Genomic DNA, 246,765 nt, shown 5'->3' on the forward strand with positions numbered 1-246,765 from the left:
TTAGAGAGAGAGAGATTAGAGAAAGTACATGAGCAGGGGAAGGGGTAAAGGGAGAGGGGAAGCAGACTCCCCACTGAGCACAGAGCCCAACTCAGGGCTCCATTACAACACTCAGATCATGACGTTCAGATCATGACCTGAGCTGAAACCAAGAGTTGGACGCTTAACTGACTCAACGCCCATGTATTCTGAAGTTTCTAAAACACTGAAAATAAAATTCAGGCAAGAGCCCCAGGGGAGTCTGGAAGATTTGGGTGGCTGGGGAGTCGGATATAGGGCAGAAACTAGAAAATGTGTTAACATGCTCAGATTTTTGTCTTATTTGGGGAGAGAACATGGAGACTGACTGACTTTTTAAAAATAAAATTTAAAAGATTAATGAGAGGGGTGCCTGGTTGGCTCCATCAGTTAAGCATCTGCCTTTGGCTCAGGTCATGATCCCGGGGTCCTGGGGTTGAGCCCCAATTCAGGCTCCTTGCTCAGTGGGGAGACTGCTTCTCCCTCTCCCTCTGCCTGCTGCTCTCCATGCTTGTGCTCTCTCTGTCAAATAAATAAATAAAACCTTAAAAATATATATATATATGTATACACACACACATAGATATTTAAAAAAAAAAAAGATAAAGGCTTAATGAGAGCCCTAAACTGGAAATAACCCATAATTTCATTTGCAGGTGAATGGATAAGCAATCTGTGGTATACCCACAAAATTCCAATTTAGCAATAAAAAAAAGGAAACCACTAGTACACACAAGAGCATGGGTGAATCTCAAAAGCACTATATTGAGTGGCAGAGACCTGACCCAAAGAGTACACACTATATGATTACATTTAAATAAAATTCTGGAAGGGAAGAAGCTGGTCTATAATGACAAAAAGCAGATCAGTGGGCACTGGGACCACGGGTGGGAGATTAATTGGGATGGAACCCAAGAGAACATTTTGGGGTGATGGAAATATTCCCTATCTTGACTGTGGTGATGGTTACATGTGTACATAAACTGTACACTTAATCTTTTTTTTTTAAGATTTATTTATTTGAGAGAGAGTGAAAGTGCACAAGCTGGGGGCAGGGGTCAGAGGGAGAGAAGACCCCCCCACCGCCACTGAGCTTGGAGCCTGGCAGGGCTCCAATTTCATGACCCTGAGATCATGACCCAAGTCGAAATCAAGAGTCAGCCATCCAACCAACGGAGCCACTGAGGTGCCCCAAACTGTACACTTAATTTTATACATTTACTGTATACTTAGAATGGGTGCATTGTATTATTTAGAAATCACACTTCTACTAAAATTGACAAGGAAAACCATCAGCACTCCAGAAATAGCAGAACTTTCATACTAGCAGAGGGGGATAGTGGAAGAAAGAGAGTTGAATCAGAAAGCAAGAAACTGGAGGCTTAGGTGGCACCTGCCTGAACCAGAGATAAAGGGGTATCTGGGCCTCGGTTAGCACCCTCAGCCCAGGTCCATGGGGGTGGGTAGAACAGGGCATATGGCCTGCAGGAGACCAGAGCAGACCCAGCTTAGACATCTGTACCGTTTAAATTCCCTAGGTGATTCCGCTGTGCGGCCATATTACAGAGCAGAGACCACTACTCTGAGCTCAAAGAATAAAGAGCCACAGAAGACTTGCAAACACCAGTTAAGCAGCCAAAGCCTATCTAAAAAGCAATTGTCCCATCTCCCTTCCACCGCCTGCCTACTTACCCCTCCCCTCCACTGCCCCTCTTCCTGACTCATTTTTTCCTCCATCTTTTTCTGACTTTTCCCCCAACCTTGCCCCCTTTTATCACTCACTTTCCCAAAGCTTGCCACCTGGGGTTAGCAATTAGACTTTTAGAAAGTCTAATTAAACGGACTTCTATTGCATATATTTTTTCAAAACCAAAATCTGACTTCAGTAAAACTTTTTTTTTTAAGGTTTATGAATTTATTTTAGAGAGAGTGCATGCATGGGTGGAGGGGGAGCAGAGGGAGAGGGAGGATCTCCAGCAGACTCCCCACTGAGCGCGGAACCCGATGCTGGGCTTGATCCCATAACCCCAAGACCATGACCTGAGCCAAAACCAAGAGTCAGACACTCAACCAACTGAGCCACCCAGGCACCCCATAAAGTAAAATTTTTAAAATATGTGTGGGGCTCTCGCTTGCTTAGTATTTCCTGTGCCTCATTTGTCCTAATAGGAGAAAAAAAAAAAAAATGGAACTCTGGTGACCAGACTCCCTGACTCACAGGACAGCCCCAGCCTAGACCCCTCTCTGTTGTGTGGGGAAGACTCCCTGCCCTGTTCTGTGTTCCTGTGGATTTTCAACCGCTTGTAGTGTGGGGACTTGGGGGAAAGCAGATGCATGCCGGGTAATGCAAGTAATCCTCCTTCCCTACTCTCCAAGAATGAATCCATCTGAAATGAGGGAGTTTTCATGTCAACTCTGAGCAAAAGAATGGAGCAGCAAGCAATGAGGCAATAATTAGCTGCAGGGACTGAGCTCTGGAGAAGGTCAGGGGCATCTACGCCAAGCAGCCACCTGCCAACACCAGAGGCCCCCTCCCAGTGCTATGCCAGCCAATGAAAGAAGAAAATGCTTTTCTTCTCTGTCTCTCCTTTCCTTCCTTCTTTCTTCCTTTCCTTCCCCCTACTCCCACATCTGCCTGGCACCTCTTTCTTTTTTTCTGCAAGAGACTCTTGTGAATGCCCAGAGATCTATCTGAAGAAACCAGGAGGCCTAATATTTAAACCAGTGTTTGTTCTCACACACCTTGAGCTAAGACTGTGGGCCCAGAGCTGCCACGTGCTACAACCCCTCCAAGCAAGTTCATATCCTCACTTTGTATGAATGGCACCCCCTGGAATTGTATAGTATACAACCTGTACAACTGTACATGGCAGACTTGGTGGCCACCCTTTTCTTCCTTTGCCTGCTGAGAGGGTCTGAGAAGTTAAGGAATGACATCCCTGCTCCTGTGTTTCTGCCCAGCCTCAGAGCAAATCAAGCCTGTAGCTGTGTTCATGGGGGCCCGATCCCTCCAACCTGGTCACCCTTGGGGCCTTGAAACATGTTTCTGGCCCTTGTGCCAGGGTTGGAAATAGGGCAGAAATGTAGTAGAAATAGACTTAGATCCCTCCTCACCTCGGAGCAGGAGCCAAATTGGCCAGATCATCTTTGAGTCCCAACTTCTCCATCTGGCTGTCTCCCAGAGTCAATCCTGGTGATGGTTCCTCATTCCCTGGCTGATCTCACCCCTGCCCCGGCTGACCAGTCTCTCCTACCCTCATCTTATTACGTCTTCCTGAACCTAATCTGAGATAAGGTGACATTTTCTACACCTCTGTGTGAATCGAGGTACCTCCCAGCTCTGTACAAGCCCACGTGCCTGCTTTCTCTATAAAACCTGCTGGCCTAGGAGAGCAAACACTAGCCCCAACCCCAGGGTGCTGATCACATAGTAAAATAGAGATCTCATTGTAGGCAATTTTGCATATGTGTGTGCATTTTCTTGGGAGTGGGTCCATAGCTCTCATCAGCTTTTCCAAAAGGTCCAAATGGGTTAAGAACAACTGGAGGACAGTGATGTACATCTTCTCATGGTTGGGGGTTAATGATCCATCCCTTTAGAGTGTAGGATCCCATTCATGTATTTTCAAATATTTGTTGAGCATCTGCTACCTGCCAGCCACTGCTCTAAATACTGACGATATAGCAGCAAACAAAACAGACAGAAATCTCTACCCCCTGGGAGCCAGAGACAGCCTGCAGCTATCTGAGGCATTAAAGGCAGACTGACTGAAGTTTCTGTTTTGAGCTCAATGAGGATCTAAATACTCAGAACTCTCTGAGTTCCAGGTTCTAAGAACTCTACAAAGTCCTAAGTTATGAACTCTGTGGGGGTCTTAATAAGTTGCTGATGATGTCATCACAACAGGGGTGATGACAGGGGCCATAGCAGGAGTTCAGGGGCCAGCCTGGGGCTACCCCAAAGGAAACTTCTCATTGCTAGACAGCAATGGTAGTCTCTGATGGGCAGTGATGGTGAGGAGGTAGGAGAGAACAAAACTGCCCCCCACTCCATTCCAGCCCAAAGCACTGGCCCTTCTGAGGCCTGGCTCCTTCAGCCCTCCTGCTCATGTCCAGCTGGAGGCCTGGTGGTCCCAGGTCAAACCAGGCTGGGGGTACAGGCTGAGATCTAACTACCTTCCTCCCAGCTGGGAGCCAGAATAAAGATTTTCTTCCTAGAGGTGGGATAGGGGTGGCTTCCTCTAAAAGGTGTCCCTGGTTGAAAAAACAACTGTGACTTTTGTCCTCGAGAGGATGGAGAAGGAAGGCTGCAGCCCATAGCATGTGTCCATGGAAGAGGCAAGAACCCAGGCCTCTGAGTTCCCAGCCAGGTGCCCTCTATCACTGCCCCACCCTGGCCAATAGACAGGTGCTCACCCACCCCATCCTCACTAGGAACACACACACACTTGAGGCACACACTTCCTCTGCTTCCTCTTCAACGAACATACCCTCCAGACCCACCCAGCAAGCCTCTGGGAATGGCAACCCTATTTGGAGGAAGTGGCAGCTGTGTACACAAAAAGAGAGTGTGGCCCAAGTCTGAAGACTGAAGCATCAGTAACTAATGGGGAGACATCAGCACACCTATCAGTCCTGCCAGGATGGGGTACTATCCCCCAGCCTTCAGGAGGCTAAGCAAAGACGGATGGCGAGCAGTGAGGAGACAGGGAAGCTAGAGGCAAAGGAGACTCAGCAGGCTGAAGGATGGAGTTAGGGATCCAAACTGGCAGCCTGGGAGGCTTTATTCATAATAATTATTTATTCATAATAGCACAAGCCCTGCATCCAGGAGCCTGACCATTTGCAAAAGTGTGGGTTAGATGGAGGAATCTTTGCTTTCAGTCTCAGCTTCAGGAGAGGAACCTGGGCCTCAGCACTCACAGCTCCTGGTCTGGTGAGGGTCTGAAGACCTGGGCCCTCTAAGGGCCTTCTAGGTTTGGGGCAGGCTCTGGGGCTAGACTGTTGCCCGATTCCCTCTACACTCCAGTGCAGAATGAGCACTGCTCACCTCTGTCCCCCATTCCCAAGAGTCCCGGAGAGAGATACAGCGCCATCATCACCCAGAAACACTTATGAGAAGGGCCCAGCCCCAAAGCCAAGCTGCCATTTGGCAGGAGCTTTCTGGGGCCTGAAGGGCCTAAAGCGGGTCCCTGTAATATGGGAAGCAGGAGCCCCTCATTGTCTACCACTCCTCTCTCTCCAGCCCTGATCTGGAGCCCAGGGTGGCTTCCCTCTCTCATGATCCTCCCCCTCCAGCCCTGTCAGGCCCCAGCCCTGTCCCCAGCCTGCCGCTGTTCCAGAGCCAGCCGGAGGGCATGCCTCAGGGTCTCCGCGTTGTTCAGAACATTGTATCGGCTAAGAGCCACCAGCCGCTCAAACTCCTCGGGCTCATAGGTGAAGTTCATCATGCCGTAGGGAGTGTCTGACCCGTTGATGACAAAGTCCCCGCAGGCCTTCTCCTCAGCTGTTTGTCGCTCCATACCTGTGGGTGGGAAGCGGAGTGAAGGCCACACTGGGGAGCACTCTGGGGCTAGGAGCTGCCAGCCCAGAAGCTTCTCCCCCCGTGGCCCTAGGAGACCTGGCTGGACCCACATTTCCTGTCTCTCCCGACCATCAGGAGGAGCTGGGCCAGTGTGAATGCTGAGGCCCTGGAAGCAGAGGGCAGCAGTGGCCGGCTCGGGCCCTCCGAGAGGCATGCTTTGGGACATTGTCCTAGAATTCTGCTCTCAGCACAACACCCCACCACCAGACCCCAGCTCAGGGACTCCCCTCACCTGGGGCCAGGTGTGTACGGAAGGTCCGGTTGACAAGGGGGAAGTGCAGCACGATGGGTGAGCGGGGGTCCTCAGCCTTGGTAAACAGGTAGCACTCGCGGGGCTCCTCCAAGTCCTCAGGGAGCACCTCAATCCTTGGGAAGGGGATGCCTCGGTCCAGACAGTACTGCTCTGTCATCTGTAAGACCTGGGCAAGAAAGCCAGCTTCTAACCCTGCTTCCTACCCCCTGTGCTCACGCAGCCCCCCTGCTGGCTGAATGACTACAGGCAGGTGACCGGGCCTCTCTGAGCCTGTTTCTTTGTTTACAAAATGAAAACAGACTAACTCTAGTGGGATGGTTGTGCAGACCAATGATGACGTCCTCATGGTCCTTTCTCCCGTAACCACCTACTTCTTCCCTTCTTCTTCCTTCCTCTTAGGGGCTGATTTCAATGTCACCAGGTGGAGATGGAATGCTTACAGAAGGTCCCATGGGAAGAGGCTTTATGCATTGTCTAACCCCAGGCTTTCCTTACACCCAGGAGGATAAGGAGGAGAAGGAAGCCAAGCAGCCCAACCAGAACCCTCATCCAGATGATGGAACCTGTCCGCTACCCCACAGGGCTTGAGGGAGCTGCCACTGGAGGCGCCCCTGGGAAGCTGATGGCTCTGTTGTTACCACAGTAACTAAGGGACAGCAGACCCCAACACAGGTCCAGACGGGAGCCAAGAATGCTTTCAGAAACAGGCAGGGGCCAGAACAGGCTGGAAGACTTCCAAGGACCGCCTTTGGCCTCTTCTCCTGAATCCCACTCCATCCCATGGCCTCAGCAATCCCCCTCCTCCAGCTGGGGAGACCAGTATCCCTAAAATCTTCACAAGGTACCGGCCCGCAGATTGGAACGCACAAAGGGCAATCCCGAAATGCCCAGGCAGCCCTCCTCCACGGAGAACCTCAATTCCTCCCCACCACACACTTTACCTCAAAAGGGGCTTCCAGGGAGTAGTCAAAGGACAGAATGAGGTCTACCGCTCTCTGGGGCAGCAGGTTCAGGGGGAAGGGAGAGTTGATGGCAAAGCCCCCATCCACCAGGCACAGGCAGTCCCGCATGGGAGTGAGCTGGTTGGGAAAGGCGTCGGGGTGCGTGGCTGCAACAGGGACAGATGCTTGCTTGCTCTTCTCTTCACACTGGGATGGCCCCTCTCTGTAGAGCTCTCTCCTCCACTGCTTCTGATGGCACCAGAGTCTCCCACCCCAGCCCCTGGCCCTGCCTCCTCGCAGACATCCCAGTCCTTCCCCCTCAGCCACTGGGCAGCAGGAGCCCACAGCCCAGTCCCTAGGGGAAAAGGCAGCGCGGGCCCCAGGCGGCGGGGGCTCCCCATCCACAGCAGCACCCACCTTTCCAGGCCGTGAACTCCTGGCCAAAGACATAGTCTTTGTGTAGGAAGAGGCCCCTGGTGAAATTAAAGTTCTCTGCAGAGGTAAAGCGGGAGGTGAATAGGTCCAGCATAGCCTGGGAGAAGGGGCCCTGGGGGGTGAAGAGCCTGGTTCGCAGACATGTGGGGTCATGTAGCTGGAGCTTCTGGCAGTCATCTAGATGGGGGTGGGAGGGTGACATACAGTGAGAAGTGGGGCCCTCCTTTGTCCAGCGGCCCTCATGGCTCAGGGGACCCCCTTTATCTCCTCCTCACATTCACCCCTCCTTTCCCCCAGCTCCTAAGACTCAGACCATTGCTTCCCAGAACCTCTTTTAAATGACCTTTTCTTTCAGGTTGCCTCTATTTTCAAAGTTGCCTATGGCAACTTCTAATCAGAATTTCACCCATTAGATACCCACTGAGGAGTACCGTGTGTACCTGGCACTGTGCCAGGAATGGGGGATGGGTAGGTGAATAAGGTCCGGCCCTGGCCCCACAGGGCTCGTGGCCTACTTAGGGGAGAGGCACATAAAGAGATCATAAATCGTAACAATGCCTCAAGACAAGGGTAATGATGGAGGGTGTACACAGGGCTACAGGACTCTGGTGGTAAGACCTTCAGTCAGCCTGGAGGGATGGAGGAGAACAGAGAAGCCCCCTGGCAAAATGAGGTCTGAGCTAAATCTTACGAGATGAATAGACATTATCCAGGAAAGAAGTGTGGAAAGGGTATTTTGTGCATCAGGGAGCTCACAGAACACTTAAGAAGCAGGCCCAAGAGGAGGCCCAAGGGAACCCCGAGGGGTATGGACTGGACTGAATCGACATCTTTGGAACCCAAGCAGAGAATTCTAAGCTAGTGTCTTATCATAGAGCACTCATAATTCCCACTGGCTTTTTTAAATGTATTTTTTAAAAGAGTTTATTTATTTGTCAGAGAGAGGAAGAGTGTACAAGCAGGGGGAGTGGCAGGCAGAGGGAGAAGCAGGATCCCCACTGAGCAGGAAGCCCGATGTGGGACTCGATCCCAGGACCCATGGATCATGACCTGAGCCAAAGGCAGATGTTTAACCAACTGAGCAACCCACACATCCCTCCTGCTGGCTTCTCTGACATGGGCCTTCCCCCAGACCCGAAGGCACACTGTCTCTTCAGGCCTCTGGGCAGCTGGAGACCCTAAGCTAGAAGTCATCCCCTCAGGACTTCTCTGAACCCAGTGGGACAGCCAAGTCCTGCACCATCCCTTCCCTCAACCTCTGAGCCTCAGCCAGGTCCCTGGGGCCAGAAAGAAAAGTGTGGGGAGATCAGGGTGTCTACCCTTACCTGTGATGTTTACTTTCCCTCTGTGCCCGTCTAGGAAGCTGAGGCCCGAGCCAGCCATCTTCAGGAAGATCTCATCCACGCTGGCTGCGAAGGCACTGCCCCACATACCTAAGGGGAAAGGCGAGGCCCTGGGCCCTCACATCTGCAGCCCATCTGAGGGCCTAGCCCAGCCCTGCCCTGTCCCCAGCCCTCCAGCCCAGACTCACCCTGTAGGTAGCAGATCCGGGGCTCTTGCCGGGGCTGCAGCAGACGCCCCATGAAGAACTCAGAACCAAAGAGCTCAGTGGGAACATAAGCCCCATACTTGGGGAAGCCGACCTCATAGGGGGTGAACTCACACCACTCTGGGGGCCCAGAGAGAAGAGAATGTTACCCGGGGACTTCCACCAGGACCCCAGGGTTTCCCCTCACACCTGAGTGCCTGAGCAGGAACTAGACTTGCCAAGAGCAGGAGGCAGCAAGCCCACTGGGCTCCAGGGCTCACGTCTGCACATTCCTAGCACTGGCCTCTCATACCCTCTACCAAACACCCCCTCCACCTTCTTCCCAGTTCCCCACGCCCAGGCACCTGCAAAGTCTTCCCCGCTGATGTTGGTGCGGACATTGATGCTGGCGTAGATGGGAAAAGGGTTCTGGCCCTGGCTGACGGCCTCCTGCTGCTCAGACAGCCTGGCGGGGTTTTCCTGGCAGGTAGGAAGGGAGGCACTTGGCTTTTGGGGAGTTCCCTTCCCCCAACCCCGATACCCTGCAGGGGACAGCGTGCCCACCAGAGTCTGGGGCTGCCAAGGCCAGTGTTCTAGAGATAGCTCTCTGAGGACCAGGCCTTAGGCTGCAGGTGCAGGTAAGGCTGCTGTGGGTTTTGTACAATTCCAGGGGCATTAAGAACACTCTCCCTACTTCTTTGCTGTTTCAGAAAGCATATCAGTGACCTTTTTTAAAGGAAATACTGAAAAAAAAAATCCAGTTTACCCTCTTTAAAAAATAAATCATTCAAAAATATGGATGGATTCTTTTCTTAGACATGAGAAATCACTTGTGATTTATATCCACACACCAGTGGGCCAGGCCCCCCCAGGGCTGAGACCCTCACTCGGCTCTGACTCCTCCCCTCTCCCAGCTCGTGCCGGGCCTGCAGCCCTACCAGCAGCAGGCGGCTTGGCTGGTGGGCAGGAGTGGCAGCCAGCCTAGCCCACGGGTTAGAACACTTTGGACACTTTCAAAACACACGTGTGCTAGTGCTCAAACCCAGACTGACCCCCATCGGTATCTCCGGAAGTGGAGCCAAGGGCTGAGTGTTTTTGAGAACCTGTGCAGGTGATTCGAATATGCAGACAGACCCGAGAATTGCAGACCCATCTCTTCCTTCCCAGGGGTTAGGGGCCAGGAAAGAGGAAGCTCGGTCAGCCTGCCCAGGGGTCTTGCCTCTCATCCTCGGGGAGCTCAGACCTAAGGGCTGGCTTTGCAAACCTTCCGTCTCAGCCTAGCCACGAAGGCAGAAGGGTGTGCTGTTGGGGCGGGCTGGGAAGGAGCCAGGTATATTTGTTATATGCTCTTCTCTTACCGCCTGGTAGAGGAAATACTCAATGAGGAGACCCCAGAGGTCAATGAGGGAAACACTGTGGCCGCTGCCCTCCAGGCTTGCCAGCTCCTGGACGTAGTACTGTAGACGCTCCGGAGACATCGCCCCCATCTTACTGCTGCAGACCCGAGCCCGGGCGCACTCAATGGGGCCCTGCAGCGCCACCTGGGACCAGGCTGGGTCCTGGTACAGTGTGGAGATGCACCTGGGCATAGAGAGCACATTAGGGGCAGTGGGGCAAGGGGGCCCAGCAAGGGGAGAGAGTGATGGGTGTGTCTGTTGGTGCCCCGCGACTCCATCCCTTGTACCCACTGCCCTGCCCCACCCACTCAAGAAGGCCTGGGAACATGGGGCTGTTCTGCCCTTGGAGGCCTTGGAGGCAGGAACCCAGCCCCCTCTCAGAGAATCCACCAGACCACTGGTCACGCTCCCGCTCCCTCAGGGCTCTCCTTTACTCTGCCCCCCGCCCCCACCTCACATACCAGGTAGACCCAGACACCCCACTGAGGTAGGTCACGGTGTCCAGGAGGCCAAGTTCCTGCAGCCCAGCCAGGCTGCCGTACAGGGAAGACATGGCTCGGGTTCCACCTCCGGAGCCCAGCACAGCCACCACAGGCACCTGAGCACAACAATCACAACACTAGCCACCATTATCCTTTATCGCGTACATGGTCAGACACTGGTCTAAGAGCCTTATATGTCTTCTCTCACTGACTCCTCACAGCAACCACTGGGATCCCCATTTTATCGTGTAGGAAACTGAGGCACAATATGGTTGGCCCAGTCACATAGGTGGTAAGTGATGGACTATGAAACCCAAGCGGTAGGACTCTGGAGATGGCTCTTAACCATGGCACCAGGAAAATGCATAACTGGAAGGTGGACTGGATTTCACCCAAAACCATCAGAGCAGGGTTTCTCAGTCTTGGCATTAATGATCATTTGGGACTGGGTAATTCTTTGTCCCAAGGGGCTGTCCTGTAGGTTGTAGGATGGTTAGCCGCATTCCAGGCCTTTACCCAGTAGATGCCAGTTGCTTCCTTCTCACCCACGTCTAGTGGTACCACCCATAAAGCATGTCTCTAGACAGTGACAAATGTCCTCTGGGTGAGTGGGGGTGAAACGGCCCCCCCCGTGGAGAACCACTGGGCTGCAATGACAAAGACCACCGACCAGCCTGGACCTGCCCCAAACATGAGAGGCTCCCAGATGTTTCTTCAGCAACAGAGGTGCCTGGTGGGAGCAGACTAGAAGCTTTTGGCTGCTCAGTTTTTCCACAACGCTTTAGCTCATTCTGCCCCCATACTTTTGGTTCCTCTACCAGCCCTCCTTTCTTCTGTCTTGAAAGAAATGCTCCATGGCCAGTGCTCAGCAAGTGTACTGTGCCTTCGCAGGTCTGTGCCCTCTTTACCCTCCACCTACAGAGCAGAGAGCTGGCACAGAGCAGGCATTACCAAAGGAACCATCTGGGCTTGCCCACCTTGTCAGCATCAGGAATGACTCCAAATCCTGAGTACACTTGCAGCCAGGAGGAAGCCACCAACTTGTTCCTGATTTGCCAGAGCTCTCTCCCTTGGTACTGCCTGCCCTCCTGCCTCCCAGCAGGCTCCCACAGACCCTCCACTTCCAAATCCCTTTGTCTATAGTTATGCACTGAACTGTGCTCTGCCTCTGGAAATGCATGCATCAGGAGCCCCAGTGTGACTTCGTTTGTAGAAAGGGCTTACAAGGCAGTTATACAGGTTACGTTAGGTCACACCAGTGGGGCTTTTATCTAATGGTACTGGAGTCCTTATAAGAAGAGGAAGAGAGAACTTGCCCCTTACCCTCTGTACAAGCTCAGAGTAAGGGCCATGTGAGGACACAGCAAGAAGGTGGCTGTCTACATGTCAGGAAGAGAAGCCTCGCCAGGAATAACCCGATGGCACCTTAATCTCCAACTTCCAGCCTCCAGGGGAGAAAATAAATGTCTGTTGTCTAAGCCGCCCAGTCTGTGCTGTTCTGTCATGGCCGCCTGAGGGGACTAATATACCTCTTGCTTGCCCAGGGCTGCTTGTCCCTCATTACACATGGGGTCCTGCCTCTCCTGATTTTGCCTATGTGCTCAGGTGAACTGGCCTGCCCCTTCCTCCTCTGTTCCCTGCCCTCCCTGAAGGCTTCCTGTCACCTCTTGGACACACAGTCCTCTCAAGGAAAGGGGCTGGATTTGGTCCTGGTGACCTGGGGGCCACCTCCTCCATTTCATACCTGGCCACTGTCAGGAGCCTTGCTCAATCCCAGCACTTGCTGCAGAGCCTTAGACACGATTGGCTTCCTCTTGTCCAGAAACTCCTGTTCCCCGTCACACAGGCCAAAGCCAAGGCGCAGGTCAAGGTCTCCAGAGCTGCCTCAGATGGGGGTGGGGGTGGGGTGCTGGGCAACTGTTCACTGGAGGAGAGCCTCAGACCCATCCCATTTGTCACATTCCATGGAACCCCTTAGAAAGACCTCATCAGTACCAGACAAGGCCTCCACCAGCCAGGCTGAGTCGAGGAGGCAGAAGAGCCCCCCCATTCCCAGTCTAGCCCAAGAGCCTTCCTCCTGAAGCCGGCCTTCCTCACCTCATTTCTGCCTTCATCTGCAGAACCACTGCCTGGTCCTGAAAGAGACAAGAGCCCCATTGCTGAGTGCCAAAAGTGGGATACTCCACCCCCCCCACAGCCCCTGTCACTCAGGAGGTTCTGGCCCAAGCTCCAGGCTGGCTCATCTCCTCACCTCACCTCCTCCCTCTCAGGTCCCTCCCCCAGCCCTCTTTTGGGGGCCACAGAGCAGGCAGGAGTCCCTCAGGCAGCCAGAGAGAGCCTTACCTCCCCCAGGACCACGAAACGCTGTTCTTCCTGGCCTATGGCCAAAGAAGAGAGCGGGATTCCCCCTTTGCCCAGCTGGCTGGTCTGGGTCTCTAGCTCAGCACTTGGGCCACTCTGCAGAGAAGCAAACACCCCTCATGACGCTGCATGGCAAAGGAACACATGCCTCTGTGGTGGCCCTGGGACGCCCCCTCTAGACGGGACTGATTCTCTCACCCACGCCTTCCCAGACTATGGGCTCACTCACCTCCAGGACTCTGAGCTTCTCCCCCAGCTCCACATCCAACCTGGAGCTGATCATGGGGTTCACATGAAAGGTGAAGGTGGTTGGGTGGCCTCCTTCTTTGGGGGGGTTCAGGGGCAAGAACTGCGGCTTCTCATAGGCCCCAGGCACTGTCAGCTGAATCTGCCTAGAGCCTGGGAGCAGATGGCCCAGGTGACGGACCAGATGAGGGGATGAGAATGGGGGGGGGGGGGTTGACCCATGATGGTAGCACCCTGAAGAGCAACTCCCCTTTCTTTCCCCTTAGAAATGCCAACTCCTTGCCCCACTCACTCTCTGCCTCTATGACCCATAGCAAAGGCATCATGAAGGATCCTCAGGGTCCCATAAGCTGCCCAGATCAGAACTGGGAACCTGGGGCAGGGTGGGAGACACACAATGCCTAGGGAAAGGGGAAAGGCAGGAAGGGAGAGGGCTCCTTGCCCAGAGTTTATGGGGCCGAAGATTTTGAGATTATTATATTAAGTATATAAAGTATATTTCTATAATAATTATAATCATCACACATTATTACATTAATTAGCAGGCTTCAATTGGCAGTTGCTCCATCTCTTGCCTCCACTCAAGCTCTGTGCTCACCACTGTGGGGAAGTTTTGTGGCCAGAGAGAGAATAGGCAGCAAGTTGTCCTGCCCTTTATTTCCAGTATAAGATCTTGCAAGAACACGGGGTGTGCAGAGGGGGGTGAGAGGAAGAAGTGGGTGAGTAGAGGCTTGGAGAAGCAGGGAGAGCCAGCCCAGGCTGGAAGGAGGTAAAGAGGGAGGCCTGCGGGCACACCCTGATCCGAGAGCTTTCTGGGGAGGAGGCAAAACCCCCGAGAGAAATGTGCATGACACTTAGAGGGGACCCCAGACCCTAAACCTGACTTGAGAGCAACAGACACCCAAACAGTCCAAAGTGACAGATGCTTCAGGAACAGAGGTCCACATGGAATCTCTCTCCTGACACACCCTCCTTGGCACTAAATGAGACCTGGAGATAGATATGCCCCCGGATGGGTGGGAATTAGAGAATATGAGGAAACTGTGGTTTGTGGCTGGAAATGGCTATGTGCTGGTCCGAGGCAGACAGGGCCCCGAGCGCCACAGACCTGTGTTTGGTCCTGACTCTCTCGCTTTCAGGCTGCGGGACCTTAAGTGGTTTTCTTGTTTGAGCCACAGTTTTGTAAGAGGCTAATAGTTATATTTTACAGGGTTGTTAGGAGAATTAAAGATAAAAGAATGTGACATGCTGAGCACAGTACCTGGCTCACAGTGAGTGCTAGAACATTACATGGGCTTAGCCTGCAGGCTTGGACTCTCAGCATCCGAGGGGACCTTAGCTGCCCCATAGCCTCTGCTCTGCTCCTGCATCCAGACCCCTCCCCCATCCCAAGTGGCTATCCCCTGTGGCACACTACATCAGTGGCTGTGGTTCTTCGCTTTTGGAACTCCCACGCTTTGCCATGCGACTTCAGTTCTTCTGGCTGAGAGGCCAACTGGATTGCTGGCGCTCCGACTTCAGGGTCCCAGCCTTGTGACATGTCTTGGCTTGTAAAATGTCAGTTAGTGGCTGTGATGCGACCAAAGGCTCAAGAACCCCCTGCTCATTTGGCTCACTCTCATGCCGCTGCTGACACCTTCAGAACACGACTAGCCCATGGGTCACAGAAGGTGGATAGAAACATATGGCACACAGCCAGGTCCCTCCTGCCAAGCCCAGCTTAGATCAGCCAAGCATCAGCTGACCATCTGACATGGGATTGCTTTTGGCAGAGCAGTGATGGAACTGATACAACCTCTATGCATGAACACTTCCAGGGACAGGAAACTCACTACTTTCAGGAGCAATCCGTTCCACCCTTGGTCTGCTTTGAGTGCTAAAACATTTAAGAACTGCCTGAAGTCCCTCTAGAAGGACCCACCTTCTAGAATTCAGCAGTCTCCCACCCCTCAGGAGAGAAGGCAAGCCCCAAGGCTAGGGTCCATACTCACCATAATCTCGATGCGGGCCTGTGCCATCTTCCCTGAGGGTGCCCTGGATTCTCAGACAGGGGTGAGCCTGAGGAAAGCAGAGGCTGCTAGGAGCCGACAGTTCACAGGGCCCTCCCTCCACGGGGCCCAGACCAGAGTGGAAGGAGGGGTGTCTGGGGCAGGGTCCAGGTAACAAATTTGCTTGGGCCTGTGCCTTGTGGGTAGGAGTCTTCTGTAACAGCCCCCCCTCCCAGGACTCAGATGAAGTGGCCCTGGTGGGAAAGGGGAAGGAGCAGGAGGGGCTTGGATAGCAATGTCTTCAGCTGTCCCAGCAACCAGGGGCCCCAGGGCTCAGAGGACAAGAAAGGCTTCCAAGCTGTCCACTCTGACTTGAGGGAGCTTCTTGCTCCTGGTCCCTGGAGATGCCTCCCTAACACATTTCCCCTCTCGGGAGAGTTCAAATGACCTTCAGAGGCAAGGGGGCATGATAGGCTCAATTGTGGACTCAGCACTGTCCTTCCCCACCCCCAGCCCTGACAGCCCCAAGCTCGCCTTCCCTACTCACCACCAGGATCCCATTGGTGATAACTTCAGATGCAGGCACCTGACTGCAAAAGATAAGGGGCTCATGGGACATGTGGCTCCCTGCCAGACAGCTGCTACTCTAATAATGTGACTAAAGCAGCTGGAAGAGCCTGGGGAGCATGGCCAGGTTTGGGGGTAGGAGTGAGCCTGTCGCCAACAGTCAAATGGGTGTCTGGACTAGGACACTAGTCCCTCTCGGGCCAGGCCAGTACAGAGCCTGGTGATTGGCAACCAGAGCCGTCCGTGATTCTCAGTGTAAACAGGAGGGCATGGGTGTCACCTGGACTCACCTGTTTTCCAGAACAAATTCCACCTGCAGCTCTTGCGAGTCCTACAAGAAAGAAGCACGGGAGCATTTTATTTTCAACTCTGAAAGTATCAGAGACTGTCCCAGCCTCCTACCCTGCTCAGCTCCAGGATTAGAAGAGGTGACGATTGTTGTGGCTTCTCACAGGCATAGGAGGGAGAACCTCTCCATGAGGGGTTTCATGTGTTTAGGACTGTGTGTGCCAGACTCTCAGTGGGTTTGGCAGTGGCTAAGACACACAAAATGCTCTGCCATCAAGGAGCTCACATGTTGGCTCCATTAAGGGAAGAAATATATGAGGGGAAGCCATTGTAGGGTCGGTGGTATAGGACAGAGGAGGGTCTGTCTTGGAGGCCTGGCCTGTGCTGACCAGGAGCCCTCACCTCAATACCCTGTGCCAGACTTCCTCTCTTGAGTTCAGTTCATTGCTGGCACAGGTTCTGGGAGGCAGGGGGACTCACCTGGTGGTTGAGTAGGAAGGTGTGTCTGTATGGTTGGCCAGGTTTGAGGCTTCTCAAGTCAAACAGTAGCAGGGAGAGCTGGTCACTGTCCAGGAGGTCCTTATCATAGAGGGTGAGTTCCAGAACATTCTGGGAATGGCAGGTGAGAGGTGGCAGCCTGAGGCAGGGTGGGAAGGCAGGCAGCCCTCTCCCTCCCCTGGAGGAGCTCTCTCCCTCCACTGCCCGGGCGCTTTGCTGGTCCTCACTTTCACAGCACCGTGGATCCGGTAGTGGAAGGTCTCATCCCACTTGGGATCACTGCAGTTGGCCACCATTCTTGTCTGGGTGGGGCTAGAGGACGCAGTGGGCAGGCACAGTTGCACATAGCAATCAGCTTTGGACACTGCAGGTGGGATGGGGGAGGGGTCTTCAGCATCTAGCTTTTATTGCTGGAAGGGTTCCCTGGAGGAGGCTGGGGCAAGAGGGGAAGGAGCCGATGGGGGAGAGAAGGTTGCCTGTGTGGGATGAGGAGACATGGGGAGAGCCAATGTCCTTAAATCCATCTGGACCACTTACAACTGAAGACTGTAGTAGCCAGTTAGAAGACCACATGGCCGCACAGACTATTGAGTAATTCCCCTGAAAGGACCTGATGAGGGCAACAAAGTCCCCTTCCATGGTGAGCATTAGCGTAAATAGCGGCCGGAGAACAGACTTTGATTTCTGACAACAGCAGCCTCACATGCTCACCCAGGTTGCACTGCTCTACTTGTTAGACTCAAGGAGCCAGAGGTCTGCATAAGTCTCCTGTCCATCCTTTGCCTGCCTGCCCCGAGCTCTCTCACTGGGAGGGCTCACTCCCTCCACGTCCAACACTAGCTGACCCTCTCCAAACATACACACACACACACACCTTAAGCCAGCTCCTGCTGGGCTCTGGGGGAAGCCCCAGGAAAAGGAAGGGGGAAAAGGGTGAAATTAGGCATCACTCACGTAGATCTGTGCCCCGGATATTTCTGGCCCTCAGCACCTTCACCTGGAGGTCATAGTATGGGTGGGTTTCCCGCTGAAACAATAGAACTCTGGAACTCAGTTCTGGGAAGCCAGGTAGGGGGCCTGGTCACCTCCCTGCGGTGGTACCCAGCTCAGGCTTCCCTCATCCCCTCACAGAGCAGCAGCCTGGCCTGGGGTCACTGAAGTCACTGTGCCTGGGACCGGAGAGGACTTGGGATGCTGGGAGTTCAACAAGTCGTTGATGAGCCTGGACTTTGAAATCAGTCAGGCTGTGTTCAAATCTAAGCTCCACCACGGCCTAGCTGAACAAATAGCTTAATTTCCTCAAGCTTCATTTGCCCCATCTATATGCGGGGGTTTATAATCTCATAGGGTTGTGCTGACTTTTAAATGAGAAGTTCTATAAAGTGGCTGGTATTAGGGCTTAATACATGTAGCTACTGTTACTAATTACGGTTGTGACGCACCACCGCAAATGGGCAGCTCTCCTCACTTTCCTGCCCTGGCCAAGAGCTTGGGAGCCTAAGTGAGAGCTAGAGTATTGGACCTCAGAGATTAAAGATGAGAAGAGAAAGTGGTGATCGACCCCACCCACCAGGACACTGACCAAGTCCACACTCCCTAGGAGGCCAGCAGGTGAAGGGAAACCAGGTGTCACCCAGCTTGTACTGGTCTGATGAGTCAGGAAGGAGACAACAGCTTGGGCCCAAGAGAGGTTAACAACAGACCGCACTCTCCTGGGAGTGAGGCTACCCCTCAAAATCCCAGGAAGCCCCTTCCCCCTATCCCCCTGGGGTACTCTACAGCCAAGCTGGGGCATTCTGGGCAAAGCCTACAGCTGCAAGCATCATAGGACCTCATCCTCCATTCCTAATTTTGGGGAAGGGGTATCATTTCCAAAAGGCAAGGTTTTGGCCAACCTCTTTAATTTAAACTCCACCAGGCTGGCCAGAGCCAGTGGGTCCCAGACTAGATCAGAAGCCAATCCCTGGCTGGCCTCAGTCTTCACAGGGCTTCTGCAGTCCACACTTCTCAGGCAAGACCAGGTAACTTACCCGACACTGGCTCCACTGAGGTCCCCTCTTCTCTCTCATGCGCACCAGCACTGCCCCCAGGAGGGGCAGCCCCTTGCCTGCCAGCCACCTTGGCCCAAGGTGCATGGCCAGGCAGCACAGTTCTCAGTTGGAAGCCCTGCGTGCTTTCCAGAGCCACCCTGCTCTCCTCTGGCGACACTCACTGCTAGCTCAGGTCTGACAGGAAACGTCCAGGTGGGGAGGGTGGAGCTGGCTACTCTCCTGAGGACTCAGGGTTGGGTGGCCTGCTGGGGCTGGAGGTGGGGTTTGGTGTGCTCCAGGAAATGATTGGAAGTGACAATTCCCTCAAGCAAAAGACACCTCAGTCCCCCACCGAGAGGCTGAGGAACTGGGACTCTGATTCCCAACCCTAGCTCCTGATTATCCTCTGGCTGCTTATGGAAAATAGATACCTGAGCCTCACCCCCTAGATGATTCCACTTTGTGGGCGTGGTGTTATGATTTCCAACAAGCCTTCTAGACAATGCTGACACAGCAGGTGTGAGGAGGGGATGGAAGATAGGAAGTTCGGCAACAGGGCCTTGTCTCCTCCAGCTAGAAAAAAATCCTGAAACCATCTGCCCTTCAAGTCCCACCTTGCCCACAGCTCTTAAGCAGAAACATGGACATCTCTGATTCAGTTTTATCTGGACCCAAATGTGTTTCTCATCTCTTGTGACCTCCCTCATTTATTCATCAAACACTGACAGTCTGCTGTGTGTCAGACTTACACTAGGCCTTGCAACCAAAAGAGAGGAGGATCCATCTGTATCCTGAGGAAATTCACAGCCTCATGACTCTGTGTCACTTTTGCCCGGGGCCCTCTTCCTGGACGGGGTGGGGGGCTGGGGGGGTGGGGGGGGTGGGGGAGTGTGGGGGGGTGGGAATGTGCCTGGATGGTCCAGGTAAACAAGTAGGGATATCATCAGGTGGTATCAATACGGACAGCTAAAATGCGGGCCTGCCTCTCCTTATGCTACTGGAGATAAGGCTTTAGAAAGTCCTCTTTTGATCATTGTAAGCCTTAGGCTAGAGATGGTACGTGACCGTCTGTGAACCACAGCAGTCTGGATGGCCGAGAAAGGCAGTTTCCAGAGAAAAGATTTCTGGGGCAGTGAGCTGTTGGGAGATAATTTCTGTTCGTCAACCAAGACTTAGTCATCTCTGCTCTCCTCCCCCAAGCCTGAGGTGGAGACTAAAGAAAAACAACATCCAAAAAAAGAGGTGATTCAACTCCAGAATGAACCCTGTCCACATGTTGAGATGAGAACCTTCTAGAAAAGAAGAGGGTGACTGCCACTGGCCGGGCCCCAAGGGGAGGGCCTATTTCTGCTTAACTTGGAACACAGAGCCAAGACCTGTGCCGGGGTCTGAGAGATGCCGGAGTGCCAGCGCGCTGGTGTTACCCTCACACAGTGTGTGCAGGTTCCACACTGGAGGGGCCTGAGTGGGAGCACGGACTTGGCTGTGGCACACACAGCCATCTGGCATCCCAAGCTCTGCACTGTACGATACCGTCTCCTGGAAGTCACATGCCCTGTGCCTCCGAAGAAAACTCAGGATGACCACAGATGGCTAAAGAGGGGGACACAGAAGGACTAGACTGCCTTTCTGGTGCTGGCCAAAATGGACCAACCTTCTCAAACATACTTGGGTTCTTCAATCCCACCAATTCCATACCTTTCATGACTCTCCTAGTCCGTAGGAGCTGCAGGAAGAGGAAGGAGGCCGTCATATGTGAAGTGCAGGGGGGAAGAGTTGGGACTAGTTGGCGGTGGTGTGTGTCCCCCAGAATCTGGTGAGGCTGGAGATGTTCCATGTCTGCACTGTCCCACTATGGGCAGCCAGCCACACTAGTTGTGCTGAATGGCACACATCGAGACATAGAGAACAGAGGTGTCATTCTGACTTCTTTATCGTTAATTGGCTTATTCTTATCAATTCTTAGCATTGCTCTCTCCTCATTGTTATTTCCATCAAACTTCACAGAAAAGGGTGGGGAAAGACTCAAATAGGCTGGTGTCTTACTTTATGACATTTATTATGAGATCTTCATGAGTCATTACAGAGCTTTTCTCTCACCTTCATACCTCCACAGAGGGCAAACAGAGGGAAGGAAGAACAGTTTGGGAAAATGGGGTTATGTATTCCAGAAGGAGGAAAACACACATTCTTTATTCTATTGCTTCAAACAGATGTGCCACACAAGTCGTGAGGGTGGAAGATACAAACATAGCAAGCCAGGGAGACAGGGCTGGTGGGGTGGGGCGGGTTTCCCCGACACAGAGGGAGGGTTGGCCTGATGACTTTTGTGCTGCTTCCAGCAGAAGCTCCTTCCAGCTGGTGCCAACAGGTCCAAGGGCAGCATGGCTTCTCATAGGTTGGTATGGTCAGGTGGGACATGGCTCTTCCGAAGCATTGCTCTGCCTTCCAAACCTGAGCAGAGTCCCTGCCTGCATGAGTGATGCTGAGGGCATGCGCTCTGTACTTCAGACTCTCCGTGGGCACTGTGCCTGGGAGAAGCCAAGTCTACAACACCCCCCATGCAGCCTCCAACACATCCCCCACATGGCGTGGTGCTGCGGTTTAAGAAGAACCATGGCCTGTCAAGGCCAGGAGCCGAAAACACTGTCAGGGCCGGGCACCATCACCCATCCTTCCCACGGTTAGAAACAGCAGCATCAAGACTGAGTGCAAAACCCCAGGGAGGACAGGGGGCAGGGCCTGTGCTCCTGTAGGTCTTCTGCCTGTCATTCTGGACACTCCTCCTGGATGCCTCCAGTGCCTGGGCAGGGAGGGGTGTTCTCTGCCCCTTACAAGTGCTCCAGGGATCTGGCAGTGAGTTCCTTCATAAACCCGTGTGCTGCAGCCGCGGCCACTTCGCACTGTTAGCCATAGCCACACACCTCACGAGCACGCCCACCTCCCGTCCCTGTCATCTCCTGATCTGATCGCTCCTATGTGTGACAGAGACCCACCTACCTACAAAAGGCCAGCGCAGTCCTCCAACTCCTGCAAAATGAAGCTGGAGAAGGACAGCCAGGCCAACTGTGAGATGAGCAGATGACACTAGCTGTGAAGGGAAAGATGCCAAAGCATAAAGCACTGTGCTCACAGAGACCAAGCCACCCTGCCCTGGGCAGCTGCTGGGTGACCCAGGAGCAGGTGCGTCTGCATGGGTCTGCCTCAGAGGTCGTATAGCCGTCCTTAGAGCCACCGTCACACTCGCCCTGGGGGACTGAGGACGATGCTCTCCTAACCTTCCAGACACAGAGCTCTCAGTCCAAGGACCTATTTACAACACACCTGACCATCAGTTATCAGCGTATCCTGGAAACCGAGACTTCCCCTCACCTCTCATTTTACCTTGTTTATATGTCAACTATTCCCGATGTGGGGAAAATGGGAGACAAAGTGTGGGGGGTGGGCAGTGAAGGGAGAGACTGAGGAAGAAAATCAACAGTGAGGACGAAAGGGAGACTGAACAGGACATGACAAGTGGGCAGGACTCAGGGGACAGGGGGCGTGGTGACTATGGAGAAATGACTGTCATCACCTAGAGAGCCAGGGCCGGCCGGCGTGGTGAGAGGAGCTCTAGGACGGCTCTCCTCCCAGGTGCCAGGCCACTGCGCAGGGGGCTCAGAGCCAAGGCCTGCATGTGTCTTCATAGAAAACTGCATAAACAATCTTGTGGTTACAGACACTTGAGACACTTTCTTTGTTCAGGTGATTGGTGTGCAAAGGCAGGACAATGCCCTTCCCCACCTCCTCCCGTCCAAGCGGGTAGTAAATTCTCAGAAACTGCCTGCAACGCAAATGGTATTTAAGGTGTAGCTAATCTCTTTTTCTATCAAAAAGCTGGTAACACCAGACCGCAAGTCTGATTAAATTCAGAGATGTTCCACGGCTCAAGGTAGCCAGGAGTGTCCAAATGGGGAGACAGCTGGTGGTGGAAATAGCACCCCCATTCCTAAGGCCGGTGCTCCTTCCCCACTCTGGAATAGCCGACTGTCCATATGAAGAGTCCCTGGCATGCTGGGCTCAGGTGTCAGCCGGGTTGACCTCTTTGGAACAGAAGTAGTGCACGACCACTCCGTTGGGGTATCTTGCAAATGCACTGTAGAAAGGAAAATGGCTCAGGAGAGAAGACTTCTGGAAAAGGCGCCTTACTCAGGGGCCCTCCCAAAAGCGACCCACCCTAACCACAAGGGAAGGCACACACCTAGGGTCTTCTGAATTTACACAGCCACCATCTCTGTCAAATAACAAACAGAGCACAAGCTCCATGCAGTCTGAAGGCATGGGAATGCTTCTTCTTAAGTCATCACTGTGACATACATGGAAGATGGAGATGGTTCTGCTCATCAGAGCAAGTTTTAGATGACTTCAAACAACAGACAGCAGGTTAGGTCTTTTAAAAGAAAAGGATTCTTCCATTCATGTAAGAAAAGGGACAAAGTGCCCTGCTTTTGCAAGCGAGGAGACAGACCGGAGTATAAGCTCCAAACAGAATGATGCTGGCCCAGGATTTTACTCAAGTCATGAGGCAGCAGATGGAAAGATCTTTTTCTTCCTTCACAGGCACACCCCAAAAGATAAGAACTTTCACCCACATACGACTCATACACACCCACTGGTTACATCACAAGGTCTAGGTGCCAGAGGGAAGGGCTCTACAGGCACGAAGTGAAGAGCCCCGTGCCATATGCTGTAAGTCTTTAAATCTCCAAAGCTAACCCGCAACACACAACAGGACGGCTCTCTGGACACTCAAGAAGTAACAGTGGCGGAGACAGCCAAGAGCCATGCTTTCCCCATCAGCTAAGGGCAGAAATCCATCCTGCGTGGGACCCACACACAGCCGTGCAGGAGGCTCACCTATTCCCAATCTTCTTCTTACACACCATGCAGACCTTCTCCTCCGTGATGATGCACTTCACCTGCTGATGTAAAATCCGCTCTTCCTGGACCTGTGAGAGGAGAGTGGGACAGAAGCCCCAGCGTCCAGAACACAGAACTGAAGGCAGAGGCTAGAGCTGCCTCATCCCCAACCCCCACAGACACCTCTAATGGAAACACTTGCAAGCAACTGTCAAGTTGCTTATGATATCAGTTTGAGCTACAGCATTAAAGGAACACAAAGCTCTGCTTTTGTCTCTGGGGAATATGTGGTAACTGTCTCATACTAAAGAAGTACAACCCCACCCTAGAGTCTGGAAGGTTCATACCCTCAGAAATTCTGCATGGAGAAGGTTCTTGAGCACTTGATTGAACCGTTTTTTTTGTGCATTTTCTTCCAAGACCTTTTCCAGAAAGATGCGTATATCGTTAATCTGAGTGTTTGCTGGTAGAAGGTTGATGGCCTAGGGACAGGAACAGAGATGGGAACGGGGTGAGACAGAACAAAAGTGAACCTGAGGAGAAGTCTGAAGCCACACAGCTCTCCAACCTCAGTCCCTTTCTCTGTCCTGTCCTCTCTTGAGTGTGCCCCCAAGTGCCTCTCATCTCCCCAGAAGAGCTCCTGACCTTGGTGGTGTCCAGCTTGCTGTGGTGCAGCTCGAGGACTTGCAGGGCTGCCTGGAGGTTGGCCTGTGGCTCCAGCAATTCCAGCTTGATCGGTCCCAGGCAGTGCACACTGGGGGGCGACAGGTACATCCGGAGCAGGGACAGATACACCTGTCTCACACAAGTCACATACATCAGGCTGGTGGTAAGCCTTCCAGAAACCCCCAGCATGACCACACCTAAAAATAAGAGGGGTTGGGCTCTAGTAAGAGCTGCCCTGGAGCACATAAAATTCATTATTTGGCACATTTTAAAAACTCTTGGTAAAGTCAGTCAACTGAAGAGATAAAAAAATTAAGGACTGTTTTTCATGAGAGAAAGAAAAAAAACACCCCCAAATGCCTTGCATTTATTAAGCATCATACTATTGACAAAACACCAACACTGCAAAATGACTCAAAAAAATCCCTCCCAGGAATCTGGCTTTGAGGCTGTGACCCTATCCCATCTTGGCAGACGAGGCTTAACCTGAAACGAGACACCATCTTTCCTACTGGGGCCAGTAACACAGTACTCAGCACTCTGGGCTGGCTAATTCTTCTTTGAGGGTGGCCTGTGCACTGCTTAGCAGTGACTCCAGCCTCTACTGCCTAGATTCCAGTTATCCCGATGCCCCAGGCATGAGAGTCAAAAGTGTGTCCAGACACGGACAAATCCATGTGCATTCTAGACAGAGCACAAAAGTGCACCTCCTCGCAACTATAGGGCCTTATTATACAAGCTGGGATTCTTCCGAAACTGAAGGGGTTAGGGACGCTACTAACCACCACAGTAAGCCAGAACCATCCCGAGCAAACCAGGATGTACGGTCATCCTGCCTCTCCTCAATACACAGGTGCAGAATCAGGGACCTCAGCCACTCCTACCAGTATCCCCTGTGACCGCCCCCGAGGGGGTGGGCTGTGCTGCAAGGGGCAGTGGAAAGCGCACACGCTCCCTGGGGCCAGTGTCACTACTTACATCTTTGTTGCCATCTCTGTTTTGGTCATAATGCTTGTGGCAGTACCTGAAAGGGAGAAAGTGGTGAGACGAGGCCAGAGCAGCCTCATGGAGAGAGGTCATGGATTCAGCCTGTGGGAGCAGCCTCATGATGGTGCCACAACTGGGGGCCAGCAAGGGAGGCAGAATGGAGGGGAGGCCGCTTGCTCTCCGGCCTCTCCTCCCTCTTCGGGGCCTGCTGTCAGTCTCACTGGTCTCACTGGGCAGTGTGATGGTGGTGGTGGTGGGGGGGAAGGGGCGGGGAACGTACTCCTCGGCCATCTTTGTGTCCTTCAGGATGTGCACGTAGATGAAGAGCGCTTGCTCGTGCTTCCCCATGCGGCCCAGCAGCAGTGCCCGCTCTTCTAAGAGACCTGGGAGGAGGAAGGAATGTGAGTAACCTTCACCACCACTGCGTAAGCACAGGCCGGGAAGCTAAGCTGTTACACAACTGCGTGAAAGTATCTGTATTACTTAGGGTTTTTTTCAAGGAGAAAACTGCTAAAATTAGAAATGGGCGAAGGGAGCTATTTTAGAAAGTACTTTATCCTATCTTTTTTGTGATCACTTCTAAACTGGCTAAGAACTCTCATTCAAAGACCAAGTGCATAATAAGCACCCACAAGGTGCCAAGCACTCCCGCTAAGGAAAGAATTTGGAAACATTTGGTCTCTGCTCTCCCGGAGCTCATCCATCACACAAATGTGTGTCTTTTTCAGACAAACAATGCCAGATTACAAATATTGCTAAATAATGAACTTGCCCAAGAACATGTGCTGATGCACGAAACAGGTCTCAACCTGGCCAGCAACTGCCAAGTGGTTCACACCCAAAAGAGACTCTTCTCAGGCATGGTACAAAAGCGAGTCTTCAGATGGCACAGAACTGCAGCCTTGGCCTGAAACACGGGGCTTTCTCCAGCCCTGACTTGTGGGAAGAGTAGGGAACTGGGGAAAAGAATAGGATGAGTTTTTGCATTACCTTCTGCTGAAGTGGCTTCTGGCCATGAGCCAGACACTTACCATCAAAAGGAAAGTCACAGATGAGCCGGCCTGGATCATAGTAGCCCGAAATTTCCAAGAACATAAGGAGTTTCCGTCGGTATTCTCCCAGCTCACCCTCTTCCTCTCCAGCAGGGACTGGAGTTTTGCCTTGAAAGGAAACCAAGCTCAGTATGAAAGGCTGCTGCTGGACGGCAATATGGGGTCATCAAGAGAAACGAAAGGGATGGGGTTCATGATATCACCACGGTGATCAGAAAGGGCCCCCAAAGTGGGCTCCAGCTGGACTTTCCTTAGTTTATGGTCTCTGCATGACCCCCAAAACATCGGCTTGAGATACAAAAAAACAAGCTGCACAAATGCTCCTGTAAGCAAACCTGTTTCTTATCAGCACAGCTGCCATCTTACAGACAAATCTGTTCCTTCCCCCTCCCCTAAGGGCGATGCTCAGAGATCCCCAGATCCAGACAAGAGCTCTTGGGTCTCCTGTGCTGGCTCATTTAGCTGCCCTGGTGCCTCTGAGGAACTTCCCACCCACCTGGGCCCCGCAGAGGAGAGTAAGTTCTGCTTCCCTATGCCACATGGCACCCTCGGGTCCCAGGTCACCTCTAAGGCCCAGGGCCACTTGGCTTTCTACAAGAACTGGTACCTGCAGGGAAGGACAGGAGATATTCCTTCATCAGACCTTGCACCTTCTCACAGTACAGCTGGATCAGGCAGTTGTGGAACCGAGAGCCTGTCTCCTCCCAAACGTGGATGACATGTTCCTGAGGCAAGACATGGGTCTACCTGGTACCCTCTATGCTGTGATCCAGCTCTGTCTCCCTGTCTCCCTCACATTTTTAAGGCCCAACAGGTCCCATCCAGATGGTCTCCTCATGAAGCGATAGCTCTTTTAAAACCACCAGGCAATTTTGGACTACAACCCAGAAACATTAGGGATTGTTTTCTTTTCTGTTTTTAAAAGATTTTATTTATTTATTTGAGAGAGAGAACAAAAGAGGGGTTGAGGGGCAGGGGGGAAAGGGGAAGCAGACTCCCCACTGAGCAGGGAGCCCACGGGACCCTGGATCATGACTTGAGCTGAAGGCAGATGCTTAACTGACTGAGCCACCCAGGTGCCCCGAGGATTATTTTCTTGATTTGTAGTCTAAGCTCCTTTATTAACTTTGTACCATAATCCTCTCAACTCTCACATCTGCCCACGCAGTTACAGTTACATACTTGCATTCTGCTACCTAAAACCAATTTGGTTGCCCTGTGGCCCTGGCTGAATCAATGGCCATACAAACGTGGCTTTGTATGAGATGTTTTTCTCCAACACCATTCTCTTCTATCCCTCTGTACTCTATCTAGATTTAGAAGGCATTCATCAAAAGTAACATTTCCAGGTTGATCTACCAAGATCTTTCTTCAGAGGAGGCAGAAATAATCGTCCTTAAATTTCTACCAGTTCCCAGGTGACATAAACCCCAATCTGAATTGCCCAGTATTGAACTGCCCAATTTCCCCACGTGGTCCTGGATCCCACATTTAAAGGTTTTTAGTTCAGACCAAAAAAAAGATCTTACCAGATAAGGAATAGCCAGACCCTTAAAATTCTCCACCAAGAAGCCGAGCACTCGGTCCCGTGGCAGAGACTCTACCTCCGGAAGGTCTTCGGTAAAGATCTGTGGGAACAAACCGGGGTTCCAGAAGCAGAACCATCTGACTGCAGTGCTGCCAACCACACATGGCACACACAGACACAGTGGAGGCTCAAGTGGACTTCTGAAGGGGGAAGGGTCTACCAAATGGCACCTGTGTGCCATCTTGTGTGACACGCTAGGTCGCAGGTGCTGGTCTCCCGACGTCTGTGGAAGTCTCTCTCCGCTACATTACACCATTGTCTCCTATTTCCCAGGCTACTCCTCTGAATGCCAGAGAAACTGCATGAATCCACCCCCCACCTCCAGCCACCACTGCCTAAGTAGAATTAGGACCCAGTGTGGTACTAGATAAATCCAAGAGATCCCCGTGATTTACCTTCAGGCCATCCTCCGGGAAGTCTCGCAGCACCCATACAGAGTAGGAAAAAATCAAATGCAGGTTTTCAGTGCCTGGAGGGACAAGATTGGTTGGCAGGTGAGGCCCACCCTGACCATAGGACTGCAAAGGCAGGTGCAAAGGTTGCCCCTGAATTTACTTTCCAGGGGAGATGGTTCTGTCCAAACACCAGTCACTCAGGGATACTTGCCCCTACTGGGCTGGTTACATGCTAAAGGGCTGTCACAGTTCCACCATGGTGGGGGGTGGGGACTCTAACCTCAAGTGGAGAAACAAAGATGGGTGAGCATAAGGGAGGGAGAGTCCTGACCCACCAGAATCAGAAATGGAGGGAGATCAGGTCCATTTGAACACAATCCTTTCCCCCTTCCCTTTCAAAAGTTGGCCTCACCAAGATGCTGCAGATACTGCACTGTCCTCTCATGGCCTTTCAGAGGCGAGTTTGCTTTCTTGGACTGGTCTACCAGCACCTGCAGAGCTGGCCAGGAAGCCCCCGCCCAACAAAAAAGTCATTAGCCTCTTCCAGGAAATACATGCCCATGGGAAAGTCACCGTACTTTGGTGGGTTTCCCCTCTCCACAGACCACCCTCCCAGAACTGATCCCCTACTCCAGCCACCTTTCTCGTGGAGCCCCTTCTTCTCATACAGGATAATCAGCTCGCTGTACTTGTGTGCCTTCTTCAGCACATGCTCGCTCTCCTCGATGTGGCAGTGGTTGTTCTCCAGGCGGAGCAGAGGGGCCACCAGGGCCACGTTCGTCTGCAGAGGAAGCACGACTTCTGTGGCAACCGCGTCGTGAAGGGACACCCCCACACCCCACCCAGCCCAGGCCTGCTTCAGGCCGGAAGGCCATGTATGGAACACAAGCCAGAGAAGGCCAACTGCCCTTTTCTAGGACTATGGGGAGTGGCGGGGGGGGGAACACTGTCCCTGTTCACCCTGTAGCACCAACCCCAGTCTTACCAGAGAAGACCAGCCCACTGCAAATTCCGGGGCAATTATCTTGCCTTAACCTTTAAATTTCCAGAAGCTCAGAGGTGTCAGGTCAAGGCTGGGTGATTGCCATCATCCAAGATGCCACTCTTATTGATGGCAGGTCCCCCAAAGTAGCCCTTTCCCAGCTTCTGGGGATGGAGCCTTGCGGGTAGCGAGTGCCTGGAGAACTCACATGGAGGTAGCACTTGAGCAGGGTGGTGTCAATGATTTGCAACAGCTTCTTCTTGGATTTGATGGTAGGCGTGCCTTCCATAAGTGGGGAGGTGCTAGACTGGTGATCAGAGTCATTCAGCTTCTTTACCAACTGGCTTCGTTTCTGCCAAGGCCCAAAAATGTGGGGTTAAGGCCAGGACTCAATCATCCTTATCACCTGGGCCACCATGTAATATTCCAAATACTGCCAACACAGCTCATGCCTATCCACCCTGATCTCACATTAGCACATCATTAGCACATTAGTGCTAATCATTAGCACATCATTTTTCTTGGGGATCAAGAGAGATGAATGCCAAATTGCCACAGATCCAGTAACAATTATTTATCAGGTAGTTACTACATCCCAGGCACTATAACAAGAATTTTACGTCATCCTACTGTAAACCTACAACAAATGCAGACATTACTGTCATCCCCACTTTACAAGCGAAGAAGATAAGGCACAGACACTATATCTCTCAGAAGCAGCTGAGGCAAGTTTCAAATTGGGTCTAATTCCAATCCCCATGTTCTTTTGTTCATTTATTTTTTAAAGATTCCATTTATTTATTTGACAGAGAGAGAGGGAGAGAGAGAGTGCACATAAGCAGAGGGAGAGGGAGAAGCAGGCTCCCTGCTGAGCAAGGAGCCCGATATGGGACTCGCAGGACCCTGGGATCATGACCTGAGCCCAAGGCAGCTGCTTAACCAACTGAGCCATCTTTTTTATTAAAAAGAAAAAAAACCAACAACTGTCTTGATGTATAAGTAATATACAATAAAATGTACCCTTTTAAAGCATGAAATCCATTTTGACACATATGTACATGCATGTAACCATGACCCCCATGAAGGAACAGAATGTTTCCTATCACCCCAGAAAGTTCCGTTGGACTCTTCTCAAAGAATCCCACCCACTCTGACACCACAGATCTGATTTCTATCACTAGAGATCAGTTTTTACCTATCCTAGAACTTCATATAAATAGAATCATCCAGTCTGTACTATACAGTGTCTGGCAATGCCCTCTGTTTTGTATGCTCTACCATCTCTCTGGCACAGGAATAGTTTCAGCTAACCTGAGACATTCCAAATGGCAACGGAGGTGTCCAGGGAAAACATGTGCTCAGAGTCCTAAAGCAAAGACACAGGCAATAGAGGGCTTTCCTCAGTGCCACAGGCTTAGGAGACATTCTGCCCCAGAAATGTTTATCACTTGGTACAGACAGAGGCATGTCTGTGTGCTCCCCGCCATCTGCCAGCCATAGCTGGGTACCACTGGAGCACAACATCAAGGAAGTGCTGAGGCTATGTGTGCCTGACCAGACCTGTGGGACCTTCACCAACCCAGAAGCAGGTGACAGCTGGCTTACAATTTCTCAGCAGTATTTCTCAGTGTCTGCCCAGGGGACCCCTTACAGAGGTCTTCAGAACACTTATAGGGAAAAAATTTACTAAGTTCTCTGACTCTGGGTAAGTGCCCAGGGAATATGTAATAGCCCAGTGTGACAAAAGTTTGGAGTGAACAGTCTTTAACAGTTTTATTATTCACTTGAGAATTTCACTTATCTCTCCATAATAGTAAACTATAAAAGAAAACATACATCTAAATACTCCCTCTAAAAAAAAAAAAAAAACAAAAAACCATGTTATAGAAGAGTATTTATTGACAGGGAAAGGATTTCTCAATATACAGCTAAATTTTTAAAAAGTAAGCTAGAGAACTTCAGTTTGATATCCATTGGCAACAGTAACCCCATAAATTTTATTATTTTTTTAAAAGATTTATTTATTTGAGAGAGAGAGAGATCAAGAGATCGCATGCACATGAGTAGGGGGAGGGGCAAAGGGAGAGGGGAAAAAACAATCCTCCAACAGACTCCCTGCTGAGTACAGAGCCTAACGCAAGGCTCAAATCAGGACCCCAAGATCATGACCTGAACTGAAATCAAGAATCATCATCTACTCAATGGACTGTGCCACCCAGGGGCCCCAATAAATTTTTAAAAACTGAATTCATGACTACATACCCAAGCATGCCACAGAGACATTGTTTGGTTTGGTTCCAGGACACTTCAATAAAGCAAGTATCGCAATAACGCTAGCCAAATTAATTTCTTGGTTTCACAGTGTGCACAAAAGTTATGCTTACATAGTATGGTAGTATTATAGCTAATGAAATAATGTATATACCTTAATTTAAGAATGCCTTATTGCTAAAAAATGCCAACCATCATTGAGCTTTCAGTGAGTTGTAATCTTTTTGCTGGTGGAGGGTCCTGACTCAATGTTGGTGACTCAGGGCTGGGGTGGCTGTGGCAATTTCTTAAAATAAGACAACAATGAAGTATGCCACATCAACGGACTCTTCCTTTTATGAATGATTTCTCTGTAGCATGTGATGCTGATAGCATTTTACCCACGGAACTTCTTTCAAAACTGGAGTCCATCCTCTCAAACGCTGCCACTGCTTTACTAATTATGTTTAAGGAGTATTCTAAATCCTTTTTGTCATTTCAACAGTTTGGCCAGTAGATTCCATCTCAAGAAACCACTTCCTTTGCTCATCTGTAAGAAGCAACTCCTCATCCATGAGTTTTTCATGAGCTGGCAGCAAGTCACTCATGTCTTCAGGCTCCACTTCTCATAGAGTTCTCTCGCTATTCCCACCGCATCCCAGTTACTTCTTTCACTGAAGTCTTGAGCCCCTCAAAGTCATCCTTGAGGGCTGGAATCAACTTCTTCCAAATTCCTGTTCATGTTGATATTCTGACCTCTTCCCATGAATCATGAGTGTTCTTAATAGGATGTAGAATAATGAATCCTTTCCAGATTATTTATTTTTTTTTACTTACTTTACCCAGGTATGGAGGAATCATTATCTATAGCTGCTAGAGGCTTGTGAAATGTATTTCATAAAGAAGACTTGAAAGTTAAAATTATTTCTTGATCCATGGGCTGCAGAAAAGATGCTGTGTTAGTATGAAAACAACATTAATCTTACTGTACATCTCCATTAGAGCCCTTGGGTGACCACGTGCACTGCCAGTGAGCAGTCATATTTTGAAAGGAATCTTTTTTTCTGAGCTGCAGGTCTCAACGGGGGCTTAAAATGTTCAGTAAACTATGTTATGAACAGACGTGCTGTCATCTGGGCTTTGTTGTTCCATTTACAGAGCACTGGCAGGGCTGGTGTGTAGCATCATTCTTAAGGGCCCTAGAATTTTCAAAATGCATTGCTCCAACTTTAAGTCACAAGCGGCATTAGCCCCTAAGAAGAGTCAGCCTCTCCTTAAAAGCTTTGAACCCACACACTGACTTCCCCTCTCTGGCTATGAAGTCCTAGTTGGCATTTCCATCCAATAGAAGGCTGTTTCATCTATACTGAAGACCTGTTGTTGAGTGGAGCCACGTTCATGAACAATCTCACCGAGATCTCCTGGAGAACTTGCTGCAGCTTTTCCATCAGCACTTAGCACTTCACCTTGTACTTTATGTCACGAAGATGCCTCCTTCTTAAACCTTATGAACCAACCTCTGCTAGCTTCCAGCTTTTCCTCTGTAGCTTCCTCACCTCTCTCAGCCTTCACAGATTTGAAGAGAGTTAGGGCCTTGCTCTGGATTAGGCTTTGAGGAAAGGGAGTGTTGTGGCTGGTTTGATTTCTATCCAAACCAGTAAAACTGTCTCCAAATCAGCAATAGGCTGTTTTGCTTTCTTATTCATGTTCACTGCTGTAGCAGTTCTAATTTCCTTCAAGAATTTTTCCTTTGCTGGGGCGCCTGGGTGGCTCATTGGGTTAAAGCCTCTCCCTTCAGCTCAGGTCTTGATCCCAGGGTCCTGGGATCGAGCCCCCACATCAGGCTCTCTGCTCAGCATGGAGCCTGCTTTACCCTCTCTCTCTCTCTGCCTGCCTCTCTGCCTACTTGTGATCTCTGTCTGTCAAATAAATAAATAAAATCTTAAAAAAAAAAAAAAAAGAATTTTTCCTTTGCATTCACAACTTGGCACAAGAGGCCTAGATTTTGGCCTATCCTGGCTTTTGACATGTCTTCCTCACTAAATTTAATTGTCTTTACTTTTGATTTAAAGTGAGAAACAGGGGCACCTGCATGGTTCAGTGGGTTAAGCCTCTGACTTCAGCTCAGGTCATGATCCTGGGATCGAGCCCCGAATCAGGGTCTCTGCTCAGCGGGGAGCCTGCTTCCCCCTCTCTCTCTGCCTGCCTCTCTGCCTACCTGTGATCTCTCTCTGTCAAATAAGTGAATAAAATCTTAAAAAAAAAATAAAGTGAGAAACAGTGATTCTTCCTTTTACTTGAAACACTTAGAAGCCATTGTAGGGTTATTAACAGACTTAATTTCAGTATTATTGTGTCTCAGGGAGTAGGGAAACCCAAAAAGCAGGCGAGGCAGGGGAACAGCCAGCTGGTAAAGTAGTCAGAACACAGACATTTTATTAAATTTGCTATCTTATATGGGAACAGCTGGTGGCTTCTCAAAACAATTACAATAGTGACATCAAAGATCACAGATCACAAAAATAAATTAAGTATGAAAAAGCTTGAAATGATGTGAGAATTACCAAAATGTGACAAAGACACCAAATAAGTAAATGCTGTTGGGAAAATGATTCCAAAAGACTTGCTCACTTCAATTTGTTTAAAAAAAAAAAAAAAAAAAAAAAAGGCAGCATCTGTGAAGCACAATAAAGGAGGTATGCCTCCAAAGGTCTAGAAGGACAACACTATAATGTTGGTTACTTTTCTCCGGGTGATAGGGTTACAGGAGATTTATTATTTATTTATTTATTTTTAACTTTTGCTATATACTTTTTTGTGTTTGCCCAGTTTCCTGCATAGAGCATGTATTTTCCCACAAGTATGTATGTTCCAAAAGAGTGTTTCAAAAAACCGATTATTTTCTATCCACTAAAATTTCTTCTTCTGAGTTCCTAGGAGAGCTTCATGTAAATTTGCCAGAAATCAGGTACATTTCCTACTATCAAGATTTAGCATCAAAGATCAGTGGTATAACTGAGTAGGGAGATGAAGGAGAAAGAAATGCGCCCAGCCACCATAGCTTCTAAGGTATTCATTTACAGAATGCCTGTGGAATCGGAGAAGGCCCACCCTTCTCTGCCATAGAAAAGCAGGCATCGGAACTCCCAGGTGAACTCTTCCATACACCCCTGTACCATACCTACCTGTGTCAGGTAGTCAATCAGAGCTAAGTGTGCCTTCTCCAACTCAGCCCCTGAGAGCCCAGGCAGTGGGTTAGGGTACTGCAGCTGCTTCCTGTAGTCTGTGGGCAGCAGGTCCGGGTACAGGCCCATCACATGGGTAGGATCTACATGGAAGGGAAACATGATTCCCCAGAAAGGAGCACAGCAATTTAAGGATCAAATAAAACAACACCATTATAACAGCAAAGTAAGTTCCATACTAATTTTTTTTAAGATCTTTTTTATTTTTTAAGTAATCTCTATACCGAACATGAGGCTTCAACTCACAACTCCGAGATCAAGGGTCACACACTCTATCAACTGAGCCAGCCAGGCACCCTCGGACTCATTTTTTTAATTAAATGACTCCAAGTTCAAAAAGAGTCAATGAGCTCTACATTTCTATAATTTGAGCACTAATAACATGTATATTTCTCTAAACCATTACAAAAATGGTTTGACTCTATATTCCAAGGCATACACACATATGCATATCCAGAATTGGAATGGAAAATTCATGAATTCTCTAAAAGTGGAGAAGAAAAAATTCCCCAAGGAAAAACTGCTAAGACATTAAAGTTGAATAATCAATAGCCTTAAAAATAAAAGAACTATATAAAGAAAAGATTACTAAAAGAAATTACTATTACTAAAACAAAGCCAGACAATGGTCTAGGGCATATATATTTGCCGGATACATGGCAAGAAGCTAATAAATTAATTATATAAAATGTAAGTTGGAAAAAAAAAGATTTCATATGATAAAGAGGCAAAAGACATAAACAACTTACAAGAAAATAATATAAGTAAGTGGGAAAACGTTCTGCTACATTAAGAATTAGAGCAGTACATTAAAGAGTAAAGTCTGTAGAAAAATGTTTATATGATACTACCCAGGGCTTGCTATATTATGAAACTGAATCACTCTTACAATGCCAAGGCAAAAAATACTGCTACTTCAATAAGGAGAAAAGCACTTGGGCGCACCAATCCCACTTCTCGGAGTTTACCCTAAGGAAACAGTCTAAAAGATGGGAGGGGGAAGACACATCTGAAAGAAAAGGTCACATAAGGAATATTATTTGTAACAATGCAGTTCTGGAAACAATGTGGAATTCCTTCAGCAGCAGAACTATAGTCTACGTCAACTAAGAGACAATAATGCAATCATTACAAATTTTAATTATGAAGGGCACACAGCAACATGGAAAAACACTAACAATTTTAAGTAATAAAAACTATAAAAACGAATACTGTTATAATTACACTGAGATGTACAAAGTAGGAAAAGCTTGGATGAAAAAGACACAAAACTAGAGTCAAGGCTAGATCTAGAGTAAGGTTTTTTTCCTTTAACACTTTAATGTTTCATCCTAACATTATTTTCATTCAAATTTAAAAAAAAAAAAAGTTGGGGGACCAGGAGAAGGCCATGTCCTTCTCCTAGAAGGAGCTGAGCTCCAGACAAGCAGACCAGAAGAGAAATGCTACCCAGCCTTGCCTTGAAGCCTCCAGAACGCACATCATCCCCAAGAAACTGGTGTCTGACCACAGTATTTCTGCCAAGCCAGGAAGACTGTGTTCCTCAAAACCTGAGATAATGTGAAAGAGACACTCCTAAGAAACGGCAACCGAATGGGGTAGTTGGCAATTCCGCGTGGCTCCCACACAGAAGCGCAGTCTGAGGAACACAGATAACCACTGGGGACCCGGAGCGCATCTGCTGCCCTTTAGCGGCTTCCCACACTACGCTGTGTGTCTACAGACAAGGCTCTAATCACATCACTCTACTTAAAACCTTGTGATGTCACCTGAAGCCTACAATACCAAGTCCAAATTCCCTGGCAGCATTCAAGGTCCTCTAGGATGCAGACCCAACATCTCTTTCCCATGCAATCTATCAAGCACCACCATCATCACACTGGGCTGTGGCTTACAGATCCTCAGCCACCACTGGGTGTCTCCTCCCGCCCACCTTCCTTTACACTCTGCTTTTTCTTCTATCTTCCAGAGCCTGGTCACTGCCTCTTGAGACTCCTGACTTAATTCTCCATAATCCTGGAGACATTTATTCCCATGTCTCACTGAGTGGTTTTTCATGTAAGCGCCTTGTGGACCGACAACATGTCCTATTTATCCTGGAAGCCCAGGACCAAAGATAGAGCTGCCACTGCCATTGCTTATCTGATTTGCCTTTGGGCCTATGTTCACTGAGTCCAGGATTATGCCACACATTGAATTCTCAATCAGAGAGACAGGCAATTCACAAAGGGATTAAATTCCTCATGCAGAACAAAGGATAGGGATTGACTCTTCTCTAGCCACATGGATCTGGCTGCTCCTGGAACAGACTAGGCAGTATTCCAACCTCACCACCTTGCCACCGGCCATTCCTTCTACCTGCACTGCACCTGCCCAGACAACTACCGGGTTCATTAAATAGCCTCCTTTAGGCCCTAACTTCTCAGAGATGCCTTCCCTATTTTATCTTAATTATAATCCTAATACCTATCTTCAGTACTCCTTATCCCCATTTCCCTGCTTTATTTTTCTTAGAGCTTACCACGTCCCAATATATTATAAATTTGCTCATTTATTTGGCTGTCTGCCCCGTCTCCCAACAGAATATACACCCCACTATTTGGGACCCAGAATAGTCTCCAACGCATGGTAGAAGCTTGATAAAATTTTTATTGACTAAGTAAATAAGGAATGTAATATCTGAACAAATTCAATAGTCTAAGGCTCAATTTCAAGACCTAAATATGGGTTTCAAGAAATATAAAAACTGAGATGCCTGGGTGGCTCAGTGCGGTAAGCGTCTGCCTTGGGCTCAGGTCACTATCCCAGGGTCCTGGGATGTAACCCCTGCATCAGGATCCCTGCTCAAGGGGGAGTCTGCTTCTCCCTTTCCCTCTGTGCTCTCTGTGTGCTCTGTAGTCTCTCCAGTAAATAAAATCTTAAAAAGAAAAAAAAAAGTGGTGTTGATTTGTATGCAAATTTGCCCAGCTTGTTAATGTTTTAAAGTGACCAGGCAAGGTTCCTCAGTAAATATACAGGGGACCTAAAGAAAAGAACTGAAAGAGGAGTGGCTGGTTTGGCAGCTTCAAAACCCACTATACTTTCTATTAAGTTAAACCACCTGGAAAAGCTGAGAGTAAAAATAAAGCAAAGATGTTCCCCCATATTCATTTTTGGTAGTGGGTCTCATAAAGAAGTCTATACCCAGGATCAGACTTTTTATTTTGATGAAACTGGTTTCTATTGGAAGCAAATATACTCAAAGATTTGCATCTCAAAGGAGAAAGCATCTCCCCAGGGTTCAGGACTGCAAAGCACAGCTAGTGCTGAGTACCAATAGTAGTGGGAACTGAGTGTTAGTAGGATTGCTATTGTTTTCATTAGTGTTCCACTTACAAAGCTGCCTATGTCTGGAGTGGTCTGCCCCAACCTCACTCTTCCCATAAGCTGTTATTTCCCATGAGTATTAATTATAGAATAGAAGGTTTTTGCAGGACCACCTCGTATCTAAAATGCCTGCACCTTAATATATGTACATAAGAGTGCCCTGGGTGCCATGTAATGAATATTCTAACCACTGGAAAGAGATCTGGCCTCTCTACTGTAAATAAAGAAAGGGATATTGGAAGTCTGTTTATGGATGAGACCAGGTGCACAAGATGCAGACTGTAAATACATAACACTGTGGCCACCCACAGGATCTTGTGAGGCACGATGATCAAGAGATGAGCAGAAGCTTTCCCCGATCTCAGATGTCTAGTACTATCTCTCCTGTCCTTTCCAGGTTCCCCTCCCTCCACGAATTCCAACCAAGGCCAAACCCATGTGTTACCTGTGCCAAGCTTAGCAAAGACCTGCATGGACTCATCAAAACGCTTCTGGCAGAAGAGGTAGAAGGCATACAAGTTCTTGATGTGATGGATCTGCTGCTGCTTTTCGCTGTCGGAATCATCTTTCATTTCCTAGTGAGAGGGCAGAATAGGAAAGAGCTCACTTGCTCAACAAATATTTATTCAGCATATACTATGTATCAGACAACATCTTAGGAGCTCCACATGCCCAAGTTTACAAGACAAACCACATGGCACCTGCCCTCATAGACTTGTCCTGACATTCTAACCACAAGACTGAGAAGAAACTGTGCAATTAAAGTGCAACAGGGTTTCTACAAAATACCTCGGCAGTCCTCCTGAAAAAAACTGTCAAGGTCATGAAAAACAACAGAAGAATGAGAAACTGTCACAGATCAGAGGACACTAAGGACACACAACAATTAAGTACAATGTAATTTCGGGATTTGAAACCGGAACAGAAAAGGGGCATTAATGGAAAAACCGGTGAAATCTGAATAAAGTCTAGAGTTCACTTTAAAAACATGAAAAAGTCAAAACTAAAATAGGGTGAACGAGGACAGAAGCAATTGGGAGAGGTACCCAATCTAGTCTGAGCGGTGGGTGCAAGAAGGAAGCAAGAGGAATGCAGCCTGGGGTGTAAGGCCGAGCTGGAGTTAACCAGGGGAGTCCAGAACAGATGGAAGGGAAAAGGACATCACACGTGCAAGGCGCTAAGGTGACAGAGGGAACATGGTATGCTCAAGGAAAGAAGGGGATTTAATGTTGCTGGCACAGCTGGGAAAGGTCCAGTTTATAGTAAGAGCTAAATTAATGCAGCTATTCATTATCTTTGTTTCTTCCTTATAATCTTTATTCCCCTTAAATTCTTTTTAACCACTCTTTCCTACATTGAATTTCTTCCTTCAAAATGTCTTTCCAGTTTTCCCCTTCTTTTCCTTTCCTATTCTGTTGCCATCACCCCAGCCTAGACCACTATCAACACATGGTCGCATTTAGTCCAAGTCCTCTTGGTGCTTTGCAGGCTTTCAGAATCCAGCACAGCCTCCTTCTCTAGCTTTTTCCCAGACACTCAAGCATTACCCTCCACTCCAGTTAGGATGGACTCCATGCCATTTCTACACTTGTTTTCACTTCTTTAGCTTCTTCAGACTCTTAATGCTCCCTATTTCCCCACCTGATCCTGATCTCACCTATTCAGAAAGGGACCAACAGTGGGATGTCTTGTCCAGCCCACAGGGAACTGTCCCCTGGCTAAAATTTGCCTCCACATTTTGTCAATGGCGAAGTTTAATATGTACTTGCCCTCTGAAAATTTCATGTATATTCCCAACTGTTGCATTCCCAACAATAGTTCACAAGGGTTCCTTTTTCTCCACATGCTCGCCAACACTTGTTACTCCTTGTGTTTTTGATTTTAGCCATTCTGACAGGTGTGAGGTGATGTCTCACTATGGTTTTTGGTTTGTGATTCCCTAACGATGAGTGATATTGAGCATTTTTTGTCTGTTGGCCATCTGTATGTCTTCTTTGGAGAAATGTCTGTTCATGCTTTCTGAATGTTTTGAGTCTTTATTTTTTTAGATGCTGAGTTGTGTAAGTTCTTTATGTATTTTGGATACTAAACCTTCACTGAGTATGTCATTTGTAAGTATCTTCTCCCACTCATTCATAGATTGTCTTTTAGTTTTGTTGGTGGTTTCCTTTGCTGTGCAGAAGCTTTTTATTTTGATGTAGTCCCAATACTTTATTTTTGCGTTTGTTTCCCTTGCCTGAGAAAAATGTTATGGCCCGTATCAGAGATTTTACTGCCTGTGTTCTCTTCCATTATTTTTATGGTTTCAAGTCTCACATTTAGGTCTTTAATCTACTTTGAGTTTATTTTTGTGTGGTGTAATAAAGTGATCCAGTTTCATTCTTTTGTTTATTGCTGTCCAGTTTCCCCAATACCATTTGTTGAAGAGACTGTTTTTTACCCATTGCATATTCTTGCCTCCTTTGTCACAGATTAATTGGCCATCTGATCCTGGGTTTATTTCTGGCAGCTCTATTTTGCTTCATTGATCTATGTGTCTATTTTTGTGCTTGTATCATACTTTTTTTTTTTCCCCATACTGTTTTATCACAGCTTTCCAGTGTATCTTGAAATCTGGCATTGTGATACCTCCCCTCCAGATTTGTTTTTCTTTCTCAAGATTGTTTTGGCTAGTTAGGGTCTTTTGTGGGTTACACACAAATTTTAGCACTGTTCTAGTTTAATGAAAAATGCCACAGGCATCTTGATAGGGACTGCACTGAATTCATAAATTGTTTTTGGTAGTATGGACATTTTAACAATATTAATTCTTCCATTTGTGAGCATGGAATATCTTTCCATTTGTGTCATCTTCAATTTCTTTCAACGGTGTTTTCAGAGTACGGGTCTTTCACCTCCTTGGGTAAGTTTATTCCTGGGTATTTTATTCTTCTTGGTGCAATTGTAAATGGGATTGTTTTCTTAATTTCTCTTTCCCCTATTTCTTTGTTAGGGTATAGAAATGTCGCAGATTTCTGTATTTTGTATTCTGCAACTTTACTGAATTGGTTTATACTTCTAGCAGTTTTCTAGTGGAGTTTTTCAGGTTTCTCTCTATAGAGTATCATCTCATCTGCAAATAATGAAAGTTTAACTTCTTCCTTGCTGTTCTAGATGTCTTTCTTTTTGTTGTCTTGACTGCTGTGGCTAGGACTTCCAGTACTATGCTGAATAAAAGTGGTGGAGTGGACATCCTTGTCTTATTCTTGACCTTAGGGGAAAGGTTTTCAGTTTTCCCCAGTTAGGATGATATTTGCTATGGGTTTTTCATATACGGCCTTTATTATGTTGAGGTATATTGCCTCTAAACCTACTTTGTTGAGGTTTTTTGTTTTCTGCTTAATCATGAATGGATGTTTTACTTTGTCAAACCCTTTTTTCTTTGTCTACTGAAATGATCATCCTGGTTCTTATCCTTTCTCTTACTGGTGGGATGTATCACCTGATTGATTTGCAAACACTGAACTGCCCTTGCAACCCAGGAAGGAATCCCACCTGATTATGGTTAATGGTTTTTTAAAATGTATTGTTGGATTCAGATAGATAGTATTTTATTGAGGATTTCTGCATCTGTGTTCATCAAGGACAGTGACCGAGGGATACTATAGTTCTTTTATTTTTGTATTATCTTTATCTGGTTTTGGTATCAGGGTAATACTGGCCTCATAAAAGGAATTTGGAAGCTTTCCTTCCTCTTCTATTTTCTGGAACAGTTTGAGAAGAATAGGCATTATCTCTTTTTTAAATGTTTGGTAGAATTCACTGTGAAGCTGTTTGGTCCTAGACTTTGATTTTTGCAAGTTTTTTGATTACTGATTCAATTTCATTGTTGGTAATCAGTCTGTTCAAATTTTCTACTTCTTCTTGATTCAGTTTTGGAAGGTTATCTGCTTCTAGGAATTTATTTATATTTCTAGGTTGTCCAATTTGTTGGTATACAATTTTTCAAAATATTCTCTTATAATCCTTTTTATATTTCTGCGCTATGAATTTCTCCTCTCATTTATAATTTTGTTTGAGTCCTCTCTGATCTTTTCAAAGAACTAGCTCCTGGTTTCATTAATTTGTTCTGCTGTTTTGTTTTGTTTCTATATCACTTATTTCTGCTCTAATCTTTATTATTTCCTTCATTCTGCTGGTTCAGAGTTTTGTTTACTCTTCTTCTAACTCCTTTAGGTATAAGGTTAGGTTGTTAATTTGATTTTTCAACAAGAAATATATTTTTAAAGAGCACAATAAACACAAATTTAGGATAATGGTATGTCTGGAGGGGAGGCAGAAGAATGAGATGGGGAGGTACATATAAGTTATGGAAGCTGTTTTTCTTAGGTAGGATGGTGGGCTCATGGGTATTTAGTATTTTAAAAATGAAAACAAAATAATGGCGGGCAATTTAAGAGTGGCAAAAAAATAGAAATAAAGTAGTCAGATGCTGAAATTAAATACCCCAAGGAAAAAAAATAATCTTTCTGGGATATTAAACATCTCTAACTATTCAGACTGGATTTTTGTTTTAAATCCAAAATGTATACATCCAAGATAAATGTTGCCCTTCAAAAGTATCTATCACATGGGGCACCTGGATGGCTCAGTGGGTTAAAGCCTCTCCCTTCGGCTTGAGTCATGACCCCAGGGTCCTGGGATTGAGGCTCTCTGCTCAGTGTAGAGCCTGCTCTCTCTCTCTCTCTGCCTGCCTCTCTGCCTACTTGTGATCTCTATCTGTCAAATAAACAAATAAAATATTTTTTTTTTAAAAAGTATCTATCACATGTGACTATAAATTCCAAAACTTGTGACCACTGCTTTCCCTTCAGAAATAATTTACAAGATACTCTCAAAACTAAGTTTCTTAAATCATAAAAATCTCTTCTCTTTCACTAAACTAGCACTGTCCAGTTTAAAGGTCTAGGATCAGAATGACCTTGGTTGTTTCCTAAAATCAAATCTATCTCTACAGACAATAATCACCACTGGGAATATTTAAGAGAATAAGACAAGTCTCAGAAGTCAGTCTCCACAGAGTGTGTTGGCAATGAGAGAACCGCCAAAGCAAAAGCATGGGCACTATGGCTGTGAACAATACCTGGTGCTAATATTCAAGGAAGAGAGGCAGCCATAAATATAAGAGTGCAGCCCTACTGAATGCAGCAACTCAAGCTGGTTTCAGAAACCTGAAGGAGGCCTGCTTATCCAAAGACAGGGATCTACTGCTGAAAGGAATTGTGAAAAGCCCTCTAGTTGTTGCATTCAATCAGACTATAATCTTACGTTATGACTGTTACTTTAATACTTGCATGGTCTAATTCTTCAAGGCTATACCATATCTATTAAATTACTTGATTGTCTTCTAAATTCTAGGAGTTACTATTATTGTAACTGGCATTCATTCTACATCTGACCGATAAGCCATCTGAAAAAGTGAAATTATTTAGTTACATAGATATTCTATGGCCAAGTCAGACCCTGAATCTAAGTCCCTTAACTTGCAGCTCTGTGCTTATTCTACCAGTCCAAACTAAATATAACCATCTAAACCCAAAGCACTTGCTTTGGAGAACAAAGAGGAAGGCAGACTTGCATCCAAATCTCGGGAATAATACTTACTGCGAGCTGGAGAGCCAATTCAAACTGCTTGTCCTGCAGAAGCTGTTGGATTTGGGTTGCCATGGGGACAGGAATGAGTCTCCAAACAAAATGATTGCTGGCCACGTAGATAATGTTTGATCTGGAGGAAGGATTAAGGATATTAGCAAAGCTTTAGCTCAGGCTTTATGATTTTAAAGTTTTGCAATAATATGGCAGCTACAGTAAAAAAGGAAATTCCTTACCCTCCCGAGGTAATGAAGCGGGGCCTTTGAAGTTCAATGCTCTGGACCAGAAGCCTTGGCTCAAATGTTCGGATCTCCACATATCGAGGCAAAACGGCAATGATGTAGGGAGGCTGGTGCTCTGCACAAGAAAAGAACACTTCCAGTTGTGGATCTGGTCTCAGGCTTTAGGTTTATGGGCTGCTTCAGTTTCTCATTTCTATGCTGCATGCAGATGAGATCTCTAAATAGTCCACTACTCAAATACCAAGCCAGGATCCCACGTTGTGATATCCAAAGGGAAAAAAAATTTGTTTTGTCCAAGTGACCCTAAGAGGAATCTTGTGCACAAGAAGGACGCATTCAGCTTTGCTGAGAGTGACCTGATCCCACTCCGACCATCTCCTCCAAAGGAGTGGGTGAAACCTTCAGCTGCTCCCTTTCTCATCAGTCACAAAACCAAGCCAACCAAGTCCAGCTGCCCCTAACAATGCATCAGTAGGAAAAGGTTACATGAGAAGGACAAGATGAAGGCAACTTCTTTCTTCCCTAAAATGAGGCTAAAGAGAGTTCCACATTTCTGGCCAAGGTTATTTCTGCTTCAGATTTTCAGAGGAAAAAGATGCAAAACTCCACCTGATGCTCAGTGATTCCCAGAGAATGCAACTGGCTGGTCTTCTTAGTGTGCCAGTTTTCTACCACTTACACGAGGTCTCTGGAGTGTGAATCACGGAAATAGAAAGTAGAATGGTTGGCACCAAGGGCTAGGGGAGGGAGAAAAGGGTTGTTAATAGATACAGACTTTTACTGTTGCAAGATGAGAAAGTTCTGAAACTTAGAGCAGAAGTTGGGAGCTGAAGGAGGGAGAAAAGGGTTAACAGATATGGACTTCTACTGTTGCAAGATGAGAAAGTTCTGAAATCTGTTGCATGAAAATGTGAATATATGTAACTACTGGACTGTACACTTAAAAAATACTGTACACTTAAGATGACAGACTTTATGGGTTTTTTTTACAATTAAAATAGAAAATTTTTAAAAGGAAAGAAAAATAAAAAATCAACCACTAGATGGCATAATAATCATATAGAAATTTAACCTCAAACACTCAAGAGTTTCTTATTGTGGCTTAAGTGCTACGGATTTATTTCTGTCATGTATTTTCTGACAAAAAAAGTTTTCCACATTAATACAGTTTATACTCTAAATACCATAAAAATTTTAAACTTTTTTTTTTGTTTTAAAGATTTTATTTATTTATTTATTTACTTGACAGGCAGAGATCACAAGGAGGCAGAGAGGCAGGCAGAGAGAGACAGAGGGAAGCAGGCTCCCTGCTGAGCAGAGAACCCGATGCGGGACTCGATCCCAGGACCCCGAGATCATGACCTGAGCCGAAGGCAACGGTTTAACCCACTGAGCCACCCAGGTGCCCCAATACCATAAAAATTTTAAAGCCAGAAGGGAACTGGCCTAATATTTTCACCACTTTGAATGCTATTGAAGTTATTGTGCTTATATTTTTTATCTTATCAAAAAATTTAAAAACTTGCTTTGCATTGGATTTTTTTTACTTCTCTTTTAATGCTGGCCTCATTTTTAAAAACTAGTATAATCCCCCACAGTGTTAAGTTGTATAAATATGTAAAATTTCTCTCTCCTTTAATCTGGCTAACTTTTCTAAGGTCTAATTTAATAAAAAAGGTAATCTATAATAGGAAGGCTTTTGGTTATCATATCATATCATGATCCAGTCTCCCTAAGAGATGGTCTGGATCTCTCTGTATATTCAAAACTCGGCAGAGTGGCTGGTATACAGCAGACATCTAATAACTGGCCAATGATGACAGTGATTCATCCATTAAAGCACTTCCTAAAAGGCTATGTTTTGGTCCTACTCTAAGTGGATCAAAACATGAGTCCAGAGCTCACAGAGCTCCTATACGAGCAGAGGAAACAGAGGAAACAGACGACTCACTGCATCCACTGGGACAGTGTGGGGGCCATGACAGAGAAACCCGAAAGGGCTTTGGAAGCACCAAGGGGGAAGTGATTCATTCTGCCTGCACATCAGAAGACTTCAGAGAGGAAGTGCCACTGAACAAGGCCTTGTCATGTGAGCAGGACATTGTGGGCAAGAGAAGAGAGGAAGAGGCAAGAAGAACCCAGGGGATCATGGCTGGATGAGGGGGAGTCCAAGATGACTGGAGTCCAGGTGAAGTGGTAAAGTTGAGAGAAGTATAAATGAAGTTTAACACGTACACCACTGAAGTTCAGTCTTCGTCCTGTCAGTTGGTGGTTCTCCCACCCTACCTAGAAAGAATGCCCAGCTATTCCCTTCCTCAGTATGTTAAGGCACAGAAATATTTTTAAGAAACACTGCCAAAGGCACTGGACACTAACAAAGGTTTTAAAACAGAAACTCTCACACTAGGGAATGAGAAGCATACTCTTCGCACGTATTACACATAGCTTCATCAATTCTACCATAGCCCCTCTTCTGAAGGGAACACAAGCACCCCCCAGAACACCACAAAGTTTCTCATGAAATTTTTAACCCCTCAACCTTGTTCATATACATTCTTGGGCCTTAAAAATACTGTCCTTTTGATTATCTTCCTTCTGATCTGTTCATCAATGAACACAACCAGAATAATTACTCTAGAACATGATGCTTTTACCAAAACATTCTACCAGTTAGCAATCTACTGGCCTCTCTGACCTGCACATGGGCCTCTAAAAACCAGCCCTACCCTTATTCCTCTGTAATTCAGACCACCTGTTTCAACCAGGTCAGTCTCTCTAATGCTCTGTCAACAAGGAACATTTCCGATCATTTTTAACTATTTTTAACTATTTTTTTCTGCCTAGAATGAAAGGAATTTTTCTTCAAGCCAAGTCATAAATTCCCTGCCTGGTCTAGTCCAATCTTAATTATGCAATGGAACTTCTTACAGACAAGTTGAACTTTCTAAATGAATGAATCTCAACTCATCCAACTGAACACCTTGAGCGATGCCTTGTTTTCTCTTTTTATCCAAGATGTTATCCTTACCTCCCCAGCTAGAGTCCTTAAAGATGGCATGTTTCTATGCCCCACTCTACAGCAGTAGCTCTTTTTAAAATGCTCACTCTTCTGACTGAAAATAAATTGCTGTGAGGGTGGTTATACACTTCCAGGCAATACCACTGATGAGAGCCTGGGTCAGAGTGAGAGCAGAAATACCTAATGTGCAGGCCAGATCCTAACATCTAAACAAAATCTGCACTTCCAAGCTATAAAAGAGAGGCCATACGCACCAAGTCAAAAGCACATCAATACTGAGTTACATGTACTACAGGGATAAATAAAGAATTGTCACTAATTTCCAAATGTAGTTGATCTGGCAGAGGACACATTAAAACCATACACAGAAAGTAAAACAAGGACTAAGAAATAAAAATATATGGCCACAGACAATCACTTCCTAAAACACATAACTCAGTTTTAAATTTCTCCCCCTCTGGGACAAAACCCGGCTTCCTACAAAGACCAGAATATCCCATTTTCAATGACCTTAAACACTTGTCTACTTCTAAGAAGCAGAACTGAAAGTAAATGACACTGAAAACCACAGTTTGTGAAAGCCATGAATGCGATTCCCTTCTGCAAGGATGGCACACAACCCCAGCCCAGAGTGGGAAGCAGCTGCTATGGTGGTCTCACCCATGGCCACTGGTATGTCTGTCCAGTTCAAGGCACATTTCTGTGTGCAGATCCCCTCCTCATTGAGCACCACGGTGAGATCATCCTGGCCCACGGCCACTTTTCCATCTGCCAGAGGTGCAACTAATGGCTCCAGCTGTTTTCCTGTTGGAAAGAGCTCTTTGATGGACCCTTTTCCATCCACCTATAGGAAGACACAAAGTGAGTCAACCAGCATTCTCTCACCAGAGGAGTGAACATGGCCTAAAAAATCCAAATAAAACCCTGAGCCTAGAGAAGCCAATAATATTCCTTGTTTGGCATAAGGAAATATTATAGAGTTTGTTATGACAAATTTTGTCATCACAACATAGAACCAGTTCTCTTTTTCTCTAACACAGAGACAAGCATCTAGGCCGGCAACTAACAATGTCAAGTGCTGGTGAGGATGCAGAGCAACTGTAATTCTCATTCGCTGCTGGTGAGAATGCAAAATGGTACGGCCACTTTGTTTGCTGGCTTCTTCTAAGGTGAAATATATACTTACCATCCAACCCAATAATCCCATTCCTTGGGCACTTGCTCAAGAGAAATGAAAACTTATGTTTACACCAAGACCTGTATGCAAGTGTTTATCACAGCTTTATTCATAATGGCTAAAAACTGGGAACAACTTTGTCCTTCAACTGATGAATGGATAAATGACCATAGTACATCCATACTATGGACCACTCACTACCCAGCCATAAAGAATATGATGACACACACAATACAGATGGATGTCAAATGCATTATGCTAAGTGGAAGAAGCCATATTCAAAAGGCTACATACTGTAGGATTCCATTTATATGACATTCTGGAAAAGGCAAAACTATAAGAGATGAAGAACAGATCAGTGATTACTAGAAGTTGGGGCATAGGAAGAGGGGTTGACTTCAAGGGGGCAGAATGAAGGCATTTTTTGGGTGATGGAACTGCTCTCAATCTTGATGATGGTGGCGGTTACGTGACTCTAACCATGTTAGAACCATACATCCAAAAGAATGAATTTTACTGTCTGATCTAAATGAGTAATTTTTGAATAGCCTGGGCCTAACCCAAGATTTCCCACCCTCAAAAGACTATACCCTCAAGAAGAGCAAAGGTAGTCAGAGTAATGAGAGCCTACCCTCCAGCTTCTGGCTCTGTATCCCCAGCCCTCAGACTTCTTTCAGCACCCACAGGCCTAGCTGTTACTCTGTGCATCCATCAACTGGATAGGGGAGACTCCTCTACCAGTTTGCAACTCTGAGGCTGATCAAATCAGGACATTCCAACAATGTAAATATGGAACAAATATATTAACTAGATAAATAATGAAGAGCTAACACAGTGGGTGGTAGGGAAGTGGGGAGAAATGGAGATGGGGGAGAAAGGCTTCTAGAACTGCCAAGTCTGGAATATGAGAGGGGTAAGAAATTTGGATTATGCTATGAAATGCATGGTACATCAACCTATTCTACATACAGTACGCATAACGGAGGAAAAAAAAACCAATGTCATGGATATTTACCACTTAGGTTCAGAAAAAGAGATTACAAAACAATGTGTATAACATGCTATTTTTGTAAAAAGGTGGAAGCTCATCTACCAAAAGGTTAACAGAGTCATTTCTGAGTGAAGGATTTATGGGTGATTTGTACATCCTTTATCTGGCTTACCTATATTTCCTTATTTTTTATATTAACATATGTGGCTTTTGAAATAAAAATAAATAAATTTTTTAAATAACTATACTAAAAGGTTTGAAAGTGCAGAAAACTCAAAGTCTTAAAAATACATAAGTTAATACTAAAATTAGTTTATAAGGTGCACTAAAGCCTTAAGATGACAGTCCTTGGTAATGTTATTGAATGGAGGCAAGGAGCCCTAATTTTCTGTTCCAATAATTAGATACACGATGTGGATAATTCATTATGTAGAGAATTGAGAGTTGATGCTGCCTGGCGTCAGACATCTATTTGTAGAGATGCTGAGAAGCATAAAAAAATAGCCAAACATACAAACACAAACCCTGTTATGCCAAAACACTACCTAAGGCAGTCTCTTGACCTGTAGTTCAAAAACACATGATCCTCTCCCCCAGGTAAATATATGCAAAAGAATAAGTTTTACCCTTATTAGGTAGTAGTCTCTCTTGAAACCCACACAGATAGAATTTTCGCACCAGGCCATGGACTTGGGCACATCTGGTACGCTAAAGTCCCCCTGAAGAAAGAGACCAAGAGTTCAAATGGAAAGACATTAAAAGAAAAAACAAAACAAAACAAAACAAAAAACCGTGACTTTCCTGTTATTCTACCCCACCTCTTCAAAATCGCCATCACCCTCATCTAAGCACAAGTCTGTAAGCTCAAGGCTGGGAAACCACTTGTGACAAAAATTTAATTCACCCATGAACTGGATGACTAGACGCCTTTAGAAAAGGTGAAACCCACTTTGAAATAAACCAATCCATATAAGCGCTGCAGAACTGGATGACCACTGCCTCTGAAGACTAGGAGACTCTGACGAGCAGCTGTGGATAGGTTCCCACATACTCACGGTAGAGCCTTCATGCGGAGAGAACTCCAAGACCAGAGCCCTGACCTTACACAGACCAGTGAACAGGGACTTCACCTGCAATTCATGGAATTCCCTGTCCTTCCAGAAGTAGAGCTGGAGCTTCTTTTTCACAGCGACACACATCCGCAGCACCTCCTCACCGGTCTCTGTGTGCTGGGAAGAGACACCCAGGACAAATGAGGTGGTGTATGTGATGACTCTGTAACTGGGTGACAGCTAAATTTGAGATTTTCTGCCTTGAAATGGCTACTAATCTGAAAATCCCCTGTAATATAAAGTCCCCCTGCCAGACAAACTGAGTGGAAGAACACCATTTTTTTTCTAAGATGTTCTTAGAAACAATAGGCTGAGGAGCACTTCCCCTCCAAGGGCTGCCAGCCAAAGACCCCAAACCTGGCAAATCTCTCGGACATTCATAATTCACACAGGAAAAGCCCAGGGAAGGCCTTCACCTATGTATCCGCTTACTCCTTTTTTTCTTAAATGTTTGTCAGTACATGCTGGTCAGGGATCAGCATGTGTCAGCAACCACTTTCAATCCTTTAAGGAGGGAGGAGAAAAGAAATGTCTAAGCATAAAACAATGCAGGGTCAATGTAGACCACAAAGACTAAAAAGTGATCAAAGCTGAGTAGAAGGTAAGGCAGATTCTTAATAATGTAAGGATGATGAATTGGCATAAGTAAGGAGAAATGTCTTTCCCAAAAGACCAAAAAACCCCTAAGACAAAGAATATAATCACCTGTTCAGAACAAGGTCAATTTAATGTCCCATGTTCGTGATACCAGTAAGTCTGGATTTTCCCACTAATGATTTATCCATGGGCAAAGGCTTTTATCATGGGTTAGTTGCCTCCGGCCAAGACAGAAGTCTGGTACTCTAATTAGTACACACAAGGAACTCAAATGTTTCCCCTTCTGACCACATACAAAGGGGGAAATTTCTCTAACACAATCCAAAATCAAACACTTTCTCTGGAGTCTCTGCTGGGTTGGTATATCAATGTTATTCTTCCCACCTAATGGAAGGAATATTAAGAAAGACCATATTTATTAAAACACGAAGTCAATTTTCATCTTGCCTACACTTACCTGGAGGTCACATGTGAACAGTGAGGCTCCCTTTGCCTTTGAAACCGTAGTGATTTGTTGAAATGTCAATAGGTCATGGACATAAATGTTATTTTCTGTTTGGAAGGAGGTATAACAACAGTATAAATTATCACAATTCTCTACACACAAAAGTAACTATCAATGAGAAGAACCAATTGGCAAGCGTTGGTTGAAGATGTATCTTTGGTTTCACTAACAATGATTTATTCCAGTCTGTTATCAGAATTACATGACAAAATGATAGAGGTCACTTTTGTGCCTTTAAATTTGGGCTGCTTATGCAGAAGAGCTCTTTTGCTACCAAAGCATTCTCACACTCTGTCTTTCTGAAGTCTGGAAATTTGTGATGCAGTATTTGTGCAAGAACAGGCTTTCAAAACTACTTCCACTGGAAGCCTCAGTAAAGAAAGGAAATCCTCTGTGGATTTGGTACAATCCCATGGCAAGGATTTCTTTACTAGCAAAGCAAGCAAAATAATTTCACTTGGGCCTCCTATCTAGTTTTACTCATGAAGGTTTAGTTACTTTATTTCTCCCTCCACCTACAAACTAAGTTTAAAATGATTCCAACATTTGGGCCCTGGGCTGAACAGTACAAAGCATGAGGCAAGTTTCTAGTCCTCAGTTTGTTAAGAAAAGGCCTCGCTGGCTGCCTTCACTTGAGTCTACGGCTTTTCTTTTCTTTTCTTTTCTTTTTTTTTTTTTTAAGATTTTATTTATTTATTTGACAGACAGAGATCACAAGTAGGCAGAGAGGCAGTTAGAGAGAGAGGGAGAAGCAGGCTCCCTGCTGAGCACAGAGCCCGATGTGGGGCTCAATCCCAGGACCCTGGGATCATGACCTGAGCTGAAGGCAGAGGCTTTAACCCACTGAGCCACCCAGGCTCCCCGAGTCTATGGCTTTTCTATCAAGGCCTGAATAGTCTGGTCTTGATCTGTTTCTCCCTATCTCTTGCCACTGTGCCACTCTCTACCACACATCCTAAACTGGCCAGACCGCAAGGCCTCTGCTTAAAATGCTCTCCCTTCCCCTCTCTTCCTGCCAAAATCCTAATCATCCACTAGAAGAGGTTGTCCTTCCCTTACTAAGATCCACCACATTTTTAATAAATTTCTATTGTTAACTTATCACACTGTATAAAATTACTTTGTCATTTCAGTCTTCACAATCAGAACATAAATCTCAAAGATAGAAACCATGTCTCATTCAATTTGGTATCTCCAATGCCTAGAACAGGGCTCAATGAGTATCTGCCCAATGAATGAATGACATTTCTTGGAGAGCAGAGCTCAAGTTTATGAGGGATACTCTTGCCTTTAATACCCATGTACCCTGCCATGTCTGGTTTGGAACAGGTCAGTTTCAATGTCTGTCAAATTAAGCATGAAAGAGTGGTTAATCAAGTCATAGCTTTTGGTTTTTGACACAGGCAATACAACTGCAACTCCTTTTCTTACCTAACAAGCTGACCAGAATCTTAAACTGGGAAACCACATGGATCTGGAAAAGAACAAATCATTAGACTCAATTAAACATTTCCAACAAGGCTTAACAAATGTTCACTTAAGAACAGTACTAAAGAGGGAATAAAAGAGTCTAGGCCAATGACAGGGATCTGATGGATATTTATGTGTAATTGCAATTTCTGCTCATTATCGAGGATCTCAGACACATGACAGATGAACTCAGATCCCTAATAAGTGGGAGAACAGACAGCACAGAATTCAGAGTTCGTAAGTAATGTTATCAAAGTTCTAGCTTTGACAGGGTCTCACAGAAGTCAAACATTCTTGAAATGACCATCATCACTGCCTACCTGCTGAATCTTTTTGGAGAAGTTTTTATTGGATTTCTCTAGTGTCACTTCAAACCTGTTGCAACCTATGGAAAAGAAACAAACATTCACAGTTCCAAACATGTAAAAACAACCACAACAAAAAATGCTGCTCCCATGGCTCTTCTATAGGAATCTAAAAATTCCTAAAAGACTGGAAGCTGGAGATCTACACTAGATAGCTGTCTTCACTAAGTACAGGAAGCTGCCTTCAACTCCCATTTTAGAACAGAGGGTTTAATGTACCTTGACTTGGCATTAGCGGAAAGAATCATACCACAGAAGCTCACTGAAGCTGCCAAGGTACTTGTGGGTCTGAAGGTCTTATCCTACAAAAGAGCACCTTGGCTAAGTGCTTGTAAAAGTAACAGTCAAATGTAAGAGCCCAAACAATGAAACCCAGCCCAAAACATCCTTAGATCTAGACCAACAAAAGCCCGGCAGCTACCCTACATCCTGCTTCACGGGACAGAGCAAACACTCAACACCATCCCCCTCAGCTAAAGTAACTGAGTGCGTCTACCCTTACTGCTGCTCTCAGGAGATGCCATATCGGTTGGCACGTTACAAAAAGGGAAGAAAGGTACAGACCATAAAAACATGATTCCAGCCTCGTGGGGATGACAAAAATAGTCAGCCTCAAAAGTCACCAAAAGGTCAAAAAGAGAATAATTATCACAATAATTATAGCAGCTATCGCAAACTGAGCATATATAAGTTTAAATATATATAAATATAATTATATATATGTACACATATATATAAATATCCTCACAACTACCCCCAAGGAGTAGATATTATTCCAATTTCATATGTGAGGGACCTGACAGGTCATGCACTTAGGTAGCAGTGGGTGAAAGACGGCCCAGAAGCAAACTCAGGGCTGACTGTAAAGCCCAGGTTCTGAGCCAATCCCCTGCCACCTGCCTCCCAACTGTTCACACAGCTGACCCCAAGCTGCTCTCTACAGCTAGTGGGGTCCATGGCCCCAAAATCGGTGGAGCATCTACAAGGCAGCCACAAGTGCCCATGCCACCAAAGCTGGTCTTACTTCTTCCACCTGTCCCTCAGCAGAGGAGATGAAAGGGCTCGGGAGTTGTGGGAGATTCATAAACATGTCCTATATTCTGCCATTACATTTCACTTCCTGCTTGGTAACTAGTTCTATATTTGAAAAGGGCTTTATTATTACTTCCAACGATTCTCTTCATAAGCTGAATTACCTCAGACTGAGATTCTCAAACTTTGTGGCCTCAAGACACCTTCACAGCCTTAAAAATTGAGAATCCCAAAACTTTAACATGGGTCGTAGTTATTAATGTACGCTAGGGTGGAAATTAAGACCGAGAAATTTTAAAAATCTGTATTTATTAACTTATTTTTAAATATTAGCAATAAGCCCATTACATGTTAGCATAAATAACATTTTAATGAATAACTATTTTTCCAAATTAAAAAAAATGCACTGTTTTATATTTTGTAATTCTCTTTTAAATGTCTGGGTTAACAGAACATGGTGGACTCTCACATCTGCTTCTGTACTATTTTGATACACTGCTTTGATTGAAGGAGATGACAAAAATCTGTCCTCACATGGACACAGAACTGGAAAATGGAGGAATATTTTAAAGCTTTTTCATGGGGTGCCTGGGTGGCTCAGTCGGTTAATCATTTGCTTTGGCTCAGGTCATGATCCCAGGGTCCTAGGATAGAGTCTTGCATTGGGCTCCCTGCTTAGTGAGGAGCCTGTCTCTCTCCCTCTGCTGCTCCCCCTGCTTGTGTGCTTGCTCTCTCTCTCTCTCTCTCTGTCAAATAAATAAAGTCTTTAAAATAATTTAATTAATAAAAAAATAAAGTTTATCAGATAATTGTCCATCTTCTTCTTTGATACCATACGAAAACTTGACAAATGGAGTTTCTAACAATGTGGAATCTGAAACCTATTAATGAAACTTCTTGTCAAATTGAAGTCAATTAGCTTATCTTACACATTAATTAATTATTTGATTAAATACCAGGCTCCACACCCAGCATGGAGCCCAACGTGGGGCTTGAACTCATGACCCTGAGATCAAGACACAAGCTGAGCTCAAGAGTCAGACACTTAACTGACTAAGCCACCCAGGCACCCTCTGTCTTAGACTTTGAATGGATCTTTTTACTCATGAATGATTTAGAAACTTCATGCACTGGAAAATATTGTTCACTGAATCACACAGATTTTCCAAATGTTGGCATATTTTGTTATAGGGCACATATATATATGTCCTATGTCATCATATTCATTATCACCTCCAATGTCATCAGAAAAGTACTGAGAAGCTGTCGAGTTCATAGTGTGGATATAATTTTTCCACAATTCTAATTTTCTACTAAAAGCCCTAGCCTGACTGTTAGCCACAGATACTTCCAGTTGTCTTCTTTGAAGTGACAGATTCCTTTGTTCAGTTTTTAAGAAAGTATGCACCAAACACCCAAATGGTGTGCAAAACCATAGTCTGTCAGTCATTCTTTTAAACAACAATGATTCTTCATGAAAAAGTGGCCAGTTCAGCTCAGAACTCAAACAAGAACTTTTTCTCAAGGCAGTCACTGTGCTTCACACCTTGGCACATGGTACTTCTTAGTACATCAGAGATTATTAAAAAGAAGTATTGTCAAGGGGCACCTGGGTGGCTCAGTGGGTTAAAGCCTCTGCCTTTGGCTCAGATCGTGGTCCCAGGGTCCTGGGATCGAGCCCTGCATCGGGCTCTCTGCTCAGCAGGGATCCTGCTTCCCTTCCTCTCTCTCTGCCTGCCTCTCTGCCTACCTGTGATCTCTGTCTGTCAAATAAATAAATAAAATCTTAAAAACGAAAAAAGAAATATTGTCAAAGATCAGGATATAATAAAATAATTTTATTGCCGCACAAAGAACACGCTTAGGTGAAAGTTGGTTTTTAAAAAAACAGAAACCGGGGCGCCTGGGTGGCTCAGTGGGTTAGAGTCTCTGCCTTCGGCTCGGGTCATGATCCCAGGGTCCTGGGATTGAGCCCCGCATCAGGCTCTCTCCTAGGTAGGGAGCCTGCTTCCTCCTCTCTCTCTCTGCTGGCCTCTCTGACTACTTGTGATCTCTGTCAAATAAATAAATAAAATCTTTTTAAAAATAAAGAAAGAAAGAAATAAACCAGAAACCACAGTGAGAGCGAGCTGGAGAGCACCACAACTACAATGAGAACAGCAACATACCAACAAGCTCATTAACCACTGTCCTGAACTTATGCTAAGGGCCCGCAGTTCTAGCTACCATCAGTGCAGATGTCAATAAATGTCAGTGAGAAAATGGTGCAGTGGCACTGTGAACTTAGTTTTGATCTGGTAAACCTTCTAAAAGGATCCTGGGGACTGCTCTAAGGTGATGGCACTGATGTAAACCTGAAGCTGTTAAGATATTTGATATGAGCTCATCTAACGCCTCTGTTTAAGAGAGGAGTAAAATGAGGCCTAGAAGCATTTCCGAGCTCAAAGAAATGACTAACATCTGATCTCAGGTACCCCTAATTCCAGTCTCTCCATGACACCTTATCACCCTCTCTCCTTCCTCAGAAAGACAGTCTGGTTGCAGCCTAATTTAGGTTTGGAATATCTCAAACTTAGGAACCAACTTAGTTCTATGGCTGATTCATAGAGGCCCAAGTCTATTTCTTTTTCGGGCCATAAATAGGCCAGAACCGAGCCAGAACTGAACTGTTCTCTAAGGATACAGGGAGAAGTCAAGTTTCTAATCAGAGTCTGATTCCCAATTGTCTAAGGCAGGTCGCACTGCTACTCAAGTTACCTATGCAGAAATTGAGCCCCAGGAACGAATGTCTCAAAAGTCCCATGGTGAACCCATCACAGGGCATGAACAATCAGCACCAGGGTTCCAAGTCATATTAGCACTAATATTATCAGTTTGAGACTACATTATGTTAAGAGTTACTCTTCTGGTCTACTTTTCAATTCCCTACCATTTATATAGAAATGACCTATCAAACAAATCACTTTATCATAGCATTTAGTATCTGAAGCTACAAAGAACTGCTCATCTGTTGGGGTAAAGAATATTAAGCTCTCTTATTTCCCTGTCCTGCACAGTATCTGAGCCTACAGTGGACAGTGAAATCATGGTTGTCAAATGCTGAATAAAATCCAAGGCAAGCTTAATTTTTAAATTATAGTCTAATAAGTGTCACAAAATAGAAATATTCTGGCCCTGAGAACTAGAAATTTATAGCAAGGGCAAGCAAAGTCCTGCCCTGGGGTCAAATCCAGCCCTTGACATGTCTTTATAAATAAAGTTTTGTTGGAACACAGCCACGCCACTCCTTTGCATACGGTCTATGGCTGTTTTTTGCTGAAATAGCAAAGTTGGTAGTCACAACAGAGATCTCAGAGCTTATGAAGCCTAAACTATTTATTTTTTGGCCCTTTCTGGGATAAGTTTACTGACCCCTGCTTTAAAGGAAAGCTGAAAAACTTAGAAATGAAATTTACCCTCTGCTGGTTTCTCTTCTGAACAGGTGCCTTCCTCTTCCCTACTCCACTGGTGATAGGTAGCGGAATACATCCCCCCAAATTATGCCACTTTGCGATAAGGATTATTTTGAGCTGAAGGCAACTGGGAAGAAGCAGAAAAAGAAAGGCTCTCTCCCTTCCTCTAATTTGCCTAAAAACAGAACATACATTTATAAAGGTGTCTCTCCTCCCCTTTCTACCAAGGACAGCATTTAATCTGCAGAGATAGCTCTAGACCCTTATCAGCCTAGAGAGGACACCAGAACAATCTATTAACAAACTTTACTCATCCGTATTCCATTAGTTCCCCCATGTGTCTGCCTTTTAACAGTTTGCCATCCTAGAAACTCAAAGTCCTTTTCCTTTGTCTTACCACTTTTCTAAAAATTTGTTGTTCATTTGTTAAGATGTTATATAAGCCCAAATTCCAACCACAACCCCTTTGTGTTACCCATGTCTGAGTGCTCCCATGTGTATGTGTAATACATGTTAATACACTTGTTTTTCTCTTGTTAATCTGTCTTTTGTCAGTCCAATTTACATGTTCCCACCCAAGGAACCTAAAATGAGTAGAATGAAATTCCCCTCCACATGCCCTAGGGAGATGCCTTTTTTTCCCATGTTACCCTTGCTCCAGGTTCCAAAAGGAAGTATCTATTTCCAATCTTACTTTAAGCTATTTACTACAGAAAGGTTATTGGGTTGAAAGGCATGAAATTTTGTTTTTCCTAATATAGTCAAATAATGACAATTTCATATGGTCCAACACACTCTGGCATTAACAGCAGATTTCTAAAGACTCTGTAGCTCCAATGTATATTATCCCAAACCATCAATTTTCCATAAAGAGACTATAGAAATAAAATCAGGAAAAGGAGGTGTGGTGCTTTTTTCCCTCCAACAGAGGAAACCCTAAAAATATAAATTTCAAATACTTTAGTTATTAATCTACATTTTTACTAACAAAGTCACATCTGATTGGAGCATTACTTTTCAAAATCCTTGCATCTGACCCTGACAATTTTGTGAGATAGACAGTTTACAGAAGAGGAAAATGACAAAGGAAAGGACCTACTCAGTCATTTGGCCAAGAAGAAGGAAAGCTGGGCCCAACCCTGGGCCTCCTCTCTCCTAGTCCACCCCTCACAAGTTAACAAAAATTGTGGTTCCTAATTTGTTTCCTACTACCACATCATTCATGCAAAAATCTTATTCACACCAGTTATACTTCTTATTTCTGACAGTGACTCTCCTGTAAGCAAAGAGGGGAGGAATACTCAACTGCACCTACCAGATCAGGATAGGGGAACAGAAAAACAGAAATAAAAAACAAAAATGCCAGAGATTTTCTCATGCTTCTCCCTACTTTCCCACTGTACTACTCTCAACCCCCATCATTTTTAAAGGGCCAGGAATCACTGATTTCACAGCTGTATACTGGCTGACCATCACAATTTTTTGCATGAGTAGTAAGTCACCTCTCTCTTGAGGCTGGAGAGCTGCCACTTACCAGTGTCCTTCCGGATCCTATAGAGAAGAAGATGTCCTTGTTTGGTGCCAACAAGAAGCCATTCCTCTGGAAGAGAAAAGAGCGGAGATAAAGGTCAGTCAGCTTTAGTAAAACCCTCTTTCTTGAGCTGGGGCTTGTAATCAGAATTCAAACGGGCCAGAAAATGAGTTGCTTTTGATAGCAGGTGTTTTGCAAAGCTAAGGACTATTTATATTCAAGAAATGTTTGAGAAGCAACCCATCAAAAAAAGTATCATTACCAGACATATTAGAGAATAAAAAATGTCCTTGCCTTCAGTGTTTCAAAATCAGACTGACCAAAAATAGGATACAAATTTATAAAATCATAAAATGGATAGTGTAAACATGAAACTAGGTAACTAATAGCAGAAACAAAACTAAACAGCACCCTTTAATGGTTTAATGCTTTTACTTTAGGGAAAATAAGAATATTAAGCTTATACAACTCATTATCTTAAATGACAGTCTAGCAGATATAAAAAGAAAGTGTTGACAAAGATGTGAAGAAATTGGAACCTTCACATGTTGTTGGCAGGAATATAAAATGGTGCGGTCATTCTGGAAAACAGTCTGGCAGTTCCCCAAAAGATTATACATAGAGTTGTCATGTGACCCAGCAATTCTACCCCGGGCATATACACAAGAGAAACGAAAACATATGCCCACAGAAAACCTTGTACACAGATGTTCAGAGCGGCGGTATCTCTAACAGCTGAAAGTACATCAACTGATGGATGGGTAAACAAAATGCCACAAATCTATCCATACAATGGAATATTAACCAGCCATTAAAAGGAATGAAGTGCGGATACATGCTTATATAGGGATACATTCCTATATAATAGGGATGAACCTGACATTACTCTACATGAAAGAAGCCAGACGAAAAAGGCTACATATTTTATGACTCTATTTATATGAAATATCAGAGTAGCCAAATCTATAGAGACAGATTAGTGGTTGTCTAAGGCTGGTGGGTTTACAGGAAAATGGGGGAGTAAATACCAATGGGTATGGGGTTTTTCTTAGGGTGATGAAATGTTCTAAGACTGACTGTGGCAAGACTTGCACTGTACTAAAAAACCACTTAACTGTACATCTTAACTGGGTGAATTGTATGGTAGATGAATTACATCTCAATAAAGTTCTTATTAAAAAAAAGAAAACTGGTCTATGCCAGCGGTTCTTTGGTATGTATCAGAATTAATTGAGGATTTGTTAAAACAGGTTGCTAGGCCCTGCCCTCAGTTTCCAATTCAGCGGGTCTCGCAGTGGGCCTGAATACATCCATTTCTAACAAGTTCCCAGGTGACGGTAATGCTGCTGGTTCAAGGACCACATTTTGGGAGACACTGGTCTGTGCTAAAAGAGGCTCCAATAGGGTTTAAATAATTACCCTGTCAGATCTATATTAACTCATTCAGGGAAGTTAAGCATGTACAGATACTTCCTCAGCTTTTAGATACTATAAAAGGTCATTCATTCCTTTCATAAACTCTCTTGGATAATGATACAAACAGATAAACTTTATTGAGCATGTGTTGTGCTCCAGGAAATGCTAAGCACATATCACATGCTACTTCATTAATCCTCACAAGTATCCTTTGAGGTAAGTCCTTCTTATAAATCTCCATTTCACAGATGAGGAAGTTGAGGCCTAGGGGATAAGTACTTTGTCCAGAGTCATACATGTAGGAAGATGTGTGTAGAAGCGTCAGGATATAACCACAGGCTGTGAAGCAATTTCGAAGGCATCCTATGTCAAAAGAATGGGTGTTGGCCAGAGGTTGTCTGCAAGGCACTGGCTGTATTTATAAAAACAGGCCAGAGGACACATCAGGAACATTTTTCCAGGTTAATGTCCTCAGTCTTCCAAAAAAATAGTGATTCTGACTTCTCTCGTGTTTTAAAGCAAAGGCAGGACACAGAAAGTAAGACAGAATGTGCTCTTAATGACATTAAGAGAAATCAAAAATAACACTGGCTCTAAAGGAATGTTGGAGATTTATGTTGGAGCAGAACACAGAAAACAAAGAGACAAGTTCACAATGCTTGCTCTGTAAAAGATATTGTGCTTAGAATTCTACTTATAGATATCACTGTACTGAGCAACTGAATACTGAAGTTGATTTCCAGGACACCCACTGCTATTTCAGATATAAATAATGAGGTGGAAGTTTTTTTTTAACTCACTTATAACATACATAAAAATCTATAACCAAAAGGCCAAAAGAATATTCACCATCTTCCCCATTCTTCCCTCCGAACTCTGCTCCCCAAATCCCTACCAGCTCCTGTTTTCCTTTATCTCTTTTAACAGCCACATCTTAACACTCTGGTCTGCAATTCCTATCAATTTTAGCTCTACAAGGTAGCTTGCAAAAGCCATATCCCAGTCCCTCCAGGGACCCCTGTGATGGCCTCAACTGGTCTCATTATATGTGTCTTTCCATCTGTGAGACTGTCACACTGGTGCTTACATCCTCATGAGCACTACCAAAATATGAAGTCAAACTCATAAGCATGACATTCAAGGATCTACTTTCCATTTTATTGAAATGTTTCCTTGACAAGAGATGTTATTTATCAAATGTCTATTGGTCAGAAAACAGGATCAGATATATTCATTAAAATTTTTTTTAAAAAATTTTTGAGGATATTTATTTATTTATTTGAGAGAGTGAGAGAAAGCATGACAGGGGAGAAGGTCAGAGGGAGAAGCAGACTCCCCGTGGAGCTGGGAGACCGATGCAGGACTCGATTCCAGGACCCCAGGATCATGACCTGAGCTAAAGGAAGCCGCTTAACCAACTGAGCCGCACATGAGCCCAAATTTAAAATTTTTTAATTGAGGTTTTATTTAACCCTTTTCACATGTTCATTTGAAGGTGCTAGGGGGGAAAACCACTTATACATATAAAGTATTTTCCTTTAAGTAGTAAAAGCACCACACACACATTACTAAGCCTCACACTCAAGGGAAAACAGCACATTACCCAGATGCACTCATGGCATACAACCTTGAAGAGGCTTGATTTGGTTAGAGAAGTCAGGGGCGGGGGGTGCCTGGGTAATTTTAGCCTGTTAAGCATCTGCCTTCCGCTCAGGTCATGATCCCAGAGTCCCAGGATGGAGCCCTGCATGGGCTCCCTGCTCAGCAGAGAGCCTGCTTCTCCATCTGCTCCTCACCCCACTCCTGCTCTCTCTCTTTCTGTCTCTCTCTCTCTCTCAAATAAATAAAATCTTTGATAAAAAATTTTTTTTCATTAAAAAAAAAAGTCGGTGGGGGCTCAGGTGACCACAGGACCTGACCCATGTTTGGGCCTCCACAGTCTATGACATGTCATCATATAATACAATAATGGAGGCAAAGCACAGAGAAAGATGTTTGCAGAGCAGACACAGAATGGAATGGACAGTCCCTTCCAAGATTCAATACAGCAAATCAGAAAGTGGGACATACTACAAAAACGGTGTAGTCTGTTGGTAACATATACATAAACAAATGTGAATCAGCCCTAGAAAACTCCTAACAGCCTAATGCTGAGCCACAAGGCTGGACTTTATTCCTCCTGCAGAATGAGTAAGTGCTGGGCCATCTTGCTCATAATTACCCTAATGAACCTTCATCCAACTACAAACTAGTCCAAGCTCATGTGATAAACAGTTTCATTCCTGGCCCAATGCTGGCCACTGCAGGGAATACAGAAATGAAATAGGTAGTGGTCACTTCCCTTTTTGAGGTCATAGAGCAAAGAACAGTGTTTCTTAAAGCATAAGCCTGTTTAGCTGCATCAGAATCACCTGAACTTATTAAAAATGCAAATTGCATAGTGCTGTTCCCAGAGATTCTGACACAATAATTCTGCAGTGGTGACCTGAAATCCACACTTTTTAATTCAATTTTTAATTATATGATGCATCTATGTCGTTCCAATGCTAAAACTGTAGGAAGTCTAGCTTCCATCCTTGTCCACTCTCCCTGTTTTCTCCATCTGCTAGAGGCAACCACCTTAGTCCTTTTTATCCTACCGTTTCTTTGGAAAATAGAAGAATGAATGTGTAGACACACATACAGAGACACACATACAAATGCACATCTGCATTTTCTTTAAAAGGTTCTGAATATATATTATATTTTGGGAACCAGGGTCCAGAATAAGACATGATTTACTGGATATGTGACCTTGGAAATATCACTCAGATTCTCAGGTTAGTCCTCTGTAAAATGGAGGTATTATTTCATAAAAGTTTAATAAGGATTAGTACTCAATAAATGGAATCTGTTACTATTAATATCAATTAATATTAATTCATTCATTCAACAGATTTAATGAATACCATTATAAGGAACTATTCCAGGAACTACAAATAAAGCAATGTACAAACTAAGTTCCAGTTCTGAAGGAATTTATATTCTAATATGGAGAGAGACATTAATATAACATAAAATAGCATTAGGTGACAATCCATGACAAGAAGAAAGATAAGGCTGAGTAAGAATAGCACCTTGTCTTTTATATAGCATCGTTAGAAAAGGTCTTGCTGATTTATGTGACATTTCAGCAGACACCCGAAGGAAATGAGAAATGCGGTCTGTAATATTTAGAGCAAGAGAGTGCCGGGCAGAGGAAAGAACAAGCGCAGAAGCCCCGAGGTAGGTACGTGCTTTGTGTGTTATGGAACAAGGAAGACTGTGACTAGTAGAACAGAGCAGGAGCTAAGAGCATAGATGGGGTAGATGAGAGGAAGCTACCACAGGCCTCATGATGTCAGATGTAGAAAGCACAGAAAGGACTTTGGAACTTATTCTAGTTGTGACAGTAAGCTACTGAAGGGTTCTGAGTAGAGGAGAGATGCAATCAGATCCAGTTTTCAAGGGATCACTCTTCCTCTGTGTGGATAAAAGACTAAAAGTGGCACAGTGACAAAGACAGGGTGATCAGTCAGAGGACTACTACAGTAATTCAGATGAGAGAGGTGGTGCTTTCAGCAGAATAGAAATAGTGCAGATGGAGACAAGTGACTGAATTCTAGACTTCACCTGGAGGTGAAACAGATAAGATTTGCAGACAGACTGGATGTGGTGTATAAGAGAAGTGAAGAATGGCTCCAAAATCATCAGCAAAAAATGGGAACAGAAATGTCATTTGCTGAGATGTGGGATACAGGGGGACAAACGTGTTTTGGAAGAGTGGAATCAAGAACCATTATGGTCATGCCATTAGACATCCATTTGAAGGTGCTGAAAAGGCAGCTGGATTCTATAACTCTGGAGTTTAGGGAGAAGTCATCCTCATCATCAGTATCCCCATTTCCATTTCCCAAGAGATGGATTATGGTGTCTCTCAAATATTGTCTGGCCCTGCATGATCTGGCTTTGGGAGGCTCCTGGATGAATTTTAGGTAAAAGGGGTAACAACTAGATATACCAATATTCACTGCTGCTTAAGTCTGAAAACAGCTTTGAGTCAAGAGGTGGTAAACAGCCTCTTGCAGCCCAATACCTCCCACAGCATCCTAGAAGGTATAAGCATTTCTCCTGTAGGCTGGGAGATGAAGGTAGAAAAAATTACCTAGCATTTCAAAACTATCTTTCTGAAAAGCTCAAGTACAGGGAATCTTTATAGTGTGACAAAGTGGACTGGTGAGAGGATAAGATACATGTACTACTAGTTCCATAGTGTATCAGTCAAGGATTATGGCAAGCTAAGTAAAGCATGTTAAGCAGCTGCATTCACCCTTTCCAGAAGCATATGTCCTAGGCTGAGCTGGGTACCCCTCCTCCATGTTTCTATAATAGGCAGCATATGCCTCCAGTATCATTTATCTTGTATCATGATCTGTTCTTATGACTTTGTCCCTCACTGTGTGTCCTAGGAGCACAAGCACTGTTTCTTATTCATCCCTTTATCCTTGTTTTCAGCAGAGAAACTGCGCCATAGAGGCATTTAATATATATCTGATGAAGAATTAGGGGAATGTGTCCCTTTGTGCAGTGTCAAGTCTTTCATTTTTTAAATTTCTTTTTCTCCTCTATTTATTTTTGATCTTTGCTAAGCACTTAATAACAGAAAATGGAGGTTTTCTTGAGATATTCGGAGGAAGCAAGATTCTATCCTTAACCCAAGGGACTAGGACAGCTTACTGTGGAGGCGTGATTTTAAAGAAGCCCAGGGCTGCTAGAGGCAAGACTGTGTACATTAACATGAAGACCTGTAGTGAAAGCACCCTACTGAAAAGGCTGTGAAGAACTCTGCAAGACTGCCTGGGTGGCAATGTCCATAAACAATGCAAAAGATGCCAGGCACCACCAGATTCCATCAGGCCCATCTTGGGTACCTAGCTCAGTATAAGATCTGATGAAGCTTCTGAGACACGTTTTCATGGCCCTTATTTCTAGTACCTGGGCATTAACAAGAAAGACTGAAATTATTTGTTTGGTCTTTGGTGACTGTTATCAGACACAACCACTCTAAAAGTATACGGTTCATAATTAAGAGTCAAGGTTTAGTTAGATCCCTGAAACCATTCCTATTCTAGAGCATACAAGAGATGCCTGACCCTGCTTTCTGTACTGGCCGATCCCAAGAGGATCACACAAATTTTTAATAGGTTAGATTTCATGACAGCCTCGAATGATGCTCTTCTGCCCACATAGTTAAGAAGCTTGGTCACTTTGAATATAAGGCAGTCAAGCCACTTGGCTAGACTGAGTTTAGAACAACAACGTGAATTAACTACAATAATAATAAGTGAACGATGAGTGACCACTAAGGAAAAAAGACATACGGTGTTAACGCATTTAGTGCTCCTAAAATAGTGTTGTTTTTCATCTAGAAAACAACAGAATCATCCGGGCAAGTTCAAGCCCCGGGCAAGTTGAAAACTCCCCACTGCTTGCCCCTCCAAACTGAAGACTTATTGGGTCTCGAAAGGAGCCAAAGCTCAGTACAGTTAATAAGAAAAGCTCAACCTTCAACTCTGTACCGAAAGCAAGAGTAAACGTACTTAAAATGACTGGGCTCCGGAGGACTGCCCCAACAGTCCCACTGTAAATGCCCTCCCTCATCCCAGGTCTTTCGGACAGTGTCCGACAGGAGTTTATACAGCCAGATGCCCGTCCACTTTCCCAGCCTTGTGAAAGGTCGGAACAGCCTCTGCGCCGACCCCGCCTCGGCCCCTGGAACCCTCAGCTCACCCCAGGCAGCCAGACAGTCGATCTGCAGAGGTAGCTTTTCTAGGATCGGGACGGGCTCGAAGGCGTCGTGCATGGCGGCGAGCAGTCACTTCAGCAGCCTCACCCGTAATGGGTTGGGCCGGGCCAGGCCTCGGCCGGGAACCAGCCCAGTGGAAGGGCCAACCGTGATGCTGGACCGCGATCCTACCTACAGGCCATACGACAACACAGCCATCAACACCGGACTTCCTGCCGGGCTAAGCCCGCCTCTTCCGCAGTAGAAACCCCGCCCCTTCCGCACCAGCCTCTAACGCGCCTTCGAGGAATGCTGTGGCATTTGGGCCACCACCTCTACTGGGGACCCAGAGCCTCTCTGTCAAGGAGCCGACTAGCAATGGGGGTTAACAAAAAAGCGTGGCGGGAGGGCGGGGGTTAGTTCTTGAAACTGCCTCAGGCAGTGTAGCATGGTGGTTAACTCGGGCTTTGGCTTGCTAGCCTGGATGGCTAATTTCTGCCATTTAGGAAATTAGCTGTGACGTTTAATCAATCTCCAGAAGCTTTGTTTTCTTACCTGCAAACGGTTGGTAGTGTTCCGTACTAACTTAGCGCTGTGGGCGCTTAGCAACTCCTGACCCACTCTAAACACCCAGTAAATGGTTTTTGCATTACCATTATAATCACAACCTTACCCTTTTTTAAAGGTTGTTCCAGGGCAGTAGTTCTCTAAGTGTGGTCCCTAGACCAGTAGCATCAACACCACCTGGTAACTTAGAAATGCAGTCTTGGGCCTCATTCCTGACTTACTGAATCAGAATATGGCGGTGGGGGGGTAGGGGTAGGTATCAGCAGTATGTACTTTAGTAAGTCCCCAAAGTGAGTCCATGCACTTTAAAATTTGGAAAACCACTGCAATAATGATGTAACCCCCCCCAACCCCAACACACCCCCCTAACCCCCCCACCCCCGGCCAAACATCCACAGGAAATAGGAGGTAGGTCATAAAAGTAAGCATTTGGGTCTAAAGCAAAAATGTAAATGAAAAAAGGGGTGAGTCTATAAGTTAAAAAAAAAAAAAAAAAAGAACGCCTGGGTGAGTCAAGTCAGTTGAGTCTGCCTTCAGCTCAGGTTATGATCCTGAGATCTTGGGGTCCTGGGATCCAATACCACACCTGTATCCAGCTCCTTGCTCAGCAGGGTGCCCGCTTCTGCCTTTGCCAGCTGTTCTCCCTGCTTGTGCTCCTTTCTTCATCTCTCTCTCTCTGACATAAAGTCTTTAAAAAAGTAAATAAATAGGTACTTGGGTGGCTCAGTCGTTGAGCATCTGCCTTCCGCTCTGGTGTGATTCCAGGGTCCTGGGATCGAGCCCCACACTGGGCTCCCTGCTTGGCTGGAAGCCTGCCTTCCCCTCTCCCTCTCCCCTTGTTTGTGTTCCCTCTATCACTGTTTTTCTCTCTGGCAAATAAAATCTTTAAAATAAATAAATAAACAAAATAAAATAGCCTCAGGTACCTGGGTGGCTAGGTTGAGCAACTGCCCTCAGCTCAGGTCATGATCCCGGAGTTCCAGGATCAATTCCTGCATTGGGCTCTGCTCAGTGGGGTGTCTGCTTTTCCCTCTGTCCCTCCCCTCCCTCTCGTGCTCTCTCTCTCACAAATAAATAAATAAAATATATATTTTTTAAATGGACTTGGTCAGTTTATTTATTCCACCCCCCCTTCATCTTTATACAATGGCAGTTTCTTCACTTGTAAATTAGGATAGTTGTCCCATCTTTACCAAATGTTCTTTCTGATAATCCAGTGAAATATTTTCAAGGTGTTAATACTAACACAAAAATTGCTAAATAAATCAAGTGTTATGGCTGATTTTCACCACGTAAAATAAACACCTCGCAAATATAGAATTGCCAGCTGCTGTACTGGAAGAAGGCCTAATACCTAATAGTTTCAGGCCCAAGGACTAAGAACTAAATAGATCTATGTGATACTATAACTTACTTCTGAACCAGTTTTAAGAAATGATACACTGTATCTAATCACAGTGACATGACCCATTAAGAGAAAGCAGAGAGAATTATCAAGTCTACATAATTTACTTTACACTCCTGCTTAACACAGTGATTTTTCCCCTAGTCTTAAGTCAACATCTAACCACCATCAAAAAATATTTGACCAACCATCTTGCTGCATTATAACTACTTTTCACTTGCTAAGTTTCAGTATGGAAGAAGAGAAGCACACAGTAGTACCACTAGCCTTTTGCTAGTGGGTTAACCTGAGAATACAGTCAGCCCTTCATATTGTTCCTTAGAGATACTGCCTAGGTGATTTTTTTCTTTTTTAAATAACCATAGCAAACAGCTATAGAAAGATTTTAAAACACTTTCACTATTGTATGAGTTAGTGAAGACTGTGGTCATGTGGTCACTGGTTTCACAATTAGATGATGTAGAACAAAAACCATGAAGGGAAAATTCCCACAAGAGTTTAGGAAGAAGGGTCTTTAGAGGCAAATCTGGGAAAAAAATGAGGAAGATATATTAATTTTGTTAAAATTTTTTTATATTAAAAAGTGGCATGAACTTTTTATGTAGAACAAAAATCTCGGGAAGGCAAAATTGGACAAAACCATTAAAACAGAAAAATAGTGCTTCAAATGAATCCCATCACCTTGTGATGTCTCTTATAAAGTCTCTAAACCAACACCAGGTGTAAGAACAGTCAATCCTAAAGAATGAGCAGCAGTCCAGGGCTTCCACACTACTTCATGCAGGAAAAACTGTTTCAGTTAAGCCAGAAGGACCTGTTTCCTTTGTATTAGCTCCGCTTAAGCACTACAGTTCCTTGAGCAGCGCGCTCACTCACAAGCACTTAGATGGAGTGCCTCTTTGCATCTAGTGCAACACCCAGTGAATAGCATGAAGGCAAACAAAGCATTGCCTAGGATTCCACAATGCTGCTGCCCTTGGAGGCTTACAAAACAGTAGTTAAAAGTTCTGGAGTGTGCACCACATTGCCAGCAATGGGATGTGTCACAAAAGCAGATGTCAAGAGTTAAGCTAATATTTCTCTCTAAAGTACATCTGAAATAGAAAAATCTTTAATATACACCATTTGTAAACAAAATTGCACTTGATTTTTTTTAAATGATCTGAATCATACTGTAACAGGTTTCTCTCTTGCGTGCTCTTCTTTTTGTTTTAAATCACCAAAAGAACCATGGCTCCAGAAGTCAGACTCTTTTTGTCTCCAAACCACCTCTGCGAGATATAACCTTGGCTTCTCAGGAAATGGAAAAATAATTAACAATTTCCCCCATCACCTATGTAACTCCCTAAATAAATAAAAATTATAGGCAGTTGCTCCTGGAGATTACATATTATGGCGTTGATGTCACAGTTCTTTAGAAGATGTTAAACTTTTTAGTTTGATAGATTAAACAATTGAAACATTATAGAAGGCTCAGGAACAACACACGTAAGTTGCATAAACATCCATGTCAGGGTATGGGAAGGAAAGGGGCATCAATGTTGTAAATAAAACACTTGTAGATCTTTCTCATCCTATGAACTTGTTTTCAGTAAGATGTTCTCCTTGTTCTGACACCTCTCACCAGCTCCAATGCACAAAGGTCAAGGAACAGATCAGGTTTCACTGCTTCCTTTAATTCCATGGAGGAGTGTAGAAGATTAACACAGAAGCTGATCTCTTCCCAGATACTGCCATCTTCAACTGCACATCTTCCCATTTTTTTTACTCCATTTTGGACCTTTCAAAGTGTGTAATCATTCGTTCCTAAGGTAAAAAAGAAGTTTTTTTCTAAGCATTTTAAATGGGTCTACATTCCAAATGTCTTCTACAAAGATCACACACACACACACACACACACACACACACACACACACACACATTTCTGACAAGTACTTCTGTGTCCATTAACTAGATAGAAATAGTTCCTAACTGGGGCGCCTGGGTGGATCAGCTGGATAAGCACCTGACTTAATTTCGGCTCAGGTCCTGATCTCAGGTCTGTGAGATCAAGCACTGCTTCACTTCAGGCTCCGCACTGAGTGTGGAGCCTGCTTAGGATTCTCTTTCTTGTCACCCCAACCCACTTGCACTCTCTCTGAAAAAAAAAAAAAAAAAAAAAAAAAAAAGACAGACAGACAGAAATGGTCCTAACTATGAAGATTTTGAAACATATAGATGTCCAGGCCCCACCCAAGATTAACTGAATCAAAATCTCTAAGTTTCTGGACATTAAACCACAGATTAAAAGGAACTATGTAGTTCTGAGTCAAAGAAAAGAAAGAAATAAACATCTACTTCAGATTAAACTTTAATGAAAATGGGTACCTCCCTGATTCAAGAATGTAACTTGAAGAAAAAGTCAAGGATGTGGACAAAGATTAGGCCAGAAACATTTCTACTGCAAAACTCAAAATTTTAACAAAATTGAAAGAATTAAATGTCCAAAAATATAGGACTGCATAAACAAAATTATGGTATACGCTTATAAGGAAATATTACATATTCATTTGTTTAAAAAAGCTCTAGAGATCTGTTGTACAACACTGTGCATTAATTAACACTTTGCACTTGAGAATAATTAACGGTAGATTTTATGTATTTTCCCATAATTTTTTTTTTAAAAACATGTTAAGGGGCATCTTGGGTGGCTCAGTCTGTTGAGCATCCAATTCTTGGTTTGGGCTCAGTCATGATCTCAGGGTCATGAGACTAACCCCCACGTCAGGCTCTGCACTCAGTGGGGAATATGCTGGAAATTCTCTCTCTCCCTTGGCGCCCCCTCCCAATTCATGCTCTTTCTAAAAACAAGTAAATCTAAAAAAAATTAAAAATAAAAAGCATGTTAAAAAATTATGTCCGATTAGAAACAGTATGGGGGTCCCTGGGTAGTTCAGTCCATTAAGCATCTGCCTTCAGATCAAGTCATGATCCAGAGTCTTGGAATTGAGCCCCATGTTGGGTTCCTTACTCAGTGGAGGAGTCTGCTTCTCTCTCTCCCTCTGTCCCTCCCCACCCCCATGTTCATGAGCATGTTTGCTCTCACTCTCAAATAAATACAATCTTAAAAAAAAAATAGTATTTATAGTATGCCATTTCAATTAAGAAAATTAATTTACTACCATTAAATTTTTTTATATAATTTTTTACCTTAGAGTTAATATTTTTCATTTTTGTTTTGCTTCATTTGCTAAAAGCACATATCACATATCACATATACTGAACTTAGAACTGTAAATTTTTTTCAAAATAATCAATTATATCAGCTAATCTATCCTTTTCACTTTTTTTCTTAGAACTACTCCTCCTGAAGCTCTCTGGTCTTCTCCATTGTGGACTGGATGCCCTCCAAGACTATTGCCCAGCTATTACTCTCAGAGTTTCTTACATCATCTTGGGAGTTTATCCTTGCCTCTCTGTTGGGCCCTTTATTCACTGGATCCCAAATCTTTTTCTTTTTAGTTCTCTCATTTTGTAAAGTACATTTTCTACTACTTTTCTGAGAAAGCACATGTAGGATATTAATTTATTTCCTGCATGTCTAAAATCATCTTTAATTTGCCCTCATAACAACAGTTTAGTTGAATATACAATTCTACATTGAAAATAATTCTCCTCACAATTCAAAGACATGGTTCTCCTATGTTCTAGCTTCCAAAGCTGAGGCTGAAGAGTCTGATGCTATTTTGATTCCCAGTCCTTTAAAATTTGTTTCTCTTATAGTTAAGTTCTACTCAGTTCTTGAAAGGTTTACACACAAGGAAATATGAACAGATGGGTGAAGTCACTATCACCAAAAAAACTAAAATAAACCTGTATTGCCATGAATGGCCCAACAGGGTTTTACATAGTCAACCTTCTCTGCCTGAAAATACAGCAGTGGCTGAGAGCTAGTTACAGGGAAGCCCTGAGGACAACTATTCGCAGAAGCCTTCAAGAGAGAGATTTGGGGGGCACCTGGGTGGCTCAGTGGGTTGAGCCGCTGCCTTCGGCTTGGGTCATGATCTCAGGGTCCCGGGATCGAGTCCCGCATTGGGCTCTCTGCTCAGCAGGGAGCCTGCTTCCTCCTCTCTCTCTGCCTCTCTGCCTACTTGTGATCTCTGTCTGTCAAATAAGTAAATAAAATCTTTAAAAAAAAAAAAAGAGAGAGAGAGATTTGGGAAACTGGAGAATACATCACAGAATGCAAAGTGTTACAAAGAAAGATAAGTTTAATTCTGCATGATAGAGTTCTCAGTTATTTCAATATACAAAACTGCTACGGAATTTGATATTGTGTGCTACATCACATAGCAGGTCAGTGGGAAATGAACAAATCATTTTTCAGCAGTCAATCCACAACAATGAGTTAGAAATCAGGCAGATGCTTTCAAAGGGCTTTCTAAAATTAAGAAAATCTAGAATAACCTAATATTCAGAATGAAAGACATGTCCTTCAATGAAGGACATGAAAGACAAGTCTAACCATGTAACCTACGAAAGGAAATAGGGGATAGAAAGAAAGCTCTTCCTAGGGGAAAAAAAAGAAGGTGTACAGAAAGAAAACATTCTTGAATATGTGGGTTCTCCTCTTAGTATCTTAGTATTTCTATTCTCATCCTTTTCACTATATCAACTATAGTTCTTCAGGGCATTACTGAGTCAAATAAAATTTCCCTGAACAAAGGACCTATGATTCCCTATTAAATCATCAGACCCAAAGTTTATGCACATGGTAATTACCAACCTCATCGGAATCCAGAAGGGCTGGAAGTGCTCTGCAGAGAGAAAAACACCAAAATGAACAATGTAAAGTCATAAATAGTTCATAAAGGAAAGTAGATTATGAATGCAATTTAAAGCCTTTTTTGTAATTATCTAAGATCTGCATATTAATGGCCATTTCAGGGGAATAAAAGCAAATATAAAAACAGAAGGTTACTGGAAATGTACAGAAAACAAACAGGTTCTGTGCTGTGACAGAGCCAATGTTTAATTAAAAATAATCATGGGGGCACTTGGGTAGCTCAGTCATTAAGCATCTGCCTTGGGCTCAGGTCATGATCCCAGGGTCCTGGGATCAAGCCCTGCATTGGGCTCCAGCCCTGCATCGGGCTCCCAGCTCAGTGGGAAGCCTGCTTCTCCCTTTTCCACTCCCCCTGCTTGTGTTCCCTCTCTCACCGTCTCTCTCTCTCTGTCAAATAAATAAATAAAATCTTTAAAAAAAGAGATTAAAATTAATTTAATTTAATTAATTAAAATTAATTAAAAAAATAAAAATATAGTTATGGGAAAGAACTAAAAAATTCCAAAGAACTATCCCAGTGATTTTAGGAAGATGGATAACTAAAACTTTCTAAGCAGAAATGTCATCTGAACAAACAATTCTAATTACTTTTGGTTGTATATCATTTGTAATTTTTATTGAACATCTTTTAAACATTTTTAATATTCCTTAATTTAAATAATTTAATCTATAAGCATTCTCATTAGGATGTTCTTGAGCTCAATTAAATAATAAAAGCAATACTGAAATATGATTCTCATGGTAATGATTCAAAAACTTACACATCTGTCACAGAAGAAGGAACATTCTCCTCTACCCACTTCAAATCATCTTCCTGCTGGGAACATACGAATATCAGTTGTTACTAAAATGCTCCAAATAATACGTCCCAAGTAAGGATCTATAGAGGTCTCAAAATTCTTAAATTTAATCTTTTGGACATTCTTAAGGAGTATATTCATAACAAATGGCACTGCTAATAATTTTAAAAACTATATAATCCAATACTTTAAAAAACCATGTAAGGGAAATATAAAATGATGTTTTTAAATGCTTTCCTCTCAATGGTCTAATACCTAAGAGTTTGCCTCATGTAAGTTTTGCTCCTTAAGCGTGAGATTAAACTCTAAAGCCCTTAATGTAGACTGCATGTACTATTTTAAAACAAAACAGAACAAAAAAACTGCTGAATGAAAAAAATCTTGATCTTTACTACAAGAAACACCTTAGGTTATTAAAAGGGCTATAACTTCCACTAATGAAAACAACTAAATAGAACCATCAGACTAAGGACGCTTGCCTGGGTGGTTCAGTTGGTTAAGCATCTACCTTTGGCTCAGGTCATGATCCCAGATCCTGGGATAGAGTCCCACATTGGGCTCCTTGCTCAGCAGGGAGCAATGCTTCTCCCTCTGCTTATATATGCACTCTCTAACAGATAAATAAAATCTTTAAAAAAAAAAAAAAAAAAGAGCCATCAGACTAGTCTGGAACCTTTTCAGGACTTAGTAGCAAACCATCTAGTTAAAGATTACTAGGTCTTAGAATCACTTGCTGTTTTTATAAATGTAAATGTATTATATATGAAAAGATCTTTTTATAAAGCAAGCTTAAAGCACAGATTTAAAAAATCATTAAGGCCTGTATATAACTACTTACTGCTTTGTTTACTTTACTATTTCCATTTGGTTCTTGTTTAGTACTTCTCATTTTCATTCCTTCTGTAAAGCAAAAACAAAGTAGATGGGGTAAAGTATATTAGAAGACCACCAATGATTTCAAACATGAATTTAGAATGTTAAGTTTACTCAAACTGAATTATATAACAATGTTTCTCCATCTTTATGCTAGGAAGTTCAAATCCAGATTTTTAGCTCCTCCAGTAAGCAAACTGGACATTTAATGTACAACTGTTTACTGAATTTACCACAGCTTCACTTGAAAATTTATACCCTTATTTTTGCTGTCTCCTAATTTACCACAGGCCAAACTGAGACACAAGTGTAAAACGGGTGTAAAATAATAATATATCCAGTATCCTGATTTGGATACTCACAAACCATTATACTTGCTCTACTCTATTTCTAAAAACCAGAAAATAATATTTAAAGCACAAATAAAATTTTATCATTACCAAAGCTTTCTTTTAGCATAGGTTCTTTTTGTTCATCCTCTTCCTCTTCCTCAGACAACGGTGAAAAGGCAAACCTGACCAAAAATAGAACAGAAGGAAAAAACTTAGAAAACTACAAAAAATGGTCCACTAACTAGATTTTATAGGTTTTACTACTGAAACTGCAATGAGTCATTCATAAAATTATTTCAGTGAAAACGAAGTAACTCTTCCCCTTCAGAAAGCTCTTGATTGCCTATACGAGCAAGAGAAGCAGGACAGCATCACACTGATGAGTGCAGGCTCAGCCACGTACTACTTATGACTTGATACAAGTTATTTATTCTCTGTGCCTCAGTATTCTCATCTGAAAATGGGGATAATGAAACATCACTCACAGAGGTGTTCTGAAAAAAGTAAACATTTCAAAAAATGCTTAGAATAATACCTCACACATAGTAAGCATTTATAAGCATATATAATCAAACAGACGGAAGTAAATTCTCATGTGCTTTAAAAATCTCAGCCTTTGAATCTGGGGTAAAGAGACAGAAGACCTGACCTTATATGTACCAGGTGATTTAAAAATCTGTTTCCCAGTGGGGAGCTGAGAAGATGAAGGCCTCATCTTACCTTTCCAACTTTGAAGAGATTCAGCAAAGCAGCTGCCAGACAGACAATTCTGTTTTTTGTTAATTTTTATTTATTTGAGAGAGAGAAAGCAGGGGGAGGGGCAGAGGGAGAGAAACTTTCAAGCAGACGCCCCGCTGAGCATGAAGCCCAACACAACAGGGCTCAATCCCATAGTCCTGAGATCATAACCTAGGCCAAAACCAAGAGTCAGGACACTCAGCTGACAGCCACCCGGGTGCCCCCAGATAGGTAATTCTTACAAAGCATTAGCTTTGAACTCACTCTGTACTCACTGTTGCCTGTTATTTTCATTCTACCTTGTTTGTAAAACTCCCTTTCATCAACTTAAAAAGCAACAACAACAAAAAGCCCCCACCTCTTTAAAAGTTAGGAATATGGCACCTGGGTGGCTCAGTTGGTTAAGCACCTGTCTTTGGCTCAGGTCATCCCAGAGTCCTGGGATCAAGTCCCACATCAGGCTCTCTGCTCAACCGGGAGCCTGCTTCCTCCTCGCTCTCTGCTTGCCTCTCTGCCTACTTGTCTGTCAAATAAATAAATAAAATATTTTAAAAAAAAAGAGAGAGAGAGAGAACTGAGAAAACAATGTAGGAGGGTTGATGGGTATGATAAATATATAAAAATCAATAGCATTCAAAGGGTCCTGGCTGACTCAGCCTATAGAGCATGTGACTCTTGATCCCAGGGTCATGAGTTCAAACCCTAATCAGGTATGGGGCTACTTAAATTTTAAAAACAAAGGGGCGCCTGGGTGGCTCAGTGGGTTAAACTCTGCCTTCGGCTCAGGTCATGAACCCAGTGTCCTGGGATCGAGTCCCTCATCCGGCTCTCTGCTCAGTGGGGAGCCTGCTTCCCTTCCTCTCTCTCTGCGTACCTCTCTGCCTACTTGTGATTTCTGTCAAATAAATAAATAAAATCTTTTAAATAAATAAATAAATTTTTAAAAAAAATTCAATTAACATTCCTACATTTTTGCCAAAGCTACATGTATTATTTTAAAAGGGTGTATCCAGGGGCACCTGGGTGGCTCAGTGGGTTAAAGCCTCTGCCTTCGGCTGAGGTCATGATCCCAGGGTCCTGGGATCAAGCCCCACATCGGGCTCTCTGCTCAGCAGGGAGCCTGCTTCCCCTTTTCTATCTCTGCCTGCCTCTCTGCCTGCTTGTGATCTCTGTCAAATAAATAAATAAAAATCTTAAAAAAAAAAAAAAAAAGGGGGGGTGCATCCAGGGATGCCTGAGTGGCTCAACTGGTTATTTAGCTCAGGTCATGATCCCAGAGTCCTGGGATGGAGCCCGCACCTGGCTCCTTGCTCCTCTGCTTCTTCCTCTGCCTACTCTACCTGCTCTGCCTGCCACTCTCCCTGCTTTGGGCTCTCTGACAAATAAATAAAATCTTAAAGGAAAAAAAAAAGGTGGGGTGGGGCGCCTGGGTGGCTCAGTGGGTTAAGCCTCTGCCTTCGGCTCAAGTCATGATCCCAGGGTCCTGGGATCGAGCCCCACATGGGGGGGGTGGTCTCTACTCAGCAGGGAGCCTGCTTCTCCCTCTCTCTCTTCCTGCATCTCTGACTAATTCTGCCTACTTGCCTATTTCTCTATCAAATAAATAAAAAATCTTTTAAAAAAATATTTCAATAAAAGTTATGACTAAAGCACAAGACTAAAATTGGTAGAGCAGTAACATATTCAAGGATGAAAAAATATATATAAATTCCCTAATTAACCTATTAATTAAATTCCAATTAAAATCAATAAAGGTTTTCCTAGAATTAAACAAACAAGCTAAACATTTCATTAAAGAGCAAAGATCCAGTAACAATGCGTATTTTTTTAAAAAGAACACTAAGGGGAGGGCACATACCAAGACATAACAGTAAACAGTAAGGCAGTGTACTACTAACAGTAAGATAGTGTACTACTGATTCAGGATCAGAGGGACAGAAAAAATCAGAGAACCCACAGTCAAACAATTCTTGATGAATGAAAGTTCAACTGTGAAGTTTTGAAAAAAATTATAATTTCAGAATTCACCTCAAGCCAGGAAAGTTTCTTAAACAAGACATAAAATACATAATACATGAAGAAAAAAAAAAAACCGACAAATTGACTCCATACTTTCAAGATTTTCTATAGCCAAGAATACCATTAAAATGTTCAAAAACAATCAACAACGAGAAGTAAATATCTGGAATGCTTAGAACAAAATATTGGTATCTGAAATATATAAGGAATTCCTACAAATCAATACAAACTGATCAATAAGCTGATTTAAAAAAACTCAAAATATAAAAAGCTGATTGTCAGGTGAACTAAATGACCATAAACACATAAAAGCCATAAAAAGTAATTCAGCCTTAAATGTAACATTTAAAAAATAACAGTGAATATGGGCGCCTGGGTGGCTCAGTGGGTTAGGCCGCTGCCTTCGGCTCAGGTCACGATCTCAGGGTCCTGGGATCGAGTCCCGCATCGGGCTCTCTGCTCAGCAGGGAGCCTGCTTCCCTTCCTCTCTCTCTGCCTGCCTCTCTGCCTACTTGTGATCTCTCTCTGTCAAATAAAAAAAATTAAAAAAATAAAAAATAACAGTGAATATTCTCATCTGCCAGATCTGCAAAAACTGAGTAACAGGAATATAGGAGGGAAGAGGAGAGAGCTCCTCTGGTACAATTATCGGTACATACACAATTTGTTTCAGATTTTATTTAATGCACTCTGACTTTAATACTTTGAAAATTACAAATGTGCATACCCTTCACCCCAACAGTCCCAAGCCTACTCTATTTTTTAACTTTTTTTAAAAAAAACACAAACATATGTATACTAAAAAGACACACTAAGGGTGCCTGAGTGGCTCAGTCATTAGGTATCTGCCTTCGGCTCAGGTCATGATCCTGGGGTCCTGGGATCCAGCCCTGCACTGGGCTCCCTGCTCAGCAGTAACCCTTTTGCTCCCTCTCCCACTCCCCTTGCTTGTGTTCCCTCTCTCATTGTCTCTCTGTCAAATAAATAAATAAAATCTTTTAAAAAAATAAAAATAAATGAATAAAAAGAGAGGCTATTTTCATGGGGTAAAAAGATATTACTTATTGTCTAAGTCTTTTATTGGTATGTCTGATTATAAAATTAGCCATTCAGTTATGCCACCTCATCCTTTTCCTTCTTTGCCGATATGGTTGGGTAATATAAGCTCTTAACTGTCTAAACACAAAAGGGAGGGCATGCCAAAGACATGAATATACACAGAATAAAGACAGTCAATTCCTAAATAATTGAGATTTGCCAATAGCTTAACAAAGCAAATTCACATATATATTTTTAATTCCAAAGTCTGTCATTTAAGTTTTCATTTTACCCTACTGTTACAAAGTGATCTGGGTTACTGGCTATAAAAATTATTCTTTCCTTCCTGAGGCTAGACAGGTGAGACTTTCATTACAAGTATCCCTATCTATCTACTCTTATTTACTCATATATTATCAGATGTCAGAATTGAAAAATACCTCATACGAATTGGTTCAATTCCCTCCCATTATACGAAGAGGGCCCAGGGAAGTGGAAAGGGGCACCATGACAAAAATCACAATGCAAATAGGAGAGCTGGGCAGGAACCCAGGAACCCATTCACTGGATTCCAGACCCAGTGAATACTCTTTATACTTTGACAAGGCCCTGACACTGTCACCTATTCAATCACCCCTAAATAGATGACAAGGCCATTCAGTGGTTAGCAATATAAATAAGAAGTGTCAAGAACCTCTGGTTATTTGCAGATGGTCGCCAGAGAACCATGATGACGAAGAGGATCATAGAGAACAGCAACCGCCAGATGGCATCATCCACCCAAAGCTCCCGCCAATCCTACCAAAAGGGGGAGAAGTACATTTTTATACATAATCTTAACTCTTCACAAAGCCCTTGGCATAGAACAAGAATCAGTTATTTATTCATTCAAATTACATTTACTAGGAGCCTGCTATGTGCTAGGCAGTGTGCTAAGTGTTGGGAATAAAAAATGAATGAACACAGTTTCTTCCCTGGTAGTGTTTTATTGTTGCTCAAGAAAAGGCACCAACTGAATGGAGCACTTCATTAAGACTTCATTATAGCTCTGAGAATATTTAGGAAAAGGTTTTTATACAAGGTAAGAGAAAGTAACATTGTGCTTTTTTTTAAGAGTTTCATTTTTATTTATTTTTAACAGCTTAGCTCTAGCTTCCTAAGAAATGTTACTGGCCAGTCAATGCTCAATTCTTAAGTACATGGCTTCTGCTCAGATTAGCATTATTCATAAACACTTAACGTTTAGGACTCTGCTAATAATTTTTAGTTAAGGCCAAAACTGGGTTATAAAAAACTGTGATATCATTTATAATGTTCTCTCCCACTACTGGGATACAGAGTCAGTCCTTTCTCCCCCAAAAATCCACAAAACAAACCTACCATACCAAAGTACTGTGATAATACAAAATATTTTTAGGAGGAGGAAAGCATTCTAACCCTTAGAATGGAGATCTAGCCCTAATCTCTTAAACTTTACCATGATCATTAACACCACTGTGTATTTTTAAAAACACTATTCATAAATGCATGTGTTTACAACTCACCGACTGACAAGTCACTATCCTGAACTTCATGGTTGTCCAGATGATAAACACAATAGATGCTAACAGGAAATGAAAAACCTGGTCAGAATACGAATGTTAGTTTTTATTCTCAAACGTTCTCTGATTCTCATCAAGTGGAATCTCACACATCCCTAACTCCCAATATATCACAATTATTTTCTCTCACTTATTGTAACACATTTATTCAACACAAATTTACTTAACAACTGCTATAAGCAAACTGTACAATGTGTACCCTTGTCAACACTTTCTATACTTAAAGAATAGTTTTACTTATTATCGCACTACTTTAGTAACCCTCAGAAGTGGGAAAGAAGATATGAGAAACATGGCTTTTTCCAGCATTATCAATAATGATTGCTTTCCCTTTCCTCTTTCGTATAACATTAATTTTTCTTTGCCTGGTCAGATGGAAAAAGGTTGATAAAATGACTGTAAAACAAATAGAATTATTGGTTCCAATCATAGGCCAGACCTCTCTATTCCTGATACACAAGTTAAAAAAGGCAGGCAAATTACCCTTATGTGGGCTATAGTCTATCCTAATGTATGTGCATAACATATATGTTATGCATGTTTAATGACATATATAAAGGCAATACAACAGCAATGTACACTGATCTAAAATCTATATAAAATTTTTTATTTCAATAAAACCAAATAAGCAAATATTAATGTCTTCTAAAAGAAATCTAAATGCTACATGACACTAATGCTAATTTGCCTCAAAAAAAGAAGAAAGTCTCAGAAAAAGAATGGAGACAGGAGAGGGAGAGTTAAAATTATATGTAATTGATTTTCAGCTATTAAAATAAGTGGTTGTCAAACTTTTTAGAACCAAAGACCCTTTCGAGAATTCGACAATAGTGAAAGACCCCTTCCCTATGTGAAACACACAAAACTTTCCATGTAATTTTAGAAAGCCCATCCACGGCCTCTCAGGTTAAGAATCTTAGTTCTAAAGGAAATGCATTTAAATAGCAGGAAGCAAGTACTGACTTACCTGCCACTGCCAAGATAAGCGTGTTGGTAAAATGTCGGTACAAAGAGAGTTTTACAATGTTCCTCCGAAGTTTTAACAGCTTCATTGTTTGAGTCAAGCTAATAAATATGTGTTTGCAGGTCAAGGAAATCAACATTCAGAAAAAAACAGTAAGCTAGTAAATTAACCCTTACATTTCTTTAAGGATCTTGGGTCATAATGACAGAGCCATGGATCCCAGGCCTTACAGCTCTTCCTCTCAACTTTATAAACACTCCAACCCCACCATTAGTTAGAAAGTCTTCATTTTCAATGAGACTTAAAGAGAAGACAGAACCTGGATAAAATGAGAATGCAAAAGATAAGAAAAAAGAAGAGAAGAAAAATATAAAGGAGAAATAAAGGTAGTAAACTTTCTAGAGAAACAAAGAAAAAGAAGCAAATGGAAGAAAAATGAAATAAAAATTAGTAAGAGGCAAAGCAACAGGAGTTATCATCATCTTTTTTCTTGCGAGGTAATGGTGCCCTAGCTAATCCAGTCTAGAGTCTTACACTCATGTCTACAACCTCCCAGAGTTCTTCACTCAGTCCCCTCGCGTCATGCTAAGCAACTTGCCATCATGAACTATAATGAATTACCATACGATTACAACTGGCTGAGAACCACAGGCAGGCTCAAGAGCAACAACTCTCTATTTTCAAGTCATTATCTCAAGTATAAGTTGCTGCACAAAGATAGAGGAGAGCTAATGACTACTATAGGCAATTATCTGCTCTTATGTTCAACTTTCAAAATGAGGAGAAGATATGAAAGCAAGTGAGCTGAAGCTCACACCTGCCTTCTTTCAACAGAGCCCTCGCAGCTACCTAATTATCAGGTCATCTTCTTGTATGGTCTCGTCCCTCTCCTTTCCTCTCAATATGCATAGTAGAGGTTCACAAAGATACTGACCTAGAAAAGCTTTGGCCATTTGGATGCAGGACATTTCAATTTCAAATATTTTTGATATATGAAAATCCCCTCAAATTCACAAAATTACAATTTTATTTATACTCAGCCTTTCATAATAGTCACAGTCCATCAGGACAATAATATTGCCCAACTGTACATAGGACCAAATGACATTAAAAAAACAAAATAAATTTTTAAAAATCCCCAAAAGATAAAACTCCAAAACCCTGAATCCTTCCTCCAACAGGCCAAGTCCCTAATAAACAAATGTTTATTCTTGAAAAGCAGGAAGACAAGATTATTCAAATAGAAGCTTGTTTGTTACCTGCTGGTTGACTTTTCCTGTAAATGAAGCAAGATTTATTTCAAAGAGTGACATCTTCAAATAATCCCAAGTCAGTTTCTGAATGAGGGTATAAAACACTTACTACGTTAAGGGTAAAATCTGCTAAATCTACTTAGAATTTTAAGAGAGTCAAACAACCTCATACAGTTCCTGAAACCATATTTTAAGAATCAAAATATTTACATAATTTTCAAAGCATTTACTAATTGGCAAAGCTGAAAGAAAGAGCAGGACCACAGCAGCCAGAGATTCTAACACAAAGTGAGATACACAAGTAAATCCAAAATCGAAGTGAAATGCTCATTTAAAGAAAAGGCCAAAAGCTTTTTATCTTGTTCTCAGGCTGCAGTCACCAACTCTTGATGAAATTTTTTAAAATTAAAAACAAAATAACTGCTTACCTGAGCCCCCAGGTTGTTAGACTGAAAATACCCTATTCCCCAAAGTAAGGAGTGATCAACGAAACTGGCAAAAACCATTTGCAGAAAGATCAATGGAAACCCAACTCCGAGGGGAGAAAATGGACCGCCATCAAACAAGCCAATGAGAAGGATATCCACCAGCACAAGGCAGTGTCTAGGAAAGCCAAGGGGATAAAGGCCAAGGAAGCAAGATCAGTCTGGGCCTGCAGACAAAGAAAAAAAGGTGGTGAAAAAAGATGTCTAGAGAGCACAGCGAAGAAACCAGAAAATGACTCCGCATTTACATAATCATCTAGAATGATTTTGCATTTGAACTGAAAGAAAATAAGGAATAATACTTTTTACCTATATCATTCTCCTTTTCTGACAATCACACAGAATACACAGCTATAAGCATTTCATACAAACTGTTCATCACCATCTCAATACAATAAGACGTGCTACTAACTAATACAAGGCAACCACCATAGAGCTCCTAGCGTGCTAAGTAAGGTCCATGTTAAGAAGTGACCACACTGAAAAGCTTTGGTGTTACAAGCCCCAATCCCATCATATCATCTCCCATCACTGTGATTTTTGGCTACAAGTCTAAAAAGACCCTTCTCATATTTCAAAGTACTGCAGCATTAATACATAGTTATAATTTCCAGAGCTGTAATACAATGTAATTCTACAAATAAGAGCACATCCCAAAATAAGATGTAAGGCAAGTATCTGTCCCCGAAACTATGCCACTTGTTTCATGAGTTTATATATATAAGGTGCTATTTATATAACCCTGATTACCCAGACATCAGGGCATTACTGAAAGGATATCCATAAAATAATACAGGCATCAATTGCTGAGAGGGCCAGGTTTACTATCAGAGCCAATGAGTAAGAAAAATACTACAGCAGCAGAAAGAAAATGAAATTGACAGAGGGTTAGAGTTGCTAAAAGTTGAAGGAGATTACATACAGGACAGTGTGATGTGAAAAACAGTATGTATCCATAAAATGTTTTATTTAAGGAGTAATTTATTACAAAACTTATTGAGCTCACTAAGTCAAGTTTACAGCATTTACCACCTTGAATCTAATGGGTTATTGCTGACAGTGATTTTTAAATAAATAACTACTAGAATGCCCAGTAGTTATTAATCCAGCTGGAATGACCATTCACATTAATCCAACTCTGACAAAATTTATCATTTATATTTAGTGCTTTGGCTTTCCTTCCTGACAAAGGGCATGATTTTATAATTCTCAAGAATAAAGTGAAACAATTAGTTGCATTTTAGAAAAGCCTCTGAAACTCAAGTACTAATTAAGCAAAGAGCACTATCACTTTAAAACAAAAAAGAGAGGGTGCCTGGAGGGGCGGTCAGCTGAACATCTGACTCTTGGTTTGGACTCAGATCCTCATCTCAGCGTCATGAGATGGAGCCCCTCATCAGGCTCCAAACTCCTTGGAGTCTGCATGGGATTCTCTCTCCCTCTTCCCCTGCCCCTCCTCAACAAGCATGCACACATGCTATCTCTATCAAATAAATAAATCTTTTAAAAAAGTGTATTATTAAGCAAGATTATAATCTTTGCCACTTATACAAGAATGAGGGCCCACTGTCTGGGAGGAGGCAATGAGTAAGTAGCAATTTGTGGACAGGTGGGAAAGCATTCATTCCTAGTCACTCATTAAACTTATGAAGTTCTAACAGATTAAAAAGAAAATTCGAATTATATATACATTTTGAAAATCAGAGTTACAAATGATTTAGAAGAAATAGTAAAGAAGTCCACAGACTTTTCCAATTCACCCTCTCAGGACAAAAACAATGTTATTTGAACTGATCATAAATACTTAGATTAAGCAGTACTGACCCCAGTAACTCTGAGGACGCCTTCCATGCCAGAGAACAAAAGATAGAGGGCTCCTGCTACCACAACTTTGTGAAGAGTGACTCCAAGGCGAGGCCTAAACAGGAAGCAAAGAAAGAGCTGAGCATCAATGCCACAAACTCCAAAATAAGTTAAAAGCAATCACTTAATTAAAATACTGGTCAATAACTTAACAGAGGTAAGTCAGACATACTTAATCTACATAAGAAAAAAAAAACTCCGAAGAACTTATGGTCTTAAACCAAGTTAATAACTACTAGAACTTTAGATCTGGTCCCTGGTTACTGTATCAAAAAAACAAAAAAACTAAAACTCATTTTATTATAGAGACCTCTGAAACACTCAACAGTATAATGAATCCCTCTATGTCCAACATCCAGTCCCAATAACCACTAAGTTATAGTCAATTGTGCCTCATGCAAACCCCATCCACTTCCTATCCTCCCATATTATCTTCAAGCAAATCCTAGATAGTGTATCTTTAACTTGTATATATTTCAGCATGTTTTTAACCAACAAGGACTTTTTAAATACATTAGCACAATAACATTATCAAATCTAAAAGTTTTGATATAAGCAAACATCCTATTGCAACCCATTAGATAAACTGTACATTTGTAAGCTCAGAATCCAACAAAATATGAAGTCTTTCAAGCAGCTTATGCTTCAAGATGCCATTCAATCAGAATCTGCATTCTGATTGATAACAAGATCTCCAAGTGATTCATTACTGCAGTCAGTTTGAGATGCATTGCCTTAAATCATGTCTACCTAAGTCTAAGTAATATTTGTCCTTGTATTTTTTTATTATATGCTAGCAAAGGTCCATATAGGCAAGGATTTTTCTCCCCACTGTTGTATTTTTGAAACCTAGGCCCTGGCATATAGGAGGCCCTCATAATTGTTAAATGAATTAAATAATTTTTAAAAATGAAACTCACCCCATTTCCCTAACCCCACTGAAAACAAATCTCCCTCCAATGAGTAAGTTTAAAGAGTTAAAACCCATTTCTTCAATCCCACTTAAAGCAAGACTCCTTGAAATAACTCTCTATACCCGGCTAGTTCCAATTTCTCTGCTCCTATTCTCTCTTGAACTCACTCCAGTAAAGCTTTTATCCTAGCACTTCCCTAAACCATCTTATTAAGGTCACTTGTGTCTTCCATGTAGTTCAACCCAATGGCCATCATTTAACCCTCCTGACACAATCGCTCCTCCATGAAACTCTTCAGGTTTGCCTCTCACCACAATAAACCTTCTCAAATTCCTCTAATTCTGTTTCACCTCACTGAATTCTAAATAACTGAAAATGTTCAAGGGCTCTGTCCTTTGATCTCGTCTATATACAATTACTTCCTCAGTGACTACATTCCATTCTCATGGTTTTAGATAAACATATTTATCCTGATGACTCCCAAATTCATATCTCTACCCCACTCTCTCTTCTTTATTTCCCCATTTGGTTACCTAACTGAACTCCTAATTTTGCCTCTACTCCAAACTTATTTCACCTAAGATTCTCCTTAACTTATAAATTCCATCCTTTCATTGCTCAGACCAAAATAGTTGGCATCATCCTTGATTCTTCTTCTCATTCACATCACACAGTTGATCTACCAGAAAATTCCATTGGCTCTACCTTCAAAATATATACAGAATCTGACCACATCTTAGCATCTCTTCCTCTAGGTATACATATGGTCCCCCACACCACCTTTAGATCTCTGTGTAAATGTCACTAAGTGAAGCCTTCCTTGGCAACCCTATTTACAACTATAACCTTCACTTCTTGCCTAGCACTCTCTACACCCTTCCCCTGCTTTATCTGCTCCATAGCACTTACCACTGACATATTAGATATTTACTTACTTATCTGTATCTTTGTCCCCTCCCTCCACAAATGTAAACTCCAAGTCTTTTGTTTACTTGCTGTGTCCTCAGCACCTAGAGTAATATCTAGTATACAGAAGGCACTCAATAAAATTTTTGAAAAATAAATTATTTTCAGACATTTTTTCAGACCGAGTGACAGTCTCATAAAAAAATTGATTTCAAAAATATTTTGGAAGATTAAAATTCACTCTAAGTTCACCCTAAAAATTTGATGTTTTAACATCATTCACTACATTGCTGATTTTCCTACAAATGCTCGAGTTCTCAGAAGTGAAATGAAACACTTAACATTTTTTAGATACCTGTCTTATTGCAAACTATTTCTTATATCAATTCTTTCAGAATTACAACAGGAACCTACAATACTGTTTCAATTTAATCAGTGTTTTAATATGTTCTTCCATATAAAAAGTCCATACTTACTTAACTATGCCATACCCCAGGCTGACTATAATGACCAGGGTTCGAGCCAGCGAGCGTTTAACTGCTGAAAGCAGCTCTGCAAGGATCAGGGCACCTTGGACTACAAGAAAGAAACAAAGAAAGAAAGAAAGAAAGAGGGCTATAATCTAGGTTTGGGAAAAGGCGTGACTCTAGAACCAGAATGTGGATCTAGATAACTAATGCTCTTCAGAATAAGCATTGGGATTAGTCCTGTTCAAAGAAAATACCTCTCCTGCAATTCTTCTAAGTACACAAGCTGATTTCACTTACCTTGCTCATGTGAATAGCAGTCTGGGTATGCTTGAATTACCTTCCCTCCCTAACCCCACTTCACTAAAACCTCAGCAGAATACCTCACCTACACAGACAGTTTACAACACCTACAGAACTTTTCTCCCATTTTTAAAAACTGGGGAATACAGATTGAAAAAATACATATACACTGAAAAGCACAAAACACAAACACACACAGAGTTTTCAAATTATTTTCACATCTACTACTTTCAAGCCTTTTCAAAGATAGGGAAAGCTCTAATTAGTAATCTTACAATAATCATCATTCATAATCAAATGGTCTAATGAAGAGAGAACCAAAGCTATCACAAAAAACTTCAGCAAAATAATTCATTAGCTGTTTACTTCAGTGAACCATAAACACCCTCCCATTTTCTTGGTATTACTGTGCTTAACCAATTCTTAGAGGTACTTCTCCCTCATATTTTAAAATCTCTGAAATCAAAGTAGGTCAATGGCATCTTACTATTAAGTTGGCAGTATTTATTTCTCTCCTTAGATGGATAATATAATAATGGTACCTTAAAAATCAATGGCAATTGAGATGCAGCGATGGTGATAATCTTATCCAAAATGGCCACTGCTGCTGTAACTTGTGTGAATCTATTTCAGCACAATTCACTCTTAAATCACTGAACCCATAAATTACGAGATTAAAAACAAAAGTTACAATCATAGTGATTATGCTTAAGTTATTCTAATAATTAAGAAACCGAAAAGTTAAACCCACTTAACAACTGCTGACATGAGGAAAACTCACGTCTTACCTGCCAATCACTCACAAGACAGGCGAACACTCTTTGGTTACATACCTGATTCGCCTTTATATCGGATGTTCTGAAATTCTGCATAAAAAACAGCTTTCTCGAGCATTCCCAGGAAGATGACAGCACCAATCCAAAACTGGATTCTCAGGAGATCTCTCCAATAGCAGGCAGACCATGCCAGCCACAGAACACCAAACAGGACATATACAATACACATCACCATGAAAAACTGTCATCCAAATGGGTAAGAAATAAAAAGGAGGATTAGGGCCAAGAGCCAATTTAGAATACACAGTCCTAAACTATATAAAAAATATATATATTCTACCTCCTACTTTAAGAGTAATTATTTCATTTCTTTGAAGTTCAATACTAACACAAAAAAATCATCTCCTCTTGCACAGAGAGAAACTACCTAAGGACCTATCATCAAGAGTAACTGTTCTTCTGCATTTAAAGTGTCTTTTCAGCTCACAATCTAAAAGTACATAAATAAGGAGAACACTAAGGAGCAAAGAAGACATGGCAGGGTGAAGATACATCTAAAGGCAATGAAACACAATGTGGGAAAACTATGAAAGGGAAAAGAAGAAATGAACAAAGGAAATCTGAAAACAGTGAGGCTATTCCAATAGACACAAACACACACGATGAAGTGTCATCATTTATTTAGTTACTTTAAATGCAATCAGAAACTACAGGAAGGTAAGAAGTGCCCCACTTTGAATTCTAGACAGAATATGAGATCTGAAATTATCTTTGAGGTACTTTCAAATTCTGAAATTCCACAAGTCATCAACTCTTCATTCTACAGATGAGAGGAGGCAGAGTCATCTACTGACACTCTCAAGGTCATATTTTAGTAAGAAGTACAAAACTACAAAGCAGTGTTTTCTGAACCGTTCAGGAACAATTCTTGAAAGAAGAATATTGACACAAAACATGAACAATCTTTCAACTTAAACTTATGTAATGTTAAGGTTAAGAATATAAGTTCACTTACAATCATCAAAGGATATTCTTCAAGCGTGAGGTATTCATAGGGGCCCTTCACTTCAACAGTCACTGCCAAAAACACAGTCCTCGAAATTAATGTTAAGGATGCAGAAATTAAACAAAAACATTGCATAAGATTTGTCTGGTGAAATTAATGAAAATTCCAATGGGTTATTTACTTTTAACCATTTCAATTCTGGTGAATATTATATTTATAGAGCACTCTGAAATTCCTGAGGTGTTCTCATGATTCATGCTGTGTCCCAGACAGGCCTCCATACTCCTGCTCCCGACAGTATATTAAGTGGAAAAGTCCTTCGCTCCCAGACACACATCCTGGAAAGACTAGATTTAAGTTGGGGCAGATTTAAGTTGGGGCACCTGGGTGGCTCAGTGGGTTAAAGCCTCTACCTTCAACTCAGGTCATGATCTCAGGGTCCTGGGATTGAGCCCTGAATCGGGCTCTCTGCTCATTGGGGAGCCTGCTTCCCCCCTCTCTGCCTGCCTCTCTGCCTACTTGTGATCTCCCTCTCTGTGTGTCAAATAAATTTTTTAAAATCTTAAAAAAAAAAAAAAAAAAAGACTAGATTTAAGTTATTTCTTCCATAAACCCCAACTGGAACAACAGCCCGGCTCCTCTAAATTCCAAACGTATTTCATATGTACTTTTCCTTACAATACATCAATGATGTGCTTTGAAAAGTATAGGATTTCATTCCTTCATTCTGCTATTCTCTTTGTCTTCTATCTAACCTTACCTATATTCTCCTATTTATTACTTTTTTTACCTACATCAATTTTATGGGACTTTGCTACATTAATGTTTAATTCTCATTAAATACTTAATAACAACAACAAACTGGTTAATTTTTACAAAGTATTTAATAAGAATCTGAAAGACAGATCTGCCTTACTGAAGCAAAACTACGACTTTTAAAATTGTGATTGATAAAACTATCTTAGGTCTGACTGATAAATACTTAAGTGAGAAGTGTTAGTCTGTGATGACAGACAAACAATTGCCTAGTCAACAAAAATTTCCTAGTTTTTACCAAGCAAAAGGAACATGCAATTATTTAAAAGTAAACCAAAAAAAGAAAGTAAACGCAATCCAACATTCATATGAACAAAAGGAGCACCCTTTTGATTTTATGATTTTAGCAATCATAAAAATTTTAAGCACGTTGGTTATTAAACCTACACCTTCTTAATTTAATAAATAGGAAACAAAATAATTAGTAAATATTTATTGTATCCTTTGTTTACTCTACGCCAAGGGTCAGCAAAATACAGCACATGGGCAAATGTAGTCACCCACTTTTTATAGTTTCACTGGGAAACAGCCACATCCATTCACTTACATATGATCTATGGTTGCAAATTCACACAACAATGGCAGAGCTGGGTGGCTGTAGTAGAGAGAACATTTACTATCTGGCTCTTTAAGAAAATTTGGCTATATTTTTCCACAAATACCCTGTGAGAAAGAATCTAGAAGATGAAGCAAAAGAAGAAATGGCTAGTTCTCAGGGACTGCTGACATTCAGGGGTATGACCACAGAATTCTCCCAGAAGGAGTGGGGATGCCTGAACCACACTCAGTGGCAACTATACAGGGAAGTGAGGTTAGAAAACTATGGAAACCCCCTCTTCTTGGGTCTCACTGTGTCAAAGCCAGACCTGATCATGTTTTTGAATCGAGAGAAGCAGTCTGGGATGTGAAAAGGAAGGAGACAGGAGCCTTCCATCCAGAAGGATATCTACTATCCAAGATTATCAAGTTCTTAGATTTCTCTAGGGATTCTGCTTCAGCTTGTGATGGTCCACAGTGAGGGCCAGGAGACTCTCCTTGGAGTGGGAGAGCCTACATAATCTGAAAGCTTCTTTGCTGCTGTGAGGACCCTGGGGAAATCTCCCTATTTCTGAGAAACTCTATGCTAAGCACTTCGTAAATTCTGTTTTTCATCATGGGAGAAGTAGGTCAGGGCAGTTGCATGCACACTGGGATTTTGTGCAGAAATTCCTGGAACACTGGAGACAGATTTCTAACATTTTCTGGTTTATGTTTTCCAATGTCATGGAGGCTTAACTGTAATCTTATAAAATTGAGACTGTAACTTCATCAGATAACAAAGCACCTTCCTAAAATGAGAAAATGTACGGTTTTATTTCCCTTCAAAAGTCTTTTTTTGTTGTTCATATTAGCTAATACAGAAATTTCCACTCTATATTCCATTCCTCAAATGGTGAATTAATGTAATGTTTCTGTTTCTTAGAATTCCTACATAAATAATACTATTGGGGAACTAGCACATTTAGAACTCAGAACTTGTAGCCTTTATTAATAAAGTCTCAGTTATTACCTAACTAAAAAAAAAAAGGCTAAAAAAAAAGAAAGAAAGAAAATTTGGCTAACACTTGCTCTATGCCAAAATATAAAGTAAATTTATTAAGCACTTACTATGTGACACGCATTAGAGAAAAAAGAGGAGATAAAAAGATGAATAAAATGTTTTCTACCAGCCCGCAGAAAACCAGCTAGAAGGGAGAGAAAGTAGGAAAGCAAGACAGAGAACCCCCCAACATATGCTTTCTCTCTCATGCTTGCTCTCTCAAATAAAATCTTTAAAAATAAATAAATAAAAATAAAGTACCTTCTTATCTCCAAACAATGGATGGATAAAACAAAATAAGGACATAAGTTCTAAAACAAGATATATACCTCCCAATATAAAAACTGAACAGAAACTCAGAACAGTGTATGACACTGAAGCTATCGTCATTTTGACTCTGGGCCTGAAAAGCAAGCTATGGTAGTCAGGAGTGCAGTTCTTATGGGATTACCAAAATTAGTAGGAGTCTAAGGAAAACCAGGAGCAGAGCCAGATTTAATGCATGAAGAGGCTGAAGAGGAACGGAACAGGGCTTCTTTTCCATCCTTTTCCAAGAAAGAAGGTTGAAAGTAAATGCTAGCAACTGCTGCTTTAGACTATTATTCTTTAGAAAGCTATGGGCCTAGAAATACAGGATACCCCTACATCTTGGGTCCAGAAAGTATGCAAGGTCACCCATTGGTTTACCTAGAACTGCTATATCCCATATAACTATAGAGCAGAAGACCCATTTCTGGTTTGGGAATTAAAAGCATTCAACACAACAATCTACAAAAACCAAATATTTTAAATTGAATCAAACAAAAGAAATAGTGAAATAGAAAAGAAAGACACAGTTGGGAAAACTAATAAAAGCTGGTTTGCTAGAATAAAAATATAGTAAAATACAATTCTACGAAGTTTTTTTAAAAGTTAAAAGGGAAGGGGCGCCTGGGTGGCTCAGTGGGTTAAAGCCTCTGCCTTCGGCTCAGGTCATGATCTCAGGTCCTGGGATCGAGCCCCGCATCGGGCTCTCTGCTCAGCAGGGAGCCTGCTTCCTCCTCTCTCTCTGCCTGCCTCTCTGCCCACTTATGATCTCTCTCTCTGTGTCAAATAAATAAGTAAAATCTTAAAAAAAAAAAAAAAAGTTAAAAGGGAAGATAAAAGCAGAAAGAATGAAAAAAGCTACAGATACAGATTTTTTGGTAAAGAAATACTACTTATTACGCCAATAAAATCTGAAATCTTGAATGATACGGACAATTTCTTAAAAACCAAAAAAAATCAAATAAAAACAATAATTTTAAAAAAGTATTACTATTAAAAAAGAAAATTAGGGGCACTTGGGTGGCTCAGTGGGTTAAAGCCTCTGCCTCTGGCTGAGGTCACAATCCCAGGGTCCTGGGATCGAGCCCCACATCAGGCTCTCTGCTCAGCAGGGAGCCTGCTTCCCTCCTCTCTCTCTGCCTGCCTCTCTGCCTGCTTGTGCTCTCTGTCAAATAAAATAAGTAAAATCTTAAAAAAAAAAAAAAGAAAATTAATCGGTCTTTTAAAATCTATATAGAGGAGGAAAAAAAGAACATTAGGCCAAAACACTATAGTAAGTTCTACAAAACATTCAAAAAATGGATAATCCTACCCATACAAAAACTACTCTACAGAATTTTATAATAGGGGATATTCTCCAATTCATTGTATAAGACTAGTATAATCTGGATGCCAAAACCCATAGATGACAGTATGTGAAAAGAAAAGTATAGGCCCATCTTACCATGAGCAAAACTTCCAAATAAAACTGTATAAAACAGAAGTCAGCTATATATATATATAAAATGTGTGTAAGTGTGTGTATATCAAGATCAATACTGGCATCTCAGAAATTCAAGAATGGGTTTTTCCTTTTTTTTTTTTTTAAGATCTTATTTATTTATTTGAGAGAAAGAGAAGGAACATGACTGGGAAAGGGGCAGAGGGAGAAGGAGAAGCAGTCCCCACTGAGCAGGGAACCCAACACTGGGCTTAAACCCAGGGACCTGGGCTGAAGGCAGACACTTAACCGACTGACCCACCCAGGTGCCCCCAAGGATGGTTTAACATTAGAAAAATTGGTTAATATAATGCAACACATTAACAGATTAAAAATGGGGGAATCTACGTGATCATTTTAATTAATATAATCAAAGCATTTGATAAAACTGAGCACTCATTCTCCATAAAAAAAAAAAAAAGACATAAAAATACACTTAGTAAATGAGGGGGAAAAAAAAATCCTTAACCAAACACAGAATATTCTGAAAAGTCAACAGTGAAAACAATTAATGGTGAAATGCACTAAGGGTGCCAATAAAGTCAGTAACAAGATAAGGATGATCATCATCATTGTTTCATTCAATATTCTACTCAAGAAAGGAGGGGAGGGGGGAGGGAAGAAAACTGCAAAGGAGGAAGAAACATAAAATAGAAACTAAAGAAAATAAGACTGGTTAGTTAAGTGACCACAAAATTCCAAGAGGCGATGACTCCAGGAACTGGGTAAGAACAGAAAGGAGAACACTAAGAAAAACTGAGACACTAAAAACTTAACAAAGTCAATTAAATTCATAAATTTCCAAGTTTTCACTTGGTAATCAAGTTATGACAAGTCAAGATGAGAATACTGAGAACAAATACCAATTAAGAATCTTAAAAGCAGGAGGATCAAATGACAGAAAATCAAATCTGGTATCTATAATACATAACAAGAAAGCATAAGTAAAGTGCCTGAAACTATGTCTGGTACACAAAACATTTCTTCTTCTTCTTCTTCTACTTCTACTTCTTTCTTTTTTTTAAAGATTTATTCATTTGCTAGACACAGAGAGAGAGAGAGTACAAGCAGGGGAAGCAGCAGAAAGAAGGAGAGGGGGAAGGAGGCTCCCCACTGAGCAGGAAGCCCCACCAGGAGCTTGATCCCAGGACCCTTAATGGACTGAGCCACACTCACAACAAACATTCTTAATTATTCCCTCCCTTACATCAATTTTACACTATTGATCACACATGAAACAACTAGATAATATGAATGGTACAAAGGAACAAAATGTACGTACTGGTAAAAAGATTACTGAGTGAATTTTCTTTTGAGGATTCCTTTGAGGATGAAATGCCAATATGTACAATAAAAATGTATGGTGCATCTTGCCAAGTTTTCAGTGGATCATGCATTGCCTGGAAAAAAAAAAAAAGACATCAAATCTACAAGTCTTAAGAACTAAGAACATGTGTCAATATGAAAATCTTCTTCCAGAATGTGCCTAAAAACATAGCTGAGTTCTTCACTTTCATTCATTAAAACAGCAGGTACAACAGAACAAACAGGCCTATACTGCATAAAGTATGTCAGACTACAAATTATTATATGACAGGAAATTTTAGATCTTGTCATGCACAAAAATCATGTATTTAGCCTATTTTTTTTTTAACAAGGAAAACCTCAGCTAAATATCACTAAATTGAATGTTGCATTAAGCCATGCTAGGATACTTGGTTATATTTTATATAGATAAAGTAAGGAGATTTAAATCACCTCAAAACAAAAAATAACCATGATGTTGACAGTGAATTATATTATAAACACTAACTCCTGAATTTAATTTCCTTTGTTCAATATACTTCTCAAAACTACCAGAATTTCTAGTGAAAAGGACTCACATTTTTATCAAAAATTAAATCATGGCTAGTCTATGTGGAGTCACTGTCTGTCAAAGTAAAGGAAGTGGAGGTAACGGCCTCCATGTATACAGAACAAGTTATTTGGGAAGAATCCATTTCAAGGCCAGTTATTCATAGCCCAAGCAAAAAGCTTTCAAAGGATTTGTTGTCATACTTACTAGCGTACTATGGACCCTCACAAACGCAATACTAAAACACAAAGTTAAAGGAGAAAATTACTGGCTTCTTCCTTGTGTGAAAGGAGGTATCACTGCTTAGACTTAAAATTTATTATCTTCTGGTCTTAAAATTAAAAGAAACTTTTACCCAGACACCTCTGGGTAAGTGTCATCGATCTATAAAACCCCTCAAAGTGGATAACAGAGTTTACATATTTATGTGTTTTCCTGTGGAGCCACAGGTTTTCTAAAATGTTCAAATTATCCTACAACCCAAGAAAAGGCCAAAACAAGAGTTCAAAAATTATCTTCCATGCCCAAATCACAAGTGTCAAAGTAAATTAAATGATTCTACAACTATAATACATTTACTAGGTTATCTTAGTAACTTAAGAACATAAATGCCATACTGAATCACATATTGTTTTATCTCTGCCTGAAGGCCTCTTTCTGACAAAATTAAGGAGTTATTTATGAGAAAAATTTAAAGCTTCAAACTTATAGGTACATCATGTCCTTTACCCATAATTAACTGAATCTTCCCTGAACTTATGTGTGCATTAACCAATAAAACTTAGTTTGGTGTAATAAGCTGCTTTGGCATTAATTCTATACACCTTAAAACTGCCTCTACAAATTTCAGAAAGGACTCATTAATTCTGATATTCCAGGATTTGACAAAGTTTCCATCTAACCCTGGGATATACATTATTTTGAGCCTGTAAAAATAACCATATGCCAAGTTTTGACTTCGTAACCAGGCTTTGGCAAGTCTAAAGTCTAGTTCAGAATACTGAGAACATAATACCAATTAAGAATCTTAAAAGAGGGGTGCCTGGGTGGCTCAGTTGCTAAGCGTCTGCTTTCGGCTCCTGTCATGATCCCAGCATCCTGGGATCGAGCCCCACATTGGGCTGCCTGCTCAGCAGGGAGCTTGCTTCTCCCTCTCCCACTCCCCTTGCTTGTGTTCCTTCTCTCACTGTGTCTCTCTCTGTCAAATAAATAAGTAACTCTTAAAAAAAAAAATCTTAAACTATATGCCAGGCACTCTGGCACAGGTTTAACATTTATTATAATGCTTAATCCTCACAACAACCATGTATGATAGGTACTACTATTAATTAGCTCCTTCATAACTGTGCTTTAAGAAGTGAATGGATAGGGGCGCCTGGGTGGCTCAGTGGGTTAGAAGCCTCTGCCTTCAGCTCAGGTCATGATCTCAGGGTCCTAGGATCGAGCCCCGCGTCGAGCTCTCTGCTCGGCGGGGAGCCTGCTTCCCTTCTTCTCTCTCTGCCTGCCTCTCTGCCTACTTGTGATCTCTGTCTGTCAAATGAATAAATAAAATCTTAAAAAAAAAAAGTGAATGGATAAAATAAACTGTGATACATTCAAGTAATGGAATATTATTTAGCACTAAAAGGAAATGAACTATCAAGCCATGAGAATGCATGGAGAAACTTTAAACTCATAATACTAAGTGAAAGAAGCCAATCTGAAAAGGCTATATATCACACAATTTCAACTATAAAACATTCTGGAAAATGCACAACTATGGAGACAGTAAAACAACAGAAAACAATCAGGGTGCCTGGGTGGCTCAGTCAAGCATCTGACTCTCGATTTCAGCTCAGGTCATGATCTCAGGGTATGAGATTGAGCCCCCTGTGGGGCTCCACACTCAGCAGGGAGTTGGCTTGAGATTCTCTCACCCTTTGTCTCTGCACAAACCCCCCCTTTCCAAATAAATCAATCAATAAATCTCTAAAGAAAAAAATCAATGACTGCCAGGGGCTTGAAGGGAAGGAGAGATGACTAGATAGAGGGAGCACTGAGGATTTTTAGGGCAATGAAACTATTCTCTATATTATAATGGTATGTATCCGTCACTTTACATTTGACTAAAAACAAGTAACACAAGGAACTAACACTAATGTAACTATGGACTTTGGTTGGTAACAACGTGTCAATGTTGATTCATCAACTGTAACAAATGTGTCACACTGGCTGGTGCAAGGTGGGGGGGGAGTCTGTGCGTTTATGAAGGAGCTATGTAGGACCCCTGCCTTTTGGTCAATTGTATTATGAATCTAAAGCTGCTCTAAAAAAGGAAATCTACTAATTTAAAAAACATTACAATGGTAAATATATCACATTACTGCTTAAATCAAACCATAAAATTGAATTAATAGAAACATTAATACTTCTTAGGGAGAAAAGAGAGAGAAAAGCCCCTTTGTCTAAAAAACTTGTTTTATCAGAGCTTTAAAAAAAGGAGGAGGTGCTGAACTTGTGATTACCCTTAAAATAGAATTATTAGGGGCACCTGGGTGGCTCAGTTGGTTAAGGATCTGCCTTCAGTTTGGATCATATTCCCAGGGTGTTGGGCTCAAGCCCCATGTCGGGCTTCCTGCTCAGTGGGGAGTCTGTTTCTCCCTCTCCCCCATTCTCGTTCTCTATCTCAAATAAATAAAATCTTTTTAAATAAATAAAAATAGTATTATTAAAGTATTCTCCTCTTAGGCCCAATTTTCAGGAAGAATGACAAAGGACAGATAAATCTCTGACTTTTTATTATAATCTGACTAAATATCTCTAAATAAATATTACTTGTGATATTCATCAGGGTCATCTTCCAGCCAGCTTTAATCACTAGGAACAGGGCTCAAGCCTTGAGCAAATTTTAGAAGTATGCTATGCTTCAGAGGGTGCCTGGCTGACTCAGTTGGTGAAAAACGTGACTCTTGATCTTCGAGTTCTGAGTCGGAGCCCATTGTTGGGTGCAGAGAATATTTAAAGGGGCACCTTGGGAGGCTCAGTGGGCTAAAGTCTCTGCCCTCAGCTCAGGTTATGATCCCAGAGTCCTGGGATCGAGTCCTGCATCGGGCTCTCCGCTTGGCAGGAAGCCTGCTTCTCCCTCTCCCACTCCCCCTTGCTTGTGTTCCCTCTCTCGCTGTGTCTCTCTCTGTCAAATAAATAAATAAAATCTTAAAAAATAAAAAAATAAATAAAAATAAAATACAGTATAAAATCTTTTAAAAAATAAAATCATAAAAAAAATGCTATACACAAAAGGCCACTGAATAAAAGCACAATTACCTATCTGCATACAAATAAATGTTTAGCTTCAGCAATAATTTTTTATAAATAAAATTTACAATAATTTAATCTGACAAACTGCATAAAATCTGTTTTAAATTATAACAGTCATTGTGAGCACAGAGGGAAACTCAATCCTCTTTTCTTAGGACAATAAATTGCTGTTATTTTTCTCTAGAATAAAATATAAACATATAAAACAAAATATACATAGAACATATAGAACAAATAGAACAAAATATTAAAAAAGAACTTATAAATTATAAATTGTGCATACACTTGGAACCAGCAATTCAACCTCTAGGAATTTAGGCTAAGAAAATAAATGTGCTCAGGGTACCTGGGTGGCTCAGTGAGTTGAGCATTTCCTACTCTTGTTCTCAACTTGGTCTTGATCTCAGAGTCATGAATTCAAGCCCCAGTGTGGAGCCTACTTTAAAAAAAAGAAGTATGCACAAAGATATAGCAGTACATTAGGAATGGGACCTTATCTATAATAGGGAAAATTTGGAAACAAAACAATATACATCAATCAGGAGTTAAGTATAAAAATCATGGTGAAATGAAAAAGTATGCAACCATTAAAAAAGTGAAATAGCACTCAATGTACCAATCTAGTAAGTGAAAACAAAAAATTATATAGCAGTACATATAACATAATCTCACTTTGGTCAGTAAATATCTCTTCTGTGTAATCACACTGAACTGCTAGAAAATAAAATTACAAGGGATTTACTTTTAAGTGTATAGAAGCAACATGTGCCAACATGGAAGTCTTTTGAAACCAGAATATAAAAATTTTTTTAAATATTCAAAATTAATCACTGAAGTGCTGTTTAAAATTGCAAGATAATGAAACACATAAATGTCTGACAATGGATCGTTTGCTAACAAATTACAATGTATGAATACAATAAAATACTCTGCAGAGACCTAAATAATGATGTCATAGAATATTTACTAAACTGGAAGGAAGTACATGTTATACTGCCAAGCTAAAAAAAACACTACAACATAATATATATTGTAGGATTCCCATTATTAAATAAATAGAAGTATGTTCAGTCAGAGACAAAAGATTATAAAATAAATATATTTATACTCTACGGTGTGTGGTAGTATTAGATGATTATTTCTTCTTTGCATTTATATATGTTTTCTAAATTTTTGATAGTGAATATATGCAGATTAGCAATAAGAAAAAAAAATTTTTTTAATGAAGTCTGCAGTGCCAAACTCATCTTTAGGTTAAAATTCCATAAACTATAAATCGGGGCAGGGAAAGGGGGGAAACTTCCAGAATAGCAGAACAAGAACGTGGGCAAAATGATCTAAATCAACATCTCCCCAAAAGCAACAAGAACGTGGGCAAAATGATCTAAATCAACATTTCTGCCAAGTCCAGAAATTAGCTAAAAACTTGCGCCAACCCTAAATGCGTTTCCTTAAGAAAAACAGTTGGGTGTCTTTAAGAAAAACAAGCCTGTGGTGTTTTTGTTCATCCTAATCCCACGTCCCTCTTCCAAACACCTTAAAACCAAAGTTCTCACAACTGTAATGGCTGTGAAAAACAGCAGTTTGGCAGCCACTGGAAAAAACAGAACCGGTTTGGAGCTGCCCTCAAACCCAGTGGCAGAGCTCTTTGGCAGGTGCTGAAAAGCTCCTTTCCCAGGTCTTATCTTTTTATATGACCTAATCCATCCTCATATAGGATCCTATACTCAAGGCACCATCAAAGGCACTCAGCAGCAACTGTGACAGATCATATCTGTCCCCCTCCCTCAGCTGATGTTAGCAGGCTGGGCTATCAAGAGGCTGACTAAAAACTTAAAAGGAAAGACTGGAAATGAGATGATCACAGGTGGTCTCAAGGGTGACAAGGGTGGGAAGAGAAGTGACTGCTAATGGCTTTCCCATAATCAAAATAGTGACTTTCTGTGGTGACAAAGATGTTCTAGAATTAGATCCTGATTGGTGGTTGCACAACTTCTGAATATACTATATAAAACACTGAATTATAGCTTTTAAAAGGCTGAATTCTGAGATATGCATGTCTGAATAAAGTCATTATAAAATTTAAAACTTTAATCAGTTTTGTAAAAAGCATGATCCAACATGGTTAACAGTCTTATTTCCTCTGTATTTTTAAGAGGTAAAGTTTTGAGGAATTAGTTATTGTGAATTAGAAAGTGAATTATGAAAATAAAGGCATATTTATCATTTTCAACCTTATTTCAGCTTTCCAAACTGTCTTCCAGTTATACTGTATCATAAGATAACTTTAGATGTAGTTTGAGGATCAAGTTAAAGGTTCTTCCTATTTATGAGTCACATCTATTGGCTGATGATTACAAAAACAGACTTTAGCAAATAGGGAAAATACAGGAAATACATAGAAGAAAATAAAAATTGCTCATATTATCCACAACAACCATTACTAACACTTTTTTTTTTTTTTTAAGATTTTATTTATTTTTCAGAGACAGAGGGAGAGAGCGCGAGCGAGCACAGGCAGACATAGAGGCAGGCAGAGGCAGAGGGAGAAGCAGGCTCCCTGCCGAGCAAGGAGCCCGATGCGGGACTCGATCCCAGGACCCTAGGATCATGTTTTTGTTTGTTTGTTTTGTTTTTTTTAGTAATCTCTACACCCAATGTGGGATATGAACTGAGAACCCCAAGACCAAGAGTCAGATGCTCTACTGACTGAGCCAGGCAGGCGCCTCAGCATTTTGTGTTTAAACTTCCATTCTTAAATTTCTTTCTTAGTGCTCACTTCGGCAGCACATATACTTAAATTTCTTTTTTAAATGGTACAATATCAATAAGATTCAAAACACATAAACCTAAGAAACTGAAATATGTGTTCATTGTTCCAAATTAGCTACTATACTTACAGTTTTGTCTCCGGTAAGAGTAAGATTTGTTCCATTCTCCTTAGCCTTTAAACATTAAAAAAAAAGGAAAAGAAAATTAATTCAGAATTTTTACTTTACTCTCAGAAATACATAACAATGCAAACAATTACCTCCTGTTTTTCTCCTAAGAGAGGCAATCGATGTACAAAATCCCCAGAAAAGCTCTATGAAAAAAACAGAACATTAAAATTAAAGTAGTATAATAGTTAAACATAGTTCAAAATCCACAGAAATGATTAAAGCAAAACTTATTGTAGCAGTAAAAAAATATGGCACTGACAGACAAAAGATTTCCAATGAACCATAAACAAGTGAGTAGACTAAACTGAGAACTAAAAAATAGTATCAGACTAAACTGGCCATTCAATCTTTCTATTAAGAATTAAAGACACTTAAAAATTTAAAAAACCCTTAAACAGAAGGTATATGCTTAGTATGGAGAGAGCTTATGGTTCCCTCTCCTGCTACAGATGAGAAAAATATGGCTATATGTTATAAAGCTTTAGATGGAGAAATGGGATTTGAACATAGGATTTTCAACTCTTGGGTCTACTGAGTTAAGTGCTCCTTCCACCACAACACACTCACGCCTATAAAAAAAACTACACTAACTACCTTTCTTATCAGTTATCAGCAGATGAGGCATTTACCTTCCTGAGTAATTAGAACATGTATTTCAACTCTGTTACATTAGACTGGAGGAAGAGAGGTAAGCTTACTAATAGGGGTGTATGCCAAGACCCTGGAAAGATTACAGCAGATCTCAAAGTGAACCTTGGGCAGCACTATACAACAGGTAGCTTTCCATGATAAAATCCAAGAAAAGCCAACCAATCCTCCCAGGCTAGAAAACTAACAGAAAGTCTCTTACTCAACATTCCACTGTTTCTAGATTCTTTATTCTTCCACCATTATAAATATAGCTTTTTTCTCCAAATCCATAAACTCTAAGCTATAACAAGAACTGAACTATCAATTGTTATAGTTAGATTATCAATTACCTCATTTGCTTATTAATCACTAATTATTAAATTAAGGTCTTCTTATAAACCAACTTTACTTCTAGTAATTGGACCCAAAACCTAGCTTTTGGTGAACTCTGCCTCTTCAAGGCAATTTGCTAAATATTCCAAAGCAATAAACAAAGTAAGGACAAAAAGGCTATAGTTAACAAGAACTATTTTCAACACCCATAAAATATATAATTTCTCCATCAAAAAACTGGTGCTAGATCCTATTTCTAAGAAAAAAAAAATTTCGAAGATAAATTCCAATTACATGATTACATATGTGTAAACATTAAAAATACACATTATTTACCTCTTCTCCTTTACTCAAGAAAAAGTATGAAATTCAACTCTTTTGAGTTCAGGTCTGTAGCAGTAAAATCTAGAAACACTGATTTTTCTGAAAACATATTAATTAGATGAGATGACAAGAGAACTAAAAATTGGGGGTTTCAAATGTCCATCAGTGGATGAATGGATTAAAAAAAATTTGGTGTATATATATATATATGCAATTCATACTTAAAAAAAGAATTAAATGATATATGGATGAACCTTGAAAATATTTCACTAGGAGAAAGAAGCCAAACAAATATTTTATGATTCCATTCCTTTGAAGAATCTAGAATACTGAAATTCATAAAGACAAAGTAGAACAGTTGTTAGCAGGGATGGAGGGGGGAGGGGAGTGTTATTGTTTCATGGTTATGAAGTGTCAGTTTGGGATGATTAAAGTTCTGGAGATGGCTACTGGTGATAGTTGCCCAATAATACAAAAATACTTAATGCCCCCGAAGGACACACTTGAAAATGGTTAAAATGGTAAAAAAATTTTTTTACCATTAAAAAAAAAAAAAAATGGGGATCTGCTTTTTACACATGAAGGAAGGCACATCCTCTTTTTGATGAGATAAATATTAAATGGCTGACTATGCAAGTTATTTCTGTCAGAACAAAGAATTGGGAAGTGGGAAATGGGGAATCACCAAAAATACAGATATTAGACATTTCACCTCTTCTATTTCCCTCCAACCACTATCAAATATTACCTGTGTTTTAAAGAGTTCACTGCAGTTCTGGAACAATTTTGATGATGTTTGATATTTCCCAGACAAACCTTTTTTTTCCTTAAGGTTTTCCAAATATGTCTCCACTTCTTCTGCCTGTAAAAACAGAAAATACAAAGTACACAACTTACTTTTCACAAGGAAGGTATTTAGAAAACACCAAATAGATTGCTTACAGGACAGACACATTGTTGAATTTGCTATTTTAGAAATTAACAGCATCAGATAAAAACTGTGTAACAGTATCCAAGAATCTAACAGTATTAGACTCTGAAGTACTAAAATTCTAGTCCACTGCTTACAAAGAGTAGTTCTAAAAGTTCTAGGAAGACCTGGAAAATGTCAGAGTCCAGAAGGTTTTGTCACAAGAAAATACATTTACAACAGTTAAAAGACTAAATTGCCAACACCAACAAAAAGATATACTTGTGCTCATAAGCTAAGATAGAGCACAAAACTGCTGTAGCTATTCATAGCCCACTGTGGATATTCTGAGAAAAATTCACCATGTCTGTGGCTGCATCCATCAGTTCTGCAACTTTTCTCCTATACTTACATCCCTACTCTTTCCCTTTTTTCCCTAAGCTCCAGTTTTACATCTCCAACTAGCTGCATGTCATTTCCAGAATTCCGTCCTGTGGCAACCCAAGATAATTTTTATGTTCTTATCTTACCTATAAAGACCAGATCTGCTTAAGTTCTTGACCAGTTTATCACTAGTATCAAATGTACGAAGTTTTTACCTGTAAATTCAATTAGTGATTGATTAAGAGCAAAAGATCAATAATGCTTCAAACTACACTCTGGACATACTATCATTTCTCTTTAAATTCTTCAGTCCTTCCCCTCACCCTACCTCCTATCCAATGTTGTATAACAAAAGCAAAAAACAGTCACCGACACCACAAAAAAGGTAATGTAAAACCCTAATACAAGGCAGGAATTCAAAATCCTTAAGGTTTGGAAAACCAACTAGATGGTGGTCATTTTTTTAAAAACCAGTTAGAATATCTCTGAAATGGAAAAAAAAAAAAAAAGAAAGAAATGGAGGCTAGAAACAGAATGGAAAAGTCCTGAAAAATCCATGTTGGAGCCATATATATTCACTGCCCAAGTACAGTGTACTATGTCAACTGTGAAATGAGATCTAAAACTAATTCCACACTACTACTAATAAAGTAATAGGTTATTTGCTTTGTACTGATAATGTGAAAGTAATGATGGGTAAAATTCCTGCCCCTTATCAGGAATCAAGGCAGTGACATCGAGTTGTACCAGTAGTCATTGCAGTCAGTCATACACAGCTTAAAAAAAAAAAAAATGCCAGTTTTACTAAAAATGTCTTCAATGAACAGTAAAATCTATTAATGTTATTAAATCTGGACTTTGTGTGTATTTTTTAATATTCTACGAGACAAAATGGGAAATACGCAAAATACTATAAAAAAGATAAAACACTTTACAACTGTTTTGACTTATAACCTGAACTATCCACTTTTTCCATTTACCTCCAAGAATAACTGACAAACTATAGGTTATTCAGATTTGGTTATTTGGGAGATACTTTCTTGAAAATGGGCGAAGGGAGGCTGGTACTTCAAGGAAGACAAAAGAAAGTATTCTTTGCCAATGATAAAATTTGAGCTTTCAAACTGCATCTTCCTCACAATACTTAAGTCTCTAATACTCAAGGAGTTTCTGAGGTGACAGGAGGGTGATATTAACAAATATAACTTCAGGACACCTGTGTGGCTCAGTGGGTTAAGCATCTGCCTTTAGCTCAGGTCATGAACCCAGGGTCCTGGGATCAAGCCCCCTGTATGGCTACCTGCTCAGTGGGGAGCCTAGTTCTCCCTCTGCCTGCTGCTCCCCATTTGTGCGTGCTCTGACAAATAAGTATAATCTTTAAAAATATGTACATATATATATACACACACACATATATATAAAAAACACTTCAACTTAATTGTAAAATAAGTTAATATTTTAAAGATTTATAAAATTCAGTCAAGCACTATTTTCAAAATAACCAAAATTAGACATACATAAAAGACCAAAGTGCATGACACACCAACTTATTTAAATACAAAAGAGAAAGAATAAAGTTGACTGGTATGTCCTCAGATACCACAATGCCACCAACCTTTAAGAAACTCTACGTGTTACATTTCGGTATAAAATCAAAGAACACTATCTACAATTATCTGAAAACACTTAAAATATCATCCCCTTTTCCAACTATGTATCTGTATTATGAGGCCACATTTTGTGCATATACATCACAATAATACATCACAATAAACTGAGTGAAGAAGATATAAGAATTCAGCTGTCTTCTACTATATCCAACATCAAATGAAGAAAGGGCTTTGCAAAAATACAAAATAATACCTCTTCTGTGTTTTTTGGAAAAATCTATTTTTCAGTAAAAGTAAGTTTTTCGTATTAACATGCAATGACTTATTACTGCTACTGTAAAATAAATTAATACATATTTCTGTATTTTCTGTTTTAATCTCTAATACATTAACCCACATGAACAAAAGGTTTTATGGAATGCTTCATGAATTATGTGTCCTTCTTGTGCAGAGGCCATGCTAATCTTCTGTATTGTTCCAATTTTAGTATATGCACTTGTTAGAAGGTGGAGGAGGAACAATAAAGTATTCCACAAACTGAGAAGGTACTCTGAGACCAGAAAATGAAGGAGGCAACTCTCCACTGTTTATGCATAATTTTATTCAGGGTAACTTACTGACAGGGGGAGGGAAATGGGCATAGGACAATACATGGGAGCTGAAGAGTTATTCTCCGCAAAATCCAGACCCTAGTCCATAGATTTTATACAGTGAGCAGACATAAAGAAGGGCACTGTAGTGAGATCAAAGGATTCCCATGCACCTGTAAAGGGCCTGCAGGCACCTAATAAACAGCTAATCATTAATTAGATCTTGTGGCACTACCTGTGCATCAGGAAGGGTAAAGACAATGTTATCTCTAACAGATTCATGGAAGGCCAAAACAAGCCTCCCCCAATCCTGGCTTTCCCTTTTCTTTTCTTAAAGAAGGCATTCTCAAGATAGGCATTTCTCAAAGATGGCATTCCCTTTTCTTTTCTTAAAATTTTTGCATATTTATTAAATTCAATTAGTTAACATATAGTGTTTATTAATTTCAGGAATAGAGTTCAGTGATTCATCAGTCTTATATGTGATGGATGGTACTCATCCATCACAGGACCTCCTTAATACCCATCACCCAGTTACCCTATAACTACTCTTATAGTCACCCTTTACAGGGTCTCTTATGGTTGGGCACATGGGTGGCTCAGTCATTTAAGTGTCTGCCTTCTGCTCAGAAGTCCTGGGATCAGGTCCTGCATTAGGCTTCCTGCTCAGCAGGCAGTCTGCTTTTCCTCCTACCCTTCACCCCACTCATGCTCTCTCTCCCTCTCAAACAATAAAAAATATATAAAATCTTTAAACAAAAAAGTCTCTTCTGGTTTGTCTCCCTCTCTGATTTCATCTTGTTTTATCTTTCCCTCCTTTCCCTAATGATCCTTTGTTTTGCTTCTTAAATTCCATATATGAGTGAATCATATAACTGTCTTTCTCTGATTGACCTATTTCACTTAACATAATACCCTCTAGTTCCAACCACATTGTTGCAAATGGCAAGATTTCTATTTTTTTTTTGATGGCTAAATAGTATTCCATTGTATGTATATACCACATCTTCTTTATCCATTCATCTGCCAATGGACAGCTGGGCTCTTTCCATCATTTGGCTATTGTGGACACTGCTGCTATAAACGTTTGGGTGCAGGTGCCCCTTTGGATCATTATATCTGTATCTTTGGGGTAAATACCTAGTAGTATAATTGCTGGGTTGTAGGGTAGTTCTATTTTCAACTTTTTGAGGAACCTCCATACTGTTTTCCAGAGTGGTTACACCAGCTTACATTCCCACCAACAGTGTAGGAAGGCTCCCCTTTCTCCATATCCTCACCAACATCCAGTGCTTGCTGACTTACACATTTTAGTCATTCTGATTGGTGCGAGGTGGTATCTCATTGTGGTTTTGATTTGTAATTCCCCAATGCAGAGTGTCACTGAGCAATTTTTCAGGTGTCTGTTGGCCATTTGTATGTCTTCTTCAGAGAAATGTCTGTTCATGCATTCTGCCCATTTCTTGATTGGATTATTCTTTGGGTGTTGAGTTTGGTAAGTTCTTTATAGATTTTGGATATTCCTAAGGTTATGTATAATAATCTCTAAGGGGCCTGCAACACACAGCCCCATAAGTAACTGACAAACGAACAAAATGGGGGGCCAAAGATGGGAATCAGTACCGTCAGCACTTCTATAGTGCTGCTAAAGTGAGCAGGAGTATGCAATAATTTTTAAGGGTTGAGACCAAAAAGTTTGCTAGCATTGTAGGTCTGCAAACTGGGAAGCACAGATTCTAATTTCCACTCTTTCTCTCCTAGTTACATGACACTCCTTCCTCTATAAGGTAGGACACGATGATATTTAAAGTCCAAGAAGTCTGTTAATTTTATATTTACCTTGAAGTTGTAGATTTCATTGTAACAATCAGCACTTTTCAGATACCAGGTTATATTCAAAGATACATCACAAGGTTCTCCATCAACTATAAAAGAAGAAAACTTTGTGAATAAAGATGATTCCCAAACAAAGCATTTTTCCTAGGCTGTTACTCACATTCTATTTTTCCTGCTAACTTTAGGTATTCAAAGACCAACTCTTCTACGAACATAAGGTAATATACGTAAAAAGAAGTGGATATTCTTCAGATAAAAGTACTATTGTTCACAAAAGAAGTTTCTGACCTGCTTAAGTGTATCTACTTTTATGTCTTAAAACCTCAATTCCTGGTTCTCTGTTGGAAAAAACCTGGAAGTGATAAAGCAGTCCTCAGTTAAACCCAGTCTTCTATTATCATTCAAATATTTACTGAGCAGAACACTTAAGCATACAAAGCTACATGACACTGTATAGGCTGGAGAACAGGACTCCTAAGGAGGCTACATTCTAGTTGAAGAAACAAGGAATAACATTAGGGACATCATAAGGCAGTATTCAAAAATAGTTCCACTGAGGGAAAAATTAATGGCTTAGACCTTGAAAGATATCAAAACTAGACAGAAAGAACTAAGGAAAAAAAGCAAACCTGGGGAAGGAAGGAAGAGCAAAAGCAAAAATGAAAAACTCTTTCCCAAACCCACCTTAAGAGGGGCCTCAAGGAATCTTAAGAAGTCAGAGTGGCCTCATAACTCATTAACAATGCCTGGAACACAATATGCTAGAGGGCCAAGGCATTAGTCTGAAAACGTGAGAGCATAAATCTGACTGTATCACACCTCAGCTGTCCCCACCTGGAAGTCAGTTTATCTTTGATTCCAGCTGCGTTATGGAAAATATACTACAAGATACCTGCTTTATGCAAATATGACAAAGATAAACATGACTGTATCTAGGAATCTATTTTTGGTTCTTAACAAAAAGCGCACACCTAAAATTATAACCTTCCCTTTTGTGTTTTAAATTGTTTTCTCAAATTAATTTTCAAGTGACACACTTTTACATGGCTCAATTAAAATATATAAAACTCTGATGTGCTAAATAGAATTTATGGAAATGATAAAAAGGATATTTGCAATCTCACTGTAAACTATTCAGAAGAACCATACAAATTCTTCTATTAACTAAATAGAAGCCAGTAAGAAAATCCCCTGAACAAAAGATCTTCAGAAAGACTTGGCTGCAAAAATACTACTATATGTTAAAAGACACCATTCCGAACTTTGTATAGATGGATTTAGAGACGAAAATGGTCCCGGCAATTTCATGGAAAGCTATACCATAGCCCTAAAAGTATAAAATCGGAGACAAGGTAAATGTGAGCTAACAGAGAAGTAACAAAAGGAAACACAGTATAATGTTTTAGGAGTCTCAAATTCTCCCCCAAAACGAAATGTAAACTGCAAAACAGCAGCTTGCGTAAGGTGGCAAAGCACCAGTTGATTAAAAAACAGGTGAGAAAAGACTATAGATGATAAAAAGGTAGAATAGCATGCAGGCTGTCAGGCTATTCCAAAAAACCAAATACTGCTATCCTTAAAAGTTAGTCTTATCTAGCACACCAACCTCACAAGACAGACCAGTTTGTTTCAGTAATCTCATTTAAACCAAATTTAAGTCCTTAGTCAAGAAATTGCATTTTCATAGACAGTCTGTTTTTCATAGCAATTTTACTGGCCCCCTTCATTCCTGTTAGACTGTAAGCTCAGGAAGAGAGAAGGCCTTTTCTATCACTTCCTTGCTATCTAAAACAATGCCTGGCGCATAGTAGGTTTTTAATAACTACTCAGTAAATGATTAAAACAAAATCAACCAACTACAACTTATAATTTTGCACTTTCATGGAGAAAGACAGGCAAAGAAGCACAAATGGATGACCTGAACTTTTATCCCTGATCCTGAAATAGAGTTTTACCCATGATCATTTATTCCCTAAAATAAAACCAGTTTCAAAAATAAAAGGAAGCCTTTCTTTAATACGCAATGGGATATTCTGGATTCAGATACAGTGGTTTTCCTCAGTGGACAGACTGGTTTTGTTCTACATAATCCCTATTCCCGTAATAGCCTTGAGCTTCCTCTTTCAAAGATCCGAATAAGAAAATACACCTTCTGTAAACAAAGGTTTACTGAACATATGCATTCAGAGCCAAAGGTCTGACAAACCTAAGTCATGTGTTCAGTAAACATCTAACAAGCACACAAAAGCCAAGTCAGTGGTATCTCTTTGACACAGGACAGATTAAAACACCATGCAGACAAATCAAACAACATAATTGGTCTAACTGTATAAACACCAGAAAAACAAGAGAAGAAAATAAAGTTCACACAAGTATTCCGAAGATTACTCAGTGAAAAGACCTTAATTACACTAAGATGTTTATGCCTCGATAGTGCCAGACTATTAAATTTCAAAGCTTCCATTTAGAGTAGGTCAGAGATAGAAACTAGGTAATTTAAAAGTTTAAAGATCACTTAGAAACTCAAATAAAAACTTCATGAAATGCAAAAACTCACATTTCAGGAAGATAGTGGTATTTTTGAACAGGATCTTTCCAAAACTAAAATAATTTTTCCCCTGCAAAGATAAAGGAGAAAGATAATTAGCATCAGATCACTTTAATTCCCAAGGCAGAATATAATTGTTACAAAACCTAAATTTATAAAAATGTTTAAGTTAGTTTTCTTAACAACAAAAAATACATGAATATCCTTCCTTTTAGTAAAATTCGACCGCATCCAAACTGCAGAAGTTTGTAGCTTGGTGTAGAGACACAATTTTTTCCCCACAGACCATGAAGCAAGGACTCTAGAAGCTGCTAGAAATCTCAACCTAAATCTTCAAGTAAATTCCCTTCACTCACTAATCGCTGTTCAGAATAACCCAATCATTTCTTCAAATAAACTATTGTATGAGCAGACAGATGAACTTAACTAGTAGCCATTTTACCAAGAGTACCTAAAAGTCAGAACCTGAAGATCTTCACCGAATGAACAAAAGCTATTAATGCTTGCCATGTAAAAGCTCAAATGAAATTTCGACATTAGAGCCAGTGAGCAGAGCAGAATGAAACAAAAAGACCACCGTGGTTTCAACAGGAAAATGCTTTCTGGCATTTCCTGGATGCATCCGATTTGTTGGCTCGCAGGACTACAGCTCTTACTCAAATGAAATTTAAAGGAGGGGGGTAGGAGGACAAAAAGGGTCAACCTATCTAATAAATCATCCAAAAGAAAGGATACCTTTACCGTATCAAACTTTAGAACAAAATTTCTTCCATTTCAGCCATTCTCATCTTAGAATACATTTTTTTAAATGCCTAGGCTTCCTAATCACACAGCAAAGCTTAGAATAACCATTCCAAAGTTCCAATGATATCAAACAACTTTGTTAAGTAGAATCACCCAGTAACAAAAAAGTGCAGAGAAAAAAACGTAAAGAAAGACACCTATTTCCAGATCTCTCTCCTGCAGCTCGGGGTCACTGGATTCTGCGAAACTTTAGCTGAAAGGGAAACCGTTCTCCACCTTTTCATCAACTTTCCCGTCTCAAGGCATTCAAAGTTCTCTCTGACTTCGCTGGTAAAATACCGTTCCACCATTCTTCTCCGCTCCTGAAGTGGTCCTAGCACTCCCGCTAACCTACCCACGGAAGTGCACAGCTGTCCGCTCCAGGGAGGTGGGTCCCTGCTAACCAGCGACACAGACGCTCCAGGCAATTCCACTCCTTTGGAAGCGGACTTCAGCGGAACCTTCATGGACCCCTAAGGCCGCCGTAGCCCCACCCCTTGCTCCTCCAGGCTCAGTTGCTTCTGAAGTGAACACTCACCGACGGTATCGGAATGTGCCACTTGGATCGGTCGGCAGCGGCGACAGGTGCCGGCCCTACACCGAGAAGCGACAGTGGGGACGGCTGAGCCCCCAGAAGTAGAAGAATGACAGGCAGCACCTGAAGCCACGCAGCCGCCGCCATCTTCACAGCCATGGAGCGCCTACCGAAAGCATTTCACCTCCTTCCGGTTCGCCCCGCCCTCTTCCGGCCCTGCTCTGGGGGCGGGACCATCCGGGTCCTCGAAACCTCCCGGGGCTTGTTTGTTTGGCCACCCAGCAGCCCCTCCCTAAGCCAGCCGTCACGACCTCGTGTGAGTTTTAGACCGTACAGCGCAGACGTAGTTCTGTGGTTTGCCGGTCACCTTGGAGCATTAGGATGTTTATCAAAAGCTGCCTCCGCTTCTGTCGGCCCTTCTCTCTCCCGGCCCTTAAAGGGTCTGGGGATCAAGCAGGCACCCAGTGTGGCGTTTGGCTCTCTCCTCCTCTCGTTCGCCCCAGCCTTTCATGCGTTCTAGATCAAAGTCAGTCGCTGGGGCCGAAGTCTGGGAAAGCCGTAAGTTCGCCTGTTTGGCGTGTAGTAGTCACTTATCGGTTTTCTGGAGATATTTAAGCAAAGACGGAATTTGGCAGTGGTAGAGTATAAGCACTTACAGAACTGTATCTACTGGAGTAGATACACCCTTTATAAAGACCATTTTATCTCTGAAAGGGGAAAGCAGAATTTGACCGGGGAACACCAAACTTCAGCGCAGAGCAGGCCGGCACTTTCTACTAAAAACTGAAAGTGGGTCAGTTTTCAGGATCTGTGGCGTGACGGTCACGGAGATCAACCTGCAGAAGTTTGGCCTGGGTCAGGCAAGCGGTCTCCGTATTTCCTGTTTCTCACGCTCTTGACTTTTCTCCTCTAGGGCTGTTTGAGTACACGCCCCCTCCACCGCAAAGACAGTTTTGATTCCTCAGGAAAGCAGTTCTTCGTCGGGCATTCGTAACTAAGAAAATTTGGCTACCTAAATCCATGTAGAAGCGCTAATTTGGCCTGGAAAACCGAGGAGTAAGTGCAGATTTGCTACTCCTTAAGGACCTAGAGAGGACTCCATCTCCCAGGACGACTCCATCTCCCAGGACGTGACAGTGGTGAAGTCCTGGTTATAATTTAGAAAGACGGCCAATAGGAGTTTTAAAAAGACCGCGCTTGGCCTTGGCCTGAGCGCTGAAAGAGGGTCGAATTGCCTGGGAAGCCATGGAAGCTGCTGGGAAAGAGGAAATCAGGTAAAGGCCCAGTGGTCCTGCAGGGACTGAATCCAGACAGCAGGGGATGGAGAGTAACTGAAAGCAACATTTTGGTTTTGAAGGAAGGCTTTACTGATTGTTGAATGACCTGTTAGTTGCATGTTTCCTATTTATGTATTTAATCTTTATAATTTTTCTCAATTCCCCAGCCCCTCATACAATACTTTTAGGATGGTTTACAAAACAGTAGAAGAGTTGTGATCAGAACTGTAACCTGTGAATTTCAAGCATGTTGCTTTCCATATTCAGCTGTACCCCCATCTTCCTGTATTAACAGAGCTCATTCTTTAAAGCTGGAAAGCAAAAAGACTAAATTTCTCAAATCTTTGCAGACTTGATTAAAAGAAACACTGACAAAGACTGCATCAGTGAAGGATTTGATGACTTCCAAAAAATAATTTTTTTAGTACAGCCAAGTATATCTGTGTGGGCTTGTTTTCCTGTCTGGAAATTTGTGTTCAATCATAGTTTCCTACATATTCATAAACATGCTGACTGTAGCTGTATTCAGTAACATGTCTGCTTGAAGGCCAGTGGTTTTCCCCCTCCTTACAGTCTATAGTTGTTTTAATCATATGGAGGCTAATTTATTTTTTTAAAGATTTTATTTTTAAGTAATCTGTACCCAACACTGGGCTCTCGAACTCAGAACCCCAAGACCAAGATGCTTCACTGACCGACGGAGGTCAGTGCCACTGGAGGCTAATTTAAATACATATTTTCTAGCAGCAATATGTATGTATCTTATTCATGGTCTGTTCCAGAAACAGCTATTCTAGGAACTTGGTTTTAAAAAGCGTTGACTCCTAATTGTCAGCATAATTCAAAAGCAAAAGATTTTCCTTTTACATCTGTTTCTATCATTCTAGTCCCTTGCACATACCTCTGTTGAAGTATTTGTCAGGTTGATTTGTACTTGTTGGTTAGGCTCTTGTAGAAAGCTCAGACACATTCCTTCCTATCTTCCTCAGGGCCCAGCACTCACTGAAAATATTTTATTGAATAAGTAGGTGGATTGTTTTAGTTTCGTTTGGGTTTTTTTGTGGTTTTGCTTCTTCTAATTTTATTATTGTAGTCATAGCCTTCAGTTATTATTTTAAAAGAATCCTTCTTTATAAGTGACAGTATTTTTTCCAGTGTTTCAGTGTATTCCCAGAACTTGATATTTTGTTGTTTACCTTGTGTGATTTACAAAAAGATGTTACTCTGCAGCACACAGGCTATCGTATTATGTCATGGTCACGACAGTTTTGCATTGCAGAAGTTTATTACCTAAGTTCATGCTGTAGTTAGAGAAGGAACAAAAATTGGATTCACAAACTTTGGAGAAAATAAATTTCTTAAAATGTCTTTTTATTTAGTGTTGAAGATGAAGCTGTGGATAAAAATATTTTCAAAGATTGCAACAAGATTGCTTTCTACAGGTAAGAAGAGGAAATGTATTACCTGATCAAAATATTCCAATATTGCAATGTTTGTAGGCTTTTTAAGGAAAGGGTCAGTTAGGAAATGTAGTCATTAAAAAATTAATCAGACAGGAGACATTGATCTTTATACACTTATTACTGTCTTATTTAAATTTCTAAATAAATACGTATCTTATTTTTAATGTGTTTATATCTTTTTTTTAAGGTTTTATTTATTTATTTGACAGAGAGAGAGATCACAAGTAGGCAGAGAGGCAGGCAGAGAGAGAGAGAGAGAGAAGCAGGCTCCCTGCTGAGCAGAGAGCCCGACGTGGGACTCGATCCCAGGACCCCAAGATCACAACCTGAGCCAAAGGCAGAGGCTTTAACTCACTGAGCCACCCAGGCGCCCAGAAGTGTTTATATCTTTGAACAGATAATACTTCTATAGGTTTCAGAAGTCAAATAATATAAAAAGATATACTTTGAAAAGGGTTACTCCCATGCCTGTCTCCCTTCACCCCATTCCACATATTATCCCTCTAAGTAACCAGATTTATTAGTTTCTTATTTATCCTCCCAGTATTTCTTTTTGTGAATACATATATTCTTATATCACTGCCTTTCTTATAACAAGTCACTTCCTATATATGTTGTTGTGTTCTTTTTTTCTGCTTTATAGTTTATTCTGAAGAGCTCTGCATGAGTGTATAGAGATTGTCCTCTCTTTTTCTGGCTGTGTAGTATTCTATTGGGTAGATGTACAATGATTGATTTGTTCTCCTTCCTATTGCTAGATCCTTGAGTTTTTAATCTTTTAGCTATAAAGTCATGCCATAATGAAAAGCTATACATATGTCATTTCCTACATCTGCAAGTGTATTTATAGGATTAATTTCCAGGAATGGAATTGCTGCATCAAAGAATAAATACATTTAAAATTGTACCTATTACCAGAGACACCCCCATAGGGATTGTACTGTTTTATGCCCTAATCACCACTGTATAAGATTACCTGTTTCCCCAGAGCTTCAGAAAATATTTCTTTAAAATACTTTTGTTGACTATATGTCTTTGTGTGATCCTAAACCTGAAACCACCCAAAATTGTATCCTATGTTACAAATTTCTAATTTATTCACACTGCTCTAAAGGAAGAAAATCAGATCACTTAAATTCTGAATAGGTACCTTAGAGGGAATTCTATAGGGAACTCTTTGATTATTTTGTAAAGTCCCTGGATTATATTGGATTTCCATAAGAATTTATTGAGCTTCTATTAAAGTGTACATTTTGTGGAAGGAGGGAGGGAAATTAACAAGCTAATAAATGTCATCTATGAAAACTGCCCCACCTTCTCAGTAAAGGGGACAAAATGCCATCCTCGGACAGTGCTTTGTTGAGCAATTACATTCATATTATTCTTATTCATACTAATTTTATTAGCACTCTAATAACAAAGTACTCCTATTAGTACTTTATGAGAGTACTAATACTGTCTGGACCCAGTTCATTTACCATCATAGTGAATTTTAATGACTTCCACATGATAACATAGATTGCTGACAGTCACAAATAATTCTTGGGTATTTATATTCTGTATATCTGCAGGCGTCAGAAACAGCAGCTCTCCAGGAGATCAACCTATAAGGCATCACTAGACTCAGCCATGATAGGCAAAGACAGCACCAAGTTCCGAATCATCAATGAAACAACCAAGGTGAGAGAGAAGTATTTTCTAAGAGAATTATTTGTTCCTATATTAAGTTGGGTTTGAATGAAGTAAAGTTCCACAAAGGCTAATAATTAAAACTATGTATGCATCAAAAATAAACTTTGTTGAAGAAGTAATGTCATCTTTTTTGTATCTATACTAATACTACTTAAAAAGTAATGTGAATATTAACTTACCTATTGCCTCTGTATCATATGCTTTCTTACATGTTTTACAAACGTTATTTCCTTTTAATTAGTCTTCATAATACAGAAAAGTGACTAGAAAGTCACCTGCTCAAAGTCAGAGTCAAGTTTTCCCCTGCATCTGTCAACTCTGTCAAGTACCCATGTTCAGTTACTGTTACACAGTGTGCAGTTGAGCATGCAAATGAGCAAGGTATGGATTCAGGGACTGTCCAAACTTCAGGGGAGCAAGGGACTATATAGTTGAAAACCTAAGTCACAAATGTGCTATCTTCCTGGGCTGCTTCACTAGCAGATCATCCTGGTTATTACATACTGAAAGGATGAGAGCAGGTATTAAGTACTTTTTCTCACTTGTCAAGTCATCATTCTACTTCAGAAGGGCCAGTCACAGAAGAAGTGCACAATGGGCTAAGCCAGGAAGTATGGCTGTGCCCAAGTACCCAGGCTCCCAGCCTGACCCCCACTGTCTCATTAGAAGTTTCGGATGCTTCTAAGGCCTCACAAACAAATCTGGCTTAATTGGTAGTTCATGTAACTAAAAGACATACTTCAAGCCATGCAGTCTAGGTTCCGTAACAGGTGACTGAGAAGAAATCCCCCCTTTTCCTGCAAAGTTGTGAGAGCTGTCCCTGTGGCATAGCTGTCGTCCCATGGTGCTACACTGAGGAACCTCTTCAGGGAAGACAGAATAAAAACTGTTCCACAGCAGCGGGTCCTCTAGAAGGTATGAGGAACATACCTTCCTTATGAAGTTTTAGGAAATTTCACTATTTCATAAATGTGGGATTTTCTAACATACTTCTCTTGCCCAAATTCAAAATAAGGGCTAAAATCATATCAATAGTTCTGTGTTCTCTATCCCTGTCCCCAACTTCTTGTTACTTAAGAGTGTATTATGGTAGCTATATACTTAGTTCATGTCTCTTAACTACACAGATGGGATGGTGAACCTTTCTCTGAAACTTCATGCTGCTTTTATACCACCTGTTTTTTTCTGGAGGAATTTGCCCCCTTGCTTGGCATTTTTTATGTCTTTGAGTTCTCAGCTCATGGTTCTCCCTCGCCCCCACTGCAATAGGTCCTCATACATAGGTCCTCTCCAACTGATCCAAGTCTATACTAATCATTTTTTTTTTTAGCATAGTTTGATAGCTATTCATGGGAAGACCTGGAGTAGCACGGATTTCCTTCCTGGAGAGCCACCAGCCATTTGCATGTGGTCTAATAGCCTGACACCCAGCCAAACCTCTGTATTCAGTGTCGGCAGAAACACTTGGCTCCAGGAAATGCAGAGAGTCCACTAGAAACCTTCCAGGAGTCATAGTCATTAAGCCTGCCACCAGATGTTAGGTACTTTTCTTTTTTCTTTGTTTTTTTTCGTTTGGGGTTTTTGTTTGTTTGTTTGTTTGATGTCATTTGCTCCTTTTCCTTCCTGTCTCCAGTGTGTCTAAACCCAGAGAGTTGTAGCTATCCGACAGGGCAAAAATCACTTTCTATCCTTGGGACCCTTGGTATATTGAGCATCTGAACATCCAACATCACGAAGACTCATGATGAAGCAAAGAAAATGAGGCAGAAGCACTCTGTGGGCCAGAATGCAAATGTGTCCATGCATCTTGATACCAGCGCAGTTAGTGGTAGATCCCCACACACAACATTTTACAAAACTGTAGATCAGTTCTCTACATACATGCCTCTTGGAGCCTGAAAACGTGAGAGACAATGCCATTCAGGTCAGGTGCCAGAGCCAGAGTCTATACCAGATCTAGATCCTTCCAAGGAAAAGAAGTGACAATCCAGGACAACCCATAGAATCTCAACATAAGATAGCACATGGCTCAGAAGGAAGTTGAGAAGCCCAACATGCAAGGACAGGTTTTTGTTTTGTTTTGTTTTTAAAGATTTTATTTATTTGACAGAGAGAAGGATCACAAGTAGGCAGAGAGGCAGGCAAAGAGAGAGGGGGAAGCAGGCTCCCCGCTGAGCAGACAGCCCGATGCGGGGCTCGATCTCAGGACCCTGAGACCATGACCCGAGCCGAAGGCAGAAGCCCAACCCGCTGAGCCACCCAGGCACCCCAAGCAAGGACAGGTTATCCAGGATGTCAGCAACATGGCTCCCAGGACTGAGAACTTTGAGGACCCCTTGGAACAGACTTCATGTTCAGGTATTAGAAATATTGGGGCTGCATAAAGAATCTACATGCTCTAATCTCAGGCAAATCTGTAGGTTTAGGGGGTCACCCTGAAATTCTGGGCTTAATTCCAATTTAATGTTTTCCTTGTCACCTGGAGTTGAGATGACTAAGAGGGACTCAGGATTTCATGTTCTCTGTCAGCGTGGTAGGGACAATGAGGACCCAGACAGTAATTTCTAAAGTTGTCTGAACCTTGTATCCAGCTCACTGTATAGACAAGTAGCCTCCATTTAAAGTGGTTTCTGGGATGTAATGGGTATTTCATGGGAGATTTCACTTTAGGGCATAGTATTGGTGTAGTCTGGAGATTTAAAATAAGCTGCACATGTCTACTTATTCAGAATGATAGCTTTTTACTTCAGGTTCAGAGAGACAGAGTCCAAAGTCTAAGAGGATCATATTCAGCTCAAAGCTGCAGTTCTCAGATTTCATTGATCCAGCAGATTCTGACAAACAGCGTTCTTACTGTCTCTGCCTGCCCCCACACCATTACAGGTCTTAAAGCCGTAACTTTGTTATCAAGATATGTTGTTAATTTTTTAAATCTTCTCAATCCCTTCCCCCAACATAAGCAACCAGGAAACAGAACCGAGCTTCATTCAACGTTGTCTTAGCTCAGGCTCCCATAACAAAATACTGTAGACTGGGTATCTTAAACAACAGACACTGATTTGCCATAGTTCTAGAGCTGGGAAATCCAAAATGAAGGTAACTTTCTGGCTTAGAAAGTTACTAACTTCCTGGCTTAGAAGACTTAGAAGACTGCCATCTTCTTACTGTATTTTCAGATAGTGGGGAGAGAGCGAATTCTTTGGTTTCTTCTTCTAAGGGCACTTATAATCCCATCACAACCCCACCCTCATGACTTTATCTAAATCTAATCACTTTCCAAAAGCCCCATCTCCAAATACCATCATATTGAGGGGTAGTGCTTCAATATACGAATTTGGAGATGGGGGGGAGACACAATTCAATCTGTAGCAACCATGATGTTCCTGGGATATGGTCATGTTACAGAACAAGCCGGAAGGGAGGCCCTGTGTGTTGTCTCCAGCTCAGGACATCTAGGCTTTGAAAAAAAGGCAGTTGTAAGTTAAACTGCCCAAGTTTTCTCACACAGGGTCCCGGGATAGTATGTTGCCTATTCCTGATGAAGAAATAATCAGGTAGATATTTGATAAAGAGATTTCCAAAAGAAAGCTAATAGTAAAATGTTGATTGTTTTTTAGAGCTGTTTTTTTCTATTACCTTTTTTTTTTTTTTAACTTTCTGTGAAAATTTGACCTAGATTGAGAAACAGGGAAGACCCAGTCCTGTGACTTCAGAGCAGAGCAGTTTATTCTGTCCTCTGAGTCTAGCAAAAAAGCGTGCTAGCAAGGCTATCTGGAACAGACCTGTGTCTTTGATCTGCTTTTATATTGCCAGTTTTGAGGCTTTCTCATGACATGGATGACTTTTTAGCACTACATTTACTTTCCTTTGCAGCCTGTTAGCGAGTTTTCACCAGAGACTCCCATTTCTGGCAGCATGTCCAAGGATGCAGGGATATCTCTGAGCACCCCCATGAAGATCCCCCTTGCCTTTGCCTCTGAGCCTAATGAAATGGGATTTTGCCCAACCAGCTGCCCCTTCAGCTGATGAGGAAGAACTACCACTTGTTAGCCAGTACTGCTTCTGCAGAAACGGCCACGAACAGGCAGCTAATTTGGGAACTAGCCAAACACCCAGAAACAAACCTGGACAGGCTAACTGTCCTTAGGGAACAGCCTAATGCCCAGCGTGAACTTGCCGGTGTTCTCTGTAGAGAATCAGTGCCTGCAGTAAATCAACTGGCTGCAACAATGGAAGGAGCAATTAGTGCCCTGTGGCAATGTAATGTACTCTTAGACCGTTCTCTGAATCCCAGGAGATGTTGATCAACAACTTGCTAACTCTTGTAGGCCCTTTAGATGAACTATTCCTTAGAGTATAGTGAGGACACCTGGTGCCAGAGGAAAGGCAAGATCTGTATCCATCAAGCAGAAGTTGACGGACTCATAATTTCCGTTCCTAATACCCACTGCTATTTTTAGCATGTGTTCTAGGGCTGTTCTGTTAACTCTTGTCAGTCTCTACTAGTTGTGACTCCCAGTTCTGGGTAAATAACAGATTTTGTTTTCGTGTAATTGTGACTGTCCACTACTTGAATACAAAGACAAGTCTGTTTCTACCACCATGGTTTTTACAACCTGGTATTTTTGCCCATGTGGCCAAAAACAACAACAAGAAGCTTAATTTATGGATGACAGACTACCAGGTTTTGTTTTTATTACGTATAAAAGAAATCAGGTACAAAAAGAGAATACTCTTTCCCAGCCTATGAGAAAGAAATCTATAAATAAAGCTTTATGAAAAACCAAATGGAGACTTGCAGTATTAAAAGGAACCTCTAAGTGGGTCCCTTTCTCTGAGGATTTATCTCAGTGTAAATGGACATTTACAGATTTTAAATGTTTTTAAGGGAACAAAATCCATACTGTGTCATTATTTAAAATGCTCTGTTACACATTTCACTTAGTTTACATAAATCCATCTTGCTGCAACTTGAGTGTAATTGCTACTATGATCTAAGTATTCATACTAACTTCTAGTTTACACAGTCTAGCTTCTGTAAGTTAACATATCTTTTCATTGTCATTTACAGTTGTCACTGACAGGAGGAAGAGATGCCATCATTTATTTGTATATTACTCTTTCATAAGTGTCCAGACAGGAAAAGAAATGGAATATATAGAGAAATTCTTAATGTGTTAGATAGGAGAATGTAACATTCATATCCAGGCTTTTTGACATGAGCAAGAATTGGGCAATAACTGGCAATTGAGAAACCCAGAGAAGTGGTTTTTAAACTGTCACCCAGGTCTCCATGGAGGTGTCTCAGGGCTCAATTCAGGGAGGGGCTCAAAGGTGGGGCACTCCAAGCTACTCCCCACTGTCTTTAACCCACGTAGCTTTGTTTATTAGACTTCTGAAAATCTATTGCTGTTTAAAAAAAAGTTTTTAAGTCAATGAAAACAGCATGAGCCAGGGATGCCTGGGTGGCTCAGTTGGTTAAGCAGCTGCCTTAAGCTCAGGTCATGATCCCAGGTTCCTTGAACTCCTTGCTCAGCAGAGAGCCTGCTTCTCCCCCTGCCTGCTCTGCCTGCCACTCTGCCTGCTTGTGCTCTTGCTCTCTGACAAATAAATAAATAAAATCTTTTTTAAAAATTAAAATTAAAACATACTGATTAAAGGAGGAAAAAAAAAAACCAGCATGAGCCAGATCATAGAAATAGAGCATACTAATGTCTAAGGAGATTATATGCTTGGAACGTGAAAGATATGTTGGTAATGGTAGGAGATATGAATGAATCTGAATATCAACCCTGAAAAGGACTGCCCATTGGGGAAAAAAATCATTTGCTTAACTGAGCTAGAACGGAAACAAAATGGAGCTTTGACTCTGATTTGTGTGTTTGGTTATAAAAGGTTATTATAGTAAAAGTAAAAGCAGGGTTATTAACTACCTCCTCATAGAATTAGGATTCTTTCCTGAGTTGCAGCCTCAAGAACAGAACATACAGACCAATCTTTGTTTGTTTGTTTTTGTTCTTTTAAATGTGAGAGCTACTAAAACTGGGAGGATCTCTGAGTACAGAAATGGGGTGTAGTTGATCATCATAGGTAGGCAGCCTGTGTGCCCTCTACTTAGGATGTTTCATGCTCATTTGGCCTCCCCAAAGTCCTGCTAGTTCCTGAAGGTCCTGCTCCTCCAGAGACAGCCCAGAACCCCTGTCCTTACAGTCATCATCAGTATTCCCTTGACCCTCTCCCTCAGCACTTACAGCATGTTTTATGTTTACCGTGTTTCATCTGTAAATTGCAATTTCCCTCTTAAGAGTTTGGTCTTCTTTTTCACAGCACATCACAATATCAGATGCCAAATAAATGTTAGTTGAATTTGAGAGCAATGACAATACAGGTCTCACTTAGGAGATATCTAACAGAATTATCTGTTAGATAATCTAACAGAATTTCAACTATACTTGTGTTTGAGCACATTTTTAAATCTTAGAATTCTGATGGTACACTTGAAGTCATTAAGTTTACAAAAGAACATTAGACATGAAAGGAATAATTACATTATGATTGGTGTGGAGGGAAGGGTGATGCTGGTCAAAGAGTAACTTCCAGCTGTACATGAAATAAGTTCTGGGGATTCTCCTGTATAGCATAGTGATTATAACTAATGTTACTCTATTATATACTTGAAAGTTGCTAGAAGAGTAGATCATAAATGTCATCACAAAAAAGAGATAATAATTATGTGATACAATGCAGTTGTTAGCTAATGCTGTAGTGATTATCATCTTGCAATATGTAAGTATCAAATCAACCCAGTATACACCTTAAATTTGTACAATATGTATCTCAATAAAATTAGAAAAAATAATTATGCTATGCTCACTACTACTCTACTATTGTGCTATCTTAAGAATTATCTGTAAAAGTAGCTACAGCCACTGTACTTTTTATCTGGTCACTCTTATGTGTAATGTCACTGCTTAAGTGCCCTGACTACTTTCCTATTATTCCCAAGAGGCAAAGTCCCAGAGAAATCTTTTTATGTGTGTGTGTGTGTGTGTGTGTGTGTGTGATAGTCTCCCTGCTTCCTATCTTACTTGCACCAGAGTGTACCTGTTCTGGACTAGGTCACACAGCATGCCCACGTTAGCCTTTCATTGAACAGATGTTACAGTAACAATACATGTACCCAAGTGTAACCAGAATTTGGTATCATATGAAGGATTTAATGGAGGATTTGCTAATAATCACTGCTATATGGCAGAGTGGTTGAAAACTGTCAAAATATTTATCTGATCAAGCTTTTTTGAGAAAGACTGTAGCTGTGTGTTGGGAGTTGCTTGCTCTCAGAATCCCAAATAATTTGATTTGGGGAAAGAAGAGGAGCCTCATCTAACACTGGCAGGTGATACTTTATACTTTTGAGTCCTTTTTTGGCAGGGAAAATTGGTAAAATTAATCATAAAGTAAATAGCATTTTTGTAAGATATGCATGGAGGTTTGGAAGGTTGGTCACATCTGACCCTTTTTTAAAACTGCCCATTAGAGTAAATCAAAGGGGAACCATAGCTTAGAAAAGCAAATTCTCGGGGTGCCTGGGTGGCTCAGTGGGTTAAAGCCTCTGCCTTCGGCTCGGGTCATGATCCCGGGGTCCTGGGATCGAGCCCTGCATCGGGCTCTCTGCTCGGCAGGGAACCTGCTTCCCTTCCTCTCTCTGCCTGCCTTTCTGCCTCCTTGTGATCTCTGTCTTTCAAATAAATAAATGGAATCTTTAAAAAAAAAAAAAAGAAAAAAGAAAGAAAAAAAAGAAAAGCAAATTCTCAGGCATAACCCCATAACCATACCTTAAGAGTCAGTAGAGTAATAGAATGTTCTATAGGTCAGGTGCCCATTGAAATCTAAGGAATTGCAGAAGGCACTGAAAAATGGGCAGATTCATTAAATGCCTGCAGACTCCAGAATATCTATGAGGAGAAAACTTGTCATATGAAACTGAGCTATGACTTGGCCTTTTCCATTATTCTCAAGTAAACTAGATTTCCTAACTACATAAATGAATGGAAAACAAAAGTACATAAGATCCTAGATTTTTTTTTTAAAAGAGTTTATTTATTTATTTGACAGAAAGAGATCACAAGTAGGCAGAGAGCCAGGCAGAGGGGGTGGGAAGCAGGCTCCTTGCTGAGCAGAGAGCCTGATGCGGGGCTCTATCCCAGGACCCTGAGATCATGACCTGAGGCAAAGGCAGAGGCTTAACCCACTGAGCTACTCAGGTGCCCCTAGACTTTTTTTCTTAAAATTCCATGTCTGATTCTAGTGTATACATAAATAAAGATGACTGCATATTAAAAAATACATATTTCTCTGATCTAGATGCCTCGTTTTGAAACCTAAAACTAGCCACTTCTATTTGCTTGAGGTTTGATGTTTTATGTTTTATTTCTCAATTCCTGTATTCTCTATTTCTTTGTTGTTTCCATGTCCCACTGTAGGCAGAATTTTACCTAAATTCCCCAGCCTCTTAAGAAAGCTGGGAGTATCTCAACCTCTTGAGAAAGTTGAATTTTACCTGAATTCCCCAGCCTCTTAAGAAAGCTGAGAATATTCCAGCCTCTTGAGAAAGTTCCCCAGACCTTATTCCCAAGTATACAGGAAATCCTTTGATTTTAGTACAGCAAGGCTTAATCATCTATCCTAGGGAACCCCCGTGACCACTATTTTATTCTCTATTCCTTTCCATTCTGTGGCTTATTATCCTTCATCTTCCATTCAGCTGGAATCCAGTTGTCCTACTTTTAAGATCAGGTTCTTAAGAGAGCTGCAGTTTGTCATAGATACAGGGCCAGAGGTCCCAGTTTTCCAAAAGCAGTTTCAGTTTATGTCCATCATTCTGTATAATTATTAATAGAGACCTCTTTCATCTTTGAAGGTCCTGATATGGACAATTACATGTTTGCCTAGCCATAGCACACATAAAAGGTATTTCTTGCTCTACACCAGGTACAGCCAAACAAGTACATACAAAGATTGGGGAGCTTTTTCCTTTATGATTCCCTTTGTTCCCCAGTTTATTTGACCTATAATAATTCAAACATAGCTTCATTTTTTTTTTTTGAGATTTTATTTATTTGAGAAAGAGAGAGGGGGAGGGAGCATGAGCAGGGGAAGGTGCAAAGGGAAAAGCTGACTCTCAGGCCCCTGGGATCATGACCTGAGCTGAAGGCAGATGCTTAACCGACTGAGCCACCCAGGTGCCCCAAACATAGTTTGTAATTATTGCAATTTGACAGTAGAACCAACCATCATTGGGCTAATAACCTATTGAAATTAATCTCGTGTCTGTTCCCAGGTTCCCCTTCTGGCTGAAATTTATGGTATAGAGGGAAATATTTTCAGGCTTAAAATCAATGAGGAAACTCCCCTGAAACCCAGGTATGAGGTTCCCGATGTACTCACAAGCAAGCCCAGCACTGTAAGGTAAGCCAAGGAACAAGAGAACTTGGATACACCCTCTATATGGGCTTTTTTTTTTTTTTTTTTTTTAAAGATTTTATTTATTTATTTGACAGAGAGAGATCACAAGTAGGCAGAGAGGCAGGCAGAGAGAGAGGAAGGGAAGCAGGCTCTCCGCTGAGCAGAGAGCCCGATGCGGGACTCGATCCCAGGACCCTGAGATCATGACCTGAGCCGAAGGCAGCGGCTTAACCCACTGAGCCACCCAGGCGCCCTCTATATGGGCTTTTATCATACACTGAGTAGCAGATTTTCTGTGTGCCTCCTGTTCTCTCTATTCAAAGCTACCATCATTTGCCAAGTTTGTGTTCAGTTATTTGGCGATAAATTTATCCATTTTGTATGTTATCCATTCTGTTTTCTCTTCTTGTGCTGTGATTAATCGGCCCTTGTAAATGGGGAGAGACAGAACTTTTGATGCCTGCTGTCCTTTTCACAAAGAAAAGGATTCATCAATCTGACTTTGGGAATAAGTAGAAGTAGAGCTATTTAATTTCCTCAATTTAGTGGCAGGGCTCCAGAGATCTAATGCACTAGCCAAACATGCTTACTGTAATTTATACAGTTAGGCTGACTCACTTTTAATTAATGGTAGTCTCAGAAGTCTAACATGTAATTTGATTGAGAGTCAGAGATAAATTAATAATCAGTGTCTAAGTGAAAAAAAAATCTTCGGGGATTAAAAAGTATTTTCCATGTCACTGCAGCATCTTGTTCAGTTCTCAGCACACCTTCCAGTGATATTTCAACTTGGTTCTGCCTGTTGATTCCTGTTATTTATTTTATATATTATTTCACCAAGGGAATAGATTATACCAGATGCTTTAATTTTCACTATATTATTATCATAGTTTTATGTAGATTATTTTTTCCATAAAAATTTAATAAAGTCAGTAAATTATAGGGATAAATTATTTCAATTACAGTAGAATCATCATAAATTCAGAATAGGTCTGTCTATTCATTGAGCTGCTAGTATATGCCAAGAACTTAGGAAACAGGAATTAAAGAGAGACTCTTCTTAAGACTTCACAGTTTGCTTGTGCACTTATTTTTATGCGTGTGTGTGGGTGGGTGGTTGTGGGGGTGTGTGTATATTATTGGTCACACTATATTATTTTCACTATCCTGGAAGATTTGCTTTCCTGGTAGATCCTTTAACATTTTTACAAATTCATCTCTCCTTCTCTTTTTCTGTATTATCATTGCCATATTTTGGGATCAGGGAAATAACTAGCTTTGTTTAGTAAATATGGCATATTCTGCTTCTGTTCCAACCTCTTTCTAGAGGGCCTTTTACTACTGCAGAAACTAGAAAGCTAAAAACCATATTCCTCCATCTCTTATATTCCCGTGCAGCTAGTTTCTGGTATATTTCAGGATCTAACAATGATTTGTACTTACAGGGATCTTGATTTCAGTACTGAGCTTCCCATTTTGCTAGTGCGGATTTGGCCACCATAGAATGTCTCTCTAGAGGTATACTAGTGAGAGCAGTAGTTTTCTGATCTCCAGAGCTAACGTGGCCTGATCCTGGAGCCCAGCAGTTGCCATAGTGACTTCTGATTATCCACCTTCCTGATTCTAGTTGCAATAGAAGTTCCATTGACCATACAGCTATGCAGTATTGTTCTGTTACTATTACCTCAACACTTCCCATGATGTTGTAAGCTCCTAATTTCCCCATATTAAGTCACTTATTTTCTACTTAAAATAGAGTGTTTTCTTTAATCTACAGTTGACTCTGGGTTGATATAGTCTTTAGTATCAGAAGTGAGTATAGACCACAAACCCTCCAGGATGGGAATATGAGATTGGTTAGTTGATTTGGCTGGATTTGGAGATAGCGAGGATATCGTTATCATTAGGATGAGAGATTAGTGTTATGGACTGAATTGTGTGCATGTCCCCTGCCGCCCCCCGCCCCACCCCCCCCACCCCCCGCAAACTCATTTGTTGAAACCCTAACCTCCTGTGCCTCTGAATGTAACTGTATTTAAAGGTATGGCCTTTGAAGAGGTAACTAAGTTAAAATTGGGTCATTAAGGTGGGCTCTAGTACAATATGACTTGTGCCCCACACGAAGAGGAGATTAGGACACAAGTAACACAGACAGAGGGATGACTGTGAGAGGACATAGCAAGAAGAGGAAAGCCAAGGAGAAAGGTCTCAGAAGAAACCAAACACTGACACTTTGACCTTGGACTTTCAGCCTCTAGAATTTTGAGAGAATTAACTTCTGTAGTTTAAGCTACCTACTCAGTGTGGCATTTGTTGTGGCAAACCTAGCAAATTAAAAAACTGTCAGTAAACCACAGCATTCCTTGGCAGAGTTACGTAAATTACTACCTATGGTCAACTGAAATAAAGTGCATATGAGAGTATAGCCCCTGCAGACGAAGCAATAGGGACATAGCATAGCACAATTGTCATAAAGAACTTAAAACTCTGAAGTGGCCTCTTATTAATTTAACTGAAGAACTTAAAGAAAGAAAAGTACAGTCTCAGGTTTTAAATTCTTAGCTTAGGCATTTGTCAGAAACCAAGTAAGTTTTTTATGACAGTCCTAAAAGTCTCTCATATCTGTTGTGGCTACAGAGTTCTTATAGCTAAAAATCAGATACAGAGTTTGTCTGTGGTTTGCTGAGTTAGACCATGAGTTTAATTCACAGCCTCATCAGTTCTGTGAATATAGAGCACTAATTGGGGAAAGGGAAAATTATATAGCAGCATTTGGGAAGATTTGAATAACGAGTACTCAGACCTCAGAATTCCATCAAGCCTCCTATTCCAGTAGAAGCAGCTCCTTTTCCTCTAACAAAGCTGATCCAACCTTACTTGGACACCCTGTGTTGACCTCACCTAAGATATATTGTGCAGGGGGATTCTAGTGTTCCTTGTGCCTCACACCACCCTTCACTGCCTTTAAAACCACTGTCGGAGTCAAGCATGCCTAAAGAGCTAATTCCAGTCAAACCCTATCCCTAAGGAATTACAAGATTTTCTCTGGGCAAAAACCTGGTATATGGATGGAAATAATTTCTGAGGGGCTCCTAGACCGAAGGAAGGAACACAATTTTAGGACTGCATTAAATTTACTGACATGGCGGGGCGCCTGGGTGGCTCAGTGGGTTAAGCCTCTGCCTTCGGCTCAGGTCCTGATCTCAGGGTCCTGGGATCCAGCCCCACATCGGGCTCTCTGCTCTGCGGGGAGCCTGCTTCCCCCTCCCTCTCTGCCTGCCTCTCTGCCTACTTGTGATGTCTCTCTCTCTATCAAATAAATTAAAAAAAAAAAATTTACTGACATGGGTGCATGTACCAGAGAATCTAGATTTGATATGCTAGCTTGGACAGCTGGGAGTGGATCTAATTATTTGCTTGGCTGGTTAATTATAATCTGTGTTCAGCTATGGACCCTGCTGAATGAAGCTGAGATACCAGAAATTCCTTGGCAGAGTAGAAGAAATGATCCATAGACTTAGGGAGGTAAAGATGTTGAAGTGGATATATCATACTCAACAGCTCATCTAGCTCCTAATTTTGTTCTCTAAGAGGATCCAAAAGATACTCCCTTCACTGAGAAATAAATTGGTAAGGGAACATTTGGAAAGCACTGTAGTGAGTGAATATCTTTTGTGAGCGAGACATAATGGTGGGAAATGATGCCATCAAAATGGGCTCCCTGAGGGGTGCCTGGGTGCTTAAGTGTCTGCCTTCAGTGCAGGTCATGATCTCAGGGTCCTGGGATAGAGCACTGTGTCATGGGAGGTTTCCTGCTCAGCGAGTTGGCTTCTCCCTCTCCTCCTCCCCCTCCTACGTCCCCTCCCCCTGCTTGCTCTCGCTAATAAATGAATTTTTTCAAGATTTATTTATTTATTTATTTATTTATTTATTTATTTATTTAACAGAGGCACTGTGAGAGAGGGAACACAAGCAGGGGGAGTGGGAGAGAGAGAAGAAGTCTTCCTGCGAAGCAGGGAGCTCGATGTGGGGCTCAATCCCAGGACCCTGGGATCACAACCTGAACCTAAGGCAGATGCTTAACAACTGAGCCACCCAGGTGCCCCATCAAATAAATAAAATCTTAAAAAAGGGCGTGGGCCTCCCTGATTTCACTGGAGACCATAAGACTCCAGGTGGCAGAATGAAAGTAGCAGCATTTAGTAGGTAGAGACAAGGTGAATATGTTTCCATAAGGTGCAGCAGTATATGTATGGTACCCAAAATACCCAATCAAAGGATGCATTGGACTGAAATAGATGCACTAAAGTGGAACAACCAAAAGAATTCAGTTTGATGAACAGTGAGATACAACCTCTCACCCAACTCCAGACAGTTTCCAGAGCCCAGGCATCTTGCTTGAGGGGTGGGGTTTAGAACCCGTGGAGAAGGACTTGATGAGGATATAATAAGAACATAAAATATCCCTCTTCACCTTCCCTAAAGAGGCATGTGACCATTTACCAAAATGACAATGCACCAAGAAAGAAATACCTAGACCTCTGAGGGGTTATAAGTGCTGCCTCTGAGCTTACATAATTCGTGGGGATCCAGAATATCCTAACAGTCTACCTATCAAATTGGGGACTGATGGGAGTCAGGAGAGATTCCATCTCACTGGACTCAGTGGGTCAAAATCCAATCTAGGTTATCTCCTTAGTTTCTGAGTGTATGGTTGGGATGAGAGAAAAAAGCAAAATGTTTAGTGCACTGAAGTGTTACTAGACTGTCCAGACCAAGGTAATGATGATGATAGCTAACATTTATTGAGTGTTTATTATGTGCCAGCCACTGCCAGGTGTTTTGCATGCGTGATCTCATTTAATTCTCCCCAAAAGCTCTATTTGTTCTTGCTTTTATTATTTCTACTTTACAGATGAGGAAACTGAGAACTGGGTAGACTGATTAATTTGTCCGAAGTTATGCACGTAGTGCATGATAGAGCTATGTTCAATCCAGGCTTTCTGACCCCAAAACCCGTGTTCTCAGTCGCTTCTTTCTCCTGTCTTATCTATGCTATGTCACATGAATATTGATTTACAATTTTTTTTTTAAATTTTAGAGAGAAAGAGAGTTTATGCAGTGTGGGGTTGGGGTAGGTGGGGAGGGGCAGAGGGGGAGAGAGAAAATCTCAAGTAGACTCCTCACCCAGCACAGAGTCCAACACAGTCCCGAGATCATGACCTAAGCTGAAATCAAGAGCCAGGAGCTTAACTGACTGAGCCACCCAGGTGCTCCATTTACATATTAATTGAAATTGAGAATCACATTGAACCATGTAAACCTGTTTTTCTCTTGTTTTATTTTCTAGGCTTATTTCATGTGCAGGGGATGCAGATAGTCTGGTATTGACAGACGGAAAAGGAGATCTGAAGTACCATATCACAGCAAACCCATTCAAGATAGATTTGGTGTCTGAAGAAGAAGTAGTGATGAGCATAAACTCCCTGGGCCAATTGTACTTTGAGCACCTGCAGATTCCTCTTGCGCAAAGGTATTTTTGCACATTAGTTGACATACAGAGATCTTCAGAAAACCTGACTGTGATTACTAATTGCCTAAATAGTTGATAAATTGCCGTGGAAAACTGGTTGCTTTATTTGCTGAGATAGTGTTCTCAGATATTTCATCTTTTCAACTGTGCAAGTATAAACAGGCTTGATGACAAAAATGATTCCCAGATTTTTGCAACTTGATATTCTTAACATATCCTCAGGTCTTATTCTCAGGGTCATGAGTTCAAGGCCCACACTGGGCTCCATGCTAGGCATGGAACCTACTTAAAAAAAAAAAAGGAAAGAAAACAATCTCTGAGAAGGAACTAAAGACTAGCAGAACAGATCATACACAATAAGGACAAAAAGAAAAGACCACATCCAGATGGGTCAGAAGAACAGAGACATGATTTAGTCAAGTCCCACACCCCTGGGGCAGCAACCCACAAGTGGGAAGGCTTTCACAACTGCAGAGGCCTGCCCTGAGGGACAAGGGGTCTGAGCCCCACATCAGGCTCATATCTCAGGGAACCTACACCAGGAAGACAAGCGCCCATAATGTCTGGCTTTGAAAACCAACAGTTCTTATGTCCCGGAGAGTCAGAGGGTAGAAAACTGACTGTGCTCTCAAATGGCATGTGCACAATCACACTTGGCTTTGAGTTCCATTACAGAGGCAACCACCTGAAAAACACCTGGGTTACATGTGAAGGAGGTCCATTGACTAATATTAGGGCACATGCCAGAATGGCAGGAATCTGTTGGAATGTCCTCCAGGGACAGATGCACTATGGGTACCATTCTACCTTGCCCAGGGTTGGTGGGTGTCATTTCTGGCACTCTGTATCTACTATGCTAGAGCACCACTCACCCCCTACAGTGTTCCCCTGCACATTTGCTCCACCCAAGCCACCTCCCAACCTGTACCCTCTCCCAAGTGTCTCTGCACCCTGGTATTCCCTGTGGGTGCCTTTGGCTAGCATCAGAGTTCCTCCTATGCAGCCTTCAACCCCAGCACTTGGAGCAGGGAGCCTCAGGTAGGACCAGAACCCCTCCTAAGCACCTCCACCCAGGGGGGCCAGAACACCTATAGCAGTCACAACTGGACCTCTTAGCAAGCCACGCAGGAGACATGCCCCACGCACCAGTGTATCCATAGCTGTCATAACCCAGCCTCACAGCCAGCCATGCCAGAGACCAACCCCACACACCAGCATATCCACAACAGTCAGAACCAGGTCTCTCATGGGCTAGCCCCACTAACCAGCATGACCATAGTAGTCAAAGTCAGACCTCACAGACCGTCATGCTAGAGGATAGCCCTACTCATCTGTGAGTCTGCACAACTGCAACCCAGTCACTACAGGAAGGTACATGCAGCCCACATAGGGAACACTTTTGGGGCACCTGACTGGGGTGGCTAGAGGGTTTACACTATTGGGCCTGCAGGATACCTTCTGCATAAAGCTATTCCTTCAAGATCAGGAGATGTGACTCATCTACCTAATACATAGAAACAGAGACTTTGGCAAAATGAGAAGACAGAAGAATATGTTCCAAATGAAAAAAACAAGTCAAAACTTCAGAAAAAGAACTAAAGAAACAGAGATAAGCAATTGATGGTCAGAAAGATGCTCACCAAACTCAGGAGAAGGATGAGTGAACACAGCAAAAACTTCAACAAGGAGGTAGAAAATACTAAAAGAACCCATCAACTGAAGGATATGGTAACTGAAGTGAAATATATACTAGAGGGAATCAATAGATTAGATGATGCAGAAGAACAGATCAGCAGTCTGAAGATAGGGTATTGTAAATCACCCAATCAGAGCAGCAAAAAGAAAAAAAAAATTTAAATGAGGATAGTATAAGAGACCACTGGAACATCAGACATACAAACATTCATCTTTTATGGGGTCCCAGGAGAAGAGAGGGGGAAAAAAGGGGACAGGAACCCCATTTAAAGAAATAATGGGGACACCTGGATGGTTAAAACATCTGACTTTAGCTTAGGTCATGATCTCAGTGTGCTGGGGTCAAGCCCTGCGTTGGGCTCTGTGCTTAACAGGGAGTCTGCTTCTTCCTCTCCCTCTGCCCTAACCCCCACTTGTTCTCTCTTTCTGTCTCTCTCTCTCTAATAAATAAATAAAATTTTTCTTTAAAAGGGAAATAATAGCAGAAAATTTCTCTAATTTGGTAAAAGAAATAGACATCCTAGTCCAGAAAGCACAGAGAAAGACCCACCCCAAGACACATTACAGTGGAAGTATCCATAGTTAAAGATGGGGGAATCTTAAAAGCAGCAAGGGAAAAACTAGTTACATACAAAGGAAACCCCTAAACTTAATAGGCCAGAAGGGAGTCAAGCTATGTATTCAAAGTACTGATAGGAGAAAGACTTATAACTAAGAATACTTTACCTGGCAAGGTTATTCCCCAGAATTAAAGGAGAAATAAGGAGAAATTTCCCAAATAAGCAAAAGCAAAAGGAGTTCATCAGCATGAAACTGGCCTTCCAAGAAATGTTAAAGGGACTTCCTTAAATGGAAAAGAAAAGTCCATAACTAGAAATAAGAAAATTATAAAAGAAAAAAATCTCACTGGTAAAGATAAGTGTCTAATAAAGGTATAGTTCAACCACCTGCTTAGCTTATATAAGTTTAAAAAACAAAAGTAATGGGGCACTTGGGTGGCTCAGTGGTTTGGGCCTCTGCCTTCAGCTCCGGTCGTGGTCTCAGCGTCCTGGGATTGAGCCCCGCATCTGGCTCTCTGCTCGGTGTGGAGCCTGCTTCCCATCTCTGCCTGCCTCTATCCCTACTTATGCTCTCTCTCTCTCTCTCTGTTAAAAATAAAGTCTTTAAAAAAAAAAAAAAGACAAAAGTAATAAAACCATCTAGACCAGGGGCACCTGGGTGGCTCATTTGGTTGGGCGACTGCTTTCAGCTCAGGTCATGATCCTGGAGTCCCAGGATCAAGTCCCACATCAAGGCTCCCTGCTCAGTGGGGAGTTTGCTCCTCCCTCTGATCCTCCCCCCTCTTGTGCTCTCTCTCTCTCATTCTCTTTCAAGTAAATAAATCTTTTTTTTTTTTTTTAAAGGCATCAGACCTACAATAATTAGTCAAGGGATACACAAAACAGTAAGATAGAAAATATGACATCAAAAACATAAAACATGGTGTGGGAAGAATAAAAATGTAGTGCACTTAGAATATGCTTTAGCTTAAGTGACCAAACAGACTTTAAAACAAAGACTGTAACAAGAAACAAGACCATCACATAGTAATGATAAAGGGAAAGATCCAACAAGAAATGACACATTAGACCAGATGAACTTTATACATCCATATATGCATGTATATACATTCTTTTCAAGTGCACATAGAACATTCTCCAGATTAGGTCACACATTAAACCACAAAACAAGTCTCAATAAATTTAAGAAGGTGGAAATCATGATCAAGCATACTTTTCAACGGCAATGTTAAAAAACTAGAAATCAGGGCACCTGGGTGGCTCAGTGGGTTAAAGCCTCTGCCTTCGGCTCAGGTCATGATCCCAAGGTCCTGGGATCGAGCCCCGAATCAGGCTCTCTCCGCAGCGGGGAGCCTGCTTCCTCCTCTCTCTCTCTTTCTCTCTCTCTCTGCCTGCCTCTGCCTGCTTGTGATCTCTGTCTGTCAAATAAATAAACAAAATCTTTAAAATAAAATAAAATAAAATAAAAAACTAGAAATCAAGTATAGGAAGAACACTGGGGGGGAAAACCCCCACAAACACATGGAGGCTAAAAAGCATACTACTAAACAATATGTCAACAAATAAAGAGGAAGTAAAAAAAAAAAAAAATACCTAGAAACAAATGGAAGTGGAAACACAATAGTCCAAAATCTATGGGTTGCAACAAAAGTAGTTTGAACAGGGAAGTTTATTGCAAAACAGGCTACCTCAAGAAACAAAATTCTCAAATGGACATTGTAACCTTATACCTACAGGAACTACAAAAAGCAAAACAAAGCCTTAAATTCACAGAAGGAAGGAAATAATAAAGATTAGAATGGAAATAAATGAAATAGACTTAAAAACAATAGAAAAGATCAATGAAATGAAGAGCTGGTTATTTGAAAAGATAAACAAAATTGATAAACTTTTATCCAGACTCATCAAGGAGAAGAGAAGGCCCAAATAAACAAAATCAAGTGAAAGAGGAGAAGTTATGGTCAATACCATGGAAATACAAAGGATCATAAGAGACCATGATAAATAATTACATGCCAGCAAATAGGAGAACCTAGGAGAAATAGATAAATCCTAAAATACATAGTCTTCCAAGGCTACATCAAGAAGAAATAGAAAATGTAACCTAATTACTAGTAATGAAATTGAATCAGTAATCCAAAATCTTCTAGCAAACATAACTCCAAGGCTAGATGACTTCATAAGCAAATTCTATAAAACATTTAAAGAAAAGTTAATACCTCTTCTCCTAAAAGTATTATAAAAATTGAAGAGGAATGAATGCTTCCAAACTCATTCTATAAGGCCAATATTACTTATCATTAAAAAATAAATTACAGGTCAATATTCATGATAGACGTTAATAAAAAAAATCCTATACAAAATATAGCAAACCAAATTCAACAATACTTTAAAAGAATCATACATTATGATCAAGTGCATCTCAACAGATGCAGAAAAGGAATTTGATAAAATTTAACATCTATTTATTATAAAAACTTACAAAAACATTGGTATAAAAGGAATGTACCCAACATAATAAATGCCATATATGGCAACCCATAGCTAACATCATACCAAGAGTGAAAATGAAAGCTTTTTCTCTTAGAACAGGAACAAGACAAGGATGCACACTCTTGACACTGTTATTTAATAGTACTGGAAGGCCTAGCACAGCAATAAGACAAGGAGAAAGAAAAGAAAAAAGGGGGGGAGGAAAGGAAGGGAAAGAGGAAGGAAGGAAAGAAGGAAGGGAGGGAAGAAGAGCATCCAAATAAGGAAGGAAAGGAAAGGAAGAAAGAAGAAAGAAAAGGCATCCAAATAGGAAAAGAAGTAAAACTATCACTATTTGCAAACTACATGATACTATATACAGAAAATGCTAGACTCCATTAAAAAACTACTAGAACTGGGACGCCTGGGTGGCTCAGTTGGTTAAGCAGCTGCCTTCAGCTCGGTCATGATCCCAGCATCCTGGGATTGAGTCCCACATTGGGCTCCTTGCTCAGCAGGGAGCCTGCTTCTCCCTCTGCCACTCTGTCTGCCTGTGCACTCGCTTGCTTGCTCTGACAAATAAATAAATAAAATCTTTTTAAAAAATGCTAGAATTAATAAATGAATTCACTATAGTTGCAGGATGCAAAATTAATATACAGAAATTTATTGCATTTTCATATGCTAACAATGAACTATCAGAAAGTATAATTAAGGGGCGCCTGGGTGGCTCAGTGGGTTAAGCCGCTGCCTTCGGCTCAGGTCATGATCTCAGGGTTCTGGGATCGAGTCCCGCATCGGGCTCTCTGCTCAGCAGGGAGTCTTCTTCCTCCTCTCTCTCTCTCTGCCTGCCTCTCTGCCTACTTGTGATTTCTCTCTGTCAAATAAATAAATAAAATCTTTAAAAAAAATAAAAATAAAAAAAGAAATTATAATTAAGAAAACAACCCCATTTACAATTGCATCAAGAATAAAATACCTACAAATAAAGGTAACAAGGAGATGAAAGACCTGAACTCTAACAGTCTATAAGACAATAATGAAAGGAACTGAAGACAGCACATGTACTCATGGGTTAGAAGAATTAATATTGTTAAAATATCCATACTATCCAAAGCAGTCTATAGATTGAATGCAATGCCTATCAAGATACCAATGAAATTTTTCTCAGAAATAGAGCAAATAACCTTAAAATTTGTATGGAACCACAAAAGACTCCAAATAGCCAAAGCAACCTCAAGAAAGAACAAAGCTAGAGGTATCATGTCCCTTGATTTCAAAGTATACTACAAAGCTATAGTAATCAAAACAGTATAGTATTGGCACAAAAACAAAAACACAGATCAATGGAACAGAATAGAATCCAGAAATAAACCCATGCATATATGGGTAATTAATCTTCAACAAAGGAAGCAGGAACATACAATGGGGAAAAGACAGTCTCTCCAATAAATGGTGTTGGCTACTGGTATTTACCCAAGAAAACAAAACACTATTTAAAAAAAAAAAAGATGTGTGCACCCCTATGTTTACTGCAGCATTATTTACAATAGCCAAGATATGGAAGCAACTCAAGTATCCATCCATAGATGAAGGGATAAAGAAGATGTGGTATATATATGTATATTATGTATATGTGGTGTATGTACACACACACACAGTGGGATATTACTCAGCCATAAAAAAGAACAAAATCTTGCATTTGCAGCAACATGGATGGAACTGGAATAATGCTAAGTGAAATAAGTCAATCGGAGAAAGACAAATACCTAATAATTTCACTCATGTGGAATATAGGAAACAAAACAAATGAACAAATTAAAAGAAACAAAAACAAAAACACCCCCAGACTCTTAAATATAGTAAGCTAGTGGTTGCCAGAGGAGAGGTGGGAATGGCAATGGGTGAAATATGTGAAAGCAATTAGGAGTACACTTACCGTGATGAGCACTGAGTAATGTATAGAAGCGTTGAAACATACTATACACCTGAAACTAATATGTCACTGTCTATTAATTATACTTGAATAAAGAACATATTTCAAATATTAATCTAGGCACTGACTTTACACCTCATAAAAATAAGCTCAAAATGGATCAGAGATCTAAATGTAAAATACAAAACTATAAAACTCCTAGAAGATAACATAGGAGAAAACCGAGATGACCTTGGGTATGGTAATGATTTTTTAATACACCATCAAAGGCACGATCCATGAAAGAAATAACTGATAAATTGGGCTTCATGAAAATTAAAAACTAATGCTTTGTGAAAGACAATGTCCAGAAAATGAGAAGACAAGCCACAGACTTCTAAGAAATATTTGCAAAAGATGTATCAGATGAAGGACTGCTACCCAAAACATACAAAGAACTCTTAAAATTCAACATAGGAAAATGAACACTGAACTTTAAAGCGTGCAAAAGAGCTGAACAGATGTCTTACCAAAAAAAGATATACAGATGGCAAGTAAACACATGAAAAGATGTTCAACATCATCCAAACATTACAGATTAAAACAAGATTTCTCCAAAAAGTGAAAAAAGTACGTTACAGTACATCTCTCTGTAAGTTTTTAAAAGGCAAATACAAATCTATGTTTGGGGACTCATACATACACTTGTGGGACTGCTATCAAAAACAGCAAGGGAATGGTTTCACACAAAATTTAGTAAAGTGGTTACCTCTGAAGTGCGGGGGAAGAAGGTGGATAATACATTTGAGGAACGGCACACAGAAACTCCAAAGGAGTAAGTCATCTCTGCTGCGTCAGTGGTTTCACAGTTGTTCACTTTCGTATTATTCTTTAATTCTGAACTTACATTATATACCCTTCCATAGTCATACTTTATTTTACACTAAAAAAATTAACATATAATGCAGATGGATAGACAATTCACAGAAAAAATAGGAACACCGTTTAATGTATAAAAATGTATTATATGTAAGTATAATACATTTATATTTATTCAAATATAAATACATCTTAATAAACGAAGCTATTGGATTGATGTTCATCATAAATGTTCGATTTCATAAACTTATTTTTGTAATGACATTATTTTTAATAAGTTAAAAGATATAATTAATGGGTCCTCAAAATTTAGAAATTAAAATCATCGTTGAACAAAACTCTGTCAATCTTCCCATGAGTGAAACAATTTTATTTTTATTAAAACAGAGCTACCAAAGAAAATAAGGAGGACACATCAGCTGACACTTCTCAGGTAATCTAGATTGAGCGATTTATCTTTTTTAAAATCTCTTTCACCATCATCATCATGATGTGGAATACAACGGTTCTGTTCTCCCCTTCCTCTCAGAGCCGGTACTTGATAAACCCTCTACTGCATAAATATGGGACCACCTATCTCTTTTGCTCACCTTGTCATCTCATTCTTTCGTTCCTTTGTTTATTCATGTATTTATTTGTTCATAAAACGGGTAATTCCTGAGTGTCTGCTTTTGTGCCAGCTCAAAAAATTACGCTCAGCAAGAAGGATGAGCAGTGAATAAAACAAATCCCAACCTGTCCTTATGAATCTTAGCATCTAATGGGAAAGATAGACACTGACCAAGTACAAGCATGAGGAGTATTATGGAAGAGTGCTGTAGGAGAATATAACAAGGAGCTTGACCAAGACGAGGTTCAAGATAGACCTCCTGAAGGAAATGGTTTTCCAACTGAAACTGATGCATGAAGATACATTAGCTAGTCAAAAGGTGGGAAATGAATATTCCAGGTAGGTGGAATTTCATATTCAAAGACCTTGAGGTAGGAAGAAGCACATCTGAAGAAATTTTTTAAATATATATACTTTTTAGTGGGAGAAAGAAAAGCAAAGGTAAAGGTGTTATGTAACAAGGCCAGACAGATAGGCAGGGCAGTTCTGTGGCAAGTCTTGTAATAATTCTTGCATTCAACAAATGTTCATTGAGTATTTCCTATATGCCAGTTACTGTTCGAGGAATTGATGATGTATTGTTAAATAAATCAGAGTCCCCCATTACCTGGAGCTGTCATTCTTCGATGTCTTGTTGACCTTTTTGGACTTTTTGGACTAAGGGCAAAGGGAAACTATGGAAGGGTTGTCAGCAGCAGAGATACGTGGTCTGGTGTCTGTTTTTAAAAGATTATTTTAGCTAAATTATGGGAAATGGGCATTCCAGAAATAATCTCTTCATCCAAAGCTACATGCATCTTCAAAGGACCCCTAACTCCTTTACCAGGAATGGTAAAAAAATATTTCCAGTGCAGTAAGGACATGCTTCTTCCTCTTGAAAACTGACCCGTGCTAATGAATATGAGAGAGAATATTTTTCCCATTTTCAAATAGAGAAGGACAACTAAGACATAGCCTTACACAGTTTTGTAACATGTCCAGTCAGCTTTGGGGAGACCTCTAATTAGATAGCTTAGTGATTTTGTGTAATTGATGTCCTTGCAAGAATCTGATGAAAGCTATGAACCATCTCTGTAGAACAAAATTTTCATACTGTTTGAAGGAGTTCCCAAACTCTAAAGCCCATCCACAGACCCAAGGAAAATAGTCCCTACATTAAGAATTCAGATGTGATTTAAACACACACACAAACAGAGGCTCACTTTATAGAAGCTTATAATTATGAAGAAACCACCTAGAAATGTACAAGGGCTCTTTTTTGTTTTTTTTAAAGAAACATGCATTTTACACACACACACACACACACACACACAATTTCTAGCAAACTTTTTCATTCTACCAGAGAGGAAGAAAGAAACTTGTAAAGCCAAGAAAGGAAACTTGTAGAGCCGAGAAAATTCATTAGCTCTGCATCAAAAGACTACGAACTTGAGCAGTCCTGACTTCTCATTTGGTTTGGCTAATTGAAGGAGGGCGGGGAAGTACTCATCTCATCCAAAACATTTGCTTTTGGACTCAAGTTATTTGATTCTAATTTTTTGCCTCACATGTTTACAAGGGAAAAAAAGAATTTTAAAAATCTGACTTCTGTAAAGACTGTGTTTTTCAAAGTGCTTTCACATCATTTTGAACTGTGTAAAGATACTCATGTCAAACGGTGAGGCAGTTACTCAGAAAACTCAGCATATAATTACAATATGGTCCAGCAATTTCACTTATGGATATATATCCAAAAGGGAAAGCAGGGACTCAAACATTTGTATGCTTGTATTCTTAGCAACATCATTCACAGTAGCCAAAAGGCGAAAGCCGTCTAGCAACCTACGGGTCATTGACAGATGTATGCACATACAAAATATGGTATACACATACAATGGACTCTTACTCAACCTTAAAAAGGAAAGAAACTCTGACACATGCTGCAAAATGGATGAATCTTGAAGACATGATACTAGGTGAAATAAGCAAAAATAGAAAAGGACAGATACTACATGATTCTAGTTATGTGCAGTATATGCAGTAGTCAGATTCATACAGATAGGCAGTAGAATGGTTGTTGTCACAAGTTGGGGGTGGAAGGTATGGGGAGTTTTTCATTAATGGGTATGGAGATTCAGTTTGGGATATAAAAGTTCCGGAGATGGATGGTGACGATAGTTGCACAACAATGTGAATGTACTTAATGTCACTTTAACATGTTAAAGTGACATTAATGTACATGAAAAAAAATGGTGGGGGGGCCCTGGCTGGCCTAGTTGGTAGAGCATGTGACTCCTCATCTCAGGTACATGAGTTCACGCCCCATTTTGGATATGAGATTACTTAAAAAAATAAACTGGTTAAAGTGGAAAATAAGTAGTTAAAATTAATTTTATGTTATGTCTAGTCTACCACAATAAAAAATCATATTCATGTCAGCTCCAGTTCATAAGGAGGAGGATTGCTGGGATTTATATAGAACACAGATCAAATTTGTTAAATATACTGTCATCACAGACAGGTCTTTTAAAAGATACTCATTTTCTCAGTCTAGTTTTTTGACAATCCAAATAAAATGTGCTGTTGTGGTAACCACATTTGTTGCAGTATATAAACTCAGTTTGCTCTTCTTATGCCACCAGGAAGACCAAGACGATCTGGGCCTGTGGGAGGAGAAATTCGGAAAATTTGTGGATATCAAAGTTAATGGTAAAGTTGAAATTGTAGTATTAAAACAGATCTTGCCAAAAATGGCTAAATATTGCTACCTAAAGTCCCTGAGCCTTGGCCCAAACAAGTGATTTCTGTAAGGGGAACAGAAATCTCAGATTTGGGTCCTTTATTCTTCAGTAATGCACTGCAACAGAGAAAGAGTGAATGTGTACCTTTTATGGGGAATGAAAGAGAAATATAGGCCTCATGGAGTTGATGATCTCATGTTAGGGGCCTAGGTCAGCACACTGCTAGTACTACTTAGTATATCAGACAGCCACAAGTTTCACATTCTATTTTTATGAGAGTCAAGTGATGAGAAATGAAGTTCTAGAGCTCATTAGCTCCAATATTTCAAGCCATTGGTTCTCAACCTTCTCCAGGCCTCCCCATCATTCACATGTTTATCACATGCCAATCTGTGACATTTCTCACTAGATTTAGTGATAGTGGGGGTGGGGGTGGAGTTTGTCTCTTCCCTAACACCTTGAGAATTTCTGTTCTAGCATCTGGATCTATAGCCTAGGATAATGATTAGGACTGACAACATGTCCAAAATGTATAAGTAGGGGGGCCATCGGGCTTTCCTTTCTGTAACATCATAATCTCTTTTACCTTCTCTATAGTACCCCTTTTCCATAAATTCCTTTAAATAAGGACCATTTCACATCCACAACTTTTCCTAAGAGTGAATTTAAGTCTCTTATTTCTCCTAGTTACTTGCATTTTTCCCCATATCTCTAAAATAATTGTTAAATAAAGGACTTTGTTTCTGGTTTAAAAAAAAAAAAATTACCTATCTACAATCACAGGGAGGAGCCAGGAAAGATCTTTCTGATACTTTTTACATTACTGTTCCTATATGCAATAAGAATAAATGATCATAAGAAGACACCCAGTCTTTTATACAGTGAAGATTAAAATTGCTCAATATCCTTTGTTTCCTAATGTAAATAAGCATGCAATACATTTTAGGAAAATTTAGATTAGAAAAAAATTTAAAACTTCATAGCCATATTTTACGGATAGGAAGGAGATTTACTATAAATGAGGACATGAAGAGCTTCAGCACATAGCTAAAGAAACACTACTAAGTGACCAGAACTTTGCCTTGTGCATGTTTGCATCCCCACAGTACCTGAATATAACATCTTATAGAAAGGGCACACAAGCTTTGCGCAGTGGCAGTATCGTAGCCAATGAGGTTTATCCGAGGCGCGATTATTGCTAATTGAGAACACACACGTGATTTGCCAACTGATCAGGCCAAGTTCAGGTCTCCCGATCCCTAGTCACAGGTAAATGAGTCTCCTTAATTGATTGTCCCACAAAGAAACAAAACTCAGTATTCTGGTCCCCATAGGTCCTGCCTCCATTGGTTTGGATTTCTCCTTGCATGGATTTGAGCATCTCTATGGGATCCCGCAACATGCAGACTCACACCAACTTAAAAATACTAGGTAAAGTGAAAAATTCTTATAGGATGCTCTGGTTTAAACTTAGAAGGGAAAACATTTGAGTTGTCTGAGCCTGGGCCAATATGTGCCTAGCCTTTTCCTCCTTGATACTGCTTATAGATCTTTAAGAGCAGTGGTTCTTAATTTTTATCTTACTTTTTTTTTTGCAAAAAATTGAACATTTAAAAAACTGTAATGCTGAACCTAAAATATACAGAGGAAATAAAAATATGGAACAATTGTGGTTAAAATAGGGGAGATAGCCTCATCACCACTTCCCCAGCTTTTGCTTTCACTCCTCAAGGCCTCTCTGTGGAACCTGAGAGAATATCCTGTGAAAATCACTGACCTAGAAAAAGTCTCCCTACCAAAAAAGGACAGTGAGCCAGAGAATGGAAAAGTGTGGTATCTTATGTCACCTTTGATTCCTTCAGGGAGATCATTTCAAACTAACACTATTGACAAGTAAATGCCAGAGGTATCAGACTGAGAGGAATCCAAACCAAAAAGAAGAGTCTGATCAAGTTTGCTGGGTTGAAATGCTGTTTGCACACCTGGTCAACAGGTGGGCATGGTCACAAGCGAATCAGAAACTGTGCTGCTCGCACACCAAGCCAAGCTTTGGCCTCCCCATCCCAGTTCAGTTCCCCATCTTTCCCTACTCAGCATTGTGGAAGCATGTTAAGAGACTGTCATTTTGTTCTGGCAGTGGAGAAATACAAAATTTGCCAATTATATCTGCTCTTTTTTTGCTGTTGTGGAGAAGTCACAGGAAACAGTCCTCACCTCATGAGAGATACTCGGAAGAGATATCTAAGATATGAGACCGTGCATGCCAATTGTCACAAGAGGGGAGGCTAAAGGAATCAAAGGAGGGAATCATATTAACCATATTTGGGTTAGGGAAGTGTTAAGAGTTGAGCCTTGAGGGGCGCCTGGGTGGCTCAGTAGGTTGGGCCTCTGCCTTTGGCTCAGGTCATGGTCTCAGGGTCCTGGGATCGAGCCCCACATCGGGCTCTCTGCTCAGCAGGGAGCCTGCTTCCCTTCCTCTCTCTCTGCCTGCCTCTCTGTCTACTTGTGATCTCTGTCTGTCAAATAAATAAATAAAATCTTTAAAAAAAAAAAAGAGTTGAGACTTGAAAGATGCATAGGACTCAAGGGTTTGCAGGGGAGATTGGAGCTATGCTATTCATTGATAATAATATATTTGTGATTATAACTGCTGATAGTCCATCTTTGTGTGTTTCAGTGATGGTGATGCTTACCGTCTTTATAACCTGGACGTCTATGGATATAAAATACATGACAAAATGGGCATTTATGGTTCAGTGCCTTATCTCCTGGCCCACAAACTAGGTAGAACTCTAGGCATTTTTTGGCTCAATGCCTCTGAAACTCTAGTGGAGATCAATACGGAGCCTGCAGTAAAGGTGAGCTTATGGATCGTGACTGCATGCCATGCTTATGTAAGAAACAAAACCAGTGTAGTTCTAGCTCTGGACTTTGTAGTGACAATTTTCTGCCACCAAAGCCTTCGCAGTATAATCAGTGAAAGTTAATAATATGTACCTGTTACTGACCTATGGATGATACTTACATATTACAATATGAGGGAAATTAGAGGGAAATTCTTTAGAACTTCATTCCATTCTTTTTCTAGTACACGGTAACCCAGATGGGCCCTGTTGCAGCTAAGCAAAAGGTCAGATGTCGAACTGATGTGCACTGGATGTCAGAGAGTGGAATCATTGATGTCTTTGTGCTGACGGGACCTACGCCTTCTGACGTCTTCAAGCAGTATTCATACCTTACAGGTACTTGCATGTGGAAGTGCCAGCCTCTTATCCCATTATAATTCCTCTCTCCTATGTATCATCACTGTAAGTTAATATTTGTTGCACCCATATAGAATGTATACACAATTTACCCAAGCTTTTCAAGAAGCAAACGTTTCTCCTTCCACCTTCATCCCATTCAGCTTGGTAAAATGTCCTGGAGCTAGAACGCTCTACTCTCTGATCCTTAATACTCTCCGTTTGCTTTCCTCAGACCCTTTAAGCTGTGGGCTTTCTCTGCCTTCATCTCAGACAATCAGTGTCCCAACCTGAACTTTTCTATGTTCTCTGCTCCATTAAAACATACCACTGGCTTTAGCACTAAAGCATTTTGTCTTTAAAAGATGTAAAGATCATCTCTGTTGATGCAGAAAAAAGCACTTGACAAAATCCAACACTGTTTCATGATCAGAACTCTCAGAAGTTTAGGAGTAGAAGGAAGCTTCCTCAATATGATAAAAGGCATTTATGAAAAATCCACAGTTAACACCCTATTCAGGGGTGAAAGACTGCAAGCTTTCCCCTAAGACCAGAAACAAGACAAGGCTGCCCACTTTCACCACTCCTACTGAATATTGTACTAGAAATTCCAGCCAGCGAAGTTAGGCAAGAAAAAGAAATAAAAGGCATCCAAATTGAAGAGGAAGAAGTAAAATTATTTCTTTTCACAGATGATGTGATCCAAGATGTTAGAAAATCCCAAAGAATCCACAAAGAACTACCAGAACTAATAAAGAAATTCACCAAAGTTGCAGGGTCTGTAATCACACAAAATTAGTTGTGTTTCTGTAGACCAGCAATGAACAATCTAAAAAAGAAATTGAGAAAACAATTCCCTTTATAACATCCAAAAGAATAAGCTACCTAAGGATATCTCTAACCAAGTAGGTGATTAAAACTATGAAACATTGCTGAAAGAAATTTAAAAGGCCTAAATAAATGGTTAAAATGGCCAATTTTATGTATTACATATTTTTGCCACTTTTAAAAAAATGGTAGTGTAATATATCCCCCAAAATTGAACTGTATACTTTAATTGGTTGAATTTTATGATATTTGAGCTATATCTCAATAAAGCTGTTACAAATAAAAGTAACGCAGCATTGCTACTGCTGCATTCTGTTAAAAGCCCCTCAATCCAGCCCATATTGAGGAGGAAGAATTTGATTCCAACTTTGATGGAAGAAATGACCGAAAATTTATAGATCTGTAAAGACACTCATATAGGAAAAAGTACTGTGAAGGCCCACCTACAGGGCCCTTCAACACTGTTCTAAGCCTAGTTTATAGGAAAATGCTTCAGAAACAGTGGATATACCACCATGTCCAAGGAAAGCCAAGTTTTAAGTTTATAGATTATCTGTTGATGAGGATTTAACTCAATCAGATTGCTCTTTCTTCTTTCCCAATATCATTACAGTTACATCTTCATTTTTGCTTGACTCAATATTTAGTGCTTATACTTTTCAAATACTCAAGAGTGTCCTATTGTATTCATTTCACTTTACTCCCCAGAGACTTCCTTCCCAGATCTTTCTGTCCTGCCCGCATTGGGGTTCTCTTTGGGCTCCCTGCACAGCTGTCATCCTGGGAGTTTCCTAAGAAAGTGTGCATTGGAGGTACACTTTTTGCATCTTTGCAGGTATAAAAACATCTCTTTTTCTACCTTCACCCTTGATTGATCATTTGGCTAGCTAGATTGAAAATTATTTCTCTCAGAATTCGAACGCATGTCTCTTTTACCTTCTATCTTCTTTTTTTAAAATTTATTTATTTTCAGAAAAACAGTATTCATTATTTTTTCACCACACCTAGTGCTCCATGCAATCCGTGCCCTCTATAATACCCACCACCTGGTACCCCAACCTCCCACCCACCCCGCCACCTCAAACCCCTCAGATTGTTTTTCAGAGTCCATAGTCTTTCATGATTCACCTCCCCTTCCAATTTACCCCAATTCCCTTCTCCTCTCTAACACCCCTTGTCCTCCATGATATTTGTTATGTTCCACATATAAGTGAAACCATATGATAATTGACTCTCTCTGCTTGACTGATTTCACTCAGCATAATCTCTTCCAGTCCCGTCCATGTTGCTACAAAAGTTGGGTATTCGTCCTTTCTGATGGAGGCATAATACTCCATAGTGTATATGGACCACATCTTCCTTATCCATTCGTCCGTTGAAGGGCATCTTGGTTCTTTCCGTAGTTTGGCGACCGTGGCCATTGCTGCTATAAACATTGGGGTACAGATGGCCCTTCTTTTCACTACATCTGTATCTTTGGGGTAAATACCCACGAGTGCAATTTCAGGGTCATAGGGAAGTTCTATTTTTAATTTCTTGAGGAATCTCCACACTGTTCTCCAAAGAGGCTGCACCAACTTGCATTCCCACCAACAGTGTAAGAGGGTTCCCCTTTCTCCACATCCTCTCCAACACATGTTGTTTCCTGTTTTGTTATTTTGGCCATTCTAACTGGTATAAGGTGATATCTCAATGTGGTTTTAATTTGAATCTCCCTGAGGGCTAGTGATGATGAACATTTTTTCATGTGTCTGATAGCCATTTGTATGTCTTGATTGGAGAAGTGTCTGTTCATATCTTCTTCCCATTTTTTGATATGTTTGCCTGTTTCGTGTGTGTTGAGTTTGAGGAGTTCATTATAGATCCTGGATATCAACCTTTTGTCTGTACTGTCATTTGCAAATATATTCTCCTATTCCATGGGTTGCCTTTTTGTTTTTTTGACTGTTTCCTTTGCTGTGCAGAAGCTTTTGATTTTGATGAAGTCCCAAAAGTTTATTTTCGCTTTTGTTTCCTTTGCCTTTGGAGACATATCTTACCTTCCATCTTCTTGCTTGAAAATCACTCTGAGTTGTTTCTTTGTATGTGATCTCTCTGAAATGTGTTCTGAAATTTCTGATAATTCTGAAATTCTGAAATTTGACAATAAAATGCTTTTATATGGATCTTTTAAAGTAATTACAGTGTTGGGTATTAGATGTGGATTCTGTCAGTCTTGAGAAATGTGTTCCTCAGTTTTGGAAAGCAATCATTATTCTTTTGACAATTTCTTCCCTTCCCTTTTTACTTTATACTGTACAGATTTGATAATTTCCTTTTTTTTTTCTGAGCAATTTTCTCAATTTTATCTTCTAGACCTTCCATTTATGTTATATATCTATAATTTCTTCATACTTTTTCTTATCCTCTGATTATTCCTTGTTCCCAATATCTTATACTAGTCTTATTTCATGGGTGTAGTATCTTTTTTTAATCTCACCGAAGGTACTGATGATAACTTTGTTGTTGTTGTTGTTGTTTTAAGATTTTATTTATTTGACAGAGATCACAAGTAGGCAGAGAGGCAGGCAAAGAGAGAGGAGGAAGGAGTCTCCCTGCTGAGCAGAGATTCCCAATGCAGGGCTCAATCCCAGGACCCTGAGACCATGACCTGAGATGAAGACAGAGGCTTTAACCCACTGAGCCACCCAGGCGCCCCTGATGATAACGTTTTGATATTTATTTTGTTTTCTTGTATTGTCCATGTTTTCTCAGAGGTCTTTTTATTGTATTTCTATATGTGGGGCCTTCTAATTTTCAAGGATTTGAATAAGGTTTTGCCTAGAAGTACTCTGGTACTGGGATTGGAAATTGGGGTGCGTGTCGGGAATGGTCTCCCATCTGCTAGTGTGCTGGGAGCAGGGTGATCTCTTCTCATCTGTCTCTGTCTCACAAGCACTCTGGTGAGAGCTTCCCTCACTTTGATCAGTTGTTACCTTTCCTCCCCTGCCTTCTAAAATTTTGTTGAAATTACTCCTCTCTCATTCTCTTTGTTCTTGTAGCTTTATTCTTTTTTTTTCTTTCTTTTACTCTGATTTTATTGGGAACTTAGGAGGGAAAGGAGATAAAGGCAAGTGGTTGACCAGAGTCCTCCATATTATCAGTAAATGTTTTTATAATCATTTGAGTGTTTCTTGCCTTTAATCTCTTTCCCTTTAAGTCAGTCTCAACACTGCTCCCTCACTAATTTTTCTAAAATGTAGGCCTGCTAAGGTTACATATTACCAAACTTTTTGATAACTTCCCATAAGAGATTTAGAATTCCTAGAGTGAACTACAGAGCCCCTTACAAATTGACCCTCTCCAGTTTCATCTTCTACTGGTCTCTCTCACAGTGTAACCACCCTAGAAGCTTATCATGTACTTCTCTGCCTCTGTGTCTGTGTCTTTTCTATTCCCTGTGCCTAAGTGTTCTATCCATTGTCTCTGGTAGATTCCTCCTATTTGACCTTCACGGCCCAACCAAGTGTAACTACCTCTATGAAGTATTTCAAGACTCCACACTTTACTGCAGGCTCTGTACTCCCATAACACGAGGCTGCTACCTTTAACACAGCAGTTACACCTCAGAGTGGAGCAGTTAATGTACATGTCTGCCTCACCAACCAAATTGTCACTTTCTTGAGTGTAAGGACTGTGTTTTATTCTCCTTGATATGCTGGGTACCAATCTCAGTGCTTAGACTCTGTACACATTCAGGAAATGTTTATCAAATATGTAATAATCACTGTAGCGGTAGCCAGCTCAGTTGTCATCTTCCCCTTTCAGGCACACAGGCCATGCCCCCTCTCTTCTCCTTGGGGTACCATCAGTGCCGCTGGAACTATGAGGATGAGCAGGATGTAAAGGCGGTGGATGCAGGATTTGATGAACATGACATTCCTTATGATGTCATGTGGCTGGACATAGAGCATACCGAGGGCAAAAGGTACTTCACTTGGGACAAGAAAAGATTCCCAAACCCCAGAGGGATGCAAGAGCTGCTCAGAAGCAAAAACCGTAAGGTAAAATAAGCCAGCCCTTGGAAACTTCTTAATCACAAAGCACTTGTTTAATTTTTAAAACTTGCCTTGGGGTGCCTGGGTGGCTCAGTCAGTTAAAGCCTCTGCCTTTGGCTCAGGTCATGATCTCAGGGTCCTGGGATTGAGACCCATATTGGGCTTTCTGCTCAGCGAGGAGCCTGCTTCCCCCTCTGCCTGCCTCTCTGCTTGCTTGTGATCTGTCAAATAGATAAATAAAATCTTGAAAAAAAAAAAAAAAAAAAAACCTTTCCCTGGCAAGATAGTGGAGTAGAGCCGTCGGATAAAAAATGGCCATAAAATAGTACCTTATAATGTAATTGCAACTGTGATAACAGGAAAACAGTGATGGGAAGATGGCCTCACCATCATCCCTGCCGTAGCTATCCAGGGCCCCACAGGATAACAGGGTCTAGCCTTCAGTCCTGTTTGTTGTGGCCCCCTGTAGGGATATGATGGATACCCCAAAAGCAAAATGTGGTTCTGATGTCAGCATCAATCTCGAGATTGAGGACATCACATCAACACCACAGGGTCTGGAAAGGTTAAGTAGTTACATTAGGGAGGCATTCTGGTAAGAGTAGGGCTGACTCCCAGGCTGGTCTGAAGGTGGCTTGAGAGATCTGGGAATGGAGACAGCTCAGCTTTTACAGTGGTTAGAGGGTTGGACTGGGGTGGGGATTCCTATGTGTGCCCAGGGCTGGAGTGGTTTGAACTTCCCGCTGGCACCCAAGGAGGAAGCATCAGGGCTTTCTTTGTCTGATGTGGGCAGAAGGGTAAGGGGGGATGGAAGGGCTTGAAAGCTTTTAACAGTCAATCAGAAATGGAGTCAGATTCTTCATTCCCATTCTCCTAATTTCCCAATTAATAAATAGCTACCATTTGGCAAGTACTTACTATGGGCCAGAGAGTTTGAGAGAATACATTATTCTATCCAGTCATCCCAAGATTAAAAGGTAGATCTTGTTAGCCCATTTTTCAGATGAAGAAACTAAGGCTAAGAATAGTTTGTATTTTGCACAAAAGCATGTAAGTAGTAGAGCAAGAATCTGAACTCTGATCTGCCTGACTCCAGAACCCATGTTCTTACAAGCAGCTATTTATTGAAACCATCAAATGTTCAAAATGCTATTCTAAAGATGAAGGGAATTCAAAGATGAGCTCCTTGGGGTCTTAGAGTGAGTAGGGGAGAGGCTGGTGTATAGCAACCACAATATTGGGCAATAATATAACAGTCAAATAAAGGTCAGGGTCAGGAGTGGCCTAGGAGAAAGAAGATTGCATCCAGCTGGACTCATGCTGAGCGTGTGCATTTTAGATGAGCCCTAAAGGATGAGTCTCTTATCTGAGAAGTGGGGAAGGGGTGGAGACAGTGCAGCTAGAGGCTGAAGCAGCCAGTGTTGTTTGGAAAACATGCACAGATTGGTTTGGCAAGAAAAGGCATGCGCAAGGTTTGAGTAGTAGGGAATCTGAACTTACTGTAGGCTGCTTTGTATACATTTGGGAGACATTAAAAGTTTCTGAATAAGGGGTTAGTATAGAGAATATATGAAGAACACCTACAACTCAACAACGAAAAGCAAACAACCCCATTAAAAATTGGGAAAATGACTTGATAGACATTTCTTCAAAGAAGATATACAAATAGTCAATAAGCACATGAAAACATGCTCAACATCAGTAATCTTTAGGGAGATGCAAATCAAAGCCACAATGAGATAACATTTCATACCATTAGGATGGCTACTATGAAAAACCAGAAAATACTAAGTGAGGAGGGGAGGTAGAGAAACTGGAACACTAACCATGGGAATGTAAAATGGTACAGCCACTACAGAAAACTACAGAAAATGGTGCAGCCACTACAGAAAACGTATGGTGGTTCCTTAAAAAATTAAAAATAAAATTACCATATGATCCAGGAATCCCACTTATGGGAATATACTCAAAGAAATTGAAAGCAGGTACTTGAGCAGATGTGCTCATGCAGATAAGCCCATGTTCATATCCACATTATTCACAATTACTAAAAGGTAGAAGCAAACCAAGTGTCCATCAGCAGACAATTTAGTAAACAAAATGTGGTACATACATATATACAATGGAGCATCATTTAGCCTTGAAAAGAAAGGAAATTCTGATATATACTACAACATGGGTGAACCTTAAGGACATTATGCTGAGTGAAATAAAGTACTCACAAAAAGAGTACTATATAATTTTCGCTAATCTTTAATACCTAGAGTAGTTAAAATCATAGAGACAGAAAGAACAATGGTGGCTGGGTAGAGGAGGGAATGAGGAGTTATTTTTAATGGGTATATGGTTTCAGTTTTACAAGCTGGAAAGAGTTCTGGGCATTGTACAATACCATGAATATACTTAACACTACTTAGCTGTATACATAAAACTGGTTCAGATGATAAATTTTATGTTATGTATATTTTACCACAATTAGAAGTTTTTTAAGGGTTTGATCAATGGAGAATTAAACTTAAGTGTGTAAAATAAATGTGAATAGACTTGAGGAAGGATGATGAGAAGGTTGTTCTAACCAAATAAAGAGTTTTGAGGCCCTAGACTCAGAAGTGAGGGCATTAGAAGGGTATAGCAATGATGAAGACACAGAGCTGTGATCACAGCTCTTCTCAAACCTCCTTCCTAAATAGGTCTGTACCATTGGGTTTTGGGGGGTTTGTTTTGTTTTCTTTTCCTTAATGTTTGCTTTTGTCAGTGTTAGCCTCTAGATATTTAGGAAGCAGGGATGACTTAATCCTTTAGGTATAGCACCCAGCACCTCAGACAGAAGCTTAGTAACTGCTATGTTGAGAACATGTATTGGCTGGGCAGCAATAATTATAAAAGAGCACTGGCCTGGTTTTGATACCAGTTCAGTTTCTGTAAGCATGAAAAGTGATAGGGTTTTACTGATGTCTTAAATATTTCAACCCTAGTAATTATTTGAATAAAATTTGAACCCCAAAACTATGATGAAAGCCTGAATCTTATAACTCCTATGAAACTGATGAGCTTTTCAAACCTCTGTGTCTGGACAGCTTGTGGTCATCAGTGACCCCCACATCAAGATTGATCCTGACTACTCAGTGTATGTTAAGGCCAAAGAACAGGGCTTCTTTGTGAAGAATCATGAAGGAGGAGACTTTGAAGGGGTTTGCTGGCCTGGTAAGATAGCACTTTATGCACTTTTTAATTTCACTTCTTTAGTCCCAATTAATGAAGGTTTCATGGCCGTCACCCTCATTTCTTAAATATATCCCTTGCCACAGTATAAGCACCATTAAGAAAGAGAGGGTATTTCCTTCTTCTGTATCTGCCCTAACATCTGGTACAGTGTGCTTTGTATACATTTATCAATGAATGAATTTAAAAAGCACTCTATTTCTCTAACCAAACAAAAATAAAAAGCCAAGGAATAAGAAACGGAGAGGAGAAGAAAATAAAAAGAGTTCTCACAGTCTCTCCCTGTGAATTTTCTGAGCCTTGTTTGCCCACAGTTGCGGCTTCCCAGGCTTTCATGAGGGACCTTAGCTGCTTCCAGCAACTCTGGATTCTTTGTTTCAGAAATTATTAGTTTCAAGCCTTGGTAGAAACCAGGACAAAGCGGAATCCCCAATCCATCATATCCTGGCACTCAGTCACAAATTCATGTGCTGCAGAGACACCCCATGCATTCCTTTCCCCTTACACCACTCATGAACACTTCATTCTCTTTTAAGGACAGAGGGTCACTCTAGGATATTTGCCATGCTTACTTGGGCTGTCTTGGGCCATCTGTGAGGGACAAGCTCCATCTGGATGCTTATTCATTGGCCTTCCCCTGGGCCTCTCAGATTGGGTGGTCTGGTGACTATCACTGGAGTCCAGCATGGCCTTCCTTCACTTCTTGCCAGATGGTGCCTCTGCATCATCCGTCTTACATCTGAGATGTCCCGTGATCAGCCAGCTTTCACATCTTTACCACACATCCTAGCATGAGCACCACTGTTTCTCACAGTCTGCTTTTCTGCCTCTACAGGTCTCTCCTCTTACTTGGATTTCACCAATCCCAAAGTCAGAGAGTGGTATTCAGGTCTTTTCACTTTCTCTGCTTATCAGGTTTGTTTTTGTTCTTTTGCTCTTTCCTAGTTACTTGGAAGGATGAAAGAAGAAAAAACATGATTGAATAGAACTATTCTGCTTTATTGAGTAGCTCTTGATAAATAATACTTGGATGAAAACAAAGGATGGCACCCACATTACAGACTTTAATGGCCAGGAAAGGTGGCATATTAATTACCAAATGCACAAAAGCTGAGACTTCTACCTCTATTATAATAGACTCTGTGATATATCAAAGTACTTAATAAGACATTTGTATTTTCAAATTAATACATAAACTTTACATAAAATAATATTCTATAGATTATTTAAAGATGATGATAGGATATTTATGAGAATATCTTGCAAAGTGTAATGTGACATAAAGGTAAGGTTTAGGGGTGCCTGGCTGGCTCAGTCAGTTAAGCATCTGCCTTTGGCTCGGGTCATAATCTCAGAGTCCTGGGATCAAGGCCCACATCAGGCTCCTGGCTCAGTGGAGAGCCGGCTTCCCCCTCTCCTTCTCCCTCTCCCTCTGCCCCTTTACCTGCTTTTTGCTCTCCCTCTCTCTCTCTCAAATAAAAAAATAAAATCTTTTAAAAAAAGGTGTAACAAAATTTGAAATTAAAAAGGTATAATAATAAATCAATCCTTAAAATATTCTAAGAACCCCAGAGAGGTCACTTGTAGAGAATGGTTTTCAGCCAATTTTGAAGAGGATAGTGATGCCTCATATAAATTGAATTATTTGCTGTGTGCCAAACTCTGTGCTAAGCAGTTTCTGTACATTTTACCATTTCATCTTCACAAATACCTCTAAAGTTGGAGCTATAATTCTAATCCCACAGATGAGGAAATTGATATATAAAGAAGTTTCAAACCCTGCTCACGGGTGCCTGGGTGGCTCAGTGGGTTAAAGCCTCTGCCTTAGGCTCAGGTCATGATCTCAGGGTCTTGGGATCAAGCCCCACATCATGCTCTCTGTTCAGCAGGGATCCTACTTCCCCCTCTCTCTCTGCCTGTCTCTCTGCCTACTTGTGATCTCTCTGTCAAATAAATAAATAAAATCTTAAAAAAAAAAAAAAAAAAAACCCACAAAACAACCCTTTTCAGTTAATCCATGTCAGTAAGTGGTGGACCCAAGATTTGAATTCAGTCTGTTTGTCTCTCACGTCCAATCTTAACCACTAAACTAGGCTTCTCAGTATCATGTATTAGGACACAGAAAACAACTTAGAGCAGGGATACCTAAAAGGCGAAATCTGGCCATGTTCACTCATTTCTCTACTGTCTGTGGCTGTTTTCACTATATCAGAGTTGAGTTATTGAAAAAGAGGCCTATAGTCAGCAGAGTAGAAAAAGTTATCCGGCCTTTTCCAGAAAACATTTGCCAACCCTTGACTTGGAGAGTGCTACAGAAAGGGAGTTAAAGTAGTTAAATATCTGGAAAGCATATAGCCTTGTTCATGTGTATAAGCCTGACAATTCACAGACCTGTACCCCTGGGGCAAATAATACAGTGTATTTTAGTAAAAACAATTAATTAAAAAAAAGTATACATGTTTAGAAATAGTTGAATATAAAGAGTCAAAAGAAGGGACGCCTGGGTGGCTCAGTCGGTTGAGCAGCTGCCTTCGGCTCAGGTCATGATCCCAGCGCCCTGGGATCGAGTCCCATATCAGGCTCCTTGCTCGGCAGGGAGCCTGCTTCTCCCTCTGCCTCTGCCTGCCTCTCTGTCTGCCTGTGCTCACTCGCTCTCTCTCCCTCTATCTCTGACAAATAAATAAATAAAATCTTTAAAAAAAAAAAAAAAGAGTCAAAAGAATACTCAAGTCTCCCCTAGGCATTTGAACAACTAGCATGTTTGTGAGACAGCCCATGAACTCTGTGGCATCCCAGAAGGCAAGCCAGGCCCACTGAGAGGATGTTACAAGGGCAGGACTTTTAGAAAGTAATGGAATGAGCTTCCCTGTCCCTGTTGCTACTGAGTCACATGCTCAGAGACCAGGGAGTCTATAAAAGGGATTTTAACACCATGTCAACTAGATGACTTAGCAGCCCCTTCCTACTCTAAATTGAAAATTCTGTATAGAACACAAACTCTAGACTATTTCAAAGTAGGGACGCCTGGGTGGCTTAGTCGGTTAAGTGTCTGCCTTTGGCTTAGGTCATGATCCCAGGGTCAAAGAATCAAGTCTCACATCAGGTTCCTTACTCAATAGGGATCCTGCTTTTCCCTCTACCTGCTGCTCCCCCTACTTGTGCGCTTATACTCTCTCTCTCTCTCTGGCAAATAAAAATAAAAATAAAAGTCTTTAATTAAAAAACAATCTTTCAAAGTATTAGAAGGAAGGCAGGATCTTATCATGGAAAGCTTTAATTGCCCTTAGTTAAGAGTTGTAGCAGATGATGGATGTTCTAGAATCTAAATGTCAACATTCACAACCTTTCCTGTATGAGGGTTCGCCAGAGTAAGTCTTGGAGTGGGCATGCTGGGCAGTTGTATTTCACAGGCAATACCACACAACATTTTTTCATTCATCAACAAATATTTACCGGGAACCTTCTGTGTTCAGCTACTGTTCTAGGTGTTTGGAATTTATCATGAACAAAATTCCCTGCCCTGTGGACCTTTTATTGTAGCACTGGGACAAAAGAGAGAGCGTAGATAAGAAACACAGTAATAATAAATGAAATGGAGTATACAAGAGGAATAGAGTGGCTATCATATTAACATCATCACTATAGGAGTATTGCATTGACCAAAGAAGAAATTTATTTCCTAGGGATCTACTGACATCCTCTACATATGGAATGACATGAATGAGCCCTCTGTATTTAGAGGGCCAGAGCTAACCATGCAGAAGAATGCCATTCATCATGGCAATTGGGAGCACAGGGAACTTCACAACATGTATGGTTTTTATCAGGTAAAACATCCATAAAGAAGCCACTTGGACCCATGTGCCCTGCCTTTGGGGTTGAAAGTCATTTGTAATAGCCGTACTATGTTGTTCATTTCTCTTTGTGTAACTTTTCTAATTGCAATGGATCTTACCAGGTTGTAGCCAATGCAGGACTTATTTCTTTCTTTGCACCTTTTCTTTCTCTAATGAACTTGATGAATTACAGAGTTATGCGATTAATGGTACCATGAAAGATCTTCCTTGACAGGAGTCATTAATAAATAGCCTTGGATACCTCAAAACTTCTTTTGAAGTAGGCAATGTATAATACATAAACAAAGGCAATTAAAACAAATGTTTTAAAATTTTACAAATGGGGCTTCCTGGGTGGCTCTGTCAGTTAAGCATCTGCCTTTGGCTCAGGTTATGATCCCAGGGTCCTGGGATTGAATCCTGAGTCAGGCTCCCAGCTCAACAGGAAGTCTGTTTCTCTCTCTTCCTCTGGCACTCCACACCACTCGTGCTCTTGCTCTCTCTCTCTAATAAATAAAATCTTTTTTTTTTTAATGAAATTTCACAAATGTCTAAAATGGCAAGTCTCATACCAGGGGAATAACATTTAGAACATAGAGGGGCACCTGGTTAGCTCAGTTGTTAAGCATCTGCCTTTGGCTCAGGTCATGATCCCAGGATCCTGGGATGGAGCCCCACATTGGGCTTCCTGCTCAATGGGAAGCCTGCTTCTCCCTCTCCCACTCCCTCTGCTTGTGTTCCCTCTCTTTCTGTGTCTCTCTCATCAAATAAATAAAATCTTATCTTAAAAGATTTAGAACATAGATGTAGAATTTCTAAAAATAGGGTTGTTTTTTTTTTTAAAGATTTTATTTGACAGATCACAAGTAGGCAGAGAGGCAGGCAGAGGGTTGGGGGGGAAGCAGTCTCCCCACTGAGCAGAGAGCAGATGCAGGGCTCAATCCCAGGACCCCGAGGTCATGACCTGAGCTGAAGGCAGAGTCTTAACCCACTGAGCCACCCAGGCACCCCTAAAAACAGGTTTTTAAATGTAGAAAGCCTTCATTAACTACTTAGCCTTCCCATTAGAAGGTGGTAGAATTGTCTTCCATTTGCCAATCACATCCAAAACATTTGTCAGTTATTATTTGCCCTAATTGATATCCATTGTTCTTTCTTATTTTCACTATAACTGTGTTCCTGTGGCCCTCCCACCAACTGGTCTGTTTTCCAGTGTGAGTTACTGGCTACATATAGCACAGTTCAGATAGTATGTGTTTACCTCTTTAAAAGTCTCTTGCTATAACTGCAAACTACTACAGAGAATTTTCTTATGTAGGCCAGGTCCAGTCATTTAACCTCTCTGAATCTCAGTTTTTTGTTCTCATTTGCTTTTTTTTTAATAAATGAAAATGGTCAATCTCAGATGTTCTACAGATTATATGAGAAAATTTTATAAAATGCCTAGTTATAATAAGCATTGAATATGTTAGCATATTATTTACTATTTTTATTTCTATTTTGATCAAAGATAATTTTCCACTCTTAATAGGGGAATTTAGAGTAGTTTCATTACATCATGAAAATTATTTGGTGGATTTATTTTCATATTTTCCATTTTACATTCCCACCTACTATTTAATTTTTGCATGTCCAGTAGCTTATTAGGGATGTCTGCACAATGCTCTAATCTAATCATCCCTTTGAAATTTTTTTCTCCTTTGTCTTTGTAGCAAATGGCTACTGCAGAAGGACTAATACAACGATCTAAGGGAAAGGAGAGACCCTTTGTTCTTACCCGTTCTTTCTTTGCTGGATCACAAAAGTATGGTAAGGAATGGCACATACGATCAGAATTAAACCTAAATTAGCAGCTTGCTTTTTTTTCTTAAACCATTTGTAGCGATTGGGCACGCCTTTGATTGTAGCAAGTGACATGCCCTGAAGTATGCCTTTTGTCCTGAGACACATCTATTTTTTTTTTTTAATATTTTATTTTTATCTATTTGACAGAGAGAGATCACAAGTAGGCAGAGAGGCAGGCAGAGAGAGGAAGGAAAGCAGGCTCCCTGCTGAGCAAAGAGCCCGATGTGGGGCTCGATCCCAGGACCCCGAGATCATGACCTGAGCTGAAGGCAGAGGCTTTAACCCACTGAGCCACTCAGGCGCCCCGAGACACATCTATTTTAATAAAATTTAGTTACTTATTTCCCATTGAAGAAATGGCCACTTGGTTGCTGGGAGAATGACTTCATAGTATCTCAATTTGCTGGGATGGTCATCTCTGATTCTGTTCGATTTGTCTAAACCAGGGAAAATACACTTCTTAGACATTCCCTCAACCACCTGTTTCACTTAGCCATATGACTTAAAATAGACCTGGCTGTTGCTTTTGGTCAGGGCCATCTATAACTGGATTCAGTTTACTAGCTAATGCAGATCTAATTCAACTTAGCCACCTTTCAGGAGGAAGGCTATTTTAAGTCCTCTGTTTAGTTAATTTAGTTAAGTATTTTAGTTATTAATACTGTTACATTCATTAAATTAAATTAATATTGTTTAAGTATTTTAAGTCCCCTGCCCAGTTACCTAAGTAACTGGGAGCTTAGGTCCTAGTTTGAAGAATCCAGCCTTTACTGTATTATAGACATTATTATTTTACAACCCTGAAAACCAGCCCCTGGGGCACCCTTCAAAAGGCCAAAATACTGTCATCTGAGGCAAAGATTCATGTGCAGAGAGATGCTCACCACATTGGTTCCTGAAGCATAAAATGAAATAAAATACAAATAAAGGAATATTTATAAAAATATGATATATGCATATGATAGACTATTTTAAGACTATTTAAAATTGTAGCCTCGGGGCGCCTGAGTGGCTCAGTGGGTTAAAGCCTCTACCTTCAGCTCGGGCCACGATCTTAGGGTCCTGGAATCAAGCCATGCATCAGGCTCTCTACTTAGTGGGGAGCCTGCTTCCCCCCACCCCCCTGCCTGTGTCTCTGCCTAGTAATCTCTGTCAAGTGAATAAATAAAATCTTTAAAAAAAAGTAAAATAAAATTGTAGCCTCAGTTGCATGAGCAAATGTTTGTGACATCATGATAAATGGGGAGAAAAAAGCAAAAATGCTTAAATGTGTTTGTAGTATATTATCATGATTTTGTTTTAAAAATATAGATAGGAATCACTTATTTGTGGAGCATAACAAATAGCATGGAGGACATGGGGAGTTAGAGAGGAGAAGGGAGTTGGGGGAAATTGGAAGGGGAGGTGAACCATGAGAGACTATGGACTCTGAAAAACAATCTGAGGGGTTTGAAGTGGCGGGGGGGTGGGAGGTTGGGGTACCAGGTGGTGGGTATTATAGAGGGCATGGATTGCATGGAGCACTGGGTGTGGTGAAAAAATAATGAACAGTTATGCTGAAAATAAATAAATAAATAAATATAGAGAGATAGGAATCTAAATCAGTAAGTTTAGGAGCGCCTGGGTGGCTCAGTAGGTTAAGCCTCTGCCTTCGGCTCCGGTCATGATCCCAGGGTCCTGGGATTGAGCCCCACATCGGGCTCTCTGCTCAGCGGGGAGCCTGCTTCCCCCTCTCACTCTGCCTGCCTCTCTGCCTACTTGTGATCTCTCTCTGTCAAATAAATAAACAAAATCTTAAAAAAAAAAAATCAGTAAGTTTAGTACCTTGGTGATTATGAGTGATTTTTAAATTTTCTTCTTTTTACCTATCCCTATTTTCCATGTTCTCAAGTGTCATTTTTAATCACTAAAAAAAGCCAAGTGTTTTTAATGAAAACACTTTTAAGTGGCAGTTAAAAAAAAGATGATAAAAGATATGCATACTAAGTAATCTCTGATCCCTTAAATATTGGCCTACTGCCTAGCCTTCAGTGCTCAGTGTGAAACTCAGCCTGCCCCAAAGTGACCCATTGCAGAGAACACTACTGTGTCAAGTGTTAAGCTTAGACTGACAGCCAGAGAGCACTTCTGACTGAACACCATATGAGACATGAAAAGATCTGCATGCTTTTACATGAACTTTCTTTCTTAATGAGAATACCACCATGTCGACTTCGAAACCATTTTATCTCATTTGAAGTCAAGGCGAAATTATTAGAGTACCTTTAAAAACAAAAAAACAATCCCTCAAAAAGAATTTTCTTTGCTGCCCCTATAACAGCCAAAAATTTCTGTGGAAGATTAAAACAAAAATAGCTACCAAAGCTATTTTGGTAGAAGATAGACAAAAATGCTTCAGGACTAATCTAGATTTAGTAAAACAAGACTTTTTTTTTTCTTTTGTGAATCTCTTTAATGGTATATAATCTATCTTCACAAATTCTTGTATACTATACAGTGATCAAGAGCAGTGGCTTTAGAGTCAGACTGCCTGAGCTTAGTCCTGCCTCTACCACATAGTAACTGTGTTACTGGGAGTATATTAGAATCACCCCTGTTTGCCGTATTTATGTCGTCTGTAAAATGAAGTTAAATAGTGCTTACCTGGTAGGGTTGTGATGATTCAAGTGGGCTACTACAGGCAAGGTAGAATCACCTGGCTCAGTAAGGGCTTGTAAGTGTTAACTATCTTTCTTGCTACTGTGATGTCTCCTTTATGTAGTTGGTACCACTCCTCTTAAATAATAGAGGGTTGTTTTCTTTTTTGAGAGGGGGTAGAGGAATAGACATATAAATCAATGGGACAGAATAAAGAATCCAGAAAGAGTCCAACACAGAGATGATCAATTAATTAGGAACAGAGTTGCCAAGGCAATTCAGAGGAGAAAGGAGTTTTTCAATAAACAGTGTCAGAACACTGAGTAAGGAGTTGGGGGGAGGAAGGAGAGGGAAAAAACCTCAACCCTTACCTCTCAGTACCCAAAAAGTAATTCAAAATGGAATATAGACCTAAACTATAAAAGCTAAAACAAAAAACTTCTAAAAGGAAACATAAAAAAATCTTTGTGACTTTGAGATAGACAAGATTTCTCGGATAGAACACAAAAAGCATGAACCATAAAAGGAAGGGAAGTGCTAATCTGTACTTCCATCAAAATTAAAAACCTCTACCCTTTCAAAGATATTAAAAAAATGAAAGTCAAGCCACAGATTAGAGAAAATATCTGCAATATACATATATATCTGTCAAAGAACTTGTATCTAAAGTATATAAAAAACTTTTACAGTTAAAGACAGCTACTTTTAAAAATAAGGAAAAGATTTGAATAGACACTTTACAAAAGAAGACACATGAATGATCAATAAATACATGAAATGATGCTCAACTTTATTAGTCTGTAGGGAAATACAAATTGAAACCACAGAGAGACATCACTACACATCCATTCCAGTAGCTAGAATTAAAAAGACTGACACCACCAACTGTTGCCAAGAATGTAGAGAGACTGAAATGGTCATGTACTGATACTGCAAAAGCAGTATAGCCATGTGCCAAACACTTTGGAGTTTTCTTTAAAAAAAAAAAAAAAAAGATTTTATTTATTTGAGAGAGAGAGAGCATAAGGAGGGTGGGGGGCAGGGTGCTGTGGGGAGATGGGGAGAGAGAATCTTAAGCAGACTCTACACTGAGCACAGAGTCTGATGTGGGGCTTGATCTCATCACCCTGAGATCACCATCTGTGCTGAAACCAACCGACTGTGCCACCCAGGCACCCCCAGTTTGGAGGGGTTTATTTATTTATTAGACAGATCACAAATAGGCAGAGAGGCAGGCAGAGCAGGGCAGGGGTGAGGGGTGGGGAGCAGGTTCCCTGCCCAGCAGAGAGCCCAATGCAGGGCTTGATCCCAGGACCCTGGGATCATGACCTGAGCCGAAAGCAGAGGCTTTAACCCACTGAGCCACCCAGGCGCCCCTGGAGTTTTTTTAGGTGTTCAACATACACTGAACATAGACCCACCAATTCCCTTCCCAACTAGTTACCCAAGAGAAATCAAAAACATACATCATGCAAAGACACAAATGTTTATAGCAGCTTCTTCATAATAGCCAAAACTTGGGAAGAATTCAGACGTCCCTCAGTAGGTGATTGGATAAACAACTTGTGGAATATCCATATATGGAATACTATTAATCAAATAAAAAGAAATAAGCTACACCATCATGCTGAGTGAAAAAAACTAGAACACAAAATAGTATGTTTTATGTTACCGTTTATATGAAATTCTGGAAAAGACTTCAAGAACTCAGATCAACGGTTGGGTAAAGTGGAGGATTATTTACTACGAAGAAGCCCATGTAATCTTTTACAATTAAGGAAGTGGTTCTGTACCCTGCTTGTGGTGACAGTTACAGGTTTCAAAACTCATCAAACTCTTCACTTAAAATAGGTACATTTATTATATGTAAATTATATTTTAGTAAGGTTGATTTTTTAAAAAAAGATTTTATTTCTTTATTTGACAGAAATCACAAGTAGGCAGAGAGGCTGACAGAGAGAGAGAGAGGAAGGGAAGCAGGCTCCCTGCTGAGCGGAGAGCCCAAAGTGGGGCTCAGTCCCAGGAGCCTGAGATCATGACCTGAGCTAAAGACAGAGGCTTAACCCACTGAGCCACTCAGGCACTCCCAGTAAAGTTGATTTTTTAAATGTTTCTCCTAAAATCAGGCTGGAGTTATACTTCAAAAAAATAAGTGCCATTTCAGAACATTTTTCACAAAATGTTTTGTGGATTTTAAGAACTTCTTCACATTAGAAGATTAATATATTTTCATTGCAGAAACCAGAATTTATATATTTTAAGGTCAGAAAGAAATGTTTTCCCTTATATTAACTTGTCTATTTCAAATAAGGAATCTATGAAATTGACTGCATGGTCTGATTTGTGTGTTTTGTTTTGTTTTAATACCTTGTTACCGGTGATACAAGGTGCTGTGTGGACAGGTGACAACACAGCCGAATGGAGCTACCTGAAAATTTCTATCCCTATGTTACTCACCCTCAGCATTACTGGGATCTCTTTTTGCGGAGGTAAGATGATATCTGCAGGCTTGAAGTGAGAGAAAATAAAAAGCAAGGGTGTTTTCCATCAAGGCTGGTCATAAATGCCTTCTCATTAGCAGTTTCCAGCAGGGATAACTGTGGGAACAAGAAAATGAGGAAAGTGAAAGGACCCTTCCAGTTTGTCTTGTCTGAAATGAGGACATGAAATAAAGTCATCAGAGAGCCCGAGTGCTTCTTTCCCTCTTTTTCTGATTCCTCCTCAGATGCTCTTGAGAACTGAATTTCTTTTCCTGAAACATACCTTTTCTTCTTCAAAGTGAGAAAAATGGAGAGTACAAAGAATTTAGCAAATCAGAAATCAGCCTTACAGAAATGCTTTTTACTCAGCAGGTTTAAAATTCTACGACGTATTTTAACTTAAAAAAAAAGATATGCTCTTGGGAAAGATAAATTTAGTTAAAATACGATTCCCTGATGGGCTGCCTTCCCTAAATCCTAGAAATTCTCTGCAGATGAGAAATCTCAATATGGAGGGTGCTCAGCATATGAATAGTTCCTGCTGCTCCTTGTTTTCTGTAGGAATAGAAGTTAACGGCACTTTTTTTTTTTTTAAGATTTTATTTATTTATTTATTTATTTGACAGAGAGAGAGAGAGACAGCGAGAGAGGGAACACAAGCAGGGGAAGTGGGAGAGGGAGAAGCAGGCTTCCCGCCAAGCAGGTAGCCCCATGTGGGTCCCATGGGGGACCCCAGTATCACAACCCGAGCCGAAGGCAGCCGCCCAACAACTAAGCCTTCCAGGCACCCCTAACCTCACTTTTTGATAAATGTTTTTCTTATGGCATTGGTCCACATACAAGAAATATGTATCCTGCTTAAGGACTAAACATGAAATTATACCTAAAATTTCTAATTCTGATTGTTTTTCTTTAGTTCTACAATTTTTATCTTGCTTGAGCTACTGCTTTCAAAAGGAAATCAAGGGGTGCCTGGGTGGCTCAGTTGGTTAAGTGTCTGCCTTGGGCTAGGATCCTGGGAATGAGCTCCACCTCTGGCTCTCTGCTCAGCAGGGAGCCCACTTCTCTCTCTCCCTCTCCCTACCACTCGCCCTGCTTGTGCTTGCTTGCTCGCGCGCTCTCTCTCTCTCGATCTCTGTCAAGTAAATAATATCTTAAAAAAAAGAAACCAATTGCCAAAACCCCCACCACACTACTAAACACAGACATAATGAATCAGGTCAACGTTTTACAATTTCTAGGTTTGGGAACATACAGATATGTTGATCTTGTAGTAAAACCTCTGACCCTTTTTTTTTTTTTTTAAGATTGCACTTATTTATTTGAGAGAGCATAAGCAGGGAGAAGGGCAGAGGGGGAGAGAAAAGCAGGCTCCCCTCTGAGCAGGTAGCCCAATGTGGAGCTCAGTCTGAGGGGCTTGATTCCAGGACCCTGGAAGGCAGATGTTTAAGGGATTGAGCCACCCAGGCTCCCCAGACCTCATTTTGATAAGAGAGGATTCAAAGAGAATATTGTCAGATACCCCAAACAGGCAAAGTTTTAAAATATGTGCCCCCTAATTTCAGGCCACAGTGTTGTTCTTGGATTTTATAAGTGCACAAACAGCACATTTGTCCTGGCAGTCTTCAAGCCCTTATCTTACCTGTGTGCAACGTTTGTTAGAAGCCTGGTTGCCTCACTCGGCCTCTTTGCCTCATTCGGCCTTTCTGCCTCACTCAGCCTCTCTCTCACTGTCTAATCAGCTGACGTAGGCGGCTTCATTGGGAATCCGGAGGCAGAGCTGCTAGTGCGATGGTACCAGGCTGGAGCCTACCAGCCTTTCTTCCGTGGCCACGCCACCATGAACACCAAGCGGCGGGAACCCTGGCTCTTTGGGGAGGAATACACGCAGCTCATCCGGGAAGCCATCCGGCAGCGCTACACCCTCCTGCCCTATTGGTATTCTCTGTTCTACTGTGCACACGTGACAGCCCAGCCCGTCATGAGGTAAACAGGCTTCCCCGGTTGTCAACACCAGAAAACCCCCTGGCCATTGGGGAATGGAGTAATTACACCGTGATTTCAAGAGAAAAGCCATGTGTTTCATCAAGTGCCCTTCAGATTACTGAGCACCAACTGTGAGAAGGGCCAAAGAGTTAAGGTCTAAAAAAAGCCACATCCCCTACTACTTTGTGATTCAAGTGTTAATATTTGAGAGGAGACCAATTTTTCAAAGAAAAAGAAGTGACCATAACTGAATTTGCTATTTAATCCACAAGAATCCTCTCATGAAGAACAATTTATTCTGCCAGTCTGGGCTCTATCTTACCTTAGGGTTAAACCATTCCAAGTTTGAGGTGAACATTTTTCCCAGTGTATAAATTATATTCTGATCCTATTTTAGAGGCAGGGTGTGAAAAAGCAACTTTCTAGGTTAGAGAATGTTGCAGAGACACACATAATACAATGAGGCTTCCAGATTAGCTGATCCTAAACCTGGCTCAGAGAATCACCAGGGGAGCTCTTTAAAACTGTAGATTCTAGGGCCACACCTCCAGACCTACTAGGAATCTCCTTGGGTAGGTCTCAAGATATAGATTTGTTAGACATTTCCCTCATGATTCTAGACATTAACCAGATTGAGACTACTGCTTCCTTACTACTATTCAGTAGGAAAGGGATACATTATTACAAAGGCTAGTGAATAAACTAAAAATAAGTTTCTCTTACTAAAGAATACCCTTTACTCATGAGGTTGAAAAAAAATATTAGAACCATTAGGTTGATATCCAGATGCACAGATATTGAAGATTTTATTATCTTTTAAGCCCAGATGCCTCCTAGATAGTTGTGTAAAACAATAATTTAAAAAAAAAAAAAAAACCACACAAGTTTCTCAACCCTCCCAAACCACTGCCTGCTTGAAAACAAGTAATACCAATTCTTTTCTTTTAAATAGATAATGATTAAGGATGCATGAAAGGCTGTGGCAGCATGAAAACGTGGCACAGATTTTATATCATTATAAACTATGGTTTTACAAACAATTTGTACCATGCTGAATGTGTTAAGCATTTGATTTGTACAGAACTCTAATTCTGCCTTCAGAGTAGTACTTAGTACTCAACAATCAGAAGGAAAAATTACAGGTACCAGAATTCTCAATCTTTCATTGGAGCATTTCAGCAAGTAAATCGCTTTTTCACATTAGAAAATATATAGTAATCCTGCCAGTTGTTCATAAAATCTTAAATCATGAAGAGTCTTGACTATTTGGTTTTTCCAATTTCCTTTGAGTAATTATAAAATTGAAAATATAAGTGATTTAACCACAATAAAACATCTAATGATGTTGAAATAAGAATTTTTTTTCTCTTTCCGCAGACCTCTGTGGATAGAGTTCCCAGAGGAATTAGGCACTTTTGGGGTAGAAGATGAATACATGCTGGGTGAGCATTTCTTGATTAATTATTGTTATGATAAATGCTGTAATTATGTTTTTGTTACATTTCCTAGTATAAGAGCACTAAAGAAAAATAAATCCCTAGTCTCAAGAAAACTAAAAAATAAAAGTAAAAGAAATTCTGTCATTAAGATTTTTAGTATATTAGTGGAGTGATAGCTCTCTTCTGTGGAATGATAGATCTCTTCTCACTTCTCATGTTGTTAACTTCATATAAATCCATCCTATTTGTGGACACAATTTGAGATTCTTGTTCTGGTTCCACTCCTGAGCCTAATGATACCCCTATAGGGAATGGAAGTGGAAAACAGTAGACCAGAGGGTCATAGTAAAGATTGAGAGCTTACGTCATAGGTAAAATACAGTAATTGGTGGTGGTGGTGGTGGTGATGGCCTCTTTTTTAACAAGGGTTGACCACCAAATCCAGGATATGCAAGTTTATCATCTCAGAAATAGGACTCAAAAACCAAGCTGAACAGAGAGTTGCCCAAAAGGTGCATTCTGTTTCTAAAAAGTGGAAATCGGGGTGCCTGGGTGGCTCAGTGAGTTAAAGTCTCTGCCTTCGGCTCAGGTCATGATCCCAGAGTCCTGAGATCGAGCCCCACATCAGGCTCTCTGCTCAGCAGGGAGCCTGCTTCCTCCTCTTTCTCTCTGACTGCCTCTCTGCCTACTTGTGATCTCTGTCTGTCAAATAAATAAATAAAAATCTTTAAAAATAAAATAAAATAAAATGTGGAAATCAAAATGTAAAAAGCCTAATGCTACCTCTCCCTTCTTTCTTGGGTCTCAGTTTAAATAGCTGCTCCCTTCGAGAACAATTCCCTGACCAGAATTGCTTCTAATAGCTAATTACACCCTAACTAGTCAAACTCGGTCCCTCTTATTACATAACTTTCATTCCATTTTGTGTGTTTGCCTTTTTGGTATTTGGTCTAACTCTAAATAAATTGTAATATCTGTCTTTACTGACTGCAAACTCCCATGAGGGCAGGGACATTGTCTTATTTGCCATTGTATCTCCAGAGCCTAGCATTATACCTAGCACTCACCTGGAACTCAGTAAATATTTGTACAATTAAAGAGTGAATTCATAAATGGATGAAATTTACATACATGTGGTGTCACAGTCAAAACAAAATTAATAACCCAGGTTGCCTTTAAGAGAATTACAGCCTTCCTAATGATAACTGTCCATGGATATACTCTACTCTGTGCTAATCATGGTTCTGGATAACAGAACCATGTAGGTTTACCATTTGCAAAATCACTTACAGTGGACAGTGATGCACCTGGAGTAATGTGATGGCTCTTTCAGACTCCTGGCACACTAGCAGCTATGTGCAAATGAGACTGATAGACTGTGTCAGGGTCCCTCCCTATTATCCTGATACACCCTAAGTGGACAAATGATAAGTAATAATACAGTCCCGTTTTGAGCACCAGTCCTCTATCTTACAATGCATCTCTCTGATGAATCATTGGTTCAACTAACCAAGGTCTCTACTTTCACCAAGTTCATAGTTGAGTGGTCTCTAACACCACAAAAGCACTGAAAGGAGGATGTTTTCAGGCCTCTTAGAATGATATTCAACTTCATTTCTTCTCTTTTTTTTCAGGAAGTGCTTTATTGGTTCATCCAGTCACAGAACCAAAAGCCAGCACAGTTGATGTGTTTCTGCCAGGATCAAATGAGGTAAGAATAAATAACAAACAGCCACATATCTTGCATGTCTCCTGTCTCCTCCCTTCATTCTAATGAATTAGCCCCGTTAGGAAATAGATTTCTGCATCATGCAGTTGTGAAGACAGGCCAAATGCCTATAGCTACTGAAGATTCTTGTAGGTCATGACCTCAGAGGTCAAGAAACTTAATGGAAGAGCAGGGAGAAAGATGAATAGGTAAGAAGCCCAAGGAGAGTCAGCATGGTTCTTTACCTTCACACTTGGGCTTGTGTAAGTGACTCCTTATAAACATACTGAGGCTTTGAGTAGGAAGAAATCTTTAGTCTGGTAAGAGGTGTCAGTCTCTGGGGGGAAGCATAAGTAAAAAGAGACTTTGCTCTTTGGTTCTGGCTCTGACTAAATCCTAAGTTTTGGCGCACCTGGGTGGCTCAGTGGGTTAAGCCGCTGCCTTCGGCTCAGGTCATGGTCTCAGGGTCCTGGCATCAAGCCCCTCATCGGGCTCTCTGCTCAACAGGGAGCCTGCTTCCCCCCCACCCCCGCCTGCTGCTCTGCCTACTTGTGATCTCTCTCTGTGTGTCAAATAAATAAATAAAATCTTTTTTAAAATAAATAAATAAATAAATAAATATATCCTAAGTTTTTGGTACCAAAATCTGGTCTGTGGACACTCACCAAAGTGGGTAAAAATTAAAGTGACAATTTCCCTTTATGTTCCATGAGCCTTCCCACTCTTGTTTGTTATTGTCATTGATTATTATTGCAGTATAAAATATCATCCTGCACTACTAGAGCCCACAGCACTGAACCCAGGCAGAGCCTGGGGAAGAGGTGGGATTAGCCCGTGGGCTGCAGAGCAGAGGGCCATGGAGAATAACAGCAACAATCTCCAGAGACAGACCAAGGATATATGCAGAGGGGCCAGGAGAAGAGGCAGGGCCGAAACTTGGGGCACCAGACCAGGGAAAGAGTGTATGGAATGGAGAGCAAGGAGGAGACAGATCCTGGAGAAAGTCCTTGAACATCACCACAGGCTTCTGCAGGCAGGGGGAGAAGGTTACCATCGAGGTTACCAAACTGATTTGAGACCCCTATGTCCCTGGACTGACTATGGAAAACAGTTTGGATGCCCTTCAAAAAGTTAAAAATAGAACTACCCTATGACCCAGCAATTGCAGTACTGGGTATTTATACAAAGGAAACAAACATAGTGATTCGAAGTAGCACATGCTCGCTGATGTTCATAGCAGCAATGTCCACAATAGTCAACTATGGAAAGAGCCCACGTGTCCATCGACTGATGAGTAGATAAAGAAGATGTGGTGTGTATATACAATGGAATATTACTCAGCCATCAAAAAGAATGAGATCTTGCCATTTGCAGTGATGTGAATGGAGCTAGAGTGTATTATGCTAGGCAAAATAAGTCAGAGAAACACAAATAGCATATGATATCACTTATATGTGGAATTTAAGAAATAAAATAGAAGGGGGAGCTTGGGTGGCTCAGTGGGTTAAAGCCTCTGCCTTCGGCTCAGGTCATGATCCCAGGGTCCTGGGATCGAGCCCCGCATCGGGCTCTCTGCTCAGCAGGGAGCCTGCTTCCTCCTCTCTCTCTTGCCTGCCTCTCAGCCTACTTGTGATCTTTGTCTGTCAAATAAATAAATAAAATCTTAAGAAAAAAAAAGAAAGAAAACAGAACATATGGGATGGAAAAAAAGGGAGGTGGGGAGGGAAACAAACCATGAGAGACTTAAATATAGAGAACAAACTGAGGGTTGGTAGAGGGATATAGGTGGGGGATGGGCCAGATAGCTGATGGGCATTAAGGAGGGCATTTGTATGACCCCTGGGTATTGTTTATAAGTGATAAATCACTAAATCCTACTCCTGAAACCAATATCGGAGTCTATGCTAACTAACTAGAGTTTAAATTAAAAAAATATATATATGCTTGGACTGTCTAGGCAGGTGATGAGGTGGCTGAGCCAGGCCATGCTCGCTGCTTAGTACTGCCAGGTACTGGCGAAGCAATATGCAAAACATCAACCCAAGTGTTCTCTGTCCATCCAGCTTTACATTTTTCCCTGTGCTAGTTTCTTCAGGCCGCAATTACCACAAATCTGGTGGCTTGAAATAGCACAAATGTATCCTTTCCCAGTTCTGGAGGCTTGAAGCCCAAAATCAAGGTGTCACTAGGGTAAGTTCCTTCTGGAGGTCCAGAAGGAGAATCTCTTCCATGCCTCTCTCTTAGCTTCCGGAAGCTGCCCGCGGTCCTTGTGGTTCCTGGCTCTGTAGCCACATCACATCACTCCATTCTGTGCCTCTGTCTTCACACACCTTCTCCTCTGTATGTCTGTGTCTCCTCTTCTGTTTCTCTTATTAGGACACTTATGATGACATTCAGGGCCCACCTGCATAATCCCAGATAACCTTCTAATCTTGAGATCCTTAATTTAATCAAATTTGCTACCATAGAAAGTTATATTCACTCCTTCCCAGTATTAAGAAGTGTGTATAACTTTTGGAGGGGCCACCATTCAGCCCAGTACACTTGTCTTTACTAATAGGATGATATCCAGGCTTTTCGCCAGAATGTTCATCAATTATGTTCTTCCCTCTTGGTTTCTCCAGTAATGTGTAGTTCTTAGATGAGGGCTCCCCCTCATCTAAGATAAAGATAAAGGTTCCACCACCAAGTAAAAATCTGAGAAAAAGATCAAATACAACAACATCTAAATAAATTGTCCTGCCTAGCAGTTCACTGAGAATTTCTCAAGTCAATTTTAACAAAGCAGTAGGCTGCATTAAGAAGAGCTAGCTCTCCTTCTGACATAGCCACAAATGAATTTTTAAATTAATTTAACAAAAACTTTTTATTAATGATCATCATTGCAAGAACACTGCAATGACTGTATAATACATTCGTTCAACACTGTTTCCCAAAGTGTTCTGTGATTGTTCTCTCATATCTTCAAAACCCTGAGGAGATGAGCCAAGCTATTTCTTGCCATATTTTTACTTCACCAGTTAGCTAGTACCACATCACACTGTGCAAGGGGGCTACCTACAGCCCCTCATTGTCACTCTTCCCCCATTTTTCTAGATGGCCCATTCCCTCTACTTGAAGTCTTTGCTCAAATAGATTTTTCTCAGTGAGGCCTTCCCTGACTACCTAGTTAAGATTACAGACCACTCCCACTGTCCAGACCCACTTCATCCTTCATTTTTCCCACAGAACCTGACATCTTTAACATTCGTGGTATTTACTGATATGTTTTGCTGATGACCTTTCTCCCCCATTAGAACATTAGCTTCTTAAGGGCTTCTTAGGTGATTTTCCTCTATTACATTCACTCTCTATCCCCAGCATCTAGACAGGTACCTGACAGATAGTAAGCCTTCTGTACATACTTACTGAGGAGCTTGGTGACTGAGCACTAGGTCTGATCTACATAGGACTTTATGCCAGTTTTAACCTTCCAAGGCTTCCCTTGGAAGCCTTCCAACCCTTCCAAGTTTTACCCTTTGTATATAGCACCAGAGGACACACCCTATACATATACCTCTTATTCTAATTACTCTAGTTAGTTCTGGAAATGGTAGACAGGTAATCTTAAAATCTTACTTAATTCAGTTTGTTTTACCTTTCATTCTCACTACTCTACCTAAAGCTACTAGAATTTGTCAAATGAAAGACCTTGTAAGAAAAGAAAGCTAAGACAATATCCCCCATAAACACAGATACAGAAATCCTTGACAAAACATTAGCAAATTGGATCTAGCCAAGGATAATACATGGAGACAAGGTGGGGTAGATCCTGTTGAACTGAGAGTCACTGGGGCTGGCGATGGGCCACAGCCCTCTCACCTTCACCGCAGGACGGGAGCACTAGAAAGGATATGGTAATCCCAGGAGGTGACCTTGTGAAATAGACTGTGGCTGCCAGAAATCATACTGGGCTGAAAGAGAGAAAAAGAGGTTTTTGTTTCCATGCTACTGCTATTGGTGGTGTCTTAAGGATTTATCCTATCAAATTACTTTGTTGGACCTTTTGGGTACTTCAGCAACTAAACCGCCTTAAATTAGGATCCCAGATAAGAATTTGAACTTCCTCCATGAATTGAACTGTGCTAAAAAATAACTATGGTAGTGATCCAAGTTTCCATTTGTCTTTCTCCTGGATCTATTTCCTTCTCTGACACTTTCCTTTCCTCCTGCCTCATTTGTAATTTATTTGCTTACAGTGTGTTCTTCTTTGTTACTGCTTTTTCTTTCTTCCATCATCTTTTTTACTCTAAATGCATTAAGTTTATGAGATGACCAGACTATAATAAAATCCGTGAGGGCAGGAAGTCTGTCTTTCTGTTCACTCATGCATGCCTAGCAGTGCTGGGCATGTGGTAGGTTGTTGGACAAATAACTTCTGGATGGACAGATGGACAAATGAACGGCCTTTTAGTGAACTTAATCCATCACAGTACTAGGTTAGTCCTTTGGGATCTTCTTAAAAATATATGTCCTTCCTAACTTCTACTCAAGATTTTTTTAAAACTATATTTATTTTAGCCTTCCAGTTACTCAAAATCCAGGTAAAATTAATGCTTCGCTAAATAATGCAATTGTGAGCAGAGTTGCTCTTATACTCTTTTTCATTAGGGTCTCTTCCTTTCCAGGTCTGGTATGACTCTAAAACATTTGCTCATTGGGAAGGAGCACGTACTGTGAAGGTCCAGGTAGCCTTAGACACTGTAAGTAATTTTCAGGCTGTCATTTTTACCTGTTGTGCATTTTTACCTTCGGCTGCCATAATAAACTACCACAGATGTGGTGGCTTAACCAACAGAAGTTTGTTTTCTCACAGTTCTGGAGGCTAGATGTCCCAGATTAAGGTGCCAACAATTCAGCTCCTAGTGAGGACTCTCTTCCTGACATATAGGCAGCCACCTTCTTGCTGTGTCTTCATATGGCAGAGGGAGAGAGTGAGTTCTCTTATTTCTGTTCTTATAGACATTAATCCTATCAGATTAAGGCCCCACTCTCTGACTTTATTTAACCTTAATTATCTCTTTAAAGGCCCTATCTCCAAATACAGTCACATTGATGGTTGGGGCTTCGACATAGGAATTTGGGGGTGGGGGGGACACAGACATTTAGTCCATAACATGTGCCTACATAGAAGGAACCAGGGACATTAGTGTTCTGGATAACACCACATAGACAAAAAAATAGATGAGGGGTTGCATAGGGCTGAGGAAGGGAGAGAGTTTGGGAGCAATGGCAAATTAATGCTAATGGGTACAAGGTTTCTTTTGGGGATGATGAAAATGATTTAAAATTGATTGTGGTAACAGGTGCATGACTCTCAATATACTCAAAAAACATTTAATTGTACACCTTAAATAGATGAGTTGTAGGGCATGCAAATTATACCAATAACGCCATGGAAACATGAGAAAAAAGTATCAGCATATAGCCCGACTTCACAGTATGAAACATCAAGGGCAAACAACTCTTCTCCATATATTTCTATTTGTATGTCTAAGAAAAAAAAATGCTCATCATCACTAGCCATCAGGGAGATTCAAATTAAAACCACACTGAGATACCACCTTACGCCAGTTAGAATGGCCACAATTAGCAAGTCAGGAAACACGTGTTGGAGGGGATGTGGAGAAAGGGGAACCCTCTTACACTGTTGGTGGGAATGCAAGTTGGTGCAGTCACTTTGGAGAACAGTGTGGAGATTCCTCAAGAAATTAAAAATAGAGCTTCCTAATGACCCTGCAATTGCACTACTGGGTATTTACCCCAAAGATACAGATGTAGTGAAAAGAAGGGCCATCTGTACCCCAATGTTTATAGCAGCAATGGCCAGGTCGCCAAACTGTGGAAAGAACCAGGGTGCCCTTCAACGGGTGAATGGATAAGGAAGATGTGGTCCATATACACTATGGAGTATTATGCCTCCATCAGAAAGGATGAATACCCAACTTTTGTAGCAACATGGACGGTACTAGAAGAGATTGTGCCGAGTGAAATAAGTCAAGCAGAGAGAGTCAATTATCATATGGTTTCACTTATTTGTGGAGCATAACAAATAACATGGAGGACATGGGGGATGGAGAGGAGAAGGGAGTTGAGGGAAATTGGAAGGGGAGGTGAACCATGAGAGACTATGGACTCTGAAAAACAATCTGAGGGGTTTGAAGGGGCGGGGGGTGGGAGGTTGGGGGAACCAGGTGGTGGGTATTAGAGAGGGCACGGATTGTGTGGAGCATTGGGTGTGGTGCAAAAACAATGAATACTGCTACACTGAAAATAAATTTTAAAAAAAGAAAAGAAAAATAATAACACTAAAAGCAGAGTAAAAATGGCGCTTACCACACACACCATACAGAATGTCCTCCTGTAGGACCAAGTCATAAAACCTGAGTTTTCAGTTGTAACCCTGGCTGGCCCTCTACGCCCAAGGGAAGGCTGTCAGTTAACGACAGTAGAGTCAAGGGGGCCCATCCAGACTGAACCTGCGAAGGGAAGTGTGCTCTTGCCACTAAATCACAACCAATGCTGCAGGCCCTAAGTAGTGTTCAAATTAATAAAGATATATTGACATTATTTTTTAAAGCTGTTATCAGTAGTATGATCTCCATAATAAAACAATTTCAGATGTCAACTTTCAGATCTAAAAAAGATCTTAACATTCATCTACTTCAGTCCTTCGTGCTTACTGGTGAAGAACCTGCATTCTGAGAAGTTCAATTACTTGTTCAGGGTTGTGGTTAGATTGTGGCAGATAAGACCCCAGGTCAGCTGCACTCCCACTTCACAGCCCACACTGTGCTAACTTACAACCTTGGTCTTTGGGAAAAAAAGAAAAGAAGTGATTGGTTGATGAGGGGAAGATAAATGTGCATTATTTCTTGCTGCGAACTATGAGTCAAGCAGAGGGTGGACATCTTAACTACTCCACCTTCACTCCCACCTTCATTTATACTCTTGTACTTTTTTCCCTCTTGTACTTTACTCAGAACGAAGTACAAGCCCCCATATGATTCAAAGAGCTTCCTTGCAGAGGACTGTATGGGGACCCAGGAAATTTACTGGGCTTTCCTTGCAGGAATGCCATTCCAGAAGAACCATAGGTGTGGGCCGTACCTATAACACTGTGCTTAGAGTTACTTCATGTGTCTTCTACTTTGGTGGCTTCTACAACAGAAGTTTCACAAATTTACTCTCAGAATTGAGTCCATCATCCTGGTGATTCAGGGAAGCAGGGAGCAGGAAGGGTATAAACCATAGTAAGGACAGAGTCATCTCTCTGAAACAAAGAAATCATAATATTTTATATGCATACGCACATATATGTGGGCCTACTTAAACAGGCACAAAAACTCACTCCTTAACAGGGCCCTAGAAATAAACATGTGTATTGTGTTGACAAGAAAATTAAAAAATACCAGGGGTGCCTGGGTGGCTCAGTGGGTTAAATCCTCTGCCTTCGGCTCAGGTCATGATCCCAGGATCCTAGGATCGAGCTCCACATTGGGCTCTCTGCTCAGCAGGGAGCCTGCTTCCTCCTCTCTCTCTGCCTGCGGCTCTGCCTACTTGTGATCTCTGTCAAATTAATAAATAAAATCTTTTGAAAAGAAAAGAAAATGTAAAATACCAAATAGGAACTACTGATAGGATAGGCAGAATAGATAACAAATTGATGAAGGGTGAAAAGTTTCCCTGATAATTAAAAAATGGACAATTTTTAAACTTTGAACTCTTTTACGTTTAATGCTATCAGTTCCATATTTTCCATCTCTATGCTCACAGATTTTTTTTGCCTCTGAGTGTATACTTGCAAAGAATGGGAATCTCATGCAATGAGATATTTTTAGATTCTACATTGAAATCGCTTTTTATGACTACTCCTTCCCTGAGAGTATTGTTCTGTTATAGATACCGGTATTTCAGCGAGGTGGAAGTATAGTACCAATAAAGACGACTGTAGGAAAATCCACAGGCTACATGACCGATTCCCCATATGGACTCCGGGTGGCTCTAAGCACTAAGGTATTTGGAAGATGTTACCTTTACACATCTCATTCATTATTACTTTATCAATTTATAGGAGTAGTGGTCTTTTGAGTATGGAACACTATGTAAAAATAATAAGCCCCAGTGATGGAACAGGTGCTCCTGATGTTTTTCTAGAAATCAAAGGAAATCAAAGTTTTGAATCATTTCTGAATCATTGTCCAGCTTGTCTGCCTTTCCTGGAATTTTTCTTAAGAGAACTCCAAGAATTAGGGGCACCTGGGTGGCTCAGTGGGTTAAAGCCTCTGCCTTTGGCTCAGGTCATGATCCCAGGGTCCTGGGATCGAGCCCCACATCAGTTTTTCTGCTTGGCGGGAATCCTGCTTCCCCATCTCTCTCTGCCTGCCTCTCTGCCTACTTGTGATCTCTGTCTGTCAAATAAATAAATAAAAATCTTTAATTTAAAAAAAAAAAAAGAGAGAGAGAGAGAACTCCAAGAATTAGAAATGATAGAAATTTCCTCTGGGACACTGTGACCCTTGGTGCCCTGCAGCTTGGCCTTGATTACCACTGGACCAAATGCCCATTGGGCCTAGTCAGCCTGCCAAATGGATTAGCCCTAAAAGTCCGTCTCCTATAAAAGGATGACAGTATCTGCAGCATTTCAGGAACAACAACCCCACACAATGACTTCTGTTCTCATCAGCTGGCTCAAACAACTAAAATCTTCTGGGGTAAAGCTCAGAAGGATCCAGAATTTGTATGTCCTTTTAGAAGATCTTTTGAGCCAAATGAAACCTATAGCAGACTCCCATCCTATCCATTTGCCCCCTTATAGTACCAACACAAACTCTTACTCTTCTACAGAACTGAACATAAATTCATACTCTTATGCAAATATAGAATAATTAAACTTGCTTTTCCATCTGTTTCACTTAGACATTCTTTTTGGGCCAAATTACAAGTCTCAGACCACATAATAAATACAAGAGATCCATAGCACATCAAGCACTGTCAATGATTAATAAACAGCCATATGGAGTGCTGTGCCTTTGTTTAACTTGCCAAAGGGGTCCTCTGAAAGGAAGTAGTAACTAGATGCTATCCTCTAAATGGAGGATAAAGATAAAAATAGCTGATCTCATCTGTTATATACTAAATCTTTTTAACTTTAGGTTCATTCTGGGGACTTTTCTTGACCTGTCATCACATTCTAGGGTAGTATTTTCAAAGAAGCCACCTATGCCACTGGCCATATTTTGTAGTTTAAATTTTTTTCAACAAGATCTAACTTTCTGAGCTCCTCTTACGTGACTTCCTTATGCATATTATTTCACTAATTGGTATTGAATGTACATATTTATATGACTACATTGTACAGCTTGAATATTAATTTTTTAATAAAATTTTTCACAAATTTTTTTAGTCCCTTTAGTGGATGACATTCTTTTCCTAGTAAGCTATTATATAAACATGTTCTCTATAATTCAATCTCCAGGATTCTGCCATGGGTGAATTCTATCTTGACGATGGTCATTCGTTCCGGTACCTCCACCAGAAGCAATTCTTGCACAGGAAGTTTTCATTCTTGTCAGGAGTTTTGATGAACAGGTAATGGCAGCTAAAAAGCCGTGTGCTTTCTTAAATATGTGATCCTCAAAAACAGCTAATATCTTAAGGTACTATTTAAAGAAATTAATGATGAAAGCCATTTGTGGAGTACTTTTCTTCAGCTTCACTAAATAATTGACAAGTAAAGTGGTAATATATTTAAAGTGTACAACACGGTGATTCACTATATGTATATGCTATAAAAGGAATCCCACCATCAAGTTAAGTAACTCATCCATCACCTCTCATACTTTTTTTTTCTACTCTGTTGGCAAATTTCAGGTATACAATATAGTACTGTCAACTGTGGTCCCCATATTATACATTAGATACTCAGACCTTATTCATCTTATAACAGAAAATTTGTACCCTTTTACCAGCTTCTCCCTATTTCCATTTGCAAATACAAACAATTTTATTTCTTCCTCTCTGACTTAGATATCTTTTATTTCTTTTTCTTACCTAATTGCTCTCGCTAAGATGTCCAGTACAATGTTAAACAAAAATGGTGAGAAGTGGGCATCCTTTTCCTGTTTCTGATCTTGATTCAGTTTTCCCCATTGAGATGTTAGTTGTGGGCTTGTCATAGACAACTTTTATTAAGTTGAGGTACATTCTTTCTTTTTTCTTTCTTTTTTTTTTTTTAGGGGGAGAAAGCACGAGCATGGGAGTGGGAAGGGGCAGAGGGAAAGGGAGAGAGAGAATCTTAAGTGGGCTCCACACTCAGCATGTAGCTGGATGTTGGGCTGGATCTCATGACCCTGAGATCATGCCCTGAGATGAAATCAAGAGTTGGACACTTAACCCACTGAGCCATCCAGGCACCCTGAGGTACATTCTTTCTGTACCCAATTTTTTTAGAATTTTTATCATGAAAGGATGTTGAATTTTGTCAAGTGCTTTTCCTATGCCTACGGAAATAATCATATTATTTTTATCCTTTTTGTTAATGTAATATATCACATTTATTGATTTGCCTATGTTGAAGCATCTCTGGATCCCAGAAATAAATAATACTTGATCATGGTGTGTGGTCCTCTGTTAAGGAATTCTTCATCTGTGTTCATCAAGAATATTGGCCTCGATGGGGCGCCTGGGTGGCTCAGTGGGTTAAAGCCTCTGCCTTCGGCTCAGGTCATGATCCCAGCGTCCTGGGATCGAGCCCCACATTGGGCTCTCTGCTCAGCAGGGAGCCTGCTTCCTCCTCTCTCTCTGTCTGCCTCTCTGCTTACTTGTAATCTCTGTCTGTCAAATAAATAAATAAAATCTTAAAAAAAAAAAAAAAAAAAAGAATATTGGCCTCGGGATGCTTGGGTGGCTCGTTGGTTAAGTGGCTGCCTTCTGCCCAGGTCATGATCCCGGCATCCTCAGATCGAGTCCCACATCGGGGTCCTTGCTCGGCAGGGAGCCTGCTTCTCTCTCTATCTCTGCCTGCCACTCTGTCTGCCTGTGCTCGCTCTTGCGCACACTCTCTCTCTGTCTCTCTGACAAATAAATAAATAAAATCTTTTTTTAAAAAAAGAATATTGGCCTATAATTTTCTTTTCTTGTACTATCCTTGTTAGCTTTAGTCTCAAGGTAATGCTGCCCTCATAAAATCTATTTGGAAGTGTTCCATTTTTTGGAAGAATTTGAAAAGGACTGATATTCTTTAAAATGTTTGATAGAATTCCACAGTGAAGCCATCTGGTCCTGGACTTTCCTTTGTTGGCAGTTTTTTGTTTACGGATTCTGTATCCTTACTAATAATTGGTCTGTTAAGATTTTCTATTCCTTCCTGATTCCATTATTGGCAGGTTGTATGTTCTAGGAATTTATCCATTTCTCTGGTTTATCCAATTTATTGGTGTGTAATTGTTCATAGTAATTTCTTATGATCCTTAGGATTTCTGAGGTATCAAATGTAACATCTCTTTCAGTCCTGATTTTTTAATTTAAATTCCAGTATAGTAAACATACAATGATATTGTTTCTGATTTTGAGTCCTCTTTCTTTTTTTGTTGGTGAGTCTAGCTAAATATTTGTCTATTTTTTTTTTTAAACTAGTTCTTAGTTTCATTGATCGTTCCTATAGATCTTTTCAGCCTCTGTTCCATTTATTTTCACTCCGATATTTGTTATTTCCTTCCTCTTAGTAACTCTGGCCTTAGTTTGTCCTCAAGGAGTTTGTAGCTCCTTGAGATATAAGGGTAGATTATTTAAGATTATTTTTCTTAATGTAGGCATCTATTGCTATAAACTCCCCTCTTAGAATTGCTTTTGCTGCATCCCCTAAGTTTTTATATATTGTGTTTCCATTTTAATTTGTCTAAGATATCTTATTTTCCTTTTGATTTTTTGTTTGGCCCACTGGTTATTTAGGGGCATGTTATTTAGTCTCCATATATTTGTGAATTTTCCAGTTTTCTTCTTATAATTGGTATCTACGCTCCTACCATTATGGTCATAAAAGATGCTTGATATAATTTCAGTCTTTTTAAATTTGTTAAGACTTGTTTTTAGTCTAACATATGATCTATCCTGGAGAATGTTCCATGTGCTCTTGAAAGCAATATGAATTTTCCTGCTGTTGAATGGAATGTTCTATATATATATCTGTTAAATTTATCTGGTCTAACATGCAGTTTAAGTTCAAGTCTTCCTTACTGATTTTCTGTCTGGATGATCTATCCATTGTTGAAAGTGGGGGTATTGAAGTCCCCTGCTATTACTCTATTGCCATCTATTTCAACCTTCAGATCTACTAATACCTGCTTTATATATTTAGGTGCTCTGATATTGGGTGCATAAATATTTACAAGTGTTATATATCCTCTTAGCGAATTGTCCCATTATATAACAATCTTTGTTGTCTATAATTACAATTTCTGGCATAAAGTCTGTTTTGTCTGTTATAAATATTAGCTATCCCTACTTTTTTTTTTTTCCAGTCTCCATTTCCATGGAATATCATTTTCCATACCTTCACTTTCAGTCTGTATGTGTCCTTAAGGCTGAAGTGGGTCTCTTATAGGCAACATATAGTTGGGTCTTGACTTCGTAACCATTCAGCAACTCTGTCTCTATTGATTAGAGAATTTAGTTCAAATACACTTAATTACTGATTGGTTGGGGGTCCATACCTCAGATGGGAGCCTTAAAACTGGGGCAATAGGAGTGTTGTCCAAACTTTTCACTCTTCTCAGAGAGAAGTTGGGAGTTGGGAGTTCCCCTCCCAACAGTATGGCACTCTCCTGGTTGGGATAGAGGTTACCGTGTGTTTCAGCCTTTCCTACGTGATTTGATGTGGCTATTTCCTCAGTCACCTGATATACAAGAGTTACTCGGCTAGTTTCTGTATCACTAAAAGGGAATTGCTCCACATGTAGCTTTACATTCAGTGCATCCAGGGGAGGAAGGAAATTCGGGGGCCTCTTAAATGTTGCCATCTTGGTCTGGAATTTCCCTGAAGTATTTTTCAATCACTCTATGAACCTTCTTCCTTATCGTCTCCATCTTCCTGTTCTTCACTCTTTAAAAAATAAAAAAGAATGCAACATGGGGGCTTAAGTGGGTAGGAGAAAAATAAATGAAACAAGATGGGATTGGGAGGGAGACAAACCATAAGTGACTCTTAATCTCACAAAACAAACTGAGGGTTGCTGGGGGGAGGGGGTTTGGGAGAAGGGGGTGGGATTATGGACATTGGGGAGGGTATGTGCTTTGGTGAGTGCTGTGAAGTGTGTAAACCTGGTGATTCACAGACCTGTACCCCTTGGGATAAAAATATATGTTTATAAAAAATAAAAAAATAAAAAAAATAAAAAATAAAAAAGAATTCAATTTAAGCTCTGATTAGTCCCATTTATCCACCCATTCAGCAATTACATTAAGTATCTGATTTCTTAAAATCTGATTGCAGTGTCCAAGTCACATTTGAGACTTCAGTATCCTTAGGTAGTTTCTCTCCAAATGGCTTGTTAAAAGGAGACTGGCTTGTCTACTGGTTAGGCATTCCTTGGCACAGGGAATCGTTTGTTTCCATCCCTTCATCCTGATAAACATGACAGCCTTATGGTTCAGGCCTCCATAGGGAGAGGTGGGAGGGGAACTCCCAAGGCTAGGATATTGACCTAATAACCAGTACAAATTCTTATTTCTCTCATTTTCCTAACACCATTTTTATCTATTCCAGTTGTGCTGACAAAAGAGGTCATTATCCCAGCAAGTGTGTGGTGGAGCAGATCTTTGTCCTAGGCCTCAGGAAACAGCCATCTTCTGTGACTATCCGTTCATCTGGTGAGGAAATAGGTCAATTTGTTTTTATAAACATGGAAGTATCTGCCGCAAAGAAATGATTAGTCCTAACACTGATATAGCACACTTAGCCAGGTGATGGAGGTGATGCAGGTGATGCACTTTCTGATGGAGGTCAAATATACTAGTATCTAGAGGGAGCAAGACGATCCTGCTTCTCCTCATCAACTGGGCCTTCTGCGAACTGTAAGCTGTGGATATTTTTCTAAGGGAAATTATTTGGGCCTTGAAATAATATTGTAGCTTCTCTGAATGTATTTTTAACTGTAGATAGCTGAAGCCCCAGAGAATCCTACCCATGTTTATGGAGTTTCTTAAAAGGCTGTATCATTTCTTACCTACTGAATTTCTTAGGTAAATCACTTTGTTCCTTACAATTTCCTTTCAACCAGTCTTGCATTCAAAATGATGGAGTGTTTAATGTTTAAAAAATTCAGCCAAAGACGGGAGACAACGGTTTATGTGGAAACTGTTCCGCTGTGGCTTTCTGTTCCGAAGCTACAATTTTTCCGAGGGAGTAAAAAGAATAAGGTTTCGCCTTTGTCATTATAAAGTGTCTTTTTTCTAAGAAGTTTTAAAAAAAAATTTTTAAATTAAAAAATAATTCATGGACATCCATGCGTAAAAGTGCTATATTAAGTTGGATTCTCCTAGGTGGGGTATCAGGTTTTATGACCGAGTCAGAAATATTATAGATTCAGAGGAAAGATTTTTCTCTCCTAGATATTCATCAAACTTTTCCTGTTATTGTCTTGATATTTAGATGGTAAAGATGAGCCTGTGGCTTTTACCTATTGTGCCCAGATGGCCACCCTGCAGCTGGAGAAGCTCTCACTGAACATCGGTGCTGACTGGGAGGTCCATGTCCAATGACGGTGTGGTGCACTGGGGCAAGCGTGGGAAGCAGCCTGCACCTTTCAGCCTTGCCCTTGACCTTTTCTGAGATCTGTGCTGCATGCTAATTGACTTCTTTGGCTAAAAAGTGTCTTTCATTGATCATTGGTTTACTAATGAGAATAGATTTCAGGTTTTGCATTTTTAGAGGCACTAGTTACACTCTCTGTGTCAAACACTACTACTTCTCCTCGATGCAGATAGCCCTGAGACATTTATAGAGTTCATTAATCTTCCTCTGCTTCTTGAACCATGGCGCTGTGGTAAATGCTATGGCCCAATGAGTAGCTTCTCTTTGAGGACAGCTGATTGGTTTGTTGTTTGGTAGTGGTGGTTGTCATTTTAAGGAAACTATCTTCAGTGGGGGCTCAAACTCACAACCTTAAGATCAAGAGTCACGTACTGTACCAGCTGAGCCAGCCAGGTACCCCTGGATGGGTCTCTTGTATGTGGGATGTGGGCCAAGCCCACCTTGTGGGTCCGTTTGTGGAAGCTTGCCTCGGGCCATGCTGCAGAGTCAGGAGGGCTACAGCAGCTGAGTTACTCAAGACCTGTCTCCAAGTGGACAGCAGCCTCTGGTACCCCCCTCCCCCCCACCAAACACACAGTTACCTTTCACCCACTTAGACGTGAGCAAAACAACCCTTTTCTGCTTGCACTTCATACACTGCAGCAACAGAGAGTTACTCTCCCCTAAAGATCGACTCAGAAGCACAAAGGATTCTTTTCCCTGTTGTGCTTTTTAGGCTTCAAAGTTCATAATTCATCTTCTTAAAATCCTAATTTATCGCAATTGTTTTTATTAAGTGCTGTTTACTAGCCACAGAATATTTGTAGCATGAGTAAGCTGTAGCTTATAATTGAAAATAAAATTAATACCCATGTTCCCACCACTGAACTTCAGAAATAGAACACAGGGCTGGGATGGGGGTGAGATAAGCGAGGTACCTTGAGCAAAAAATGTAAGGGGGTACAGAAAAATGCAATCATCCAAAAAAATGATATTTTAATGCAATATTTTTAAAAATCAAAATTAATGCAAAAAATAATGAACAAAATATCAAGATTTTAAAATCAAGGTAGGCTCGGTATTATTGAGGTTTCCTTTCTTTTAGGCTCCAGTATGGTTTGGCATGGGCTAGAACATTACAACACACTAGTCCCTCATGGTTCCTGCTGTTCTGGAGCTGCTGGTGACCCTCCTGCCCGACACAGCATCTGTGGGGCAGCCTTGTGTCCTCAGCATGCCTCAATCAATGCACATTTTCACATGTCCTTCACTGAGCAACTTGCTGACTGCCACCTCTGTGCCTTGTGTTCTCTGGGCCACGATAGCCACCACCTTCCCCCCAGCCTGTGCAAATCTTACCATCCCTTCAGGCCCGACTCAAAGCCACTGTTCCATTAAGCCTTTCTAACTCCCCTAATAGTCCCGTGCCCCTGTTCCCATGAGCAGTGTTTTTGCCCATCTCTAAACTGTTGCTCCACTTAAAATGTGTGTTCTACTTCACCTTCTCAGGGATGGCCCCTTAATGTTTCAGTCTTGTCTATCTTGTTCCTCCCCTAGATTGTATGTTCGTTAAGAGCATGTTATATTTGGGACGCCTGGGAGGCTCAGTCAGTTAAGCATGTGCCTTCGGCTCAGGTCATGATCCCGCGGTCCTGGGATTGAGTCCCGCATCGGGCTCCTTGCTTGGTGAGGAGCCTGCTTGTCTCTCTCCCTCTGCCTGCCTCCCTGCCTACTTGTGCTCTCTCTCTCTCTATCAAATAATAAACAAAATCAAATAAAATAAAGAGCTTGTTATATTTGTCTCCTGTTTTTCAGAGCAGCTGACACTTGGCTTTCAGTAACTATTGGCTACAAGTGGTTAACTGGTGGATTTGGTTGATTAAAAAATGAGAACTGAATGTATTTGTTTCTGATTTACTTTTTTGACAGGATTCTTCCCTGTAGACATAGTAGACCTTGTGCATTTTCTTGTGGACATGTTTTCTGATATCATTTGAGATTTGGGCTTTGCACCACATATAGGCTCACACAGACATTTGCAGATTCTCTGCTATTTCTGTAAGTTTTGCAATTCAGGAGAAAGGAGGAAAGCGACATTAGCTGAAGCAGTATTTCCCAGATTCATACTTCCCTTAGCAACCTACAGTAAGAACCTGAAAATGGGGTACTTGACCTAATATAAGTGATGGCTTTTAATAGCATTTAAAGTTGAATAATTAAGACCTATCTTTAGATTAATATTTATTGCATTTATTCTTCCACGTCAAATATTTGGGAGGGAAGGAATGAGTAAGAACTAGTAAATTAGTGGTAAACTGCTCTACCTTGACCCAGAATGATACTGAAACAGTCACCTAGAGACAGTGAGTGGAAAGAAATAGTCTAGGTGTTAACTGTTCTCTGTCCTTACTGCTTCTCCCCCTTCCCCCACCTCCTGTTCCTACAGCTGTGCCCCCAGAGCGCGGTGTCGGGGTGAGTTGACCTACAGGTATTCAGTTACCTTGTTGTGGGTAGTTCTTGACATGTTTACTCAGGAAACAGGATTTCATGTAAGAATTTGAATAATATCCACAGAGGTTGAAACAAAGCTCTCAAATGCATAATGTATCTTTACTTAAGGCTTCAATACCAAGGAATGAGTTGACAAATTAGTTTAAAATCAGAAACTGCCCAACAGAAAAACAGGCAAAGGTAATTTGCAAAATAAAGTAAAATAGACAAAACAAGCATGAAGGGTGCTCAGCCTCATTGATAATCAAAGAAATGAATTTTTTAAAAGATTTTACTTATTTGAGAGAAAGAGAGCGTGAGAGAGAGATCATGAGCAGGGAGGGGGCAGGAGCAGAGGGAGAAGCAGGCTCGATCCCAGGACCCTGATCATGACCTGAGCTGAAGGCAGGCCCTCAACCTGAGCCATCCAAGGGCCCCATAAGTTTTTTTTTTTTCTTTTTCCTGACTGGCCAAGATGAAGAAGAGTGAAAATGTCCAGTGCTAATGCTGGTGTGGGGAGTAGTCATTCTCATCTATCACTGGTGAAATTATAAATAAGTACAATCTTTCAGGATGTATATCTGGCAAGAGGGCCAAAACTTTAAATCTGTAGAGTCTAACCCAGCAATTCCACTTCAGAAAAATCAGATAAATTGCTCAGAGCTACTAACTGCAGTGTGATTTACACTGTGGAAAACTAGGAATATGCTGTGTTCTTTAACAGGGGGCTGGTTAAATATAGCCCTTTCATACAGCAAAATACTGAAATAGAGGGACATCCTGTACTCTTCAAATGTAAAGACCATGAAAAAGAGGTCTGAAGAAATGTTCTAGGTTGAAGGGGGGTACAAAAGAGACATTACAACAAATGTGTGATCCTGGGCTGGAATCTGGGCCTATAAAGGGCGTGATTGGGATAGTTGGCAAAATTTGAATGGCATCTTTTGATTACATAGTTATTTTCCTAATTTTAAGGGTTATACTATAATTATATAGAATTTCCTTTCTTTTAGGAAATACTAAAGTATTAAAGGATAATGGATCATAGTATCTTTAACTTACTCTCAAAATGGCTCAGAAAATGTATATATGTATGAGAAGGAGACAGAGAAAGAAAAAGGCAAAATGAGTTTAAATGTTAAGGAACCTGGGTGAAGGGTATATAGGAATGTTTTATGCTATATTTTCCACTTTCCTAGAAGTTTTAAATTATATAAGAAACAAAATGTTGGGCCATATCTCTATAATATCTAACAACTTTAAAATTTTTGCTTTGTAGCACTGTAAAAGCTTGTAAGCTGTGGCATATAAAATAGGATGAAACAAATTGAGTTAATACAAGAACCTACCTTGTTTCTAATACTGCAGACCACTTCAGAATGTTCCTCAGATAAGGTCTTCTTCACCTGAGCAGCACAGGGCCATGCCAAGTCCTCTACTTCAGGAATACAAATCCCATCCTCTTTTTGGCTGGGATGCAAAGGGGAATTACTCAGATCTGAGGGCTAAAAGCCATCGCAGAAGGGAGGAGGGTGAAGGAAAAAAACAGGGAAGTAATGTTTTGTCTTGCAGAGCCAGCAGCCCGCCAAGGAGACTCCACAGCTTGGTGTTTCTCCAGCTATGCCTCTTATATGAGCCAGTTTAGGCCAGTTTGGAGCTGAGGACCTGCCATAGAAGCCCCCCTGAATTCGCCTAAAGTTAAGTGTAGCTTATTATTATAATATTAAGATCTCCTATGGGTTGTTTTCTGCCATTTTTTGAGTATACAGTGTAGGCACTAGCATGTTGACCTGCTAGGCATGCTCCGTTGACCCAAAGTGCCTAAGCACAGAATATCTCCCAAGTTCCTTAATATATATACAAGCTCCCTGCCCTGCCCCCTAATACACCGAATAAAAGTTTCTTGTACTAACCCCCCAGGAAGACAGTACTCTGAGAGCTATCTTCCTGTCTCCTTACTGTAACAAGTAATAAAAAGGTCTTTGTTTTCAACTTACTTGGGTTGTGTTCAATTTAATGCACACCAAGTTGCAAAGCCCTTGAGCTTTCATACTCTGAGCACCAGGCGCCCCCGCCTCTCCCTGGCCTTCCATACCCATGCCATGGCAGCACTTTAAGCTATGTCACCATGGAGGTCTCACCTGACAACAGGAGCTGACCAAGGAGCCTTCAGGAGGGTTCACACTAAGAAACAGGATACATGTTTACATGTTGATGGGGGCATTTATTAAGGGCAGATGACCCGTACAGGAGCCAGAGAAAGTCCTTCACACATTTGGAAGGCCGGCTTGAGCACCATCCTTCTCTTCCCAGATCTGAGTTACCCAGATGATCCTGGCTCTGGTAAATCTGAAATAATTGGTTCCTAAGAGTGATCCAAGATTTGGTTCCAGTTTGACTAGATACCAAGACATTCTCTGTCCAAGGAGGCTGGGTGCACTTGAGATTGATGGATAGGACTATGTTCTGGGCACAGCTCACTTCAGAATAGGGCAACTCCCATGTGTCAACACGACCAGGGCCAGTATCAGATCAGGCCATTCTCCTAAAGGCTCCCTTGAGAATAAAGCACAGATTGTCGCCAAGAGTTTGTCTTAAAGTTGTGCTGAGCCCTGTGTCCTGGTCAACTAAAACCAGTGAATCCTGGGACGCCTGCATGGCTGTCAGCTAAGTGTCTGCCTTCAGCTCAGGTCCTGATCTCCAGGTCCTGGTATCAGCCTGCGTGGTGCTCCCTGCTCAGTGGGGAGTCTGCTTCTCCCTAACCCTCTGCCTCTCTCCTCCACTCCAACGCTCGTGCATTCTCTCTCTCTCAAATGAATAAATAAAAACCTTCAACAACAACAACAGCAAAACAGTGAATCTGATCACCACAGCCATAGAGAAGACTGCAATTCTGGAGTTTGGTCTGTGGGCAGGGCTCTTTCACTTTTTTATACCTCTCTCAGTATTGGATTATCATAATGATAGGCAGTGGAAACACAGTTAAAACACATATACCTGAAGCTTTATGGTTTTTCACCCATAATTTACCATCCTAACAGCCTTCTGGGACATAAAATTCCTATGACAGTTATCAACCTTTCCACTCTGCTTTTAAGATTTCCACATATCTGGCTCCATAGCTCAGGGGTTAGAGCACTGGTCTCATAAGATTTCCACATATCAAACCTTCTGAATACCTTACATATAAATTCCAGGGGCAGCACTCCAGACTAAAATAACTTTTCAGCCCAGGACAAAGAAAGCCACCAGCAACTCCACTAGAAACAGATTACCATATTAACCACAGACAGTGGAGGCCATATAACTAGCATTCTAGGAGAAATAAAGGATGGCATCTGATATCCGATCTGCCTGTCTTATGACCAGCCTCGCAAAAGACTGCAGTGCCACAGAAAGGCCAGCCAGAATTCGACAGCTGCTTCTTGACAGTTTTTTCCAGCAGGGCTGTGGTATTAGATTCCTCTCTAGTCAGAGCTAAGGGAAGGGGAGCCCTCACTACTTATATGCAAGGATCCAGAGATCTTAAGCCTAGCTCACATTATTGGAGTCCTAGTTACACATTCAAGTCCCTCCCTAGAAATCAGAAAACCTGGGGTAGAGCTTGGTTCTGTAGCTGACTGATCTTGGCCATGTCATTTAATTTCTTCAGGCCTTGGCTTCCCCATTGGTTGAAGAAGAGATAATTTATAAAATTCTGTGAGCTTTCCATGACTTCACTGTAAAATTACAGCAGATATCTCAAGTTTCCTCATGTAAAATAATGCCAATCAAACCCACAAGGTGCTCATACAGATTTAAAATACTCTGTGTGGGGGCACCGACTCTTGATCTCAACTTAGGTATTGATCTCAGGACCATTAGTTCAAGCCCCATGTTGGGCTCCACACTGGACATGGAGCCTACTTAAGAAAAGAAAAGTATGTATCTTACTTAGTAAAGGACAGCTAGAGCTAGGTGGGGAGAGATAGGTAGGCAGCTACATGACTAGCCTCACATAGGGGGCTAGGAATTCGGGTTCATAAAAATCCCAGATATGGAAAATGTTAAGGCATACAAAACCAGAGATAAGTGAATATAATGAGATTAATGAGACTACCTCATTTCTCTCGTTTATCAGAGACAAGCTATCTATCTCTATAACAGCTACAGCTAGACCACTGAAAATTACAAAGCTTCAAAGAAAAAGTAAACATAGTGCTCAGTGGTAGAGACATCAAGAAGATTTAAGTTTCCTAGTCAGTTCTCAAAAAGACTGCCAGTGAAAGCCCACAATGGCAACCCATTCAAGACCCCTCTCATTCTAGAGAGCTTTTTTTCTCTTTTCTGTTCCCCCCTTCATTTAACAAACTCACTTCATTTCACCCTTTTGTGTCCTTGATTCATTCTTCGATTCCATGAGACAAGAATACGGCAATCCTGTAACACTATATGTGTGGAAAGAAAAAATAAGTAACTTTACTTTGGAGAAACTGGTGGATACCACTTCAGCCCCGTGATCAAGATTGATGCCACCTGTGATAAAACACATCTCTACCATGTATCCCCAAATGAGAAGGTATATGACCTTGTGATATTCTTTTTTTTTTTAAAGATTTTATTTATTTATTTGACAGAGAGAGATGACAAGCAGGCAGAGAGACAGGCAGAGAGAGAGGAGGAAGCAGGTTCCCTGCTGAGCAAATAGCCCGATGCGGGGCTCGATCCCAGGCCCCTGAGATCATGACCTGAGCTGAAGGCAGCGGCTTAACCCACTGAGCCACCCAGGTGCCCCAAGACCTTGTGATATTCTTTCCTCAAATCCATAACTTCAGTCTAATCAAATGAAAAACATCAAACTCAAGTTGAGAAACATTCCACAGCATGCCTGCCAAGTACTCTTCACAAGTCCCAAGTCCCGAGAGACAAAAACTGGAACCAGCAGAGATGGGAAGATACTGAGGAGACGTAACAATTAAACACAGTGCAGCATCCTGAATCATAACAGAAGAAGAAAAAACAAAACCATTGTAAAAAGAAATCAAATATGTCTTTTGTAGTTTACTTAATAGTATTTTACCAACATTAATTTCTTAGATTTGATAGTTATACCATGGTTATGTAAGGTGTAAACATTAGGGGAAGCTGGGTGAAAGGTATACAGAAACTCTATACGACCTTGCAACTCTTTTGTAAATCTAAAATTAAAATTAAAAAGTTTTGAAAACTATGTGCAGTGGCTAGCTCACAGGAGGAACTTAATGAATGATGGGTGTTAGAAGCAAATGCATTGCTTCCAATAGAGTTGAATCAAAGGAAGATTTATTGATGGAAAAGACAGTGTTATGAAGCCATTAACTGGGCCTATCGGTGTCGAGAGAAACCATTCCAATCACAGATATTGCATGCTGTTGGCTGAAATATGTTATAAAAACTAGTTCTCTCTCCTTGAAGAGACTTCTGGGAATTGAAATGTGCAGCTGTTCATATGCTCATTCTATGTCCTTTGTTCTAGGGCTCAGATTGGGTTTCTCCCTGATAGCATGAGTTTCCACACCCTCGGAATAAACCTTGTTTTCAGACCTGCTAATAGAGAGGTTTTATCCACAGCAACTGATAAAAAAAAAAGCAAAATGAAGAGCACCTTGCACTCTGCACTTTTGATATTTCCATCCGGTTGCAACAATAGACTCATCTTATCACACATTCATCTTAGTTACTAAATTACTTAGTGAGACAGCCAAGGAAAGAAAAGTCAGCGGGTGTGTGGCCCAGAGACGGCTCCTCCCCCAGGGGCAAATCAGCCAAGATAACTTTGATTGCATTAGCAAAACAGAAAGAAGGGTAAGAAATTTCTCCTTACATTGGGAAAATTCATTCAACAGACAGACAACACATTTATTAAAAGCTTTCTATGTGCTTAACCCTGAGAGTGGACTGGGGACTCAGATCCCACCTTCACGGAACTTACTGTCCTGTAGGGCAAACAGGAAGCTCATTTATAAGCTTAAACAATAAAATGTGGGTGAGAGCTATGAGATTAAAGATGGTATAGAGCAATAGGCTGGGGCTCAAATGTTTGAGGGTTAAGAAAGGAAACTTCCCCCGATCTCCTTTCCACCGTAGGGGTGAGTTTGAGGGTAGGAAGTCAGTCTTTTTAGAGGCTTTTTTAGTGTAGGCAGATAGGCATGCTCCGATTGGAAACACTGTGACCATGTGATCCTGAGCGGCTGACACCTATCCCAGGCCTGACTCACAAGAGATATTCAGTAAATGCTCATAAACTGAATGCGGGTCTGCACGAATGAGTGACTCTAATCCAGCCTGATTTAACCCCAAAGTAATGTTAAATTTAGGTCACCTCTAACAACGTTTATTGAGTGCTTAAGACAATCCTGGCATTATTTTAAATGTTTTACATAATTAAGTTGTTTAATTTTTTTTTTAAGATTTTATTTATTTATTTGACAGAGATCACAAGTAGGCAGAGAGGCAGGCAGAGAGTGAGAGGGGGAAGCAGGCTCACCGCTGAGCAGGGAGCCTGATGTGGGGCTCAATCCCAGGACCCTGGGATCATGACCCAAGCTGAAGGCTTCAACCCACTGAACCACCCAGGGGCCCCAAGTTGTTTAATTTTTATGATAACTCAATAGCAGACTGACTATCCACATACCCACTTTATAAGTGAGAAAACTGAGCCATAGGAAAACAGGAAGAAGTAACTCACCTAAAGTTAAACAGGCACAGCCAGCAAGCAGGATGCCCAGACTTTGAACCCACACAATCAGTCTTAAGGCTGTCCTCCCCTATCCTGCCTCTCCAAGAGTAGTAGTAAAGGTTCTTGGGCATTTCCTGGTCCTAGGGAACAGGAGGACAAGCTGAGGGTCCCCACATGCAGCAGCTCCAGACATAGGTCTCCTTAAAGCTGTAGCCCCAGTGATCATGAGCCTGGTAATCCTCCCTAGTTCAGCAGTCACTCCCCACCTCCTCTTATAGCTCTAGCCTTGGGCTGGTGAGACTGGTCACGTGGGAAGAGGCAGGGCTACAAGTCTAGGACCAGCGGCCACTGAGCCACAAGTGGAATGTAGCCATCTGACAGCCCAGGCAGTAGCTACCGTGGGTTCAACACAAAGCGGAAGCCAGGCAGGCAGTTCTGTTCCCCAGAGCCGCTTGTGTTCTTATCTGAGAGCCCTGAAACCAATTCTTTTGGAATGACCTCCCCTGGGACTCAAAAAGGAACCGGATTCAGTAACCAATTCCACTTCTGACCCAGTTGTCTAATGTGGTGAGTCTGCACCGTCTACTCAAGTGCACTTTTTGTAGCAAATTTGGTCCAGTGTTTATTTTGGGGGTGGGGAGAGACAAGAGGTGTCTAGGTCAAGTGGGCAAGAAAGAGACAGACATTCTTCTCAACCCGGGACTCTGCTGAGCAGCATTTTCCACCCAGACAGCTCCACCAAACGCTGACACCATAACATTCTGTAAGAGATGCAAATCCAGCTGAATAATGTTCTGATATCCTAGAGTTTTAGAAAGTAAAAATTGTGTTCTCAACCATGTCTAGAATATTCCCCCAGAATTCAGGATCTCACATTCACCCTGGCTACCTTTTTTCTCAGTACTGCTCTCCATTCATCTGGTGGCTGATGGGTGGACAAAGTCCATGTCCCGACTCAATAACTCATGAGCAGTTTTTTTGCTACTTTTCGGCGTCCAACCTCCTCAAATATGCCCTTTCCGCCTCCCGACGACACCAGCACTCAATGACCACGGGGAAACGTCCCCAGCAGGGTCCTTCTCACCTCATGCGTCGTCTGGCTGCCCGGGAGCCTCCCTGGCTCTCATACTCCTCTTCTTCCTTCATGTCTATTTTTAGTTTCCCTGGCTCAAGCTTCTCCAGGCCCCTGAAACACAACCCTCTCTCTCCCCTCTGCCTCTCCCTCTGGCAGGCTAGCTGCCGGCAGGAGCCCCCAGAAATCCTCCTGTCTCCTGCCTCGGGAAACCTCCGACTTCGGGATCACCACTCGGCTTTAAGGATGGACAGAAGCTGGATCACCTTCTGACGGGCTATAGCTCCGAATGTGGATGTGGACGTTTTTCTCTCAGATGACAGAATCACTCCAACTTCCCCTTGGCCGTTGCTTTCTTCCCCTGCAGGGAGCTGTACCTTGTTTTCTTTAAAAAACAAAACCTTTTTTCCCCAATTTGCCTGCCATGCCAACCGTCATTAGCCCATCTGTGGCCCCACGGACTGGGGCTGAGCCCAGGTCCCCGGGGCCGATTCCCCCGCCAGGCGAAGGTAAGACCACGGAGGTCGGGGGCACAAACCCAAGCGGCATCTATTCGGCCATCATCAGCCGCAATTTCCCCATTATTGGAGTTAAAGAGAAGACATTTGAGCAGCTTCACAAGAAATGTCTGGAAAAGAAGGTTCTTTATCTGGATCCTGAGTTTCCACCCGATGAGACCTCTCTCTTTTACAGCCAGAAATTCCCCATCCAGTTCATCTGGAAGAGACCTCCGGTGAGTAGCTCAAACACTTGGCTTTTTTCCCCTCAGAGAAATCCTGGCCCTCTGCACCTTCCCGCAGCTCCACAGTGCGCATGGGCAGAAGGTCCAGAGCGCGCATGGGCAGGAGGTCCGCAGTGCGCATGAGCAGGAGGAGGAAGGTTCCTGGCTGCAGGCCCGCGGGCCCCCTGTCCTTAGAAGCCGAGTCCGTTCTCACTCTGTTCATCTCTTTTTCTGAAAAACATCTTGCTTTGTATAGTGGGAACCCAGTATAATTCATCCTGTAAAAGTAAATACCTTTTTCTCAGAACAAGTCTCTTTAAGAGTCCTTCCATTTCTTGGGCTAAAATCATGAGGTTGTCCCTTACTTCGTCAATAGCCATGACTTTCTGCAACACAGAAGCCCTGGGAAGAGGGGAGTAGCTGGCAAAGACCTGTTTTCCTCGCATAAAATGTTAGGGTGAGAAGGAGAAATCCTAGTAATCATTTTTGTCCACATACCTCACCCCACAAATGAGAAAGGCACACTGAGGGAAGTACATCCAGAGATGGCATGATAGCCTGGATTAAAACTCCTTCTCTTTAGGTAACTCTTCCAGCCTCCAGGTTTCATTTACTGTGATCAGATGGAAAATCCTATCCCCCCACTCCCCTCTCTGATCAGACCTCCCATATGACTCTTATTCTTAATTCAAAGAATTTGGGGGCATCTGCTAGAGCCAGAAAGTGGGCAACTGGGGAGACAGCAGTGAACAAGACAGACAAAAATTGGGGCACCTGGGTGGCTCAGTCGGTTAAGCTTGATCTTGATTTCCACTTAGGTCATGATCACAGGGTCCTGGGATGGAACCCCACAGCACTGGGCTCCACTCTCAGCGGGAAGTCTGCTTGAGATCCACCCGCCCTCTGCCCCCTCTCCCTCCCAAATAAATAAATAAATAAATAAATAAATAAATAATTTTTAAAAGATTTTATTTATTTACTTGACAGAGAGAGAGTGAGACCACAGTAGGCAGATAGGCAGGCAGAGAGAGGGGGAAGCAGAGCCCTGCTGAGCAGAGAGCCCAATGTAGGGCTTGATTCCAGGACCCTGAGATCATGACCTGAGCAGAAGGCAGAGACTTAACCCACTAACCCACCGAGGTGCCCCAATAAATAAATATTTTTTAAAAAGAAAGATAGATAAAAATTCCTGCTCTCCTGGTCTCCAGACTCTTGAAGGGAAGGCTGTCAATAGAGAACATTCAGTTGCTATGGGATCAGAAGGCAAGGGGAGCTAACCCCATTCAGGGAGAAAACTGACACCACCCCCCACCCCCAGGAGATCACTAAAACTGAGACCCAGTGCTATTCATTAGCTTAATCAAGTTACTCTGGGACCTGGTGCCATAGATTAGCCATGGTTTTTTTTTTTCTAACCTGAGATCAAATGTCCAATGCTGTACTCACCCTATGTGTTCCCCAAGGTTCCTTTCCTCTCCTAACAATTCTGTGGTAAAGCCTGTGACTGCCCTGAGGACCCTCAGTTTGGAAGAAAGGACTAGCAAGAGCTTCATTCTGCAGCCCAGTCACTGCCCTGCTGCCAGAGAACTGGGACCTGTCACATCCCTGTTGGAGTATCTTCAATAACACTCTTCTCCCCTCCCTGCATGCTTCAGGATAAGTCCAAACTCCTTAGATGAGCTACAGGCCCTCCCATGCTGGCCCCAGCCTACCTGTCCATGTCATTTTCACCCTTTCCTCTGGAGCCTGATGCATTCAGCTGCTTTGTTTTTCCCAGATCCTGTACCTCAAGGCCTTTGTTTATGCTCTCTGTCTGGAATGATCTTCTTGTTTTTATCTGATCTGCTCCCCTCACCCTCTCTCCACTGCTCAGTTATCACTTCTTTCAAGCTTCCACACATCTGTTCCCCATCTGCTGAGAACAAGAACCATTCCTGGTCATCTCCAGACCTGCTTAGCCAGGAAAGGGCCAGGCCCACAGCGGGTGATCAGAGATGAATGAAAACCCACAGCTGAGGGTGCTGAGCACCAACATGTCCAGCATGGAAACCAACGCAGGGCTTGAATTCATAATCCTGAGATCAAGACATGAGCTTGAGCTTGAATTGGACACTAGCTGATCGAGCTACCCAGGTACCCCCTAAAAACCTTTTCTAATACAACTGTAGTGGGGGGAACCCTTACAAATGCTGCTTTTAGTGAAATTATGAGTGGATTTTAGTCTTAAAAACTAGACTTGCATATTAATAAGAACAATGTAAGGGTCTATTATGCTCTAGGTGCTAAGTCAGTCCTAAAATTTATGCTGTCATTGCTAGTGTGACATTGGGGGCACCAGAAGACCTGTCTGTTTCAACCTGTGCTCCCACCACCAACACCCCTTCACGTTCAAGTGAAGTGATTAAGGGCCAGAAAGGGCAACCATACAAGTTGATTGCAATTGAAACAGTGAAATGATTCCAGAACTTTCTGAAGTGTAAAGCACTTCTTGGAGATGTAAGTTTCCAATGCATTCCTTATACATCATAACCTTTACCAGGTTTAAGCAGTCTGAAACAGAGACTGTGCCCTAGGAGAGGTCCTTCCTGCTTTTATTCTCTGAGGCACAGAATCACTGAATATTTCTTTGCAGTCAGTACATATTACAACTGGATGGTGGTGGTGGTGGTGGTGGTGGTGATAAGGGGAGAACTATTCAAGCCAGCTAAAATTCTAGTTAAGATGAAGCTGCATTTTCAGCATTTCCCTCTTCAAAGAGGGGACAGCCAGGCCACCTTTCCAGGCACACCCATAATCTCTTCTCACTCACTCACCAATACTGCCTCACTGCTTTTCCTCCTCTACTAGAGAGCTTCAGGCACTGAGTCTCCAGGCCAAACTGATTCCTTTTGCCCTTCCTTCTATGATCTATTTCTGGAATCCAAAAGCAAACCATACAACACTTTCCAGTTGTTGAGCCAAATTTTCTTGATTACAAACCCTTAAAGAGAAGAGAATGGCTTCTAGAACAGGGCCTCTGGGAAACTGATTACTCTTGCCCAATTTCATCAGAGAAATGCAAATCAAAACCAACGAAATATCACTTTGTTAGAACAGCTAGAATCAAAAAGACATGGAAATAACAGTTGTTGGCAAGGATGTGGAGAAAAAGGAACACTTGTGCACTGTTGGTGGGATTGTAAATTGGTACAGTCACTGTGGAAAACAGTATGGAGCTTCCTCAAAAAATTAAAAAGAGAAATACATTATGATCCAGTAATTCCACTACTGAGTATTTATCCAAAGAAAACAAAAACACTAATTCAAAAAGATATATGCACCCCTATGTTTACTGCATATTATTTACAATAGCCAAGTTATGGAGGCAACCCAAGTGTATACACACACACACACACACACACGCATACACACACATAGAGAGGAATATTACTCAGCCATAAAAAAAGAATGACATCTTCCCATTTGCACAATGTGGATGGACCTAGAGAGTATAAAGCTAAGTGAAATAAGTCACATAGAAAGAGAAATACCAAATGATTTCCCTCAACTGTGGAATCTAAGAAACAAAACAAATAAACAAACAAAGAAATAAAGAGACACACAAACAAAAAGGGTCTTAAATACAGACAACAAACTGGTGGTTACCAGGAGGAAAGTGGGTTGGGGATGAGTGAAATAGATAAAAAGAGATTAAGAGGTAAAATAAGTAAAATTTATAAAATTATAAAATAAGTAAATCATGGAGATGAAAAGTACAACATAAGGAAGATCGTTAATAAGATTGTAATACTGTTGTTTGGTAACAGATGGTGACTACACTTAATGAGGTAACATTGAGGAATGTATAGAATTGTTGAATCATTATGTTGTAAGCCTGATACTCCTATAACACTGTATGTTAATTATATTTCAATAAAAAAATAATAATAATAAATAGGGGCACCTGGCTGGCTCCATTGGAAGAATATGTGACCCTTGACCTCAGGGTCATGAGTTTGAAGCCCATACTGGGTGTATAAATAAATATAAATAAATAAATAAATAAATAAATAAATAAATAAAAATTTTAAAATAGCAAAAATAATAAATAAATCATTACATTTTTCAAGTCAGGTCTTGTCACCACTACAAAATTACCTTTGATTTTTTTTTTTAAGATTTTATTTACTTATTTGACAGAGATCACAAGTAGGTAGAGAGGCAGGCAGACGTGGGGGGGAAGCAGGCTCCCCACTAAGCAGAGAGCCCGATTTGGGGCTCAATCCCAGGACCCTGGGATCATGACCTGAGCCGAAGGCAGAAGCTTTAACCCACTGAGCCACCCAGGCGCCCTTGATTTTTTTTTTTTTTTTATAGATACTTAGCAAAGTGTCCTTAACAAAATATGAATCCTTAGCATGACAGACTCTAGCTTTTCTCTTCATGAAGAGAACTCTTAAAGAAAAATTGGGAAGATTCTAATAATTACAGAAAGAATAATTTCTCTCTGGAGGTGGACATAATGGTTGTTTAGTGGGGGGGAAAAATGCTAATTTATTTACAAGACAGAAGGAGTCAGAACAGAAACCAGAGTGGGGTGGGGGGGAAGCAACAGGGCAAGAGGCCACATACCCCAGGGTCATCCCTCCACTTGACCTGATACCCAAATACATCTTTTTTTTTTAAGATTTTATTAATTTATTTGTAAGAGAGCAAGTGAGAAAGCACAAATGGTGGGAGAGGCAGAAGGAGATGGAGAAGCAGATTCCCTCCTGAGTAGGGAACCCGACGTGGGACTCCATCCCAGGACCCTGGGATCATGACCTGAACTGTAGGCAGATGCTTAACCAACTGAGCCACCCAGGTGCCCTGCCACCCAAAGACTTCTTTACTCATGAACTTGTGAAAAGCCTGAGGCAAGTAAAAAATAACTTACTGGTAAAGGGAGGAAGTTAATACCTTCAGTTACACAGACAGGATGAGCCAGCACACCCAGAAACCAGAGTGTGGAAAGCACAGTAGTGGGGAAGGAGAGAGGCGTACAGAAGCACACTGCCTGGAACTCCCTGAACGCTGGTGGGGGGAAGAGGCTCTCTCCTCTCAGAGGCTATGAAGTGGGAGTTTCAGATTTCTGAGAATCTGTGAGCCCCAGCTAACACCTGGAGAGTGCCCTGCTTAGGAGAAGCTGACACATGGTGCAGCCACTGGGGAAAACAGTATGAGCTTACTCAAAAAGTTAAAAATAGAACTGCCCTATGACCCAACAATCGCACTACTTATTATTTACCCAAAGAATACAAAAACACTAATTCAAAGGGATACATGCACCTCTATGTTTATAACAGCATTATTTATAATAGCCAAGAAATGGAAGCAACCCAAGTGTCCATCCATAGATGAATGGAAAAAGAAGAAGTGGGGTATATATGCAATGGAATATTATTCTAGCATTAAAAAAGGATCAACTCTTATAATTTGCAACAACATGGATAGAGCTAGAGAGTATAATGCTAAGTGAAATAAGTCAGAGAAAGACAAATGCCATATGATTTCATTCGTATGTGGAATTTAAGAAACAAATCAGCAAATGGGGGGAAAAAAGAGACAAATTAATAAACAGATTCTTTTTTTTTTTAAGATTTTATTTATTTATTTATTTATTTATTTGACAGAGAGAAATCACAAGTAGATGGAGAGGCAGGCAGAGAGAGAGAGAGAGAGAGAAGCAGGCTCCCTGCTGAGCAGAGAGCCCGATGCGGGACTCGATCCCAAGACCCTGAGATCATGACCCGAGCCGAAGGCAGCGGCTTAACCCACTGAGCCACCCAGGCGCCCCTAAGAAACAGATTCTTAATTATCAAAACAGACTGGGGGCTACCAGAGGGGAGGTGGGTGGGGGATGGGTAAAATAGGTGGTGGGGATTAAGGACAATTGTCGTGATGAATACCAGGTGATGTGTGGAATTGTGAAATCACAATACCATACACCTGAAACTAACATTACACTGTATGCTAACTGGAATTAAGATCAAAACTTAAAAAACCAAAACATAGGGGCGCCTGGGTGGCTCAGTGGGTTAAGCCGCTGCCTTCGGCTTGGGTCTTGATCTCAGGGTGCTGGGATCGAGTCCCGCATTGGGCTCTCTGCTCAGCAGGGAGCCTGCTTCCCTCTCTCTCTCTGCCTGCCTCTCCGTCTACTTGTGATTTCTCTCTGTCAAATAAATAAAATTTAAAAAAAAAAAAAAAACATAAAGAAGAAGAAGAAGGAGCTGACACTTCCTTTACCATATTCATCCCAACTTCAAGTCTAAATAATCACCATCACAACTTTTAGAAGTTTATTATATCCCCCAGAACGCAGTATTAAAACTGCTATCAAAAACTTATAAATGTGAGGGGCGCCTGGGTGGCTCAGTGGGTTAAGCCGCTGCCTTCAGCTCAGGTCATGATCTCAGGGTCCTGGGATCAAGTCCCGCATCGGGCTCTCTGCTTGGCAGGGAGCCTGCTTCCCTCTCTCTCTCTCTCTCTCTGGCTGCCTCTCCATCTACTTGTGATTTCTCTCTGTCAAACTAATAAATAAAAAAAAATCTTTAAATTAAAAAATAATAATAATAAATTAAAAAAAAAAAACTTATAAATGTGGAGCGCCTGGGTGGCTCAGTGGGTTAAAGCCTCTGCCTTCGGCTCAGGTCGTGATCCCAGGGTCCAGAGATCAAGCCCCGCATCAGGCTCTCTGCTCAGCGGGGAGCCTGCTTCCTCCTCTCTCTCTGCCTGCCTCTCTGCCTACTTGTGATCTCTGTCTGTCAAATAAATAAATAAAATCTTAAAAAAAAAACAACTTATAAATGTTAGGATGGTTTGGGATGTTTGGGAATAGCTTTCAGCCATTCCAGGAAGATGGGTTCCTTCCCTGAATTCAAAGTTTTGAAGGGAAAACAGACACCCTCAGCCGCTTTGATAACCTGCTTACATTCTATGCGTACCTCTCACAGCCTAAATGTTCATCCTTACTTCTAGCCAGAAATCTCCTGGCCACAACTTTTGCACCTTCTCTCTAGTCTGACCCAGAAGATAGTGAAATAGAGACAGCAGATTTCCTGTACATAGTCATACTCCTTGTTTGTGAATAATCTTATCCTTCCTTTAGATGTTTCAACTCTTACCCTGTAAATGTGGTTTTTCCAACACGGGGGAGGTCAGTGCCATGATCTATATACAGCCAATCCTCATTATTCATGGATTCTGACAGAATCCACTAAAATTAATTTGTAACCCTAAAATCAGCATTTATGATGTTTCTGTGGTCATTTACAGACATGCATAGGGCAGTGAAAATTTTGAGTCGCCCCCTAGGCACATTCCCAGATGAAATCAGGGTGACACTGGGCTTTCTCATCTTAGCCCTCATACTGTAAATGGGTGTCCTTTTCATAGTCTACATAACGTCCTGTTTTTCACATTTTTTGCACTTCTTATCGGTGATTTCCTCTGTTTAAACTATGAAGTGCTGGCTTGTGTTCCTAAGTGCAAGAAATCCAGGGTGTGCCTTAGGGAGAAAAGAAATGTGTTAGAGTCATTCACACTGAAATTTTGGTGCTGTTGGCTGTGAGTTCAAAGTTAATGACTCAGTAAAATAGATTAAATAAGGTGTCTTTAAACAGAAACACACTGAAGAATGTGTACTCATCAGTTGATAAAAATGTGGCTAGACACTCACAGGAATCTAATCCTGTATTTCCTCCAAGAGCAATGATTCCTACTCACTAATTCAGCATTCACAGCACCATTATAAAACATAACTACCACGAATAACAAGAATGGATTGTAATTTCTATGTTCTCTGTATCCTTTTTTTTTAAACATTTTATTTATTTTTTTGACAGAGAGAGACACAGTGAGAGAGGGAACATAAGCAGGGGGAGTAGGAGAGGGAGAAGCAGGCTCCCAGCAGAACAGCGAGCCCAGTACGGGGCTCCATCCCAGGATCCTGGGATAATGACCTGAGCCGACGGCAGACGCTTAACAACTGAGCCACCCAGGCATCCCTGTTCTCTGTATTCTTAAACATCACAACTTAAAACAATACCCTATTAAGGGTATGATTAGCAGGAAACATTACAACATGTTTTAATCCATTACGTCATGATTTTTTTTTTGATGTTCGAATTGTTTCATCTTTGGACAGTGGGAGGCCCCTACAAGCTACCTGTGTCATTTGTTGTGCTCCCAGTCATCTATTTTTTTTTTTTTAAGATTTTATTTATATGTGAGAGAGAAATAGTGAGAGAGGGCACAAGCCGGGGGGAGGGGCAGAGGAGAGAGCGAAGCAGGCCATTTTCAGGTCTCAGTTTCCTCATCTATGAAAAGAATATAGAAAACCAGAAAATCCTTACTTCCATAGAGTTGTGGTAAGGATTAAATGGCATGTTGTAAATGACATACTGAGCACAGTGAGTCAATAAAGAATGATGATGGTAAATCAAAGGCAAAATGAGGTACCCCATTGAGAGCCCGCTCTCAACTTAGTAGACATGATGGCACCATGGTGGGGGAGGTAAGTTCTGGTGAAAGTGAAAATTCAGTAAATAGTTAGGACTGCCTCCCCTTATATTCCACAAGACAGCAGCTCCTTCTGACTGTGACAGAGCTGTAGATATCATAGTGAGGAAGCTGAAATAACTTAGCAGTAAAATGCTGGAAATGGGAGGGTCAGGGACAGAAATAACCAAGGAATGTATGAAAAGATGCATTTTCCTGATTATGAATGAGGCAGAGCATCTGTTCATGTTCATGTATTTCTTGACCATTTGTTATCTCGCTGTCCATTAAATACCTGTCTTTGCTAGTTTTTCTATTGAGTTGGTCTTGTTCAACTTGAATTGTAGACATCTTTGGATACTGATTGCTTATTGGTTAGATGTGTTATAAATATCTTCTCAAGGTCCCTGGGTGGCTCAGTCTGTTAAGCATCTGACTTCAGCTCAGGTCATGATCTCCAGAGGCCATGGGTCAAGTCCTGCTTGTCCCTCTCCCTCTCCCTGTGCCCCTCCCCTGCTTGTGCACTCCCTCCCTCTCAAATAAATAAATAAAATCTTTAAAAATATATTTTCTCCCACTTTGTGACTTGCCTATTCACTCTTTTAAGGGTTTTCTTATTTTATAAATTCTTTTTTTAAGATTTTATTTATTTATTTGACAGACAGAGATCACAAGCAGGCAGAGAGGCAGGCAGAGAGAAAGGAAGGGAAGCAGGCTCCCTGCTAAGAGAGAGCTCGATGTGGGGCTCGATCCCAAGACCTGGGACCATGAACTGAGCTGGAGGCAGAGGCTTTAACCCACTGAATCACCCAGGTTCCCCTATTTTATAAATTCTTAATTAAAAGTTCTTAATAAAAGTTCTAAGTTATTCTTAATTCATTATATATATATATATATATATATATATATATATATATATATAGGTTTTTTTTTTTTTTTTTTCCTATATAGCTAGTGCTTTTTATGTTCTGTTAAGAAAGTTTTTCCTAGGGGCACCTGGGAGGCCCTGTCAGTTAAGCTTCCAACTCCTGATTTTGGGTCAAGTCATGATCTCAGGGTCGTGTGATCAAGGCCTACACTGGGTTCACCTTGCGTGTGGAGCCTACTCAAGATTCTCTCTTTCCCTCTCCCTCTGCCCCTCCACCCCCTATCCCTGCTTGCTTGCATACATGCTCTGTCTCTCTCTCAAAAAAATTAAAATTAAAATTTTAAAAATTTTTTAAATTTTTCCTAAACCAAAGTCATTCTTCTTTATTATCATTTAGAAACAATTTTTCTATCTTTATATTTGGGTCTATCATCCATCTAGAAATGATTTTTCTTATATAAGACAGGGATCATATTTTGTTGTTTTTCCATGTGGATGATTAAAATTCCCAGCACAACTTTTTTTTTTTTCAAATCCTTTCTCTGCTATTTTGCAATATCATTTTTTAAACAGATTAAATGTCTAACAATGTGTAGTTCTGTTTCTGTGCTCTCTACCGTGTTCTACTTGTGTTTATTGATCTATCTTTGTACCAGCTCCACACCTTGTGCCAATAAGTCTTGCAGTAGAGCAAATACACCCAACTTGTTTTTCCTTTTCAGTATTGTTTTAACCCTATCTGGCTCTTTGCCTTTCCATTTAAATTTTAGAATCAGGGTGTTGAGTTCTACAAAAATTCCTGAGGGGACTTTTACTGAGATTGCACTGAATCAACCTGGAAAAAATGCATGTCTTTGACAATATTTAGTCTTCCTATGCATGAAAAAGGGATGTCTCTCCATTTAATTGGGTCTCCTTTAGTATCTTTTTAAAAAAGATATCATTTATTTATTTGACAGAGAGAGACGGAGAAACATGAGTGGCAGGCAGGGACAGAGGCAGAGGGAGAAACAGGCTTCCCACTAAGCAGGGAGTCTGACGTGGTGCTCTATCCTAGGACCCCAAGATCATGACCCAACCCGAAGGTAGACGTTCAGCTGACTGAGCCACCCATATACCCCTCCTTTAGTACCTTTTAATCAAGTTCTTTGATAATTTTCTCCATAAAGGTCTTGAACATCCTTTGTCAGATTTCTTCCTAAGCATCTTTTATTTTTCTTGTTTTTAGAAAGGGCGTCTTTCTTTAAAAATGTACTCAATTTCTCAGACATAAACATGCATTTGACTTTTATATCCAGTATATTTGCTAAACTCCTAGTAATTCTAACAATTTAACTGTAGATCCCAAGTTATTTGTCTGTAAGTTCTGTTTCTGTATAGTTAGGCCATTTGTAAATCATGGCAGGGTGACCCAGTACATTATGCACAACTGTATTCAGCAACCTAATTCTTCTTTTACTGCACTGGCTAAACTCTCCAGCATCATGTTAATAATAAAGGAGATAACAGAATTGGTTACTTTAAATTTATTTAAATAGTAAAGGAAATAACAGAATTCCAGGCAATGCTAGTGTTTCACTGTTGAATAGACCCGCTACAGATTTCTGTGACCTCATATCTTGGTTGTGTTTCTTATAAACTGCTTAGAGTTTAAAAAAAAAAATTCCAATCTGAAAACCTTTGTCTTTTAACTGACGGCTTTAGTCCATTTAAACTGATTATGAACATTGATATATATTGGATTTATTTCTATCATCTTAACCATAACCTTTCTGTTGATAGTGTTTCTTTAAATGTTCATTTTTCCTCTCTCTGCCTTTTAAAAAATGTATTAAAGGTGTTTTCTCCAGGAGCCTGGGTGGCTCAATCAGTTAAGTCTCCAACTCTTTTTTTTTTTTTTTAACACATTTTATTATTTGTTTATTTGCTAGAGAGAGAGAGAGCACAAGCAGGGGGAATGGCTGGCAGAGGGAGAAGCAGGCTCCCAGCTGAGCAAGGAGCCTGATACAGGACTTGATTCCAGGACCCTGGGATCATGCCCTGACCTAACCTAAAGGCAGATGCTTAATGACTGAGCCATCCAGGTGTCCCTGGGTCTAACTCTTGATTTTGGCTCAGGTCAAGATCTCAAAGTTATGAGATCAAGCTTCAGGTCAAGCTCCATGCTGGGTGTGGAGCCCACTTAAGAGTCTCTCTCTCCCTCTTCCTGTCCCCCTCCCCTAAAAAATGTAAAAAGTGTTTTATTGTTTTCTTTTCTTTCTACAAGTTCAGAAGTTATTGACTATTTCTGTTTTTTTCAGTGGTTGCCCTAAATATTAACATAAATTTCATCTTGACAAAGCCTGAAATTGATCAAAAGCTTTATTTTCCTCAAACAGTATGAGGACCACGAGGCACTTTGACTCCAAGTACTCCTCTACCAATTCATCTGCTATTGTTGTGCATAATTTTAGTTCTGTATTGATTTACAACCTTAAAAAATAGAAAATATTACAATTTTTAAAAAAATATTTTATGCATTTATTTGACAGAATGAGAGAGAAAGAGCATGAGCAGGGGTGAGGGGAGGAGCAGAGGGAGAAGCAGACTCCCCACTGAGTGGGGAGCCTGACATGGAGCTCTATCCCAGGACCCTGGAATCTTGACCTGAGCTGAAGGCAGATGTTTAACTAACTGAGCCACCCAGGCACCTCCAATCTGATTATTAAATTATTAAATTTCAATGTGTGAAACTAACTGGATTCTAGTTCAAAGAAAAACAGCTATCGGGATGCCTGGGTGGCTCAGTTAGTTAAGTATCTGCCTTTGGCTCAGGTGGTGATTGCAGGAGTCTTAGGATGGAGTCCCATGTGAGACTCCCTGTTCAGTGGGAAGTCGGCTTCTCCCTCTGCCCCTCCCCTCACCCCTGCTCATGCTCTCTCTTTCTCATTCTCTCAAAAAATACATAAAATCTTTTTTAAAAGGAAGCTATAAAAGCTTTGGGGAACAACGAAAGAAATTAGCATATGGATATAGATCTTGGATAATATTAGAGAATCATAGTTAATTTTCTTAGTGATAAGGGCATTACAGTCAGTAGGAAAGTGCTCTTGTCCTTAGGAGATGCCTGCTGTATCCTATATATGCTTCCAAGTATTTAGGTGTGAAGTGTCATGATACTGTCAACATTCTTCCAAATAGGCAAAAAAAAAAAAAAAAGAAAAAAGAAGATCTATATATACATATATAGATAGTTAAAACAAAGATGACAAAATGTTAAAAATTATTGAATCTAAATGTAAACTATGTGGATGTTTGTTCTTTAAACTTTTCTGTAGTTCTGAAATTTTTCATTATATAAATATATAATATAAATAATATACTGCAGAAAACTATGAGAGTTGAAATTTAAAGTTTTAATAGCAGGGTTAAAATATAAAATCAAGGAAATCTAAGATGTAGAACAAACCAAATTAGGAAAATACAATAAAATTAGAGGACATTTAACATCTGATTTTTAGAAGTTTCAAAAAAAAGAAAGGAAAAAGGAAGGAAGGAAAGAAAGAAAGAATTGAAAGGGAGAGAAATGAAAAGGAATAATATAAAAATATTCTGGAACTGAGACCAAAAGTCTCCATATTGAAAGGAGTCACCGAGTGCTCAGCACAAAGAATTTAAAAAATAAACTCATACCAAAGCAAATAGATGTGGCTTTTGGAACTGGTGGAAGGAGGAATAGGAGAGAAGTATAGAAAACCCTTAAAGCTTTCAGAGGCAAATGATAGGTCACATGCAAAGGAATGCTCATCAGGTTATACCATATTTCTCAACAACACCATATGCAAGAAGCAATGACCATCCCGTAAAAATTCTGGAAAATGCTTTTCAACTTAAAATACCTAGCCAAATTCTCAATCACGCGCAAAAGTAGAATTCAGATGGAACTAGAGGGTATTATGCTGAGGGAAATAAGTCTATCAGAGATACAATTATCATGTGATCTCCCTGATAGGAGGAAGTTGAGAGGCAACGTGGGGAGTTGGGGAGGTAGAAAAGCAATAAATGAAACAAGATGGGAGGGGGAGGGAGACAAACCGTGAGAGACTCTTAATCTCACAAAACAAACTGAGGGTTTCTGGGGAGGGGGTAGGGAGGTAGGGAGAGGATGGTTGGGTTATGGATGTTGGGAAAGGTGTGTGCTGTGGTGAGTGCTGTGAAGTGTGTAAACCTGGCGATTCACAGACCTTAACTCCTGGGGCTAATACTACATTATATGTTAATACAAAAATTAAAAATCATATATATAAAAAAAGTGGAAATCAGAGTTAGCTGGGCAAGGACTCAGGCGATGTACCTCCCATCCATACTTTCTTAGGAAGCTCCAAGTTGTTTTCCAATTCAATCAAGGAGTAAACCAAAGAAGAGTTAAGTTCCGGGAAATGGAATTCCACCCAGAAAAGGACAGTCAGTCCCAGGTCACCTCTCCTAACCTGGAGAGCAGCCAGTCCAGCCTGTACGGGAGAATGAAGCTGCAAAGGAAGGCCTTAGCGGGAGAACAGTGGAACCACTAGGTTATCTGATGAGTTTAAGTATTTGGAGAAACTGCTGCTGGGGGAAAGCATTGATAAATACATAGAAAAATATAAAGAATAAGAGAAAAAAACATTTCTACAGAAAGGAAATGTAATACAGCATAGCACTTAGCTAAGAAGTGAATAGGTAACTAATCATACTCAAGTAAATACTGAATTCTAATTTAACCAAAATTTATGGCATAACTATTTTGGGAAGATGGTGGGCAAAGCATAATGTGAGAAAACTAAATCTCATTTGTCAGAATAGGAAAGCTGCAGATAGTTTATAAAAATAATAAATTAAGACCACCTGTGTTGCTCAGTCAGTTGGGTCTCCAACTCCTGGTTTTGACTTGGGCAGTGATCTCAGGATTCTGAGATCAAGTCCCACGTCAGGCTCTGTGCTCAGCCTAGAGTCTGCTGGGGACTCTCTCTCTCTCCCTCAGCCCCTCCCCACTGTGCTCATGCCCCCACCCCCTCAAATAAATAAGTAAATAAATAAATCTTTTTTTAAAAAAGTAAAGAGGGAACCATGATGAAAGCCTGAATCTTAGGGGCACCTGGGTGGCTCAGTGGGTAAAGACCTGCCTTTAGCTCAGGTCGTCTCAGGGTCCTGGGGTTGAGCCCTGCATCCAGCAGCAGGGAGCCTGCTCCTCCCCGCCCGCCTGCCCCTCTGCCTACTCATGATCTCTGTCAAAATAATGTGATCTCTGTCAAATAAATAAATAAAATCTTTTAATAAAAAAAAGACTGGACTCAAAATATAATAACAATAAATTAAAAGTAATAATATAAAGATATTATTTAGGGGGCACCTGGGTAGCTCAGTGGGTTAAGGCCTCTGCCTTTGGCTCAGGTCATGATCCCAGGGTCCTGGAATGGAGCCCCACATTGGGCTCTCTGCTCAGCGGGGAGCTTGCTTCTCCCTCCTCTCTGCCTGCCTCTCTGCCTACTTGTGATCTCTGTCAAATAAATAAATAAAATCTTTTAAAAAAAGATATTATTTAGAAATATAGAGGTAAATACCAGAAAAATTGCTAAAAGAATTAAAAGTGGGGGTGCCGTGGTGGCTCAGTCAGTTAAGCGTCTGACTCCTGATTTTGGCTCAGGGTCGTAAGATCAAGCCCCAAGTCAGGCTCCACACTCAGCACAGTCTGCTTAAGAGTCTCTCTCTCTGCCCCTCCCCCGACTCTCGCTCTCTAAATAAACAAACAAATAAATAAATAAATAAAATCTTAAAAGAAAAAAGAATTAAAAGCAGCTGTCTCTGAGGAGAGGGATTTACAGGGCAAGAGACTACTCTTCCTCTATGTACCTTTTGTATTGTTTGATTTTTTTAAAAAAACTTTGTTCATATATAAATGTAATAAAAATATGCTTATTTCTTAAAAGAACTGACCCCAAAATTACATTGGGCTATTACTCTACTCTGTAATGCTAATGTCATGGATCAAACCCCAGTGGATATAAGAATCTCCTGGGATCCTTCTTCAAACTGAAGAATCCCAGACCCCTACCAAGAATATTTGAATCCTTGGGTCAAGGGTGAAGCCTGAGAATCTGCATTTTAAACAGGCATCCCAGGTGATTCCGATGCAGGTCGTCCAAAGACGACCAGGGTTGGTGTGGGCTGGTAGGAGTCAGTGACAGGACAGGGCCAGCATCCCCCTAGAGGGAGACTGCCAGGCCCCAATGTCCCCCCGCATTGCCTCCCAGCTTTTATTCGAGCTGTCCATCTAAGCACGGTAAAACTTTGAAAAAGGTGGGCTTTCTTGTGAACGTAATTCTGACACACATGAAGCCTTCCCTCCCCAAGCACGTTTTCTGCCTCAAAGGTCCTGAGCTTGTAGCCGTGGAAGCTTGCTTGTTGCCACGGGGCCCACTCCAACAGGGACTTGCGTTTGAAGTCAAGTTACCCACCCTCCACAGATTAGAGTCTCTGAATGGCTAGTCAAGGTCTTTGGGGGGATGGGGCAGGGACGTCAGGAGAATGAAGGCTTCATTAACCTCAGACAATGGCTTGGAGCAGATTCCTTCTATGCATTCAGCAGCCTGTATACGATTAGTGTATACAGCATGTTTCGAAGGCCCCATGCTATATCCCATTGGCCGCCGTGTCAAAGGCATGAATGCCTTTTGCTGAGGCAGGGTAAGCCTCTTGGTAATTATATTTTTTCTTTTTAAAGAAAGAATCCCAGCAAGGCTGGTGGAAGTAGCCTACAGGTCTCCAAGCCATTGTGGCCTGTCCTGGGGCTGTCCCTGGCTCTCTCACTCCCTTTGCCGGCTCCCTCTCTCACTGGCATGGTGTTGCCCCTTGACCGTGGGCTCAGGGGCCTCCAGCCAAAGCTGCTGACTCTGACCACGGCCTTTCTCTGGGCTGTGTTCATTTGCATCGCGCTACTGAGGGCGGAGGAGCTATATAGGCTTCAGCCCATTCACGGGAGGATTAGGCCTGGACGGAGGGTGCAGGGGGAGAGAGGCCACAGCGAAGGCCTAGCTCTACTCCCTGAGCGGTCACCATGCCCTACCTGCTGCCAGGGTTCTTCTGTGACCGCGTGATCAGGGAGCGGGATAGGAGAAATGGAGAGGGCACTGTCACACAGCCCCTCAAGTTTGAGGGGCAGGATTTCCTGGTTCTCAGACGACGGTGCCTAGCTCAGAAGTGCCTCTTTGAAGACCGTGTGTTCCCAGCAGGGGTTCAGGCCCTGGGCTCCCATGAGCTGAGCCAGAAAACCAAGATGAAGGCCATCACCTGGAAAAGGCCAAAGGTAGGGATGGGAGGGATGGGGCTTCAGGACTCAGTTCTTGGGGACAGGAGATCAGGTGGTCCAGAGCCTTGAAGCCGTGGGTTCTCTACCTGAGTGAGGGGTTCATCAAGGTTCTCTGACCCATGTGCCCCCAGAATGCTTTCCTGCTTCCTCCTGAAACTGGATATGTTATTTTCTATTCCCGAACAAGAGGTTACTCTAACGGTCTAGAGGTCTTGGAGCCTGTGAATATTTTTAAGAGAGCTAACACGTTGGCTTTAATGCATAGTAAAATAGTAAGCGTTAATTGATCATCATGTCTTCTTGAGAGAAGGTGTTCTGGGGAGGGGAAAGTGGAGTGGCTAGGAGCCCTGAGGCTCACAGTTCAAGGAGAGTTCCATGGAAGGTGGTGAACCGTTAAGAAACAGGAGGTTGGGGCGCCTGGGTGGCTCAGTGGGTTAAGCCGCTGCCTTCTGCTCAGGTCATGATCTCAGAGTCCTGGGATCGAGCCCCGCATCAGGCTCTCTGCTCAGCAGGGAGCCTGCTTCCTCCTCTCTCTCTGCCTGCCTCTCTGCCTGCTTGTGATCTCTGTCTGTCAAATAAATGAATAAAATCTTAAAAAAAAAAAAAAAAGAAAGAAAGAAACAGGAGGTTGTGGGAGGCTGGAGTTGCCTTGTGAACCTTGCGCCTGAGGCTGTCTCCTTAGGGATGCGCCACTTCTGTTTAAGCAGGAAGGTCCATGCTGACCGGCCAGACTTCTCACAAAGCAATGTGATGCACCCACATTTAGGATTATGTGTTTTCTTGGAGAATTGCTTCCTTTCTCATTATGTGATACACCTCTTTATCTCTAATATTCTTCGCTATGAAGTCGGCTTCATCTGAAATTAATACAGCTACTCCAGTTTCCCTTTGATGAGTGCTAGCATGGCATATCCTTCTCTAGCTCCCCAAGGCTTTACACTTAAAGGGAGTCTCTTGTAGACAACATACAGACAGGTCTCTTTTCTATCCACATTCACAATCTCTATCTTTTCATTGGCGGATTTAGACCATTCATATTTAAGTGATTATGATTCAGCTAGATTCCTATCTACCATGCCTGCAACTGTTTTCTATTTGTTACCATTGTTCTTTGCTTCTCCTCTCCCCCCTCTTCTGCCTTTTTTTAGTAATTTAATATTCTACATGATTCCATTTTATCCCCTCTCTTAAGTGTATCAATTATACTTGTTTTAATGTTAACGGTTATGCTATAGTTTCCAATATACATGTACAACTAATCTAATTCCACCTTCAAATAACACTATGCCATTATATATGCAGTCTAACACTTGATCATAGAAAATGCCCAGCTCCTCCCTGGCTTCCCTTCATTCGTTTCACCTATGCATACACTATCATTACTCAACACACTGTTGTTGTTATTATTATTACTTTAAATAAAGTTACCTTTAGATTAAGAATAAGAAAAATACTAGTTTTATTCTACCTTCATTTATTCCTTCTCTGAGCTCTTTCTTCCTTTCTTTATGTAGGTCCACGTTTCTCACCTCTATCATTTTCCTTCTCTCTGAAGCACTTCTTTTAACATGTCTTTAAAGACAAGTCCACTGGCAATGAATTCTCTCTGGTTTTGCTTGTCTGAGAAAGTATTTATTTCTCCTTCAGTTTTTAAAAAATATTTTAATTATTTATTTGACAGACAGAGAGCACAAGTAGGCAGAGAGGCAGGCAGAGAGAGAGGAGGAAGCAGGCTCCCCGCTGAGCAGAGAGCCCGATGTGGGGCTCGATCCCAGGACCCTGAGATCATGACCTGAGCCGAAGGCAGAGGCTTAACCCACTGAGCCACCCAGGTGCTCCTCTCCCTCAGTTTTGAAAGATAATTTCTTACATATAGAATTCAAGTTTGTTGGATTTTTCTTTCACCAATTTAAATATTTCAGTCCAGGGTCAGCTGGGTGGGTCGGTCAGTTAAGCATCCTACTCCTGATTTCAACTCAGATCTTGATCTCGGGATCAGGGGTTCAAGCCCCAGTGTGGAGCTTACTTAATAATTAATTAGTTAATTATTTTCAATCCAGTCTTTCTTGTGTGCATGGCTTCTGAAGAGATGTCTGCTGTAATTATTATCTTTGTTCCTCTATAGGAAAGGTATTTTTCCCCTCTTGGCTTCTTACAACATTTTTTTGGTCTCTGATTATCTGCAGTTTGAATACAATATGCCTAAGTACAGTTTTATGTTGTTGTATTTTGGTGGCATTTACACCCTTTGATGTTCCTTGAGCTTCCTGAATCTGTGGTTTGGTATCTGTCATCAATTTTGTAAAGTTCTTGACCACTGTTACCTCAGGTATTTCTTCTGCTCTTTCTTTTCCTCTAGTATTTGGTTACGCATGTGTTACACCTTTTGAAATTATCCCACAGTTTTTTTGAATGTTCTGCTTCGGGTTTTGGGGCTTTGGGATTTTCCATTATCTTTCCCTTTGCATTAACTTTGGGATGTTCCTCTTGTCTCGCCTTCAGTCTTACTGCTTTTCCCCCCTTGTCTTTACCCAGTTTGTGGATGAGCCGATGAAATATATGTTATAGTGGTTTTTATTTACATCATTTCCTTTTGATTCTTTCTTCGTGTTTCCATCTCCCTGCTTATATTAACCCATCTTTTCTTGCACATTATCTACTTTTTCCATTAGACTCCTTGACATACTCATCATGGTTATTATAATAATGATTCCTGCCTGGTGATTTTGACATCTGTGTCATATCCTACCTTAGTTCTGCTTTCTCTCTTTAGGCTATTTTTGTTTGCCTTTTGGCATCCTTTGCAGTTTTTGCTGAAAGCCAGACAAGTTGTGTGCAGTAGTAAGAAATGGGATGGAGAAGCCTTTGGTGTGAAGATTTATGTTAGGCTGACTAGGAGCTGTGTGGTGTTTAATGCCTCCAATATCTGTAGGGACCAGACCTTCAAATTCCTCTAGTATTTTTGTTTTGCCCCTCGCCTCACCCTTCTCTTGCCTTTGGGCTTTCCTAAGTCCTCCCCATCAGTGTTTGCACCTTGAAGGTCTTCAGCTCTAAGTGGTTGTTATTACAATGAAGCCCTATTGATGGGGTGTTAAGGGGGGAGGGGAAGTGTTCCATAATCTAATGACTAAATCTCCATCTTTGAATGGGCCTATGTGACCTTCATACACATTTCCCCACTCTATAGCATTCTTCCCACCCACCCCTTCTTAGGTGAGAAGGGAAGGCTAGAGGGGGCTGGAAGGGACTCAGTGTCCTTCCCCCAACTTAGATAAGACTCTGGAAAAGAGGGGGATCTTTCATAGACCTTCACCATGAGAACTTGGTGGGATCTTTGGCAATAAAAACCATGAATGTGTGGGTGGGAGGTGAGGAGGACTGTTCCAAGTTTGACCTCAAGAAGTTTCTCACTCTCATGCTAGTTCACACTCAGCCTCCAGAAATTAACCAAAATACCTGTTAAGTGTTACCATCACTTTATGGCTTCAGCAGCTTCTGCTCTAGATAAGCACATCTCAGCTGTACATTTCTAGTTTTACTTGTGTCCATATTGCAGGGTGGGGGATTGCCCTGCAATATGGACACAAGTGGACAATCTCAGTTCTCTGATGAGTCCAAGCAAAGATGCTGATTTTCAGTTTGTTCAGCTTTTTCTTGTGGTGGGGACAAGAGCAATGACTTCAAAGCTCTTCACATGTTGGAACTAAACCAGAAGTCCACATATACCTATTTTACCCCACCTTTTTAAGTGTATGTTTCTATTTATTTTATAATGCACAGTATATGTTAGGACAATCAATATACACATATATAACTTAAAACCAGTAAGAATACTTACATAGGGTTGCATGTTCAAAATATTTTACCAACGGAGGTAAACAATAAAAGTTTGGAGTCACTGTGCGAACCATGGTACCCAAGGATTGAGGAAATGGTCATCTGTTGTTCATTGCTGGGATTCCATCATTGACAGATCCAGTCTCCAGGCTAAATTATAACCAAAGGAAGAGCTAGAAATCTTTGGTCCAGAAGCTAAAATAACAGAGCTGGGATAATTTACCTTTTGTTCTTATCAGCCAACACAGGCAGGTCTTAGACCTTCTGGGGGATATTTATGCAGTGTTTTTAAGTAAGGAGAAAGGAAGAAGTAGGTGGTAGGGAGAGGGTATTTAGCCAAACAAACGCTTGTTTATAAATTAAACTTCAGTAAGCTTGGCAACTGATCCTCACAGAACAGACATCTTTTATGAGGACAAACAGTTAAGAGCCCCTAGGCTGTGGGTTTCCCCGGAGGGCAGGCTGGATGATCTCTCATTTGTATTGTATCAATTCCCCCAGCTCTGTGCATACTTGGGGGCTCAATTCATGTTTGGTGAACCATAGCTAAGGTAGTGTTGAAGGTAAATGTGGTATATTGGGGAATCTACTACTGTAAAAAAAGGTAACTCCCTTCCGATACCTGGACCTCCAAACAGATAATGAATGACCAGAGTAATTAGTAGTTGCTGCTACCTTTTCAAGTAGCCAGTCCTGGAATTGGTGAAGCCAGCATCTGAATGCATAGTCCCAAGGAGAAGAAGCTATACCTGTAACAACTAAAAAATGTAGCTATAAGTCTTGTGTTTGAGTCACTATGTAATACAATCCTTATAACGGGGCAGAACATCCAGTAGTCAAGGGTTTCAGCTGGCAAGTGGGAGAGGCCCAAGATAGCTTAAACCAAAGAGAAAAAAAAAACTCATAGAATTTGAATGTTCAAGGGTGATGTTGGATTCAGACACACCTAAATCCAGCCCTCAAACCGTGTCATCAAGACATAGTCCCTGAGGCGCCTGGGTGGCTCAGTGGGTTAGGCCGCTGCCTTCGGCTCGGGTCATGATCTCAGAGTCCTGGGATTGAGCCTCACATTGGGCTCTCTGCTCAGCAGGAAGCATGCTTCCCTCTCTCTCTATGCCTGCCTCTCTGTCTACTTGTGATCTCTCTCTCTGTCAAATAAATAAATAAAATCTTAAAAAAAAAAAAAGACATAGTCCCTAATAGTGTCTATCTGTAGATCTATCATTTGTTTATCTATCCATCATCACCTCCTTCCTCTCCCCCTATTCCCATCTGTTCCCTCTGAGCTGGCTTTATGCTCAAGCAGACTAACTTTGCAAGGGGCAGATGTGCCACTTGGCAGCTTCAGGCTGACATTCTATCAGTTTAGCAACTCTAGCAGAAGAATGTACAGTTGACCCTTGTTTAAAACGCATAGGTCCTCTTATACACGGATTTTTAAAAAATATATAAATCCAGTACAGCACTTTAAATGTATTTTCTCTCCCTTATGATTTTCTTAATATTTTCATCTTGTCTTATGTTATTGTAAGAATACAGTACAGAATACATATAATATACAAAATATGTGTTTAATAAGCGACTGTTTAGTTTATTGGTAAGGCTTCCAATCAAAAGTAGGCTACTAGTATTAAGCTTTTAGGGAGTCAAAAGTGATATGTGGATTTTTGATTGTGCAGGGTCCAGTGCCTCCCATCTCAGGGTAGATCAAGGGCCCACTGTATTTTTTTTCCTCTATCCTTATAACAAAAGCCTTAGCCTACCTGAGTGGCCCAGATTTGGTCACGTGCCCATCCCTGACCCAGTTCTCTCTCATTCACTAATTGCCCCGACTATTTGGCTAGAGCTGGGTGAAGGGAAAAGCTCACCAGAAGGGCCATTTGGCCGTGGACCTGTTCCCCAGTGAAAAGGTGAGGTACAATCCTGGAAGAAGGGGGTATTTTCCAAGGAAGCAAAATACTGGGGAGACCAAAAAACATGTCCGCTATACCTTACTTGGCTTCTTTTAAAGAGGAAGGAGGTTTGGGGCACCTGGGCGACTCGTTGGTTAAGTATCTGCCTCAGGTCATGATCACTGGATCTTGGGATCTTGTCAAACCTCTGACTCCCGGCTCAGTGGGGTGTCTGCTTCTCCTTCTTCCTCAACCCCTCCCCAACCCCACCGCATGGGCATGCTTTCTCTCAAGTACATAAAATGTTAAAAAAAAAAAAAAAAGGGAGAGAGAGAGGAAGGAGTCTTGTCTGGAATAATGAGTTTTACCTTTTCTTTGTGGGAAATGGTTTTTAAAAACCACAGTCTTGGGGAACCTGGCTCAGTCAGGTTCAGTAAAGCATGTGACTCCTGATCTCAGGGTCAGTAAAGCATGTGACTCCTGATCTCAAGGTTGTGGGATCTACCCCCACACTGGGCAAGGAGACTACTTAAAAAATAATAACAAAATCTTAAAAACAACAACAACCGCCCCCCCAATCTGGACGTGATGTTCTCTTTATTACCAGATAGTTACTGCTTCTAATTTTGGGGGGGGGATTTTTTTGGTGGGGGATTGTTTAGTTTTTTAATGCAGAGAGATAGGAAATATTTTCTTAGGGGAAAAAATACATCATGAGTTATATTTATATATCTAATTCAACTCTAACATTGCAGAATTGTTACTTAAATTATTTAATATTACATATTTTCTCTTATGGTAAAAAAAAATCTTGGTACCTAATGATATTAATATAAATTCTTATCTATCATATAGCATACATGTCAAAGTTTTGAAATAATGACATTATTGTTATTATTTCTTATGACTCATATTTCTTTATGGCTTGGGTTTTTGACATTAGGATATATCCCAAGAGGAGTAAAGAGTCAAATACTATATTTTAAGTCACTTGAAAGAATTCTTTTTATGTGCAAGGTTATGTCACCAACTTGATATGCACTTAGGCTCCTTTGCTTCAGTTTGCTTTTAGCTTTTACACTGTTTTTTGTTGTTGTTGTTTTTTAATTTCCTTTCCTTCAATTTTTGCTTTTAATTTTTTAGTTTTTTTTTTAAGTAGGGCTCCATGCCCAACATGGGGCTTGAAGTCACCACCCTGAGAAAGAATAGCAACGCTCTACAGACTGAGCTAGCCAGGCACAGCTTGGCTTTTAATTATGTACAAATTTACTCGGTTCCTAAGTCAAAACTTTTTCAGTTATATTCAGTTTTAGTTTCATCACTATTCCCACCACTTTATTCCCTCCTTCCCCCTACAGGTAACCTTTTTAGGAATTCTTGTTTAGGGTTTATCCTTCCATTGCTTTAAGTTTCAGATGGGAGGTGCACGTGGTGTGATCTAATAAGCAAGACACTCCATCCAGTAGGAGGGAGAGATCCCCGAGCACAGGGAGCTTCAACTCTTTCCTCACTCGGGTATATGGAGTTGTCATGATGGGGGCGGGCATGGGGGGAGAGAGACACGCGCACACACACAAGGAGAGACAGAGAGAGGGAGGGCTGGGTCACAGAGATAGCAATATTTCTTCAAACTCTGAGGAATGGTGTTAAAACCAAAACAAAGAATCTACAATTATTTCAAGAATTTCCAAGTTAAAAAACAAAGCGTTAAGACATAGCAGGAGAGACAAGAGCGCCCTCTGTTGGCCGCTGGTGGACTGCACGTAATCTGTAGTAACCGGAAACTGCGGGCCCTGGTGCTTACTGGGTTAGCTTGAGTAAAGAAATGTACCCTTGGGGCGCACTAATCTCAGCTCAGGTCTAGAACTCTCAGAGTTGTGAGTTCAAGCCCTGAGTTGGGCTCTACATTGGGTGTGGTGATGACTTTAAAAAAAAAAAAAGTACCCTCAATTGACCAGGGGACCTGCAAAGCCCACAGCAAATTTACTCTGCTCTCTCCAGCCCTTGAGTCCTATAGACCCTGGGATATATGCTGACTCTAAATAGCTATGTTACCACATCTTGACAAGAAAGTCTTTATTTTCCTTCCTGCACTTATTTTCCTGGCATAGAAGAAAAAAGAAAGAAAGAAAGAAAAAGCAACAGCCCTGCTTTCTGTTGTCCCTTCCAAAAATAAGGTGGTATTGACACTGCCCTCTCCAGGTATATCCTTACACAGATTGTATGTCAGCGTGTGGGAACAATGTAAAACAGTGGGAAAAGGAGGCATGTTTTTGGCTTCCACCACTGACTAGCTGTATATCCTTGGGCAAGTTCCTTAACCTCTCTGAGTCCTGGTTTCCTTATCTGAAAAATAAGAATGATGGAGTCTAATTCACAGGCTGTTTCTGGGGGCTTATCTGAGTGGTATACACAATGGTTCTGATGTGGGATGTCAGTATGACCTTACATAATGGACCTCACTAAACAATAGCTCCTCCTACTGTCATTTCTTTTCTGTTTCACAGGAAATTTGTGAGAATCCACGATTTATCATTGGTGGAGCCAACAGAACTGACATCTGTCAAGGAGATCTAGGTAGGCAAGTTCCCTGGCGTCACTGGTCATTTTCCAGACAATCAAGGGGTGATTAGGTGTGGTCCCTTTACTGGAAGTAAAGGGACAATAAAGATGTGGTCCTTTGCAGGAAGTGAAGGGACAGTAATCTGGTTTGGGTCTTAAAGCATTTGGGAGAGAAGGTTTTTAGAACACTACTTCATGCCCATGTATCTGTGTGCCGGTGATGGCTTCATTTACTTTCTGTTCCTTCCACATCCCTCATCAGTTCTTTGTCATGTCATGGGAGATAGGCCTCCCGAGAGTCTCAAGGCCATCTGCACACCTCCCTCCACAAGAGAAAAGCCTTGCTTCTAACTGTACCCACTCCCTTAAAAGAGTGCTCTGAAACTATCTGCACACCAGGCACATCCCTGGAATCTGTATGGAAGCTGTTTGCCCACAGAAAGCACACCTGTGACCCAAACTCTTGTTGAAATTGCCCCAGCAGCACTACATATGAAAGGAGTCTCCACACAGATGACAGTTGTCACGGGGGTGCACGTCCAGTGTTCTGTCTCGGTGGTTAGCTTGGCTCTTCTTGAAGTAGTCTCTTCAGGGTGGACTGCAGGAAAGCTCTGTGAGGCAAAGTTGGAGACAACATCAACAGATATAGTTTACAACTTGAGGAGAAAGAGCATCCAAGACCCAGTGGAACAAATTTGGCTTATTTGGCCCCAGAAAGAGAGGTTGAAGAGGTTTTCATTATCTGGGTTCCTACACTTTGGGGAAGGCTGCCTATAGAGCCCTGGGCGAGCTCATAGTCTGGACCTTCTAAGAGAAACTGTTTCAAAGGGGAGGCTTGCTTCTTCTTGGCGGGGAGCAGCACAGGGTGGGGAGGAGGGCTTCTGACAGCTCTTGGTCTCCCCTCTGCCAGCTCAAGGATGCCATCACGTCCACACAGCAAAACAAGGGCCTTGCAGAACTTAAACCAGCCTCCCTAGAGGACATCTCTGTGACTGTCAGTGTACCAGGCATGCCCCCTGGATGCTCGCCCTCTCTCTCTCTCTCTCTCTCTCTCTCTCTCTCTCACACACACACACACACACACACACACACAGAGAGAGAGAGAGAGAGAGAAATGACTATATACCATATTCTCCCAGAAAGGAAGTTCAGGGAATAAGAGAATGTCCCCATCTCCTTCCACTGTGAGCAATATATTCGTGCCACCTATAAACTGGTTGCCAGGCAGCTGCCTAACAGACTTTCCTTCCAGTACCAGGGGGCTTGGCCGGTGGCCCTCAGATGCCCAGGCTCCACCCCAAGGGGGGAAATGCATTACCACTGCAAAGATTTCATACAGGTGTTAGGAAGAATGACCCAATGTTGAACTACTGCTCTGCCTTCCTTGAGCTCCAAAAAGGAAGTGAGCTTATATTACAGATGGAGGAATTGCCTACAACCTTCAGGCGAACCAGTCAAAAGTCAGAAGTTACCCTGACCAAATTGTCCAGGGACTGCTAGCCAGCTGCTCTGGGTGGACACCTCTGGAAGCAGGACAGTGAACACTAAGAGAACTCATTTGGCAGAGACATAGAAATGTCAGCTGGAATCCGGTCTTTCTCTTTCCTGGAGGTGACCTCTGCCCTGTGCTTGCCTGCAGGGGACTGCTGGTTTCTCGCAGCTATTGCTTGCCTGACCCTGAATGAGCGCCTGCTTTTCCGAGTCATACCCCATGATCAGAGTTTCACCGAGAACTACGCAGGGATCTTCCACTTCCAGGTGAGGGAACTGGAGTGTAGTTGAGAGGGCCAGCTGCCATCCACACACCCGCCGAAACCCCAGCACACACACACACGCCTGCGCCTCCTGGCCTTGACTTCCCAGCAGCTTCAGGAAAGTTTCCACCCACCCTCCCAGCCTTGGCTGTGGGCAGTGACCCCGTTAAGGCCTCAGGCCTTTTGAGGAAGCAGTTGTTTACTCTGCCCCCTAAGCCCATCACCCCTCCCACACCCCCACCTTCCGCTATGCCCCAGAAAGGCAGGAAGACATCCTGTTTGCTGGCCTGTGGATCTATTTTTGCCTCTCCAGCTGGCTGGCTGCTGTGTTGTTACTCACAGCCCTTCTCAAGTAGGTCCCTAAGATACTAGCATTGGGAATTTGTAGGTTCACAACGGGAAAGCCCTGCGCCCTGCCTGACTATGGCTCCTTTTCTTGTTGCCCGTGAAGGCAGGTCTGCATGAAGTCTTGCACTCACCTTTTCTAGGCCCTGGAAGGAAAGTCTCGTCGGTCTAGGCACAGGCTTCTGGTTCAGCCCATAAATGAGTCTTTCATTTCCAGACTCAATGAAACCACTGGAAATTTTCTAGATCCAGATTGTCCTATCAGTAGAGCCAAATCCTGGTGTTGACCCAGAACTGAAGTGAGTTCCACATGTTGGGATCTAGCAGAGTCTGGGGTTCTGAGGCATCAACCTGTTTCCAGCCCCAGAAGCTCCTAATGTCCCAGAACCAATCCAAAGCATTACTTGATGTTCCTCCTGATCTTATATGTCAGCACTGAAGACCTCAGAAAAGGCCTCTGTTCAGGTTCAGTCCTGCTGCCCCCCCACCCTCCCAGAGCATGGCTAAAGCAGCCAGGTCCCCATTTTTGTTTCCTTCCTGGGCCATCAAGCTGCCAGTTTCCCTCTGATATTTAAAAGGTCTTATGACTGAAGGGCCGTATATATAAAAACCAGGTAGATTTTTACTCTCTTTTCAATAAGGGAGAAAATGTCATTAAAGGAAATAAAACCCTATTTGGCCTTCTTCAGTTAAAACTGATTTGTTCAAGAAAGAACAACATCCAGGGACACCCGGGCGGCTCAGTCAGTTAAGTGGCCAACTCGATTTCGGCTCAGGTCATGATCTCAGGGCCGTGAGATCGAGTCCCGTGTCTTTGCGCTCAGCATGGAGTGTGCTTCAGATTCTCTTCCTCCCCCTCCAGCTCATGGTCTATCTCAAAGAAATAAATAAAACCTTAAAAGAAAAAACAAAACATCCAGAACTGGAATGATTAGACAATGTTCCTGTTATAGCCAGAGTATATTCTGGGGCACTTCCCTCTTCCCTGTCAATCTTTCTTCTTCAGCAGCAATTTCTACCTTGTGTGTCATCCCTTGATTGATCTATAATCAATACATCACCTTCACCTAGACCAGTAGTTCTGAACCCTGAGTGCACATTGAAGTCAGCTAAGATACCTAAACTATAATACGTAGACCCAGGAGAGCCGGAGAATGAAAATCTCAAGTCCTCAGATATGCACGGAGCACTTACCATTCCCAGGACTGGGCTGGACTGTGTGGAAGGGAGAAAGTGGTATGCACCCCACTTTCTGCTCTCAAGAATCTCACAGTCCAGTTAGAGAAGGATACACACACCCTAAACCCAAGAGTATGGACAAGCACCAAGAGGCCAAACAGAGGAAATGGGGCTGCTTGCCAAAGAGACTCAAGGGAATGTTGGAGTAGAGAAAAGTTTCCCAAAGGTGATCTGATGATGTGCCTCTGTCCTTGATGCTTTTGTGTAGTTCTGGCGCTACGGAGACTGGGTGGATGTGGTTATTGATGACTGCCTGCCAACTTACAACAACCAACTGGTTTTCACCAAATCCAACCACCGCAATGAATTCTGGAGTGCTCTGCTGGAGAAGGCTTATGCTAAGTAAGGCAATGCTCAAGGATGTGAGGTGGGACTAGAAGTGGGGATTGGGGCAGCTGTAAAATCCAGCCCAAACTCTTGTCACAAGAGGAGGCATTTGTGGTGTGTGTGTATGTGTTTGTGTGTGTTCAACTGTGACCCAGAGTCCGAGACGATCGGGTCCAGGCAGCAATGTCTATAACTAAACATGCTATATTTAAGGATAGAATGAAGTCATGTATAGAAGATCTTTGGATTCAGCCTCCTATCGTGAGCACTTTAATTCTGCCTTCCGAGTTAAAGGTTGGTGTTGCAAGTCTTGGATCTGAGCATTATATCTCTGAAGCTCATGTCCCACGGTTTGTCTTGGCTCAACCTCCTGATCTTGTAGTATATGAAAAAAGTCATGTTGCTCTCACCTTGGAAGCTCCACCCCAGCCATTACTAATGGATCTAATGGAACCCTTCCTTAGGGTTTAGAATGTGGTGGGAAGAGAACTACCAGGAAATGGGAATAGCTGGGTTCCAGTCCCAGTGCTTCCGGGTCTCTGGTGCCTTGGGTAAGCCACTTAGCCTTTGGAGCACAGTTTCTACAACGCAAAGAAAGGGAATCACAGTATCTATCCCATTAGCTTACAGAGTTATTGGGGAATTAGGCAAGAAGACAGCACAGGACCTGAGAGTAAAGTCCTGGTGGCATGGCTCCTGGGTCATGTCCCCTGAAATGCTGGGACCTGGGACTGGTCTTCATTCTCTCCCCAAGGCTTCACGGTTCCTATGAGGCTCTGAAAGGTGGGAACACTACGGAAGCCATGGAGGACTTCACAGGAGGGGTGACCGAGTTTTTTGAGATCAAGGATGCTCCCAGAGACATGTACAAGATCATGAAGAAAGCCATCGAGAGAGGCTCCCTCATGGGCTGCTCTATTGATGTAAGTTGGGGGTGTGGGGTGCAGGGTGGGGAGCAGCCAAGGTGCAGGAAGCCCCTCATGTGATGTAGAGTAGTGTAGGGCTTTCCTCTGGGATGCGGTAGATGTTTTGTTTTAGGAAGCAGGGATTGGCTCTCAACTTTGAAAATTTTTCAGGGAAGAAGTGTCTCTGGGGATTTTCACCAAAGAGATGGGGCAAAGACATTCCAAGCCCGGTACTTGAGGTAGAAATAGGTCCAGAGGCCTGTGTCAGCATGGGCCTCCTGTGGTTGGTGCTGCTCAGCCCCAGCCCGGCCCAATTAAGCTGACCACATACCTGTTCTGGACCAGAGCCCGCCATTCCGTAAGACAGCCTCCTAGTCACTGAGCTTTGGGACGTGGGCTTTGTGTTGTCACCTGGGAGAAGCTTGGTCAGCAGGCACCGTCTCAGTGCAGTGGAGTGGTGTGAGCCGAGACTGGGGCCAAGGGGAAGGAGATGGTAGACTGGCCAGGCCTCCTGGCCAGGAAAACACCTGCCCTGGGGCCTGCTTAGTGTGTAACAGTCTTGGCGCTTTCCATCGCTGAGGAAGGGACCCAAGCAGAATTCCTGAATTTCCTTCCTTTCCCCATAATCCAAATGGGTCCGAAAGCATGGGAAGATCAGCTAGCATTAAACACCCATCGATGAACATTTTCTTTGTGTATCACTTTTCTCCATCTTGTCTCCATTCACACCGTTTATCTCTCCTCTTTTCCTTGTCTGTCCCCTTCCTTCATTCTGTCTCCTTCCCTTTCTGTCGCCCTCCCTTGTTTGCTCTCGTTCCTTCTCCTGGACTGTCCCTGTCCCCACTGGGCCTCAGGATGGCACAAACATGACCTATGGAACCTCTCCTTCTGGACTGAAAATGGGGGATTTGATTGCACGGATGGTGAGGAATATGGATAACTCGCAGCTCAGGGACTCAGACCTCCTTCCCAGAGGCTCAGAGGACAGACCGACCCGGGTGTGTACACCTCCAATTGTCAGGACTGACCACCCCTCTGGCATGCATGACCGGGGCCTCCTGGTGTTAGACTCCCCTCAACAGACAGTGCCTTGCACACTGACCTCTGCATGGGCCTCCCAAGGGTCTGGGTTGGAATATCTTGCCCTCTCCAAGGCTCCTGAAGAAGGTGGGAGAAACCGGATTTGGAGGGAATATCTGTGGGAGCTCCTTCCTATCCTGTGGTCCTGGCAGTTTCTTTGATAACAAATTAACAAGTAGAAATACAAGAGAGACTTCACGTATTCTAAAATACTTCTCTTCTAATTCATTCATTTGTTCATTCAACACATATTTATTGAGCTCCTAGTGAGTGCCAGACACTCTTCTAGCAAACAAACAAAATAGTTTTTGTTCATTAGAACAGTCTCTTCCCTCATGGCGCTTATATTTGAGTACTTTTGGAATAACGCATGTTCACTGAAGAATGCTGACTGAGCCGTACAGAAAAGAACAGAGGAAAAATTAACCTACATTCTCTCCCATCTAAAGGTAGTAACTCTTAAGTATTTAGTAAACATCCCTCTAGGATTTTTCTTTGCATACAGTTCATCTAAATGTTTATTTTTAAAATCTCATAGTCTATGTACCTCTTTGCAGTTAGGCTTTGTTCAGTTAGCCTTATGTTCATAATGTGCCAGTATGAATTAAATTGTTATTGTGTCTCCTAAAACATTTTTTAGTGGCTGCATGGTATGCCAACATACCAATAGGTTATAGTTTATTAACCCAATACCCTATTATTAGAAAATGGGATTGTTTCCCTTTCTTGTATTGGTTGTTATTTTTTAAATTATTTTTATTAACACATAATGTATTATTTGTTTCAGGGGTACAGGTCTGTGAATCGCCAGGCTTACACACTTCACAGCACTCACCATAGCACATACCCTTCCCAATGTCCATAACCCAACCACCCTCTCCCTACCCTCCCACCCTCAGCAACCTTCAGTTTGTTTTGTGAGATTAAGAGTCTCTTATGGTTTTTGTCCCTCCCGATCCCATCTTGAATGCTATTGTGAACATCCTACGAGATACGTCTTTGTGTGTGTCGTGATGATCCTCTGGGACAGACTGCCGGTGGAAATGTGCATAAGTAATGCCAACGGAGTCGTTTCAAGTGGTGTCCCCGGTCTAGACGTGAGGGACGTGTGGATCTCCTGCCCTATCCCTTTCTGTTCAGTATGGTCTGGGTCACGTAAGGACTGAGATATGGAAGAGGCTAATTGCCAAAAAGCCCAGGGTCCATCCACAACCCCAAACTTGAAAAGGCTCATGATTTGCACAGTCCGGCATGGTTCCCAGAGCTCATGTAAAACCACAGAGAAATGGTCTAGGGCACCCTGGGCATTGGAGACCCTACCCTCTGCCAAGCATTCTTGGGGCTGCCCCTTGGGGATTTCTGAAAATGGAAGAGCTTCCCCTGCCTCCTTAGGCTGAGTCGTGTCTGAAGCAAGGACTTGCTTCTGGCCTCCAAATTCCCTCCCTGGATGCTGTGACTCTTGATTTCTTGAGTATGATGTTCTTGGTGGATCTGGAGGAAGTGAGGGGATATACAGAAAGGAGGTTGGACCTATATGTTTCATCTAACCTCTTTTCTTACTTCCTTTCTCTACTGGGAAGAGTCAGCTCTGGATGGGCTCACGGTAAGGGGAAGCCTGAGTCCAGGACAGCCTCCCTCTGTCCCTGTTTCTTCTTTTAAGACCCCAAGAGATCCAGAAACGAGGGGCAGGGATCGTCTCACCTACCTCGACATTGTCGCAGCCTCACATGGATCTGTGATGGTCAGAACAGACCTTTTCAGGGCAACCAGCTTGAGGGAAACCACTCTTCTGGGCTATGTCGTCTTGACTGTCTAAAAGGGCCAGCAGTGGTCCTCGCGTGGCCGGGAGGCCCCCTTTCAGAGCGTGGAGGAATCCTGTCCTCACAGAACCTGGAAAATTATCTCATGTGCGCTTTGTCTCAGAGGCGACAGAACTTCTGGCATCCAACCCCTGACACCTGTCTGGTTTTTGCTCCACAGACGATTGTTCCGGTTCAGTATGAAACAAGAATGGCGTGTGGGCTAGTCAAGGGCCATGCCTACTCGGTCACTGGGCTGGAGGAGGTGAGGCTGGCAGGGCAGGCGGGCTTGGGAGCCACTTGGGTCGCCTCCCAAAGTCAGGACTTAGCTACCTGAGCCCCTTCACCTCTGCAGGGTTGCCTCCTCTTGGGCGGGCGGGCAGGCGGAGTGGGGGGGTGGTTCTGCTCAAGGTCTGAGTCCAGAGCCTGTGGCTGGAGGGGGCCCCTGGAACTGTCAAGGTGGATCTTGCCACCAGGTGGTGCTCAAGTCATCTTTGCTTTCAGTGCTAAAGATGGCAGTTTTACCAACATTTCCAGGGAGCAAATAGAAATCACTTCGGTTTTATGGAATTGATTTCACAGGTTCCCGTGTTTCCTGTTCTCTGGGAGGTGAACAGTTACAATATCTTGCTCTTCCTAACACGTCTGGCTGGAGACAGGAAACTTGTCAGGACCACTGCACATAGCTGGGCAGGCTGTGCCCCATCCACAAGGATGGGCAGAGACGGGAGGAAGGGGCACTTTTTTTGAATTGGTCCACATATGGGGGCCATTTGTCTATAGCTCCTTGGCCTGCAAGGTGTATTTTTTTCCTAATTCAAACAAAGACACCTAGAGTGCTCGAGTGGCCCCACAATATTCACCATGCCCATTCTCCCCCAAAGCTCATAATGGCCAGGAAAATCACTTCTCAGCAGACAGTCAAGCCCTGACCTCTGCAGACTCAGTTCTAGGGTTCTGGCATTCCCCCTGCCATTCCACAGAGTCTCCTTGACCAGGACCTGGCAGGGCAGCCCCTGTACAGGATTCTCTCCCTAACCCCACCCTAGCTCTCAGGGCAAGACAGAAAACCTTCTTTCCAGGAAGGCCCAGACCAAGAGAGCCTTTTCTCTTTGTCCAAGGCCCTGTTCAAGGGGGAGAAAGTGAAGCTGGTGCGGCTCCGGAACCCCTGGGGCCAGGTGGAGTGGAACGGCTCGTGGAGTGATGGGTAGGTGAGGGGGGCCCGCAAAGCCTGGGGCCAGGCTTCGCTGAATACCGCACCATGAGAGTACAACAGATGCTTGGTCTAAAATTACCCTCAAAATTCATGATCTGCAGAGGAGAAGAGGGGACATGGGCTCCAGGGAAGGGCCCACAGAGGAGCGAGAGGGAGCTGGGGATCCAGAGACCCTACAGATGGCCACTGGCTGGAAATGCGTGGGGTAGGTCCAGTAGAAACAAAGTTTGAAGGCAGAGGTCTGGATTTCCCTTCTGTTTCCTTGACTGTAAAATGGGAACAGTGTTACCGCTCACGTGGTAAGCTGGAGAGTACCTAGCCAGTGCTAAGATTTCCTCTCCCTTGGTGTCCCCATAAAAAGTACACAGTGCCCCCAAACGAGCTTGCTAATTATCACCGAGAGGAACGAACTGGGTGAAGGAAAAATAACAAACACTGGAAAGTTATATGATGGCTCAAAAACATTTACAGAGCTTCTAGAGGGCACCAATCACTGGTTCCCAATTGCTTACACTGAGTGGGGGGTGGGGCAGCCCCTTGAGCTCTTTCATTCCCAAGAGGACATAGCAGGACTCAGTAGCTGTGCCTGTGCTCTTCAGCCCCTGGGCTTACCTCCACCCAGGGCGCCATCATTGATGATTCACTCAGCTCTACCTTCACTTAGCATCACTGAGCACTGGCTGGACAGCAGGCACAGGTCTGGGCACTGAGGCTGGCCCCTGAACAGGCAGCCTCCCCGGAGAGACTGGGATAATCTGCTGACTCTAGTCTTCTTACGGCCTCTTGCAGACACTGACCATGTTCCTTCCCTCAGCAGTGAAACAAATCTCCACTTCTTCTGTGCCAAATAGGTGGCAGGCCCCACGCTACTATCTGGGAACTTAGAAGTGAACAGGGAAACATAGGCCCTGCCCCTGTGAATGTCAAGTTCCAGTGGGAAGAACAAAACAACCACTAATAATGAAGATAAAGCTCCTGAAGATAAACCCGCCCCTCACCTAGTTTGGGTGGGATAGGGGAAGAGTAGAAAAAGGTTGTGGGAGAGATTGGCATGGGATCTGGGCTCTCTGGTCTGGGAAGGCCCGTGGTGCCCCATCAGCTGTCCACTGGCCCAGGCCACCCACCGGGACCCTCACTGTGTTCTCCAGCCCCATAGTTTGGTGTCCAGCCTTAACCCACATCCTACCAATGCCTCCATGCAGGGACTGCTGACAAGTGGGGCCCATCTCTGGATCACTCAAGGAGACCACGCTCCCTGCTCTGGGTCCCTCCTTCTGCTCTCTGGAACCTCCATTTTCCCTCGAGCATTCCCTGACCCCAAGCCCTTCCGCAATCCTTCACCTTGCCAAGGACAACCCGGTTTAGCTTTATTCTCCTCAGCATGCCTGAAACACAAATGCGCTTCATTTCCTCCCTCCTGGGGAGAGTGTGGAAGACCAGCCAGCCTTTAGAAACATGCAGCCAGGCTATTTCCTGGGGGGGTAGGAAAAAGGAAATGTTTACATGCTTGGTCTTTTTCTTAGAACTCACAGTTACTTATTAGAGGGCAGGTGCTGTTCTAAAACTTTTGCATGCATAATTTCATTCATTGCTCATTGGAGCCCTCTAAGTAGATGATAATACTCATTCCACTTTTGCAGTTGGGGAAACAGACGCTGAGAGGTTCAGTGACTTTCTCAAGGTTACACAGCTAGTACTGGTAATATTAAATGGAATCCTGGGGGACACTGGGGTGGCTTCGTCAGTAAAACGTCTGACTCTTGATCTCAGCTCAGGTTTTAATCTCAGAGTTGTGAGTTGAAGTCCCATATTGGGCTCCCTGACTACTTAAAAAAAAAAAAAAAAAAAAATCTAAACCCAAGTGGAATCCAGTCATTCTATGTCCAGAGATCAACTTTTTTAAAGTGTGAGGAGGGATTTAAAAGCAAAACAAAACAAAACAAAAAAACCACCTCAGGCCTCAGAAGGATCAAGCCCTTACAAACCCATTTAAGGTCTTATTCCTATGGATGGTGGGAAGCCATTATTGGGGTTTACACTGAAGGGATCAGATCAGATTTCCAATTTGATGCTTCATGCTTGCTACAATTAGAAGGTGAGCTACTCTTTCAGTTTTTTCATATTCTTCTTGCTACTCCTGTCCCAACCTACATCAGGCCTCTCCTTCTTCTTCCTTCCATAATTCCTCCATTTTTCCCTCCAGTTGGAAGGACTGGAGCTTTGTGGACAAAGACGAGAAGGCCCGTCTGCAGCACCAGGTCACTGAGGATGGAGAGTTCTGGTGAGTCCAGAACCCAGAGGGACTCCAAAGGGTAAGGGATGAGGTGGGGAGCTGATTTCTCAAACCTCAGTGCCTGGAAAGAGGCCATCAGACCTCAGCCCCCAGGAGATCTGGGCCCTATTCTCCTCCAGTCCGAGGCCCAGCAAGGATGGGGTTCTGCGAGGAGCCAGCCCAGTCACCGTGGTGACTGAGCCTGGGACCAGGCCAGCATCATGTGGCTCCTGCCTCGCCCGTGCCCCTCTGTGGTACATGCCACCCAGCCACTTGCTCCCTGGCCTTTGTGGAGCTGTCTTCTAGCCAAGGCATCTCTCCTTTGCTCACCCAGTGCCACGCTCACCCTCACTCTGATCGTTTCTAAGTGGCCCTCAACTCTCAGCTTAAAGGGAACTTTCTTCGGGATCTCCGTTTTGCTTGCTTCATTGTCTGTCCTTCCCTAAACTGTCTTTCTGCTGAGCCCAGTGCAGTGCTTGGGTCCAGTGCAGAGGGACACGGTTCCATTGGAGAACTGAATTGCTGCCAAGCTCTCCCACCAAGGACACAGAAGTCTGAATCATTACCGGAAGAGATGGTAGTATGGGGTGGAGACATGAGAGTGGATAGTGTTCACCCTAGAGAGGAGTGACAGGGTCCTCTCTGGCACCACGCCCAAGTTCGTCTGAATGGTCTGATCGTGCTTAGCTTGTCCCCGAGTCTTACCTTTCCCAGCCTTCCACACGGGCCTCTCTCTTCCAACCTCTCAGGATGTCCTATGACGATTTCATCTACCATTTCACAAAGCTGGAGATCTGCAACCTCACGGCTGATGCCCTGGAGTCCGACAAGTTGCAGACCTGGACGGTGTCTGTGAACGAGGGCCGCTGGGTGAGGGGCTGCTCTGCCGGAGGCTGCCGCAACTTCCCAGGTGGGAGAGGCTCGGGGTTGGGGGAGGGCTCCAGGAGGAACTGAGCCAGTACTATGTTCTGGGAGTATCTGATCTTATGAGACCCTCCCCATTTTACCAAGAAGGAAGCTGCCATGCCGAGGAGTGTGCAGTAGGGAGCTGGTAACAGCAGGACACCGTGTCAGGAGGGTGCTGCATTCGTAATGCTGAGGGTTGGAACTGAACCCAGAATTAGCCTCGGCTGCAAGGCTGCAAGCCAGAGCTGGGGAAAGCTGGAGCAAGTCCCAGTGGGGGATATCGAGGGCAGAGGGCAGATTCAGGGGACAGGATATTGGGAGGAGTCCCTGACGAGTGACTTCAAGTTTCTCAGTTTGGGGGAGCCCAAGGGAGGGTGTCAGTGTCACAGCATAGGAGACACAGGAGAAAAAATTGGACGTGTTGTTGGTTTTACGGTGGAGCTGGCTGTGGGCTTGTAGGGAGGGGAGTTGAGCTGGGGACCTGGGGACTTTGAGGCCCCTCTAGAATAGCCAGGTGAAGACATGCCGCAGAGAATTGGTTGCATGGATTAGAATGGTTCTTGGTGGTATGACTAGAAGTCAACATGTATCTGTGGAAGGATGGAAAGAAGGGAAGAGGAAGGAAGGAAGACAGGAGGAAGAGAGGAAGGGAAGGAGGGACGGAGGGAGTCTGGTGGAGATGGGGGCTGGGGCCTACATCGTCCTTACACAGGGACAGCCCAGGGGGTGCAGAACAGTGGGGTGGGAGAGAGGCCTGAGACCACAACCCAGGGGCCAACAGCATTTCAAGGGCGGGTGAGGAAAGGGAAGCCATCAGCAGAGAATGACAATCACAGCTCGGAGAGGGAGGAGGAGCCACACAGCCGAGCAGGGGGGCTCCATCTGCAGAAAGGGGTGGGCTACCCACTGCTCCCCCCACATCATTTGACAAATGCCTGAATCACTCCTTCTGTATTTATTGAGCAGTTAGGGGCAGGAGATCAGTAGGATCCCTCTGTCTTACTCCTCTTCCTGCCCGTTCTCCGAGAGGCACATCTGAATGCACATTTCCTTCCTGGGGGGCACAGACACTTTCTGGACCAACCCACAGTACCGTCTGAAGCTCCTGGAGGAGGACGATGACCCCGACGACTCGGAGGTGATCTGCAGCTTCCTGGTGGCCCTGATGCAGAAGAACCGGCGGAAGGACCGGAAGCTGGGGGCCAACCTCTTCACTATTGGCTTTGCCATCTACGAGGTGTGCAGTTCCTGACTGGCTTCCGCCCCAGACACTCCAGCCACTGACACACCGCCCCAAATACTCCACTCCACTCCTGGCCTCCAAGGCCAGGAGCAACACATCCCTTTGAGTGGAGGGTTTGGGGACTTCCCCAGTACTCAGTGTCCCCTCCCAGAACTCCTGGTATCAGGCCCACTTGTGTCAGAATCTCCTAGATAGTTGTCACAGGAGGAAAAAACCCGGGATGGAGGAGTGGAGTGGGGCTGGGGCTGGCCGGATCGGTGGTGGGAAATCAGGCTTCTGCATGCATTCCACAGTGGCTGGCTTTCCCTTCCCGTGTGCATTTCATCCCTGTGCAGATGTGAAATCCACAGAATCTGAGCAGCTTCTTTTTCTGTTTTTCCTCAAGGTCCCCAAAGAGGTATCGAAGCGGCAGCAGCCAGCAGTTGTGCACAGCGTTGCCTGGGGGTCCTGTGTCCGTCAGTGGCACATCGGGAAGCTTCCTGGTGGGGTTTGAGGGCAGGACTATGATAGGGGAGGGTCTTGCCTGTGTCACGAACTCCAGAGAGGGTGCATCAGGGTGATCTCCCGACTGTCACCGTCACGATGTGCCCTCTCCCCCACTAGAGACTGTCACACACATGCTCTCAGACATTTATATTCATATCTCACACACACACTTGCTCATACTCATACACATTCACACTTACAATTAATACACTGTCACACGGACGCATTCTGAGGGTGACTGCCCTCTTTGGGATGGAGGAATCACCTCCCTCAGACCCCAGCCAAGGCCCCTCCTGCCTCCTTGGGGTCCCTCCCCAGCCTGGAGGTGATTTGGAACTGACCAGCAGCAGTTCTGGTAAGTGGCAGAATGATAGACTTGACCTTCACTTCCAAATCACAACAGAAAAGGAGGAAGAAATGGGGTAGGAACTCCAGGGATGTGGAGCTATTTGAGGCATTAATCATGACTGTGAACTGGGTGACCAGAGCCAGGAAGAGACCCCTGGAGGGGGACTGTAAGCAGGACAGGGCATCCTTCTCAAGGAGCTCCATCCCTTGGCTCTTCTCTCCGTCAGATGCACGGGAACAAGCAACACCTGCAGAAGGATTTCTTCCTGTACAATGCCTCCAAGGCCAGGAGCAAGACCTACATTAACATGCGAGAGGTGTCTGAGCGCTTCCGCCTTCCTCCCAGCGAGTACGTCATTGTGCCCTCCACCTATGAGCCCCACCAGGAGGGAGAATTCATCCTCCGGGTCTTCTCCGAAAAGAGGAACCTCTCAGAGTGAGTCAGCCCCCTTTGCCCCACCTGTCCCTAAAAGCCCATGTAGCCCGTTCCAGAGATTGGAGGCATAGGGTGGCTAGACCGGTCCCCTCTAGGAGTCCTGGGATATGCTGACCAGCAGAACCCTGTTCCTCTGCTCCTGAGCCACTGGCCACATCTCCATCTCTGTCATCCCACAGTTATGTATTGAGCACCTACTGTGTTGCAGGCACTTTTCTTCTAGGCTCTGAGGATAGGGCAGTGAATTGAACAAAGAAATCCCGGCCCTCATGGAGCTTAACATTCTTAAGAGGAGACAACAAGACCTGGGGAAACATACATATATGTGTTAGAGGGAGATAAGTGATAAGAAGAAAGAAAGAGAGGGATGCTTGGGTGGCTCAGTCATTAAGCGTCTCCCTTTGGCTCAGGTCGTGATCCCAGGTCATGATCAGATCATGATCCCAGGGTCCTGCATTGGGCTCTCTGCTCAGCAGGATGCCTGCTTCTCCCTCTCCCTTCTTGTGTTCCCTCTTTCGTTGTGTCTCTCTCTGTCAAATAAATAAATAAAATTAAAAAAAAGAAGAAGAAGAAAGAGAGTAGGGAACAGGGATAGGAGGCATTGGGAGTGATGGAGCTCTTAGGTCACTTTTTGGTCACTGAAGATGAGTTCATAAAGCCCAAATCCTCTGAACTCTGCCCCAAAAGAAACACAAGGCATGAGTAGGTAGCTGGGCTTGGCTTTGGGATGCTCTGGGCAAAGCCAACAAGAACCCATGTGTGTGCCCTTGGCTACCGGGGATAGCGCCGACACAGGGCTGGTCCCCGTGGTGGGAGACATTAGTCCCTGCAGTTCCTTTGAGGTCAGTCCTGACTTGGCTCTGAGAAGTTGAGTGTCCTGAGCAAATCCTCTCTGTGCTTCCTGCCCACTCCTGGTGACTCTGACAGTCCCTCCCGTTTGTGTTTCTCACAGGGAAGTTGAAAACACCATCTCTGTGGACCGGCCAGTGGTGAGTGGTTTGGTTCTGATGTGTGAAAAGGCCCCGAGGGTCACATTCCCTGATCCAGGCAGGGGACAGAAGGGTGGTGGAGGGGAGAGGCGGTATTGGCAGAGGAAGATGGGCATCTGGGGCGTGCAGAGCAATTCTTCCATATTTCTGCAATTTCTGTTTGTCGTGACTAGAGTAACAGACCTCACGGTGCTGGGGCCATGCAGTCTGCCCAAGGGCTAGGAAGCACAGAAGAGGGTCCTGGAGGGGAGAAGCGATTTGAGCCGCCAGAGGGAGGGGGTCAAGGCCATCCATGGGAAGGGACAACAAGGCAACAGCAGTTGGCTTGGATTATAAGGGCCCATCTCAGATACAGAAAATACACACCAGCTCTGGAGTCAGAGTCAAAAGCTGGGTCCTCCACCTATCAGCTGGGTGATTGAGACAAGTTATATAACCCCTCAGTTCCCTACTTTGTAAAATAGAGATAACAGAGGTGCCTTGCAAGGCTTCTGTGAAGTGGGAATCAGTGAGATCATATATGTGAAGGGTCTGGCACAGCACAGGCTCCCACACGGTTGTTATTAGTCACATGCCTTGTATCTTATGAGGTACTTCTCCCATGCGTTAACCTCGCTTGACCCTTGCAAGATTTCTGAGATATAGTAAGGTTATTATTATCACTGGCATTAAAGTAAGGAAGAGGCTTACTTCCTTACTTCCCACTGAGCCTCTTCCAGCCAGAAGAGGCTCAGTGGGGTTAAATGGCTCCTTTGGGTTCCCAAAGCTCACAGGCGGCAGGGATGGAACTGACATCCAGATTCTTGGAGCCCAGACTCGGGCTCTTTCCCTGGTCACCACATGGAGACCTGCTCCCAGGGTTAGGAATCCCAGAGTTTCAAGCATAGAGTTGGCATATGTGCTGTCTCCTTGTATGAAGGAGTCTTGTGCCGACCTTGGGCCTTTGGGCCTGGTTTGTGCTCTGCGTGACTTGGGCCAATAAGGGGACAGCAAATGTCCCACCAAACTGTCTTCTGGGGAGTCACACTCACGGTTCTAATCCGCAAGACCCCAAGATCACAACCTGAACCAAAGGCAGACACTTAACCCGCTGAGCCACCCAGGCGCGCTATTCTTATCTTTTAAACACTAGTCATCCAAATAGTGTATTTACCAGGGGTTTCAAACTCAGGAGTGTATGGGAGCTGGCATGCCACCTGACTAAGGCAGGAAGGTGGGGGTTTGGATGTCCCCAAACAGGTATATTTTCCTGTAGTTCTCAACTGATTCTTAAGCTTCAGTGTTGGAGGGACAATGGGAGTGGTGGTGACCGCGGCATCTGGAAGGTGCAGACAACAGCTGCTCTCAGCTCCCCAGATTTTTGCCATAGCGGTAACCAGCACATGAAGCCTACCACACCTTCCAGTTTTATTTATTTTTTAAAGCCCCAAACCTAGATTTCCATATTAAGTCTCTATATTAAATATTTGCAACAACAACAACAACAACAGAAAAAAAAAAAAAACCCAAACTCTGTAAATCAGACAACATTCATTTTTAGGCCAATTTAGGTAAGCCACTTCTTTTGGTGTTTTAGTAACTAACTTCAATTAAAAATACAAATCATTAGCCAAAAGATCCCTTTCCTTGGCAGTGTCTAGGATAGGAATGGGCTATAAAAGCAGAGTGGCTGTTGGAGCAGCTGCCAGGCTCTGGACCCAGACACTTTTCCCCTCCCTTCAACTCCCAGGCCTCTTTTGGCTCTATGTAGCCCAGATTCCTGGACCCCGGAACCTCACCCCAAGCTGAGGACCAAGTCACAGGGAAGCCAAAAGGCACTGGGTTTTCTGGAAACTTGACTTTCACTTATTCGGCATTTATTGTTTCCTTTCCTTATGCAGAAAAAGAAAAAAACCAAGGTGGGTGTAACAGGGTGAGTGGGTAGACACAGAGTGTGTTTGTGCATGTGTGTGTGTGTGTGTGAACCTGCCTTCCTGGGCCCCCGTGTCAGGCACTCTTTCGGTTGCTTCGCATGGGTATACTCCGTCCCCACAACGACCCTGTGAGATTGGTACTGTTATTATCCCCACTTTCAGAGGAAGCCAAGATACAGACAGATGAACTGACTTGTCCCAGGCTGCAGAGCCAGCACTGGGAGCCAGGCCATCTGGCCCCAGAGTCCTCTGGGCACCACCAGGCCGACCTCTCCTATGAGGGAGGGAGAGGATGGCCAGCCAATGAAAATAGGCCTCTTGCAAAAACCCAAAGGAGCACCCCTTCTTTCTCAGAAGTGGATTTAGCTCTGCTAAGCACGACTTGATTCTTGGGGGGAATGGCAACGGCGGTTTCTCATGGTACGGTGAGATAGGTGTGTGAGGGTTTCCATGGAGACGTCTTGGGATGCCAGCCGCCTGCTCTGTAGATGGGGCTGCTCCTTCTCCCTCCTTCCTTTCCTCTGCCTGCTCCTCACTCCTCCTATTTTCTTGGCCTGCTGGGGTTGGGGTGGAAGAGGATACCCAGAGAGGCTAAGTCACTGCCGGCGCTCTTGTTCCAGGGGAAGCTCTTGTTCTAAGTCCCCTTCTAGACCTCCCATTCCAAGTGACCTCCCATTCCAAGCGCAGGCTCCTCTAAGCCAGCGGAACCAACGGACTCTGCATGCTCTGTCTAGGCAGCAGTGGGGTAGAGGGAAGAGATCTTCACCCTCATAATCCCAGAAGCTGGTTTGATGAGGAATGAGAACTACCTGGACAGCCTCCCCTCTTGGGAACTTGGGAGGCTGTGGTAGAGTCACCAGGGCCTCTAAGATCTCCTCCTAAGTATCCTGGTAATAAGCACTCTGCTGTAAGGACACCATTGCTGATGGTGACCATGTGTGCTAAGAGCAGCTCAGGGGCCTCAGAGCAAAGCTGTCATCTGGGACCGGGGTGGGGGGGCAGGCACTGTTTTCCTTGTGTGGTTTTAGAATTCAAGATTATAGTTGTCAAGCAATTCAAACTCCCTCCTACATCCCTGCTCCATTTACCCCGTAACCTTCCCATGGTCTCCAAGGTCTACCGTGATAGCTAACCCTTTCTGAATTTTGGGTTGACAACTCTGAGTGCCATCCAGAAATGACTGACCTTTGGGCATCCACAAGCCCATGAGGTAGTAGCCATAGGCCATCGGACAGGGTTCAGTGTTAGTGTTTATGGTGGTTCCCGGAAGGATTCAACGTAGAGGTCTTCTGAGTACTAATGCTGGTACAGACCAGAGCTGATATTAATCAAGTGCTTACCAGAGATTTGGCACTGTGCTGAGAGTAAAACATGCATTGCTTTCTGTCACAACAGTATCTACAAGGTAGCTGCTATCATCATTCCCTTTCTATAGCTATTTTACACGTATTCACAGAAGTGAAGAAGTTTGCCCAAGGACACACAGCTAATGAGTGGGGAAACTGGAATCCATGTCTGTCTGCTCCAGACCCAAGTTTCTTGCTGTCACCAATCTGGTTCAGGCTCCTTACATGCCAAGGCCTGTGTTATCCAGACCCACACTTGGGCCCAGAGATGTGTGCCTTAGCAAAGGTGGCCCATGGCCACCCCATGGCCACAGGCATACATTCCCCCTCCATCTGTGACCCATGCTTGCTCTAGGATCCCTGCAAGCATCAGTTGCTTGCACAAGACCTTTGGCTTGAAAGGCAGGGCAAGACAGGGGCTTTGGGGCCTGCTGGGAACCAAAGTTCTGGAAGCTTATTTCCACAGGTCTGCCCATGGGTGCTGTTCTAGATGCATAGCATGGAAAGGCAGATGGGGATTCAGAAACTGGTCAGAGACTCTGGTTTTCCCATTGCCTTCTTTTTTTTTTTTTTTAAAGATTTTATTTATTTTTCAGAGACAGAGGGAGAGAGCGTGAGCGAGCACAGGCAGACAGAGAGGCAGGCAGAGGCAGAGGGAGAAGCAGGCTCCCTGCCAAGCAAGGAGCCCGATGTGGGACTCGATCCCAGGACCCTGGGATCATGACCCGAGCCGAAGGCAGCTGCTTAACCAACTGAGCCACCCAGGCGTCCCTTCCCATTGCCTTCTGCACTGCAGCCATAAGCTCTGCCGGCTTAGCCTTCTTCTGGCTTCCCCTGTGGGGCGTATGTCTCCAGCCAGGATCTGCATAGCATGGTAGCTGCTCTCTACTCTTCTTGTGTCCTCTTCACTTGCATGAGCATGTCTCGAAAATATCCCTTATATTTGTGCGGCATCTTAAGTGTTTTGTGGTACAATTTTATATTCGGTATCTCCTGCCCCCTTCCCCCAAGAGCCCTATGGGAAAGTTCAAGCAGGTTTTGTCATCCATATGTATGGATGAGTAACCTGAGGCCAGAGAGGACATTTCCTGTGTGTGAGGGCAGGGCTGGACTTCCAGGTCAGTGTTCCGACCTCTCCCCCACTGACCATGCCACTAATCCGAGCCCTCTGTTCAGTCCTCTGCGGAGTGCTAGAGGTTCCTTGGAGGTGCCCCCCAGCTGCCATGGGTGATGTGGGTGTGCCGAGGGAAAAAAGCTCTACCCTCTTCATCGAGCAGAGCAGCTGGTTTTTAATGACTTCATATACACTGGGCTTCTGGGGAAATTTGATTTGAAAAGTATTTCCATTTCAAAAAAAAAGCCTACAAAATATTTGAAAATCCCTGCACTAGTTCACACTGCTTTGAGCATTCTTAGCAGTTTCACGTGTGCTAACGACCTTGTTTACCCCTCAGAGCTCCCACCATCGGGAGCTAAGGAACTGAGGTCCGAGACACGTAGCGTCTTTCCCCAAGTCCCAGACAGCTTGCTAGTGGCAGGGATGGAGCTTGGACTGAGGTTCAAGTGCTCCCAACTCTGCTCTTCTCTTCACTGGACAAAGCTGCTCCAGGAGGGGGGCTGTGTCCACGTGCCCGCTCAGCCTGTAATCCCTGCTTCCTTCCTGCCCCTTCCCCACTTCCCTCTTCTCTCCAGCCCATCATCTTCGTTTCGGACAGAGCAAACAGCAACAAGGAACTGGGTGTGGACCAGGAATCAGAGGAGGGCAAAGACAAAACGAGCCCTGATAAGCAAGAGAAATCCCCACAGGTTTTTGAGCACGTGGCATGAATGGGGTGGCCAGTACACACTGGGGTCCTCTGGATTGGAGGGGCTCTGGGGGGGTGTCCCTGTAACATCTGGAGGTTTAGATGTATCCCACTGATCTTTCCTCGCATCGAGTTTTCCTAAAATTGGGGGTGATGCTTAGGTGAATGTCTTGGGGGTTGGCAACCACGCCAAGCCAGTCCCCGGCCTGGGAGGGACAGGGTGAGTCTGCCCGCTGGAGCCCCCAGCCCGGACAGTGAAGGAAACGGGAGCCAAAGTCTGAGATGCAACCAGCTTGAGAGGGCCCAGGACAGAGCAACTCCTGCTTCCTGGTATCCTTGAACTCTTGACAGTGAGAGGATAGAGGACAGTGGCAGAAAAGGGGGTGGACCTCAGAAATGGAGGCCTGCAGAGCCCTGGGAAGGGTATTCTATTGAAGTGGGGAGAGGAGGGCATCTAAAGCTTAGAGGAAGTGGGGCTAAGGGACCAAAGCCCACAGACAAAGCCCCAGCCACATCCTCGATGCCGCAGTGTCCCTGCAGTGGAGTAGGGGACTTCACTCTGACGACGCAGGTGGCCGGAGGTACCCTGATGGTCTGGTCCCCTCTGTCCTTCTGGGACTCATCTGGTTGAGAAGGTCAAGCTGAAAATGGTGGGGAGGCTTTAGCTGGTGGGGGTGGGCGAGAGGGACACGGGGGCCTGTCCATACATCTGCATGGCTGCTGTAACCTCTCTGGCTAGCGTGTCTGGAAGGAAGGGTCACTGGGGCCTAGAGGAGTCTCACTCTAGCTCACTAGGCTCGGCTCAGGGAGAAAAGCCTTTGTGCTGTACCTGGCTCCTGCAGCCACCTAGGGCTAGGAAGGCACCCTGGCTCCTTCGGCCCTTCATGAGTCTGCCCATCTCCCGGATCACTGGAAACCAGTTTTCCTTTATGCTTCCACAGCCCCGGCCTGGCAACACTGACCAAGAGAGTGAGGAGCAGCTGCAATTCCGGAACATTTTCAGGCAGATAGCAGGCGATGTGAGTACCACCGGTCCTGACTCCTCTCCTCAACTAACTGCTCAAATGACCGTTATCTCACTATTGTTCAGGAGGGGTCGTATGGCTTTTGGTGGAAGCAGGGGCTACGTATGGGTAGCACAGAAGTCCACCAGTCAGGTCCGAGACCACCATCTGCTGGGGTGGCTTGGAGGCCTTCCTACCCTGAGCTGCCCAGTGCAGTCTGGACGCGGAGGGTGCCGTGTCTTCCTTGGAAAAGTCCCTGCTTCCCATGACGGCGTGGTAGTGACAGAGACCTTACACACACGGACAGCTGGCTCTTGTTTTGCAAACCACGTGCTCCATCAGGAGCTGTCCTCTAGAACGGTTATTCTCTACTCCCTTCCTCCTCAGGACATGGAGGTCTGTGCAGATGAGCTCAAGAATATCCTTAACACAGTGGTGAACAAACGTGAGTGGCTCACGCTGTGTGTGGAGGCGGGCAGGCAGGAGTGGGAGGTCCAGTTACCTGAAGAAAGCTCCTCACTCTTCTCCCTACCTCCCAGATAAGGACCTGAAGACACAAGGGTTCACGCTGGAGTCCTGCCGTAGCATGATTGCTCTCATGGATGTATCCTTCCGGCCACCCTTCCCAACCACGCTTCTCTGTCATCAGCCCCTGTGCAGCCACGGGGGCCAAGGCAATGGGGGGTGCCCAGTCAAAAAGGCCCAAATCCGTGCCTAAGGGAGGATTTGAGGCCTAGGCTACTAGTCTGAAGGGGGCTGTTGGACGAGGCACAGTTGGGCAGGGCACTGCCCTCACCTCAGGCCTGGGTTTCTGCCTAAGACCTGGCCCAAGCCAAAATGGTCCTGAGGAGACTTGTCCCCTGGGTTTTAGAGCAGACACGAACTCTGACTGCAGAGGTGAGGAAGGGAGGGTTAAATACCAGGACAGGGCAAGGGGAGGCTACCTAGGGCAGAGCCTTCCTGTGAGGAAGTTGCAGGGACCCCTTCTCCTGGTCCAGGGGGATCTCGCTATGTGTGCCCTGTAGCCCTGACCTCCTTCCTCCAGACAGACGGCTCTGGGAGGCTGAACTTGCAAGAGTTCCATCACCTCTGGAAGAAGATTAAAGCCTGGCAGGTAAGAAGAGAAGGAAGCATGGGAGTGAAGGAGTTGGGGGTGCTAATTCAGTGTTTTACTGTGTGACCTCTGTCCACAAATTTTCAATTGCCAGAAAATTTTCAAACACTATGACACAGACCATTCTGGCACCATCAACAGCTATGAGATGCGAAACGCAGTCAATGATGCAGGTGCTGGGGAAAGCAGTGGCTGTTGGGGGCAGGGACGAGGGCTGGTGGAACCAGAGGATTGCGGGGGGCGGGGGGAGGAAGGAGTGTTTCTGGGTGACACAGGGTGGCTGTGAGGCAGGGAACAGGACAGAATGCAGGCAAGGACTCAGACTACTTCCTCCTCCCCCACCCCGCCCTCCACAGGCTTCCACCTCAACAGCCAGCTCTACGACATCATTACCATGCGCTACGCAGACAAGCACATGAACATCGACTTCGACAGCTTTATCTGCTGCTTCGTCAGGCTGGAGGGCATGTTCAGTAAGTGGGGGGCCGCCCTTTCGCGCTATGGGGCCAGACGGCTGCAGCGGTAGGAATCTCGGCCTGACCACCTTCCAGTCTCCTCTTTCCAAGCTGAACAAAGGCAAAGGCCCGCTTTAAGCTCAGAATGGGCTGGTGAAGGGAGGGTGATTGTGGATACCCTGCCTGGCACGGTTTTGTGCCAAAGGACACCACTTAGTACACGGTCCTCTGAAGAAAAGTCACAACAGTGGAGGGGAAGTGAGTCTGTAACTCGCCTCTGGCCTGTGTGTTCTTCCCACAGGAGCTTTTAATGCATTTGACAAGGATGGAGATGGTATCATCAAACTCAACGTTCTAGAGGTAAAGCGTAATAGAAGCAGTCGATTTACCCTGTTCTTAAAATTCCAGGTGGGAAGCCAGTGAGGCCGACTGGGGCCGGTGTGCTCCTCACTTCCAAATGCTGGGGGAGGTATGGGCTAGGAAAGGAGCAGAAAGGCAAGCTTATAGGGAATGGGTACTGGGGGGAAGGCTCCAAAGGGCTCTCAGATTGTAAAGGGCTTTTTTGCTGGAAAACATACCTTCCTAGTAGAGAAAGGGGAGCAGGCCCTAAACCGCTTCTTAGAAAATCTTCCCGGGACTGGGCATGCTGGGACTGTCCCTTTCCCACCTCCCCCATCAGACCCTTAGGGTTGGGCTCGCTTTCCTTGGCTGCACTCTGATCTCGGGACTTAACTCTTTCAGTGGCTGCAGCTCACCATGTATGCCTGAACTGAGCTGGCCTCGTCCAGGGCCGTACAGATCACTCAGGATTGCCATTTCATCCAATATATCTAGAGCCACTTACCTCAAAGGACACAGTAGCTGTGCCCCACCCTGCCCCGCAGCAAGCCTCCATGTGCCTCATCGGTCTTATTCCTCCTCTACTTCGCTCCCCACTCAGCCTCAGGGCATCTGTCCATCTGTCACACCCACATCTACCCTTCAGTTAAGGAATGAGAGAGCACAATTTTGTCCCTTCACCACATACATGGAGCCAAGTGTCTGTCTGCTTCAGCTCGTGGGAGCCCAGCTGAGAGGTTTGCTCAGGATCTGAGTGGCCTCAGCTGTGAAGCAAATGCTCTCCTTAGCTTGCCCTAGGTTGTTCACAGAAGCATCCGGCAGTGGCCCTCCACGCTTCCTGTGCTAGCCTCCTCCATTGCCTTCAAGTTCTCCCACCCACGGGACAGTAACCCAACAAGCACTTGGTTCTGTCTCATCGTTTCAGGAGGGGCCTGCCCCAGCATAAACAAGCTCAGTGGAAGAGGGCTGGGTACTTCGGGGTGTCTGACCCATAAGTTCAGTTGTATTCTGAAGAAAGAGTTGATCTAAATAAAGGCATGTGTATGGCTGGTTCAGTTGTGTTTTGTCTTTTCACATTCAGAGTATCAGCCAGAGCAGGGCAGGGTAGCTTCCAGTGTTACAGTCATACTGTCAGACAGAGAGCCCAAGTTTCAGAAGACAACAAAAGACACCTGTGCACACACAAACAGAACCTGGACCCCCTGGTAACCGTGTCAATTGGTATTTCTTAAACATGGGAATCACTCCAGCACGTCTCAAGATCAACAAGGAAAGGAAAGGGAAGAGCTGTTGGTGTATCGAGTATCAAGAATAAATGGGTCGCCCTGACACCAGAGGGGCCAGTCACCTGAGTGTAATAGAACAGAGGTGTATGCATGGGTTTTGTCTCTGAGGAGTGTCAGGTATACGACACTGTGATTTGACATCTGTATACACTATAATCACCCGAAAGTCTGCATACTATCCATCACCCTACCGGTGGCCCACTTTCGTGCCTATCACACCCACACCCCCTGCCCTCCAAGCCCCTCCCCCTCTGGTAACCACTGATGGGTTTCCTGTCTCTCGAGTTTTGTTTTAGATTCCATGTAGGAGCAAAACCGTACAGTATTTGTCTTTGTCCTTCTGAGTTATTTCACTTTGCTTAATACCCTCAAAGTCCAGCTGTGCTGTTGCCAATAGCAAGATTTTATTCCTTTTTTATGGCTCAGCAGTACGCCATACATATACGCCATAGTTTCTTTATTCATGGCTCCACTGATGGTCACTTAGGTTATTTCCATATTTTGGTTATTGCAAAGAATGCTGCAGTGAACATGGGGTGTATTTATCTTTTCAAATTAGTGTTTTGGTATCCTTCAAATAAATACTCTGTAGTTCCACAGCTGGATCACAGGGTCATTCTTATTTTTTGAGCAATCTCCATACTGTTCTCCATAGTGGCTGTGCTGACTTCTAGCCCACCAGTGTCTGACAGTCCCCTTTCCTCTACATCCTGACTGACACTTGCTACTTCTTACCTTTTTGATAATAGCCATTCTGACAGATGTGAGGTAATAACTCACTGTGGTTTTCATTCACATTTCCCTAATAATTAATGATGCTGAGTATCTTTTCACATGCCTCCTGGCCATCTGAATGTCTTCTTTGGAGAAATGTCTATTTCTCTCCATTTTTTAATAGGTTTTGTTGTTGTTGTTGAGTTCTTCATATATTTTATATATGAACCCCTTATCAGATGTATTGTTTCCAATTGTGTTCTCCCATTTTAGTAGGTTTTCTTTTTTTTTTTTTTTAAAGATTTTATTTATTTATTTGACAGACAGAGAACACAAGTAGGCAGAGAGGCAGGCAGAGAGAGAGGGGGAAGCAGGTTCTCCGCTGAGCAGAGAGCCCGATGTGGGCCTCCATCCCAGGATCCTGGGATCATGACCTGAACCAAAGGCAGAGGCTTTAACCCACTGAGCCACCCAGGCGCCTCTACCTTTTCGTTTTGATGATGGCTTCCTTGCTGTGCAGAAACCCTTTAACTTATCAGGTCCTTATTTTTGCTTTTGTTTCTATTGCCTTTGGAGTCTGATCACAAAAACAATGTGAAGACTGATGTCACGGAGCTTACCACCTGTTTTCTTCTAGCAATTTTATGGTTTCAAGTCTTACATTCAAGCCTTTAATCCATTTTGAGTAAATTTTTATGTTTGGCATAAGATAATGGTCTGACTTCATTCTTTTGCATGTGGCTGATCAGTTTTCCCAACACTGTGTATCTGAGTGTCCCTTCTCATTGTATGTTCTTTGTTTCTTTGCCAG

At 42.4% G+C, this 246,765-nt stretch overlaps 5 protein-coding genes, 1 non-coding gene and 1 pseudogene across 18 annotated transcripts; 3 read left to right on the forward strand and 4 right to left on the reverse strand.

Annotated features, from left to right (window-relative positions):
* Window positions 1–4,777: 4,777 nt before the first annotated feature.
* On the reverse strand, window positions 4,778–19,312 carry PLA2G4F (phospholipase A2 group IVF). Its single transcript, XM_032343419.1, has 20 exons — window positions 18,617–19,312; window positions 17,541–17,613; window positions 16,814–16,950; window positions 16,569–16,697; window positions 16,091–16,131; window positions 15,781–15,823; window positions 15,237–15,303; window positions 13,229–13,398; window positions 12,982–13,095; window positions 12,736–12,773; window positions 12,383–12,518; window positions 10,618–10,754; window positions 10,118–10,340; window positions 9,125–9,239; window positions 8,763–8,900; window positions 8,557–8,664; window positions 7,214–7,408; window positions 6,797–6,963; window positions 5,835–6,021; window positions 4,778–5,542 (listed from the first exon to the last, which is right to left on the reverse strand). The coding sequence occupies exons 1-20, from the start codon at window positions 18,719–18,721 to the stop codon at window positions 5,322–5,324; spliced, it is 2,544 nt and encodes an 847-aa protein (XP_032199310.1). The 5' UTR covers window positions 18,722–19,312; the 3' UTR covers window positions 4,778–5,321.
* A 1,342-nt stretch (window positions 19,313–20,654) lies between these two features.
* On the reverse strand, window positions 20,655–66,640 carry VPS39 (VPS39 subunit of HOPS complex). Of its 2 annotated transcripts, XM_032343420.1 has the most exons (25): window positions 66,395–66,640; window positions 59,174–59,239; window positions 53,111–53,175; window positions 52,752–52,794; window positions 51,273–51,367; window positions 50,237–50,335; window positions 49,733–49,825; window positions 47,599–47,782; window positions 43,914–44,034; window positions 43,690–43,810; window positions 38,492–38,621; window positions 34,621–34,763; window positions 29,394–29,537; window positions 28,843–28,984; window positions 28,616–28,702; window positions 28,204–28,277; window positions 27,750–27,848; window positions 26,828–26,945; window positions 26,200–26,328; window positions 25,449–25,551; window positions 25,160–25,205; window positions 24,161–24,310; window positions 23,863–23,997; window positions 23,513–23,604; window positions 20,655–22,751 (listed from the first exon to the last, which is right to left on the reverse strand). In XM_032343420.1, the coding sequence occupies exons 1-25, from the start codon at window positions 66,465–66,467 to the stop codon at window positions 22,676–22,678; spliced, it is 2,628 nt and encodes an 875-aa protein (XP_032199311.1). In that variant the 5' UTR covers window positions 66,468–66,640; the 3' UTR covers window positions 20,655–22,675. The 2 variants fall into 2 exon arrangements, with proteins under 2 accessions (XP_032199311.1, XP_032199312.1); XM_032343421.1 differs by lacking the exons at window positions 20,655–22,751; window positions 23,513–23,604; window positions 23,863–23,997 and having other exon boundaries at window positions 24,289–24,378.
* A 1,412-nt stretch (window positions 66,641–68,052) lies between these two features.
* TMEM87A (transmembrane protein 87A) lies at window positions 68,053–112,505 on the reverse strand. Of its 4 annotated transcripts, none has more exons than XM_032343432.1 (20): window positions 112,286–112,505; window positions 110,974–111,034; window positions 108,420–108,505; window positions 103,835–103,948; window positions 101,889–101,942; window positions 101,758–101,802; window positions 94,988–95,105; window positions 89,534–89,595; window positions 88,576–88,759; window positions 87,449–87,548; window positions 85,114–85,207; window positions 83,388–83,456; window positions 81,555–81,663; window positions 80,531–80,589; window positions 79,681–79,784; window positions 75,300–75,373; window positions 74,825–74,886; window positions 73,948–74,000; window positions 73,127–73,157; window positions 68,053–70,167 (listed from the first exon to the last, which is right to left on the reverse strand). In XM_032343432.1, the coding sequence occupies exons 1-20, from the start codon at window positions 112,439–112,441 to the stop codon at window positions 70,126–70,128; spliced, it is 1,677 nt and encodes a 558-aa protein (XP_032199323.1). In that variant the 5' UTR covers window positions 112,442–112,505; the 3' UTR covers window positions 68,053–70,125. The 4 variants fall into 4 exon arrangements, with proteins under 4 accessions (XP_032199323.1, XP_032199322.1, XP_032199320.1 ...); XM_032343431.1 differs by lacking the exon at window positions 83,388–83,456 and adding an exon at window positions 84,070–84,141; XM_032343429.1 differs by lacking the exon at window positions 83,388–83,456 and adding an exon at window positions 84,070–84,141 and having other exon boundaries at window positions 73,948–74,003.
* On the reverse strand, window positions 106,395–106,498 carry LOC116592159. Its single transcript, XR_004286344.1, has one exon. It is a non-coding gene; the product is annotated as a U6 spliceosomal RNA (small nuclear RNA).
* A 6-nt stretch (window positions 112,506–112,511) lies between the features above and the next one.
* Window positions 112,512–188,499, forward strand: GANC (glucosidase alpha, neutral C). 7 transcript variants are annotated; one of them, XM_032343424.1, is made up of 26 exons: window positions 112,605–112,840; window positions 113,196–113,556; window positions 114,939–115,001; window positions 116,594–116,702; window positions 126,055–126,182; window positions 131,530–131,712; window positions 139,621–139,666; window positions 142,465–142,531; window positions 143,898–143,994; window positions 145,241–145,421; window positions 145,652–145,805; window positions 150,441–150,676; window positions 153,748–153,874; window positions 154,728–154,807; window positions 157,576–157,719; window positions 159,441–159,537; window positions 164,598–164,699; window positions 166,433–166,676; window positions 168,054–168,118; window positions 169,750–169,826; window positions 174,491–174,565; window positions 177,765–177,878; window positions 179,341–179,453; window positions 183,628–183,731; window positions 184,513–184,624; window positions 186,469–188,499. In XM_032343424.1, exons 2-25 carry the CDS (start codon window positions 113,528–113,530, stop codon window positions 184,620–184,622), a joined length of 2,745 nt encoding a protein of 914 aa, XP_032199315.1. In that variant the 5' UTR covers window positions 112,605–112,840; window positions 113,196–113,527; the 3' UTR covers window positions 184,623–184,624; window positions 186,469–188,499. The 7 variants fall into 7 exon arrangements, 6 of the variants coding, with proteins under 6 accessions (XP_032199313.1, XP_032199315.1, XP_032199316.1 ...); XM_032343422.1 differs by lacking the exons at window positions 112,605–112,840; window positions 186,469–188,499 and adding an exon at window positions 112,512–112,598 and having other exon boundaries at window positions 184,513–185,236; XM_032343425.1 differs by lacking the exons at window positions 177,765–177,878; window positions 186,469–188,499 and having other exon boundaries at window positions 184,513–185,236.
* Window positions 143,705–143,789, forward strand: LOC116592079 (annotated as a pseudogene).
* A 6,549-nt stretch (window positions 188,500–195,048) lies between the features above and the next one.
* On the forward strand, window positions 195,049–245,003 carry CAPN3 (calpain 3). 3 transcript variants are annotated; one of them, XM_032343433.1, is made up of 24 exons: window positions 195,050–195,645; window positions 220,579–220,648; window positions 222,273–222,391; window positions 224,180–224,313; window positions 225,053–225,221; window positions 226,058–226,201; window positions 228,264–228,347; window positions 229,204–229,289; window positions 231,502–231,579; window positions 232,320–232,480; window positions 233,544–233,713; window positions 234,105–234,116; window positions 234,781–234,989; window positions 235,942–235,978; window positions 237,859–237,876; window positions 240,930–241,043; window positions 241,984–242,061; window positions 242,434–242,491; window positions 242,586–242,650; window positions 243,092–243,160; window positions 243,255–243,333; window positions 243,517–243,633; window positions 243,917–243,975; window positions 244,357–245,003. In XM_032343433.1, the coding sequence occupies exons 1-24, from the start codon at window positions 195,337–195,339 to the stop codon at window positions 244,381–244,383; spliced, it is 2,466 nt and encodes an 821-aa protein (XP_032199324.1). In that variant the 5' UTR covers window positions 195,050–195,336; the 3' UTR covers window positions 244,384–245,003. The 3 variants fall into 3 exon arrangements, with proteins under 3 accessions (XP_032199326.1, XP_032199324.1, XP_032199325.1); XM_032343435.1 differs by lacking the exon at window positions 226,058–226,201 and having other exon boundaries at window positions 195,049–195,645; XM_032343434.1 differs by lacking the exon at window positions 237,859–237,876.
* Window positions 245,004–246,765: the final 1,762 nt, after the last annotated feature.

This window comes from Mustela erminea, chromosome 5, assembly GCF_009829155.1.
Source record: "Mustela erminea isolate mMusErm1 chromosome 5, mMusErm1.Pri, whole genome shotgun sequence".
In the NCBI taxonomy this organism is placed as follows: Eukaryota; Metazoa; Chordata; class Mammalia; order Carnivora; family Mustelidae; genus Mustela; species Mustela erminea.

What these genes read in the sequence shown, in the direction of transcription:
- PLA2G4F (XM_032343419.1), bottom strand. Translation starts at nt 18,721, where the DNA reads ATGCACCTTGGGCCAAGGTGGCTGGCAGGCAAGGGGCTGCCCCTCCTG. An exon ending in GAATTTGTTCTGGAAAACAG is followed by an intron (nt 15,824 to 16,090) that starts GTGAGTCCAGGT and finishes TATCTTTTGCAG; the next exon opens with TCAGGTGCCTGCATCTGAAG. An exon ending in CAGCGGGGAAGACTTTGCAG is followed by an intron (nt 8,901 to 9,124) that starts GTGCCTGGGCGT and finishes CTGGGCCCCCAG; the next exon opens with AGTGGTGTGAGTTCACCCCC.
- VPS39 (XM_032343420.1), bottom strand. Translation starts at nt 66,467, where the DNA reads ATGCACGACGCCTTCGAGCCCGTCCCGATCCTAGAAAAGCTACCTCTG. An exon ending in CTGTGACTTTCCTTTTGATG is followed by an intron (nt 25,552 to 26,199) that starts GTAAGTGTCTGG and finishes TCCTCCTCCCAG; the next exon opens with GTCTCTTAGAAGAGCGGGCA. An exon ending in GCAAGCTGGACACCACCAAG is followed by an intron (nt 23,998 to 24,160) that starts GTCAGGAGCTCT and finishes TCCTGTCCCTAG; the next exon opens with GCCATCAACCTTCTACCAGC.
- TMEM87A (XM_032343429.1), bottom strand. Translation starts at nt 112,441, where the DNA reads ATGGCTGTGAAGATGGCGGCGGCTGCGTGGCTTCAGGTGCTGCCTGTC. An exon ending in CCATCTGCAAATAACCAGAG is followed by an intron (nt 75,374 to 79,680) that starts GTTCTTGACACT and finishes ATTTTTGGTCAG; the next exon opens with GTTTGCCTTTTCACCGTTGT. An exon ending in CCTTCTTCTGTGACAGATGT is followed by an intron (nt 73,158 to 73,947) that starts GTAAGTTTTTGA and finishes TTCTCTCTGCAG; the next exon opens with AGCACTTCCAGCCCTTCTGG.
- GANC (XM_032343422.1), top strand. Translation starts at nt 113,528, where the DNA reads ATGGAAGCTGCTGGGAAAGAGGAAATCAG. An exon ending in CAGATTCCTCTTGCGCAAAG is followed by an intron (nt 131,713 to 139,620) that starts GTATTTTTGCAC and finishes TTATTAAAACAG; the next exon opens with AGCTACCAAAGAAAATAAGG. An exon ending in TCAGGAGTTTTGATGAACAG is followed by an intron (nt 179,454 to 183,627) that starts GTAATGGCAGCT and finishes TATCTATTCCAG; the next exon opens with TTGTGCTGACAAAAGAGGTC.
- CAPN3 (XM_032343433.1), top strand. Translation starts at nt 195,337, where the DNA reads ATGCCAACCGTCATTAGCCCATCTGTGGCCCCACGGACTGGGGCTGAG. An exon ending in AGAAGATTAAAGCCTGGCAG is followed by an intron (nt 243,161 to 243,254) that starts GTAAGAAGAGAA and finishes TTCAATTGCCAG; the next exon opens with AAAATTTTCAAACACTATGA. An exon ending in CAGGCTGGAGGGCATGTTCA is followed by an intron (nt 243,634 to 243,916) that starts GTAAGTGGGGGG and finishes TTCTTCCCACAG; the next exon opens with GAGCTTTTAATGCATTTGAC.